We start from the raw sequence: 288,358 nt of genomic DNA on the forward strand, positions 1-288,358 counted from the left end.
TCAACAGACTGCTGCTCTGTCCTTGCTTTTGAGATAAGGGTAGAGGAGTAGCAGCTGCTTCTAAGATAGTCTCTGTGAGTTTTAGAGCATTTAAAGCTGTATGCACTGATTTCCAAGTAATTATTTTCTCAGGGATTTTAAACTGCAAGACTTTGTTCTTTCAAACTTCACTGTAAAAAATTTTTTTGGTGGAGCTTTCGCTCCTTTTCTCAGTGACTGTCCCATCCTCCAGCGAGCTGGGGGGTGGGGAACAGACCCGATTCCTGCTCAGGGTCTGTTGGACCCAGCCCCTGCTCACAGCTTTCTTCAGGTGGTACGTTTGCAACAAAAGGACTTTTCTGAATGACACTGGCCACCTTTTCCTCTGCTGTTATTCCATAATAAGGGTCCAGCTGGTCCAGATGTCGCATCGCCTTATCTACCGCCCATTGTATCCACGCTGATCCCCACAACAAGAACTGAGTAGGAGTTAGCAACAATCGCATTAAACTCCAACAGTCATACGGGCACATCAAGTCAGCAGAATAAATCCAGGTAAGAATTTGTCGAGTGGCCTCAGCTTTCACCCCATATTGAGATATGGTATTACGGGCCCATTGTAAAATCTTCCAGTCATGTGGTTCCCATTTGCCATGACCATTAACCTGTGCCCCAGGACAGGCTAACGCCTGAGTACTTCTTTTGTCGGCAGCAGCACCCCACTGTCGGTCCAGGATAGCGTCCCTTATGATATCGCTCCAGCGGCCAGGTCTGACCGAAGCCGGAGACCCGATTAAACATTTTTGAAAGGGAGCCTCATCTGCTTGCTGTGGGGAGCTGGCAGTGGCTTTTAAAGTCTCTAATACCATTCGCCAAAGCTCCCGGACAGCTTTTATCTCCTTTTCTTCCTTTTCCTTTCCCATTATTGTCTTTTCCCACATTGTCTCTCCTAACTCTCGCCATTCCGAGACAGAAAACAGCTGGGTATCCACAAAGTGACCCCATCGCTGCCCTAACTTAATCAACTTAATGAGTTGCTTTGCTGTTGCGTCTATTCCTCTCTTAGAGAGCATACCGACGAGCAACGTTGCCGCAGCATCCACCCCCATGCCTGCGGCTCCGGCCTCCACCTTAAATTGTGCCTGCGCCAGGCAGCACCAGCGGGCCCCTTTTCTCTGGGAGGCGGCCGTACGTTACTGCCTGCTTAGGCAGCCCCCACTCCCAGCCGACGTATCCCACTCCCTCCTTTCACTGCTTACCACAGTCTTGGAGACCCTGCAGGGAAATCGCCCATCCTCTGCCGCAGAGAGGTTAATCCATAAATCATCTAACCATCCTCTGCTACCATTTGTCGGAGTGGGAACTCGGAAACAGTAGAAACGATACAATCCCAATGTGAGTAAGATCGTTCTCCTTTATTAGTCATCAAAACAGGGTTTATATAGCGAAGCAATAACAGCATCTGATTGGTTAGATACCCTTAACCATATATAGTCAAAATAGCTACAACTTGCTGTGATTGGTGCAGAGCTGCATCTTGATGCGGAAGCGACGATAAGGCAGGAAGCAGCGACGTGGCCGGAATTGGCTAAGGCAGGAAGCAACAATGTGGTAGTCCCCCTGCTCCAGCGTTCCGTGTTCGCCACTCTCAAGGTCTATCTCCGTTACCAAGCCTGGGTTGCTCAACAGCACCAAACTATGTCCCCTCTCGTCCAGCCAGGACTCCACAGCAGACTTCTTCCTAATATTTTACTAGTTTGTCAGGATTCTGCACTTGTTCAGGGGTGAGGTTCAAAAACACCGGAGGTGCCTTGATTCGAAGATCCAGTAATAACCTAACAGTACAGTGTGTACTGTTAAGCAGGTATCCTTTATTACAGCGCCGGGCACACGGGGGATCTCTCCTCCAAATGTGCGTGTGAAACACCCTTTTCATTCCAGGTTGAATACAATCACAGAATCACAGAATCACAGAATGGTAGGGGTTGGAAGGGACCTCTGTGGGTCATCTAGTCCAACCCTCCTGCCGAAGCAGGGTCACCTACAGCAGGCTGCACAGGACCTTGTCCAGGCGGGTCTTGAATATCTCCAGAGAAGGAGACTCCACACCCTCCCTGGGCAGCCTGTTCCAGTGCTCTGGAATATGCAATATACATATTCATTATATTTCTGAGAAATGCTTAGCATATTCATGGTTTTTCCAAGAACAGATTAGCATATGTTAATGTCTTTCATGCATGTCTGTTGGCCTCTTCGGGAGGTCGTTGGGGGTCTCCAGATGAAGGCTCGTACTCTTCATCATGGGCTCTGCTGGCTGACCTTTGTTTTTTTGCTGATAACTGTGAATGTAACAAATGTAACATGTAGGGGATGTTATCACTTTAGGTGGTCAGAATCATTGCACAACCAAAACAAGTCTTGGTTCTTTGTGAATAATTGGGATGGTTGTAAGATAAGAGACTCCTGAATAATCCCTTTAGGCAGCTGGGCCTTGGGAGAACAGGTATACAAACTACAGAGATAATGAGGCTGCAGGATAATCTGAAGACCCTGCTGATCACCGAGAGACGCCAAACAAACATATGCGAAGGACATTACCATACACTAATGAGTTTTCGGTAAAACTATGATAAGCATTTCTTGGAAATGTAATGAATGTGTACATTAACATAGCATAAATACCTAGTAAGTGTGTCCTTTCGGTGCACACGTTTGGAGGAGAGATCCCCTGTGTGCCTGGCGCCGTAATAAAGAGTACCAGTTTAATAGCCTTCCGACTATTGAGTCTTCAATTCCAGCTTTTCATGGCACCAGTGCAAACTCAGTTCTAAGATCACATGTACTGTGTCCTTCCAGGTTGTTTTGCTCTGGTCTTGTTGCCCTCTTGGTGCCTCTTTATCTCTGTAGTTTAGTGCATCTGCTCTCCCAAGGCCAAGCTGTCTAGAGTAGGATTATTTAGGAGTCTCTTATCCTACAGCTATCCCAGTTATCCACTGAGGACCAAGACTTGCTTTTGTTTTAATTATTTTGTCTAATGACTTAAAGTGATAACTTATATCTACATACATCCACTACATTCATAGGTAGAAACAGAGGTTGGTACAATGGTTACAGTGTTAGATCACTATGTATGCAAGACTATAAAATGCAATAATAAAAACGACTAACAGCTAGAAAATATTATTAAAGCTACTTTGTTAAAGTTTCATGTTTCTTGTTATCCCTTCTATCAGCCCACTGGCCTAGATACTTCCCCATACTATCCCACACAGCCCACCACTCATAACTATCCAGACTTGGGGCAGATCTCTGGGTGATATTTTTGAATAGTTCTTTAACCCTAAACAAGACCTGAAACACATTCAGGATACATAGCAACAGGATCATGATGGCTTGAACATCCCCAAAAATTCTCAAAAGCTGTTGTATCTAGCCTGAAGGAGAAAGGGGGGGTGAAAGTACAAAGAGGATGACTTTCCCTTGGTCGAGGAGGACTGTGTGAGGGATCGCTTAAGTGATCTGGATGTCCACAAATCCATGAGCCCCGATGGAATGCACCCACGAGTGCTGAGGGAGCTGGCGGATGTCATTGCTGAGCCACTCTCCATCATCTTTGAGAGGTCCTGGAGGACAGGAGAGGTGCCCGAGGACTGGAGAAAGGCCAATGTCACTCCAATCTTCAAAAAGGGCAAGAAGGAGGACCCAGGGAACTACAGGCCGGTCAGCCTCACCTCCATCCCGGGAAAGGTGATGGAGCAGCTTATCCTGGAGGCCATCATCAAGCAAGTGGAGGAAAAGAAGGTTATCAGGAGTAGTCAGCATGGATTCACCAAGGGGAAATCATGCCTGACCAATCTGATAGCTTTCTACGATGACATGACTGGCTGGGTAGACGAAGGGAGAGCCGTGGATGTTGTCTACCTCGACTTCAGCAAGGCTTTCGACACAGTCTCCCATGATATCCTCCTAGGGAAGCTGAGGAAGTGTGGGCTGGATGAGTGGTCGGTGAAGTGGATAGAGAACTGGCTGAATGGCAGAACTCAGAGGGTTGTCATCAGCGGCGCTGAGTCTAGTTGGAGGCTGGTGACAAGTGGTGTCCCCCAGGGGTCAGTACTGGGCCCAGTCTTGTTTAACTTCTTCATCAACGACCTGGATGAAGAGTTAGAATGTACCCTCAGCAAGTTTGCTGATGACACCAAACTGGGAGGTGTGGTAGATACACCAGAAGGCTGTGCTGCCATTCAGCGTGACCTGGATAGGCTGGAAAGCTGGGCAGAGAGGAACCTGATGAGGTTCAACAAGGGCAAGTGCAGGGTCCTGTACCTGGGGAGGAACAACCTCATGCACCAGTACAGGCTTGGGGTGGACCTGCTGGAGAGCAGCTGTGCGGAGAGGGACCTGGGTGTCCTGGTGGACGACAGGTTAACCATGAGCCAGCAGTGTGCCCTGGCTGCCAAGAAAGCCAATGGGATCCTGGGGTGCATCAAGAAGAGTGTGGCCAGCAGGACGAGGGAGGTTCTCCTTCCCCTCTACACTGCCCTGGTGAGGCCTCATCTGGAGTACTGTGTCCAGTTCTGGGCTCCCCAGTTCAAGAAAGACGAGGAACTACTGGAGACAGTCCAGAGGAGGGCTACAAGGATGGTGAGGGGACTGGAGCATCTCCCCTACGAGGAGAGGTTGAGGGAACTGGGCTTGTTCAGCCTGAAGAAGAGAAGGCTGCGAGGGGACCTTATAAATGCCTACAAATATCTGAAGGGTGGGTGTCAGGAGGATGGGGCCAAGCTCTTTTCAGTGGTGCCCAGTGACAGGACAAGGGGCAATGGGCACAAACTGAGGCACAGGAAGTTCCGTCTGAACATGAGGAAGAACTTCTTCCCTCTGAGGGTGACGGAGCACTGGAACAGGCTGCCCAGGGAGGTTGTGGAGTCTCCTTCTCTGGAGATATTCAAGACCCGCCTGGACGCAGTCCTGTGCAGCCTGCTGTAGGTGACCCTGCTTCGGCAGGAGGGTTGGACTAGATGACCCACAGAGGTCCCTTCCAACCCCTACTATTCTGTGATTCTGTGATTCTGTGATTCTGTGATTCTGTGAAAGTGCAGGGGAAAGTAGCCTCCCCTCGTCTTCCCCATAGATTGGGTGCGATTATTAATAAATTCTGAGAGATGGCACCTGAGGTATGGGCATGACAGCAATGCTTCATAGAGATACCAGCTTAACTTTATGGCCAGTGATGCTATCGTACCATAAGTTGATATTACACAGTACAGAAAAATGATAATCCTTATCCTTTTCCCAGAGGTGATAAACATCACCATACGGACTACATACAGCAAGTAAGGATTTACATAACACAACCATGTGACCACACAGAACAACATTGTGACCAGCGGCTATTTAACTAATACAACAGATGCGTATAACAAATTACAACATAGTTGTTTTAACACACTCTGATCAGATCTGCTGTTATCCCAACCCTTCGTGCCCCATGTTGGACGCCAAAAAGGACTGTTACGGTTTAGCCCCAGCCAGCAACAAAGAACCACACAGTCACTCTCTCACCCCTCCCCCCCAGTGGGATGGGGAGGAGAAATGGAAGAAAAAGGCAAAACTTGTGGTTTGGGATAAAGACAGTTTAACAGAAGAGCAAAGGAAGAAGAAAACACTTAATCCTCCCACCCCCCCTCAAATTCTCCTCAATGGGCATACCAAACACAAACCAGGAGGAGGTGCAAGCATCCTAAATCTCACATATCTTTTCTAAGCGAGTCGCTTTTTGATGATGCCAACTCAGCTGCTGTCCAAAATAACCGGCATGCTGCCTTACTGGCCATAGTTTCTACTTGGGCGCATGAGTACTAGGTGAGGAAACTTGTGTCTTTTGCTCCTTTTCTAGGCCTCACAGAGGACTAAGCCCCTGCTCTCTTCTATTAACCTGTCCTTGCTGTGCTATTAACTGACAGCATTGCTAGCTTTGGTAACAGGTATGTCCTGCAGCAGAAAGCCTGGCTCCGTTGTGTTGTGTTGTGATGTGAGGAGAGGAACTGTCCGGAACATAAATAGAGGCCAGCTGGGGCTTGTGAGCAAGAAGGCAGTGCTTGTTGTCGTTTCTGTTGTTGCTGTCGTGCACTCGAGCCCTGCAGCCTGACTCGCCTTCCTTTTCTCGGGAGATGCCTGTTCCGAGGTGGGTGATTGAAGGAGGCTTCCGTGGGGTGAGGAATCAGCAAGGGCAGTGGCCGCATCATGGAGAAGGGGTGACACACACAAGCAGGGGCATTTTCTGGATGGCAGGAAGCAACTGGCAGGGTCCTCTTGCCTGCTGCAGGGAGAAGCCAGAGGAGCTGGACTGAACGCCAGCCAGTGCTTTCTTCGTCCCTCTCCTGAGAAGGGGGGGGTGAGGGGGGGGGGGAGTGTGATGACGCTTGAATGCCCTGTGAAGAGGGCGGTACCTGAGGACAAGGGACAGGGAGCTACTTCCGGAGTAGGCACAGCAGAAGCAGTAGCCTTCACTTAGTGCCAATGGGAGGAGGAGCTGTGTGCAGGTTCAGTCGAGCCCATTTTACGTGGCTGACTTGGACGGGGACAGACCCCAGTGAGGAAGCTTGCCCTAGCGCTGAGGAGGGACGGGTCACTCAAGTAGCCATGGCTGCCTATTTTCCTGTTGCTTCAGAGAAGTTAATGTTCGTCTTCCCACTTTAGGGTAGTGGTGAGGATGTCAGAAGAAGCGTGCTGAGAGACTGACTTGTGTACATAGGTGAACTCGATCTCGGTTCCCCGGCTTGGTGAGTGGGGGAGTACAGCGGTCTTTAGCCGATGCTGAAGAGCTTAATTCCTGGGCTGAGTGCCCCCTTCAGGAGCGGTACAGTATGTGTGCATGCGTACCCGGGGTGAGAGAAATGGATCTGGCATAGCCCATGGGGGCTGTGGGGAAGCTGCTGCCAGTTGCTCCAGACAGAAAGGTTTCAAAGGATCCAGCCCTAGCCAGCGGCCCTCCAGAGAGGGAGGAGGATCATCAGCAGGATGAGGATAATGATGATGATGTGGGAGGCAAGGACAGCAGCTGTCCCTGGGAACAGAATATAAGTCCAGAGTTGCAGCAGGGGTACCGCATACTGTGCGAGTTTCTTCTGGAGAAGCATCGTCCACTGACAGCACCTTTCCTGAAGCCGCTCGCAGGTCAGGAATCCATCAGGGATGAAGGAGGAGGTGCATCCCAGTCAGGTTATGGCAGCAGTCGCTCCTTTCAGCAGTCATCAGCTGGAATGTGGCTACTGAAGATGGAAGAGAAATTTTCCAGTGGGCAGTATACAAGGATAACAGATTTTGTGGCTGACTTCCGGCTGATGCTGGAGATGTGTTACCGGCTTCATGGTGTGGATCACTGGCTATCTAAGCAGGCCCAGAAGCTAGAGGTGATGCTGGAACAGAAGCTGGCACTGTTGTCCCGGTAGGTGTAACAAAGGATTGTGTTCAGAGGCTCTGGCAGGTGCTATTTATGTAAACCAGAGTTAGGAGCGTGTATTTGACCTGACTACTAAATACCAACATGAAAATAGGCTTATCAGTTCCTGGCTAGAGATTTTGCTTCTGGTAGAGACCTCCCATGACATATAGGAGTGCTTGTTTGGATGTAATGATAAATTTAACTGTTTCCCTTATTTTTTTGCTGGTGTAAGTCAATAAATCTGCCCAACTTCTGTAGAATGTCTCTTTTAAATTGACAACCTTGTCTGTTAAAAGTAAATGATATCTCATATGATTTCTACAGAGTTATGTTACAGTGATATCCATTTTATCTGTAATTTAAATGAAATATGGAGCCCAAACTGCCTTGTTTGATACTACTATTAAATGCCAGCATAGTACTTGATGACGATATAAAAAGGAAAGATGGCCCTCGGCCCATGCTCCTTATAATCTCAAAAGGCAAAATGAAAGCTATGGTATGGATAAATACAAGTCCCCAGTAGCAATTTATTCTTTGGCCAAGACAACTGGAGAATGGAAAACTTTCAAATATAATGTGAAAGGCTCAACTTGAGTCACAACTCAGATATTAATTTTCTTATTAGAAAATTATGAGGTGCTTCTTACCCTGAAAGTTCTGTCAGCCTTCTGCGGAAGGAGCTTGGTATCTTGTATATCAAAGCTGCAAGTTGTATGGGGGAAGGGGGGGTAGGTGTTAATAAATACATGAAGTTAAATATATCCACTGTTCTCAAGCTTGTTAGTGACACAGAGCAGTGCTCCTTGTTGATGAGATGGACCTTGCTCGTGTAGTGGGAATGCTTAAGAAGTAAGGTGTGGAACCCAGTTGAATAAGCTGCGGTAGATGCATTCTGGCTTGGTGCATCAACACTACACCTTTTGAAACTGTTTTTTGCATAGCAACAGGTTTGGGGTAGAGGGGAAAGAGCTGAACCCCATGGGGTATGAACATTGCTAGTGTTCTCAAGTGAAGTTTGGTTTAAAAAAAGATTGGGAATTACTGACTTAAAGGAGTAATTGCTGAGATAAATAGCTAACCAAGTTAGATCTGACTCAGGTGTGGATTTATAAGGTAAATTTACAAGACATGGATTTACAAGGTAAATTTACTGCAGCTTATTCAACTGGGTTCCTGTTGTGTTTTAACCCCAGCTGGCAACTAAACAGACAGCCGCTTGCTTACTCAGGCAGGTGGTGGGGTTTTTTATTTGTTTGCTTTTTAATTCTTTTGGTATTTGTATATGGCATTTAAAAAAACGGTAGTTTCTTATCTCAGGTCTGGTGAAATGACACTCTCCAAATGTTTACAGATAGTTTTTTCTAAATTATTCTCCAAATAATATTCAGTTACTTCTTTGAGCTAAATATTCACCATTTTTAATAGTTCATGTCTCAAGTTGTCAGTTGATTGCTTCCAAATTTAAACTTTTGTAAGGGAACCAATATTTTAGAGCTGAAAAAATTGGCAATTCTTATAATGGCACTTCTGCTCAGAAAAAAGCAGTTATTGTTAATGTGATTATTCTGTGTTTGGAAGCATAGGTGTCAAACTGCTGCTCATCAGGAATGCTGTAACTGTGAATTGACTTGCTTTTTCCTTCTAGGCATCTGAGAGCAAAAACAACAATAGCTGTAACATCAAGAGGGTGCTATGGGCTGGAAGATGAGATGGGAAGAGCATGCATTTCAACAAGATGTAGTTCCACACCTCGTACTTTAGTAGGCTTGACAACAGGTGTCTTTGAGTCCATAATGGTTCAGGTTCTGAGACAGGAAGAACAGCTGAGAGCAAAGGAGGAAAAGAGGTGATGTGGGGAACTGAAAATTAGTTCGATTTTGCTATAGCTTTAGTTTAATTTTGTTATATAATTTTGCATCTATGTTAAAGTAAGAGTTAAACACTGTTATTCAGTTTAGTTCTGTTCTTTGTAATCTTGCTAACAAGGACTGTTGTGGCTCAAATGTAGCTAACAAGGACTGCTTGCGAGACAGACAAAGAGAAACAAGGACTGATAACCAGAACTTTGTTGTCTGTAAGAAGCAACTCTCTAGCTGAAACTGTTTCTGTGGTTTGGGACTCAGCCAACACAGACAACTCGGGAATTTTTGAGCCAAAGGTGAAAGCACACAGCGAGGAAGACTACGAGCCTTCCTCCAGAAGACCCCCACAGACGACCACCAGACGACACTGCGCGAGTGCTAAAGGGGGGTGGAGTATGATAAAGAATTCCTAAAAATAATTACAATAGTCCAGCCTACTTAGATAAGCTTTGTAATAAATAGGTGCATGCTTCGTGACTCGGTGTGCAAGTTAGGAGGAGCGATCCCCCTTGCACCCGGCGCTGCAATAAACATACCTGCTTTATAACTCTCTGAGTTGTGAAGTTTGATTCCGCACGTCAATTTGGCACCCCAGATGGGACCCTCTCCATCCGGCTGTGGGATCTGCTGAGGACGGGACTCCTCTGGGTGCCCCCGAGATTTCTCGGGAGGACTCCCCTACTCACCCAGGTCACCGCGGGGACAGACAAGGACCATCACCAGCGGACCAGGTATGTTTATACTGTAAGGGGATACCTGTAAGTCATGAGGAGACATCCCATGCGAGGTAAAGAGCATTGGTGCTCACCCCTGGGTTGGGGGTTTGAGGTCCCCATAATTTGGTGGTGGGTGTTTGAGGTCCCCGTAAGGTGGTGGGGTAAGACTTGTAAGTCTTGTACCCCGACTAATGGTAACTTGGGTTCTCCTGACTGCGGTAGCAGGAGTTATATTTGGTATTGCCATGGTTATTGTTATATGCTGTAAAAATTCTGTACAGTGTGTTGTGTGAAGGATCGTACCATCTAACACCTAACAATAAGGCCTTGATGTTTGTATGAAGTGCTGGGCTAGCCCCAGAATGTACGTGTATTGTTGTGCTGTTATTGTGTGTTAAAAGTGCTGGATGAGTGATTAGGCGAGTGAGATGCAGCCTGGCTGCAAAGTGAGTGCAGAGTTCTGATCCGCAGTTTCGTGTTCTCTGCAAGTAGAGCAAGCCGGAGACTAAGGAAGCGTGTGGCAGACTGTGAAACAGTGTTACTTGAATTAAGTATTAACCCTTAGTGTTCTGTACATGGGGATTTTTCATGTAACCCAGTTTTTAAGTGTTTTCTTTGTGAGAAAAACATTTGGGTATGATTTAGAGATGATTGTCAGTGTACGTAATGTGGAAATTGGTCTGACTGGGATAGGATTGATCGCTCAGGCAGACTTAAGCAAGCGATTTGAGGAAATTTAGGAAATATTAAAAATCGGTGAAATTCGGGCAATAAAAGTACAGCTACAGAATTCTTGTTATTACATGGGAAGGGACATAGGACAGAGTAGCACTGTGGTCCCTCAATGTGGAGCTCGTACTTGCTCCTGTCCACTTTGTCACTGCTGTTGCCTATTTGTTCACACTCAGTGTTCAAAGTGTTAGAAGTACATTATTTTGTCAAACGGAAGACAGGAGTTTTATGTTAATAATTGTCTCGAATTTAGGTGTATTTGCTGTGGGGTGAGTACACCTCTGCACCTTCTGCCTTGGATAAGGTATTAGTGCTGTCGGTTTAATCAGACTGCATTCCTTAACTAGCAAGGGAGGAAGACAGGGAAAGTTCCTGCAGGATACTCTAGGAGAGCAAAACATTAAATGAATAATGAGAGGTAAACAAAGCGGAGAGACAGTGAAAAAGAGCCTTTTAGGCTGTATTTTGGCTCACTGGAAAGATATAGGAGGACCACCAGGCAGGAGTGTGAACGAAGGGACCTTAATAAAGTATTGTAATCAGTGATGGCTTTGGTATAAATTAGATGATGAGGAAAATAGCCCTCTAATGGAACCCTGAATTGTAATACTTTGTTGCAATTGATGTTATTTTTGAGAAGAAAAAAGAAGTGGGATAAGGTTTCGTATGCAGCCGGTAACTATTGCTCAGTGCTTAAAGTATAGAAGTTTGGTTAAGAGTTGGAGCTGTTGGTGTTAAAAGGATTTGTTTAAGTGCAAAGTTGGTTTGTTGTACATTGATTAAGGGACAGAGAGGTGGATGTGGTAAATAATGGGGATTTCACAGAGCAGAGAGATACGGAAGAAAAGCCCTTTGGGCTGTATTTTGTATAAAATAAGAAAGAAGAACAAGGAAGTTGAAAGGATGTTGCTCAGCGTGTAGTATAGGGCAGAGATGTACTAAGTTGGATAAAATGAAAGATCCTGGAGGGATCATTTATCTGACCTGCCAGAACATTATTCATTGGGCAGTCAGCAAGTGATGCAGAAACTGAGAGCGGCAGACAGCAGGAATTTGGAAAATTTACTAGATGAGGCATGGAGAGTGTTTAGTAACAGGGAGGAGGATCAAAAGAAAGATAAGCAGATGTTGTTAGCAGCATTACAAGAAAGTAAAAGAAGCGGATGTTAGTAGCGGTGTTACAAGACAGTGAAAGATTCAGAAGTGAAGGACCTGAGAGGCCCTTGGAAAGAAACCAGTGTGCGTGTTGTAAGCAGAGGGGACATTAGAAAAACGAGTGTCCAGAAAGGCAGAGCAGGAGGAAAAGAATACAGGCCCACGTCAAGGAGGATTGACGGGGACCTGGGGAATCTACCCTAGCAGATCCACTGATTGTATTAAAGCTAAGGAAACGGCAACAGAGCGTGGAATTTTTAGTTGATGCTGGAGCAACATTGTCAGTTTTAAATCAGGCTTTGACACCTGTAGATGATGACTTTGTAACGGTAAGGGGAGCTACTGGCCAAAGTGAAAAGGCGTACTTTCTAAGACCTCTTGAATTCAAATTAGGGAAACATTTGGGGGTACACAAATTTTTATATATGCCTATTTTGCCAAGACCTCTATTAGGATGAGATTTATTGGAACAATTAAAGGCAGAAATAAGATTTGACAAAAGGAAAGCAGAGCTCTGGGTGGGAAGTGACTAAATAATTGAAATTTTGAGTTTGGCCCTCATAAATACCCCTCCTGGCTCAGAAGTACCTGAGGAAGTCCAGAACTAGGTATACCCAGTAGTATGGGCCACAGAGACACCAGGAAAAGAGAAAAATGCCTCTCCAACAATAGTCAAACTTAAGCAAGGAGCGCGGCCTGTAAGTATTAGACAATATCCTCTTAGAATGAAAGACAGGGAAGGAAACTGACCAGTGATCAACCGATTCATCAAATATGTGTTATTAATAGAGTGTGAATCAGAATATAACTCTCCCATTTTACCTATTAGAAAACCAGATGGTAGTTATCCAATAGTACAGGATCTCAGGGCTATCAACAGAATTGTTGAGGACCTGCACCCTGTCGTGGCAAACCCATACACTTTATTAACTAAATTGATACTTGAATTGGCCTGGTTTACCGTCCTGGATTTGAAAGACACCTTCTTTTGCATCCCATTAAGTCTAGAAAGCCAGTTGTTGTTTGCATTTGAATGGGAAAACCCAGGCTCCGGAAGGAAGACACAGCTGACATGGACTGTGTTACCCAGGGGTTTAAAAACAGCCCCACTCTTTTTGGAAATCAATTAGCTAAAGACTTGGAACAATGGGAGTGACCCCATGGAGCAGGAACAATATTACAATATGTACATGATCTATTAATAGCCACTGAAATGAAAGAACTTTGTATAATATGGACAATCAGTCTGCTAAATTTCCTTGGACTTAATGGCTATCGAGTTTCTCCACAGAAAGCCTAAATAGCTCGACAGCAAGTAACTTACCTCGAGTATGAGATAGCTGCAGGCCAATGAACACTGGGGACAACGAGGAAGGAGGCCATCTGCCAGACGCCTCGACCACAGACACCTAAAGAGCTCTGCACGTTCCTGAGAATGACAGGATGGTGTCGCCTATGGATATATAATTACGGACTCTTGGTAAAACCGCTCTATGAACTATTAAAATCTGATAAAAAACTCCTCATCTGGAATGAGGAAGCAAAAAGAGCATTCCAACAGCTAAAGAAAAAGCTGATGGACGCCCCTGCTTTGGGATTACCAGACACTATTAAGCCCTTCTGGCTGTTCTCTCATGAAAAGCAGGGAATAGCCCTAGGAATCCTAACCCAAAATCTGGGACCATATCGGAGGGCAGTGGCATACTTCTCTAAACAACTTGATGAAGTAAGGAAGGGTTGGCCTAGCTGCCTGAGGGCAGTAGCAGCAGTAGTGCTGAACATTCAAGAAGCACGTAAATTTACACTAGGCCAAAAGATTACAGTACCGGTATCTCATACTGTATCAGCAGTATTACAGGTAAAGAAAAGACACCATCTCTCACCACAAAAGTTTCTTAAATATCAAGCTATCCTGGTAGAGCAGGATGGTGTGGAAATAGTGGTTACTAACATTGTCAATCCAGCATCTTTACTCAGCAGGACCACAAGGAAACCAGTATCGCATGACTGCTTGGAAATGATTGAAGCAGTCTATTCCAGCCAACCTGACCTAAAAGAGGAGCCACTGGAGGACACTGAAGATTGCTGGTACACTGACGGAAGCAGCTTCATTCGACAAGGAGTCCGCAAGACAGGATACGCGGTAACCACTACAGATCAGGTAATCGAGTCCAAAGCCCTTGCCCCAAACGCCTCAGCTCAAAAGGCAGAAATAATAGCCTTAACTCAAGCATTAGAACTAGCTAAAGGCAAGAAAATTAATATCTGGATGGACTCTACATACACCTTTGGGGTAGTCCATGCTCATGGAGCTGTGTGAAAAGAAAGAAGACTCCTATCTACCCAAGGAAAACATAAAACATGCCGAAGAAATTCTTAAGCTCCTGGAAGCAGTGCAGCTACCCGAGAAAGTGGCTATTATGCATTGTAAAGTTCATCAGAAAGGAGACACCGCTCAAGAACTGGGCAATGCCATGGCGAACTGCGAGGCTAAAAGAGTAGCTGAGAAGGGTGAACTGGGGGTGCAGTCTTTAGTCCCAGACGGTAAAGTACAAACTGATTGTGAACCCAAGTATTCTAAAGAAGATCAAAAATTAATTGAAGACCTAGGGGGAAAAATAGAGAAAGGTAGGTGGGCAAAGACTCCACAAGGTAAAATAATAATACCATTTGCATTGTTATGGGCCGTAGTTATGCCAGAACATGGAAAATCTCATTAGGGAACAGAGGCCCTGTATAAATATTTGAACCGGCTGATAGTCGCCCGAAATCTATACACTACAATCAAGCAGGTAACACAACAATGTGTGGTTTGTTTACAGAGTAACCCTAAGACAAGACCTAAAGCCCAACTAGGACAAATTGGGAAAAGTAATTACCCAGGACAGCAGTGGCAAATTGATTTCTCAGAAGTGCCAAGAAAAGGGGGGTTTCGATACCTGCTAGTCTTGACAGATACCTTTTCAGGATGGCCAGAAGTATTCCCTTGTTGAACTAATAAAGCTAGGGAAGTAACCAAGGTACTATTGCAAGAAATAATACCGAGATTTGGGGTTCCTGCGGTAATCTCATCAGACAGAGGTTGACATTTTATTGCCAAGATCATTCAACAAGTTAGTAAACTTTTGGGAATAGATTGGCAATTACATACCCCATATAATCCAAAATCAAGCGGTCAAGTGGAAAAGATGAACCACCTAATTAAAATGCAAATTGTAAAATTGGGTCAGGAGGCTAACCTGTCTTAGCCCAAATCATTGCCATTAGCACTCCTAAAAATTAGAACCAAACCCAGAACCAAAGAAAGGACTAAGTGCTTTCGAAATAATATACGGGAGGCCCTACATTGTACAAGCAGGAACATCAACTCAAGTTGGGGATGAGGTATTAACTGGCTACATAATAAGCTTGCAGAAGCAGCTTCGAAAAGTAGAGGAACTGGTCTTAGAAACTAGAGCCCGAGGTCTTAATGGGCCTGTACATAATATTGAACCTGGTGACTATGTATATATTAGATCTCTTTTAGATTCTCCACTAGAACCGAAATGGGAAGGACCGTTCCAAGTGCTGCTGACATCCCACACAGCAGTCAAGATTAAGGAGCAGACATCCTGGATCCATCATACAAGAGTGAAGAAAGCTCCTCAGCAGCAATGGAAAATAACGTCCACTGGACCCCTGAAGCTCCGCATCCAAAGACGCTAACATGGACTAACCAAGCTAAGCTAAGAACCTTTGCAATAATGTGGGTGGTAACTGTGCTGAAACCCATGAGAGTTGATACCTGGGAATGGCCTTGGTCAAAGGCCTATTTTGGATATACAGGAATTATGGGAAAAGGCTTAGCGGGAATGAATCTAGCAACTGTCATCATATATGACAACAGGGAATTGCAATTACATGGATCAGAATGGAAGCATTCGGTGCATAGACGGAAGGTCGATAAAGGGAAAACAATCCATGTAGGTTGCAGAATCTTTAGTACTAGCAGTAGAAAAATTTCCCTCCTTTAACCCAAGTTACTATGAGAAGATTTTCTGAACAAAGAACAGAACCCACAATAGGTGGGGAACATTGTGCATCTGATGTTTGTTGGTTCAATTTTACTATAATTCAGTCAGTATCTGTTGTCTGTTTAAAGAGCACTGGCAGAGGAGACAGAGCATTATCATTTAAATTTGGGTTAGACATATCACAGGAAAACATTTCGACTACGGCTATACCTATGCCCATCACGGTGTCAACTTCTACACCCCAGAAAATGACAGCACCTTATGAATATAAAGTGAGCCCCTATATAGTTAAGCGTATGGGCAAATGGAAAATGATAGTTCATTAAAGAAAGTGGAGCTAATAATGATTCTCACATCTCAAAGGAGAAAAAGGGATACAACAGGCTTTGTGGGAACGGGTTTAGGAATTTTGAACAGTATAGATTCCGAGGTGCTGGCAAATAAGTTGTCCACCATTATGCAAGATTTAAGTAGAATACAACACCCGTTACGATCGTCACTCTTAGCTGTAGGTAATAACCAATATCTAGTGTCAGATGTACTACCCCAATGGGAAGGGCTAGATGAGAAAAGCCTGAAATCCATAGTTGAAGCTGTAGAAGCCACACAGAATAGTACCACCTTGGCCTTTAACTGTGTTCAAGCTCAGTTATAAATACAACCTATGACAGCAGCTATTGTCAGGGAGGGAGAACAAGGCATATTACCTCTGGAAATTCGAAAGGTAATTTGGGAAAATGCAACAGAATTCGAGAAGAACTCTCAGTCTTGGTGGAAATTACTTAATTTTACATATAATCCCTTTAACAACATAGCCATAGCATTTGTGTTAACAATATCCGAGGCCACCGTACATGACATTTATCCTATTGTTACATTAAAGATATTCCTTAATGGGACTTTGGTTCACCCTTTGGAACATGAAAAATGGGCGAGACAAAGTAGGAATAGATAGCTAACAGTTAATGTAGAAACATGCATTACGAGACAACACCAAGGCTACATTTGTGAATGAAATTCATTACAGGCCCAAGATATCTGACAGTGACAGTGCCAAATATTTTGCCAAAACCCTTGAGGAGGGTAACTTTATAGCAAAAGAATTTGCGAAAGAAGAAAGAAAAGGGGGGACTTGATGTGGGGAACTGAAAATTAGTTCGATTTTGCTATAGCTTTAGTTTAATTTTGTTATATAATTTTGCATCTATGTTAAAGTAAGAGTTAAACACTGTTATTCAGTTTAGTTCTGTTCTTTGTAATCTTGCTAACAAGGACTGTTGTGGCTCAAATGTAGCTAACAAGGACTGCTTGCGAGACAGACAAAGAGAAACAAGGACTGATAACCAGAACTTTGTTGTCTGTAAGAAGCAACTCTCTAGCTGAAACTGTTTCTGTGGTTTGGGACTCAGCCAACACAGACAACTCGGGAATTTTTGAGCCAAAGGTGAAAGCACACAGCGAGGAAGACTACGAGCCTTCCTCCAGAAGACCCCCACAGACGACCACCAGACGACACTGCGCGAGTGCTAAAGGGGGGTGGAGTATGATAAAGAATTCCTAAAAATAATTACAATAGTCCAGCCTACTTAGATAAGCTTTGTAATAAATAGGTGCATGCTTCGTGACTCGGTGTGCAAGTTAGGAGGAGCGATCCCCCTTGCACCCGGCGCTGCAATAAATATACCTGCTTTATAACTCTCTGAATTGTGAAGTTTGATCCCGCACGTCAGAGGTAATAGGAAAAAACTGGGGATGGGAGGCATTGTTTTTAATAATCTTGTCTTCATGTTTCTCTAACGCACCTTCTTTAGGAGAATAAAAATTATAACAGAATCATTCAAGTTGAAAGGGACTTCAGGCGGTCTCTAGTCCAACCTCCTGCTCAAAGCAGGATATGCTATGAGGTCATACCAAGTTATTCAGCAGGGCTTTATTCAGTCTCATCTTGAAAATCTCCAAGGATGGACACTGCACAACCTCTCTTGGCAACCTGTTCCAATGCTTGACTGTTCTCATGGTAAAAAAGTTTCTCCGTATATCTGGTCTGAATTTCACTTGTTCCAACTTATGCCTGTTGTCTCTTGTCCTGCTGCTGTGCATCACTCTGAAGAGCCTAGCTCTGTTGTCTTGATGGCCTCATCATACATATTGAAAGGCTGCTGTTAGGTCCCCCTAAAGCCTACTCTTTTCTAGGCCTCTCCTCACAGGGCATGTGCTCCAGCCCCTTGACCATCTGGGTGCCTTTCCACTGGACTTGCTCAAGTTTATCAATATCTTTCTTGTCCAGTTTGGGCCCCTCAGTTCACAGTGTTGTTCCTGGTCCTGAGTTTACTTATGAACCTAGGACTTCAATACAGTGCATCCACAAATTAAGTAATTAGTTTTTGATTTATCTTTTTCTTGGGAAAAAAATGAAGCACTATTGTATTGTGTGTATGTGGCAAGGTTTTGGTAGCAGAGGGGCTACAGATGTGGCCTCTGCAAGAAAAGGTAAGGAGCTGCCCTGTGCCAAACACAGCCGGTTCCAGCCAGCTTAGCAACAGACCCATTGCAGGCCAAAGCTGCGCCAATCAGAGGAGTTGGTGGTGCATCTGTGAAAACATATTTAAGAAAGGGGAGAAAACACCAGTCAGGCAGAGGAAGAGGGAACAGATAAAGTGAGAAACAGCAGAGGGAATACTAAAGTCGTAGGAGGAGGAGGTGCTCCATGGCAGAGCAGATGTTCCCTATATACACTGGAGCAGATGGATATTCCCAAAGGAATTACAGCCCATGGAGAACCCATGCTGGAGCAGAGGGAAAGAGTGAGAAGAAAGGCGCAGCAGAGAGAAACCTCTGTCCTGACCGCAGCCCTTCCCCAATGCCCTGTACCACTTGTTGCCTCACTGAAGGGACTGAGTGTAACCTGCGGGTATAACAAGGGGGGGAGGAGGTGTGCTTGGGGTGAAGTTGAGCCTGAAAGGGAAGTTGAACTTGGGAAAGGGGGAGGAAAGGTGTTTTCCCTAAGTGTGTAAATGTTTGTTTCCTTTTTCTATTGTGTTTGTGGGTTTTTTCCCAATATCTGAATTAGTACTTGAATCAATTAAGTTAATTTTCCCCAAGTTGAGTCTATTTTGCCTGTGACAGTAATTGGTAAGTAATCTTCCTGTCTTTATCTTGACCCATGAGTCTTGCTCTTCTGTTCTTCCTATCTTCTTCTATCCTGCTGAGGAGGGTGAGGACTGAGCAAGAGGCCAGATGGGAGTTTCACTGCTAGCCAGGGCCAATCCACCACAACTGTGGTGAAGAGGAATAATTTGGGCATAGCAGTTTGAAAATAAGGTCATGTAAATTCCAGTACTAGGCCACATCTGTGATCTGTATATCCCATATCTTTTTCTCCAACAATGGTCATTACTAGAAGCTCCAAAGGGAAAAAATAATTAAAAAGAAAAAAACCTGGAAAAATCTTCCTGTAGAGACTATTTTATTCTAATTCTATCTTTTAAAGTCTGCTTTGTGCCCTGAGATGAAAATGTTTGTACGTCATCCAAACATAAAATAAAAACCTTCTCTTAACAATGTAACACTAGATATTCTTATTATTCATACACACATTTTATTTTTATTATTTATGCAAAAATCCAATTATTCACTTTGAAACTTACCTAACATATCTTGTGTGCTAATAAATTTGCTAGTAACTAAGCTAAAGGTGATTATGTAAATTTTTTTTTCCTCCCAAATTTCACTGTACTATGAAAAAAGTAAGTAGAAGTGCCCTGTCTATCTTTTAATGTTTTGCATACTTCTGTCATGTTTCCTCTTATTATTACTTTGTCTGAAGTCCCAGATTTCTCAGCCTCTTTGTGGAGGGTTTTTACAGGATTCTTGACATATCTCTGAATACCCGCTACTTTTGCTCCATTATTTTTTTTTTTTTAGATGGGGGACCAGAACTGAATACAGTGTACCAGGTGAGGGCATACCATTTATTAATGTAATGACACTTTATTTTGAGTCTTATTTCTTTAGACTGGACATTACAAAGCATTTCTTTAACAAGAGAGTGGTCAAACACTGGAACAGGCTTCCCAGAGAGGTGGTCGATGCCCCAAGCCTGTCAGTGTTTAAGAGGCATTTGGACAATCCCCTTAACAACATGCTTTAACTTGGTCAGCCCTGAATTGGTCAGGCAGTTGGACTAGATGATCATTGTAGGTCCCTTCCAACTGAACTATTCTATTTTTTCCATCACATTCTTCATGCATCTTAATATTTGCTTCCTTTTTGACCATCACTACACATTGATTACTAACATGTCTGTGGGGAAAAGGTGGTACTTATGTATATGTGAGATGTTTATATTTAGGCATGTGTATTCATGTACCAAAGTAGGAAGTTTGGTGTCACAAGCCATAGTACAATCATTTGAAAGTAAGACTTTGCTAGGTATTTGTTTTAAGAAGTTTTATTTGGGTAATTGATGATCAAGTACATAGTCTGCTGATACAGGACAGTAGAAATATTGAAAGTGCCAAAAAAGAGAGAGGGGAAATGTATTCCCCTCCTCCCAAAAAGAACACCCAAACTTGCTATTTGCTAAGTTTTTCTTCTGTTTTAGAACTAGTGGTGATGAGAAATAAGGAACTATAACTTCTCATTTTGTAGTAGTGATTTTAGACCCACTCTATAATCCAAAATAAAGACAAATTATATAATAATTTATGTGCTGTTTTGTTACTTTGAAATATGTATGTTTGCCATACCAAAGTTTTAATTTCCCTTTGCTATTTCTTTTAGCGTATCTGAATTTTCAAACTTTTTTCATTTCAATAGGCTGAGAGAGCAAGAAAGAAAAGAAGCAGAAGCAGCTAGTCAGAAAGAAATAAAATAATGGGAAAAGTCACTTTTAGCTCAAGCAGCACCTACAAGAATGGAGACAATGTGGGAAATTCCAGCTATTGGTCATTTCCTCTGTTTAGCTCAACAGATTTTAAACTTACCTGAAATAGTCTTCTATGAATTGGAGCATTGTCTTCTGATGCCTCAGTGTAATACTTTTTTATCTAAAATAATGACTTCTTTGTTAAGTCCTCCTCATCGCAGATCTACCTTGCATCGAAAATCAATCCTTCCTTATGGGACTTGGGAAGCAGTACTTAGACAGAAAGTACAGCAGTGGTATACTGTTGTAGGGCAAACTGACAACCCCAATGGCTGTGCTGAAAAACTTGGGCTATGTCCCCAGTTTTTTGAAGTCCTTGGAGAAGTTAATCCTTTGGAAAAAAACCATTTCATGAGCTTCCATTCTACCAAAAAGTGCGGCTGCTAAAAGGTCTCTGTGACTTTGTTTATGAAACACAAAAAGATGTCCAGGATGCTGTGCTAGGTCAGCCCATCCATGAATGCAGAGAAGTAACCCTTGGTTATGACTACTTGGTGAATGCTTATGTTCATTTTCCACAGTTCTGTGGTGCAGATGTTCGGATTTACAGGCAAAAACCTCTTTAGGCCCCAGAATTTCCAACTCCTGCCATCAAAGTAAAAAAAGTACCACAGATGAAATTGGAGAAAGTACAATGTGACCCTGTAAACAAAAGCAATGAGGAAGTTGCATGTGATGGCAGAGAAGAGCTGCTACCTTGTGCCAACACAGAACCAGGAAAAAATGTTAATTACAGTGTTTGCTGTCCAGGGAAAAAAAAAAACACTTTAGTGACACCTCAGAAAAAATAAAACTTAACTATGAAATAAAATCTCAAAGATTCTATGACATCAAAAAACCTGATTGTTATAAAGAGAACTTGGTGAAAACAATTAGTTCAGGAGAGATTGTTGGCTTTGGAGAACTACTTAGCACAGGGGAAATTAGGGTTATAGAAAATGGGGAGAACTGTGATGAAATTTGCATAGTAAAAACTGAGCCCAGCCTGTCAAAAGAGAATACCCTGAAAACCTGCCAAATGCATGTCAATGACAGTCTTAATGACAATGCAGACATGACTTGTCACAAAATTGCTAAAGAAACAGTGTTGGAGAACTCATTGCAAAACAATAAGAAACCAAAACTTACTAAAATGCTGGCAAAAAAGAAGAAAAAGAAAAAGAAGAAATTGAGAGATGCTTTAAATGAAAATCTAAAAATAAAACTTGATGACTTGCAAAAAAAGCATGAGATTCATCCTCATCAATTCAAATCTTATAAACCTGAGAAGCAGAACAAGTTGTTTATAATCAAAAAGACAGTGAAACACATGCACAAATCTGGTAAGCTGATTTTTTGTTTACTACACTAAAAATAAGGGAAATGTTGGGATTTTGTTTTGGGGTTTTTTTAGTGTGTTAGAAGTTCTTCTTGGCTGAAGAGGTCACATTTTACTTTGAACTGGGACAGCATTATTGTATTACGTGTTTCTGATGTCAATTTTAGTGTATGTTTCTCATTCCATAATACAAGCATATAAAACAGGTTCATCAGTTCACTGAACCATGATTCATGTGCAGACTTTACCCAGAGAGAACATAATTAACTGAGAGAGATTTAATTACAAAAAGTATCTATGACAATGAATCTGTTTCAGAGAGCATAGTTTAACTTGTAGCAACTGTAGAAATATTTGTCCCTTTTCTGACAGTATTGCCTCATGCTAGTTGCAGAGAGATGTAGAGTAAATCATGTGAGGTCATGATTTTACTAATAGAACTGTGTAATCTTAATTGCCTAGCAGTACAGATTTGACCACAGGCCCACGATCACATTTCTTCTAAATTAGCCAGGCCACTTAATACAGGCTTTCTGTGAGTGATATTTTTTTAATTACAGATACGGCTCAACTAGATATTGTTATAACTTAAGAGTGGTACAGATGAGTTATAACTGATATGACAAGTTTTCCAGGATAAAATTATCTTAAAAAAAATTTTTTTTATAATTTTGAAATTAGTAAAGTTAAAAATCTAAATAACTAATCTGAATAGCTCTTGGTCCTCCAGAATACTATTTTCAGTGTTGTAGCTACTGCTGGGTAGGTAAGATCCTTGTAGTACATGAAGGAGGTGGGTATAACAGCCACAGCTGTTACATAGCTGTAGCTATTTAAGAAAGTGGCCTTAAATATTTCAGGCTCATGGCTTTTTGGATATTTTTTTTAGTCTGAGGAGGATTTTTTTATCATTAACTTACCACATTACTGTGGAGAGAGAGACCTCCTGAGGCTCCTTCCAACCTGAAATATCCTAAGTGTATTCGAATATTTTTGTGTTAAAGATTATTTGCTTGCTCAGTTTGGAAAATGGGCATAGGTGCACTGTTCCCAAGAGCTGCAATGCATCAAAGCATTGATTCGAAGATCCGGTAGGAAAAACCTAACAGTACAATGTATACTGTTAAGCAGGTATTCTTTATTGCGGCGCCGGGCACACGGGGGATTTCTCCTCCAAACGTGCACACCAAACACCCTGTTGCTTCAGGTTAAATACAATCACACAGATAATTATTCATTATATTTCTAGGAACTAATTAGCATATGTAAATATCTTTCACGCATGTCTGTTAGCATCTTTGGGTGGACTTCGGGGGTCCCAAGATGAAGGCCCATCCTCTTCATCACGCTGTTCACTGATTGACATTTGTTTCTGCGCAAACTCAGTTCCAGGATCACGTAGATCATGTCCTTCAGGTTGTTTTGCTCTGGTCTTGTTGCTCTCTTGGTGCCTCCTTATCTCTGTAGCTTAGCGCATTTGCCCTCCCAAGGCCGAGCTGTCTGGAGTAGAATTATTTAGGAGTCTCTTTTATCCCACAATTATCCCAATTATTTGCTGAGAACCAAGACCACTTTTGTTTCACTTAATTATTTTGTCTAACGACTAAGTGATAGCTTGTGCCCATGTCCTTCCACTACATTCCTTAATGAGAAAACAGGGATTAGTGTAACAGTTACATCGTTAGATCACTATGCATGCAGAAATACAAGTTACAGTACTAAAGACTACTAAAAACTAAAAAATATTAAGGCTTTTTGTTATAGTTTCACATTTCTTACAATCCCCTCTATCAGCATGTCTTTGAGGAATTTTCCTGAAAAGCTGTCAAAGAAAAAATACCTTTAAAACCTGGAGAATATAAACAGTATTATTTTTTAATTAGTTAGTAAGAGGCTAACTTTTTTTTTTAAATAGTGAGATTAGCAATTCTATTGCTATAGAATCATAGAATAGTTTGGGTTGGAAGGGACCTTTAGAGGTCATCTAGTCTAACCCCTCCTGCAATGAGCAGTGAATTTTCCTTGATCTCTCTTCTCTCCAGGACCGTGGCTAATGGATTTCTTCCAAGCAGCTCTGTAAACAGGTCAAATTCTTCTTTCCTGAAATCCCCTGTTGTTCCTAGCTGTATGACATAGCTGCTTTGACAAGTTATATGTGATTTATTAACCCTGATATTTTGTGAAGTAGACCAATTACCTTAGGTTCAAGGAGTATGGTGGGGTTTTTTGTTTAAACATCTATATTATTACATATTTTAGTTGGGTGGGAATTGTTTTATGGGAAGGCATTTGCTTTATTCAGAAATGTTTGATTTTTGCCACAGCTGAAACCAGACTGCTATAAAAGATGAAACTGTAATCTGCTTTCACACATTAATTTTAGTGTATTCGTGTGGGAATTTCTGCAAACTGCTTCTGCTTTGAGAATATATTTTAATATAATCTACAGAGGTTCCAGAGCCTAGTGTGTAGATTACTTTGCAGAAGTATTAGGGAACAAATTTTCCAGGTAAGTTATATTATTTCTGAAATTTGTGGAGAAAGTTCCGGAGTTTGCTCCTCTCAGAACAGTATCATGAATGATTTTTTTTTCTACAAATTTACATAATGTTGCAATAATTGTATTAATTTTGGGGGGTTGTAGTGGGGTTGTAGAGGAAGGGGAGGCTGCTATTTGCAGATGCTTATAGTTTACTGTTTGATTTGGTTAAGTCTGTTTCTGATTTGTCATACTTATGTGACTTGTTATCAGCCATCTATTAATTATATTGTAACTTTCAAGGCTGTATGTAATTGTTTTATTAATGAAGGGCAAGAAACAGCATTATAAAGCTTTTCTCTTTTAATCTTGCAAGGAAAAAAAATCCATATCTAAAAAAGCAATCACGAAGAAGACGGAAGCTGTTACAAAGTCGATTGCACCAGAATTTCAGGTAAATTAGTTTAGTTTTTAAGTACTTGAAATCAATGTTTTAAAGTAATTCCCTCAGTGGTTGACTGAGACCACAGAAATTGTAGTCAAAGGTGTATCTCATTTTTCCCATTGCAGCTAAGCAGATTGAAAATTTTGATCTAATAACACTTTCAAATGTGAATTTTACTTTTTGTTGATAGAAAATGTTTTAGCATTTCTATTATGTGCAGCTTATCTTAACTAGTTTTGTGCAACACTATATAACACATCAGTTAAAGCACAGAGCTTGAGAAACTGAGATGTTTGTAATTAATACTGTAGATACTACCAAATATATAGTTTTCATGAATAAAATTACTTGGGTTTTACATGAGTGTGACATTGATATTTGAATTGATGAGATATAGCTTGATCAGGTAAAGGACTTGGAGGGAAAAATTTTAGACTTGCGGACTCCTCTTGTGTTTACCTATTACTACTTAGCTGTGTGCGAACTTTAGACTAGAGAGCACCAAGAAAGTGCTAATTATAATGTGGTTTTTATGATACTATAGCAGAAGTATTTTAGTTAGTACTTCACCTATAAGTCACAATTCATCCATACATATTTGCTTGAGTTGGAGCTCTCCTATGGTTATAAGTATATCTTTTCATATTCCTTATGTTAAGAAAACAACCCGTGCTATTGTGAGCAGTAAGGCCTCACTAAATTGCAGTTATCCTGCAAAACCCTCAAATTGAATCAGTTTTGTCCATGATGATGTAGTGTTTCAGGTGGGGCTAGTAGAACTTCTAGAGATTAAAATCCCTTAGTAGTGGTTGATGCTAAATAAGGGCCCACATCCTAATGAGCATTGACTTTTGTCAATTCTAATGTTAGGGGCTAAAATTGCTCTTGGCAAGTGCAGAAAGTATGCAAAATGTTAAAAATGTGTAATTTTTTTTGGCGCATTCCCTGCATGCATGTTCACTACTAAATAATTATAAACCCTGTTCTGCATTGTTAATGTGTTGCTTTTTAAAAAAAAAACTATCCTACAAGGTATACTCTGTCTAAAATAGTTTTGAAAGTTTAGCCCAACTTTTTTTTTTTTAACCTGTGTAAACTGTATGATAACTAAAATGTATAACAATAATCTGGGCACTGATCAGGCTAAGATCTGTCAATACCAGTAGTGCAGCTTTACTAGGGGATGACTTAACTATTGATTTCAGTAGGACAGGCAGGATAGAAGATTAGGACTATTTTTCAAGCATTTGTGAATACTAAATTGAGTGGGAAGACTACTGAAACATTAAGATACTTGTAACCGGTTCGCGGGATTCCTATGCACAAATTCACCCAACACACGATATTTAAAAGCACAACAGTATTTATTGCTCTATTATAGCCTTGCATAAGCAGTTACCAGCATATTGTTCCCCTTTTATGAGAGTCTTACCAACCCGACTACATCTGAGACACCACTGAGCAGGAGGATGACCATTAGCAGGGTCATCGCGGAGAAGGGAGGTAGGCACAGCACCTTCAGGGCATTCCCTGTGGTTCGTAAAGTGTGCTCTGTGTCCTCTCTCCCTCTCTGCTTTGAGCCGCCCCTTTTTATCCCCTCAGCCGATTCAATGGAAAAGTACTGACTAGATGTTGCTGCACGCATGGCCAGCACGTGCAGCAAGGTCTGCCAAGTATGTGTTCTGTTGGCTAACAGCGGTTTTCGGATTGCAACAACATATTGCTCAATAACAATCCTCCCAGTTCCCTTCTTCAAGGTTGTGTTATCACAGCTGTGTTCAGCTTGTAATTTTCCATAGTGGCCCAACACGGACCATCATCTAAAATCCCTCACACAATACTGCAGTGTAGTATCCTTTCTTGATGCTCTCTAATTCACATACATGATGGCTGAACTTAATAAAATTATGTAAACGTTTATGTTAGAATTTTTTTTTAAACATTTGGTGAGGCACCTCAAGTCTATGCTTGATGTCCGATATGCAAAGGGAAGTGTTTTTAGTAACCATAAGATTATTACTATTAATACATGGACATCAGTTGTTTAAATAAAAAAACACACACATACCCAGCTTTTTGAAGAATGTAAATTTCTTTATGTACATGCAGTATACTAACATCCTCACACTGTATAGATCCTTAATGCACATACGCCACTGCATTATTCATTATTATTATTTACCTGCTTTGGCAGAGGGGTTGCACTAGATGATCCCCAGCGTTCCCTTCCAACGCCTACCATTCTGTGATTCTGTGATATAAGAATAGATCCTAGTACTTCAAATCAAAACAACTGAACTTTAAAGCTAAATAAATTAGTACTAACTTTTAAAATACTTTCAATATAATCACAGAATCACAGAATGGCAGGGTTTGGAAGGGACCTCTGTGGGTCATCTAGTCACAGAATATTACAGAATGTTAGGGGTTGGAAGGGACCTCTGTGGGTCATCTAGTCCAACCCCCCTGCCGAAGCAGGGTCACCTACAGCAGGCTGCACAGGACCTTGTCCAGGCGGGTCTTGAATATCTCCAGAGAAGGAGACTCCACAACCTCCCTGGGCAGCCTGTTCCAGTGCTCCGTCACCCTCAAAGTGAAGAAGTTCTTCCTCATGTTCAGACGGAACTTCCTGTGCCTCGGTTTGTGCCCATTGCCCCTTGTCCTGTCACTGGGCACCACTGAAAAGAGCTTGGCCCCATCCTCCTGACACCCACCCTTCAGATATTTGTAGGCATTTATAAGGTCCCCTCGCAGCCTTCTCTTCTTCAGGCTGAACAAGCCCAGTTCCCTCAACCTCTCCTCGTAGGGGAGATGCTCCAGTCCCCTCACCATCCTTGTAGCCCTCCGCTGGACTCTCTCCAGTAGTCCAACCCTCCTGCCGAAGCAGGGTCACATACAGTAGGCTGCACAGGACCTTGTCCAGGCGGGTCTTGAATATCTCCAGAGAAGGAGACTCCACAACCTCCCTGGGCAGCCTGTTCCAGTGCTCCGTCATCCTCAGAGGGAAGAAGTTCTTCCTCATGTTCAGACGGAACTTCCTGTGCCTCAGTTTGTGCCCATTGCCCCTTGTCCTGTCGCTGGGCATTACTGAAAGGAGTCTGGCCCCCTCTTCCTGACACCCACCCTTCAGATATTTGTAAGCATATATTAGGTCCCCTCGCAGCCTTCTCTTCTTCAGGCTGAACAAGCCCAGCTCCCTCAGCCTCTCCTTGTAGGGGAGATGTTCCAGTCCCCTCATCATCCTTGTAGCCCTCCGCTGGACTCTCTCCAGTAGCTCTTCATCTTTCTTGAACTGGGGAGCCCAGAACTGGATGCAGTACTCCAGATGGGGCCTCACTAGGGCAGTGTAGAGGGGAAGGAGAACCTCCCTCGACCTACTGGCCACACTCCTCTTAATGCACCCCAGAATGCCATTGTCTTTCTTGGCACCCAGGGCACACTGCTGGCTCATGGTCCACTTGTCATCCACCAGGACACCCAGGTCTCTCTCCACAGAGCTGCTCTCCAGGAGGTCCACCCCAAGCCTGTACTGGTGCATGGGGTTGTTCCTCCCCAGGTGCAGGACCCTGCACTTGCCCTTGTTGAACCTCATCAGGTTCCTCTCTGTCCAACTTTCCAGCCTGTCCAGGTCACGCTGAATGGCAGCACAGCCTGCTGGTGTATCCACCACTCCTCCCAGTTTTGTGTCATCAGCAAACTTGCTGAGGGTACATTCTAACTCTTCATCCAGGTCGTTGATGAAGAAGTTGAACAAGACTGGTCCCAGTACTGACCCCTGGGGAACACCGCTAGTTACAGGCCTCCAACTAGACTCTGTGCCACTGGTGACAACCCTCTGATTTCCGCCATTCAGCCAGTTCTCAGTCCACCTCAGAATGCAGAGAAGGCAGAGTTACTGAATGCCTTCTTTGCTTCAGTCTTTAGCGCTAAGGCTAGCCTCTCAGGAATTCCAGTCCCTGCAGGTGAGATTGGAAGTCTGCAGAAAGGACGACCTTCCCTTCGTTGAGGAGGATCAGGTGAGAGATCATTTAAGCTAACTGCACACCCACAAATCCATAGGCCCCGATGGAATGCACCCACGAGTGCTGAGGGAGCTGGCGGATGTCATTGCTGAGCCACTCTCCATCATCTTTGAGAGGTCCTGGAGGACAGGAGAGGTGCCTGAGGACTGGAGAAAAGCCAGTGTCACTCCAGCCTTCAAAAAGGGCAAGAAGGGGGACCCAGGGAACTACAGGCCGGTCAGCCTCACCTCCATCCCTGGAAAGGTGATGGAGCAGCTTATCCTGGAGGTCATCTCTAAGAAAGTGGAGGAAAAGAAGGTTATCAGGAGTAGTCAACATGGATTCACCAAGGGGAATCATGCTTGACCAATGTGATAGCCTTCTATGATGGCATGACTGGCTGGGTAGATGAGGGGAGAGCAGTGGATATTGTCTACCTCGACTTCAGCAAGGCTTTCGACACAGTCTCCCATAACATTCTCCTAGGCAAGCTCAGGAAGTGTGGGCTGGATGAGTGGTCGGTGAAGTGGATAGAGAACTGTCTGAATGACAGAACTCAGAGGGTTGTCGTCAGCGGCGCTGAGTCTAGTTGGAGGCCTGTAACTAGTGGTGTCCCCCAGGGGTCAGTACTGGGCCCAGTCTTGTTCAACTTCTTCATCAATGATCTGGATGAAGAGTTAGAGTGTACCCTCAGCAAGTTTGCAGATGACACAAAACTGGGAGGAGTGGTGGATACACCGGCAGGCTGTGCTGCCATTCAGCGAGACCTGGACTCGCTAGAGAATTGGGTCAGTAGTTCCCAGGGTCCTCCTTCCTACCCTTTTTATAAAGGGGCACAAAGTTTCCCTTTTTCCAGTCACTCGGGACTTTGCCTGACTGCCATGACCTTTCAAATATTGTGGAGTGGCTTGGCAACTACATCAGCCAATTCCCTCAGGACTCTGGGATGCATCTCGTCAGGTCCCATAGACTTATGTATGTTCAGGTTCCTCAGGTGGTCATGCACCTGGTCTTCCCTTACAGTGGGAGGGACTTTCTGCCCCAGTCTCCATCTTGTGGTCCATCCACTCAAGAGGTGTGGGAAGAGAGGTTGCCAGTGAAGACTGAGGCAAAAAAGTTGTGGAGTACCTCAGCCTTCTCCTGGTCCATTGTTACCAGTTTGCCAGTCTTGCTAATCATGGGGATTGCGCTTTCTTTGACCTTCCTTTTCTGGCTGACATACCTGTAGAAGCCCTTCTTGTTATTCATTGCTTCATTTGCCAAGTTCAGCTCCATCTGCACCTTGGCCCTCCTGACCCCGTCCCTACACAACCGGGCAGCATCCCTATACTCTTCCCAAGATACCTGTCCCTGCTTCCACTGCCTGTGCATTTCCTTCTTGCCCTGTGGTTTGACCAGCAGGTCTTGACTCAGCCATGCTGGTCTCTTCCCTTCCTTGCCTGATTTCTTACACCTGGGGACTGAGAGCTCTTGCACTCTCTGGAAAGCATCCTTAAAAATCTGCCAGCTCTGTTCTGCTGCCCTGTCCCTGAGGGTGCTTTCCCAGGGGGTCCTATTGACTGACTCCTCCAACAGCTGGAAGTTGGCCTTCCTGAAATTCAGGGTCCTGACTTTACTCTTCGTCTGACCCTTATCCCTCAGGAGTGTGAACTCCACCAGTGCATGATCACTGTAGGCCAGACTGCCTTCGGTCTTGACATCACCAATTAACTCACCTGCATTGGTGACCAACAGGTCCAGTATTGCCTCCCCTTGGGTAGGGCTGTCTGTTACCTGGCTTAAGAAGTTATCTTCAGTGCACTCCAGGGGTCTCCTGGATTGCCTACAGCTTGCCGTGCTACTTTTCCAGCAGATGTCGGGGTGGTTGAAGTCCCCCAGCAGGATGAGAGACTGCGAGCACGAAGCCTCCTGCAGCTGGAGGAAGAAGGCTTCATCAGTAGGCTCCCCTTGATTGGACGGCCTGTAGTAGACCCCAGCCACAAGGTTCCCATTGTTGCCTCTGTCTCTGTTTCTTACCCATAGGCTTTTGACCCGTTCATGACTATTCTTCAGGGACAGCTCTTCACACTGTATCCATTTCTTGATGTAGAGGGCGGCACCTCTACCCCTCCTTCCTCGCCTGTCCCTTCTGAACAGCCTGTAGCCATAGACAGCCATACTCCAGTTATGGGATTCCTCCCACCAAGTTTCAGTAATAGTACCTAGGTCATACTTTTCTAGCAGCACGGTGGCTTCCAGCTCTTCCTGTTTGTTGCCCATGCTGCGTGTGTTCATGTAGAGACACTTCATCTGGGCTGTCAGCCGTGTCGCCTTCTTAGAGGAACATCCCTTAACTCCTTTGAGGTATTTCACGGGTGTTTCCCTGCTGGCTCCTACTACCTCAGGAGCCCCTGGCTCATCTTCGTAAGACTTCAAGTGTGCTGCAGTGTAGCCAGCACGTCTCAGAGCAACAGGCTGAGGGCCCTCGCTAGCACCCCGTCCCTCTGGCCTTGGTGTGTCATCCCACAGCTTGTCACGGGCAAGTCTGATATTATCCCTCTCCCCCTTCAAGCCTAGTTTAAAACCCTGTCAATGAGCCCCGCTAGCTTGTGAGCAAAGACCCTTTGAGAAAGGTGAATCTCATCTGACACCAGCAGTCCTGGTGCCATGTAGGCCATCTCATTATCGAAAAACCCAGAATTGTGGTGGTGACACCAGCCATGGAGCCACATATTAATAGGCTGGGACTGTCTGTTTCTTCCAGTGTCGCTGCCTGCAACTGGAAGAATAGAGGAAAAAAAATAACCTGTGCTCCAGATTTCCTTACCAACCATCTCAAGGCCCTGAAGTCTCTTTTGATCGCCTTTGGTCTACGTGTTGCGGCTTCATCGCCACTCACATGGAAACGCAGTAATGGGTAATAGTCCGAGGGCTGTACCAAGCTAGGAAGTTTCCTAGCGATGTCCTTAACCCAGGCCCCAGGGAGGCAGCAGACTTACCTAAGAGGAGGGTCTGTCTGGCATTTTGGACCCTCGTTCCCCTCAGAAGGGAGTCACCTGCAGCTACAACCTGTCTTTTCTTTCTCATGGAGGTGGTTGTGATATAGGGGGTTAGGCCTTTCTGACCTTGCTAACACCTCAGGTGTAGATGGACTTTCATCCACATCTTCCATTGACTGGCCTTCCACATCCAGAGCCTCATACCTGTCGTACAGAGGCACATGGGAAGGTGAGGTGGGCAAGGAGGGGGTTCGCCTGCTGCCCCGAGCGTGGACTTGCCTCCATTCACTTCTTTCCTTTAAGCTACTGCCTTCAGCCTGGTGGGAGGAGGATACAGGATCCCCTTGACCTTGTTTTTTTCTGGTGGCTGTTCCAGTTTCTGTCTCAAGGAGGGCAGAGAAGTCTCCTTTGATTGCCTTTGGTCTATGCGTTGCAGCTTCATTGCCACCCACATGGAAGCACAGTAATGGGTAATAGTCCAAGGGCTGTACCAAGCTAGGAAGTTTCCTAGTGATGTCCTTAACCCAGGCCCCAGGGAGGCAGCAGACTTCCTGTCCTGGGTTTGGCCAGGACAGGGTTAATTTTCACTGGAATCCAGGAAGGGGCACCTGGCCAAACAGAACAGGGTATTCCATACCATGTGCCGTCATGTTGGGTTCCGGTGGGGGGGAGCGGTGCGGCGGGAACTCACTCGCAGCTCGGGAGCATGCGGCGGCGGTCCAGTCCGGGAGAGCGGCTCTGTGGGTTGTGCGGTTTGTTTTGTGTTTTCTCCTTATCTGTATCGTTGTTGTTACTGTTCCCTTTGTTTGCTGTTCTGTTAAACTGCCCTTATCCCAACCCACCAGTTTCTGCCTGTTTCTTTCCATTCTCCTCCGCACCCCAGCGGGGGGAGGGGCGGCCGCGTGGCGCTTTTGTTGCCGGCCGCAGCCAAACCATAACACTTCCCTATGAGGAGAAACCAAAGTCTTCACAGATTGTTGGATTATCACATAGGAGCTCTGTCACAGAGCTAAAGGTAGAGCCAGTATTTCAGTTAACTCAGGCATGAGATCATCGTTCCCCTCCTAGCTATCTCTTTCCTTACTCAGTTCACTCTGTTTCTAACTCTGCAGCAACTGATGCATGAATTCCATGGACAGTATCCTTTTTTGCTTTATACTTCTGATTCATCCTCAGTCCATGGTACATTGAATTAATCTGGGGTTATGTAGGAAGAGGAAAAGAAAAAGCCAGGTTTAAGATTGGCTATACTCATTGACTATAACTCATTTAGCTGTATACCTTATGATTCAGTTATAATTATATCATTGCTTCTTTTTTTCAAAGTGCTTGACTTTCTAAACTTGTCCACTTATGTAAAATAACAATAGTATAGTATCACAGTTTGTGGGCTTTCTTTTTTCCTAAAGGAGTGTGAACCATTGAGGGTAATCCAGTTAGCATTTTTATGGTTCATTAATAATTTTTGGTGTTTTATTATTAGAGGTATGTCCTGTGTATATAGAATCTAATAGTTACTCATAGTGATAGCATAATTATTTAAAACTTTACTTGATAAATGTAGACACTTTGTTTGAGTTGCTATATTTTCCTAACCCTCTGAAATGTACACAAACTTTGGAAAATTGTAACTGCATTTTTGCAGTTTCTCAAATTTTGATATCTTACTAAAAGTATCTGTCCTATATTTTAATGTTGAAACATAACAGTTACTCCTTGGTTTATTTGTTTGAATTTGTCCAAACTTAAAACTCAGTGTGTTATTTAAGTCAAAATACATTGTGGTGAATTAATGAGTTTTTGATAAAACCAAAAAGTAGCAAATATATGTTAATGACGTTTTTGGTTTTGTGTTCTGTTTGTGTTTGACTTTACTAAAAGATTCCAACGTTTTCAGTATTAATGAAAATCCTGAAGATGGTTTTTTCCTAGCTTGTAGTATTCACTGCATTATTTTCTTTAAGAAAATGCTTATGTTTTGAAATGGAAACTATCAGGCAGATATGTGTGTTATATCTAAAGACTGAATTATCTTCTAACGAATTTGCTTTCAAGAAGTCCTGGATATTTTTATGCATTTATGTATAAATTGCTTTAAGAATATAAAAAAAAGGTGGCCTAGAATAACATGTAGTTTACAGATTATTTTTTTAAAAGTAATTGGGAAGGGTCTCCAAATGTCACATTATCAAGTGTTTGAAGTGTTTATGTGGGTTTTTTTGTGGTTTTTATTGTTGTTGTTTTTTTGTTTGGTTTTTTTCTTTTTTTTTAGCTTATTTGCACTAATCTTGATGACCTCAGGGAATTAATCACAAAGACTGAGAATGAACTTGCACATCTGGAGGACATGAAAAAGAAATCGGTATGTGACAAAAAAGAAAACTGTTGTATGGATATAAATCTATTCCAGTTATTTGCTGAGGCTTGTCAACAGAAGACTTTGTCTCATCAGTAATTGCATGGAGCCCCATAAGGTTAATGTCTGGAAAAGTTATATTTATTTTCATCATATCTTTATATGTAGTGCTCAATTCACAATGTTGCCATAAGTAAAATTGATAACTACATATCAGTGTTTTTGCGTTGCCCAAATAGAATGTGGGTAGCGGCAGTATCTTAGAGTTAATTCATTCCTATAAATCATGTGGATATTCTTTCTCAAAGCCAGATTCTGTTTAACCAAGCAGTGATGGGGTAGAGTTCTCACGTTTGCTTATGCAGTGCTGAACAAATGTTCTCATGCATTGACACTCTCGTGTCATTTAACATGATTCCTGACACATCCTCTTTTGCAAGCAATTACATTTGGCTTTTTCCTATTCAATTAGATGGTCCAAGAAAGATGTCCTTTCTGGTTCTAGATTAAAGATGGAAAATATTTTCATAACATATATTGGATCACCTCGTAGTTGTTTTATGACAATTGGTATCCAAGATAGGAAGTGGTAGGTGCCATGCCCTCAACTTCCAGCAGAAGCCATCCCTACCTTCTGGTCACATAGTCTGTTTACCTCCTTTTGCTCCTGAGCGGCTGCCATTTTATAAAATGACAGACATCATGTATTTTCACACTGCCCTGGCAGTTTTCAAACCAGCAGGACCAGCCACCCCTTCCAGTTTACTTGTGTATTGGCAAGGTTTTGGGGGGGATAGGGTGTGTGGCAGCGACATACCCATGTATTCCTTCCTAGAGACTGGAGATGCCCAGCATCATGATGGTGAGAATACAGAGACTGATAATGGGAATTATATTTGTATTGTGATCCAACTGCATGTTGCAATTGCTATATTGTGTTTGTGTTGTGATTTCAGTATATTTCTATATTACTCAGCTAAATCAAAGTCCCATGCAATGTCAAATACCTCCAAATAAGTAAATTTTATATCAAACATTAAACCCTCATCATGTGGAATATCTAGAAGAACCTGGTCAGAGTGTATTGGACTCTTTAAAGGAGGATAAATGTGACCTGTGATCATTTTGTTCTTCCCTGAAGTGATAATGAATATAATGAAGTCTTGAAGTCTGTTCTTGACTAAAGCTTCTACTTGTGTCTATTCAGCCCATGAAACAATTGTTTCTTCATAGTTTGTTCAGTGGCCATATCTAGTTCACATTCGATTTTTCCCTATATAAATCAAGAATGCCTTATTTACAGGCAAGTAAGTCTCCTCAGCTTTATCAGCTTCTCCTTTTTACTCTCTAGTTAATTTTCATGAGTTTTTTTATTCTGTCTTGTTTTCATTCATCCTATTCTTTGCTAAACATAAGATTCCAATCTGACCAGGTAATCTGTGGCCAGGTTCTTTTAGATATTCCTCATGTGTAGAATTTAATTTTTAATACCAAATGTACTTATTTGAAGTTATTTGATGTTACATGGGATTTTGATTTAGCAGAGTACTGAAAGCACAGCAATGTACTGAAATCACAAGTACAAATTACACTTAGAAGAGTATACCAATCATAGCATACAGCTGAATCACAAATATGATTCTCATCACCAGTCTCTGTATTATGCTCACCTTCATGATGCTGGGTGTTCCCAGTCGCCAGGAAGCAATATGTAGATTGAAACCGGCTCAAGCCTGTTGCTCCCTTCAAAGTTATTTTTGTTCATTGTTTTGTTTTATACACTATTTTGAGCTGAGCCATGTATATACCCCCCCATGCTGGTCTGGCTAAGGAGGACATATATTTACATTCTTTATATTAACTCAAGGATGAACAGTTACACAGCCATTTATTTCATTTAACTGATATAACCAATTGATTTGCTCAACTGGTTGACCTAGTTTACCCCGGTTGAACCACCCAACTGATGTAGTGTTTAACTAGAACAAAGGCCATCCTCTGGTCCCCTTTGTATTGAGATAAGTTCATCTTGCTTTGCTCTCTACCTTCTTCCCTAACCTTCATGAGTTATGACATAGCCCTTGCCTAGCTCCTCACAGTCTTTTTCCACTGTAGGGATTCACTGATTGGTCATATAATCACATTGTTTATTTTGGCTAATTTGTTTTTTGATATGATACATTCCACTAATATTATGCAGTATATCAACTCATTCTACAACTCTCTATGAAATGTTATACGTGGTCTTTAAGAGTAAAATAAATCTGCATCATCAATATTGGTTTACACACTCACAGCTAATTCTGTCGACTGTTGACACTAACAAGCAATATCAAATGCCTAATTAGGCTACAATATACAGGCAGGCTATTTTCTAAAACAGTATTTGATGGAAGCTTATCTTCAGTATGTTACACATGCACTATGACCAGGCCACAAATGGGGGGATATTAGAAGACAATTTCCTGACTTCTGTTTTCAACATCAAACATTGTATGGTAACATGGTACCATTTTCCATATAAAAAAATCTGGGGTTTGTAACTTTAATTAAAGAATGAATGAATAGCCATTAATTCTGTTCTGTAACATCTAAATGATTATTCATAAAAATAAGCAGTGGCTCAAATCTTCAAATAAGCATGCAGCTTGATATTGTACAGTACACAGTGGGCAGACATGCTAGGAACAGGTAGAAAGGAATTTGTTTCACTAATCACAGAGAGCACTGTTGCAGACTGCTGAAAGAATGCCATATCAGGCCTGGATCAGTATTTCCTGCCCTAAATTTCTGTGCATGCTGAAATACAGATAGCTATTAAAGAACAGAGCTCTACCAAAAGCTAAAGATGTATATAAAAAAGGTTCCTAAGTCTTGCTTCTTTTTCTGCTGCAGAACCATACTGTCTCCTGTCTTGTCAGAGAGGTTGTTAAAACAAAATCATCAGTGAAGTAAAAATGCACTGAATTGGTATAATGACAAAATCATTATAACCTACATTATCTGGTTGGGTAGCTGCCCATATATATGTGTTCTCTCATTTTTGTGAGTGACTTGATAATAAAGTTTTTAGAACAAATATTTATAAGGCATACATGTATAAGAATGTAAAACGATGTGCTTCACAGCATTATATTCACTGTGTTGTTTTTTTTTTAACATCTCATATTGCCTGTCAGGAAGAAGCAAGTGTAGCTGCTCTGCAAATTTAGGTGAGCTGGGAGCTGAGGGTGACAGTAAGGCAGGGGCAGTGCCCTCACCAATAGGGTACACTTCCACTGCACCAGAGGAAGAAGAGCAGAGAAGGTCCAGTAATGGTAATCTGGGTCAATCACGGTCCAGTTATGGCCAGGCAAGTTCAGAGTGATGAGACAGGGCCAAGGTCAATCCAGGTTGGGGTCAGTAAGGTATGCTGCTGGGCACAGCGTACCTACAGCATAGCTCAGGCAAGACCCAAGAGTGAGACCCTGAGCTTAAACGCAGCCCCGAGCAAAAGGGGGAGGTCTCTGCCAAGGCATCTCCCAGCACTTTCTCACACATTAGTGATTTTCCCAGCAGTCTGATCCCAAGATACATGGTTGCACCATATCAGAGCTGCCCTTGAACACACGCATCCAAACCCCAAGGAGCAGGGGCAGGGGGAGGGTGCAGAGCCCATTGGTTCTCTCAGGGCCCCGACAGCAACTATTTAAATGAATAGTGTGGAAAACTGTATGCTGTGCATGCACAGTACTCATTTTTTTCACAATGTTTTTTATCCTCAGTCAGTCTTTCCAGTTTTAACAAAGCAAGAATTCTTTACGGATGATTATACATGCTAAATTTTAGTTTGGAAAAGAAAACAGTTTTTAATTGCAAGACTGAGTTAAAAAACTAAAGGTTTTTACAGCTGCAATGTATTCCTTACTCCATAGTCTGTTACTTTATAAATGGCCTATTTACAGATCTTTCCTTTTAAGAACTTTTTCTAGAATTTTGGATGAGCAAAGTGTAATGCAAATTGTGTGTGTGTGAATCCTGAAAATGATACCAACCTTTGTTTTTCTAAGGGTCTATATGAATTATGTCACTTGTACATTAAATGAAATAGTTATACAGGGTTTTTTAGAAATATCTTTTTAATATTAACTTTTGAAGCTTTGCATATTTGATTGTCTTCCTTGATCTGAAATGTCTACAACATATATTAAAGTGACTCATATAAGCAATTTTAAACATGTGGTATAATTGTTATCAGGGTTCTATTCATTTCTAATTTTGAGCAATCTGAAAAAGTAAACATCTCTGCACTGTTGCTTTTATAAATTAGTAAATTATCTCTTTGCACTACACAAACTGTAGAGTATTAGGTTTGCTTTATGAAGGTTGATAATAGACATTGTGAGACTTAATATTGTTCTAGTCATTACTTTTCTACGTTGTAAGTATACCAAGATTGTTGTAGGACTACTATAGTGTGGAGTCCTGGCTGGACGAGAGGGGACATAGTTTGGTGCGTTGAGCAACCCAGGTTCCGATCCGGAAGTGAGCCTTGGGAGCGGCTGATACGGAACCCTGCTGGGAAGGCAGAGCGACGAGCTCGGGACACTGGAGCAGGGGGAACGTCACCGTTTCCTGCCACACTGTCACTTCCTTCCTGCCACGCTGTTGTTTCCTGCCACAGCACTGTTTTCACATCGAGATGCAGCTCTGCACCAATCACAACGAGTTGCAGTAGTTTTGCCTATATATGGGTTGGGGTTTTAACCATTCAGATGCTGTAATAGTTTTGCTATATAAACCTTGTTTTGCTGACTAATAAAGGTTGAACAATCATACTCACATTGGGGTCACATCGTTACAACGGATCCGTAACCCACGCCAACACTATGGTATAACAAGCTTCAGATATAATGCAATGCTAAATGTTATTTATGTTTGCAGGGAAGATGGTACCATCGAAAACAAGCTGTAAAGGAATTATATAGTACATTGATATGACTACTTAATGAACTGTTACCATAGGAACTAAAACTAATGAAAGCATTTCAAAGAAACAGGTAAATAGCTGCTCTTTTTAACAATAATACAAGAAATTTGAAACAAAACCCAACTCCTTAGTTTTAAAAAACGGTCAGTCTTAGCTGGCTTCTAAAATAATGGTAATGAAGATATTTTGCAAAGAGAAATGATATCTAAGTAGCATTTTAGTCTGAAGAGGTAAATGTCATTTTCTAGAACAGATTTACTGATTACAAATAAATTTGAGATTTAACTCCTGGGGTTTTTTTTCCCCATGATGCTCTAGAATCCCTAAGCATGCTTGTCTCAAGTTATGCCATATCATAATCTAACTGTGGTTAATATTGCTTTGTTTGATGAGAAATTCCTGAAAAACAGTATTAAAAAACCTGGACCAAGTCTTCTTACAACTTTTTAAGTCAGTCTGTGGTATTAAGTACTATCTAAAATTACCTGAACTGGTCATTAACAACCTCATAAGAGAACTAGTTCTTAAATTGCTATTTTGAGAGTCTTTCTAGTTTTGTAAATTAGAGTATATCTGGGATCATGTGCATCAGACAAACATCAGTGTAGCAGTGATAGGATTAAAGCTAGTTAAGATGGGTAATATCAGCAATGAAGATGAGGTGAGGACTAGAACCCAGATTCAAAGCCCTTTAAAAAGTACATATGTTGCCACTGCATCTTGAAGCTTGTGCTACTGTTGTCTGTTAGCTAATGTCACACTCATCTTCGAAGGAGGATCCAGGGAACTACAGGCCAGACAGATTAATAACTGTTGGGAAGGCTATGGAGTAAATCCTCCTGGAAGCCACTTCTAGGCACAATAAGGACAAGAATGTGACTAGGAACAGCCATAGTGGATTTACCAAGGGCAAATCACGCCTGACCAACTTCATTGCTTGCTACGATGAGATGACTGGCTCTGTAGACATAGGAAGAGCAGTGAATGTTGCATACCTTTGGCCTTCGACACAGTCTCCTATAGTATCCTTAGAGCCAAATTGGTGAGGCATGGACTGGATAAGTGGACGATAATGTGTGTAGAAAATTGACAGGACTGCTGAGCTCTAAGTGTCATGATCAGCAGTGCAAAGTCCAACTGGTGACTGGTTACTACTGGTGTCCCTCAGGGATCAATACTGGAGCCAACACTATTGCTTGTCTTTATTAATGACCTGTATAATGACTCAGAGAGCATTCTCAGCAAGTTTGTGAATGACACCAAATTGGGAGGGGGTGGTCAATGTGCTGAAGGGCAGAGCTGTTATTCAGAGGGATCTGGATAGGCTGAAGAAATGGTCTGACAGGAACCTCAAGAAGTTCAGCAAGAGGAAGTACTAAGTCCTGCACCTTGGTTGGAATATCCCTATGTACTAGTACAGGCTGCGGGCCCACTGGATAAAAAGCAGCTTTCCAGAAAATGACCTGAGGGTCCTGGTGGGCAACAAGTTGAACGAGAACCAGCAGTGTGACCTTGCAGCAAAGGAGGCCAACAGCATCCTGGGCTGTACTAGTAACAGAGTAGCTAGCAGGTCCAGGGAAGTGGGCCCCGATGGGATGCACCCCCAAGTGCTGAGGGAGCTGGCAGATGTCATTGCTGAGCCACTCTCTATCATCTTTGAAAGGTCCTGAGGACTGGAGGAAAGCCAATTAGACTTAGCAGGGAGTTGGTCTAGCGACCTCCAGAGGTCCCTTCTACCCTAAATATTTCTGAGATTTAAGGATGTACCAAACCTCATTTTTACTGTCATAGTGGTTGAGTTCAGGTCCAGGCTAGAATCTATATTCTGTCCTAGACGGTTTTCTAATTGCTAGCATCTCTTCACCGTTTTCTTAATGAACCTCTCTGATGACATGTTTGCCACTGTGTGAGCTCTGTAGTTCACTGTATTTGTATGCTAAAATACCACTAGATCTCATCTGAGCATTGATATAGAAGAAAGAATAAGGGAGAAAGTAGCATTGTGTGACTATAAAGGTAAATATCGTGTCATGGTGGATATTATTTCTCAAGAGTGTTCAAATGGAGTGAAGTGCCTACGTGCTTCTATCTTCTGCACATTCCTAATGGATTATGAGCTTCTGGAAGTGAGTGGCAGCTATTTTAGTGGCTGAAAAATGAGGAAGATTTTTACCAAAAAAAGAAACATTACGGTCATCTAACTGGACCAAAGACACAATGCATTCCTGAAAGCAAGAATTGCTTATTTTTCTAGATGAAGCTGTCTTCAGAGAAAAGAACGGATTTGTAGATTTCTTACATATGTAACTGTATTGATTAGGGTATTAGTTATCATAGTGTAAGATTAAAAGCAGGAAATGGAGACAGGAAAGTAGTGATGGGTCAAATTTTACTCAGTCTTGTTGCTTATTGTTAAAGGACTTAAGAGGGTAGAATTTCATTTCAGTGAGGGAAGACTTTTAGACACTTGAATATAGCTACCCTGCCCATTTTTAAAGGGCATAGGTTATTGTAGGCTGTCTTTTCTGTTTGAAGTTTTTGTGGAGAGAAACTTACAAATAAAAGAATGAAAAAATTGAGTATTGTTCCTCAGTAAAGTTAGTTGTTGTGTGTCATCATTTTCAAGGTCTCGATTAAAGAAAGACTATGATAACTTTCAAAGACAGCCAGACCATGATAAATTTACCAGACAATTGTGGAGTAATGACAAAAGTGAGGGTGATGCTGGCAAGGAGTCTTCTGAAGTAGTAACCAGTAAATCTTCAGAGTGTGTAGAACATAAGGATGTTTCCAAAAAAGATCACCTAGACTTTGGTAAGTACTTACTGAATTTTAATAGCCTGGACTTGATTCAAGGGCCTATCAGTTTTTTCATGCATGTTTCCATCATATATTTTACGTTAATTATAGTGTAAGCATGGTGGGTTTTGTGATGCACTTCGGATAGATGGTAGACCAAGAGAAAGGGGCAGAGATGACCTAGATGATTGATTTGCTTAATTATTTATGTAGTAAAGTAGTAGGCCTGCTCAGAAGAATTTACATTAAATCAGCTGTAGCTTAATTTGTCAAAAAAAGTAAGATACATTACAGATGATTAATGCTGTCATCACCTCAGAAACTGTTCTTGATAGCCGTCCTGACAAATGTTTATGAACTAGCACTTTGCCTTTATCTGAACATTGTCAAACTGTCATATAGGTGTGTCAACTGTAAACTTGTAAAACACTTAAAATTTTTATTATTTTTGCAGATGAAATGGAACTGTTAGAGATGGTTTTACCTACAGGAAAAAACAGACTTCTAAAAGGAGACTTGACTTCTAAAGAAATATATAAGATGCTGCCCAAATCTGTTAAATGACAGTCCAAGCAGAACAGTTATCTGGATGATAGCACAAATGAGCTTTCACCAAGAAAGCAAGCTAAGTTGAGCGCTACTGAGGCTATAGTCCAGAGTTCAGAAAGTGGCATGCAGACAGACAGTTGTTTGACTGAGCTAAAACAATTTGAACAACCAACTCCAGAATCATTTTTCCTGTCAGATCCTGCAACATCAATATCAAACTTTCTGAAAGGGACCAAACCCATCCAGGCCTTGCTTGCCAAGAGTATTGGAAACAAAGTGACATTAACAAATCAACTGCCACCTCCCCCAGGCATAAATGTATCTACTTCTGAAAAAACAGTTATATCACCTATGGAATCATTGCCAATAAAACCAGCACTGCCTTGCTAGACCAGTCCAAAAAGTCCTTTCCAAACAGCATACAAAATGCCAGGTAGCCATTATGTATCAAGAGACCTTCACAACAGCTCAATGAAAATTCAAATGCAAGCTGTGATTGACCCTAAAACTGAAGAAAAAGTCATGCAATAAGTCATGCAACCTAAGAATTTTCTTATTCAGCAGAATGAAGGAAAAACTATATCAGAGAATGCCGAGTTTCAGCATCCGTGCAAGGACAGGAATGACTCTCACACACATTGATACGATGCACAGTCGGATTCCTTTATTATTCCGCTTGTGCGGTTATATACATTTTCCATATCTGTACACGCGATTACGCTTATTCGGATAGGCTACAGACATAAATCACACGCTGTTCACACGCCCCACATTCCCTTATGATTGGTAACTATGCACTAACTCCAATAGCAACAGACTGCCTCCACGTCCTTGAACACATCTTGTTTTTGCTAACCCACATCATGTGCACTGTCAGAACTTTCTCAATGGCTATTCTTAGCTGTCTTTTCCAGCGGCCTGTTCAGTCATGCTGTTTTGCTTAAGCGGCCTAGTCGTGCTAACTCTCAAGCTACATCGACCCCAACAGGAGAACATTCAGTCATGGCAACAAAAGTCTCCTGAACTGCACTGTACAACCTTCTCACAAGCAGCAATCGTCAGTGTTTCTTTAACACCTATCCTGGTAACACCAACTGCACATGCTACCAATACACTGCCTAGTACAATTTTTAACAAGCATATTATGCATGTGTCACAGATAACTAGTCCTGTGAACAGACTGCAATCATTGCCTTCTATAAACTCAACAAGTAACTTATTATCATCAACAATTACAATGAACCACAGTGAAAATGACAAAGCCAAGCCTACAGTTTCAGCTGCCCCATTCCCTGTATCTTTGGCTTTACCCACTGTTTCTACAGGTAGTCAGCCTTTTACATCACCAACAACATTAAGCGGATCTACAAATACTACTTCTTCCTTTCATAGTCTCATATCACAGAAGACCAGTGACTCCTTTGAAGCTAAGCAAGAACTAAAAACAGTGTATGTAAGAGAATCACAGGCTATTATGGTCACAACATGAGGTGGGAACACAGGAATTGTTAAAGTACAGACAAATTCAGACCAGACTGCAGCTAATAGTTTATCTCCTAATTCAGCTTTTACTTATGCACCTCAACTTAAGGCATTTTTGGTGCCCAAATCCACAAAATTATCAACCTCTACTCTTTCATCTGTAACAACAGCCATGTCTGATTTTCCAGTTTTCGGACAAGCATCTGTTTCTGTGTTTGCCACCTCAGCAGCTACTTCTTTCAACATTCCATCTTTTCCTGCTGGCTTGAATCAGATAATGGGGAAAAATTTCAAATGTATGTTAGGGCAGCTTCCTCATGGGGGCATTTTGAATCAAACAGAGAAAACCTGTCATGTATCCTCTCCTACTTTCTCAGCCCCTCTTTCCTTGACTAGCACTTTGATGTCAGCAATTCCAAGCAATTCTGTTAATGCAATTAGTGTTGGACAGGATAAGACTGGCATTACCCTAAATTCTTCAATGCAGCAACAAGGTGATACTAAAGCTAAAAAACATCCCCTTATACAGTCTGAGATTAGTACAGCAACAAATGGTGATGTAATCAGTGGTACTCCAAAAAGTTATGTTAGTAAAAAATCCACCTATTTTGTCTCCATATTGACTACAGGAGTCAATATTATACCTTCTCTATCTTCCACTGATGTAAGTGCTCAGAAATTAGTTTTTCTTAATGCTCCACTTCCTAGTGGTGCATCAAACACTAATCTAGTTGTGGAGTCATCAAAACAGAACCTCCCTTCTTCCCTAAACAAAACATTTGTTAGTGCCACAGAACAGCCACAGTTGGTTTTGATCCCATCTACAGTAGAAGTACCAATAAAAAAAAAATCATCATCTAATGTGGCTCAAGTAAAAGATGTGAAAATTGGACTAAACATAGGGCACGCCTTTGTAAATACCAAAGGCAATGAACAACAAACTCCACCAACTAATATATTGCAGTCTGTCAATTCTAAGGGAGAAGACAAAAAGAGTATGGGTCTTAGTTTCTGTTTGTCAAGCAGTGGTAGCTTGGTTCCAGTACATTCAGGGTCTTCAGGTCAAAATGTTACATCACTGAATAAATCCATAGGTGTTGTAATGAAAGCTGCAACTGCCTTTACAGTAACAGCAGCAAATGTGTGTTTGGAATCTGTTTCAGTAACACCAAGTGAGACTTCTGTTGGGACACAACCTACTGTCTTGACTGATGGAAACAACACTTCAAAAATGAGGCTGGGTTTAGCTAAGCAACTGTGTACATTGAATATCAGAAATACTGTGGGTATATCAACTGTGGAAACAAGACATCTTTCTTCACCTGTGCTAATTTCAACTACACGACCAACAGTATCTCCTCAGAACTTATCATCTACTTTACAGTTTCCAGCTGTTAGCCTGCCTGGATCTGTAGCCATCTCCCCCAAAGTGATACATACAGTTCCTCACTTGATAGCAGTTTCAAATCTCCCCTCACTTCCAAAAGGCCAGCCACCCGCATTGCTTCAGTTTCAGTTGCCATGTATTTCAGCTGCTTTGCCATCTAATGCAGATGTTCACAAGCCTCAAACTATATCATCCTCTGCTTCACGAAATACAGGTAAAGTCATTAATTTTCCCAGATTTTCTTCTCTGCAATGCCAGCATATGTCTCCCAATATAGTGAAAGAAAGTCATACTTACACATGTGCTTCTGCTATTCAGATGTCTACAACTTCATCCTCTGTAACAAGCCAGGCAGGAGATCAATTGGATGAACCTTGCATTCAACAGAAAATAATTATTAACACCAGTATGCCTTTGTCACCTGGAACTGAGATAATGATTAATGGTACTCATTTTATTGTTCCATCACAAGGCCTTGGACCTGGCAGTCACGTTCTTCTCCTCTCTTCTAATACAAAGCAGACTCCTCTTCTTTTAGCTATTAACCATGGTCAAGGGGCTCAAGGTGTACCAATTGTTAATCCTGTACCCCTAAAGATGTTCAGCATGGCTTCACCAAGGGCAAGTCCTGCCTGACCAACCTAGTGGCTTTCTGGTACCTGGAGTACTGCGTCCAGCTCTGGAGCCCTCGGCACAAGAAGGACATGGAACTGTTGGAGTGGGTCCAAAGGAGGGCTACAAAAAATATCCGAGGGCTGGAGCACCTCTCCTATGAGGACAGGCTGAGAGAGTTGGGCTTGTTCAGCCTGGAGAAGAGAAGGCTGCAGGGAGACCTGATTGCAGTATTTCAGTACTTAAAGGGAGCCTATAGGAAAGATGGGGACAATCTTTTTAGTAGAGACAGCAGTGACAGGACGAGGGGTAATGGTTTTAAACTAAAACAGGGTAGGTTTAGGCTGGATATAAGGAAGAAATTCTTTACAATGAGGGTGGTAAAACACTGGAACGGGTTGCCCAGAGAGGTAGTGGAGGCCCCATCCCTGGAAACATTCAAGGCCAGGTTGGACAGGGCTCTGAGCAACCTGATCTAGTTAGTGGTGTCCCTGCTCGCTGCGGGGGGGTTGGACTAGATGGCCTCTAGGGGTCCCTTCCGACCCAAAACTTTCTATGATTCTATGATTCTATGAAAGATCACACTAGCACCCACTAATTCATTAAATTGGCAAACATCAAAACATCCTTTGAAGAGCTCTACAAAAATTGTGAACTCTTCTGAGTCTGCAAATGCTTTACCCATTGTACACACAGTGCCCCAAATATTGAATACTCCTTCTAGCTCATGTGCTTCACTATCAACAACAACACTGTCTATGTCTTCAGTAATAAAACCTCCAGCTAATATTTTAGTTGCAACTTCTTTGATTTCTGCCATGCACCCTGGGAACTCTCAGTTATCAAGTAACACAGTGTTTGCCTTAGATACATCTACCCCAAAACTGTTGGTAAGTCCGGAGGGAGCCATTCTGAATGCTATCAATACTTCAGCATCAAAAGCTTCATCACTGCCTTCTGTTGTAATGTCCACAAGCAGAAATCCTATCACTGCCTTTCCTCCTTTTCAGTCGTCTTGCCTAGATAAACCTGAAAAAGCTGCATACTGAACTTAGAGCAAATGAGCCACTTTGAAATGTTGAGGCATTCTTTTTCTCTGGAAGTGGTTGTTATAATTTAAACCATTTCTTATTTTGTTTAAAACATAGTGGATTTCTTTAAAAAATTGTTAGATTATGGATCTTTCCATTTACCTGTGGGGCTTGAGAGGAGGAATAATATATTCAGATTCAGTCAGAGTTATGCTTTCAGAGGGTTAAAATAGTCATGACATGAATTTGTATGTATTCCTGAATTCTTAACAATCTGTACTAAACTATATGTACAAAGAACTATGCTGTTTTATTCGTGTTTTGTTGACCCAATGTATAGGAGTTTTAAATTTTTTTTTTAGTGATTTTGGACCAGTGTACTGTTTGTCAACAATGCAGAAGAATCTGCATGTAATAAATCAAGGTGCTATACTGCTTTGTGTTGGTAATAGTTTGAAAGCGTGTATATCTGTTGCATTGTGGCAGAAAATACATATATATGCACATCTTTTCATTTAATGCAGAAGCATCTCACCATAGCTGGGTGCCTCTCTGAAGTGCCTGAAGTGCCTCTGCATGCGATAGGGAGCAAACAGAAGGAATTAGACATCTGTGTGCAGCTGCAGGGCTGTGATCTCATCAGGATCACAGAGACATGGTGCGATAGCTCAGACAGCTGGGGTGCTGCCATGTGTGGATACAGGCTCTTTAGGAAGGACAGGTTGGGAAGGCAAAGAGGGGGAGTTGCCCTTTATGTGACAAAGCAGCTGGAATGCATGGAGCTTTGTCTAGGGATGAACTATGAGCCAGTTGAGAGTTTATAGGGGTTAGGATTAGAGGGCAGACCGACATGGATGACACTGTGAACTGCCTGATCAGGAAAAAGTAGATGATGCCTTCTTCAGACAACTGAAAGAAGTCTCACATTCACAGGTACTAGTTCTCATGGGGGACTTGAACCTCCCTGACATGTGTTGGAAGGACAACACAGCAGGACACAAGCAAACCAGGAGGTTTCAAGAGTGCATTGATGACAACTTCCTAACACAGTTGATTGAGGAGCAAAGAGAGGCGCTCTTCTGGACCTCATACTTACAAACAAGGAAGAAATGGTTGGGGGTGTGAACGTTAGGGGTACCCTTGACTATGGTGATCATGAGATGGTGGAGTTAAGGATCCTGAGAGGAAGGAAAAAGGCAAATAGCAGGCTCACAACCCTGGACTTCAGGAGAGCAGACTTTAGCCTGTTCAGGGAGTTGCTTGGAAGAATTCCATGGAAGACAGTCATGGAGAGAAGAGGGATCCAGGACAGCTGGCTGATTTTCAAAGATCACCTCCTCCAGCTTCTGACCAGTCCATTCTGAAGAGCAGAAAAATCAAGGAAAGGCAGCAGGAAGCCTGCATAGATGCACAAAGAGCTCCTGCCTGAAGTCAAATATAAAAAGGAAGCCTACAAGAGGTGGAAGCAAGGTCAGGTGACCCAGGAGGAATATGAAGACACTGTCCGATCATGCAGGGCTCGGGTTAGGAAAGTCAAAGCCCACCTGGAGTTGAATCTGGTGAGGGACGTGAAGGGCAACAAGAAAGAATTGTACAAGTATACAATCAGCAAAAGGAAGGCTAGGGAAAATGCGGACCTGCTGCTGAATGGGGCAGAGACCCAGGTGGGAAAGGACATGGAAAAATGCCAAGGTACTCAAGGTCTTCTTTGCCTCAGTGTTTACAGGTAAGACTGGCCTTCAGGAATCCCAGGCCTCTGAGACCGGGGGAAAGTCTGGAGCAAGGAAACCCTTGGTGGAGGAGGATCTGGTTATGGAACATTTAAACATTCCAGACATACAAACGGTCATGGGCCCTTACAGGATGCACACAAGTGCTGAAGAAGCTGGACAATGTCCTTGTGAGGCCACTCTTGATTACCTTTGAAAGGTCATGGCTATCTGGGGAGGTTCCTGAGGATTTAAGAAGACAAAGCCAGATTCTTCTGAGTGGTGCCCAGTGACAGGAGAAAAAGCGACGGGCACAAATTGAAACACATGAAATTCCTTCTGAACATAAGGAAAAACTTTTTTACTATGAGGGTAGTTAAACACTGGAACAGGGTGCCCAGAGAGGTTGTGGTGTCTCCATACTTGGAGATATTCAAAATCTGACTGGACAAGGCTTCAAGCAACCTGCTGACCCTGATTGAGCAGGGGGATTGGACCAGATGATCTCCAGAGGTATCTTCCAACCTCAACTATTCTGTGATTCGGTATGATTCTGTGTAGGCGTGGGTTACGGACCCGTTGTAACGATGTGACCCCAATGTGAGTATGATCGTTCAACCTTTATTAGTCAGCAAAACAAGGTTTATATAGCAAAACTGTTACAGCATCTGAATGGTTAAAACCCCAACCCATATATAGGCAAAACTACTGCAACTCGTTGTGATTGGTGCAGAGCTGCATCTCGAAGTGAAAACAGTGCTGTGGCAGGAAACAACAGCGTGGCAGGAAGGAAGTGACAGTGTGGCAGGAAACGGTGACGTTCCCCCTGCTCCAGTGTCCCGAGCTCGTCGCTCTGCCTTCCCAGCAGGGTTCCATGTCAGCCGCTCCCAAGGCTTACTTCCGGATCGGAACCTGGGTTGCTCAACGCACCAAGCTATGTCCCCTCTCGTCCAGCCAGGACTCCACAATTCCCCCTTCTTGTTTTTGAGCAAGCCAGGTATGCTTCGTCATCTTGGAGAGAGCCCTTTTTAAGACAGCTAAAGCAAATACATATTATAATTCCAACAGCAAGTAACACGATACATATGCGCAAAATTTCTATAATTAAACCATTAAGACAAGTGGGCAGATTACCAAAGAGCAAGGTGAGCAATCCATCAAAAAATCCCTGGTTTTGTTGTATTTGATTGGCGTGCTGTTCGAGCCATTGTAATTGCTTGTGGATGGACTTACTATGATCGGACAAGTTCATACAGCACATGCCTTCAAAATCCTCACAACCATGTCCCTGGGCCAGCAGTAAAAAATCAGTTGCGGCTCTATTCTGCAATACTGCATGTCGTAGACTACTCTGATCTTCTAGCAGGGATTGCAAGACTTTTGTGGTAACACTGGCTTGCTTCTCTGCCCAGCATTCCGTGTTCACCACTCTACTTCTGTAGCAGTGTTCCGTGTTCGCTACTTTCAAGGTCTATCTCCGTTACCAAGCCTGGGTTGCTCAACAGCACCAAACTATGTCCCCTCTCGTCCAGCCAGGACTCCACAATTCCCCCTTTTTGTTTTTTGAGCAAGCCAGGTATAGTTGATGAGGTTGTTGATGATGATGAGAGCTGACATAATTTTGGTCTTCAGCTTGCTTGCTACCACTCTTTCAGAGGCCCACACAAACTACAGTACTAACAGTATAAGAACACAAAGGCTAATTGAAGACATAGAGATGTGAAGTGCATACCATAACCTGCTGGATATAAAGAAAGATTAAATTAACTTGAGAATTATACATACTGATGGTAAATCTGTTACCTAGCATATGGGTGTAGATTGATTTACTTGTATTCAATTTTCTTGCTGGATTTACTTGTATCCAATTTTCTTCCTGTGTGGATGGTGGGACTAAAGTACCGCTTGACCACAACATATCATTATTGTCAATGGGAGGGGATGCATCTCACCGCGTTAGGCGTCGAAATAGCAGTGTATCAATAATATGAGCTCAGTAAATTTGCACTTGGGTTATAGGTATACTTATCACATATACAAACATCCATAACATTTAGTATTGGCTATCCATATTAATCACCTAGGTTAAGATCAATGTATCTAGAACTATGACTCATTAACTATATAGGCTAAAATTAATGTACATAAAAGCATAAAGCTGCAAACATCACCACATCTGTTCCCTGCTGCATCAAATGCTTCCAAAGTTTTGATAAATCAGAGTCCAAATACAGCAATCTAAAGTCAAAAACCAGAAATAGTCAATACCTGCAGAACTTACCAAACCAAAAGACACAAAACAGTTACTTAGTCCAGACAAATCCGTTAGATCCCAGAAACCAAATAAATCCATCAGATCACAGAAATACAAACACTGTAACATAAAACCACACGTTCATGGTCACGACCACACACACACACACACAGGCACACCAAGTTTTTAGCGTAAATCCAAATATTGCAAAGACAGGACTTACAATAATATTCAACATTTAACAGACAAATTCCCAAGCTTCAGTTTCAGGAAGAGTACTCTCTTTTCAATTCAGGATTAGAAAGGACGCTTTCCCTTCTCGTCAGGGATATAGCTCAATGCTGTGAAGCTTTTACTATGACTAACAAATAGGCAACAGAAACAATACTGGAAGAATGCCTTTGCCTTATTAATGGTTCACGCTCAGAACTTTTTGGTCCAGTGATCAGAGGTTCTCCCCGAGAATCCCTCGGTGCCGGCTGGAGGTCCTGCAATCCCTCGGACCATTGAAGTTCAAGAGCAGCGTCCCACCTGGGTACCCAAAATCTATTACTAGAAAGCAGCAAAATAATTAACTTCCTAAAACTTAATGTTGGAGTTCTAGAAAGCAGGCATTCTTTACTGCAGTACTGAACACACAGGGAATAGTTTTACCCAAATGTGTGTACCGAAAAGACACTCTTACTAGATATTTATGCCATGTTAACATACATAATCATTACATTTCTGCAAAGTACTTCTCATTCTCCATTTCTCCCCCCCCCTTTTTTTTTTTATATATATATATATATTAATGTCTTTTGTACATGCATATTGGCACCTCTGAGCAGTTGTCGGGAGCCCTCAGGTGAAGGTTCATACTTTTCCTCACGGTGTCTGCTAGTTGACCTTTGCTCTTGTGCAGACGCAGTTCTAAAATCACGTATACCGTGTCCTCCAAGATTGCTTCGTTATACAAAAGCTGTTGTGGGAGATAATTGCCAAATATGCAAGGAATGTATTAATTGGTGTGGGTGGTGCACCCACTGCAGCCATCAGAGTACTTGCGTTTGCTGCAGTTTTTTCAGTGTTCCCTGTGTAACAGGATCATCCAGAGCGGATCTCTTCTGCTTCCACGTCAGAGGTTGCTCCCTGAGAGTGAGCGTGGTCACCTCTGGCATCGGATTCTGCGTTACTTTCTTTCAACTCATGATATAGCTTCACACATTTTACCGGTAACCATCGAGGGCCTGTTGAAAGAAGAACACACGCATACCCTCTTCCCCACGTTATTAGTTCTACAGGACTTGTCCATTGTGATTCCCCAAATTCTTTATACCATACTTTTGGTCGAACCACAAATGGAGGGACCATCCCGAATTGATGGTCAGCTGCTGTTGTAAATAATTGATCATCAGAACGATTTTAAAAATTAAGTACGTTAACTGTTCCTGTGGGGTAACACTGCCCATAGGATTCCCCCTTTTTTGTTTATTTAGCATAGCTTTGAGGGTCCCGTGGACACTTTCGACAATGGCTTGTTCAGTAGGAGAATGTTGTATACCTGTAACATGTTGTATACTCCAGTCCTGTAGGAAAACAGAAATTGTCCGTGAAACGTTCCTTTTCTCCCGTATGTGCCGTGGCTACCAGAAATCCTGAGAAAGTATCCACATTAACATGTACACAACGCAGTCGACCAAATGTTGATATATGTGTAACATCACTTTGCCACAACTCATCAGCTCGTAAACCACGAGGGTTCCCTCCTGCACACGATGGTACGGGTGTAATACATTGACAGTCAGGGCATGCATGAACATCTTTTGTGGCTTGCCCCTGGGACAAAGCAAATTGTTTATGCAAGGAAGAGGCATTTTGATGAAAGAAGTCATGAGATAATCGGGCTTGCTTGAAACTGTGTGGCAGTACTGCTGCCATTGTCAATTGATCCGCTACAACTTTTTCTTCAGTTATTGGTTTTAGTAGAGTAGTATGTAACTATATATGCATTATAAAATATACACATACACGATTTTCTAATTTCAATAGCAATTGCATCTGCAATGCGTTGAACAATATTCACAACATGCAGAATCTGTGACAACATTGAGGGGTTCAGTCGAAAACAATTCAAAGACGTGCAAGGCCGCTGATAGCTTAAAAATTTGTGTGGATCCTTCAACGACTAAAATAGATGATTGCTAATCTGATGAATTTGTTTGTTTCCGAAACACTGTTCATGCTCCTTTAATAGGAACAGAAACACGTCGGTTTTTTGGCTGCAATGAAATTTGAGAGAGGGAATGTAACAGCTTATGTTGTGGAAGGGTATAACGTATGTTATTTAAATAATCAGCTAGAGCGGCTTGCAGTGATAAGGATTCACTGTTTAATGCCACAAAGTCATCTTTAGCCAGCAGCAGGCAAATAGTATCAACTTGCTGACAGTGATTCCAACCTTGTGGTATTAAGGACACTATGATGTGTACCTTTGAAGTCAATGTTTTCATGGGCGTATGAGACAAAAAGATCCATTCCAGAGTCTTCAACTTCTGCGTGTTAACACACCACTGATCGAAAAGAGGGTAAGGCTGTAAAACAAAGCCTTCATAAATGATATACAAATTTGTTGGCAATTTGACATTAATTCTGAAGGTAAAGGCAATTGCAATTCTATCTGAAATCTTTTGTAAAACAGTTTTTGCTTTTGGCATTGATCTTCAGGAAAATAATAAATCTGAGTCCTTTTTGACAAAGTAAATAGAGGGGACAAATCTTCAGCTGTAAAGTCAATATTTTCACCTTTCAGCAGAGTGAATAACATCATCTAGGTAGACCATCTGAACCCTGGAAAGATAATAAAGTCCAGCTGTTTGTTCACAAGGAATTCTACTGCAGTAATTGAATTGTATACATTTTTTTGTAACCAAGTCCTTGAATGTCAGAAAGATGGTTCTCACCGCGCCGCTTCTGGGCTGGCCGGGACGGGCCGGCGCGCTGGGATCGAGGGAAGGGGGGGGGGGGGGGAAAGGGCGGGGGGGGGGAAACCGTGCTGCCAGTTGCCCGGGGGGAGCCATGTGCCCCACCAGGTGTAAGGTTAGCTGACCCGTTCGATGCGGTGACTGCTGGCGCGGCAGCTGTACAGCGTCTGAGGGACTGTGCAGTTTTATGTTGGAATTCACCTCGTTTTGATCTCAGGTCGGGTACGCCAATTGCTGTCGAGAGACCCTGTTGTGCACTTTCGGGATGCCGGACTTTTACACCCCACTTCCCATTTCTCTGGAATCAAAGGATCGTCATGTTTTGGCAGATTTACTTCCCGCACTTCTCATGTTCGGTAGGAATTTCGTCGTATGTAGGGTTAAATTTCAACAGACTGCTGCTCTGTCCTTGCTTTTGAGATAAGGACAGAGGTATAGCAGCTGCTTCTAAGATAGTCTCTGTAAGTTTTAGAGCATTTAAAGCTGTATACACTGATTTCCAAGTAATGATTTCCTCAGGGATTTTAAACTGCAAGACTTTGTTCTTTCAAACTTCACTGTAAAAAATTCTTTAATGGAGCCTTCGCTCCTTTTCTCAGTGACTGTCCCATTCTCCAGCGAGCCGGGGGGGGCGGGGAAAACAGACCTGATTTTTGCTCAGGGTCTGTTAGACCCAGCCCCTGCTCACAGCTTTCTTCAGGTGGTAACTTAGTGGCCACTCCTCCGGCCAAACACCTGTACTTACGATTGTCATCCATTAACCTGTTCCACAGGACAGGCTAAGGCTTGTGTACCTCTGATAATGGTGGCAACGTTCCACTGTCCATCTAGGATGGCATCTCTTGTAACACCGCTCCAGCGGGTAGGTGTGATCCGTGCCAGAGGCCCAGCTAAACATCTCGGAGAGGAAGCCTCATTTTCCCGGTGGGGGGGGTTGGTAACGATTGACATATGCTGGAACTGCGAGCTCTTGTCTTGAAGATGCTGCAAAACTGACTGCAACAAATTGCACGGTTTTTGGGTGGTTTTTTTTGTTTGTTTTTTTGTTTTTTGTTTTTTTTTTTTTTTGCAATTCGTTCTGGCCGGCATCAGAGGGCGTCGGGAGTGGAGACGCCTCGCTGGAATGTGGCAGGGGTGAATAGAGAGGAGGGGCCGATGTTGCAGGCCGCGCCCCAGGAGGGGCCGATGTCGTAAGCCGCACCCCTTCTCCCTCCCCCTCTGGGGGTGGTACTAGCCGCTCCTCCCCTCTTCCGAAAGACAGTCGCAGTTCCGCGCCCGACTCCTCCCCGCTCCCTGGGGGCGGTCGTACTACCGCGTCCGGCTCGCATTTCGAGTTGATGTCTCTGGCAGCAACTTCCGGTGGGCCACCCCCCTCTGTGCCGAGACTGGAACCGCACGCTGCACTCGCTCGAATCTCGGCAATTGTGTTACAAGTGATCCCAGTCATCCCTCTAACGGCAGGTAGCCCGAAAACCCGTGCTAATGTCCCAGGCTTAGGCGCGTGATCTTTCCCGGGCTCTGGAGCTAGCATCTGAGCTGCAGCACACGCCACCTCTCGTTCAGCTTTCATGGCTTTTAAGGTGTGTAATACTGTTCGCCAGAGCTCGCGGACGGCTTTTATCTCCTTTTCCTCCTTGTCCTCCCCCGTTATTGTCCTTTCCCACATCGTCTCTCCTAACTCTTGCCATTCCGAGACGGAAAACAGTAGCGGGGTATCCACAAAGTGACCCCATCGTTGCCCCAGTTTAATCAACTTCATGAGTTGCTTTGCCGTTGCGTCTATTCCTCTCTTAGAGAGAATACCGACTAGCAACGTTGCCGCGGCATCCACCTCCATGCCTGCGACCACAGCCTCCACGTTAAAATTTAGCTGCGCCAGGCAGCCCCAGTGTGGCTCGAAAATCCCTGGGAGTCGGCCGTCTGTACCTGCCCTGCGCATCCGCACCCAGGCAGGACCCTCCCAGCCGTTACTCCCACGCCCCCTCTCTAGCTGCTCACCGCAGACCGAGGCACTCCTGCAGGGAAACCGTCCATCCGCTGCTACCAAATGTAGGCGTGGGTTACGAATCCGTTGTAACGATGTGACCCCAATATGAGTATGATCGTACGCCTTTATTAGTCAGCAAAACAAGGTTTATATAGCAAAACTATTACAGCATCTGAATGGTTAAAACCCCAACCCATATATAGGCAAAACTACTGCAACTCGTTGTGATTGGTGCAGAGCTGCATCTCGATGTGAAAACAGTACTGTGGCGGGAAACAACAACGTGGCAGGAAGGAAGTGACAGTGTGGCAGGAAACGGTGACGTTCCCCCTGCTCCAGTGTCCCGAGCTCGTCGCTCTGCCTTCCCAGCAGGGTTCCGTGTCAGCCGCTCCCAAGGCTCACTTCCGGATCGGAACCTGGGTTGCTCAACGCACCAAACTATGCCCCCTCTCGTCCAGCCAGGACTTCACAATTCTGTGAAAATGTCTTTCAGTATTATATAACAATACAACAATAATGTAACAATATTATAACTATATATCACAGAATCACAGAATCACAGAATAGTAGGGGTTGGAAGGGACCTCTGTGGGTCATTCTAGTCCAACCCCCCTGCCGAAGCAGGGTCACCTACAGCAGGCTGCACAGGACCTTGTCCAGGCGGGTCTTGAATATCTCCAGAGAAGGAGACTCCACAACCTCCCTGGGCAGCCTGTCCCAGTGCTCCGTCACCCTCAGAGGGAAGAAGTTCTTCCTCATGTTCAGACGGAACTTCCTGTGCCTCAGTTTGTGCCCATTGCCCCTTGTCCTGTCACTGGGCACTACTGAAAAGAGCTTGGCCCCATCCTCCTGACACCCACCCTTCAGATATTTGTAGGCATTTATAAGGTCCCCTCGCAGCCTTCTCTTCTTCAGGCTGAACAAGCCCAGTTCCTTCAACCTCTCCTCGTAGGGGAGATGTTCCAGTCCCCTCATCATCCTCGTAGCCCTCCGCTGGACTCTCTCCAGTAGCTCTTCATCTTTCTTGAACTGGGGAGCCCAGAACTGGACACAGTCCTCTAGATGAGGCCTCACCAGGGCACGGTAGAGGGGAAGGAGAACCTCCCTCGTCCTGCTGGCCACACTCTTCTTGATGCACCCCAGGATCCCATTGGCTTTCTTGGCAGCCAGGGCACACTGCTGGCTCATGGTTAACCTGTTGTCCACCAGGACACCCAGGTCCCTCTCCGCAGAGTTGCTCTCTAGCAGGTCCGCCCCAAGCCTGTACTGGTGCATGGGGTTGTTCCTCCCCAGGTGCAGGACCCTGCATTTGCCTTTGTTGAACCTCATCAGGTTCCTCTCCGCCCAACCCTCCAGCCTCTCCAGGACTCGCTGAATGGCAGCACAGCCTTCTGGTGTATCTACCACACCTCCCAGTTTGGTGTCATCAGCAAACTTGCTGAGGGTACATTCAAACTCTTCATCCAGGTCGTTGATGAAGAAGTTAAACAAGGCTGGGCCAAGTACTGACCCCTGGGGGACACCACTTGTCACCAGCCTCCAACTAGACTCAGCGCCGCTGATGACAACCCTCTGAGTTCTGCCATTCAGCCAGTTCTCTATCCACTTCACCGACCACTCATCCAGCCCACACTTCCTCAGCTTCCCTAGGAGGATATCATGGGAGACTGTGTCGAAAGCCTTGCTGAAGTCCAGGTAGACAACATCCACGGCTCTCCCTTCGTCTACCCAGCCAGTCATGTCATTGTAGAAAGCTATCAGATTGGTCAGGCATGATTTCCCCTTGGTGAATCCATGCTGACTACTCCTGATCACCTTCTTTTCTTCCACTTGCTTCATGATGGCCTCCAGGATAAGCTGCTCCATCACCTTTCCCGGGATGGAGGTGAGGCTGACCGGCCTGTAGTTCCCTGGGTCCTCCTTCTTGCCCTTTTTGAAGATTGGAGTGACACTGGCCTTTCTCCAGTCCTCAGGCACCTCTCCTGTCCTCCAGGACCTCTCAAGGATGATGGAGAGTGGCTCAGCAATGATATCTGCCAGCTCCCTCAGCACTCGTGGGTGCATTCCATCGGGGCCCATGGATTTGTGGGCATCCGGATTGCTTAAGCGATCCCTCACACAGTCCTCCTCGACCAAGGGGAAGTCATCCTCTTTGTAGGCTTCTTCTCTTACCTCCGGGGCCTGGGATTCCTGAGGGCCAGTCTTAGCACTGAAGACTGAAGCAAAGAAGGCATTCAGTAGCTCTGCCTTCTCCGCATCCTCCGTCACCAGGACACCCGCCTCATTCACCAGCGGCCCCACATTGTCCCTAGCCTTCCTTTTGCTGCTGATGTAGTTGAAGAAGCCCTTCTTGTTGTTTTTGACATCCCTTGCCAGCTTCAATTCCAGGTGAGCCTTGGCCTTCCTCGTCGCATCCCTGCATGCTCTCACCACGTTTCTGTACTCTTCCCAAGTGGCCTGTCCCTCTTTCCACATTCCATGTACCTTTCTCTTCTGCCTGATCTCCGCTAGAAGCTCCTTGTTTAACCATGCAGGTCTCCTGCCTCCTTTGCTAGATTTCTTTCTCAGGGGGATGCATTGCTCCTGTGCATGGAAGAAGTGTTGTTTAAAGAGGGACCAGTTATATAATATAAAATACACATAAAACAATATGTGTGGCAGCACGCCACAATAAGCTACGGCAGTCACAAAGCAAGCAAAAGCAAGCAGAAGCAGCAGCAGAAGCAGTTTAATGGTTAATCATAATATTTTTATATCCCCTTGTCCCTCACCCCCAGAGTCTCATTGATGAGGGTCTTTTGGCATGTAGCTCCTTTGTTCTTCTGATTGGTCATCATGTGTCCGTTCACAGGACGTTCACGCTTATCAAAGAGTTGGATTTTCCCATCCTGTTTCTTCATTCCTTTCCTCCTGTTTTTCAACCACAGGTGCACAAAATAATTAGCTCATAGATATGGCTCTATTCCATCAAGACCATCAAGGCCACCCGCGGTCCAGCTGATTCCCACATATATGTGTAACAATAGCAAATAAAATTACACTGTAGTGTATTACAACTAATGTATTACATTATATTGGAATGCAATATTTTACAATGACAAGATCTATTTTTAAAAATATAAAATTTATTGTTATTTTTAATTTTGGTCCATATGTGATTAGAAAAAAGAAAACCACTTGTGACTTTTTAGTGTGACTGATGTTTCTGTTATATTAGAAAATTTGAGTTACAGCCATTGTTAACTAATGACTGCCATTTGATTTCTCCTAATGTTTTAGTCCTTCCTCCATTTTTTTTCTTAAAAATTCAGCAGATGATAATGTGGACTAACAGCAGATGATCGGTTGGAGTAATTATGATTGTGACTGCTCTCTTTAGATCAGTGCTTCTTTTTATGCTCTGCATTAAAACAGTATTCAAGTGATTTATTTTAGCATATCTCAGTTCTCATCATTCTTTTATGTTAATTCATTGTCACAAGGGTAGAATCAGATTATAAAAATTTACTTCAGATCCTTCATTGTTGTTCTGGTTTTGGCTGCAGCTGGCAACAAAAGCGCCATGCGGCTGCCCCTCCCCCCGCCAGGGTGCAGAGCAGAATGGAAAGAAACAGGCAGAAACTGGTGGGTCGGGATAAGGGCAGTTCAACAGAACAGCAAACAAAAGGGAACAGGAACAACAACGATACAGAAAAAGGGATTACACAGAAGAAACCTGCAGAACAGAGCCCGCAGAACAGACCCGCTCTCTCGGACCGAACCGCCGCTCTGCCCTCCCGGGCCACAAGAGCGTTCCCGCTGCGCCGCCCCCCCCCACCAGAACCCAGCATGACGGCACATGGTATGGAATACCCGGCTCTGTTTGGCCAGGTTGGGGTTGGGTCAGCCCACCCGGCTGTGCCCCTACCTGGAGGACAATTGTGAAACCACCAATCTCTACAACATCCTTTCTTTTTTCTTTTTCTGACTTTATCACATATGCTAGCTAAATTAGCACAGTGAAATAGGTTGTCGGCCTCTTACAGGCCGCTTGTCAGAGTATCTCCATTGAGCTGTTTAAAGGTGATGATACAAAGTAGTAGGACTAGTCCTTTTTCCATATAAAGGCCAAAGCACACCTTATTCACCCAACACATATGCAGCCTTCCAGTTCCTAGTCTTCACTTGTGATTTGGAACCTGAATGCCATTAGCAGAAATGGTATTTAGGGGGTTTTGCCACAGTCTCTGACAGATTTCACTGAACTGTGAGCCAATGTTTTTTAACTAGGTCATTTCATTTCCTTGAGTTCTTCAGTTTGCTTGACTGGACTATGTTAAAGAGCTAAAGCCTTGGAACAATATTTTTTTTGACAAATTGACCAAAAAATAACTGGGAGAGAACAATTGTTTTGGGTGTCCTAGCATCAAACAATATGCTTGTTTTCCTAAAATTTAAAAAATGTTTTAAATGTGTTATTCAACTGGAAGTGAAATGTTGTGTCATATTCTGGTTTTTTGGGGGCGGGGGGTTGAGGGGAAAGGTGGGGTTGTTTGGTTTCATTTATTATTTATTTTCAGGGAAGTTTTTTACTCTTCAACTTAAGAAATACAATAAGGTTAAGCAAATTAGGACTCAAAACATTCATTCTAAAAAAAAAGAGTATTTTTACTGAACATTCTTTTTTTTGTTCAAAACTCTTCCTCCAGTTTGAAACACATTTCTGAATGTTTTCAGACAATCCAGAGCCACATTTTACCCCTCAATTTTTTTCTGATTTTTTTGCTAAGCTGTATGCAGAGGACCTACCTGAAAAGTACAAGAGGCCTCAAGGCTGACGATATACTTTCGGCATTACAACATGATAAACTCACGCTACTCTCTGAAATATTACCAGAAATACCTAACAAAACTGAACAAGGTACTGAACTAAAGGCTCATCAGGAAATTCTCACCTTTTGCAGCAGATGTAAATATGTAGCTGTCATGAACTTCAAATGGAAATAATTTAAGACCTATGTTGTAAGATCTTTCCAAGTGGCATCTCACAGGTCTATAAGCAAGAGAGGTGTACTATTTCAGTTCCCCCCTGATAAAAAAGGTTTCATCAGCAAAGTCTGTATAAAAATTACATGTTTTTGTTCCATGAGATTCAAGGTAGAACTACACAGAGATTCTCAGTCTATTTGTTCACGATTTACTTTTTTGCATACATGCTATGGAGACAGACCCTAGGAGAAGTGTTTGTAATCTTCTTAGCAGGCTTCAGAGGCACTGCATCTAACTGTACTTGATTAATAGTATACTTGTAATAAGACTGTGGTAGGAACAGGAGCAGACTATGAAAGTGGAAGGAAGGACAGGAGAAGTCCTTCTCAATAGATTCCCTTCTAGATATTTTAGAGGAAGGCCAAAACTTTTCTAGATTATTTGAGTTATATTTAGTTATGTAAGTACCCCATTGGAGAGACATTCACCAATGGCAATAATTTAGGGGCAATGGGCACAAAGTGAAGCACAGGAAGTTCCGTCTGAACATGAGGAAGAACTTCTTCCCTCTGAGGGTGACGGAGCACTGGAACAGGCTGCCCAGGGAGGTTGTGGAGTCTCCTTCTCTGGAGATATTCAAGACCCGCCTGGACGAGGTCCTGTGCAGCCTGCTGTAGGTGACCCTGCTTCGGCAGGAGGGTTGGACTAGATGACCCACAGAGGTCCCTTCCAACCCCTAACATTCTGTGCTTCTGTGATTCTGTGATTCTGTGATTCTGTAAACAGATATTTCGTAGTATATACAAGTTAATTCAAAGGTTAAACTTGAAGTGACAGTGTGTTTCATAGCAAACATGACAGGATTTAAAGCTTATCTTTCTCCTATTATATAGTGTAACTAATTTAACTAAATTAACTAAAAGGGGGTAGATTTAGACTAGATACAGGGAAGACATTTTTTACAAGAAGGCTGGTGAAACACTGGAACAGGTTGCCCAGTGTGGGAAACCGTATAACTTGAGACAGAACAGCATTGTCTCATGACCCTGAATGATCAGCGTATCCTGTGCCTCCCTTCTCTGTTCTCAGGAGACAAGCTGTTTTCACATATCCAGCTGCAAAAGATCCTGGAAAACAGCAACTGTGAACTGGCATTCGCAAAGCCACGAATCCAAAGCTGATTGGCTCTAGTAACTATTGTATTAGTATATAAGGTATTCACTTGAGCAATAAAATGATTCTGATTGAGCACAAGATCGGGGTCTGTGAAGTCATTCACCACAGCCCAGAGAGGTGGTAGATGCCCCATCCCTGGAAACATTCAAGGTCAGGTTGGACAGGGCTCTGAGCAACCTGGTCTAGTTGAAGATGTCCCTGCTCATTGCAGGGGGGGTGGACTAGATGACCTTTAAAAGTACGTTCCAACCCAAACAATTCTATGATTCTATAAGACTGGAATGGAATATCCGGTTTTCTGTGTTACTTATTGAAGATAAAATTAAGAATAGATTAATATTATAGTTGTCTTCATTCCTGAAGCTGGAATATTTCCATTCATAGGAGCTTCTGATATTCTCAGTCACATTTTTTTTTCATTCCTCCTGTTATAGAAAAAATTAGTCAAAATGTAAGAAGAGTCACTGGTTTGGTCTCTGGTATATTACTCATATATGTATATATTTGCATAACTAGTTTGCTTAGCATTATTGGCTAACTTCACTGAAGCCTTAAGCCGCACACTGTGAGTTTGTCACCTGGATACAGTGAACTTTTGTTGAACCCCTGCCAAATTGGATGAGGGAGGGCCCCAGGGATCCAGTTGCAGCTAGAAGATGGGGAAGTTGTAAATCGTAGGTGGACAGCAGCAGGGCCCCTTTGAAGAAAAGAGAAGAATCTTCAGCCTGCCCAGGGACAATGAAAGGGCCCAATGAGGAACAAAAAGACCCCAGACCCAAATAACACCACTGGATCAGCGGTCGCGTGGACACCACGGGGAGAGCATTTGTGGGGTGGAACGTAGCTTGTAAGGGTATAATTGCCCAGGGATTTCTTTGTTCAGAGTCCCTCTCCAGAGGCACCCAGCTTGAGCTGTTTTATACCGCTGTACCACTCAGTAAATTCATCTGGCGCACATCATGTTGGAGACTCTGCTTCAGGAAACCTAGGGTCGAGCTTGAGGGAAGAGGAGGCACCTGAGACAGAGTGCATGTGTGAGGAGACGAAATGGTGCACCTGTCAGCTCACTGGAGTCCCTCACTACGAGGGACTCCGGTCCTAGCAGTAAAAGTCTCGGATGCTGTGTGTGCGACTCCTTGAATGCTGTATGAATGCTCGGGCAGCGGCTTCTCCGTTAACACTCAATTTCACAGAATCACAGAATCACAGAATCACAGAATAGCAGGGGTTGGAAGGGACCTCTGTGGGTCATCTAGTCCAACCCCCCTGCCAAAGCAGGGTCACCTACAGCAGGCTGCACAGGACCTCGTCCAGGCGGGTCTTGAACATCTCCAGAGAAGGAGACTCCACAACCTCTCTGGACAATCTGTTACAGGGCTCTGTCACCCTCAGAGGGAAGAAGTTCTTCCTCATGTTCAGACGGAAATTCCTAACTTCCTATGCTTCACTTTGTGCCCATTGCCCCTTATCCTGTCGCTGGGCACCACTGAAAAGAGTTTGGCCCCATCCTCCTGACACCCACCCTTAAGATATTTATGAGCATTTATAAGATCCCCTCTCAGCCTTCTCCAGGCTAAACAAGAACAGCTCCCTCAGCCTTTCCTCATAGGACAGATGCTCCAGTCCCCTCATCATCCTCGTAGCCCTCCGCTGGACTCTCTCCAGTAGTTCCTCATCTTTCTTGAACTGGGGAGCCCAGAACTGGACGCAGTACTCCAGATGGGGCCTCACTAGGGCAGAGTAGAGGGGAAGGAGAACCTCCCTTGACCTGCTGGCCACACTCTTCTTAATGCATCCCAGGATCCCATTGGCCTTCTTGGCAACAAGGGCACACTGCTGGCTCATGGTTAACCTGTTGTCCACCAGGACACCCAGGTCCCTCTCCGCACAGCTGCTCTCCAGCAAGTCCGCCCCTAGCCTCTACTGATGCATGGGGTTGTTCCTCCCCAGGTGCAGGACCCTGCACTTGCCCTTGTTGAACCTCATCAGGTTCCTCTCCGCCCAACCCTCCAGCCTCTCCAGGACTCGCTGAATGGCAGCACAGCCTTCTGGTGTATCAGCCACTCCTCCCAGTTTTGTGTCGTCAGCAAACTTGCTGAGGGTACACTCTAACTCTTCATCCAGGTCGCTGATGAAGAAGTTAAACAAGACTGGGCCCAGTACTGACCCATGAGGGACACCACTAGCTACAGGCCTCCAACTAGACTCAGCGCCACTGATGACAACCCTCTGAGTTCTGCCATTCAGCCAGTTCTCAATCCACCTCACTGTCCACTCATCTAGTCCACACTTCCTGAGCTTGCCTATGAGGATGTTATGGGACACAGTGTCATTTCCCCATATTCTCTATAATAAACAGACAAACTTTACACTTTAGCATAAATAAGCATTTGTTATATTTATGCATAGAGTTTACTGTCTTCTGTAACTTACTTCTGTAACGCTCATCTACAAGAAGGGCCGGAAACAGGATCCAGGGAACAACAGGCCTGTCAGCCTGACCTCAGTGCCAGGGAAGATTATGGAGCGATTCATCCTGAGTGTGCTCACCGGGCAGGTGCAGAACAATCAGGGGATCAGGCCCAGCCAGCATGGGTTCATGAAAGGCAGGTCCTGCTTGACCAACCTGATATCCTTCTATGACCAGATGACCCGCCTAGTGGATGAAGGAAAGGCTGTGGATGTTGTCTACCCGGGCTTTAGTAAGGCCTTTGACACTGTTCCCCATAGCATCCTCCTGGAGAAACTAGCTGCCCATGGTTTGGATGGGTGTACTCTTCGCTGGATAAAAAACTAGCTAAATGGCCAAGCCCAGAGAGTGGTGGTGAATGGAGTTAAATCCAGTTGGGGGCCGGTCATGAGTGGTGTCCCCCAGGGGTCAGTTTTGGGGCCAGTCTTGTTTAATATCTTTATCGGTGATCTGGATGAGGGGATTGAGTGCTCCCTCAGTAAGTCTGCAGATGACACCTAGCTGAGTGGGAGTGTCGATCTACTTGAGGGTAGGAAGGCTCTGCAGAGGGATCTGGACAGGCTGGATTGATGGGCCTAAGGCAACTGTATGAGATTCAACAAGACCCCAGACGGAGGCTCCACACAAGGACACAGGTGTCCAGGTCTCTGGCTGCAGGGAGTGCCTGAGCCTGGCACTCGTACCAGAGGACAGCAGAGACAACTGCTGTGTTCGGTGCGACCATGTAAATGATCTGCTCAGCCTGGTGGCAGAGCTGAAAGAGGAAGTGGAGAGGTTAAAGAGCATCCAGGAGCATGAGAGGGAGATAGACAGGTTGAGTCGCACCCTGACATCCCTGAGGCCAAGGCAGCAGGAGACAGCTCCATGAGAAGCAGAGAAACCCCTACTCTCTTCCCACCGAGCAGAAAGAGGGGACCTAAGAGATGGGAGTCTCCCCTGGTGCCTTCTGCCAGAGACTCCAGGTTGGGCCATTCTCCCCGGCTGCAGTGTAGAGCACGTTTTTAACATCTTGCCCTGACCGGACTGGACCAAGGGCTACGGCATGAACTATCTCCCATTTAATTTGTTCAAATGCCTGTCGTTGCTCAGGGCCCCATTCAAAATCATTCTTCTTCCGGGTCACGTGGTACAGAGGACTCACAATCTGTCTGTAATTTGGGATGTGCATCCTCCAAAAACCCACAACACCCAGGAAGGCCTGTGCTTCCTTTTTGCTGGTTGGTGGAGACATAGCTGCTATTTTGTTGATGACATCCATTGAGATTTGACGGCGCCCATCCTGCCATTTTATTCCTAAAAACTGGATCTCTTGTGCAGGTCCCTTGACTTTACTTCGCTTAATGGTGAAACCGGCTTTCAGAAGGATCTGAACTATTTTCTCCCCTTTCTCAAAAACTTCCTCCGCTGTGTCACCTCATACAATGATGTCATCGATGAACTGCAGATGTTCTGGAGCTTCACCCTTTTCCAGTGCAGTCTGGATCAGTCCATGGCAAATGGTGGGACTGTGTTTCCACCCCTGGGGCAGTTGATTCCAGGTGTACTGGATGCCCCTCCAGGTGAAAGCAAACTGTGGCCTGCACTCTGCTGCCAAAGGGATGGAGAAGAATGCATTAGCGATGTCAATTGTAGCATACCACTTGGCTGCCTTTGACTCCAGCTGATATTGAAGTTCTAGCATGTCTGGCACGGCAGCACTCAGTGGTGGTGTGACTTCATTCAGGCCACGGTAGTCTATTGTCAGTCTCCACTCTCCAGTAGATTTTCTCACTGGCCATATGGGACTATTAAAGGGTGAGCGAGTTTTGCTGATCACTCCTTGACTCTCCAGCTGGCGGATCAGCTGATGAATGGGGATAAGGGAGTCTCGGTTGGTATGATACTGTTGCCGGTGCACCGTTGTGGTTGCGATTTGCACCTGTTGTTCTTCAACCCTCAGCAACCCCACAACGGAAGGATCCTCCGAGAGACCAGGCAAAATGGACAGCTGTTTAATTTCTTCCGTCTCCACAGCAGCTATGCCAAAAGCCCACTGATACCCCCTTGGGTCCTTGAAATACATTCTCCTAAGATAGTCTATCCCAAGGATGCATGGAGCCTCGGGGCCAGTTACAATGGGGTGCTTCTGCCACTCCTGCCCAGTGAGGCTCACTTCAGCCTCCAATACATTCAGCTCTTGGGACCCCCCTGTCACTCCCGAAATGCAAATGGACTCTGACCCTTTGAACTCTGATGGCATTAAAGTACACTGTGCACCAGGGTCCACTAGAGCTTTATACTCTTGTGGATCTGACATGCCAGGCCACCGAATCCACACCGTCCAATAAACGCGGTTGTCCCTTTCCTCCACCTGGCTGGAGGCAGGGCCCCTCTAATCCTGGTCAGAGAAGTTGCTGCTCACTTGCTGTAAGAATGACTTGGAGGTCCCCTCCAGAGGATCGGAATCAAGATCAAACTGTCTACCTGGTCTGGAGAGCTGGCTGCTGGAAACTGGAGCGGCATTTTTCCTAACAGAATCCCCTTTGGTCATTGTTTTACCTCGCAACTCACGCACTCGTGCCTCTAGACTTGAGGTGGGTTTTCCATCCCACTTCCTCATGTCCTCTCTGTGGTCACGCAGGTAAAACCACAGGGTGCCCCGGGGTGTGTAGCCTCTATATTCTCTCTCCTGAGCAGAGGAACGCTTGCCCCTAATAGCTGGGACACTGGCCCGTACAGGTGTGGAGTAGGACACATCCTTTTTGAATTGCTGGAACTCCCGGGACGATTTATTCACAGCAGAGACGACGGAGGAAGTGAGACTTTCCTCATATTGCCGGAGTCGGACAGCCACCTCATCCACTGTTGGTGCCTCCTTACCTTTCCAGTTTACAATTGCCAGTGAGTTGGCATATGAGGATTCTGCGCTCCGGACAAACTTCCTCCACATAGATGCTGTGCACTGGACTTCATATGGGTCTGTGGGGAACTTCTCATTGTCTGTGTCATAGTAAAGCAGCTCCCGCACAGCTAATTCCCTCAAGTACTGAATACCCCTTTCCATATTAGTCCACTTGCCAGGACAGCATGCAAAATCCTCACTGAAGGGGTACCTCTCCCTCACGCCTGAGAGAAGTCTCCTCCAGAGGCTGAGGACTTGTTGCTTCTTCCCAATGGCCTTGTCAATGCCCCCTTCCCTGGCCAGGGATCCCAGCTGCTTGGCTTCCTTGCCCTCTAATTCCAAGCTGCTGGCCCCGTTATCCCAGCACCACAGCAGCCAGGTGACAATGTGCTCGCCTGGGTGGCGGCTGAAATCTTTCCGCATGTCTCGCAACTCACTCAGGGACAGGGACGGGGTGATAATCTCTGTCTCTATCTCCCACGATGACCCTGGCTCATTGTCATCCCTCCCGGAGCTATCTGCTCTCTTTGCGCCTTTCTTTAATTTTACGGGGGCGACTGCTACCTGCACAGGTTGGTCATTGGGCTCAGCTGCGATGCCTGCTGCTGGAGCTGGGGCTGGGGCTGCAGAAACTGCCGTGCCCGCCGGGGAAGCCGGGACAACGCCAGTGGCAGCAGCAGCGGTGGTGCTGGTCGGGGGGGCTGTGACTGCCTGCTGGGCTGGAGCACCAGCAGGGTCAGCTGGGGGGGCAGCGCCAGTCGCTGTGCCTGCCGGTTCGTTTCCCTCCCTTTCCCCTTTAGAGCACTGAATCAGGTTGAACATGGCTTGGTAGGCGTGGGCCAGACCCCAGCAGGTGGCGGTGATTTATGTCTCTCTGGAGTTCCCAGGGTGGCAGCACACTTTTTGCAGATATTTTACCAGATTGTCCGGATTCTGTATTTGTTCAGGGGTGAGTTTAAAAAACACCGGGGATGTCCACTGCCCTAGGTACTTGCCCATGCCATCCCACACACTCAGCCACTCAGAGCTATCCATCCCCGGGGCAGGTCTCTACATGATGTTGTTAACTACTTGTTTAACCCTAAATAAAACCTGCAACCCATTCAGGAGGCAGAACAAAAGGAGAGTGCTGGCCTGAGCATCCCACAGGTACTTGAAATTCTCAAAAGCCTTTAGGACCAGCCTGAAGGAGAGATGGGGGGTGAAAGAGTAGGGGAAGGCATCCCCTCCAGTTTTCCCCACAGAGTGGGTACAATTATTAACAAATTCTAAGAAATAGGATCCGAGGTATGGAAATGACCACAGTGCCGCATGCAAATACAAGCCTAATTTCATGCACAGTGATGTTATCATGTTATAAGTTGATATCATACAGTACAGCAGAATCATCATCCTGATCCTTTTCCCCGAGTTAATGAACATCACCACAGGGAACACGTACAGCAAGTAAGGGTTCAAATACCACAGCCATCTGATCAAAGACAGAAACATTTTTGCCGGCGACTATCTAAGTAGCAAAATAAATGCGTATAACACAATTTAACAAAATCTATGAAAATTGTTTTAACACCTGCTGCTCAGCCCTGCCGTTATCCCTGCCCCACGTTGGGCGCCCAATGTAAATGTTCTGGTTTGGCTGCAGCCGGCAAAAAAAGCACCTCTCCCCGCCGGGGTGCGAAGGAGAATGGAAAGAAACAGGCAGAAACTGGTGGGTCGGGATAAGGGCAGTTTAACAGAACAGCAAACAAAGGGAACAGTAACAACAACGATACAGATGAGGAGAAAAGCACAACACAAACCGCACGACCCACAGAGCCGTTCTCCCGGACCGGACCGGCGTCTGCGCTCCCGAGCCGTGAGTGAGTTCCCGCCCCCAGCTCCCCCCCACCAGAACCCAGCATGACGGCACATGGTGTGGAATACCCTGCTCTGTTTGGCCAGGTGGGGTCAGCCCGCCTGGCTGTGCCCCTTCCTGGATTGCAGTGAAAATTAACCCTGTCCTGGCCGAAACCAGGACACACCTCCATCCCGGGAAAGATGATGGAGCATCTCATTTTAGAGGTCATAATTAAGCAAGTGGAGGAAAAGAAGGTGATCAGGAGTAGTCAACATGGATTCACCAAGGGGAAATCATGCTTGACCAACCTGATACCTTTCTACGACAGCATGACTGGCTGGGTACATGAGGGGAGAGCAGTGGATGTTATCTACCTCGACTTCAGCAAGGCTTTGGACACTCTCTCCCATAATATCCTCCTAGGGAAGCTCAGGAAGTGTGGGCTGGTTGAGTGGTCGGTGAGGTGGCTTGAGAACTGGCTGAATGGCAGAACTCAGAGGGTTGTCATCAGCGGTGCAGAGTCTAGTTGGAGGCTGGTAACTAGTGGTGTCCCCCAGGGGTCAGTACTGGGACCAGTCTTGTTTAACTTCTTCATCAACGACCTGGATGAAGAGTTAGAGTGTACCCTCAGCAAGTTTGCTGATGACACAAAACTGGGACGAGTGGTGGATACACCGGAAGGCTGTGCTGCCATTCAGCGAGATGTGGACAGGCTGGAGAGTTGGGCAGATAGGAACCTGATGCAGTTCAACAAGGGCAAATGCAGGGTCCTGCACCTGGGGAGGAACAACCCCATGCACCAGTACAGGCTTGGGGCGGACCTGCTGGAGAGGAGCTCTGTGGAGAGGGACCTGGGTGTCCTGGTGGATGACAGGTTGACCGTGAGCCAGCAGTGTGCCCTGGTTGCCAAGAAGGCCAATGGGATCCTGGGATGCATTAGGAGGAGTGTGGCCAGGAGGTCGAGGGAGGTTCTTCTCCCCCTCTGCTCTGCCCTAGTGAGGATCCATCTGGAGTACTGTGTCCAGTTCTGAGCTCCCCAGTTGAAGAAAGATGAGGAACTACTGGAGAGAGTCCATATGAGGACTATGAGGATGGTGAGAGGACTGGAGCATCTGTCCTATGAGGAAAGGCTGAGGGAGCTGGGATTGTTTAGCCTGGAGAAGAGAAGGCTGAGAGGTTGGAGAGGTGGGCCTGTGTGAACCCCATGAGGTTCAACAAGGCCAAGTGCAAGGTCCTACACCTGGATCGGGGTAATCCCCGGTATCAATACAGGCTGGGGGATGAAAGGATCGAGAGCAGCCCTGCCGAGAGGGACTTGGGGGTACTGATAGATGAAAGGCTGGACATGAGCCGGCAATGTGCACTGGCAGCCCAGAGGGCCAACTGTGTCCTGGGCTGCATCAAGAGAAGCGTGGCCAGCAGGTCGAGGGAGGTGATTCTGCCCCTCTACTCTGCTCTGGTGAGACCTCACCTGGAGTACTGCGTCCAGCTCTGGAGCCCTCGGCACAAGAAGGACATGGAACTGTTGGAGCGGGTCCAAAGGAGGGCTACAAAAAAGATCCGAGGGCTGGAGCACCTCTCCTATGAGGACAGGCTGAGAGAGTTGGGCTTGTTCAGCCTGGAAAAGAGAAGGCTGCAGGGAGACCTGACTGCAGCCTTTCAGTACTTAAAGGGAGGCTATAGGAAAGATGGGGACACTCTTTTTAGTAGAGACAGCAGTGACAGGACGAGGGGTAATGGTTTTAAACTAAAACAGGGTAGGTTTAGGCTGGATATAAGGAAGAAATTCTTTACAATGAGGGTGGTGAAACACTGGAACGAGTTGCCCAGAGAGGTAGTGGAGGCCCCATCCCTGGAAACATTCAAGACCAGGTTGGACAGGGCTCTGAGCAACCTGATCTAGTTAGTGGTGTCCCTGCTTGCTGCAGGGGTCTTGACTAGATGACCTCTAGGGGTCCCTTCCGACCCAAAACTTTCTATGATTCTATGATTCTAGGGGATCTTATAAATGCCTATAAACATCTCAAGGGTGGGTGTCAGGAGGATGAGGCCAGACTCTTTTCAGTGGTGCCCAGCGACAGGACAAGGGGCAATGGGCACAAAGTGAAACATAGGAAGTTCCTGCTGATCATGAGGAAGAACTTCTTGCCTCTGAGGGTGACAGAGCCCTGGAACAGGTTGCCCAAGGAGGTTGTGGAGCCTCCCTCTCTGGAGATACTCAAGACCCATCTGGACGAGGTCCTGTGCAGCCTGCTGTAGGAGACCCTGCTTTGGCGGGGGGAGGTTGGACTAGATGACCCACAGAGGTCCCTTCCAACCCCTAACATTCTGTGATTCTGTGAAGGCCAAATCCCGGGTCCTGCACTTGGGTCACAACAACCCCATGCAATGCTACAGGCTTGGGGAGGAGTGGCTGGAAAGCTGCCCGGCGGAAAAGGATCTTGGAGTGCTGGTTTACAGCTGGCTGAACATGAGCCAGCAGTGAGCCCAGGTGGCCAAGAAGACCAACGGCGTCCTGACTTGTATCAGGAATAGTATGGCCAGCAGGAGTAGGGAGGTGATCGTGCCCCTGTACTTGGCCCTGGTGAGGCCATACCTTGAGTACTGTGTTCAGTTTTGGGCCCCTCACTACAAGAAGGACATTGAGTTGCTGGAGCATGTCCATAGAAGGGCAACGAGGCTGGTGAGGGGTCTAGAGAAGAAGTCTTATGAGGACCGGCTGTGGGAGCTGGGGCTGTTTAGTCTGGAGAAGAGGAGGCTGAGGGGGGACCTTATGGCTCTCTGCAACTACCTGAAAGGAGGTTGTGGTGAGGCAGGTGTTGGTCTCTTCTCTCAAGTAATTAGCGATAGGATGAGAGGAAATTGCCTCACGTTGCATCAGGGGAGGTTTAGATTGGATATTAGGAAAAATTTCATTATTGAAAGAGTGGTCAGACATTGGAATATGCTGCCCAAGGAGGTGGTTGAGGCCCCATCCCTGGAGGTGTTCAAAAAACGTGTAGATGTGGCACTTCGGGATATGGTTTAGTAGGCATGGTGCTGTTGGGTGGATGGTCTTAGATGATCTTAGAGGTCTTTTCCATCCTTAATGATTCTATGATTCTATGATTCTATGGTTCTTTCCTTTCCTTTAAAGGGAAGGTTTTATATACCTTACTTAAGAACAGGCAATATATAGGGTTAACTTTCAGAAACACTAGAACAGAACTGTTCAGCTTCGTCATCCGAAAGGTATGAGTATCCTCTAATACTTAGCTATGCTGTCTTTCTTCAGTGTTGCTTCTGTTCTAGTTACTAGATTAATTCTGCTAGTTATACACTTGTTTAAAAATACCCAAACTTTACTGAAGCTGACATTTAAATCTTCCATCTTTGTTCACCATTCCTGTAAGCAACTCTTTATCACTTCGTTTTCTTTCTGCATTCACCTCCTGAGTGAGGCATTGTACTTTGTTTTGTTTGGGATAGAGTTATTTTTTTTCATGCTAGCTTGTATGGTGCTGGCTTGGATTTGTGATGAAAATAGTGTTGATAACACACCAATGCTTTAGTTATTGCTGAGCAGTGCTTACACAGCATCAAAGTCTTTTCTACTTCTCACGCTGCCCCACCAGCGAGTAGGCTATGGGTGCACAAGAAGTTGGGAGGGGACACAGCTGGGACAGCTTACCCCAACAGACCAAAGGAATATTCCATACCATATGACATCGTGCTCAGCAATAAAAGCTAGGGGCAGAAGGAGGAAGGGGGGACATTCAGAGTTATGGCGTTTGTCTTCCCAAGTAACCGTTATGTATGATGGAGCCCTGTGTTCCTGGAGATGGCTAAACATCTGCCTGACGATGGGAAGTAGTGAATGAATTATTTATTTTGCTTTGCACAGAGTAATAGAGTGTCGCAAATGAGTGATTATGTCCCTTAAATGATCACTCAAAGATTTTGCAACAAAAGTTTTACTGAAAATATAGAAAATGTGATTTTACAGAGTTCGTTGGTAAGGTTCACTCTATTACTTATCAAATGAATGGAATACAAAATTGAAAGAGGTTTTGAGTGAAAGATGATTTATAAAGAGATACAAGAAAAGTGTAAGGGGTAAGGGAAACCTTCCCATTGAGTCACAAGGTTTGGAATGGACCCCCTTGCTTTCTAATCTCCTTCTCAGAGAGGAGCCTAGGTGCGGCTGGATCCAGAACCGGCCTTAGACCACAACGGCTTATGTCTAAGGGATATGTTTAGCAGCAATTCATGGTGTGTTCATGTTTTAGAGAGAGAGGGAGAATCACAGGAATACACATATACAATCATAAAAATTCCCCTCAAGTTCAGTGAAATACTCACTTTAAATCAAATGATTTCTCAGTGGGCGAAGGTTGAGTCTCAAGGAGATCAGCCCAGGTAGTTTGCAAAGTACTCTGAGAAGCGTCCCACTCAGAGGGAGTTACTGGGCGCAGCCCGCTGAGGACCAGAAGAGCTCAAAAGGCCTTCCTTGGTACCGCTGCTATAGGGTCTCACGATGATTGACTTTAGGCATCAGTAATTTTCCACCCTGGTCACAATCCTCATGATGCAATCCTGATATTTAGACAGCAACTATACAATTCTAGTAGTACCCAGAATGTACAGTTCTGACATTTACCAGGCAGGTGCGACACCAGGCATCAGGAGTTTCAGGTGCGGTCAGGGAGCGCCTGATCAGCCCAACTCACTGCTCTTGTACAAAGACAAGGAAAGTGCCAAGTCATCCTGATTCACTGCTCTTATTCAAAGGCAAGCACACCAGCTAACTATTCTTGCAGTGCAAGCAAGAATACAATGTTGGCTGGTTCTGGGATTGCCGGGGGGGGGGGGGGGGGGGGGGTGCGCACCACCATACAGAGCTAGATTTGGTACTTTTTTCCTCCCTCAGGTCTGGTTTTCAGTAGAACTGGGAGTTTTGATGTCTTGCCCCCATATAGGTTGACTTTTCTTTTTAAGTGAGGAAATACTTTTGCAATTGTTTACCTGAAAAAGACCAAACTCCCAGAAAAGTTTGAACTCCCAGACCAGAGAGGATTCAAAATCATGGAAAAGAGAGGAGAGATTCCTGCCCCCCCAGCCAACCCCCATTTATAAACTGAGCATGACGCCTGTGGTATGGAATATTTCCATTGGCCAGCCTGGTTAGCTGTCTGGCTGTGCTCCCTCCCAACTCCTGCACATCTGGTCACTAGCTAAATATGAGAAACTGGAAAAAGTCCTTGATTTATAGCAACAACTAAAAACACCAGTGTTATCAACATTCTTCTGGTACCAAATCCAAAACACAGCAGCTACTGGGAGGAAAATTAACTCTGTCCCAGCCTATACCAGGACACATGTAACTATTTTTCCAACTTCTAAGGAGCATAGAGGTTTAGCCTGTTTTCATGGTCCTTTGTCTGCTCTATGACCAATACCATTTTCTGGTTCAATAGTTGGGGTGTTCCTGGATATTGTCCTTCAGAGTTATATACATTGATCATCGACTGTAACACTTTGGGTGCATTTGAAAAAGGATCCTCAAACAGGGTCTCTGTTCCCAAAGATTCATGAATACTCACTGCTGAACTGTTACAGAGCAATTGGGTGGGGAGGACTGCAGAACCCAGGGGAACACCCCCTCTACCCCACTCTCGCAAACCACTGAAGTCTTTTCATTTAAACACCTTGGTCAGGTTCAACTGGGTTTGTAAGTTGGCCAAGGGTCGAACCCCAGCCATGGTGTGAGGTTTTTAAGTGTAATGTTTATATTTACATGCACGCTAAAGCCCCAGTGAATCCTCACTAGCACAACAGACCCCAAACACCAGGTAGAGCTACATGCTTGCTGTCTGAAGAGTCACAGGTGCTCTGGATCTCCAGTGAGGTCCCCACCATCATGGGAGACCCCAACCATTCAGATGATCAGCTGATCCATGCATCTTCTGCCCTGAAGTGTAATGGTCATCAGCTTTATAATGCAGCACACTGACACACACATGTACTCTCCTCCTGGAGCCCACCCTCCACGCCCTCGATCCTTAATAGCATTAGAGCTTTTACCCTGCTTGATTATCTTACACACTCACATTAGCCACTGCCCTAGTCTCTCCCCTGTTTTTTTGCCAATAAGTTTTAGCAACGGTCTACAATTGTCCCTGGGTATAAACTTGCATTGAGGCTGCCCAGGGGGCCCTTTGCTTTGTTCATAATCAATGATTCCACGTGCCAAGATCCCAACCTTTCCTTGTACCTGATGCTTACAAACCACACACTGCCCATCCTGCCCCCAAATAGCATGACAAGCAGCATGCTCCTTCAAGGCTGGTGTTTCTTTTTGCTGGAATATCCGAACTAGTTCTTACCATATCTTATTAGTCTTTTGTAACTCTTCTATATCTGGTCACAACTTTCCCACATTCATTTCAAGCATGTTAGTAACAACCTAATAAGATGCAAATCCTGATGGCTTTTTCCTTTTCCCACCCACTGCTTTTGGAGACAAATTAATATTTCAACTGAGGTGGGACATCCTAATAACTCTTCCTCTGATTTCAAGGATGTTCACATGAGAACATACTGCTTCATTTCAAGATAAAGACAAAGACATACCACTGGTGTAATCACCAGGTACCAAGTGGGAGCCACCTACAGACTTCTCTATTACAATTAGTCAGCTAAATTTATCCTGTAGCCAAGGAACACATGCAGCACAGCACAGCCCTGTGTCTACTCAGGTCAACTGTTATGTGGATCACTAACTCCCCAGTGTACAATAATCTTCCAGTTAGAATTACTACCAGGCAGTCCTGCAGAAATATCTTCAAGTTGGAGAATTAGGGCTTGAGGATATACTATGAAGAAAACCGACAGACCAGGCACTAAAGAATGGACTGGATTTTAAAAGAATGGAGGACTCCGATTGCAATAATTGCACTGTTTGTTAGGAGACCCCTTGTAACCAATGTGCTTGAGGCATCACTTTCTTTCCTTCCATGATTGCCTTCTGTCTATGAAAACATTACAAAGACATTGATACATTCCTACATGCACATCTTTCAGTCTTACCACGTGTTACTCTGTATTGACAGTCTCTCCTCCCCTCCCTTCCCATCTTCTGGTCATATGCAAGTCCCTCAGCCTTTACCAGGCTTCCTAGTCAATGATGAAAGAAGCAACAAGGAAGCTAGTGAAATAATGCACACTTATTGCAAACTGACGTGCTTCTGAGCAATTTTAGTGCTATTTCTGTACTCTGTCTTACATACTGTATCTCTGATACCTCAGCACCAGGAGGTGCTGGTCTGTTATGATCCCAGTAAGAAAGGCACTCAGACTCTGTAAAATATAATTTAAAATGCTATTTATTAGAGCTAACACTATAAGGAGAGAACAGCACAGACACTCTTATGTTCCTTTAGATGCTGGGAACCCCAAGCAGTGTAGCATTGAAGGGGCCTCCAACCCACACGCAGCATGCTAGACAGACCCCATCCATAGAAGAGATTCTCCCCTTTACGTCACTCAAGCTATTACAGGATTTTCTTTCAAGAAAACAACTCTGTTTATCGTTTCTACTGTCAAACAAAAAGACGTTTTCATGAGAACTTCTTGCTGCGCTGTTCGATAAAGGCAAGGGCACGTGGGTGGCATAATCTCCAGTACCAAGTGGGAGCTGTCTGCAGGTTCCTCTGTTCCAATGAGCTGGCTGAGTTTATCCTGCGGCCAAGGGATTTGTGCAACCCAACACAGGCCTGAAGGCCATGCTGTATGTGTAGCACAGCACAGCACAGGCCTGGGCCTACTCGGGTTAACTGTACTGTGGATCACTAACTCCTCAATGTACAATGGTCTTCTGGTCAGGATCACTAAATTTCACCCCATTCCACATTGAATCAAATTCACATACAGTTTACCTTTCCCAAAGATATTATAAGTTACAGATTATATTAGTAAACTGTTCAGCTAAGAAAGTTTTGGGTTGGTTTGGTTTTAATGTACTGTAACCGCTTTTGGTAAGAGCCCAATGTAATCTATTTGCCAGGTATGGCCAGGAACAGGGCCTCGGTGAATTTGCCCATAAAGCTGCTAAATCATCTTTTAAGCTTACAGACTGCACATCGCTGTACTAGTTCCCAAATGGCTTCTCAGGTACATGGGATTCCCTGGCTTCAAGTCCATCTATGTATGCCATCAACACCCAGGTGCCCAGATTTTTCGTGGGCCCATTTAGCAAGGGCTTCCTCAGCAGGAGATAGAGCATCAAGAGACAGGAGATCAGGAAATAAAGCAGTGCTACTAATTTGAGCCAAGGGATCAACTGTGGCATTGTGCTCCCTCTCTTCCCCAACACTCCAGGTGACACAAATATCAACATGTCGAACCCATAGGTGCACACATCTCATTGTCCAGTTGTCTGTTTGCCACTTAATAACCCATGCAGTTAATCCCTTGTATGCTGCCCAAGAGTCAGTATATATGTATAGCTCAGGAGCTGGGGTTTCTCCTAATGTTTCTTATAGTTCAAATTCTTTTTCTGACAGCATTTACTCAAGAAGATTTTTTTTCTCTGTGACAGATGACTGGTGTCCAAAATAAATGCTGGTATTGTAGGTAGCCATATGCACCCTAAAATCCTTTCATATAGACAGATATAAAAGTGCAAAATTGGGAAATATGCAAGTAGTTAGTTGTGAAATAGAGGAATCTAGTCTGGAAACAGTAAGACACTTTTTTTTTCCTATTTCACCTCTTCCCCCTTCCCCCTAGAATGAAAAAAATTGAACTTTTCTTTCAAGCTCTTTTGCTCCTCTCTCCAAGTACAAGTTTCTCTGTGCAATCCATCTCTTATTCTGTCTCCATACAATGGTGTCTCCCGCACTGTATGTGCTTCCTCTGTCTCACCATTCACCAACTAACTGCTAATTCAGGCCCACTCTGCGGCTCAGTTCCCCAGGCCCATCAGTCTCTTCCAACACAGCCATCTATAAGCTTGAGTCCCCCTTCATACACTTTTCCCTCACACTTAACCCCCTTCTTCTTGAGTTGGAAGCCACTTTCTCAAGCTGTGAGCTTTAACATACCTTAACTCTCCAAGGCTCAGCACACATTTGTTCTCTTCATTGACATAAACATTCAAGCACAGAATTCTTTTCTGACACCACCACCACCGAATCCAAAAACACACCTGTCTATGTCCACTGTATGTTTTTCATTGCAATATTGCCTGTACTGTTCTAAGGCACATTTAGTTTTGGTGAAGTACATAGAGATTATCAGGCAAAGGTTGCTGTAAGAATACACTTGATTTATTAGTAGGGAATTTTATATTTTTTACTACTATTAGTGAAACTAACTAAAATTCATTTACAATTAACTTTTCTTCTGTGAGTAACAATGAAATTTTGTATACTGACAGAAGACTCAAAACGAGTTCTTTTGACTTGGATGAAGATGGCCATCATGAAATATCAACCAAGGATTCACAGTCCCATGAAGGTATGGTTTACTTTTTATATCAAAACCTCATCTACATCTACATAAGTAATATTACAGAACACTTGTTGAATGTACTCCTATGCTTTCTGTTTATCAGTCACTAGAGATAACATTTTATTGCACCTTTATGAAATGTTGATAGTGATATAATAAAAAATATTTTCAGCTTACAGGAGGTGTGTTACATACTTGAAAAGAATCATAGAATCGTAGAATGCTTTGGGTTGGAAGGGACCTTTAGAGGTCGTCTAGCCCAACCCCCCCCTGCAGTGAGCAGGGACATCTTCAACTAGACCAGGTTGCTCAGAGCTCCATCCAACCTCACCTTGAATGTTTCCAGGGATGGGGCCTCCACTGCCTCTCTGGGCAACCCGTTCCAGTGTTTCACCATTCTCATGGTAAAAAATGTCTTCCTTATATCTAGTCTAAATCTACCCTCCTTCAGTTTAAGACCATTACTTCTTGTCCTGTCACAACAGGCCTTGCAAAAAAGTTTTTCCCCATCTTTCCTATAGGCCCCCTTTAAGTACTGAAAGGCTGCTATAAGGTCTTCCCGCAGCCTTGTCTTCTCCAGGCTGAACAGCCCCAACTCTCTCAGCCTGTCCTCATAGGAGAGGTGCTCCAGCCCTATGATCATCTTTGTGGCCCTCCTCTGGACCCGCTCCAACAGGTCCATGTCTTTCCTGTGCTGAGGGCTCCAGAGCTGGACACAGTAGTCCAGGTGGGGTCTCACCAGAGCAGAGTAGAGGGGCAGAATCACCTCCCCTGACCTGCTGGCCATGCTTCTCTTGATGCAGCCCAGGATGTGATTGGCCTTATGGGCTGCGAGCCCACATTGTTGGCTCATGTCCAGTTTTTCATCCCCCAACACCACCAAGTCCTTCTCAGCAGGGCTGCTCTCAATCAAAAGGAGATAATCTTGTTCATTTCCATTTGAGTTAATGAGATGTCTACATTCTTTGCCTATAAAAAGAGGGAAAACAAAGTTAAGAAGTAAGAAGAAGTAAACAAAAACAGAGGGAATTACAGTTTTCTGGGGAGTATTTTATTTATTACGGAGTTCTTTGCCTACCTCAGATGGGCTACTCTGCTCTCTACCAAAAAAACTATACCACAACTAGCATCCCTGAAACAGTTGTCAGCAGATATATGTTAGACAGAGAAAATGCAAATGATGACTGAACTTAGTCTAGATATACCTTTTCCAGAAATATGGAAGTAGGGAGAAAAACAAAACAAATATTTTTTCTTTAAAACTGAAATGTGGGGAAAAGTTGAAAACTATGATTGTTACTTGCTTATCAAAACTTTATTTTCTTATAGAAACTGAACTTTTTTAAGGAATAAAAATGCATATATCCTTTAGCTAATACATTAAAGGGTTTTTCTATATTTATGAACTGAATTAATATTATTCAAAATTTAATAGAATAAAAATTATGACAAGTGTACTGGAAACTAAGGTATTGAAGTGTGAGGCTTTTTTCTTTTGAAGTATTTCTAACATGGGAAGAAATAAAATGCTGAAAACAGAAAGCATCAGTATTGCTAATTTATAAACAGAAATGAAAGTTGTCTATATAAAATGAGCAGTTTGTGAACAGAAATCTAGTGTTATGATACAGACACAGAAGATACTGATGCTTCTAAAGATTGAAAATTATATGGTATATGCAAATGTGCAGCCATACATATGTATATTCATTATAATATAGTTAAGGCAATATCATATTAGGAACTAATGGTAAAACTGGACAGCGCCTAAGAAGGAAATGTAAGCTGAAGTGGGTAAATAACTGCTCACCTGCTAAATAACTACCTCACTTTTCCTCTATCCTCCCCAGTAACCTCCCCTTTTCACATCCTCTCACAGACTACCAGTCAAATACTTTTTTACATTCTTTCTTTCCCTTTGTATTCTAGTCTCTAATTCCACTTTGCATGTTGCAAAACATGCCACCTACAGTCAATCCATAACAATGTGATCTTTCTAATCAGTAACGCCTGTGCCAGCAACTTGATCTCTGTTTCTTTACAACCCCAACCAGATAATGGATTTCCAGATGTAGTTTTGTAGCAGGTTGATCCTCTTTCAGTCTGTCTCTCTAGCAAAAGGTGTTTCCTGTTCCAGAAAGCAGATTCTGTGCTTTCTACATAAGCTCCCACAAAATATTGATTCTATTTCCTCTAACCCATTAAAACTGACCCCATTTCAGAGTCCCTCCAGAACTTTTTTCTCCTCACTCTGGAAAAGACACATTCTGTTGTTGGCAGTAGCTTCAAGAGAAAGACTGTGATCTGCAAAACAGAAGACACTGCAAAGGGATTATATTGGGACTCTGTTCCCTTTACTGTGGTGGTAGAGTGGAACTAGGGCAAAGCTGAAGACAGCTTGATTTATCTCTTTTTAGTTATGACTATTAACCCACATTCCTACTGTATTCCTCTGCATTAATTACCTTTGAATATTTCAGGGAAGCCAAGAAGCCTGGCACACAAAGATTTGACTAGATCATGTGCACTACATGAATTGGAGCTTGTAACACCACCACCAAGCTATAAAACAAACTCTGAACTTGTGTCATTTTGACACTCTAGTGTCGTGCTGTAGTAGGTATAGTTACAGGAAGGTGTGTGTTATCTCAACAACAGAGATGGAACGATGAAGATAAAAAGGCAAGGAACAGATTTCCAAGGAGGATTAAGCAACTCTCATTTATTTCAGCTACCTTTGCAAATGCTTAATACTCATAAATCAGGCCTTAAAAGTAACTCAACCAAGGCCACAATGGGAATTTTGGCAGACCTGAAATTAATATACAGGGATCTTTGATATCATCCTGATACAAAAAAAAGTCACAAAAACATATCTCTATCATCTGGAACCTGTCAGTTTGTTATCTCAGTCTCTAAAGTTTTACTACTCAGATGACAAAGCTGCTGCAAACTCTGCCCAAAAATGTAAGCTGAATCTCACTGGGTACTGCATCAGATATGTTTTTACAGTACCATTTTACCAGTATACATGAAAAGTCCAGAGTTTTTCAGTGTTACTTGGAGACTTGAGCAAAAATGTAGCAAATAAAACCCACACATCTGATCTGTGTTAAAAAAGGAGGCTTGATGTTTTTGTCCTGGACCACATCTGCACTTTTCTAATACAATAGGAGCAGACAGATCTATTCTGGTTTTATTAGGCAGAGCTAAATCTGGCTGAATTTAGGTTTTGATGGTACTTTTCTACTGGGAGACATTGGGGCCTAGATTTCATCAGTGGATGCAAAGTAGTTTTACTTACTTTTTATTTATGCCTTGTCAGGTCCATGCTTTTGTGTCACTGTGACACCTGACATGCTGGGTCCTGACTCTGTGCGTGTCTGAAAGGGAAAGGTGGAAACACAGAATCACTTCCCATGTCACTGGTATAATTTTCAGGCCTGAGACTAGAGACGCTTTGCCCTGTGAGGGAATGAGAAGACAATGCCTCTTAGCTCCCACAGGAACGATAATGGCCACTTCTCTAGGCGTGCACTAAACTACATCTCCCCACCCCCCTACCCCCAGGTCCTTGATAGAATTACCGAGCAGGAGGAAAAAAGATGCCAGCCAGAGAATGCTCAAAGGGCGGGGCGGGGCTGGCCTGGGCGTGACTTTGTGGAAAGCCGAATGCGGAAGGAGAGGTGATGATGCTATCTATCCTCCCCCCACTTCCCAGTGTTGTCTCTTTACGGCTGAGGTCTCTCGCGAGATCACTGTTGGCGCCGTGACCTCTGTACGAGAGCGGTAGCGGCTAGTAAACACTCTCTGAAGGTTGGTGATGGCTCCTGGTGGTGTTCGTTAGACCTGTCTGTGGCGATTCCCGACAGACTTTGCCTCGTGTTGTGCTGGCTTGGAGAGCTTACGCTTTTGTTTGTGTGATTACGGGGTATACTTGGGGAGTAGATGAGAGTTGGATCAGGTCTCCTTTACCTCTCCGCGCCCTTCTGAGCGAGGCCTGCGGGCGGGGAGGCTCGTGCCTGTTCGGCAGGATTCAAAAAACCTGCTTCCATTGAGCTGAACAAAGAAGTGAGGGAAACGGCTGTTCTGTCTTCTGTTATCACGCACTTGGAGAACAAGACCTCCCCTTCACTGCAGGTGGCTGAGCTAGCGGAAGGTGCACACCATGTGGATCCAAGTTCGTACCATAGACGGCACTGAGACCCATACTATTGATGATCTGAGCCGTCTCACCAAGATTGAATGCTTACGGGAGAAGATCCAGAAGACCTTCTGTGTGAGCCCCAACCGCCAGCGCCTCTTCTACCGGGGCAAGCAGGTGAGGTGTGGAGACCTGGTGGGTAGGGGTGGAGGGGAGCTTCTCTTTTATATCATCTTCCCCTTCTTATGTTCTGCTCTCTTTGACTGGATGCAAAGCTCCTTGTCCCCTCCCATACTGGGATCTCTGGCTTTTGTTTTCTCTCACTGAGCCTAGGAGGTGGTGAGGGGCAAGGAGGGAAGACAAGCTGTCCTGCGTGACAAAAGGCTCTGGGTCCAACCCTGGTTTCTTTCTATATTTTTCCTACCCCCACCCCCTGCAGTAGTGAGCGGGTTCTAATGAGGTCCCTTTGTGTTTTTCTTTTTTTTTCCACCCAAACCGAGGGAGACTCCTTCAGCTTATTGTACCTAAGTGACAGAGCAGACAGTGGGGGGGTGTGAAGGGGAGGAAATCCCCTGCTTTACTTTTTCGACCAGGCAAGAGAACGTGGGTGTTTTCCCTGGGTTTCTGTCCTCTTGGTGCCCCATCTGGGTATAAGGAAAACATTTCCTGTGCGTGCACTGCAAGTGGTTTCCAAGGCCTAGGTGCCACATCACAGATTAAGGGTTTTCAGGGACTGTGGACTCTGAACTCCTTCCATTCACCAGAAGAGGGGAGACAGAGGACTCGTTGGAATCCTTCCTGGAGGCGGGTATGCAACTATGCCCGGGGGGGGGGGGGGGGGGAGAGTAGGGCACAGTGGCAGCCTGCATCTCCTTGCACTTCCTGGCTCCCTTGTATTAAAGGTGCGCGTGAGTTAGTGTTGTAGTCTTTTTAGGTGCTGCAAACAGCTTTTAACAGAGAAGGATGTCAGTTGTAGCTGATGTATCAAGAAGTGCTTAATCTACACCTGGTTCCAATGGTATTGGGGACCACTGGTTAAAAGTTTCCCTTGAGTTGATACTTTCTCCTCTCATCAGTGTGGGGCACATCTTTATCCAAAGAGATTGTCTTGGGCTGTATTTTTGCTGATGAAATGTGTAACTTCTTTTCAGCTGCTTTACATAAATGAGGTATGTACAGTCCTTGAGTATTAGAGTGAGCGATAAATGTTACATGAGGGGACAAAAAGGAGTATCAGATGTGTTGTGTTTTTAGGGACTTTTACTATTAAGATGGGACTTGTTACTACAAATGAGCATGGCAATGCTAGCTTAAGCTGAGCAATGTAAGATGGGGCAAGACTTCTGTCCTATAACAGATGAAGCATATACCTGTATGAACAGGAAGAACTATGAGAAATAACACTTTACTATCACCAAGAGTTGATAATTCATGACTAGAGTGTGAACTTGCAATCTGAAATGTACTTAAAACCAAAAGGAAACAAATAGGTTTTGTGTCATGCTGGCTGTGTTTTGAGTAATCTTGTTACTGCTCCACAAGACAGATGGGAGCCAGGTTTTGTGAGGGCACGTCGAAGCAGATGGCTGCAGACAAACCCATGCTGCTCTGATGAAGCTGGATGCAAACAGCATTGGTCTTGAAGTTGAATAACTTGTTTACTTTTGCATTATGTCTGAATCAGCATATGTATGTGTTTATGTGTATTGTTAAGGATCTCATCACAGATCACTAATGGGAGTGTTTAGAAGACTGATAAGTCAGTTTTAAAACAAAATCTGACTAGGATGACATATATTAACAGCACATTTTTGTGGTAATGTCTAACTTTTTGCTTATTATTACATACTCAAAGCAGGCAGTTCTTAACAATCATATCATACATTTAAGTCAGTTGTGAGTATGCAGTACCATGAAGCATGAAGTTGACAGCATGTAGTTAATCCTCAGTGGTCTTAGTCATGAGGTGATTGGGCTCCAGAGCTCTGATAAGGGAAGCTGGAACATAAGTAGGTGATTTGTCTCTTCTCTCTTCCCCCCCCCCCCCCCCCCCCCACACGAATTTCAGATCATGTACTTCTGTGGGATGTTTGAGTTTCTAGACAGACAGTTCTTAGCCTTTGGCCTCTGTCCCTGGGCTATATACTGCACAGTGCTGGTAGGGGGCAGCAAGGGCAGGGATTACTTTCCCAGTAGTAGACACCTAATGCCAAGCTCTGGTTCACACAAGCCTAACTGTGTGATCTTGCACAGTTAACAAGGCGTGTGGTCTGTTACTACCAATGCAATAGTGTTTTTCCTGGGCACAATAATGCTTATGTGTTTACCAGTTATGCTATATCACTGTGCTTATGTTTGAGTTTAAAACAAGCTGATACTAATTAAATCCTGCTTAGAGTGCTTCTACTTCTGTGAGTACACCAGGTCTCTGCTCTGGCTATTTGTGGAAAACCGTTTACCTGAGAAGCAGAGAAAATGAGCCTGTAGTGAGTTGTGATTCTCAAAGTAGTCTGTCAGAGGTCAAACTAATTAGAGTATCTGTATTTCAGCCATTATATTAGTATGGCATGTCTTAATTTAAAAAGTGGAATAACAAGATCTTATAGCTGAACTTGTCCACATGGATGGGTGATAGTTTAGGGCATAGTTGGAATCATCAGTGAAGCTAGAGTTGTAGAGTCTTCATCTTCATTAAGTTTTACTCATTATATAACTCCTGAACTTTTTTTTTTTTTGTAACCTTCATAATGAGTTCTGAAGCTTCCTTGATGATTGGGTTTAGTTGATCCAGCAGCTGATCTCATGCTACTAGTAACTAGAAGGGGGAAACTGAGAAGGATTGCTCCCATACAATTAAAACTGGATGTAGAGGAAATATTAGCAGAGCAATATGTAAACTACTGCTGTAAGAGTCTCAGCGATGTGACAGAGATGCATAGGTGTTGAATTAAATGGGAGGTGAACAGAAACCAATATATTGTACTAAAGGTATAAACTGTGAGGAGTTAGTCCTGAGATGGAATTAACCCCCTGTACATGGTCTGGCTGGGATGGATTGCTTATGCCCTGCTGTGTTGCCCCACCAACAGATATCGGGGTGGTTGAAGTCCCCCATGAGGACCAGGGCTTGTGAACGTGGGGCTGCTCCTATCTGGCTACAGAGGGCCTCATGCGCTCGGTCTTCCTGATCGGGTGGCCTGTGGCAGACCCCCACTATAACGTCACCAGTCCCTGCCCTGTGTTTAATCCTGACCTATAAGTTCTTGCTCGGCTCCTCATCCATACCCAGGCGGAGCTCCATGCACTCCAGTTCTCTTCACCAGCTTGGCAAGCCTCTGACCGAACATGCTCTTCCCTTTCTCTGTCAGATGGGCCCCATCAGCCCCCAGTAGACCAGGTTTCTCAAAGGTATTCCCATGGTCTAAGTAACCAAACCTCCACCTGAGCACACCTTTTGCAGGCAGGTCTGCTGCCTGTCCCTGGCCCAGGAGAAAGGTCTAGGCTCTGCCTGCAGTCTGAGATCTGCACTGCAGCCTCTCCCTTCAGCAGCTCTGTCCGGGTGGAGGCATCGGCCACCGCTGGGATAGGTGGTGCAGACCCCCCAGCCAGAGCTGCAGCCTTTGCTCTCAGGCGAGTGCCCAATATTCTGCCTTGAGGGTCAGGTAGGATGAGTGCCCTTGACCTGTGCAGATGGTCACAGAATGGTGCCCGGTTGCTGGGTTATGCATACTGCAAGTCTCCCACTTGGCCAGTGGAATGCTGCTCCTTCAAAGAGGTGCCCTCCCTGCGTGCCCTTCCTCGTGAACTGCCGCGCAAACTGCCATGCCACGCCCTGTTTGCCCGCTCTGTTTGCAGCGCTCCCTAGGCTGCTTTCTGTAGACGTGGGGGTGGTCGCCGTTGCTCTGGCAATGCCCAGGCCTCGTCAGCGTCTCTCTGAGAGCTGCCGGCTCCTGGCGGGTGTCTCCGCCGCACTGGCGTTTGCCTGCCTCAGGAAAACCCCCTGTGCACCAAGGTCTGCCGCTCCACTGTGGATCAGAACGGCTCCAGAGCAACTCCCCTAGGCGACTCAGTCTATGACTTATGACAGTAGAGGGCTTCATGTTGAGATCAAGGGTGAATGGCTTTCCAGTATCTCCTGAATAAACATCACTGAGTAGTCAGTTCCAGACATAAACAGAAAGAAAATAAATGCTTGATTCCCCCCCCCCCCCCCCCTTTTGTGTATATGCGTTGTCAGACTGGACCTGCCACAACAGCTGGGTATCAAACAATCTTTGCCGTAACACAAAGTCTCAGAAACAAAGCATAGGTCTATTCCACGTTCCCAACCCCATCTCAAAACATTACAACAGACTTGTCCTTCAGCTGTAGCCGCCTTGGTGGACAGTTTTTCTAGACTAGATAATAAAACAAGCAGTGAAGGAGAACCAGTCTAGATACTGAGATGATCTCAGTGAGGATCTAAGCAGCTGTCAATCTGTGTCAGAGGCAAACCCCACAGTCTTCTCCATAATGTAAGAAAGACATTTTGATGGCTTTATGGGCACCGGGCTTATGGTCTCCATCTGCAGGTTGCTTGTCAGAGACATGCAGTTTCCCAAAGCAGAAAAAGCAGCTGCTTCCATCTCTGGCAGGAATGCTCCTGTTGTGGGCAAGGAGCTTAAAGCCCTTCAGCCAGGGTGAAATCATCTGCTGTAGGAGATGGAAGGAAGGAGAAATGAGCTACTTCATTGAAGAATGCAGTAAGAAAAGAAAAGGCTTGGTAAGAAAAGGCTGTCAAGGTGGATTGGTGTTACACAGCGTAGCCCAAACCTAAGCATCCAGGAACAGCAGCCATGCACAGAAGAAACAGGAACTAATAGTAGAATATGAATCTCAAAGAACAAGCACAAAGAGATGGCAAATAGGGTAAGAACATCTGGAGCTGAGAACTGAAGGATGCACAGTACACACTACCCTATTTATCCATGTATTCTTCGTCCCTTGTGTTTGATACGTGTGCTCTACAGATACTAAAAAACCAAAAAGACTAGTGTCTGAAGCCAGTGTTATGAGTGCATGCACAACCACCCACCATGTGAATGTGCACGTTAACTACCACTCAAAGAACAAAGAAGTGGGATGTTGAAAGGTAAATGCAAAGTGTCACAAATGATGCCTTGTGTTTTGTCATATGTAAGCCGTTAACTTTTACCAAAGTCTCTATTAGCTGATAAATGCATAGATCTTGCTTGCTGGAAAGTTATTTTAAAACTTTTCTCCCCGTAAGCTCAAACTTTTAGTGTTTCAGACCAATCAAGTAAATGACCATGACGTAAGCAAAATTAGATAAGACATAACGTTTTCAGACGGTCGCTGGCTAAGAACACAAACCTGTGACAGATTGTGTTATAGGAAGACTAAGATGATTGCGTCTACTGGAAATGCTAGATCTTAAGGTACACATGAAGTAAAAGCGACGTTTTGTAAGCATAGGTACACCTTGACTATACTTGACTATACCATAGGTACAGCTTGACTATACTTTTTGCTTCACAGGTGGCTTCTCCCTCGAATCTCTAACTCACATAAAATGACACTATCTACAAAAGAGGAAGATAATTTAACTCCAATAATTACAAACACACACAAATTTTTGCCCTTTGCTCAATGTCCTGGTTTCAGCTGGGATAGAGTTAGTTTTCCTCTCAGTAGGTGCTGTGTTTTGGATTTAGTACGAGAAGAATGTTGATTGATGTTTTCAGTTGTTGCTATGAAATCAAGGACTTTTTCCAGTTTCTTGTATTCAGCTAATGAGCAGGTGTGCAGGAGCTGGGAGGGAGCATAGCCAGACAGCTAGCCCAAGCTAGCCAATGGGAATATTCCAGGCCATAGACATCATGCTCAGTTTACGAATGGGGGTTGGCCGAGAGCAGGAAGCTATCTGCTCTTCTCATTTCCATGAGTTTGGATCGTCTGCTGCTGTCTGGGAGTTTGAACTTTTTTTTTGGGGGGGGGGGGGGGGGGGGGAATTTCGTGAAATTCACGATTTCCAGGGTTCCATGATCACTGTTTGGGGACTGGCTGTGAATCAGTCGTCGAGCTGTGAGAAAAATTGTATTGTATATAGTTTGTTTTGGATATTCATTATTAGTAGTAGCATTATTAGTAGTATTTCCTTTGTTGTCTTATTAAAGTGTCTTTATCTTAACCCACGAGTTTCCCCTTTTGTCCATTTCTCCTCCCCATCCTGCTGGGGGGGAAGGGGAGGGGTGAGCGAGCGGCTGTCTAGTGCTTAGTTGCCGTCTGCTGGGTTAAACTACGACACTCAATTAAGTACTTCTGTGATGTTACACGATTAACCTGTCTTAGAACCAGGTCTTTGAAAGCATACCATGATGCATATCTATCATTTTATAGACAATTTTTATTTTTCTTTTTTAGAATAGTTCAGTTGAAAGGGACCTGCAACGATCATCTAGTCCAACTGTAATGATACTGGGTGACTAAAGTTGTGAGAAAGTTCTGAATTTAAGCATTTCAGTAATTTTTTGCTTTCAACACTGTAGCTATCATTTTTTTGTGTGTGTGGACAAACATATCTGCAGATAAAAAAATTGATGGTTGCAGATATAAAACTGCATTCAAACTCCATGTTGAGACAAAAGCTATATTATCCTCCAAGGTAAGTATATAAGGAAAAGTTGTATCTAGTATTGTCAAGAGCAGCTAAAAGATGTTCAGCTTAAGCCTTCTACATTCTTGGTTTTTCCCTAGCAAAACAGGTTTAAATTATAATTATTAAAAACAACAAAACTTGAAATTGATACTTAAAAAAATATTTTGAAAACTTGAATTGAATTTATCCTCAAGAAGACTTATACTGAATATGCTTCTGTGTAAAGTAAACGTATGTTCCTTTACCTTTAATCTCACATGCCAAAGTGCGATATTTTTGTTGTTCTCTGTGATAAAACATTCTCATTGGTGCCATTGGTTTAGAAGCTTAGGTAGCTGCTTCAGCAAATTAAGGCATCATTAAAAAGCTGGGATCCAATTTATGTGAATGCATCAGTGCAAAAGCTGGTGATGAGAAATCCCTGCAAATCCCACTGAGTTTACAGCACAAAGCCTCTACTCTAGCACATCTGTTGTAGGTTCTGAAATTTGCTTGTACCACAGATTTTAAAAAATAAAAATAAAAAATCCCTTTGTACCCTCACTCCAGCTCAGAACTGATTTTATGTTCCCAGTCACTAGATTCTCTACAAGAAACCTCTGCATCAAATGCAGACCTGTCATCTCATGCATAAATATAAATTTTGTTTTAAGAGTAAAACAATTCAAGCACCAGAATTTGCTCCCATGAAACAATTGTTTAGACTTCAGTGGAAGGAACTGAACATGAGCAGAGTAGTTTTTAAAGAAAATATTAACTTATATTTTACACAGAAAAACAAGTACAGAAAAATCCAATGCATAGTTTCTTTCCTTAGAGATAGGGATTCCAAGTTTCATAAAGTCAAGATAAAGTTAATACTTCACAGGAATTTGTGAATAAAAGAAAAAAGGAGAAAAACCCTCATTACTCTCAGAATATTCATTATATCTGACTGAAAGACATTATGGCTTTTTAGTATTTCTTTCCTTGGTTGCAATATTGAACTTGCTCTCTTTGATTCTAAGTTTCTTCAACAAAATTCTTTGCTTTATACACACCAAATCATAACATATGATGTCCTCAAAATAATATCAGAAACACTTACTCATCATACTTGATATGATAAATAGCTTCTTCATCAGTGTCCGTGCAGTCTGAGTAAGATGTGGATGGTGTACTGTCCAAATCATTTGCACTCTCTCTAGAATGATCTTGACTTAAGTTTCCATTAGTCCTTTTGTAAGAATTGCCACTCTTTACTTGAGCTTTACCATTCTTATGTCTTTTTGTTGCTCGAGTAACATTTTCTACATGAGCTTCAAACCAGGCTCCAATGCTGACATCACGGGCATCCACCAATTCGTTTATCTAAAAGGAAAATTTGATAATTAATATTTATTTTCTATAATCCTGGTTAAGAACAGAAAGGAAAACTGACTAAACAACTGTCAGCGAAAAAAATTCTACACTGCTGATTGCAACTGGTTTGGGCTTGGGTAAGTTAGAGCAATGTTCAGTCATTCAAGTGTTGCGCTTTAAGTATTTTATTCCTCTACTCATTTTAATAAGATCTGTTATGAACACAATTTATAAGAAATATGTTTTTTAAAGTTGAGGCTGATTTTTTTTTTTTTTAACCTCTTTCCACTGAACTTTTTCTTGCTTCATGGAATCGTTCCTTATGACTAAAATAAGCACGTATACTTAAAATATTAGCCCACAACCAGATTTTAAGATTTCCCTGGACTTCCAAATTGGAATTATTACTTAACCCTGATTCTTTTTTGACTTGCACTACTGCTGAATCCTTCAATGTCTGAGGAAGGAGGGGGGAGGGAGATGGGCTCTCCAAGTCTAACAAGGCTGCTATCATAACCAGTTGAGACTGGTACTTCCATAAGTCTTTCAACTGTAAGAAACAGAAGTCTCTCATGACTCTGTTCCTTTCTGTGCTCACAATAGTGCTGGTAGTAAGTTATGAAACTACTCTGTTGTAGAGCATGTTTCATTCATTCATTCTCCTAACGCATTTTCTCAAGCCTTCAACTAATTAAATACATATTACTACAACAACAGAAGGTTTTTCCTGTGATTCGAGTTAAACCACTGAGGTATCACAGGATCACAGAATGTTAGGGGTTGGAAGGGACCTCTGTGGGTCATCTAGTCCAACCCCCCCGCCGAAGCAGGGTCACCTACAGCAGGCTGCACAGGACCTTGTCCAGGCGGGTCTTGAATATCTCCAGAGAAGGAGACTCCACAACCTCCCTGGGCAGCCTGTTCCAGTGCTCCGTCACCCTCAGAGGGAAGAAGTTCTTCCTCATGTTCAGACGGAACTTCCTGTGCTTCACTTTGTGCCCGTTGCCCCTTGTCCTGTCGCTGGGCACCACTGAAAAGAGTCTGGCCCCATCCTCCTGACACCCACCCTTCAGATATCTGTAAGCATTTATAAGGTCCCCTCTCAGCCTTCTCTTCTCCAGGCTAAACAAGCCCAACTCCCTCAGCCTTTCCTCGTAGGAGAGGTCCCCTAATCATCTTTGTAGCCCTCCGCTGGACTCTCTCCAGTAGCTCCTGCTTCAGTTACACAGGCATTCTTTTAAAAACTGTAGTGTATAACCAGCTATTTTCTTTGAAATATTAGCTGGATTAAAATAGTACGAACCCCCCCACTTAAGGAACACCTTCATACACTGCACACCAAGTATAAGATAACATTATTGCAATAGAACTCCTATGGAGCCATACCAAGTGAAGAAGATAAGGCACACGGAAAAGGACTTTAAGATGAAAAATTTAAAGTAAATTCTAAAAATGCTCAGAATAGGTTCAATTACTGTAAAATCAAATTGGGGGAACTACTTTTCATGCTCATTTTGGAAATAATATTTTAACAGGAATGTTTCACAGATGTATTTTTAGTTTTACTTTATTGGCAAAACACCCTTTTCTTCTATATTTTTGTACATAAAGAAGGAAATTTACCTTCTAAAGACCATCTAAATGTCCCTTTAAAAAACCCCAAACCAACCAAACAACAAACAAATGAAAAAAAAAAAACCCAACAGAAAAAATTGAGCCCAAAAGATAAAACATTAACATAGCAGCCAACCTCAGGGCATGAACAAACTTGTTTTACGACACTATGGTGCACACAAGAGAACTGTGCATTTCCAAAATGTTTAATAAGCAGTCTCTGTACTGATACATAGACAGAACAGTTACAAAACTCATTTTTCTGGGATAAATTTATAAGGCTGAATTGCTTCAGGGGCTGTATTATGTGTTTGCAATTTTTTAAAATGAGGGCAGTTTAATTTGCTACAGATGCATATGGTTTAATTTATAGCCTTAATCAAGCAGCAAGACAGCGACAGAGATGGATATTTATTCTTACTACACCCAAAGACAAGCATCTATAAACAAAATGACATGAATGATATTATCAGTATTTAAACTGAAGCAATCATTAGGTAATTTGAAGCACAAATGAAGGCAGTTCCTAAACTAACAAATTTACCAAGCGATAGAGGGTGAAAGGTAAGAATATAATGCATAAAGTATATCTCATATTGAGCCTCTTTCTTCTTACTTTTCGCACGCTTCCTTGGAAAAAAACATTGAAAAAATCAACCCTTTCCTTTTTTCCCCCCCCGTGTAAAATCCCGGCATCCAATTTAAATATTTATTCTCAACTCCCACGATATTAAAGGTATACCTTTTTAAAAGATAAACATATAATAAACAAATGAAAGCTCCACCTTGTTTTAAGTCAGTCTGTTGACCTATTTTAAACATAAGGAGTGGGTATTTCTGTAAGGAAACCTCAGGAAAACATCCCGATGTAACCTTAGGCGTTTCAATTAGTTCTAGCTTAAAGTGATTTGCAACTTCCTCCTCCTGAAAATTCATTTCAGACACAGATATTATTGAGGTTTCCCCATCTGCAGCTACTTCTTGAGACTAGCTACAAAGATGACAAAGCAGCCATGTTATTAAAGCCAAAAACCATTAGAGCCAGAAAGAAGTAAGTCTCCTGCGATTGTTCCTCCCAAATGCATCTTTCTATACTGTGATGCTCACACTTGGACAACAGACTTCCCAGCCTTGTAGAGAATAAAGGCAAATAATTAAAAGTATAAACCCTTGAGGACCATATCACAGTTCATTTTATATACCATCCTATTTATACCTGATGTACTAAAGATGTAGACAATAGCAGAGGGGTTCAAAGAAAAACCAAGGCATTCAGAAGAGGAATGTTAGTCAGTGGTATAACAACAAAGCCTTTTTAATCAGTAACTCTGTTATGAATACCATTTGAATTGGTAAATCAACATGGACACTTTAAGCTTAAAGGCAGCCACTGATACGGAGAGCTTTAAACTAGACTTAGCAGGGGAAGGGGATGCGGTTTTGAGCAACAGAGAAGATCCAGGGGCTGCTGGTGTATTAGGAACCAAGAGGGAAACACCTGTGAAATACCACAAAGGAATTGGGGCTTGTCCCTCTATAAAGGTGAGAAAGTAGGTGGCCCAGCTGAAGTGCCTCTATACCAATGCATGCAGCACGGGTAACAAGCAGGAGGAGCTGGAAGCCACTGTGCAGCTAGAAAGCTACGATCTGATTGTTGCCACTGAAACATGGTGGGACGAATCGCGTGACTGGAGTGCTGCAATCGATGGCTATAAACTGTTCAGAAGGGACAGGCAAGGAAGGAGGGGCAGGCGGGTTGCCCTCTATGTAAAAGAATGGATTGACTGCACAGAGGTGTCTTTGAAAAACAGCGATGGACAGGTTGAGAGCTTATGGGCAAAAATTAGGGGCCAAGCCAACAAAGGAAACCTTGTGGCTGGCGTTTACTACAGGCCGCCCGATCAAGGGGAGCCTGTTGGTGAAGCGTTCTTACTTCAACTATGGGAAGCATCGTGCTTGTGGGCTCTGATCCTGCTGGGGGACTTCAATCACCCTGACATCTGCTGGAAGAGCAGCACAGAAAGCTGTAGAGCGGTCCAGGAGACTCTTGGAGTGCATCGAGGACAATTTCTTAATCAAGGTCTATCCAAGGGATGTGAAGAATCACAAGAAGGGCTTCTACAGGTACGTTGGCCAGAAAAGGAAGACAAAAGAAATTGTACCCCACTGATAAATAGGACAGGGGATCTGGTGACAACTGATGTGGGAGAAGGCAGAGATACTCAACAGTTTTTTTGCCTCAGCTTTCCCTGGCTCTTCCTACATCTCTCAAGTCCCTGAATCTCAAGGCAGGCACTGGGGGAATGAAGTCCTTTCATACCCATCGTAGGACAAGATCAGGTTCGAGACCACCTGAGGAACCTCAATGTACATAAGTCCACGAGACGCGACGAGATGCATCCCAGGGTCCTGATGGAATTGGCTGATGTAGTTGCCAAGCCACTCCCCATCATATTTGAAAAGTTGTGGCAGTCAGGCGAAGTCCCGAGTGACTGGAGAAAAGGGAAACAGAATCACAGAATCACAGAATCACAGAATAGTAGGGGTTGGAAGGGACCTCTGTGGGTCATCTAGTCCAACCCCCCCGCCGAAGCAGGGTCACCTACAGTAGGCTGCACAGGACCTTGTCCAGGCGGGTCTTGAATATCTCCAGAGAAGGAGACTCCACAACCTCCCTGGGCAGCCTGTTCCAGTGCTCCGTCACCCTCAGAGAGAAGAAGTTCCTCCTCATGTTCAGACGGAACTTCCTGTGCCTCAGTTTGTGCCCATTGCCCCTTGTCCTGTCACTGGGCACCACTGAAAAGAGCTTGGCCCCATCCTCCTGACACCCACCCTTCAGATATTTGTAGGCATTTATAAGGTCCCCTCGCAGCCTTCTCTTCTTCAGGCTGAACAAACCCAGTTCCCTCAACCTCTCCTCGTAGTGGAAATGCTCCAGTCCCCTCACCATCCTTGTAGCCCTCCGCTGGACTCTCTCCAGTAGCTCTTCATCCTTCTTGAACTGGGGAGCCCAGAACTGGACAGAGTACTCCAGATGAGGCCTCACCAGGGCAGTGTAGAGGGGAAGGAGAACCTCCCTTGTCCTGCTGGCCACACTCTTCTTGATGCACCCCAGGATCCCATTGGCTTTCTTGGCAGCCAGGGCACACTGCTGGCTCATAGTTAATCTGTCGTCCACCAGGACACCCAGGTCCCTCTCCGCAGAGCTGCTCTCCAGCAGGTCCACCCCAAGCCTGTACTGGTGCATGAGGTTGTTCCTCCCCAGGTGCAGGACCCTGCACTTGCCCTTGTTGAACCTCATCAGGTTCCTCTCTGCCCAGCTCTCCAGCCTATCCAGGTCACGCTGAATGGCAGCACAGCCTTCCGGTGTATCTACCACACCTCCCAGTTTGGTGTCATCATCAAACTTGCTGAGGGTACATTCTAACTCTTCATCCAGGTCGTTGATGAAGAAGTTAAACAAGACTGGGCCCAGTACTGACCCCTGAGGGACACCACTTGTCACCAGCCTCCAACTAGACTCAGCGCCGCTGATGACAACCCTCTGAGTTCTGCCATTCAGCCAGTTCTCTGTCCACTTCACCGACCACTCATCCAGCTCACACTTCCTCAGCTTCCCCAGGAGGATATCATGGGAGACTGTGTCGAAACATCGCACCCATTTTTAAAAGGGGTAAAAAGGAGGGCCCTGGGAACTACCGACCACCTCAGTGCCCGGTAAAAATGATGGAACAGATCCTCCTGGAAGTTATGATGAAGCATATGGAACACAGGGAGGTGATTAGGGACAGCCGACATGGCTTCACCAAGGACAAATCGTGTCAGACTAATCTGGTGGCCTTCTACGATGGAGTGACTGCTTTGGTGGACAAGGGAAGAGCTACGGATGTCATCTACCTGGACTTCTGTAAGGCCTTTGACATGGGCCCCCCACAATATTCTTGTTGCTAAATTGGAGAGATGGGTTTGATGGATGGACTCTTAGATGGATAAGGAACTGGCTGGATGGCCACATCCAAAGAGTTATAGTCAACGGCTCAGTGTCCAAGTGGAAACCAATAATGAGTGGTGTCCCTCAAGGGTCCATACTTTTATGGTCGCTTCTCCATTTTGTTCTAATGGACAACACAGCAAGTTTGCAAAGAAATAAATAGGGTTAAACTAGAAAATCTCCCTGTGGTTTCAAATTTCTAATTGGCTTTATCTTTCTTCAGGAAGCCATTTCTGATTCAGGGGTAAACATATTTGAGAATACACAAAATGTTGCTAGCATTGTGTCTGAGTATATGAACCCTCCTGAAATCTGCAACACTGGATATCCCAGTGCAGAGACACTTCAGTGATTCTATAGGAGTCAACTTGGACACAGCCCAGTTAAGAAGTTCTGCTTTGACACTGCCCCCAAGGTACGCCTACAAAATCAGATTATCCAATATGGGTAATTTCTCAAGCCTGTCAAGGTCCCTCTGGATAGCATCCCTTCCCTCTAGCGAATCAACTGCATCACTCAGCTTGGTGTCATCCGCAGACTTGCTGAGGGTGCACTCAATCCCACTATCTATGTCATGGATGAAGATATTAAATAGTATTGGTCCCAGTACAGACCCTTGAGGAACATCACTCGTTACTGTTTTCCTTTTGGACATTGAGGCGTTGACTGTAACTCTTTGGATGCGGCCATCCAGCCAGTTCCTTATCCGTCTAAGCCAAGATCTGGAAGTAATGAGCAAGAGAGATTACATTTGGTGGTGGGTTCACCTTGGCTGGCTGCCAGACTCTCTCACTCCCCCTCCTCAACAGGATGGGGGGAGAAAATAAGACAGGAAAGCTCATGGGTCGAGATAAGGACAGGGAGATCACTTACCAATTACCGTCACGGCCAAAACAGACTCGACTTGGGGAAAATTAATTTATTTTATTGCCAATTAAAATAGAGTAGGATGGTGAGAAACAAAGACTGAAACTAAAACATCTTCCCCCTACTCCCCCTTCTTCCCAGGCTCAACATCACTCTTTTCATTCCCGACTAGTCTACCTCCTCCCACCCCGAGCAGCACAGGGGAGAATGGGGAATATAGGGTTGTGGTCAGTTCTTTGTCTCTGCCACTCCTTCCTCCTCACACTTTTCCCCTGCTCCAGCATGGGTCCTCCACGGGCCACAATTCCTGGCAGGAAAACCTGCTTCTGCATGGGCTCTCCACAGGTTTGTGGCTATGGCATTTTTCTTCCCAAGCAACCGTTACGCATGCTGAGACCCTGTTTTCCAGGAAGTGGCAGGACATCTGCCCGCCAATGGGAAGTAGTGAATAAATTCCTCTTTTTTGCTTTGCTTGTGCATGTGGCTTTTGCTTTCTCTATTTAACTGTCATTGTCTCGATCTAGAAATCTTCTCACCTTCCTTCTATTTGTCTCCCCATCCCACCAGAGAGGGGAGTGAGCAAGAGGCTGGGTGGGTGTTTGGCTGCTGGCCGGGATCAACCCATGGCAGCCCTTTTTGGCACCCAACATGGGGCACGAGATAACGACAGTTTTGATCTGAGCGTGCTATAGCTGTTGTAGTTGTTAATTGGCAGGCTCCTGTGCTGGTCACAGAGCTTGCTCGTTTTACTGTATAATAGAGTTTAGGGCTTGTTAGTGGCTGCTTTCAACTCGCTGTTTGCTGTGCTGCTTATTTCTCTATTTCACTGTGCCCGGGAACATTTTGATAAAAGCAATGGCCATGTACTTGGGCTGGCGTATGGCTCTGGTAATTGATGTCATTCCTGTGCTGGGTGGGCTACCTTGTGGGGAGAATGAGGGATTACATCTCCCTCTTCTCCTCTGGGATTCATGCAGCTGGCTCTGTTGCATGGGCTCCCGAGGTTCTTGTACATCCTTATGTAAGCTGTTTGATTCTGTTATCTAACAAACATCGTTGACTTTTTGTTGAGTATGTGGAACCTGGTTTCATCCTGGCATAAGAGGAAACAACTTGTTGGTGAGGCCACAGAGAAACATAGACTCATAGAATAGTTTGGATTGGACAGGACCTTTAAAGGTCATCTACTCCAACCCCTCCCTGCAATGGCGGTTGACATGCCCTGGCGGTCAACATGTCCTGAGGCGGTGGATCCCTGAGTGGCAGGGTGTGTGGGAGGATTTGGGCAGATGCCTAAGGTGGTTATCACCTCTGATAGCCTGGGATTTTACGCCTGGACAGGCATGTAATTGGTGCACCACTTGACAGAAGGGTGCCTCGCACCCAGCAGCTCCTAGCACTGTATTGGGGCATGGCCTGTGCCTATTGAGCCTGTGTTCAGCACCATCAGAAGAGCACGGGAAGGAGGGCCTCTACATCTGAGGACACAGTGGTTGAGAGAGGGACCCAAACCCCAACTACAGTAATTGCCCCAGTAGTCGAAAAGAAACACTGGATGTGGAGGTTGACAGATCCATACCATTGATTAGTAAGGGAGGAGGAGAAGGAGGAGGAGGAAGGGTCTGATCAGGAAGCTGGTTCTTCGACAAAGAAACAGGAGGAGGAAGTGACAGACTTCACCCAAGAGGCAGAAACCACATGGTCCCTAACCCTGAGTGAACTTCGAGATCTGCAGAAAGATTACGGCCTTCAGCCAGGTGAACGGATTGCTCTGATACAGGGATACTGGGGCCAACAGTCAGGAATTAGAGGGTGAGGAAGCCCAGCAGCTGGTATCCCTAGCTAGGGACTGGCAAGTTGACAAAGAAATTGGAAGAGAGGTGACAATTCTCAGCCTCCAGAGGTGGCTCCTGTCGAGCGTGAGGGTGAGGTATCCCCTCAAGGATGATCTTGTAAATTACCGAGGGAAGTGGACCATTACTGAGAAAGGCATCCAGTATCTGAGAGAATTAACGGTGGTGGAAGTCGTCTACAGTGACCTGGACAGCAACCAGGTCTCCAAAGATCTGGATGACATCCAGTGTACACAGGCCATGTGGAGAAGGTTTGCCCGTAATGCACCGGTGTTGTACTCCAACACCCTGGCAATGATGGACTGGCCAGACTTCAGTATACCAACTGTCGAGAGACTGTCCCACCAGCTCCAGCATTTTGAAGAGAATCTCTCATCCCCCTCATCCCCGCGGGCCAGCGTCTCGGCTGTCAGGGGCGCCCCACGGAGCCAGCCTCTCCTGGCCAGAGGGAAAGGGAGCCCCAAGCGCATGCTGCGTGGCACCCTCTGGAATATCCTGTGTGACCAGGGGGAGGACATGAGGAAGTGGGATGGTGAGCCCACCTCAAAGCTAGAAGCCCACGTACGTGACTTGCGGGGGAAGACAGCTGCTAAGAAGAGGCCATCCAAGAAGGCTTTTGTTCCAGGTGCTGTTGAGATGGTAGAAGGCAACTGGCAACCAGCAATCCCCCAGATGCAGAAGAAGGACTGAGAATGCCTCTCCTCTTGATTTTGGTGAAAGGACTTCTGGTCTGACACCACAGGAGTCAGATAGTGAATACTCCAACGAGGAATAGAGGGTCCCTGCCTTCAGCCAGACAGAGGAAAAGGATGACTGAGCGTACTGGACTGTATGGATTCGATGGCCTGGCACATCAGACCCACAGGAGTATAAGGCTCTGGGTGGACACTAGTGCACAGCGTACCCTAATGCCATTGGGGTACAAGGGGGCAGAACACATCTGGATTTCTGGGCTGACAGGGGGATCCCAATTGTTGTCTGTGTTGGAGGCTGAGGTGAGCCTAACAGGGAACAAGTGGCAAAAGTACCCCATTGTTATCAGCCTGGAGGCTCCGTGCATCCTTGGCATACACTACCTCAGGAGAGGGTACTTCAAGGACACAAAAGGGTACCAGTGGGCCTTTCATGTAGATACCATGGGTACAGAGAAGACTAAACATCTGTCTACCTTGCCCAGCTGTTCAGAGGATCCCTCTGCTGTGGGGTTGCTGTGCGTCAAAGAACAGCAGATGCCGATTGCTACCATGACGGTGCACCGGCAGCAATATCACATCATCCAAGACTCCCTGGTTCCCATCCATGAGTTGATTTGTCGACTGGAGAGCAAAGGGGTGATCAGAAAGACTCGCTCACCCTTTAGTAGTCCCATACGGCCAGTGCAAAAGTCTGACAGAGGGTGGAGGTTACCAGTGGACTATCGTGGCCTGAACAAAGTCACACTGCCATTGAGTGATGCTGTACGGGACATGCTAGAACTCTTATATGAACTGGAGTTGAAGGCAGCCAAGTGGTATGCCACAACTGATATTGTCAATGCATTTTTCTCGATCCCTTTGACAGCAGAATGCAGGCCACGGTTTGCTTTCACATGGAGGGGTGTCCAGTACACCTGGAATCGACTGCCCCAGGGGTGGAAGCACAGCCCTACCATTCCTCACGAACTGATCCAGACTACACTGGAACAGGGTGAAGCCCCTGAGCACCTGCAATACATTGACGACATCATCGTGTGGGGCAACACAGCGACGGAAGCGTTTGAGAAAGGGAAAAGAACAAGACCATTGAGGCCATCACACAGGTCACCTATGAATGCAAAACATGCACCGCAATGAAGCGAGCCACACGAGTAAAGTGTCCCTGGCTGGGATATCGATATGGCGAGGCCTGGTAGATTGACTGTACTGCCACAAACTTGCCAAGGCAAGCACTGTGTGGACAAAACTACTAGGTGGCTAGAAACATACCCTGTAAACCATGCCACTGCTCAAAACACCATCCTGGGCCTTGAAAGGCCAGTTCTGTGGCAACAGGACACCCCAGAAAGAATTGAGTCAGACAATGGAACTCATTTCCGAAGCAACCTCATAGACTCCCGGACCAAGAAACATGACATTGATTGAGTGTATCACATCCCCTATCACCCACAAACCTCTGGAAAGATCGAACGATATGACGGACTGTTAAAGACTATGCTGAGAGCATTAGGTGCTGGGGAATAGAAGCACTGGGATGTAAAATTAGCAGAAGCCCCTTGGCTGATTAACACCAGAGGATCTGAGTACTGACCTGGTCCTGCCCGAACACAGCCCCTACATATTGTGGGAGGAGATAAGGTCCCCATAGTGCACACAGGGAAGTGGCTGGGAAAGGCAGCGTGGGTTGCTCCTCCCTTGGGAAAAGGAAAACCCATTTGCAGGATTGTCTTTGCTCAAGGACCCAGGTGTACTTGGTGGGTAATGCAGAAGGATGGGGAAACCCATGCACCCACCACCATACACAAAATCCTCCATTCCTTCACGTGGCACATCTACCTTTAAATAAAAGTAACTCAATGATTAGCAGATTCTTAAGCCAATTGTCACAGAGTTATTTTACAATGAATTTGTGTTCTATTCTCTATTTTTTTTTAAATCAGTCTTCTTTACAGGAGTATTCTATGGCTATAGACTCTTCTATGGCTAGTAATGCCACCTTTAAATCTGCAACTAGAACACCACAGAATCACAGAATCACAGAATGGTAGGGATTGGAAGGGACCTCTGTGGGTCATCTAGTCCAACCCTCCTGCCGAAGCAGGGTCACCTACAGCAGGCTGCACAGGACCTTGTCCAGGCGAGTCTTGAATATCTCCAGAGAAGGAGACTCCACAACCTCCCTGGGCAGCCTGTTCCAGTGCTCCGTCACCCTCAGAGGGAAGAAGTTCTTCCTCATGTTCAGACGGAACTTCCTGTGCTTCACTTTGTGCCCATTGCCCCTTGTCCTGTCACTGGGCACCACTGAAAAGAGCTCGGCCCCATCCTCCTGACACCCACCCTTCAGATATTTATAAGCATTTATTAGGTCCCCTCGCAGCCTTCTCTTCTTCAGGCTGAACAAGCCCAGCTCCCTCAGCCTCTCCTCGTAGGGGAGATGTTCCAGTCCCCTCATCATCCTCGTAGCCCTCCGCTGGACTCTCTCCAGTAGCTCTTCATCTTTTTTGAAATGGGGAGCCCAGAACTGGACAGAGTACTCCAGATGAGGCCTCACTAGGGCAGTGTAGAGGGGAAGGAGAACCTCCCTCGTCCTGCTGGCCACACTCTTCTTGATGCACCCCAGGATCCCATTGGCCTTCTTGGCAGCCAGGGCACACTGCTGGCTCATGGTCAACTTGTCGTCCACCAGGACACCCAGGTCCCTCTCCACAGAGCTGCTCCACAGAGAGGAGACGGCTGCAAGCATGCTTCTCTAGTGATTTAAAAGGTATAAAGCACCGTGCGGTATTCAGCAGTAATGATATTTGGGGCAAAAATATCTGCATCTGGTATGAGCAAAAAACCAAGTTCCTAGAATATCAGCAAATGTGCAAACTTAGAGCAAGTCAACTAATCTGCAACAGTGCCCATCTTTGGGGACAAAAAAGATGAGAATTAGCAAAAAATAGCTGACACGCTCAAGTTCTTACACTACCTGACTTAACAGTAACTTATTCGTATATCCCTACCCAGCATTATTGCTTCACTAAGATTTAAAAGCATAACATAAGTTGGAAGACAATTAGTACTTGAGATGCTCTACTTTGTTATAGAAGGAGAGAAAAGCTACAAGAAGGTGTGGTTTCTTTAAGTACACACACTATACTAAAGTTAACGTTACAAGGCGCTCATAGCCTGTAAGGCTACATTCTTATAGCCAGCTACTGCAAGGAAGCAGCTATACCCACAACGTAGTACCACTTTCTCCAGCATACCCTTCCCTCAGCAATTAAGATAACACCGTCTGGTCTGTTCCAACTTTCCAAGTTGTGCTAAAGGAATGTCACACATAGAAAATTGAGGATATAGCCAGCCCCAGGTCTATATATGAACAAACAAGGACAATCTGTGCACATTCAAAGGAAATTAATACAATAGACACTTTAAATCCTTACTGAACGCAGTATTACTTATCAAAAAGTTCTTCTTCCCAGTAGTCAGCGCCTACATCACCAGAAATCATGAAAGCATTACTGAAATGAGTCACAAATAATCCCTAAGAATAATTAAGTGTTCAACCTAAAAAACTGGCAATGTTCATGAAAATAAGTACTGCAATTTGTCTCTGAAACAAAGTTTTGGGGAATGGGTGAACAGCAAGTCCCCCAATCAGCTTGACAGGACATTCGATCCAACAACAGTTTACGTAGCAGATTGAGAAAAACTTTTCTCAAAGACGACTCCCCCAAAATGAGGGTGCCTAGGCAATGTATTAAACTAAAAGATATACATTTGGTAAATAATCTGAAATAATATTTTTAAGAACATTTGTCGTCAGTTCATAATTTACATTTGTGAAGTCGACAGGCAAATAATTAGTCAAGCTGTATTTCATATAAGTCAATAATGACTTTCTAAAGGGATATTAGAATACGTACTAAAGCAAGAGTAACTTGCTTTTGAGCAAGAATAACAGATTTTTTCATTTCCCTAGCTCTTCTAACCCCAGTAGTTTAGAAAACAGTCAAGTTACCTTAGTAATTTCACTTCCATTTTTTCTTCCGGTTTAGCATGCTTCTAAAACTTAGGGCCTCATTAACGTCTTTTGATTGATGCACCACCAATAAACAGCTACACCTGGTGCATCTGCCATCACTCTTTCAGTATACTGAGCATCTACAAGGAAAAGATGACATCTTCCAAACACATGGAAATTCCTAGCCTGTACAAATCATGCAATGATTTTGTTATTTAGTTGCTCCTTAGGGACTGCAGCAGCCCAGAGTGCTGCAAACAGAGCTGTGGCCACTAGCAGGGGCAGTTTGTGCGGTGCAGGGCACCCAGGACGCTGCAGGGGCTGCTCTCAGTTTGCACACAGGAAGGCTGACTCCTGATTAGGGAGGATCCGGCTCACAGAGAGCAGCAGATAGTGACATGGTAGTTGTCACAGCAGTTATTAACATGACTGTGGTAAGATCTGCCCTCAGGCCTCCCAGGTCCCTGAGCATCCTAGCAGAGTCTGGGGGAGTGAAGCAGTAACCACGGTAGAGGAAGAAAGAGTTAGGAATCACTCAGCCCACTTGGACATACACAAGCCCATGGGATCAGATGACATGCATCTGAGGGTGCTGAACGAGCTGGCCAATGTCACTGTGAGGCTGTTCTCTATCATCTTTGAAAGGTCATGGCAATTGAAGGAGGTTCCTCATGACTGGAAAAAGGCAGACGTTACACCCATCTTCAAGAAGGGCGGGAAGGAGGATCCAAGGAACTACAGGCCAGCCAGCCTCACCTCAGTCACTGGAAAGATTATGGAGCAAATCCTCTTAGAAGCCACTTATAAACACATGAAAGACAAGGTGATTTGGAGCAGCCGAAATGGCTTTACCGAGGGAAAACCATGCCTTACCAAGCTCATTGCTTTCTATGATGTGGTGACTGGTTCTGTTGACAAAAGGAGGGGAGTGGATGTTGTATACCTTGACTGAAGAAAGGCTTTTGACACACTCTCTCACGGTCTCCTTATCACCAAATTGATATGATATGGGCTGGATAAGTGGGCAATAAGGCGGGTGGAAAATTGGCAGGACCGCTGGGCTTAAAGATCAGTGGTATGAAGTCCGTCTGGGGCCCAGTAACTAGTGGGGTCTCTCAGGGATCACTACTGAAACCAATACTGTTTAATGTCTTCATTAACAACCTGGATGATGGGACAAAGTACACTCTTGGCAAGTTTGCAGATGACACCAAATTGGAAGGAGCAGTCAATGTGCTGGAGGGAAGGGCTGACTTTCAGAGGGACCTTGTTTTGGTTTCGGCTGCCGCCGGCAACAGAAGCGGCACGTGGCCGTCCCTAACCCCCGCCGCGGTGCGGAGGAGAATGGAAAGAAAGAGGCAGAAAACTGGTGGGTCGGGATAAGGGCAGTTTAACAGAACAGCAAACAAAGGGAAACAGCAACAACAACGATACAGATAAGGGGAATACACAGAACAAACCGCACGACCCCACAGAGGCGTTCTCCCGGACCAGACTGGCACCGCCCGCTCCCGAGCCGTGAGTGAGTTCCCGCCACGCCGCCTCCCCCCACCGGAACCCAGCATGACGGCACATGGTATGGAATACCCGGCTCTGTTTGGCCAGGTTGGGGTTGGGTCAGCCCACCCGGCTGTGCCCCTTCCTGGATTCTAGTGAAAATTAACCCTGTCCTGGCCAAACCCAGGACATTATCCACCCCTTATTCCATACCATCTACGTCATGCCCAGGTCCCCCATTGTCCAGTTGATCACCACCACTTCTCCTGTCTCCAGATATCATTCCCTTAGTCTATGGATCATCACTCTAAAGTGTCCGTTGAGTTCATTTAATCCATGACTTCGGGCTCCATCTGTCGTAATGGTCTTCCGTGGCAGTAAAGGTGACATGTGGTGATTGGCGGTCACTTGCTGCATCTGGAGCTCACGGCTGATGTATCTGGTGCGGCCCGTGCCCACAGTCTGCAGGTTGGAGACGTCGATCTTGATGAAGTTGCTGGGTGCCAGTTGTTGAAAACCAGGTCCAGTTCCATCATCGCTGTGCTCTACTAGGATTCATCAAAAAAAGTCCATCCTTCTTTAATCTGGATGATCCTTACTATGCTACTACTGGTATAACATACAACAATTATAACAGTGATAACAGACAGTGACAGGGTTATTTAACAATTAACACAATTTATTTATTTATGGACTGTTCTCACCCAAAATCCAATCCCCGTGAGGTACACATCGGACTTCCCCATCCTTCCGCATTACCCACCAGGTACACCCAGGTCCTTGAGCAAAAGCAATCCCGCGGACGGGCTTGCCTTTGCCCAAGGCAGGACTAACACAAACCGTCTTCCCTAACATGTTCCACATGTGCACTACGGGGACTTTATCTCCTTCTACGGGACGCTGAGGTTTTGACTGGGCAGGACCAGCCCGGTTGGTGGACCCTCTGGTGTTAACCAACCAGGTGGCCTTTGCTAAATGAGTATCCCAGTTTCTGGAAGTCCCAAACCCCCATTGCTTTCAAAGTCGTTTTTAGCAGCCCATTGTACTGCTCGATCTTTCCAGAGGCTGGTGCATGGTAGGGGATGTGATACACCCACTCAATACCATGTTCTTTGGCCCAGGTGTCTATGAGGCTGTTGCGAAAGTGAGTCCCGTTGTCCGACTCAGTTCTTTCGGGGGTGCCGTGTTGCCACAGGACTTGTTTTTCCAGGCCCAGGATGGTATTCCGGGCGGTGGCATGGGGCACAGGGTAGGTTTCCAGACATCCGGTGGTGGCCTCCACCATTGTGAGCACATAGCGCTTGCCTTGGCGGGTTTGTGGCAGTGTGATGTAGTCAATCTGCCAAGCCTCCCCATATTTATATTTTAGCCATCCTCCTCCATGCCACTGAGGCTTTACCCGCTTGGCTTGCTTGATTGCAGCGCATGTTTCACATTCATGGATAACCTGTGCGATGGTGTCCATGGTCAAGTCCACCCCTCGGTCACGAGCCCATCTGTATGTCGCGTCTCTTCCTTGGTGGCCCGAGGTATCATGGGCCCAACGAGCTATAAAGAGTTGACTCTTATGTTGCCAGTCCAGATCCACCTGAGCCACTTCACTCTTGGCAGCCTGATCCACCTGGTGGTTGTTTTGATGTTCTTCAGTGGCCCGACTCTTAGGGACGTGGGCGTCCACGTGACGGACTTTTACAACCAACTGCTCCAGCCGGGCAGCAATATCTTGCCACAATGGGGCAGCCCAGATAGGTTTGCCTCTGCGCTGCCAGTTGTTCTTCTTCCATTGCTGCAGCCACCCCCACAAGGCATTGGCCACCATCCAGGAGTCGGTGTCAAGACAGAGCACTGGCCACTTCTCTCGACTGGCAATGTCTAAAGCCAGCTGGATGGCTTTCACCTCTGCAAACTGGCTCGACTCACCTTCTCCCTCAGCAGTTTCCGCGACTTGTCATGTAGGGCTCCATACAGCAGCCTTCCACCTCCGCTGCTTCCCCACAATGCGACAGGACCCATCCGTGAACAGGGCATACTGTTTCTTATCTTCTGGCAGCTGGTTATACAGTGGGGCCTCTTCAGCACGTGTCACCTCCTCCTCTGGCGATGCTCCAAAATCTTTGCCTTCTGGCCAGTCCATGATTACCTCCAAAATTCCTGGGCGACTGGGGTTTCCCATTTGGGCGCGCTGTGTGATCAGTGCGACCCACTTACTCCACGTAGCATCGGTGGCATGATGCGTAGAGGGGACCCTCTCATTGAACATCCAGCCCAGGACTGGCAATCGTGGTGCTAGGAGGAGCTGTGCTTCAGTGCCGACCACTTCTGAAGCAGCTCAAACGCCTTCATATGCTGCCAGAATCTCCTTTTCAGTGGGAGTATAGCGGGCCTCGGATCCTTTGTATCCCCGGCTCCAGAACCCCAGGGGTCGACCTGGAGTCTCCCCTGGTGCTTTCTGCCAGAGACTCCAGGTTGGGCCATTCTCCCCGGCTGCGGTGTAGAGCACGTTTTTAACATCTTGCCCTGACCGGACTGGACCAAGGGCTACGGCATGAACTATCTCCCGTTTAATCTGTTCAAATGCCTGTCGTTGCTCAGGGCCCCATTCAAAATCATTCTTCTTCCGGGTCACGTGGTACAGAGGACTTACAATCTGGCTGTAATTTGGGATGTGCATCCTCCAAAAACCCACAACACCCAGGAAGGCCTGTGCTTCCTTTTTGCTGGTTGGTGGAGACATAGCTGCTATTTTGTTGATGACATCCATTGGGATTTGACGGTGCCCATCCTGCCATTTTATCCCCAAAAACTGGATCTCTTGCACAGGTCCCTTGACTTTACTTCGCTTAATGGCGAAACCGGCTTTCAGAAGGGTCTGAACTATTTTCTCCCCTTTCTCAAAAACTTCCTCCGCGGTGTCACCCCATACAATGATGTCTTTAATGTACTGCAGATGTTCTGGGGCTTCACCCTTTTCCAGTGCAGTCTGCATTAGTCCATGGCAAATGGTGGGACTGTGTTTCCACCCCTGGGGCAATCGATTCCAGGTGTACTGGACGCCCCTCCTGGTGAAAGCAAATGTGGCCTGCACTCTGCTGCCAAAGGGATGGAGAAGAATGCATTAGCGATGTCAATTGTAGCATACCACTTGGCTGCCTTTGACTCCAGCTGATACTGAAGTTCTAACATGTCTGGCACGGCAGCACTCAGCGGTGGTGTGACTGCATTCAGGCCACGGTAGTCTATTGTCTGTCTCCACTCTCCAGTAGATTTTCTCACTGGCCATATGGGACTATTAAAGGGTGAGCGAGTTTTGCTGATCACTCCTTGACTCTCCAGCTGGCGGATCAGCTGATGAATGGGGATAAGGGTGTCTTGGTTGGTAGGATACTGTTGCCGGTGCACCGTTGTGGTTGCGATTTGCACCTGTTGTTCTTCAACCCTCAGCAACCCCACAACGGAAGGATCCTCTGAGAGACCAGGCAAAATGGACAGCTGTTTAATTTCCTCCATCTCCAAAGCAGCTATGCCAAAAGCCCACCGACACCCCTTTGGGTCCTTGAAATACCCTCTCCTAAGACAGTCTATGCCAAGGATGCACGGAGCCTCGGGGCCAGTTACAATGGGGTGCTTCTGCCACTCCTGCCCAGTGAGGCTCACTTCAGCCTCCAATACACTCAGCTCTTGGGACCCCCCTGTCACTCCCGAAATGCAAATGACTCTGACCCTTTGAACTCTGATGGCATTAAAGTACACTGTGCACCAGGGTCCACTAGAGCTTTATACTCTTGTGGATCTGACGTGCCAGGCCACCGAATCCACACCGTCCAATAAACGCGGTTGTCCCTTTCCTCCACCTGGCTGGAGGCAGGGCCCCTCTAATCCTGGTCAGAGAATTTGCTGCTCACCTGCTGTAAGAATGACTTGGAGGTCCCTTCCAGAGGATCGGAATCAAGATCAAACTGCCTACCTGGTCTGGAGAGGTGGCTGCTGGAAACTGGACTGGCTTTTTTCCGAACAGAATCCCTTTTCATAATTGTTTTACCTCACAACTCATGCACTCGTGCCTCTAGACTTGAGGTGGGTTTTCCATCCCATTTCCTCATGTCCTCTCCGTGGTCGCGCAGTTAGAACCACAGGGTGCCCTGTGGTGTGTAGCCTCTGTATTCCCTCTCCTGAGCAGAGAAACGCTTGCCCCTAATAGCTGAGACACTGGCCCGTACAGGTGGGGAGTAGGACATACTCTGTTCGAGTCGCTGGACCTTCTCGGACAATTTATTCGCAGCTGAAAAAAGGGAGGAAGAGAGACTTTCCTCATATTGCCGGAGTCGTACAGCCACCTCATCCACTTTTGGTGCCTCTTTACCTTTCAGTTTACAACTGCCAGTGAGTTGGCATATGAGGAGGGTGCGCTCCGGACAGACTTCCTCCACGTAGATGCTGTGCACTGGACTTCATCTGGGTCTGTGGGTAACTGGTCATCGTCTGGTTCATTATAAACCAGCTCCCACACAGCTAATTCCCTCAAGTACTGAATACCCCTTTCCATATTAGTCCACTTGCCAGGATAACACACAAAATCCTCACTGAAGGGGTACCTCTCCCTCACGCCTGAGAGAAGTCTCCTCCAGAGGCTGAGGACTTGTTCCTTTTTCCCAATGGCCTTGTCAATGCCCCCTTCCCTGGCCAGGGATCCCAGCTGCTTGGCTTCCTTGCCCTCTAATTCCAAGCTGCTGGCCCCGTTATCCCAGCACCGCAGCAGCCAGGTGACAATGCGTTCTCCTGGGTGGCGGCTGAAATCTTTCCGCATGTCTCGCAACTCGCCCAGGGACAGGGACCGGGTGATGATCTCTGTCTCTATCTCCCGTGATGACCCTGGCTCATTGTCATCCCTCCCAGAGCGATCTGCTCTCTTTGCGTCTTTCTTTAGTTTTACAGGGGCGACTGCTACCAGCACAGGTTGGTCACTGGGCTCAGCTGAGATGCCTGCTGCTGGAGCTGGGGCTGGACCAGCTGCTGTGCCTGCCAGGGAAACTGAGGCAGACCCTGCAGCTGTGGCAGCGGTGGTGCTGGTCGGGGGGGGGGCTGTGACTGCCTGCTGGGCTGGAGGGGCTGCAGTGCCGGCTGGGGGCGCAGCGCCAGCCGCATGCCTGCTGCTTCTTTTCCCTCCCTTTCCCCTTCAGGGCACTGAACAGTGTTGAACAGGGCTCGGTAGGCGTGGGCCAGACCCCAGCACATTGTGGTGATTTGTGTCTCTCTGGAGTTCCCAGGGTGGCAGCACACTTTTTGCAGATATTTTACTAGTTTGTCTGGATCCTGCACTTGCTCAGGGGTGAGTTTAAAAAACACCCCTGGTGCCCACTGCCCTAGGTACTTTCCCATGCTGTCCCACACACCCAGCCACTCACAGCTATCCGGCCCCGGTGTAGGTCTCTGCACGATGTTCTTAATGACTTGTTTAACCCTGAACAAAACCTGCAACCCATTCAGGAGACATAACAAAAGGAGAGTGCTGGCCTGAGCATCCCACGGGTACTCGAAATTCTCAAAAGCCTTTAGGACCAGCCTGAGGGAGAGAGGGGGGGTGACAGAGTGGGGGAAGGTATCCCCTCCGGTATTCCCCACAGATTGGGTTTGATTATTAACAAATTCTAATACATAGGATCCGAGGTACGGAAATGACCGCAGTGCCGCATGCAAATACAAGCCTAATTTCATGCACAGTGATGCTATCATGTCATAAGTCAATATCGTACAGTACAGTAAAATCATAATCCTGATCCTTTTCCCCGTGATGATGAACAGCACCACAGGGAACAAGTATAGCAAGTATGGATTCAAAAACCACAACCATCTGATCAAAGACAGAAACATTTTTACCGGCAACTGTTTAACTAACACAGTAAATACGTACAACAAATTATAACAAAATCTAAGAAAGCTGTTTTAACACCCACTGCTCAGCCCTGCCGTTATCACCGCCCCACGCTTGGGCGCGAATTAAATGTTTTGGTTTCGGCTGTCATCGGCAACAAAAGCGCCACGCGGCCGCCCCTCCCCCCCGCCGCGGTGTGGAGGAGAATGGAAAGAAACAGGCAGAAAACTGGTGGGTCGGGATAAGGGCAGTTTAACAGAACAGCAAACAAAGGGAACAGTAACAACAACAATACAGATAAGGAGAAAACACAACAACGAACTGCACGACCCCACAGAGGCGTTCTCCCGGATTGGACCGGCACCACACGCTCCCGAGCCGTGAGTGAGTTCCCGCCACGCCGCCCCCCCCCCCCCCCACCGGAACCCAGCATGACGGCACATGGTATGGAATACCCGGCTCTGTTTGACGAGGTTGGGGTTGGGTCATCCCACCCGGCTGTGCGCCTTCCTGGATTCTGGTGAAAATTAACCCTGTCCTGGCCAAACCCAGGACAGACCTGGAGAGGCTGGAGAAACGGGTTGACAGGAACCTCATGAAGTTCAACAAAAACAAATGCCATGTCCTGCACCTAGGCTGGAATAACCCCGTGCAACAATACAGGCTGGAGGCTGACTGCCTAGGAAGCAGCTCTGCAGAAAAGGACCTGGGGGTCCTGGTGGACAACAAGTTGAACATGAGCTAACAGTGTGCCCTTGCAGCAAAGGAGGCCAACAGCATCCTGAGCTGTATTAGTAACAGTGCAGTCAGCAGTTCCAGGGAAGTGATCCTTTCCCTCTCTTGTCTTGGCACTCGTGAGACCTTATCTGGAGTGGTGTCCACTTTTAGTCTCCCCAGTACAAGAAAGACACGGGCATACTGGAGCAAGCTCAGTTCCTTTTTGGTGCCTGGACATGGCTTCCAGGAGGATTTGCTCTCCAACCTTCCGAGATTCTGAGGTGAGTTTGACCAGTCTTTGTCTCCTTGGATTCTCCTTCTTGAAGATGGGTGTGATGTTTGCGTTTTTCCAGTCATCAGGAACCCTCAGGGTCATCTCATGTGGTTCCATGGACTTGTGTATGTCCAGTTGGCTGAAGTGCTCCCTAACTCAGTCTTCCTCTACTGTGAGTAATACTTCCCTGCCCCAGAGTCTGCCACCAGGCTCAGGGATCTGGGAGACTTGAGGGCCAACCTTACCTGTAAAATACTGAGGCAAGGAAGGCACTGAGTTCCTTAGTCTTTTTGATGTCCTTAGCTATTAGATTCCGTGCTGCAGTGAGCAGTGGGCACGTATTTTCCTTAGCCTTTCTTTTGCTGATGCTGTACTTACAGAAGCCCTTCTTGTTGCCCTTCACATTTCTTGCTAGTTCCAACTCCAGCCAAGCTTTGGCTTTCCTAACTAAAACCTTGCATGTGTCTCCATATTCCTCCTGGGTAGCCATTCCCTGCTCCCACCTTCTGTGTACTTCCTTTTTGTCTTTGAGCTCAGTCAGGAATCCCCTGTTCATCTATGCTGGCCTTCTGCCATGCTTGCTCAACTTCCTGCATGTCTGAGTGGATTATTCTTGTGCTTTGAGGAGGTTGTGTTTTTGAGGGTCAACCAGCCCTCCTGAGCCCTTTGCCCTTTAGGACAGTCTCTCATAATATCCTGCCAAGCAGGCCCTTTAACAAACCAAAATCTGCTCTCCTGAAGTCCAGGGTTGTAATTTTGTTATGTGTCTTGCTCACTTCTTTCAGGATCTTCATCGTGGCTGCTGCCAAGGGTGCCATTGACCTTTACGTCCCCAACCTGTTCTTTGTTTGTAGGTGATAGGTCCATCATCTGCGTAGACTGAGTGTCTAAGCCCAGCTACTGGAGGGATCCACATGGCATATATGTATATATTTCCTGGTAACAGACCTTCATCCTGATCAGTCAGAGAGGGGAACGGGATGAGGTCATTGGTGTTGTTTGGGTTTGTGTGAATGCTGAGTGCTTTTGCCTGTGTTGATCTGTGCGACCAGCCTGGTGTGCATGTATGCATGCTGTGTATGTGTGAGGCCTACTGGGAATACAGGCTTAGTCTCGCTACTGGTTGGACCTGGGGGTATGGAGCTGTGGCAGCCTCACCTCCATTGGACTACCAGATTCAGCAACCCCTAACACACACAGGTTTAGGAAATGCCAAAAGCCTTTAGGCAGGCTATATTGGCCCATGACAAGTGTCCACAAGCTAAATAGTTTTTGCTTATGCTTTCAACACTGAAGGGCGCCTGACCTCGGTGCTGGGGAAGGTTATGGAGCAGCTCATCTTGAGTGCCATCATGCAGCACGTACAGGACAACCAGGTGATGTGAGGCCCAGTCAGCATGGGTTTATGAAAGGCAGGTCCTGCTTGACTAACCCGATCTCCTTCTATGACAAGGTGACACGCTTAGTGGATGAGGGAAAGGCTGTGGATGTGGTTTACCTGGACTTTAGTAAAGCCTTTGACACCGTTTCCCACAGCATTCTCCTGGAGAAACTGGCTGCTCCTGGCTTGGATGGGCATACTCTTTGTTGGGTAAAAAACTGGCTGGATGCCCAGGCCCAAAGAGTCATGGTGAATGGAGTTAAATCCAGCTGGCGGCCAGTCACAAGCGGTGTTCCCCAGGGCTCAGTACTGGGGCCAGTTCTGTTTAATATCTTTATCAATGATCTGGATGAGGGGATCAGGTGCTCCCTCAGTAAGTCTGCAGAGGGCAGCAAGTTGGGCGGGAGTGTTGATCTACTTGAGAGTAGAAAGGGTCTACAGAGGGATCTGGACAGGCTGCATCAATGGGCCGAGGCCAATTGCGAGTCCTGCACTTGGGTCATAACAACCCCATGCAATGTGATAGGCTTGGGGAAGAGTGGCTGGAAAGCTGCCCGGCGGAAAAGGACCTGGGCCTGGGGGTGTTGGTTGACAGCCATCTGAACATGAGCTGGCAGTGTGCCCAGGTGGCCAAGAAGGCCAACAGCATCCTGGCTTGTATCAGGAATAGTGTGGCCAGCAGGAGTAGGGAAGTGATCTTCCCCCTGTACTCGGCACTGGTGAGACCACACCTCAAATACTGCGTTCGGTTTTGGGCCCCTCACTACAAGAAAGACATTGAGGGGCTGGAGTGCGTCCAACGAAGAGCAACAAAGCTGGTGAAGGGTCTAGAGCACAAGTCTTATGAGGAGCGGTTGAGGGAACTGGGGTTGTTTAGTCTGGAGAAAAGGAGGCTGAGGGGGGACCTTAACACCCTCTACAACTACCTGAAAGGAGGTTGTAACGAGGCAGGTGTCAGTCTCCAAGTCATCCCAAGTAATGAGAGGAAATGGCCTCACGTTGCGCCAGGGGAGGTTTAGATTGGATATTAGGAAAAATGTCTTCACCAAAAGGGTTGTCAAGCATTGGAACAGGCTGCCCAGGGAAGTAGTTGAGTCACCATCCCTGGAGGTATTTAAAAGACATGTAGACGTGGCTCTTAGAGACACGGTTTAGTGGTGGGCTTGTCAGTATTAGGTTTACGGTTGGACTCAATGATCTTAAGGGTCCTTTCCAACCTAAATGATTCTATGATCCTGAGGCAAAACTGGATGAATCAAGGCTTGGGATACAGTAGCTGAGGGGAACATTTTAGGATTCTAGGAGCTTTAAACATTAATATGAACCATACCTGGAGCACTATATGCAATGTTAAGCTTTAAAACACATTTGTACCAGATCCATTTCCTGAAGTACGGTTATCTCAACTCTCAACAAATTGAAAATTAAATAAAAGGGAATTCAGGGGTTGACTACATGAGGGAAATTATCATCTCTTCATGAACTGTAGTGGTTAAGACTGTGCTCTCTTGATGTGTTCACAGTTCCAGGAGACCCACTATATCCTCAAGCAACGCTACTTGTGACAGATGTTCCAACTCCCATATAGACTGCTCTATCAAAAAGCATTTATCTCTAGATCCATTGTGCAGTCAAAAATAGATTCTTGTCCTATTGTTTTCTATTTGGCATTCATGACTGATTCCCCCTAGTTCTCCCATTCTGCTTGCTGCTGGAATTTCTTGCAAAAAACAGATTCTAACAATAACAGAGAATCATAAAATGGTTTTGGTTGGAAGGGACCGTTAAAGATCATCTAGTCCAAACCCCCCCCCCCCCACCGTGGGCAGGGACATCTTTCACTAGATCAGGTTGCTCAAATCCCCGTCCAACCTGACCTTGAACACTTCCAATGATGGGACGTCCACAACTTCTCTGGGCAACCTGTTCCAGTGTCTCACCACCCTCATCATAAAGCATTTCTTCCTTATGTCCAATCCAAATCCACCCTCCTTCAGTTTAAACCCGCTGCCTCTTGTCCTGTCACTACAGGCCCTGGTAAAAAGTGTTTCTTCATCTTTCTTAGAAGCCACCTTTAGGTATTGAAAGGCCGCAATAAGGTCTCCCCAGAGCCTTCTCTTCTCCAGGCTGAACAACCCCAAAACTCTCAATCTTTCCTCATAGGAGAGGTGTTCCAGCCCTCTGATCATTTTTGTCACCCTCCTCTGGACCCGCATTAACAGGTCCATAGTCTTTCTTGTTCTGGATGCAGTTTCCCCAGAGCTGGCTGCAGTACTCCAGGTGGGGTCTCACGAGAGCGGAATAGAGGGGGAGAAACACTCCCGTTGACCTGCTGGCTACTCTTGATGCAGCCCAGGATACAATTGGCCTTCTGGGCTGCAAGCGCGCATCGCCGGCTCATGTCCACCAGTATCCCCAAGTCCTTCTCAGCAGGGCTGCTCTCAATCCATTCGTCCCCCAGTCTGTGTTGATGCTGGAGATTGTCCCGACCCAGGTGCAGGACCCTGCACTTGGCCTTGTTGGACTTCATGAGGTTTGCACGGGCCCACTCCTCAAGCCTGTCCAGGTCCCTCTGGATAGCATCCCTTCCCTCAAGCACCACTCAGCTTGGTGTCATCTTCAGACTTGCTGAGGGTGCACTCAGTCCCACTGTCTGTGTCATTGATGACGATATTCAACAGTATTGGTCCTAATATGGACCCCTGAGGAACACCACTTGTTGCTGGTTTCCATTTGGACATTGAGCCGTTGACTATAACTCTCTGGATGCGACCGTCCAGACAGTTCCTTATCCATCTAACAGTCCATCCATCAAACCCATATCTCTCCAATTTAGCGACAAGGATATTGTGTGGGACTGTGTCAAAGGCCTTACAGAAGTCCAGGTAGATGACATCTGTAGCTCTTCCCTTGTCCACCGATGCAGTCACTCCATCGTAGAAGGCCCCCAGAGTAGAATGATTTGCCCTTGGTGAAGCCACTCAACCTGTGTACTGCTGTTTTTCAGAGACAGCTCTGTGCAATCAATCCATTGTTTCACGTAGAGGGCAACCCCCTCCTACCTTTCCTTCTTTGCCGGTCCCTCCTCAACAGTTTATGGCCATCGATTGCAGTGCTCCAGTCGTGTGATTCATCCCAACAAGTTTCAGTGATAGTGACAAGATCATAGGTTTCCAGTTGCACGGTGGCTTCCAGCTCCTCCTGTTTGTTACCCATGCTGCGTGCATTGGTATAACAACACTTCAGTTGGACTGTCGACTGTCTCACCCTTTTGGCGGAACCTTCTTTTGAGGATTGGGGGGCATTCCTCACTACTCCGATAGGTGCGCTCATCCACCCTGTTGCTTGTGAGTACACAAGTGTCACGGCTTTGAATCCCCCCCCTCCCAAGTTCATTGATTTAAAGCGTGATTCATTAAGTCAGCCAATCTGCCAGCGAAAATTCTCCTTCTTCCTTCAAGTCCTGCTTGATTTTGCCCAGGCTGTGCTTTACTGTGTCATTGGTGCTCACATGGAAAAGAAGTAGGGGATAGTAGTCTGCGCTTTTAACCAGTTGTGGCAGTCTCTCTGTGACATCCAAGATCTTGGCTCCTGGCAAGCAGCAAACTTCCCTTGACTGTATATCAGGCCGACAGATGGGTGCCTCGGTGCCTCTCAGCAGAGAATCGCCCACTACTAGCACTCGCCGCTTCCTTTTGTGGCTTTTAGTGTGTGCAACTGGTGCGGTTTCTGCCTGTGAGTCTTGCTCATTGGCTTCATCCACTGCCAAGACTTCATATCTGTTGCTGGTTGGTACATATGAAGAAATGGGGGTGGGGGGAGTGATATCCTGCTGCTATGAGTTACGAGAGACCATTGGTGAAACACCGGAACAGGTTGCCCAGAGAGGTGGTAGATGCCCCACCCCTGGAAACATTCAAGGTCAGGTTGGACGGGGCTTTGAGCGACCTGATCTAGTTGAAGATGTCCCTGCTCATTGCGGGGGGGGGGTGGGGGGTGGACTAGATGACCTTTAAAGGTCCCTTCCAACCCAAACCATTCTATGATTCTATGGTGCCTCCTTCTCCAAGGTGCTGTCTGTTTGCTCTTAACGCTCTTTGCCTGGTAGTCCTTGGCGGTCAGTGCCAGAGTCCTAATATTTCTTCTTGCAACGCCTCAAATAGTACTCTATTTCTTGTTCCCCCTCCCTAATACAGCGTAACCTGATGACTTCCTCCTGCTGGGTGACCTCCACCCACTGCCTGAGTGACTCCACCAGAGCACGCCTTGCACAGGTGGAGCTTGCACCCTCCTCCACCCAGGAGCGTGGGGTACAGACTTTACAGCCCTCCACCTGGACAGCAGCTTCCCTGATAGGAAGCTCTGCCTGGGTGGCTGCCCCCACTCGTCCCAGGCTAGCCTGGCTAGGTAGATGGGCTCCCAGCTGCTGCAGAGCACAGCCCTCACCTAGTCTCTGCCACCATGCTTCTGACGATCTCAAAGTACTGCCTAATAAGCCCTTCAAATTCCCTGGAGACCTCAAGCTGCTGGGTAGGTTTGCACAGCCAACACCTAGCTGGGGTGACCATCGGGGCTGCAGCCTAAGCCTGCGGGTGAGCAGAGCAGGCAGCAGCCCAACAACTGGTAGAGTGCGGGGACCGCCGGCACCGCCCAACTCTTGCCCGCCCCTATCGTGAGACCTGTCGCCTGCTGGCTGGTCCCTCCACACACACAACCCAAGGGTGCCGGGGGCCCAGAAACCCCCTCAAACACCCCCCCGGGGACCTCACAAGCCTCGCACTCTTCTCAGCAAGTGGCAACAACTGCTGCTGCCACTGCTAGTGTCGGCTTCCCATGTTTTGAGCTGGCCACGGGAACCACTGGCATCCACATCTTTAACATCCATCGGTCTCTTACAAATATTAATTACTGCAAGGGTTTAGCTTTCTGAAGTGAAACAAACTTGATCTTGCTGGATGAGAAATACTTCAGGTTGCTTGTCATCAGTGTTTTTCACCATTTACATACAAAGTCCTCAATGAAAGCAGAGCCCAAATAGAAAGGGACTGACATTTTAAAACCATGCTTTTGCACTGTTTGCCACTAGAAACACTTCTAACAAAACGGTGCAAATTGGTCATCAATTACATGTTCTCAAAAATTCGGGGTTAACTTTTTGTTTCTTAAAAGCTTAGACTTCTTGGGTTGATGTTGAGACAACCGGATAGATCAGAATGACAGGTTGTCCTGGTTTAGCCCCAGCCGGCAACAAAGAACCACACGGTCACTCGCTTCAAATATGTGGGGGGGTGGCTTGGCAACTACATCAGCCAATTCAGTCAGGACCCTGGGATGCATCTCGTCACATCCCCGAATCATAGAATGCTTTGGGTTGGAAGGGACCCTTAGAGGTCTTCTAGCCCAACCCCCCTGCAGTGAGCAGGGTTATGTTCAACTCGACCAGGTTGCTCAGAAACGAGTAGAAAATGCCTGTTGTACTTTAAATTCCAGTCTCGTGATTAAAACATCTTGAGTGTGTAAAGATGCTTGTATTTAAGATATGTCATTGGGCAGAAATCACAAGTCCACTGTGCTTCATGAGCTGCTGTTGAGTTAACTCAAGATACATGATTTCACAGATTTTCCCAAAATACACGTCGTGTCTGTTCAACTTTGAAGCAAATGTCTGTTTTTTTTTAAATTATCCCAAGAGGAGGGCTACATACTAATATCAAGTTGAAACTTTACCAATATACTGTTTTTTTCTTGACAGCTGGAAGATGGGCACACTTTATTTGACTACGATGTTGGACTAAATGACATAGTTCAGCTTTTGATACGCTCTGAATCTGAAGCTCCTACCACTTCTGTGACAAATCAGGGTGGAGAGGTCAATCTCTGTGCTGTTTCCAACTGTAAAATCAAGGTCAAAAGAGCAGCAAGTAGCAGATCACCAAATCAGCCATCTACATCAGCTCACTTGTTTCTTATTGATCCTGGCATTGGATTGTACAAGGTACGTGCAAGTTTTGAAAGTAGGGGCCTTATCTTGCATCTATCACTTTAATTTTATTGCTTATACAGTCCTGTATCTTCAAACAGTTTTCTTTCATGACCAGCTTTATGTCAGCGGGACTGAGAGAGTGGAGATTAGTTTGCACTGTGCAAATTAAAATAAATCTTAAACTGAGTTCACAAATCGTTTAGTTAGAAGCTAAAACTGGTTGAACACTGGAAAAGGTTTCCCAGAGAGGTGGTGGAGTCTCCATCCTTGGAGATATTCAAAACGTGACTGGACATGGTCCTGGGCAACCCATTATAGCTGACCCTGCTTGGGCAGAGAGGTTGGACTAGGTGATCTCAAGAAGTCCCTTCCAAGCTAAATGATTTTGTGATTCTGTGAACAGATGCAACTGGAATATATTATTAGCTAAGGCATTCTGCTTTCCCAACCTAACGTACGGGTGTGTAACATATTCAGAGACCCTAAGGAGGTAATTTGTTTAAAATTATTGCAAGATAACTTAAACAGTGATTACTTCATCACTGATCTATAATTTTCAACATCATCTCTACCACTTCTTTATAATAGATTCAAAATTGGCTACCCTTTTATAGACAGCTTGCTTTAAGGAGAGGAACATTACCATCAGCAAGTCGACATATATGTGTGCCTATGTGTGTACATAATTATTTATGTAGTTGAAGCTCGAGAACAAAGTAGCAAGTATTGGGGACCCTGGTGGAATTCACGGTCTGGAGGGATATGGGACAGGCGACGAGTGAAGTCAAGATGCTAAATTTTAGGAGAGCAAACTTTCAGTTGTTTAAGGAATTAGTGGATGGGACCCCTTGGGGAAGCTGCCCTCGTGGACAAAGGAGCTGAACAGAGCTGGCAGCTATTAAAGGACATTTTTCTCTGAGCACAAGAACTGTCGATTCCCATGTGCAAGAAATCGAGCAAGGAAGGCGCAGGAGACCAGCATGGATGAGTGAAGGACCTCTTGGTCAAACTGAAACACAAGAGGGAAATGCATAGGCAGCGGAAGCACGGGTACGCACCCTGGGAAGAATATAGAGACGCTGCCCGGATGTGTAGGGATAGGTTCAGGAAAGCTATGGCACAGCTGGAGCTGAATTTGGCAAAGGATGTGAAGAATCACAAGAAGGGCTTCTACAGGTACATTGGCCAGAAAAGGAAGACAAAAGAAATTGTACCCCACTGATAAATAGGACAGGGGATCTGGTGACAACTGATGTGGGAGAAGGCAGAGATACTCAACAGTTTTTTTGCCTCAGCTTTCCCTGGCTCTTCCTACATCTCTCAAGTCCCTGAATCTCAAGGCAGGCACTGGGGGAATGAAGTCCTTTCATACCCATCGTAGGACAAGATCAGGTTCGAGACCACCTGAGGAACCTCAATGTACATAAGTCCACGAGACGCGACGAGATGCATCCCAGGGTCCTGATGGAATTGGCTGATATAGTTGCCAAGCCACTCCCTATCATATTTGAAAAGTTGTGGCAGTCAGGTGAAGTCCCGAGTGACTGGAGAAAAGGGAAACATCGCACTCATTTTTAAAAGGGGTAAAAAGGAGGGCCCTGGGAACTACTGACCAGTCAGACGCAAGTCCGTGCCTGGCAACCAAGGACAAATCGTGTCAGACTAATCTGGTGGCCTTCTACGATGGAGTGACTGCTTTGGTGGACAAGGGAAGAGTTACGGATGTCATCTACCTGGACTTCTGTAAGGCCTTTGATACGGTCCCCGACAACATTCTAATAAAATACCTTAAGCAATACTGTCCTGATTTAACCCGGGCTGGCACTAAGCACCACACAGCCACTCGCACATTCCCCCCCCTGGTGGGATGGGGGAGGGAATTGGAAGGGTAAAACCAACAAAACTCGTGGGTTGAGATAAAGACAATTTAAAAGGTAAAGCAAAAGCTGCACATGTAAGCAAAGTAAAATAAGGAACTCATTCACTATTTCCCATCGTTAGGCAGGTGTTCAGCCATCTCCAGGAAAGCAGGGCTCCATCATGCGTAACAGTTACTTGGGCAGATATACCCCATAACTCCAAATGCCCCCCCCCCTCCTTCTTCCCCTTGCTTTTATTGCTGAGTATAACGTCATATGGTATGGAATATCCCTTTGGTCTGTTGGGGTCAGCTATTTTCTACTCAGATCGCAGGTACTGTACAGTACAGCCTACTCGCTGGCAGGGCGGTGTGAGAAGCAGAAACGGCCTTGACGCTGTGTAAATACTGGTCAGCAATAACTAAAACATCCCTGTGTTATCAGCATTGTTTTCACCACAAATCCAAAACATAGCCCCATACGGACTACTATGAAGAAATTTAACTCTATCCCAGACAAAACCAGTACAATTACAAATATAAGAAGATGTTATTATGAATTTAGTCCACTAAAAGGAGAAACCATTACCTACTAATATGATTTATTTACCCCAAATGTTAAAACTACAGATAATTAAGAAAAAGGGTAAGAGTAACGGCAAGAGTTGGAATGATACAAGCCAGATCCTGCTCTCTGTGAGAATTATATCAACTGGAGTGTAAAAAGACACACAGGCCCTCTGACCCTTGTTCCTCACTCCTGTTGCACTCAGACCCCCACTTCACAGAATCACAGAATCACAGAATGGTAGGGGTTGGAAGGGACCTCTGTGGGTCATTCTAGTCCAACCCTCCTGCCGAAGCAGGGTCACCTACAGCAGGCTGCACAGGACCTTGTCCAGGCGGGTCTTGAATATCTCTAGAGAAGGAGACTCCACAACCTCCCTGGGCAGCCTGTTCCAGTGCTCCGTCACCCTCAGAGGGAAGAAGTTCTTCCTCATGTTCAGACGGAACTTCCTGTGCCTCAGTTTGTGCCCATTGCCCCTTGTCCTGTCACTGGGCACTACTGAAAAGAGCTTGGCCCCATCCTCCTGACACCCACCCTTCAGATATTTGTAAGCATTTATAAGGTCCCCTCGCAGCCTTCTCTTCTTCAGGCTGAACAAGCCCAGCTCCCTCAGCCTCTCCTCGTAGGGGAGATGTTCCAGTCCCCTCATCATCCTCGTAGCCCTCCGCTGGACTCTCTCCAGTAGCTCTTCATCTTTCTTGAACTGGGGAGCCCAGAACTGGACAGAGTACTCCAGATGAGGCCTCACCAGGGCAGTGTAGAGGGGAAGGAGAACCTCCCTCGTCCTGCTGGCCACACTCTTCTTGATGCACCCCAAGATCCCATTGGCTTTCTCGGCAGCCAGGGCACACTGCTGGCTCATGGTCAACTTGTCGTCCACCAGGACACCCAGGTCCCTCTCCGCAGAGCTGCTCTCCAGCAGGTCCACCCCAAGCCTGTACTGATGCATGGGGTTGTTCCTCCCCAAGTGCAGGACCCTGCATTTGGCTTTGTTGAACCTCATCAGGTTCCTCTCTGCCCAGCTTTCCAGCCTATCCAGGTCACGCTGAATGGCAGCACAGCCTTCCGGTGTGTCTACCACACCTCCCAGTTTGGTGTCATCAGCAAACTTGCTTGGTCCAGTTTCTGGCAGAACAGAAAGAAAATTATCCCCCTTAAAATAAGGGAATGACCTGTGTCCTGGTTTTGGCTAGGATAGAGTTAATTTTCACAGGAAGCTGGGAGGGGACACAGCTGGGACAGCTGACCCAAACTAGCCAAAGGGACTATTCAATACCACGTGACTGTTATGCTCACTATATAGCTGGGGGAGATGGCTGGGGAGAGGTAGCTTCAAAGTTGAACAGACACGACGTGTATTTTGGGAAAATCTGTGAAATCATGTATCTTGAGTTAACTCAACAGCAGCTCATGAAGCACAGTGGACTTGTGATTTCTGCCCAATGACATATCTTAAATACAAGCATCTTTACACACTCAAGATGTTTTAATCACGAGACTGGAATTTAAAGTACAACAGGCATTTTCTACTCGTTTCTGAGCAACCTGGTCGAGTTGAACATAACCCTGCTCACTGCAGGGGGGTTGGGCTAGAAGACCTCTAAGGGTCCCTTCCAACCCAAAGCATTCTATGATTCGGGGATGTGACGAGATGCATCCCAGGGTCCTGACTGAATTGGCTGATGTAGTTGCCAAGCCACCCCCCCACATATTTGAAGCGAGTGACCGTGTGGTTCTTTGTTGCCGGCTGGGGCTAAACCAGGACAACCTGTCATTCTGATCTATCCGGTTGTCTCAACATCAACCCAAGAAGTCTAAGCTTTTAAGAAACAAAAAGTTAACCCCGAATTTTTGAGAACATGTAATTGATGACCAATTTGCACCGTTTTGTTAGAAGTGTTTCTAGTGGCAAACAGTGCAAAAGCATGGTTTTAAAATGTCAGTCCCTTTCTATTTGGGCTCTGCTTTCATTGAGGACTTTGTATGTAAATGGTGAAAAACACTGATGACAAGCAACCTGAAGTATTTCTCATCCAGCAAGATCAAGTTTGTTTCACTTCAGAAAGCTAAACCCTTGCAGTAATTAATATTTGTAAGAGACCGATGGATGTTAAAGATGTGGATGCCAGTGGTTCCCGTGGCCAGCTCAAAACATGGGAAGCCGACACTAGCAGTGGCAGCAGCAGTTGTTGCCACTTGCTGAGAAGAGTGCGAGGCTTGTGAGGTCCCCGGGGGGGTGTTTGAGGGGGTTTCTGGGCCCCCGGCACCCTTGGGTTGTGTGTGTGGAGGGACCAGCCAGCAGGCGACAGGTCTCACGATAGGGGCGGGCAAGAGTTGGGCGGTGCCGGCGGTCCCCGCACTCTACCAGTTGTTGGGCTGCTGCCTGCTCTGCTCACCCGCAGGCTTAGGCTGCAGCCCCGATGGTCACCCCAGCTAGGTGTTGGCTGTGCAAACCTACCCAGCAGCTTGAGGTCTCCAGGGAATTTGAAGGGCTTATTAGGCAGTACTTTGAGATCGTCAGAAGCATGGTGGCAGAGACTAGGTGAGGGCTGTGCTCTGCAGCAGCTGGGAGCCCATCTACCTAGCCAGGCTAGCCTGGGACGAGTGGGGGCAGCCACCCAGGCAGAGCTTCCTATCAGGGAAGCTGCTGTCCAGGTGGAGGGCTGTAAAGTCTGTACCCCACGCTCCTGGGTGGAGGAGGGTGCAAGCTCCACCTGTGCAAGGCGTGCTCTGGTGGAGTCACTCAGGCAGTGGGTGGAGGTCACCCAGCAGGAGGAAGTCATCAGGTTACGCTGTATTAGGGAGGGGGAACAAGAAATAGAGTACTATTTGAGGCGTTGCAAGAAGAAATATTAGGACTCTGGCACTGACCGCCAAGGACTACCAGGCAAAGAGCGTTAAGAGCAAACAGACAGCACCTTGGAGAAGGAGGCACCATAGAATCATAGAATGGTTTGGGTTGGAAGGGACCTTTAAAGGTCATCTAGTCCACCCCCCACCCCCCCCCCCGCAATGAGCAGGGACATCTTCAACTAGATCAGGTCGCTCAAAGCCCCGTCCAACCTGACCTTGAATGTTTCCAGGGGTGGGGCATCTACCACCTCTCTGGGCAACCTGTTCCGGTGTTTCACCAATGGTCTCTCGTAACTCATAGCAGCAGGATATCACTCCCCCCACCCCCATTTCTTCATATGTACCAACCAGCAACAGATATGAAGTCTTGGCAGTGGATGAAGCCAATGAGCAAGACTCACAGGCAGAAACCGCACCAGTTGCACACACTAAAAGCCACAAAAGGAAGCGGCGAGTGCTAGTAGTGGGCGATTCTCTGCTGAGAGGCACCGAGGCACCCATCTGTCGGCCTGATATACAGTCAAGGGAAGTTTGCTGCTTGCCAGGAGCCAAGATCTTGGATGTCACAGAGAGACTGCCACAACTGGTTAAAAGCGCAGACTACTATCCCCTACTTCTTTTCCATGTGAGCACCAATGACACAGTAAAGCACAGCCTGGGCAAAATCAAGCAGGACTTGAAGGAAGAAGGAGAATTTTCGCTGGCAGATTGGCTGACTTAATGAATCACGCTTTAAATCAATGAACTTGGGAGGGGGGGGATTCAAAGCCGTGACACTTGTGTACTCACAAGCAACAGGGTGGATGAGCGCACCTATCGGAGTAGTGAGGAATGCCCCCCAATCCTCAAAAGAAGGTTCCGCCAAAAGGGTGAGACAGTCGACAGTCCAACTGAAGTGTTGCTATACCAATGCACGCAGCATGGGTAACAAACAGGAGGAGCTGGAAGCCACCGTGCAACTGGAAACCTATGATCTTGTCACTATCACTGAAACTTGTTGGGATGAATCACACGACTGGAGCACTGCAATCGATGGCCATAAACTGTTGAGGAGGGACCGGCAAAGAAGGAAAGGTAGGAGGGGGTTGCCCTCTACGTGAAACAATGGATTGATTGCACAGAGCTGTCTCTGAAAAACAGCAGTACACAGGTTGAGTGGCTTCACCAAGGGCAAATCATTCTACTCTGGGGGCCTTCTACGATGGAGTGACTGCATCGGTGGACAAGGGAAGAGCTACAGATGTCATCTACCTGGACTTCTGTAAGGCCTTTGACACAGTCCCACACAATATCCTTGTCGCTAAATTGGAGAGATATGGGTTTGATGGATGGACTGTTAGATGGATAAGGAACTGTCTGGACGGTCGCATCCAGAGAGTTATAGTCAACGGCTCAATGTCCAAATGGAAACCAGCAACAAGTGGTGTTCCTCAGGGGTCCATATTAGGACCAATACTGTTGAATATCGTCATCAATGACACAGACAGTGGGACTGAGTGCACCCTCAGCAAGTCTGAAGATGACACCAAGCTGAGTGGTGCTTGAGGGAAGGGATGCTATCCAGAGGGACCTGGACAGGCTTGAGGAGTGGGCCCGTGCAAACCTCATGAAGTCCAACAAGGCCAAGTGCAGGGTCCTGCACCTGGGTCGGGACAATCTCCAGCATCAACACAGACTGGGGGACGAATGGATTGAGAGCAGCCCTGCTGAGAAGGACTTGGGGATACTGGTGGACATGAGCCGGCGATGCGCGCTTGCAGCCCAGAAGGCCAATTGTATCCTGGGCTGCATCAAGAGTAGCCAGCAGGTCAACGGGAGTGTTTCTCCCCCTCTATTCCGCTCTCGTGAGACCCCACCTGGAGTACTGCAGCCAGCTCTGGGGAAACTGCATCCAGAACAAGAAAGACTATGGACCTGTTAATGCGGGTCCAGAGGAGGGTGACAAAAATGATCAGAGGGCTGGAACACCTCTCCTATGAGGAAAGATTGAGAGTTTTGGGGTTGTTCAGCCTGGAGAAGAGAAGGCTCTGGGGAGACCTTATTGCGGCCTTTCAATACCTAAAGGTGGCTTCTAAGAAAGATGAAGAAACACTTTTTACCAGGGCCTGTAGTGACAGGACAAGAGGCAGCGGGTTTAAACTGAAGGAGGGTGGATTTGGATTGGACATAAGGAAGAAATGCTTTATGATGAGGGTGGTGAGACACTGGAACAGGTTGCCCAGAGAAGTTGTGGACGTCCCATCATTGGAAGTGTTCAAGGTCAGGTTGGACGGGGATTTGAGCAACCTGATCTAGTGAAAGATGTCCCTGCCCACGGTGGGGGGGGGGGGGGGTTTGGACTAGATGATCTTTAACGGTCCCTTCCAACCAAAACCATTTTATGATTCTCTGTTATTGTTAGAATCTGTTTTTTGCAAGAAATTCCAGCAGCAAGCAGAATGGGAGAACTAGGGGGAATCAGTCATGAATGCCAAATAGAAAACAATAGGACAAGAATCTATTTTTGACTGCACAATGGATCTAGAGATAAATGCTTTTTGATAGAGCAGTCTATATGGGAGTTGGAACATCTGTCACAAGTAGCGTTGCTTGAGGATATAGTGGGTCTCCTGGAACTGTGAACACATCAAGAGAGCACAGTCTTAACCACTACAGTTCATGAAGAGATGATAATTTCCCTCATATAGTCAACCCCTGAATTCCCTTTTATTTAATTTTCAATTTGTTGAGAGTTGAGATAACCGTACTTCAGGAAATGGATCTGGTACAAATGTGTTTTAAAGCTTAACATTGCATATAGTGCTCCAGGTATGGTTCATATTAATGTTTAAAGCTCCTAGAATCCTAAAATGTTCCCCTCAGCTACTGTATCCCAAGCCTTGATTCATCCAGTTTTGCCTCAGGATCATAGAATCATTTAGGTTGGAAAGGACCCTTAAGATCATTGAGTCCAACCGTAAACCTAATACTGACAAGCCCACCACTAAACCGTGTCTCTAAGAGCCACGTCTACATGTCTTTTAAATACCTCCAGGGATGGTGACTCAACTACTTCCCTGGGCAGCCTGTTCCAATGCTTGACAACCCTTTTGGTGAAGACATTTTTCCTAATATCCAATCTAAACCTCCCCTGGCGCAACGTGAGGCCATTTCCTCTCATTACTTGGGATGACTTGGAGACTGACACCTGCCTCGTTACAACCTCCTTTCAGGTAGTTGTAGAGGGTGTTAAGGTCCCCCCTCAGCCTCCTTTTCTCCAGACTAAACAACCCCAGTTCCCTCAACCGCTCCTCATAAGACTTGTGCTCTAGACCCTTCACCAGCTTTGTTGCTCTTCGTTGGACGCACTCCAGCCCCTCAATGTCTTTCTTGTAGTGAGGGGCCCAAAACCGAACGCAGTATTTGAGGTGCGGTCTCACCAGTGCCGAGTACAGGGGGAAGATCACTTCCCTACTCCTGCTGGCCACACTATTCCTGATACAAGCCAGGATGCTGTTGGCCTTCTTGGCCACCTGGGCACACTGCCAGCTCATGTTCAGATGGCTGTCAACCAACACCCCCAGGCCCAGGTCCTTTTCCGCCGGGCAGCTTTCCAGCCACTCTTCCCCAAGCCTATCACATTGCATGGGGTTGTTATGACCCAAGTGCAGGACCCGCAATTGGCCTCGGCCCATTGATGCAGCCTGTCCAGATCCCTCTGTAGACCCTTTCTACTCTCAAGTAGATCAACACTCCCGCCCAACTTGCTGCCCTCTGCAGACTTACTGAGGGAGCACCTGATCCCCTCATCCAGATCATTGATAAAGATATTAAACAGAACTGGCCCCAGTACTGAGCCCTGGGGAACACCGCTTGTGACTGGCCGCCAGCTGGATTTAACTCCATTCACCATGACTCTTTGGGCCTGGGCATCCAGCCAGTTTTTTACCCAACAAAGAGTATGCCCATCCAAGCCAGGAGCAGCCAGTTTCTCCAGGAGAATGCTGTGGGAAACGGTGTCAAAGGCTTTACTAAAGTCCAGGTAAACCACATCCACAGCCTTTCCCTCATCCACTAAGCGTGTCACCTTGTCATAGAAGGAGATCGGGTTAGTCAAGCAGGACCTGCCTTTCATAAACCCATGCTGACTGGGCCTCACATCACCTGGTTGTCCTGTACGTGCTGCATGATGGCACTCAAGATGAGCTGCTCCATAACCTTCCCCAGCACCGAGATCAGGCGCCCTTCAGTGTTGAAAGCATAAGCAAAAACTATTTAGCTTGTGGACACTTGTCATGGGCCAATATAGCCTGCCTAAAGGCTTTTGGCATTTCCTAAACCTGTGTGTGTTAGGGGTTGCTGAATCTGGTAGTCCAATGGAGGTGAGGCTGCCACAGCTCCATACCCCCAGGTCCAACCAGTAGCGAGACTGAGCCTGTATTCCCAGTAGGCCTCACACATACACAGCATGCATACATGCACACCAGGCTGGTCGCACAGATCAACACAGGCAAAAGCACTCAGCATTCACACAAACCCAAACAACACCAATGACCTCATCCCGTTCCCCTCTCTGACTGATCAGGATGAAGGTCTGTTACCAGGAAATATATACATATATGCCATGTGGATCCCTCCAGTAGCTGGGCTTAGACAGTCTACGCAGTAGCTGGCCCCTGGATCCCTGCTCTCCCCAGTTGCTGGTACCCGGACATATGAGCCCCCGAGGCCCATAACCCTAACTAGACCTGGGGTGTTCAAACTGATGTTGGGATCATGCTCTGCTTATATACTGTAGGTGGATACTGGCAACTTTTTGATTTGGTTTTCTGGTGATATTCTTTATTGCAGCTCTGTTACTCTAGGACTCCTCTGAAGCACCCTTGAAAGGAACAGAAATATAGCTCTTGGCCAGGTAAATGCATTGGCCAAGTGGTATACTTCTGTACAAGATGATTACTCGACACAACTTTTGACTGGAGGAAAGCCTTCATTGAGCATGTTCAACAGGGAACTCTCCTGCTGTGTGCTCAAGGAATCAAAAATCCTAACTCCTTAACTTCTGGAAAAGGTTAGATGGAAGTGACAATCCCAACAACCTTCCTGCATGGCAGGAAGAGACTGAGTATAGTAGAAATTCTAAAAGCTCCACTGAACTTCACTTATGTGGGCACCCAATGGGGAGCTCTAGGTTCCTTTAATTTATTGAAGATAACGTTCTTTACGATGGGTTTAGTGTGGATAACTTCTATAAGGGACCCTTAACCAAAGTTTTCTTATTCAACTTGAAGCTATCTATCCTTATGTCTTCCAGTATTTGAAAACTCTCATGGTTAAAAAACAAGCAAACAAGCAAGCAAGCAAGCAAGCAAGCAAACAAACTCCTAATATCTAATCAGAATTTCCCGTGTTCCAACATGTGTCCGTTGCCTCCCGTCCTATCACTGTGCACCTCCAAGAAGAGTCTGGCTCCATTTTCTCTGTATCCTCTGGTCAGGTAGTTGCAGATAGAAATAACGTCTCCTGGCACCTTCTCTTCTGAAGGCTGAACAAACACGTCTCAGCCTCTCATTGAGAGGAGCAGAGCACAGCGAAGAGACTTGGCAGCTGGCACAGCAGGGGGCACAAAGGAGGCCCAGAAACTGCTCTAGAGAGAGTATAGGGACTGCTTAAAGCTGTGTGACAATGGCAGTGACATGCCACAGGGCTTGGTCCCCAGCACTGGGTGGAGCAGGCTGTGTAGCATCGAGGAGGATGAGCAGAAGATAGACAGGGTCTTCACAGAGACTCTAAAGAGGCGAGAGCCTGAGCCACATGAGGCAAGGAAGGAGGGATGGCTAGCGGTTATGCCTGAACGAGAGCGGGATGGCCACACCCAAATGGGGGGGGGGGGAAGCTTGTGACTTCTGGCAGCAGGAGAAAGGCTCCTTCTCTACCTGCAGATCTGAATTTACAGAACCGGTAGAGTACCTTAGTAGCCAAAGAGGAGAAATCAGCTCTGAGGGAGGCTTCAGAGCCAGCTGGGCCCAAACTGTTGTGGTAGGTTGACCTTGGCTGGCTGCCAGATGCCCACCCAGCCGCTCTCTCACACCCCCTCCTCAACAGGACAGGGGGAGAAAATAAGATGAAAAAGCTCGTGGGTTGAGGTAAAGACAGGGAAATCGCTTACCAATTACTGTCACGGGCAAAACAGACTCGACTTGGGGAAAAATTAAATTTAATTTTCTTGCCAATCAAAATAGAGTTGGATGGTGAGGAACAAAGACAAAAATTAAAACAGCATGTTTCCCCCACCCCACCCAGGCTCAGCTTCACTCCTTCATTCCTGACTCCTCTACACCCACCTCCCCACCCCCCTGAGCAGTGCACGGATATGGGGATTTGGGGGTTGCGGTCACTTAATAACACCTTGTCTCTGCCACTCCTTCCTCCTCACACATTTGCCCTGCTCCAGCGTGGCTCCTCTGCATGGGCTGCAGGGAAATACCTGCTCCGCTGTGGTCTCTTCCATGGGCTGCAGTGGAATATCTGTTCCGGCACCTGGAGCACCTCCTCCCACTCCTTCTCTGCCCTTGGTGTTCACAGCGATGTTTCTCACAGTTTTTCCTCACTCCTCTCTCTGCCATGCGGCATTTTTCCCTTTCTTAAATATGCTTTCATAGAGGCGCCACCAGCTTCGCTGACTGACTCAGCTTTGGCCTGTGGTGGGTACGTTGTGGAGCCGGCTGAAACCGTCTATGTCTGGCATAGGGCAGCCCCTGGTATCTTCTCACAGAAGCCACCCCTGCAGTCTCACCCCTGGCTACCAAAACCTTGCCACGGTACATCCAATAGTGCTGTGCATTAGCACCAAGAGGGAACATTGGGTGACTGCAGTTGGAGTCTCCCTTCTGCAGGGGACCCATCTGCTGACCAGACATAGGATCATAGAATAATTCAGGTTGGAAGGGACCTCAGAAGGGCCCTAGTCCAACATCCCGCTCAAAGCAGGGTCAGTGCTGAATTCAGACCAGGTTGCTCGGGGCTTTATCCAGTCAGGTCTTGAAAACATCCAAAGACAGAGATTGCACAACCCCTCTGGGCAACCTGCTCTACTGCTTGATTGACTTCATTGTGAAAAAGTTTTCTCCCTATATTCAGTCAGAGCCTCTCTTGTTTCAGCTTATGCCCATTGCCTCTCATCCTCCCATCCCTCACCACTGTGAAGAGCCTGGTTCTGTCTTCTTGTAGGAAAGGATCTGTCACAGGAAGTTTGTTGCTTGCTGGAGGCCCAGATACAGGATACTACAGAGAGGCTGCCAAGGCTCGTCCAGTCCTTTGACCTATTACCCCTTACTGCTCATTTGTGTGGATGCTGGTAACACTGCAAAAAAAGAGACCTAGACCAAACCACAAGTGACAACAGAGGTCTGGGAACAAGGGTGCCCAGGTGTTATTCTCAGTACTGCAGGTGAAGGGAAAGGGCTCCGGTAGGAGCAGATGCATCCTATAGGTTAACACCTGGCTGCACAGCTAGTGTCCATGGGATCCTAATTGATTGATGAGGACTGCTGAGAAGGAACAAGAACCACCTGACAAAGTGGGACATCTTTGCCAACTTGGGGAGGAGGACTTTAAACTAGGTCTGACAGGTCATGATGACCAAAGCCTGAAGAGAAATAAAGGAACAGGGGCATGGAGAAAGTACACAGGGGACAGGTAGGCCCTCACTTTCCCTGCGAAAGCAGCACAAAAGTCGGAGCCCATCTCAAGTGCCTACATATAAATGCATGCAGCATGGAGGGGGGGGGACACATGACAAAACCAAGAGAAATAAATATTCTGGGCATGGTTGCAGGGCTCTGTTCTCATTGGGATTACAGAGATGTGGGGGATAGGTCACATAAATGAAGTGCAGCCATGGATGGATGAAGCTCTTCAGAAAGGACAGGCTGGACAAGAGGCGGGGAGGGGTTGTGCTCTGTGCAAAGGAGTAGCTCAAACACACACAGCTTTGCCCTGGAGTGGAGGAGGAGCCAGTCAAGAGAATGTGAGTACACATCAGAGAACAGACCAACACAGGTGATGCCTGAGTGTACTGGTTTTGGCTGGGATAGAGTTAAATTTCTTCATAGTAGCCTGTATGGGGCTATGTTTTGGATTTGTGGTGAAAACAATGTTGATAACACAGGGATGTTTTAGTCACTGCTGAGCAGTGCTTACACAGCATCAAGGCCTTTTCTGCTTCTCACACCACCCTGCCAACGAGTAGGCTGGGGGTGCACATGAAGTTGGGAGGGGACACAGCTGGGACAGCTGACCCAACAGACCAAAGGGATATTCCATACCATATGACGTCACGCTCAGCACTAAAAGCTGGGGGAAGAAGGAGGGGGGGGGATTTGGAGTTATGGAGTATATCTTCCCAAGTAACTGTTATGTGTGATGTAGCCCTGCTTTCCCTGGAGATGGCTAAACACCTGCCTAACGATGGGAAGTAGTGAGTGAATTCCTTATTTTGCTTTTTGCTTGCATGTGCAGTTTTTGCTTTACCTATTAAACTGTCTTTATCCCAACCCACAAGTTTTCTCACTTTTACACTTCCAATTCTCCCCCCATCCCACTGGGTGGGGAGTGAGAAAGCAGCTGTGTGGTGCTTAGTTGCCAGCTGGGATTAAATGACAACACTGGGGAGATGTCTGCTACAGACCACCTGATCAAGAGGAAGTAGAGGAAGCCTTCTTTACGCAACTGGAAAAAGCCCACACGATCACAGGCCCTGCTATTCATGAGGGACTTCAACCACACCAATATCTGATGGAAAGGCAACATGAACGGACAAAAAACGATCCAGGAATTTTTTGGTGTGTGTTGAATACAAGCTCTTGATGGAGATAGCAAGCCAATTAGGGGAAGATGATGGACCTGTCACCCACAAACAAAGAACAGGTTGGGGACGTAAAGGTCAATGGCACCCTTGGCAGCAGCCACGATGAAGATCCTGAAAGAAGTGAGCAAGACACATAACAAAATTACAACCCTGGACTTCAGGAGAGCAGATTTTGGTTTGTTAAAGGACCTGCTTGGCAGGATATTATGAGAGACTGTCCTAAAGGGCAAAGGGCTCAGGAGGGCTGGTTGACCCTCAAAAACACAACCTCCTCAAAGCACAAGAATAATCCACTCAGACATGCAGGAAGTTGAGCAAGCATGGCAGAAGGCCAGCATAGATGAACAGGGGATTCCTGACTGAGCTCAAAGACAAAAAGGAAGTACACAGAAGGTGGGAGCAGGGAATGGCTACCCAGGAGGAATATGGAGACACATGCAAGGTTTTAGTTAGGAAAGCCAAAGCTTGGCTGGAGTTGGAACTAGCAAGAAATGTGAAGGGCAACAAGAAGGGCTTCTGTAAGTACAGCATCAGCAAAAGAAAGGCTAAGGAAAATACGTGCCCACTGCTCACTGCAGCACGGAATCTAATAGCTAAGGACATCAAAAAGACTAAGGAACTCAGTGCCTTCCTTGCCTCAGTATTTTACAGGTAAGGTTGGCCCTCAAGTCTCCCAGATCCCTGAGCCTGGTGGCAGACTCTGGGGCAGGGAAGTATTACTCACAGTAGAGGAAGACTGAGTTAGGGAGCACTTCAGCCAACTGGACATACACAAGTCCATGGAACCACATGAGATGACCCTGAGGGTTCCTGATGACTGGAAAAACGCAAACATCACACCCATCTTCAAGAAGGAGAATCCAAGGAGACAAAGACTGGTCAAACTCACCTCAGAATCTCGGAAGGTTGGAGAGCAAATCCTCCTGGAAGCCATGTCCAGGCACCAAAAAGGAACTGAGCTTGCTCCAGTATGCCCGTGTCTTTCTTGTACTGGGGAGACTAAAAGTGGACACCACTCCAGATAAGGTCTCACGAGTGCCAAGACAAGAGAGGGAAAGGATCACTTCCCTGGAACTGCTGACTGCACTGTTACTAATACAGCTCAGGATGCTGTTGGCCTCCTTTGCTGCAAGGGCACACTGTTAGCTCATGTTCAACTTGTTGTCCACCAGGACCCCCAGGTCCTTTTCTGCAGAGCTGCTTCCTAGGCAGTCAGCCTCCAGCCTGTATTGTTGCACGGGGTTATTCCAGCCTAGGTGCAGGACTTGGCATTTGTTTTTGTTGAACTTCATGAAGTTCCTGTCAACCCGTTTCTCCAAAACCAAAACAAGGTCCCTCTGAAAGTCAGCCCTTCCCTCCAGCACATTGACTGCTCCTTCCAATTTGGTGTCATCTGCAAACTTGCCAAGAGTGTACTTTGTCCCATCATCCAGGTTGTTAATGAAGACATTAAACAGTATTGGTTTCAGTAGTGATCCCTGAGAGACCCCACTAGTTACTGGGCCCCAGACGGACTTCATACCACTGATCTTTAAGCCCAGTGGTCCTGCCAATTTTCCACCCGCCTTATTGCCCACTTATCCAGCCCATATCATATCAATTTGGTGATAAGGAGACCGTGAGAGAGTGTGTCAAAAGCCTTTCTTCAGTCAAGGTATACAACATCCACTCCCCTCCTTTTGTCAACAGAACCAGTCACCACATCATAGAAAGCAATGAGCTTGGTAAGGCATGGTTTTCCCTCGGTAAAGCCATTTCGGCTGCTCCAAATCACCTTGTCTTTCATGTGTTTATAAGTGGCTTCTAAGAGGATTTGCTCCATAATCTTTCCAGTGACTGAGGTGAGGCTGGCTGGCCTGTAGTTCCTTGGATCCTCCTTCCCGCCCTTCTTGAAGATGGGTGTAACGTCTGCCTTTTTCCAGTCATGAGGAACCTCCTTCAATTGCCATGACCTTTCAAAGATGATAGAGAACAGCCTCACAGTGACATTGGCCAGCTCGTTCAGCACCCTCAGATGCATGTCATCTGATCCCATGGGCTTGTGTATGTCCAAGTGGGCTGAGTGATTCCTAACTCTTTCTTCCTCTACCGTGGTTACTGCTTCACTCCCCCAGACTCTGCTAGGATGCTCAGGGACCTGGGAGGCCTGAGGGCAGATCTTACCACAGTCATGTTAATAACTGCTGTGACAACTACCATGTCACTATCTGCTGCTCTCTGTGAGCCGGATCCTCCCTAATCAGGAGTCAGCCTTCCTGTGTGCAAACTGAGAGCAGCCCCTGCAGCGTCCTGGGTGCCCTGCACCGCACAAACTGCCCCTGCTAGTGGCCACAGCTCTGTTTGCAGCACTCTGGGCTGCTGCAGTCCCTAAGGAGCAACTAAATAACAAAATCATTGCATGATTTGTACAGGCTAGGAATTTCCATGTGTTTGGAAGATGTCATCTTTTCCTTGTAGATGCTCAGTATACTGAAAGAGTGATGGCAGATGCACCAGGTGTAGCTGTTTATTGGTGGTGCATCAATCAAAAGACGTTAATGAGGCCCTAAGTTTTAGAAGCATGCTAAACCGGAAGAAAAAATGGAAGTGAAATTACTAAGGTAACTTGACTGTTTTCTAAACTACTGGGGTTAGAAGAGCTAGGGAAATGAAAAAATCTGTTATTCTTGCTTTAGTACGTATTCTAATATCCCTTTAGAAAGTCATTATTGACTTATATGAAATACAGCTTGACTAATTATTTGCCTGTCGACTTCACAAATGTAAATTATGAACTGACGACAAATGTTCTTAAAAATATTATTTCAGATTATTTACCAAATGTATATCTTTTAGTTTAATACATTGCCTAGGCACCCTCATTTTGGGGGAGTCGTCTTTGAGAAAAGTTTTTCTCAATCTGCTACGTAAACTGTTGTTGGATCGAATGTCCTGTCAAGCTGATTGGGGGACTTGCTGTTCACCCATTCCCCAAAACTTTGTTTCAGAGACAAATTGCAGTACTTATTTTCATGAACATTGCCAGTTTTTTAGGTTGAACACTTAATTATTCTTAGGGATTATTTGTGACTCATTTCAGTAATGCTTTCATGATTTCTGGTGATGTAGGCGCTGACTACTGGGAAGAAGAACTTTTTGATAAGTAATACTGCGTTCAGTAAGGATTTAAAGTGTCTATTGTATTAATTTCCTTTGAATGTGCACAGATTGTCCTTGTTTGTTCATATATAGACCTGGGGCTGGCTATATCCTCAATTTTCTATGTGTGACATTCCTTTAGCACAACTTGGAAAGTTGGAACAGACCAGACGGTGTTATCTTAATTGCTGAGGGAAGGGTATGCTGGAGAAAGTGGTACTACGTTGTGGGTATAGCTGCTTCCTTGCAGTAGCTGGCTATAAGAATGTAGCCTTACAGGTTATGAGCGCCTTGTAACGTTAACTTTAGTATAGTGTGTGTACTTAAAGAAACCACACCTTCTTGTAGCTTTTCTCTCCTTCTATAACAAAGTAGAGCATCTCAAGTACTAATTGTCTTCCAACTTATGTTATGCTTTTAAATCTTAGTGAAGCAATAATGCTGGGTAGGGATATACGAATAAGTTACTGTTAAGTCAGGTAGTGTAAGAACTTGAGCGTGTCAGCTATTTTTTGCTAATTCTCATCTTTTTTGTCCCCAAAGATGGGCACTGTTGCAGATTAGTTGACTTGCTCTAAGTTTGCACATTTGCTGATATTCTAGGAACTTGGTTTTTTGCTCATACCAGATGCAGATATTTTTGCCCCAAATATCATTACTGCTGAATACCGCACGGTGCTTTATACCTTTTAAATCACTAGAGAAGCATGCTTGCAGCCGTCTCCTCTCTGTGGAGCAGCTCTGTGGAGAGGGACCTGGGTGTCCTGGTGGACGACAAGTTGACCATGAGCCAGCAGTGTGCCCTGGCTGCCAAGAAGGCCAATGGGATCCTGGGGTGCATCAAGAAGAGTGTGGCCAGCAGGACGAGGGAGGTTCTCCTTCCCCTCTACACTGCCCTAGTGAGGCCTCATCTGGAGTACTCTGTCCAGTTCTGGGCTCCCCATTTCAAAAAAGATGAAGAGCTACTGGAGAGAGTCCAGCGGAGGGCTACGAGGATGATGAGGGGACTGGAACATCTCCCCTACGAGGAGAGGCTGAGGGAGCTGGGCTTGTTCAGCCTGAAGAAGAGAAGGCTGCGAGGGGACCTAATAAATGCTTATAAATATCTGAAGGGTGGGTGTCAGGAGGATGGGGCCAAGCTCTTTTCAGTGGTGCCCAGTGACAGGACAAGGGGCAATGGGCACAAAGTGAAGCACAGGAAGTTCCGTCTGAACATGAGGAAGAACTTCTTCCCTCTGAGGGTGACGGAGCACTGGGACAGGCTGCCCAGGGAGGTTGTGGAGTCTCCTTCTCTGGAGATATTCAAGACTCGCCTGGACAAGGTCCTGTGCAGCCTGCTGTAGGTGACCCTGCTTCGGCAGGAGGGTTGGACTAGATGACCCACAGAGGTCCCTTCCAATCCCTACCATTCTGTGATTCTGTGATTCTGTGGTGTTCTAGTTGCAGATTTAAAGGTGGCATTACTAGCCATAGAAGAGTCTATAGCCATAGAATACTCCTGTAAAGAAGACTGATTTAAAAAAAAATAGAGAATAGAACACAAATTCATTGTAAAATAACTCTGTGACAATTGGCTTAAGAATCTGCTAATCATTGAGTTACTTTTATTTAAAGGTAGATGTGCCACGTGAAGGAATGGAGGATTTTGTGTATGGTGGTGGGTGCATGGGTTTCCCCATCCTTCTGCATTACCCACCAAGTACACCTGGGTCCTTGAGCAAAGACAATCCTGCAAATGGGTTTTCCTTTTCCCAAGGGAGGAGCAACCCACGCTGCCTTTCCCAGCCACTTCCCTGTGTGCACTATGGGGACCTTATCTCCTCCCACAATATGTAGGGGCTGTGTTCGGGCAGGACCAGGTCAGTACTCAGATCCTCTGGTGTTAATCAGCCAAGGGGCTTCTGCTAATTTTACATCCCAGTGCTTCTATTCCCCAGCACCTAATGCTCTCAGCATAGTCTTTAACAGTCCGTCATATCGTTCGATCTTTCCAGAGGTTTGTGGGTGATAGGGGATGTGATACACTCAATCAATGTCATGTTTCTTGGTCCGGGAGTCTATGAGGTTGTTTCGGAAATGAGTTCCATTGTCTGACTCAATTCTTTCTGGGGTGTCCTGTTGCCACAGAACTGGCCTTTCAAGGCCCAGGATGGTGTTTTGAGCAGTGGCATGGTTTACAGGGTATGTTTCTAGCCACCTAGTAGTTTCGTCCACACAGTGCTTGCCTTGGCAAGTTTGTGGCAGTACAGTCAATCTACCAGGCCTCGCCATATCGATATCCCAGCCAGGGACACTTTACTCGTGTGGCTCGCTTCATTGCGGTGCATGTTTTGCATTCATAGGTGACCTGTGTGATGGCCTCAATGGTCTTGTTCTTTTCCCTTTCTCAAACGCTTCCGTCGCTGTGTTGCCCCACACGATGATGTCGTCAATGTATTGCAGGTGCTCAGGGGCTTCACCCTGTTCCAGTGTAGTCTGGATCAGTTCGTGAGGAATGGTAGGGCTGTGCTTCCACCCCTGGGGCAGTCGATTCCAGGTGTACTGGACACCCCTCCATGTGAAAGCAAACCGTGGCCTGCATTCTGCTGTCAAAGGGATCGAGAAAAATGCATTGACAATATCAGTTGTGGCATACCACTTGGCTGCCTTCAACTCCAGTTCATATAAGAGTTCTAGCATGTCCCGTACAGCATCACTCAATGGCAGTGTGACTTTGTTCAGGCCACGATAGTCCACTGGTAACCTCCACCCTCTGTCAGACTTTTGCACTGGCCGTATGGGACTACTAAAGGGTGAGCGAGTCTTTCTGATCACCCCTTTGCTCTCCAGTCGACAAATCAACTCATGGATGGGAACCAGGGAGTCTTGGATGATGTGATATTGCTGCCGGTGCACCGTCATGGTAGCAATCGGCATCTGCTGTTCTTTGACGCACAGCAACCCCACAGCAGAGGGATCCTCTGAACAGCTGGGCAAGGTAGACAGATGTTTAGTCTTCTCTGTACCCATGGTATCTACATGAAAGGCCCACTGGTACCCTTTTGTGTCCTTGAAGTACCCTCTCCTGAGGTAGTGTATGCCAAGGATGCACGGAGCCTCCAGGCTGATAACAATGGGGTACTTTTGCCACTTGTTCCCTGTTAGGCTCACCTCAGCCTCCAACACAGACAACAATTGGGATCCCCCTGTCAGCCCAGAAATCCAGATGTGTTCTGCCCCCTTGTACCCCAATGGCATTAGGGTACGCTGTGCACTAGTGTCCACCCAGAGCCTTATACTCCTGTGGGTCTGATGTGCCAGGCCATCGAATCCATACAGTCCAGTACGCTCAGTCATCCTTTTCCTCTGTCTGGCTGAAGGCAGGGACCCTCTATTCCTCGTTGGAGTATTCACTATCTGACTCCTGTGGTGTCAGACCAGAAGTCCTTTCACCAAAATCAAGAGGAGAGGCATTCTCAGTCCTTCTTCTGCATCTGGGGGATTGCTGGTTGCCAGTTGCCTTCTACCATCTCAACAGCACCTGGAACAAAAGCCTTCTTGGATGGCCTCTTCTTAGCAGCTGTCTTCCCCCGCAAGTCACGTACGTGGGCTTCTAGCTTTGAGGTGGGCTCACCATCCCACTTCCTCATGTCCTCCCCCTGGTCACACAGGATATTCCAGAGGGTGCCACGCAGCATGCGCTTGGGGCTCCCTTTCCCTCTGGCCAGGAGAGGCTGGCTCCGTGGGGCGCCCCTGACAGCCGAGACGCTGGCCCGCGGGGATGAGGGGGATGAGAGATTCTCTTCAAAATGCTGGAGCTGGTGGGACAGTCTCTCGACAGTTGGTATACTGAAGTCTGGCCAGTCCATCATTGCCAGGGTGTTGGAGTACAACACCGGTGCATTACGGGCAAACCTTCTCCACATGGCCTGTGTACACTGGATGTCATCCAGATCTTTGGAGACCTGGTTGCTGTCCAGGTCACTGTAGACGACTTCCACCACCGTTAATTCTCTCAGATACTGGATGCCTTTCTCAGTAATGGTCCACTTCCCTCGGTAATTTACAAGATCATCCTTGAGGGGATACCTCACCCTCACGCTCGACAGGAGCCACCTCTGGAGGCTGAGAATTGTCACCTCTCTTCCAATTTCTTTGTCAACTTGCCAGTCCCTAGCTAGGGATACCAGCTGCTGGGCTTCCTCACCCTCTAATTCCTGACTGTTGGCCCCAGTATCCCTGTATCAGAGCAATCCGTTCACCTGGCTGAAGGCCGTAATCTTTCTGCAGATCTCGAAGTTCACTCAGGGTTAGGGACCATGTGGTTTCTGCCTCTTGGGTGAAGTCTGTCACTTCCTCCTCCTGTTTCTTTGTCGAAGAACCAGCTTCCTGATCAGACCCTTCCTCCTCCTCCTTCTCCTCCTCCCTTACTAATCAATGGTATGGATCTGTCAACCTCCACATCCAGTGTTTCTTTTCGACTACTGGGGCAATTACTGTAGTTGGGGTTTGGGTCCCTCTCTCAACCACTGTGTCCTCAGATGTAGAGGCCCTCCTTCCCGTGCTCTTCTGATGGTGCTGAACACAGGCTCAATAGGCACAGGCCATGCCCCAATACAGTGCTAGGAGCTGCTGGGTGCGAGGCACCCTTCTGTCAAGTGGTGCACCAATTACATGCCTGTCCAGGCGTAAAATCCCAGGCTATCAGAGGTGATAACCACCTTAGGCATCTGCCCAAATCCTCCCACACACCCTGCCACTCAGGGATCCACCGCCTCAGGACATGTTGACCGCCAGGGCATGTCAACCGCCATTGCAGGGAGGGGTTGGAGTAGATGACCTTTAAAGGTCCTGTCCAATCCAAACTATTCTATGAGTCTATGTTTCTCTGTGGCCTCACCAACAAGTTGTTTCCTCTTATGCCAGGATGAAACCAGGTTCCACATACTCAACAAAAAGTCAACGATGTTTGTTAGATAACAGAATCAAACAGCTTACATAAGGATGTACAAGAACCTCGGGAGCCCATGCAACAGAGCCAGCTGCATGAATCCCAGAGGAGAAGAGGGAGATGTAATCCCTCATTCTCCCCACAAGGTAGCCCACCCAGCACAGGAATGACATCAATTACCAGAGCCATACGCCAGCCCAAGTACATGGCCATTGCTTTTATCAAAATGTTCCCGGGCACAGTGAAATAGAGAAATAAGCAGCACAGCAAACAGCGAGTTGAAAGCAGCCACTAACAAGCCCTAAACTCTATTATACAGTAAAACGAGCAAGCTCTGTGACCAGCACAGGAGCCTGCCAATTAACAACTACAACAGCTATAGCACGCTCAGATCAAAACTGTCGTTATCTCGTGCCCCATGTTGGGTGCCAAAAAGGGCTGCCATGGGTTGATCCCGGCCAGCAGCCAAACACCCACCCAGCCTCTTGCTCACTCCCCTCTCTGGTGGGATGGGGAGACAAATAGAAGGAAGGTGAGAAGATTTCTAGATCGAGACAATGACAGTTAAATAGAGAAAGCAAAAGCCACATGCACAAGCAAAGCAAAAAAGAGGAATTTATTCACTACTTCCCATTGGCGGGCAGATGTCCTGCCACTTCCTGGAAAACAGGGTCTCAGCATGCGTAACGGTTGCTTGGGAAGAAAAATGCCATAGCCACAAACCTGTGGAGAGCCCATGCAGAAGCAGGTTTTCCTGCCAGGAATTGTGGCCCGTGGAGGACCCGTGCTGGAGCAGGGGAAAAGTGTGAGGAGGAAGGAGTGGCAGAGACAAAGAACTGACCACAACCCTATATTCCCCATTCTCCCCTGTGCTGCTCGGGGTGGGAGGAGGTAGACTAGTCGGGAATGAAAAGAGTGATGTTGAGCCTGGGAAGAAGGGGGAGTAGGGGGAAGATGTTTTAGTTTCAGTCTTTGTTTCTCACCATCCTACTCTATTTTAATTGGCAATAAAATAAATTAATTTTCCCCAAGTCGAGTCTGTTTTGGCCGTGACGGTAATTGGTAAGTGATCTCCCTGTCCTTATCTCGACCCATGAGCTTTCCTGTCTTATTTTCTCCCCCCATCCTGTTGAGGAGGGGGAGTGAGAGAGTCTGGCAGCCAGCCAAGGTGAACCCACCACCAAATGTAATCTCTCTTGCTCATTACTTCCAGATCTTGGCTTAGACGGATAAGGAACTGGCTGGATGGCCGCATCCAAAGAGTTACAGTCAACGCCTCAATGTCCAAAAGGAAAACAGTAACGAGTGATGTTCCTCAAGGGTCTGTACTGGGACCAATACTATTTAATATCTTCATCCATGACATAGATAGTGGGATTGAGTGCACCCTCAGCAAGTCTGCGGATGACACCAAGCTGAGTGATGCAGTTGATTCGCTAGAGGGAAGGGATGCTATCCAGAGGGACCTTGACAGGCTTGAGAAATTACCCATATTGGATAATCTGATTTTGTAGGCGTACCTTGGGGGCAGTGTCAAAGCAGAACTTCTTAACTGGGCTGTGTCCAAGTTGACTCCTATAGAATCACTGAAGTGTCTCTGCACTGGGATATCCAGTGTTGCAGATTTCAGGAGGGTTCATATACTCAGACACAATGCTAGCAACATTTTGTGTATTCTCAAATATGTTTACCCCTGAATCAGAAATGGCTTCCTGAAGAAAGATAAAGCCAATTAGAAATTTGAAACCACAGGGAGATTTTCTAGTTTAACCCTATTTATTTCTTTGCAAACTTGCTGTGTTGTCCATTAGAACAAAATGGAGAAGCGACCATAAAAGTATGGACCCTTGAGGGACACCACTCATTATTGGTTTCCACTTGGACACTGAGCCGTTGACTATAACTCTTTGGATGTGGCCATCCAGCCAGTTCCTTATCCATCTAAGAGTCCATCCATCAAACCCATCTCTCCAATTTAGCAACAAGAATATTGTGGGGGGCCCATGTCAAAGGCCTTACAGAAGTCCAGGTAGATGACATCCGTAGCTCTTCCCTTGTCCACCAAAGCAGTCACTCCATCGTAGAAGGCCACCAGATTAGTCTGACACGATTTGTCCTTGGTGAAGCCATGTCGGCTGTCCCTAATCACCTCCCTGTGTTCCATATGCTTCATCATAACTTCCAGGAGGATCTGTTCCATCATTTTTACCGGGCACTGAGGTGGTCGGTAGTTCCCAGGGCCCTCCTTTTTACCCCTTTTAAAAATGGGTGCGATGTTTCGACACAGTCTCCCATGATATCCTCCTGGGGAAGCTGAGGAAGTGTGAGCTGGATGAGTGGTCGGTGAAGTGGACAGAGAACTGGCTGAATGGCAGAACTCAGAGGGTTGTCATCAGCGGCGCTGAGTCTAGTTGGAGGCTGGTGACAAGTGGTGTCCCTCAGGGGTCAGTACTGGGCCCAGTCTTGTTTAACTTCTTCATCAACGACCTGGATGAAGAGTTAGAATGTACCCTCAGCAAGTTTGATGATGACACCAAACTGGGAGGTGTGGTAGATACACCGGAAGGCTGTGCTGCCATTCAGCGTGACCTGGATAGGCTGGAGAGCTGGGCAGAGAGGAACCTGATGAGGTTCAACAAGGGCAAGTGCAGGGTCCTGCACCTGGGGAGGAACAACCTCATGCACCAGTACAGGCTTGGGGTGGACCTGCTGGAGAGCAGCTCTGCGGAGAGGGACCTGGGTGTCCTGGTGGACGACAGATTAACTATGAGCCAGCAGTGTGCCCTGGCTGCCAAGAAAGCCAATGGGATCCTGGGGTGCATCAAGAAGAGTGTGGCCAGCAGGACAAGGGAGGTTCTCCTTCCCCTCTACACTGCCCTGGTGAGGCCTCATCTGGAGTACTCTGTCCAGTTCTGGGCTCCCCAGTTCAAGAAGGATGAAGAGCTACTGGAGAGAGTCCAGCGGAGGGCTACAAGGATGGTGAGGGGACTGGAGCATTTCCACTACGAGGAGAGGTTGAGGGAACTGGGTTTGTTCAGCCTGAAGAAGAGAAGGCTGCGAGGGGACCTTATAAATGCCTACAAATATCTGAAGGGTGGGTGTCAGGAGGATGGGGCCAAGCTCTTTTCAGTGGTGCCCAGTGACAGGACAAGGGGCAATGGGCACAAACTGAGGCACAGGAAGTTCCGTCTGAACATGAGGAGGAACTTCTTCTCTCTGAGGGTGACGGAGCACTGGAACAGGCTGCCCAGGGAGGTTGTGGAGTCTCCTTCTCTGGAGATATTCAAGACCCGCCTGGACAAGGTCCTGTGCAGCCTACTGTAGGTGACCCTGCTTCGGCGGGGGGGTTGGACTAGATGACCCACAGAGGTCCCTTCCAACCCCTACTATTCTGTGATTCTGTGATTCTGTGATTCTGTTTCCCTTTTCTCCAGTCACTCGGGACTTCGCCTGACTGCCACAACTTTTCAAATATGATGGGGAGTGGCTTGGCAACTACATCAGCCAATTCCATCAGGACCCTGGGATGCATCTCGTCGCGTCTCGTGGACTTATGTACATTGAGGTTCCTCAGGTGGTCTCGAACCTGATCTTGTCCTACGATGGGTATGAAAGGACTTCATTCCCCCAGTGCCTGCCTTGAGATTCAGGGACTTGAGAGATGTAGGAAGAGCCAGGGAAAGCTGAGGCAAAAAAACTGTTGAGTATCTCTGCCTTCTCCCACATCAGTTGTCACCAGATCCCCTGTCCTATTTATCAGTGGGGTACAATTTCTTTTGTCTTCCTTTTCTGGCCAACGTACCTGTAGAAGCCCTTCTTGTGATTCTTCACATCCCTTGGATAGACCTTGATTAAGAAATTGTCCTCGATGCACTCCAAGAGTCTCCTGGACCGCTCTACAGCTTTCTGTGCTGCTCTTCCAGCAGATGTCAGGGTGATTGAAGTCCCCCAGCAGGATCAGAGCCCACAAGCACGATGCTTCCCATAGTTGAAGTAAGAACGCTTCACCAACAGGCTCCCCTTGATCGGGCGGCCTGTAGTAAACGCCAGCCACAAGGTTTCCTTTGTTGGCTTGGCCCCTAATTTTTGCCCATAAGCTCTCAACCTGTCCATCGCTGTTTTTCAAAGACACCTCTGTGCAGTCAATCCATTCTTTTACATAGAGGGCAACCCGCCTGCCCCTCCTTCCTTGCCTGTCCCTTCTGAACAGTTTATAGCCATCGATTGCAGCACTCCAGTCACGCGATTCGTCCCACCATGTTTCAGTGGCAACAATCAGATCGTAGCTTTCTAGCTGCACAGTGGCTTCCAGCTCCTCCTGCTTGTTACCCGTGCTGCATGCATTGGTATAGAGGCACTTCAGCTGGGCCACCTACTTTCTCACCTTTATAGAGGGACAAGCCCCAATTCCTTTGTGGTATTTCACAGGTGTTTCCCTCTTGGTTCCTAATACACCAGCAGCCCCTGGATCTTCTCTGTTGCTCAAAACCGCATCCCCTTCCCCTGCTAAGTCTAGTTTAAAGCTCTCCGTATCAGTGGCTGCCTTTAAGCTTAAAGTGTCCATGTTGATTTACCAATTCAAATGGTATTCATAACAGAGTTACTGATTAAAAAGGCTTTGTTGTTATACCACTGACTAACATTCCTCTTCTGAATGCCTTGGTTTTTCTTTGAACCCCTCTGCTATTGTCTACATCTTTAGTACATCAGGTATAAATAGGATGGTATATAAAATGAACTGTGATATGGTCCTCAAGGGTTTATACTTTTAATTATTTGCCTTTATTCTCTACAAGGCTGGGAAGTCTGTTGTCCAAGTGTGAGCATCACAGTATAGAAAGATGCATTTGGGAGGAACAATCGCAGGAGACTTACTTCTTTCTGGCTCTAATGGTTTTTGGCTTTAATAACATGGCTGCTTTGTCATCTTTGTAGCTAGTCTCAAGAAGTAGCTGCAGATGGGGAAACCTCAATAATATCTGTGTCTGAAATGAATTTTCAGGAGGAGGAAGTTGCAAATCACTTTAAGCTAGAACTAATTGAAACGCCTAAGGTTACATCGGGATGTTTTCCTGAGGTTTCCTTACAGAAATACCCACTCCTTATGTTTAAAATAGGTCAACAGACTGACTTAAAACAAGGTGGAGCTTTCATTTGTTTATTATATGTTTATCTTTTAAAAAGGTATACCTTTAATATCGTGGGAGTTGAGAATAAATATTTAAATTGGATGCCGGGATTTTACACGGGGGGGAAAAAAGGAAAGGGTTGATTTTTTCAATGTTTTTTTCCAAGGAAGCGTGCGAAAAGTAAGAAGAAAGAGGCTCAATATGAGATATACTTTATGCATTATATTCTTACCTTTCACCCTCTATCGCTTGGTAAATTTGTTAGTTTAGGAACTGCCTTCATTTGTGCTTCAAATTACCTAATGATTGCTTCAGTTTAAATACTGATAATATCATTCATGTCATTTTGTTTATAGATGCTTGTCTTTGGGTGTAGTAAGAATAAATATCCATCTCTGTCGCTGTCTTGCTGCTTGATTAAGGCTATAAATTAAACCATATGCATCTGTAGCAAATTAAACTGCCCTCATTTTAAAAAATTGCAAACACATAATACAGCCCCTGAAGCAATTCAGCCTTATAAATTTATCCCAGAAAAATGAGTTTTGTAACTGTTCTGTCTATGTATCAGTACAGAGACTGCTTATTAAACATTTTGGAAATGCACAGTTCTCTTGTGTGCACCATAGTGTCGTAAAACAAGTTTGTTCATGCCCTGAGGTTGGCTGCTATGTTAATGTTTTATCTTTTGGGCTCAATTTTTTCTGTTGGGTTTTTTTTTTTTCATTTGTTTGTTGTTTGGTTGGTTTGGGGTTTTTTAAAGGGACATTTAGATGGTCTTTAGAAGGTAAATTTCCTTCTTTATGTACAAAAATATAGAAGAAAAGGGTGTTTTGCCAATAAAGTAAAACTAAAAATACATCTGTGAAACATTCCTGTTAAAATATTATTTCCAAAATGAGCATGAAAAGTAGTTCCCCCAATTTGATTTTACAGTAATTGAACCTATTCTGAGCATTTTTAGAATTTACTTTAAATTTTTCATCTTAAAGTCCTTTTCCGTGTGCCTTATCTTCTTCACTTGGTATGGCTCCATAGGAGTTCTATTGCAATAATGTTATCTTATACTTGGTGTGCAGTGTATGAAGGTGTTCCTTAAGTGGGGGGGTTCGTACTATTTTAATCCAGCTAATATTTCAAAGAAAATAGCTGGTTATACACTACAGTTTTTAAAAGAATGCCTGTGTAACTGAAGCAGGAGCTACTGGAGAGAGTCCAGCGGAGGGCTACAAAGATGATTAGGGGACCTCTCCTACGAGGAAAGGCTGAGGGAGTTGGGCTTGTTTAGCCTGGAGAAGAGAAGGCTGAGAGGGGACCTTATAAATGCTTACAGATATCTGAAGGGTGGGTGTCAGGAGGATGGGGCCAGACTCTTTTCAGTGGTGCCCAGCGACAGGACAAGGGGCAACGGGCACAAAGTGAAGCACAGGAAGTTCCGTCTGAACATGAGGAAGAACTTCTTCCCTCTGAGGGTGACGGAGCACTGGAACAGGCTGCCCAGGGAGGTTGTGGAGTCTCCTTCTCTGGAGATATTCAAGACCCGCCTGGACAAGGTCCTGTGCAGCCTGCTGTAGGTGACCCTGCTTCGGCGGGGGGGTTGGACTAGATGACCCACAGAGGTCCCTTCCAACCCCTAACATTCTGTGATCCTGTGATACCTCAGTGGTTTAACTCGAATCACAGGAAAAACCTTCTGTTGTTGTAGTAATATGTATTTAATTAGTTGAAGGCTTGAGAAAATGCGTTAGGAGAATGAATGAATGAAACATGCTCTACAACAGAGTAGTTTCATAACTTACTACCAGCACTATTGTGAGCACAGAAAGGAACAGAGTCATGAGAGACTTCTGTTTCTTACAGTTGAAAGACTTATGGAAGTACCAGTCTCAACTGGTTATGATAGCAGCCTTGTTAGACTTGGAGAGCCCATCTCCCTCCCCCCTCCTTCCTCAGACATTGAAGGATTCAGCAGTAGTGCAAGTCAAAAAAGAATCAGGGTTAAGTAATAATTCCAATTTGGAAGTCCAGGGAAATCTTAAAATCTGGTTGTGGGCTAATATTTTAAGTATACGTGCTTATTTTAGTCATAAGGAACGATTCCATGAAGCAAGAAAAAGTTCAGTGGAAAGAGGTTAAAAAAAAAAAAAATCAGCCTCAACTTTAAAAAACATATTTCTTATAAATTGTGTTCATAACAGATCTTATTAAAATGAGTAGAGGAATAAAATACTTAAAGCGCAACACTTGAATGACTGAACATTGCTCTAACTTACCCAAGCCCAAACCAGTTGCAATCAGCAGTGTAGAATTTTTTTCGCTGACAGTTGTTTAGTCAGTTTTCCTTTCTGTTCTTAACCAGGATTATAGAAAATAAATATTAATTATCAAATTTTCCTTTTAGATAAACGAATTGGTGGATGCCCGTGATGTCAGCATTGGAGCCTGGTTTGAAGCTCATGTAGAAAATGTTACTCGAGCAACAAAAAGACATAAGAATGGTAAAGCTCAAGTAAAGAGTGGCAATTCTTACAAAAGGACTAATGGAAACTTAAGTCAAGATCATTCTAGAGAGAGTGCAAATGATTTGGACAGTACACCATCCACATCTTACTCAGACTGCACGGACACTGATGAAGAAGCTATTTATCATATCAAGTATGATGAGTAAGTGTTTCTGATATTATTTTGAGGACATCATATGTTATGATTTGGTGTGTATAAAGCAAAGAATTTTGTTGAAGAAACTTAGAATCAAAGAGAGCAAGTTCAATATTGCAACCAAGGAAAGAAATACTAAAAAGCCATAATGTCTTTCAGTCAGATATAATGAATATTCTGAGAGTAATGAGGGTTTTTCTCCTTTTTTCTTTTATTCACAAATTCCTGTGAAGTATTAACTTTATCTTGACTTTATGAAACTTGGAATCCCTATCTCTAAGGAAAGAAACTATGCATTGGATTTTTCTGTACTTGTTTTTCTGTGTAAAATATAAGTTAATATTTTCTTTAAAAACTACTCTGCTCATGTTCAGTTCCTTCCACTGAAGTCTAAACAATTGTTTCATGGGAGCAAATTCTGGTGCTTGAATTGTTTTACTCTTAAAACAAAATTTATATTTATGCATGAGATGACAGGTCTGCATTTGATGCAGAGGTTTCTTGTAGAGAATCTAGTGACTGGGAACATAAAATCAGTTCTGAGCTGGAGTGAGGGTACAAAGGGATTTTTTATTTTTATTTTTTAAAATCTGTGGTACAAGCAAATTTCAGAACCTACAACAGATGTGCTAGAGTAGAGGCTTTGTGCTGTAAACTCAGTGGGATTTGCAGGGATTTCTCATCACCAGCTTTTGCACTGATGCATTCACATAAATTGGATCCCAGCTTTTTAATGATGCCTTAATTTGCTGAAGCAGCTACCTAAGCTTCTAAACCAATGGCACCAATGAGAATGTTTTATCACAGAGAACAACAAAAATATCGCACTTTGGCATGTGAGATTAAAGGTAAAGGAACATACGTTTACTTTACACAGAAGCATATTCAGTATAAGTCTTCTTGAGGATAAATTCAATTCAAGTTTTCAAAATATTTTTTTAAGTATCAATTTCAAGTTTTGTTGTTTTTAATAATTATAATTTAAACCTGTTTTGCTAGGGAAAAACCAAGAATGTAGAAGGCTTAAGCTGAACATCTTTTAGCTGCTCTTGACAATACTAGATACAACTTTTCCTTATATACTTACCTTGGAGGATAATATAGCTTTTGTCTCAACATGGAGTTTGAATGCAGTTTTATATCTGCAACCATCAATTTTTTTATCTGCAGATATGTTTGTCCACACACACAAAAAAATGATAGCTACAGTGTTGAAAGCAAAAAATTACTGAAATGCTTAAATTCAGAACTTTCTCACAACTTTAGTCACCCAGTATCATTACAGTTGGACTAGATGATCGTTGCAGGTCCCTTTCAACTGAACTATTCTAAAAAAGAAAAATAAAAATTGTCTATAAAATGATAGATATGCATCATGGTATGCTTTCAAAGACCTGGTTCTAAGACAGGTTAATCGTGTAACATCACAGAAGTACTTAATTGAGTGTCGTAGTTTAACCCAGCAGACGGCAACTAAGCACTAGACAGCCGCTCGCTCACCCCTCCCCTTCCCCCCCAGCAGGATGGGGAGGAGAAATGGACAAAAGGGGAAACTCGTGGGTTAAGATAAAGACACTTTAATAAGACAACAAAGGAAATACTACTAATAATGCTACTACTAATAATGAATATCCAAAACAAACTATATACAATACAATTTTTCTCACAGCTCGATGACTGATTCACAGCCAGTCCCCAAACAGTGATCATGGAACCCTGGAAATCGTGAATTTCACGAAATTCCCCCCCCCCCCCCCCCCCCCTAAAAAAAAAGTTCAAACTCCCAGACAGCAGCAGACGATCCAAACTCATGGAAATGAGAAGAGCAGATAGCTTCCTGCTCTCGGCCAACCCCCATTCGTAAACTGAGCATGATGTCTATGGCCTGGAATATTCCCATTGGCTAGCTTGGGCTAGCTGTCTGGCTATGCTCCCTCCCAGCTCCTGCACACCTGCTCATTAGCTGAATACAAGAAACTGGAAAAAGTCCTTGATTTCATAGCAACAACTGAAAACATCAATCAACATTCTTCTCGTACTAAATCCAAAACACAGCACCTACTGAGAGGAAAACTAACTCTATCCCAGCTGAAACCAGGACATTGAGCAAAGGGCAAAAATTTGTGTGTGTTTGTAATTATTGGAGTTAAATTATCTTCCTCTTTTGTAGATAGTGTCATTTTATGTGAGTTAGAGATTCGAGGGAGAAGCCACCTGTGAAGCAAAAAGTATAGTCAAGCTGTACCTATGGTATAGTCAAGTATAGTCAAGGTGTACCTATGCTTACAAAACGTCGCTTTTACTTCATGTGTACCTTAAGATCTAGCATTTCCAGTAGACGCAATCATCTTAGTCTTCCTATAACACAATCTGTCACAGGTTTGTGTTCTTAGCCAGCGACCGTCTGAAAACGTTATGTCTTATCTAATTTTGCTTACGTCATGGTCATTTACTTGATTGGTCTGAAACACTAAAAGTTTGAGCTTACGGGGAGAAAAGTTTTAAAATAACTTTCCAGCAAGCAAGATCTATGCATTTATCAGCTAATAGAGACTTTGGTAAAAGTTAACGGCTTACATATGACAAAACACAAGGCATCATTTGTGACACTTTGCATTTACCTTTCAACATCCCACTTCTTTGTTCTTTGAGTGGTAGTTAACGTGCACATTCACATGGTGGGTGGTTGTGCATGCACTCATAACACTGGCTTCAGACACTAGTCTTTTTGTTTTTTTAATATCTGTAGAGCACACGTATCAAACACAAGGGACGAAGAATACATGGATAAATAGGGTAGTGTGTACTGTGCATCCTTCAGTTCTCAGCTCCAGATGTTCTTACCCTATTTGCCATCTCTTTGTGCTTGTTCTTTGAGATTCATATTCTACTATTAGTTCCTGTTTCTTCTGTGCATGGCTGCTGTTCCTGGATGCTTAGGTTTGGGCTACGCTGTGTAACACCAATCCACCTTGACAGCCTTTTCTTACCAAGCCTTTTCTTTTCTTACTGCATTCTTCAATGAAGTAGCTCATTTCTCCTTCCTTCCATCTCCTACAGCAGATGATTTCACCCTGGCTGAAGGGCTTTAAGCTCCTTGCCCACAACAGGAGCATTCCTGCCAGAGATGGAAGCAGCTGCTTTTTCTGCTTTGGGAAACTGCATGTCTCTGACAAGCAACCTGCAGATGGAGACCATAAGCCCGGTGCCCATAAAGCCATCAAAATGTCTTTCTTACATTATGGAGAAGACTGTGGGGTTTGCCTCTGACACAGATTGACAGCTGCTTAGATCCTCACTGAGATCATCTCAGTATCTAGACTGGTTCTCCTTCACTGCTTGTTTTATTATCTAGTCTAGAAAAACTGTCCACCAAGGCGGCTACAGCTGAAGGACAAGTCTGTTGTAATGTTTTGAGATGGGGTTGGGAACGTGGAGTAGACCTATGCTTTGTTTCTGAGACTTTGTGTTACGGCAAAGATTGTTTGATACCCAGCTGTTGTGGCAGGTCCAGTCTGACAACGCATATACACAAAAGGGGGGGGGGGGGGGGGAATCAAGCATTTATTTTCTTTCTGTTTATGTCTGGAACTGACTACTCAGTGATGTTTATTCAGGAGATACTGGAAAGCCATTCACCCTTGATCTCAACATGAAGCCCTCTACTGTCATAAGTCATAGACTGAGTCGCCTAGGGGAGTTGCTCTGGAGCCGTTCTGATCCACAGTGGAGCGGCAGACCTTGGTGCACAGGGGGTTTTCCTGAGGCAGGCAAACGCCAGTGCGGCGGAGACACCCGCCAGGAGCCGGCAGCTCTCAGAGAGACGCTGACGAGGCCTGGGCATTGCCAGAGCAACGGCGACCACCCCCACGTCTACAGAAAGCAGCCTAGGGAGCGCTGCAAACAGAGCGGGCAAACAGGGCGTGGCATGGCAGTTTGCGCGGCAGTTCACGAGGAAGGGCACGCAGGGAGGGCACCTCTTTGAAGGAGCAGCATTCCACTGGCCAAGTGGGAGACTTGCAGTATGCATAACCCAGCAACCAGGCACCATTCTGTGACCATCTGCACAGGTCAAGGGCACTCATCCTACCTGACCCTCAAGGCAGAATATTGGGCACTCGCCTGAGAGCAAAGGCTGCAGCTCTGGCTGGGGGGTCTGCACCACCTATCCCAGCGGTGGCCGATGCCTCCACCCGGACAGAGCTGCTGAAGGGAGAGGCTGCAGTGCAGATCTCAGACTGCAGGCAGAGCCTAGACCTTTCTCCTGGGCCAGGGACAGGCAGCAGACCTGCCTGCAAAAGGTGTGCTCAGGTGGAGGTTTGGTTACTTAGACCATGGGAATACCTTTGAGAAACCTGGTCTACTGGGGGCTGATGGGGCCCATCTGACAGAGAAAGGGAAGAGCATGTTCGGTCAGAGGCTTGCCAAGCTGGTGAAGAGAACTGGAGTGCATGGAGCTCCGCCTGGGTATGGATGAGGAGCCGAGCAAGAACTTATAGGTCAGGATTAAACACAGGGCAGGGACTGGTGACATTATAGTGGGGGTCTGCCACAGGCCACCTGATCAGGAAGACCGAGCGCATGAGGCCCTCTGTAGGCAGATAGGAGCAGCCCCACGTTCACAAGCCCTGGTCCTCATGGGGGACTTCAACCACCCCGATATCTGTTGGTGGGGCAACACAGCAGGGCATAAGCAATCCAGGATGTTCCTGGAATGCATTGATGATAACTTCCTTCTCCAAGGGATAGAGGAGCCAATGAGGAGAGGTGCAATGCTGGACCTTGTTCTCACCAACAAGGAGGGGCTGGTGGGGAATGCGAAGCTGGAGGGCAGCCTTGGCTGCAGTGACCATGAAATGGTGGAGTTTAAGATCCCTAGGGCAGCGAGGAGGGCGCACAGCAAGCTCACTGCCCTGGACTTCAGGAGAGCAGACTTTGGCCTCTTCCAGGACCCTCTTGGTAGAGTACCATGGGACAAAGCCCTGGAGGGAAGAGGGGCCCAAGAAAGCTGGTTAATATTCAAGGATCACCTCCTCCAAGCTCAGGAGCCATCCTGACCAAGAGGAAGTCAGGCAAAAATGCCAGGTGGCCTGCATGGATGAACAAGGAGCTCCTGGACAAACTCAAGCACAAAAAGGAAGCCTGCAGAGGGTGGAAGCAAGGACAGGTAGCCTGGGAGGAACAGAGAGAAATTGTCCGAGCAAACAGGGATCAGGGAGAAGATCACGCTAAGACATCCTACCAACTTCCTTGCAGGTACTGAAAGGCTGCTATTAGCTGCCACCATCACCATCCCCCCACCAAGCTTTTCCTTCACCTGACTGAACAAGCCCAGTCCCCCAGCCTCTCCTCACAGAGCACATCTTGACGGCCATCTTGGCAGCTCTCAACTGGGCTAATGCCATGTTTTGGTTTCGGCTGCCGCCGGCAACAAAAGCGCCACGCGGCCGCCCCTCCCCCCGCCGGCGTGCGGAGGAGAATGGAAAGAAAGAGGCAGAAACTGGTGGGTCGGGATAAGGGCAGTTTAACAGAACAGCAAACAGAGGGAAAACAGGAACAACAACGATACAAATAAGGAGAAAACACAACCACGAACCGTACCACGAACAGCCGCTCTCCCGAAACCGGACCGGCGCTGCGCCCGCCCAAGCCGCGAGTGCCTTCCCGCCGCGCCGCCCCCCCCCACCGGAACCCAGCGTGACGTCACATGGTATGGAATACCGGGCTCTGTTTGGCCAGGTGGGGTCAGCCCCCACCCCCCGGCTGTGCCCCTTCCTGGAGTCCGGTGAAAATTAACCCTGTTCTGGCCAAACCCAGGACATTATCCACCCCTTATTCCATACCATCTACGTCATGCCCAGGTCCCCCATTGTCCAGCTGATCACCACCACTTCTCCTGTTTAATTTGTTCAAATGCCTGTCGTTGCTCAGGGCCCCATTCAAAATCATTCTTCTTCCGGGTCACGTGGTACAGAGGACTCACAATTTGGCTGTAATTTGGGATGTGCATCCTCCAAAAACCCACAACACCCAGGAAGGCCTGTGCTTCCTTTTTGCTGGTTGGTGGAGACATAGCTGCTATTTTGTTGATGACATCCATTGGGATTTGACGGCGCCCATCCTGCCATTTTATTCCCAAAAACTGGATCTCTTGCGCAGGTCCCTTTACTTTACTTCGCTTAATGGCGAAACCGGCTTTCAGAAGGATCTGAACTATTTTCTCCCCTTTCTCGAAAACTTCCTCCGCTGTGTCGCCCCATATAATGATGTCGTCGATGTACTGCAGATGTTCTGGGGCTTCACCCTTTTCCAGTGAAGTCTGGATTAGTCCATGGCAAATGGTGGGACTGTGTTTCCACCCCTGGGGCAGTCGATTCCAGGTGTACTGGATGCCCCTCCAGGTGAAAGCAAACTGTGGCCTGCACTCTGCTGCCAAAGGGATGGAGAAGAATGCATTAGCGATGTCAATTGTAGCGTACCACTTGGCTGCCTTTGACTCCAGCTGATATTGAAGTTCTAGCATGTCTGGCACAGCAGCACTCAGCGGTGGTGTGACTTCATTCAGGCCACGGTAGTCTATTGTCAGTCTCCACTCTCCAGTAGATTTTCTTACTGGCCATATGGGACTATTAAAGGGTGAGCGAGTTTTGGTGATCACTCCTTGACTCTCCAGCTGGCGGATCAGCTGATGAATGGGGAGAAGGGAGTCTCGGTTGGTACGATACTGTCGCCGGTGCACCGTTGTGGTCGCGATTGGCACCTGTTGTTCTTCAACCCTCAGCAACCCCACAACGGAAGGATCCTCCGAGAGACCAGGCAAGATGGACAGCTGTTTAATTTCTTCCGTCTCCACAGCAGCTATGCCAAAAGCCCACCGATACCCCTTTGGGTCCTTGAAATAGCCTCTCCTAAGATAGTCTATCCCAAGGATGCACGGAGCCTCGGGGCCAGTTACAATGGGGTGCTTCTGCCAGTCCTGCCCAGTGAGGCTCACTTCAGCCTCCAGTAGACTCAGCTCTTGGGACCCCCCTGTCACTCCCGAAATGCAAATGGGCTCTGACCCTTTGAACTCTGATGGCATTAAAGTACACTGTGCACCAGTGTCCACTAGAGCTTTATACTCTTGTGGATCTGACGTGCCAGGCCACCGAATCCACACCGTCCAATAGACACGGTTGTCCCTTTCCTCCACCTGGCTGGAGGCAGGGCCCCTCTAATCCTCGTCAGAGAAATTGCTGCTCACCTGCTGTAAAAATGACTTGGAGGTCCCCTCCAGAGGATCGGAATCAAGGTCAAACTGTCTACCTGGTCTGGAGAGCTGGCTTTTGGAAACTGGAGCGGCATTTTTCCTAACAGAGTCCCCTTTTGTGATTTTTTTACCTTGCAACTCACGTACTCGTGCCTCTAGACTTGAGGTGGGTTTTCCATCCCACTTCCTCATGTCCTCTCCGTGGTCACGCAGGTAAAACCACAGGGTGCCCCGTGGTGTGTAGCCTCTGTATTCCCTCTCCTGAGCAGGGAAACGCTTGCCCCTAATAGCTGAGACACTGGCCCGTACAGGTGGGGAGTAGGACATGTTCTCTTTGATTTGCCGCAGCTCCCGGGCCAGTTTCTCCACAGCTGAGACAAGGGAGGAAGAGAGACTTTCCTCATATTGCCGGAGTCTGACAGCCACCTCGTCCACTGTTGGTACGTCTTTACCTTTCCAGTTTACAACTGCCAGTGAGTTGGCATATGAGGAGGGTGCGCTCCGCACAAACTTCCTCCACATGGATTGTGAGCACTGGAGTTCATCTGGGTCTGTGGGTACCTGCTCATCGTCTGTGTCACAGTAAACCAGCTCCCGCACAGCTAATTCCCTCAAGTACTGAATACCCCTTTCCATATTGGTCCACTTGCCAGGATAGCATAGAAAATCCTCACTGAAGGGGTACCTCTCCCTCACGCCTGACAGAAGTCTCCTCCAGAGGCTGAGGATTTGTTCCTTCTTCCCAATGGCCTTGTCAATGCCCCCATCCCTGGCCAGGGATCCCAGCTGCTTGGCTTCCTTGCCCTCTAATTCCAAGCTGCTGGCCCCGTTATCCCAGCACCGCAGCAGCCAGGTGGCAATGTGCTCGCCTGGGTGGCGGCTGAAGTCTTTCCGCATGTCTCGCAGCTCGCCCAGGGACAGGGACCGGGTGATGATCTCTGTCTCTATCTCCCGTGATGACCCTGGCTCATCGTCATCCCTCCCGGAGCGATCTGCTCTCTTTGCGTCTTTCTTTAATTTTACGGGGGCGACTGCAACCGGCACAGGTTGGTCATTGGGCTCAGCCGCGCTGCCTGCAGCTGGAGCTGGGGCTGGAGCAGCTGCTGTGCCTGCCAGGGAAACCGAGGCAGACCCTGCAGCTGTGGCAGCGGCAGTGCCAGTCTGGGGGGCTGTGACTGCCTGCTGGGCTGGAGGGGCTGCAGGGCCGGCTGGGGGGGCAGCGCCAGTTGCAGCGCCTGCCGCTTCGCTTCCCCCCCTTTCCCCTTTAAGGCACTGAACAGTGTTGAACATGGCTCGGTAGGCATGGGCCAGACCCCAGCACATTGTGGTGATCTGTGTCTCTCTGGAGTTCCCAGGGTGGCAGCACACTTTTTTCAGATATTTTACCAGATTATCCGGATTCTGTATTTGTTCAGGGGTGAGTTTAAAACACACCGGTGGTGCCCACTGCTCTAGACATCTGCCCATGCTGTCCCACACACCCAGCCACTCACAGCTATCCAGCCCCGGGGCAGGTCTCTGCAGGATGTTCTTAACGACTTGCTTAACCCTAAACAAAACCTGCAACCCATTCAGGAGGCATAACAAAAGGAGAGTGCTGCCCTGAGCATCCCAGGGGTACTCGAAATTCTCAAAAGCAGTCAGGACCAGCCTGAGGGAGAGGGGGGGGGCGAAAGAGTGGGGGAAGGTATCCCCTTCGGCTTTCCCCACAGACTGCGTTTGATTATTAACAAAATCTAAGACATAGGATCCGAGGTACGGAAATGACCGCAGTGCCGCATGCAAATACAAGACTAATTTCATGCACAGTGATGTTATCATATCATAAGTCGATATCGTACAGTACAGCAAAATCATCATCTTAATCCTTTTTCCAGTGATGATGAACAGCATGGCAATGAACACATAGTGCAAGTACGGATTTACATAGCAGAGCCACTTGATCAAAGTCAGAAACATTTTTTTTTTTCCTTTTTTACCGGCGACTACTTAACACAGAAAAATGCGTATAACAAAATTTAAGCAAATCTAAGAAAACAGTTTTAACAGCCGCTGCTCAGCCCTGCCGTTATCCCTGCTCCACGTCTGGGCGCCAATTAAATGTTTTGGTTTCGGCTGCCGCCGGCAACAAAAGCGCCACGCGGCCGCCCCTCCCCCCGCCGGCGTGCGGAGGAGAATGGAAAGAAAGAGGCAGAAACTGGTGGGTCGGGATAAGGGCAGTTTAACAGAACAGCAAACAGAGGGAAAACAGGAACAACAACGATACAAATAAGGAGAAAACACAACCACGAACCGTACCACGAACAGCCGCTCTCCCGAAACCGGACCGGCGCTGCGCCCGCCCAAGCCGCGAGTGCCTTCCCGCCGCGCCGCCCCCCCCCACCGGAACCCAGCGTGACGTCACATGGTATGGAATACCGGGCTCTGTTTGGCCAGGTGGGGTCAGCCCCCACCCCCCGGCTGTGCCCCTTCCTGGAGTCCGGTGAAAATTAACCCTGTTCTGGCCAAACCCAGGACATGCCAGCTTGTCATCATCTTCCTTTCATTGAGGGACCTAAACCAGACATAATATTCTAGATATGATCTAACAAGCGCTGAGTAAAGAGAAATAGTCAGCTTCCTCAATCTATTGCCTATGCTCCCATTGACACAGCCCAGAATGCTGTTGGCCTTCTTTGCTGCCAGGGTACACTGCTGGCTCGTGTTCAGCTTGCTGTCTACCAGGACCCCCAGGTCCTTTCCTGCAGAGCTGCTACCCAACCAGTCACTCTGCAGCCTGCATTGTCACAGGGGGTATAGTGGGTTGACCCTGGCCAGCAGCCAAGTACCCACACAGCCGCTCACTTGCTGACTCCCCTCTCCCGCAGGACGGGGAGAAAGTAGGAGGAAGATGAGAAAACTTGTGCATCGTGATACAGTTTAAAAGGTGAAGCAAAAGCTGCGCACGCAAGCCAAGCAAAAAGAGTTCCCATCAGCAGGCAGATATACATCCACTTCTTGGAAAGCAGGGCCTCAGCACACATAACGGTTGCTTGGAAGACAAACGTTGTAACCACAACTGTTACCCCCCTTCCTCCTCTTTCCCTGAGCTTTTATTGCTGAGTACGATGTCACATGGCATGGAATATCCCTTTGGCCAGTTCGGGTCAGTTGTCCCAGCAGTATCTCCTCCCAACTGCTTGCACACACCCAGCCTACTTGCTGCAGGGGCAGAGTGAGAAACCAAAGGCCTTGATGCTGCACAATTACTGCATGTAACTTCTGTTGTCTCTTGAGGATCACCACAGGATTTTAAAAGAAAGTCAATAAATAAGAAAACACCTGTAATAACAACAGCAGTATTTAGTAATATTTATTTATTCAGGTTTTACTGACATGGATTCTTTAGTGAAAGTGGGAAAACTGAAAATTTTACAGTATTTTCTTAGTTCTTGAGCCTTTTTAAGAGTATTGGCTTTTTCTCTTTTATTAGCTTGATTTACATGGCCCTATATATTCCCATTTTCTGCTACCTTACTTACATACTCATATTGTATATTTGAAAGTGTAGGTTGTAATTTAACATTGTGGTCATTCATATAAATAAGATCTTTAAATATAGGATGAAATTTGACATGGAGTAAGTGGCACTGCCTAAACTGAATCTATTTTCTCTATGATTATTTTGGTTTGTTATATAGGCCAAGTGAAAGGGAAGGAGACAAATTGTCTAGATGGTGGAGGTCATAAAATGGAAAATAAACTATTTTTTTGTGGAATTACAGTATTAAATATATCTGAGGTCAGAAGTTTACTATAAAAGTACAATTTATTCCTTACATGATGTAATGAGGAACAGCAATATGTACTTAGACATGATTCCAAAAGTGTGGGTTAGGCTCAATCTCAAATGCTTGTGACAAGTTGTGTTCCAGTTATAAAAAAGTATCTGGATGTTCAATCTGTGATGTTGGGTGTGGACAAATATGAATGCTAGCTGCTTCTCTCCTGTATCCCATTGAATATAAATATTGCTGTGCTTTAGCCTATTGAAAGGATTCCTTAGACCAGGCTTAAGGCGAGTGGTAACAACTAAAAGCCTCTGCACCTGGCAGTCTTTTAATAATGAGACTTCTTGCATGTCGGGCAGAAATTGTGAGACCTAGAGGGGGAAGATATATTCAGTTTTTGCCCTCATATCTACAAAGTTAGAGCACCCCATTACTAAAAGTTGTGCAATAAATAGAGAGATGGAGAAGTCATGTAAACAGTGTGTTTTTTTCAGTACATAGGAACATTCTTGGGTTTTATCCTTGATCCAACTTCTAGATAACAGAGATATTGATTTAGACTAAAACCAGATGAATGTCTTGATTATTCAAGTAGACTGGCTTTTAAATTTCATTAGGTGAATGGTTAAAAGGTTACATGTGGCTTTTTTTCTAAAGAAAATATTGCAATTATACTTTCCTCAAAGCATGTCACTGAATTTTTCCTTTTTTGTAAATCAGGAACTTTTTTCTTAAATTGATAATACTGTCTGAGATCAGATGCATGTCTGTGTTGGAAGAGAGGAAGGTGAAAAATGACTGTAACTTCTCTTACAATAACTTCAGGACTAACTTTGCATCCAGAGAAAAGCATGGAGTAATAAGGATGAATATTGTTCCTTTACAGTTCTCCTGTGGTCTGGAAGTTCAGAAGTCAAGCACAAATGAGTGAAGAGAAGGGCTTCCAAGTGTGCTTTGTTTTTTGTTAAGTTTCTTAATAAACTCCTGGAAGACATGTAGTTCAGAGCTGATGGAAGAGATGTGAAAAAAAAAAAAAAATCACTTTCAAAATCCTGATTGTTTGGCAGTTGGATGTTCCATTCTAGAATTTACATGATTTCTAGGATTTTTTTTTTCTGTGGCCATCTGAAAAATAATTCATTTCGGAAGAAATTCTGTCCTCACAATAGACCTTCAGATATGCACTTGGAAGCACCATCCATTAGAGAGGTATGTAAAAGGCCTCTTGAAGCATCAAGCATCTTGTGAAAACATGAAGTCAAATCTTTACAACATTCCACACATGGAACTGGAAAACTGGATTCTGAGAGGGAAAGTTTCACCCATTTTTAAGCTATCTGTTCCTCCAAAGGAACGTTTCTCAACTTAAGTCTCTGAGTAGGCAGTAACAAGAAACTCAGTGACAACTACCTTCTTTTTTCTTTTCTGGAGAGTAGCTATTTTCTCTTCTGTCTATAAAATGGGATATTTTGAGTGTCTGGTTTTGATATATGATCTTATTCTATTCGTACTGCCCAACAATCTTCTTTCTTTAGATTCTTTTCATCAGATGCATCTCAGAACAGAGATGGAATAGCTATTAAGGATAAAAATGCTAGAAGTGCATCAGTAATACTTCGTGAAAGATTCTTTTCAGAGTTCTTATTGGGATAAGAAAGACGGCACAGAACTGAATCTGGGACAACACAACTCTTAGTGTTGAGTAACTCTTATGCACCAGAAATGCTATAAATCACACTTGTTTAAATAAGATAATGACATCAGAATCTTCTCAATGTATATTGGTTATCTTTCTAGCCACACTTATATATACTGTTTACAGTTAGTTTTCAGTAATTTTTCTACTGTGTGCATAAACTATATTTCTACTTTGTTTTTATCTATCATCTTCTTTAGTATTCTTAAGTTTAAGTCCCGTTTCAATTTTGGAGTTAAACTGGTTCCCCCTCCACTATATGCTACTTTCTCTTTTTCCATGACTCTTTAAATAATTCTGCAAATAGTTTTATTGCAAGATAGGGGCTAAGTCCAATCAGTATATTGAACTCATCTGTTTTAGTTTTTGGAAGTCTGTTGGACTATAATGTGATGTCATTATCCAGGCTCTGCAATAAAAAATAAATTATCTTACAGTTGCTTTATGCATCATTTTTGTTACCTGTAGATGAATCTGTTTTATTGCTTCTGTGCATGTTTTAATTCACAGTAATTATTTTGATTGTCACACAGCTGCAGAATAGTTGTTTTTTTGAAGGAAAACTGCAAGACAAAAGATAAACACAAAAAAACAAGTAAAAAAAAAGTTTTACAAACCATAGAGAGTTATGTCCCACGAGACTGTGATTGGAATAGCACCTCTATCACAAGCACCTCTCTTATGATGTTATTATTCATATCCTACGTTTTGATAAATTAGAAAGGAAAATAGTGGGGAAAACTGCTTTTTTGCTTTAGCTTTGTTATTAAGGATAGATGTGTTTATTATTGGACCAGTGATTTATATAAAGATACAGCCACGTTTAAACTATTGTGGTTCCTGGTGTGGTGTAGTGGGGTTCCCACACCCCCAAATAAACTTGAACAATGTTTCAACAAATTCAAGCCAAATTCTGTGTAGCTGTCCAGTAGAAAACAAACAGTACTAGAGACAGAGTATTAGTTCTCAGTCTTTTCCCTAACTGATCTATGCAGTAACAAACCAGGGTGTGACATTTAACAGAAGATATCTAAATCTAAACCCCATTTAGTTAAAAGAGAATGTTTCAATTCATGTCAGTGGACTTTGAATCAACTATTGAAGAGCAGACATATGACTTTGTCAGAGCCCTCACATTTAAGCTGCTGTCAGCAGCAGAAATTTCTTTATGCAACAATGAAGTAAGCTACAATGTATACTTTTTCAAAGACCTTTGAATTATCTTGTTCACTACAGACAGGCGTGTTGGAAAGTGACCGAGTCATACTTTCCTTAATAAGATTAGAGTTTTGCCATTAAGGTCTAACAAACTATGCTATTTGCTATAGGACTTTAATACTATAAAGCACATGTGTGCTTGTTAAAATTCCCAGAAATAAATAAATGATGGCAAATTAATTTAATATTTATAATTTATATTAATATTTCTTAAAAAGAAACAGTGTTTTTATTAGCAGCTGTCTCCAGGTAGTAGGCGCTTTCTTTTCATCTTTCAAACCTGTGCTGTGACCAGATTAAAACATCTAGTTTTAAAAGCTAGTACTATTTTCATGGTGGAAGCCTCCTTTACTGTGCAGCATCAGAAATGAACTTAACTAGAATCAATGGGGGAAAGGGATACCAACAGGAGAGCTGAAGGTAAGCCAAGGGTTGGCATGGCATTGCCTGAGGGTGGCAATGCTAGTGGGAACATTTATGCTTCTCCTGGGAGCATGGAGGGCTCAGGAGCATATCTGAAATGCTCGTACACCAACGCACACAGTATGAGAAATAGACAGGATGAACTGGAAGCATTGGTCCGTTCACAGAACTATGATATCATTGGTATTAGTGAGACTTGGTGGAATGAGTCCCACGTTTGGAGTGCTGGGATGGAGGGCTACAGGCTGTTCAGGAAGGATAGGCAGGGCAGGCGAGGTGGTGGTATGGCACTGTACATGAGAGATTTGATTGCACAGCCCTCACAGTTAATGGTGATGTGGTGGAGAGCCTCTCGGTGAGGATTAGGGGGATGGAAAACAAAGGAGATATTGTAGTGGGTATATACTACCGATCGCCCAGCCAGGGTGTAAGTACTGATGAGTTATTCTATTCTATAGGCGATCAGAAGAAATCTCTGGATCAGTAGCCCTTGTCCTTATCGGACATTTCAACTTCTCAGGCATCAACTGGGAATATCATACAGCTGTGACAAGCAAGACTGGGAAATTCTTGAAGTTTGTAGGAGATAATGTCTTGTCACAAGTACTCAGGGAAGCAACTAGGAAAGATGCCCTCCTAGACTTGCTGTTTGTGAATAGAGAAGGACTCATGGGGGATGTGATGGTAGGTGGCTGTCTTGGCCACAGTGATCACAAAACAGTTGAGTTTAAAATTTTCAGTGTAATGAGAAAAAAGGACAGCAGCGTTGCTACCTTGGATTTCAAGAGAGCAAACTTTAAGCTCTTCAGGGAGCTATTTAGCAGTGTCCCCTGGGAATCTGCTTTTGAGGGCTTAGGAGTCCACGAGTGCTGGTCAGTCTTTAAGAACCACCTTCTAGAAGCACAGGAGCAAGCAATCCCATTGTGTCAATGTATTGGGTTTGCGTAGCAAGGGTTTGATAGCGGGGGGGGGTGGGGGGTGTACAGGGGTGGCTTCTGTGAGAAACTGCTAGAAGCTTCCCCCACGTCTGGCAGAGACAAGTCGGACACGCCGCTGGCCAAAGCTGAGCCAATCAGTGACAGTGGTAGTGCCTCTGTGATAACATATTTAAGAAGGGGAAAAAGTTGCTGTGCAACAGCAACTGCAACTGGAGACAGGAGTGAGAATATGTGAGAGAAACAACTCTGCAGATATCAAGGTCAGTGAAGAAGGAGGGGGAGGAGGTGCTCCAGGTGCTGGAGCAGATTTCCCTGCAGCCTGTGGTGAAGACTATGGTGACACAGGCTGTCCCCCTGCAGCCCATGGAGGTCCACAGTGGAGCAGATATCCACCTGCAGCCCGTGGAGGACCCCACGCCAGAGCAGGTGAATGCAGCCAAAGGAGGCTGGGACCTTGTGGGAAGCCTGTGCTGGAGCAGGCTCCTGGCAGGACCTGTGGAGTTATGGAGATAGGAACCCTCACCAGAGCAGGTTTTCTGGCAGGGCTTGTGACCCCGTGGGGGATCCATGCTGGAGCAGCCTGTTCCTGAAGGACTGCACCCCGTGGGAAGGATCTATGCTGGGGCAGTTTGTGAAGAGCTGCACCCTGTGAGAAGGACTCATGTTGGAGAAGTTTGTGGAGAACTGTCTCCCGTGAGAGGGACCTCACGCTGGAGCAGGGGAAGAGTATGAGGAGACCCCCATTCCCCGTCCCTCTTTGCCTCTCGCGGGGGGGGAGGGAGGAGGTGGAGAAATGGGAGTGAAGTTGAGCCCAAGAAGAAGGGAGGGGTGGGGGGAAGGTGTTTTAAGGTTTAGTTTTTATTTTCTAATTATTCTACTCTGATTTGATTGGTAATAAATTAATTTTCCACAAGTCCAGTCTGTTTTGCCCATGATGATAATTGGTGAGTGATCTCTCCCTGTCCTGGAGGAGATCCAGCCAGCCAGTGTCAACGCACCACAGTCAAAAGTCAAGCAAGAGGAGCAGAAGACCAGCTTGGCAGAACAGAATACTCCTCATGGAACTCTAGAGGAAAAAAAAAATATACAGTGTCTGGAAGCAAGGTCAGGCTTTGCAGGAAGATTACAGAGTTGTGGTTCATTTATGCAGGGAGAAGGCACAAAAGGCCGAAGCTCAACTAGAGCTGAAACTGGCCAGTGTTTTTTCAGATAACAAGAAGGGTTTTTTAAAGAACGTTAATAGCAAGAGAAGGTCTAAAGAAAAAGTGGAGCCATTCAATGCTTTTTTTTGCCTCAGTCTTTAATAATAATGATAGACCTTGGGCTTCCCAGTCCCCTGACTCGGAGGACCACGCGTGTGGGAACAGTGACTTTCCACTTGTGGACTGCTGGTAAGGGACCAGCTGTATCAGCTAAATGTTCACAAGTCTACGGGGCCTGATGGGATTCATCCCAGAGTTCTGAAGGAGCTAGCGGATGTTATGGCAGGACCCCTCTCGATCATCTACCAAAGGTCTTGGGAGTCTGGGAAGGTCACTGCTGACTGGCAGCTAGCCAGTGTAATTCCAATCTACAAGAAGGGCATGAGGAGAGACCCAGGAAACTACAGACCTGTTAGTCTAACCTCAGTTCCCGGAAAAATTATGGAGATCATACTGGGTTCTATAGAAAGTCATTTAAGGAACAGCGCAATCATCAGTTGCAGTCAACATGGGTTCACAAAGGGAAGGGTCTGTCTAACTAATTTGATATCCTTCCATGATAAGGTCACCCGCCTAGTGGATGAATGGAAGGCAGTGGATGTAGTTTTTCTGGATTTTAGTAAGCCTTTTGATGCTTTCCCTCACAGCATCCTTCTGGAGAAGTTGTCCAACTGCAAGTTGTGCAGGTTCACAGTGCACTGGGTGGAGAACTGGCTGAAGGTCAGAACTCAAAGGGTTGTAGTGAATGGGGCTCCATCTGGCTGGTAACCGATCACCAGTGGTGTTCCTCGGGGTTCAATTCTAGGGCCAGTTCTGTTCAATATATTTATCAATGATCTGGATGCAGGAGTTGGATGCACCATTAGCAAGTTTTCTGATGATACCAAACTGGGAGGTGCTGTTGACTCTCTTGAGGCGCAGGAGGCCTTGCAGAGGGATCTAGATAGACTGGAGCATTGGGCAATGATTAATGGCATGAAATTTGACAGGAACAAATGTCAGATTCTGCACCTGGGACAGAGTAAAGCTGGGTACAAGTATAGACTGGGAGAGATGTGGCTGGAGAGCAGCCCTGCAGAAAGGGATCTGGGAGTGCTGGTCGACAGCAGGCTCAATATGAGTCAGCAGTGTGCCCTGGCAGCCAAGAGGGCAAACCGCATCCTGGGGTGCATTAAGCACAGCATAGCCAGTCAGTCAAAAGGGGTGATTATCCCGCTGTATTTAGGATTGGTACGGCCTCACCTTGAGTACTGTGCACAGTTCTGGGCCCCAGAATTTAAGAAGGATGTTAAGGTCCTTGAATGTGTCCAGAGGAGGGCAACAAAGCTGGTGAAAAGGCTGGAAGGCATGTCCTATGAGGAGCAGCTAAGGAGTTTGGGCTTGTCTAGTTTGGAGAAAAGAAGACTGAGGGGTGACCTTATTGCTCTCTCCAGCTTCCTGAGGAGGGGAAGCAGAGAGGGAGGTGCTGATCTCTTCTCCCTGGTATCCAGTGATAGGATGCATGGGAATGGTTCAAAGCTGCATCAGGGGAGGTTTAGACTGGACATTAGGAAGCATTTCTTTACCAAGAGGGTGGTCAAACACTGGAATAGGCTTCCTAGAGAGGTGGTCGATGCCCCAAGCCTGTCAGTGTTTAAGAGGCATTTGGACAATGCCCTTTAGTAATATGCTTTAACTTTTGTTCAGCCCTGAATTGGTCAGGCAGTTGGACTAGCTGATCATTGTAGGTCCCTTCCAACTGAAATATTCTATTCTATTCTATTCTATTCTATTCTATTCTATTCTATTCTATTCTATTCTATTCTAATTCTGATTGACCTGTTTTAGTTTAAGAGATTATATTTCTATCTTTTTATAACAGTCCAACTTTCTTTTCCTGTGGTTGTTTTCAGTGTCCACATGGCACAGTTTTTCCAGCATATAGGGAGGCTATGCAACTTCTACAGTCATTGCAAAATGGCTTTACACAGAGAATTTAAGACTATGTTGTTAAACAGATTGGCACTCCCAAAACCTTAAGCACCTCTTTTTATTTGTTTTGTGCTCCTTAACTGCAGTACAATCCCATTCCAATAGACATGCTTTAATTGTTCTATGTGAATGTCTCTCAACTTGAAAAGGGAATAGAGCTCTATAGAAACTATTCGTAATATAACTGGGATGGGGACACAGGGGGATAATCAGGTTTCTAGTTAAAAAAAACCCACAAACTGCCAAAGAACCCAAAATCCCATAAATGTCTTTTAGTGAACTGTCTTTTTTCTTTCTGCCTATTCTTTATTTCTTATAATTTTGCAACCCTTACTGTGTCTCATTAAGAGAAATCCTGAAGTAGTGCTTCTCTGATTTAATACAATAAACAGGAAGAGGTGGAAGCCATTATACAGCAGGACGGCTACGACTTGGTCGCCATCACAGAAACGTGGTGGGACAACTCGCATGACTGGCATGCTGTCATAGATGGCTACAGACTCTTTAGGAAAGACAGGTCAACAAGGAGAGGTGGGGGAGTTGCTCTATATGTGAGGGAGCAACTGGAATGCATTGAGCTTGGCCTGGGGGCAAGTGAAGAAGGAGTTGAAAGCTTGTGGGTTAGAATTAAGGGACAGGCTCACACGGGTGACATTACGGTGGGTGTATACTACAGGCCACCTGACCAGGAGGAGGAGGTTGATGAAGCCTTCTACAGGCAGCTGCAAGCAGCCTCACAGTCACAGGCCCTGGTTCTCATGGGGGACTTCAACCACCCTGACATCAGCTGGGAAGACCATACAGCTAGGCAGGCGCAATCCAGGAGGTTCCTACAGAGCATCGATGATAACTTTCTGATGCAAGTGGTGGAGGAACCAACAAGGAAAGGCGCTCTGCTGGACCTTGTGTTAACAAACAAGGAGGGACTGGTTGAGGATGTGAAGGTCGGAGGTAGACTCGGCTGCAGTGACCATGAAATGGTCGAGTTCAGGATCCTGCGTGGAGGAAGCAGGGCGATAAGCAGGATCAAAACCCTGGACCTCAGGAGGGCTGACTTTGCCCTCTTCAAGGAGCTACTGGGAGGAATCCCGTGGGCCAGGGCTCTCGAAGGCAGGGGGGTCCATGAGTGCTGGTCGCTTTTTAAACAACACTTCCTCCATGCACAGGAGCAATGCATCCCCCTGAGAAAGAAATCTAGCAAAGGAGGCAGGAGACCTGCATGGTTAAACAAGGAGCTTCTAGCGGAGATCAGGCAGAAGAGAAAGGTGCATGGCATGTGGAAAGAGGGACAGGCCACTTGGGAAGAGTACAGAAACGTAGTGAGAGCATGCAGGGATGCGACGAGGAAGGCCAAGGCTCACCTGGAATTGAAGCTGGCAAGGGATGTCAAAAACAACAAGAAGGGCTTCTTCAACTACATCAGCAGCAAAAGGAAGGCTAGGGACAATGTGGGGCCGCTGCTGAATGAGGCGGGTGTCCTGGTGACGGAGGATGCGGAGAAGGCAGAGCTACTGAATGCCTTCTTTGCTTCAGTCTTCAGTGCTAAGACTGGCCCTCAGGAATCCCAGGCCCCGGAGGTAAGAGAAGAAGCCTACAGAGAGAACGACTTTCCCTTGGTCGAGGAGGACTGTGTGAGGGATCGCTTAAGCGATCTGGATGTCCACAAATCCATGGGCCCCGATGGAATGCACCCACGAGTGCTGAGGGAGCTGGCGGATGTCATTGCTGAGCCACTCTCCATCATCTTTGAGAGGTCCTGAAGGACAGGAGAGGTGCCTGAGGACTGGAGAAAGGCCAATGTCACTCCAATCTTCAAAAAGGGCAAGAAGGAGGACCCAGGGAACTACAGGCCGGTCAGCCTCACCTCCATCCCGGGAAAGGTGATGGAGCAGCTTATCCTGGAGGCCATCATCAAGCAAGTGGAAGAAAAGAAGGTTATCAGGAGTAGTCAGCATGGATTCACCAAGGGGAAATCATGCCTGACCAATCTGATAGCTTTCTACGATGACATGACTGGCTGGGTAGACGAAGGGAGAGCTGTGGATGTTATCTACCTTGACTTCAGCAAGGCTTTCGACACAGTCTCCCATGATATCCTCCTGGGGAATCTGAGGAAGTGTGGGCTGGATGAGTGGTCGGTGAAGTGGATAGAGAACTGGCTGAATGGCAGAACTCAGAGGGTTGTCATCAGCGGCGCTGAGTCTAGTTGGAGGCTGGTGACAAGTGGTGTCCCCCAGGGGGTCAGTACTGGGCCCAGTCTTGTTTAACTTCTTCATCAACGACCTGGATGAAGAGTTAGAATGTACCCTCAGCAAGTTTGCTGACGACACCAAACTGGGAGGTGTGGTAGATACACCAGAAGGCTGTGCTGCCATTCAGCGTGACCTGGATAGGCTGGAAAACTGGGCAGAGAGGAACCTGATGAGGTTCAACAAGGGCAAGTGCAGGGTCCTGCACCTGGGGAGGAACAAGTACAGGCTTGGGGTGGACCTGCTGGAGAGCAGCTCTGCGGAGAGGGACCTGGGTGTCCTGGTGGACGACAGGTTAACTATGAGCCAGCAGTGTGCCCTGGCTGCCAAGAAGGCCAATGGGATCCTGGGGTGCATCAAGAAGAGTGTGGCCAGCAGGACAAGGGAGGTTCTCCTTCCCCTCTACACTACCCTGGTGAGGCCTCATCTGGAGTACTGTGTCCAGTTCTGGGCTCCCCAGTTCAAGAAGGATGAAGAGCTACTGGAGAGAGTCCTGCGGAGGGCTACAAGGATGGTGAGGGGACTGGAGCATCTCCCCTACGAGGAGAGGTTGAGGGAACTGGGATTGTTCAGCCTGAAGAAGAGAAGGCTGCGAGGGGACCTTATAAATGCCTACAAATATCTGAAGGGTGGGTGTCAGGAGGATGGGGCCAAGTTCTTTTCAGTGGTGCCCAGTGACAGGACAAGGGGTAATGGGCACAAACTGAGGCACAGGAAGTTCCGTCTGAACATGAGGAGGAACTTCTTCTCTCTGAGGGTGACGGAGCACTGGAACAGGCTGCCCAGGGAGGTTGTGGAGTCTCCTTCTCTGGAGATATTCAAGACCCGCCTGGACAAGGTCCTGTGCAGCCTGCTGTAGGTGACCCTGCTTCGGCGGGGGGGTTGGACTAGATGACCCACAGAGGTCCCTTCCAACCCCTACTATTCTGTGATTCTGTGATTCTGTAATAGGGTTTTAATTTTATAACTGAAGAAAGAAAACACTTTAAAACTATTAGCTGCCATGTCTATTAGAAAAAATCTTAGAAATAGTCCTGATTTTGGTTATTGGTTTCTGCAGTTAGCCATTTTTTTAAACATTGTTTGGTAAATTGAGTGTGGACTCACGCAATCTTCATCACGAGAATTTTTTTATACATGCTGTGTTTGTAAGGTTGATTTTTTCTTTTTAAAAGAGCTAACATTGTCTTAGCTATGTTATTATTGAAACTGGTGGAAATGTAACAAGTGTATGAAAGCCAAGTTAAACTAGAATTTAGCACTTTTGAAGATTCAAGTTTTAATCTTTGTTGCTTTTTCACTGTTGGCTTAATTGGGTCCTTTGACTTTAATGAGAACAAATTTGATCTGTGCCTGTGTGGAAACTTGAACTTCTAAAAAAAAAAAAATCATTAAATGCTCATGAATTTTTCCTTTGGATTGCTGGATGCTTTTTCCACTACAAGATTAGTCAAGCCACTAGTCTGCATTTAGACTAATATAAAATTTAAAAAAAACATGCTAGATCAAATTTTTTAAATAGTTATTTTTAAAACTGTGCTTCTGTAAAACGTTGTCTTTAACTTAATTCTTACTACTTTTGGTAGTACTAATTGTCACTTCTGTTTGGCTTTGCCTTTCAAGGTATCCAGAGAATGGCGTAGTAGAAATGGACACCAAAAATCTTCGACCACGAGCAAGAACCATTCTGAAGTGGAGTGAACTAAACGTGGGTGATGTGGTGATGGTTAACTACAATGTTGAGGCTCCAGAAGAAAGAGGATTCTGGTTTGATGCAGAAATTACCTCTCTCAGAGAAATTTCAAGGACTAACAAAGAGGTTCATGCTAAAATTCTTCTGGGGTAAGATTTCTTTGGCTAATATGGAAAGTCTATTTACATTCTTAAACAAGCAAACAAAACTAGCTGCCCATAGTTTGGATGGGTGTACTCTTCGCTGGATAAAGAACTGGCTGGATGGCTGAGCGCAGAGAATGGTAGCGAATGGAGTTAAATCCAGTTGGCGGCCGGTCACAAGCGGTGTTCCCCAGGGCTCAGTTTTGAGTTCAGTCTCATTTAACATCTTTATCAATGATCTGGATGAGAGGACTGAGTGCTCCCTCAGTAAGTTTGCAGATGACACCAAGTTGGGTGGGAGTGTTGATCTGCTTGAAGGTAGGAAGGCTCTGCAGAGGGATCTGAACAGGCTGGATCGATGGGCCTAGGCCAACTGTATGAGGTTCAACAAGGCCAAGTGCTGGGTCCTGCACTTGGGTCACAACAACCCCATGCAACGCTACAGGCTTGGGGAGGAGTGGCTGGAAAGCTGCCCGGCGGAGAAGGACCTGGGGATGTTGGTCGACAGCTGCCTGAACATGAGCCAGCAGTGTGCCCAGGTGGCCAAGAAGGCCAATGGCATCCTGGCTTGTATCAGGAATAGTGTGGCCAGCAGGAGTAGGGAGGTGATCGTGCCCCTGTACTCAGCCCTGGTGAGGCCGCACCTCGAGTACTGTGTTCAGTTTTGGGCCCCTCACTACAAGAAAGCCATTGAGTTGCTGGAGTGTGTCCAGAGAAGGGCAATGAGGCTGGTGAAGGGTCTAGAGAACAAGTCTTATGAGGAGCGGCTGAAGGAACTGGGGCTGTTTAGTCTGGAGAAGAGGAGGCTGAGGGGGGGACCTTATCGCTCTCTGCAACTACCTGAAAGGAGGTTGTAGTGAGGCAGGTGTTGGTCCCTTCTCCCGAGTAACTAGCGACAGGACGAGAGGCAATGGCCTCACGTTGCATCAGGGGAAGTTTAGATTGGATATTAGGAAAAAATTCTTTACTGAAAGAGTGGTCAGGCATTGGAACAGGCTGCCCAGGGAAGTGGTTGAGTCCCCATCCCTGGAGGTGTTTAAAAAAAATGTGTGGATGTGGCACTTAAGGATATGGTTTAGTAGGCATGGTGGTGTTGGACTTGATGATCTTAGAGGTGTTTTCCAACCTATGATTCTATGATTCTGTGATAAAACCTGAAGCTTTTAGGTTTTGTTTGCTACTCATCATTAGATTAATATTAACATACTATATTTCCACAACTGAGGCAGGTGTGGGGTTCGTGTGTGAAGGAAATTCCTTTAGAACCTTTGATATGTGCCTTAATTCCCCTAGCGGAGTCTGTGATTTCTCAATAGACCATGATGAACATGCTGAGATGATACTCGCCTGATTGGACTGTCCTTTTTTATTGCTGAGTCATGGAAGCACTATTTGGATTTGTTAACCAATCATCACATCCCACGTCTTCTTCTCTCTCTATTCTGATTCCATCCTTGGCATGCTTGAGACCCAGAAATACCGTATAAGGCAATACTAGCTCCCCCATTTCCACCCTTGCTTACACAACTCAGTGGGGGAAAGGGTGGTCATCTTGTCATGGCAGCATAAGGCCAAGACCGATGTCAATGCCTCCCACCTTCCCAAGGGTGTCAAGTGCGGAGGGGAGTTTGGTCATGGAGTGAAGGGTTAAATTGAGTTAAGGCAGTCAATGAGGTGGTGTGTTGAGAAACCATCAGAATAATGTGAGGCAGAAGCCAAACATGAATATATAATATGATTACTAGAATAAATAAAAAATCGCTCAAAATAAGTATAAAAAATACCGGAGTAAAGTGGGACATCCCCATAGCTGTGGCAGACCATCCTAGAAGGGATTCCCACCAACTATATTTGACTGTTTTTTGAACACATTCCAGGATTTATCTAATCTCTTTGGTATCATGGTGGACAGTTATTAAAGTTTGTTGTGTCTGCTCCTTTGCATGTTTCCATAGTTGATGTAAGTCTTCATGTGGCAAAACTTGTTCAATCATAGATAAATTCATACCAATAGGGGTAGGAGTGATGTGGTGGTATAGTTAGTTGACAGTACTTGATAAATGATAACTGGGGCAGTGTAGTTAAAATCACATCCAGATAGGATTATAAAATAACAGGTACATAGATTAACTAACAAAGTATGGCTATATGTAGAGTCAATATATACAGAAGGACATGACGATCATAAAGATACACAGCTGTTCTAGGCATAGAAGAGTATTGTCTCAGTTCAGTGGGATCTATTGAGCAATGACAGACTCTGCTAGGGGAATTAAGGCACATATCAAAGGTTCTAAAGGAATTGCCTTCACACAGGAGCTCCAGACCTGGATCAGGGATGCAAGATTCAATGTCTACCAATTACCATCCTTTTGTTCCTTGCCAGGCCCATTGTTGATGATCCACGGGACAGATTATGTATCTGGCAATACTAAAATAGTGGATTCCATGAGCCAGATTTCCCTATTTGTCCTGAAAATTTAGTGAACCAAGAGTCATGGGGAATTAGGGTTTCTTCTTCAGAGTAGCAGGATGTCAAAGGAGGAAATCTACAAGAAAAGAACAAAATGCATCTTCTGTAGGCTACAAGCAAAGCAGCAGGTCATTATTTGAGTTCCTCCTTTCAAAATTCGTTCATACAAAACTCGTCCTAGTACTCCTGTAATTAGAACTGTGGTGATTGGTGGCGTTGGTAGGGAAAATACATGCTCACACTGTAGTCCCTACGAGAGCTTGTGAAGGTGACGAAAGGAGAGGTTTCTATAACAGGTGAGTCTTAGGGTTCATCAGTAGCCACAGAATAGGGAATGGAGAGATGAGTGAGAACAAAACAGTTGCGACCTCAAGGTCAAACTCTGACAATGATAGCAGAGATACCAAAAAAACAGTGCTGAACGGTAATGGATTGCAGACGTCATTCAGGAAAGGAACATTGCAAAGGACATCATGAAGAATGAGATGTAAAACCTTAAGTGTAAGGGGGAAATACCCAAGAAGTTAATAAATATCAATGTTATGGGTTTGCGTGGCAAGGTTTGGGGGGGGGGGGTGGCTTCTATGAGAAGCTGCGACACGCTTCCCCAATGTCTGATAAAGCCAGTGCTAGCTGGCTCTAAGACAGACCCACCACTGCCCAAGGCCAAGCCAATCAGCAATGGTGGTAGCACCTCTGTGATAACATATTTAAAAAAGGGAAGAAAAAAACTCCGGAGAAACGGCAGTGAAGAGAGAGGAGTGAGGCTATGTGAGAGAAACAACTCTGCAGACACCAAGGTCAGTGAAGAAGGAGGGGGGAGGAGGTGCTTGAGGTGCCAGAGCAGAGAATCTTGCCTTGCAGCTCGTGATGAAGACCATGGTGAGGCAGAGTGTCCCCCTGCAGTCCATGGAGACCCATGCTGGAGCAGCCTGTTCCTGAAGGACTGCACCCCGTGGGAAGGACCCATGCTGAGCAGTTTGTGAAGAGCTGCACCCTGTGAGAAGGACTCATGTTGGAGAAGTTTGTGGAGAACTGTCTCCCGTGAGAGGGACCTCATGAAGAGTGTGAGGAGTCCTCCCCCTGAGGAGGAAGGAGCGGCAGAGACAACATGTGATGAACTGACCATAACCCCCATTCCCCGTCCCCCTTTGCCTCTCGGGGGGGGGGGGGGGGGGGGGGGAGGGAGGAGGTAGAGAAATGGAAGTGAAGTTGAGCCCAGGAAGAAGGGAGGGGTGGTGGGAAGGTGTTTATAAGATCTTTGTTTTTTTAAAAGAATAAAGCAATCCAGAAATCTCAAGATCATAGGATAATTCAGGTTGGAAGGAGCCTCGAGAGGTCTCTAGTCAAAGTCCCTTCTCAAAGCAGGGTCAGCTATGATGTCAGACCAGTTTGCTCAGGGCTTTATTCAGTCTGGTCTTGAAAACTTCCAAGAATTGAGACTGCACAACCTCTCTGGATGCCTGCTCCACTGCTTGACTTTCCTTATGTTTTTTTCCATATTTATTGTAATGCATTTAATATGAGTATGACATCTGGTGATCTGCAGAAATGGACTTCACGACCTTTTGCAAAACAAAACTGTCCAGAGGTTAATTTATATGAATCTCTGGTTACTGATAATGTTTTTAAAACTGTTCTTTGGAGTGGTTTTTTTGTGGCAAAGGTTCTTTTGTTCCCCCTCCCATTAAAATGGGTGAAACAAAATATGCCTTATATTGGCAAAAACAGATATTTTAGGTGGTGTCTACATTATTTAATATGAACTCTCTTATTTCAGTTAGAAATTTTAGGGGTCATTGTTTTTTTTAAATTATTATCAAAGAGAAGAGAAAAATTGAACAAAGACCCCCAAAAAAATCATTGCTACAGCAGATCTAACCATATAGTAATAATTCTCATTTGTTCTGTATATCCACTGCAATTAAAGGTTGTCATTTTAGTGTTTCTAAAGCCTGTCCAAACCAGACTTAATGCACTTTAAATACAAATATTAGCAAATCTGTGACGCTATAAGCACAGATCAAGTCTGCCCAAGACTCTAGGACTCTTATGACTCTTATCATACTTCATTATTTTCAGTTCAGAGCAGTCATTCCCATTTCTCTGATACCCCAGAGAACTTGCCAACTCAGTTTACAGTATTTCTGAAATTCATCTATTCTTCCTTTCTTTGGGAAGTATTTCTTTCACGGTGAAAGCATTTATTACTAATTAGGGTATTATTATTTTTCTCTCTGAACTTTCAAGGAAGCATATATGTGCCTGTTGGTGGAGGGTCACTGGGAGACAAACCTCTCATATTTTATGCACACTTCGGTAGCTGGCTGACAATGAGAGTCACAATACCAAAAAAGTACAAACGCTGCTTCGTCTTTTTTGTTTGCTAGACTTCAAGGTTAATGAACTCTCACTTCTTCTTCACTCAGTTAATATATTAAGGCGTTTGAAGGTTTGAATTTAGCAAGGGCCTCTCTCAGTACCATGAGTTGTTTTATTTAAATATTTGGACTAATTCAAGGCTAATAGTAAAATTAATTCACTACAGATTCATTATAATCTTTCAAGCAAATATATTATAAAATTGAGAAATTTATTAGAGTAGCAATAATGGAAAGTAGTAGTAAAGATCTCGAAATATATCATAGTTTTATACTTCAATCATCTGTTACTTCTGCAGATTGTGTTGAGCTTTCTGCTCTTAATCAGTGCTTTTCCAAGCATTTTTGCATTTTGTAGATCACTGTCTTGTTGTGTTTTTACATTTAACCTGTCGGATTTTGAGCCTTTCTATCTTCCTCATTTAGACACAACTTTCATAGAATCATAAGTTGGAAAAGACCTCTAAGATCATCGAGTCCAACCATCCACCCAATACCACCATGCCTACTAAACCATATCCCGAAGTGCCACATCTAAACGTTTTTTAAACACCTTCAGGGATGGTGACTCAACCACCTCCCTGGGCAGCCTGTTCCAATGCCTGACCACTCTTTCAGTAAATAAATTTTTCCTTGTATCTAATCTAAACCTCCCCTGAGGTTTAGATTAGATATTTACATATATATATTTATATATATTATTATTATTATATATATTGTTATATTATATATATATAACTTTGTAGGATGCTTTCTTGCTTCTTGTAATTTCCATTTCCCTGCTGTTTAGCCTTTCTTGGATTCCTTTTACTCACTCTTGATATTTTGATAGGTGGTGTACATTTGTTCTCAGTTTTCGAAGTAGTCTTCACATTGCCTGCATAGATTTTACTCTTAATTATTCTTTGAGGAAGCTTTTGTATTTCTATTTAATTTTCCTTTTTGAAATTGAATGTAACTTGGCTTTTCTTGCTCTTGCAAACATACAGAATTTAAGTACACCATTACAGAGCAACAGAATAATGCAATGAACCAGGTCTTGCACAGTGGACCAAGTCACTCAGGACTAAGTCAAGAGTTCTTCAGCTTTTGTGGATTCCTGGATAGCTGGTCCAAGGAACCATCTTTGGCAGTGTCTAAAAATTTAATCTTGACATTGGGTCTAGTACCTGCTTTAGTACCATTATGTTTCCTTTCTTATTATGTCTGCCGACCTTTGACATCTCGTAGCTGCTATTATCATGTTGCTTGGGTGCACAACAATGCAGTCCTAATGCTATAATTTTTTTCTGTTTAGACCTGGAATTTCAGTTTCTATAGATTCTCTTACTGATGTTTTTATATATATTCATGTGGTACAATTCCATATCCAAGATAACATCTTTTTTTTTCATCTAACACCTTTGGTACTTGCAGCTTGAGCTTTGAAGACATGTTTGTATTTTCTCAAAATAGCTCTCATAACATAGTGGCATGTGGTCTAACAATTTGCTGAAATATCTTTGACCAGCTCTATTGAAGTTCACTTGTCAAAAAAACCCTGTCTGTAGACTTCTTGCACACACATGTAGCTTATTTACCTATAGGTAACAGGCTTCTTAAAGGGAATCCTTGATTTATGCGATTTGGAGCCACTCACCATTGTGATTATCCCAAGGTCCTAGTTGAGATACAGTAGCTAAATTCAGCATCTAAGTAATCATAAAGAGCAAGGTTGGAAGGGAGTGAACGAGTTCCTCTTAGACCATTCCTTAAGATAAACTGTACCTATTGTTATTTCTGAAAGGAATTTGTCTAACCTGTTACTAAAGACATCCTTTTCTTGTCCCCTCTTTCTTCTTTCCCTTCACTCCTCCAACCAAAAATTCCATTTTACTAGCTACTAGGAAAAGTCTCATTTGTAGCTGCAATGCCTTATTCATGCTGAAATTGTCAATACATTTTATTTCTCAAAAAAATTTTACATTACTAGTTCAATAAAGTATGCTTCAGAATTTAAATAGATGCTTACTGATATCCAACAATTTATTGAATTTGTGTCTATTTTGAATTTTCCATCTGCCTAAAGTTTAAGATATATTTCTATATTTTGCATTATACACTCACAAACACACATGCATGCACACACACACAAATATGCATGTATACATATATACTTTCAGTTCCATATACTTTCAATTCAAACTTCCCTGTTATTTAGAAGGAAAATGAGGCATAACTGTGTGTTGGTTTAAGATAAAAATTGTTGTTGTGGTGTCTATTATATTAGAAGTATTCTTAGAAGAATCAAGCTGGACAATGAAACATTGTGTTGGGATGTTCTTCATCTGTGCCACTAACTAGACTGTACACCGTGGTTTGATTTTGCTACACGATAGAGCACTACATTGAATTTTGTTTGTGAAGTCTATAAAAACTATTTTATCATTGATAAAACAGATGCCAGTTAACTATATTACTTTGCTTAGGGTTTGCCAATTATGGAGACTAAGACTGAGAAAGAGTTCAATGTACTTTATTATATTTTTATTTTTCAGAGGCCCAGAAGATGCAATAAATGACTGCAGAATCCTTTTTATAGAGGAAATGTACAAGATTGAAAAGCCAGGAGCTTATCCACTGACATTTGGCGATGGAGATTTCAAAAGTATGCTTTTTTAATTGTATGATTAAGACTGTTAGTTAAATATTTGATTAAGACTGTTAGTTAAATATTTGAATGGCATTAAAAAAATTAAGGGATCAGACCACAGAATTAATTTAATTAAGATTTCTTTTGTGTGTAATAAAAGAATTGTTATTACACAGATTTTTGGTTTGAAAAGTTTTTGCTATAATGTAACTTTGTTACATGGCATATTGAGAACAAATTTTGGATGTAATATATCAACACATTAGTGCTATGAATATAATCTCATAAGCAGGTAAAAGGGTGATGTTTTAGATTACCTGTGTAGAGTGAGTTCATAGTCTGAGATAAGTTCCTAGGCAGGTATCCGAATCACAAAACTTGCTGTCATAATTGACATCTCATTTGAGTTCTTAACAGATGCAAAAGACTGAAAGGGTCAATACTGCTATCTTTAACCCTGGCATTATCTAAGAATGAAAAATTTTCAGCTGTGTAGAGCAAGAAAGTGTCAAGCTTGCTAGAACTATGAAAAAACAGATGTATTTGATTTTAGATTATTATTTGACCACTTATGTCCTTCTGAACACTAAATACACCGTCACCTCCCTGCCCCCCCCCCAAAGGGCAGTTCTCTAAAAAGCAGTTTAACATTACATCCTAAGTTTAAAAATATGTGAAAGTTAAAGAACAGGAGTTATAAGACAGTGTTTATAATGGGAACACTGAGAGGTTGATCTGTGGCATCATTGATAGATATTACTGAATTTTAAAAGAAGCAAATTTGTTGCAGTTTAGTTTCGATTTATAATCTAAGGCTAATATTTGTGCTCTAGCTTCCTGCTTCCAACTCAGACTCTCAAACAATCATTCCAGTTCCTCCTTGTCCTCTGATTCAAGGCCCATTTATTCACTGAATTAAGAAAAATGTTACTTCAGTCATCTGGAAGTGCTCTGGTCATCACATTACTTAGTTGTTGTTATTATTATATCCTGTATCACATCATCATAGTTTAGTTTGTCAGATTCACTTCCATAGTCTTTCTTGATGGTTTTCACACAGAAATGCTCACTACAAAATTGTTTGCCTTTAATGCTGTAGTTCTTTGGGCTGTGTTCAAGTGCTCTTAAGTCTTCTTTCTAAACTTATACTTGCTTCAGAAACTTTCTGCAATAGTTAATTATGCTACATGTCTTCAATTTGCCTACTCTCTCCTTTGCATCGAAAATAAGACTATTAAATGTTCTTCTTTTTCTATAAAGGCATTTCTTACCTTAGCCAAGGAACCAGTGCCTATGCTGTTACTATATGAAGGATACGTTGGTCCAAATTCCCAAATGAGCGGAAACAGAAGGATAGCATTAATTCCATTTCTGTAAAAAGAAACTGTGTGAAAACTGGTGATCTGGGATCATCTGTCGTCCTTGATTAATAATTCTTATATCCATACGGATATTAATTTTTTAGATGGATGGAGATTTTCTGAGTTGTAATTTCCTCTTCATAGGTCTTAAGGTATCCATTTAGAATTTATTAATATCTACATTTAAGAAAACTCCTGCTGAAGACTGCACCAAGATCTGATCTGTAGGAAGAGTGTACAGGTGGAGTAGTGGTGGTGAGAAATCAGAGAAGCTGCAGATTAGTCACTTTCATTGTTGCTTGCACACGCAGCAGAAGAAATTCCATTAGTCCAGGGAGTCAAATGGCTCATTATAAAAGCACCGTTTTCAAATAGGGATGGTGCTCATATGTGTAAAGAATTGAGTCCTATTGATGTAGTAATGCATAAAAGCAGTAATCTGGTCATTTTGCACACTACACTAATGTAGGCTGATTCAAGTGCTTAAGTTTCAATAAACCAACATAATTAAGTGCATTCTTTCATTTGGCTGTTTGAATTAAGAGCAAAAAATTATTTATTACTAAGAATAAAGATGAAAGTCATCTATTTTTTAAGATTTAAATTAAAATTTTCTTGAATTGATTAAATTAAAGCTCTATTATTCTTTATTTATCAACCCTGTGCGTTTTTTTTTTAATTGCAACACTATAAAGGACTGTAATTTCACAGTTCTGCTCAAGTCCTTCTACAGACAGTCCTGCCAAGGCAACTTGCAGAACAATATCTTCTTATGACCTAGTTCATCAAAATGAGTCCATTCACATGAATAAGTGCTTAGTCTTCATAAAATTAGTCAGTTATTATAATGGACTCAGTGTAGTCAAGCTGCTGGTGAATTATGTTGCCACTGTTTGAGTGTGTAGAGCTATTTTCTTTCTTTTTTACATCTCCCATGCCCACATCCCCTGATGGCCAGGGTAGCAGACCAACAGGCTAGGTTGCAACCTAACCTGGAAAATGACAATGACCCTTTCATAAATGTTAGGCTGAAGAATGCAAGTTGATATTGACAGCAGCTGCTTAGTCATGTAGTAATACGTAAGTGTTATACAGGTATAAACTGTTCCTGTTGGCTTGATCTTTTTAAACTCAGAATTCATTGTAATAGCAAAGCTACTACATCCATGGCATGTTCATGTGGGCACACACGCACACACATATATAAATATATATTCTTCTGCCATTATGTTGTATTTATAAATCTAAAACCAGTTTTCTAAGACCTGTGGCTTTTTATCTTTTTTGGTAGGAAAGAGTGGCCCTGAATGCAAGCACTGCAGGGCTGACCCAGATAAGGAATGTCGCTTTTGCTCCTGTTACTTGTGTGGTGGAAAACAGGATGCTCACATGCAACTCCTTTGTGATGAATGTAATATGGCTTATCATATATACTGCCTGAACCCTCCTTTAAGCAAGATACCAGAAGATGAGGATTGGTAAATATACAAGGATGATTTACTTATGTATATTCCCATTCTACACAAGGTACCTCTTTGTTATTTGCAACTAGAGGAATTACTGAAGAGCTTTTATATTTCTGGTATGTTTTTCATCCTTGCGCTGTATGTAAACATATTTATATATTATGTTAAGATTCTATTTATAAATATAATTCATAAACTATTGGTATTGAGCATTATTAATCATTGCAGAATTTCAGAAATTAGCTTGTTCAATTTATGATCTCTGTGACATTAACTGATGTTATTAGACTTAATTAGCACCACCTACAGTGGTGCTTCCCCAACCACCTTTTTTTTGTTTTATTCGGGCTTCACTGTCGCTTCTCCTTTAATTCTTTTCTTTCCTCTCAATCTCAGCCCTTGTTGCTGCCTCCTTGCCTCTCCCTTATCCTATAGCTGCCTCATTAATTTTTTCTTCTGTGAGAAAACCTTACTTCTCTGTATTTCCAGTAACTAGCATCACCAGCAAGAAAGCCAAACTAGTAGGCCTTGCTGGACTCAGCTAACTCCATTCTGAGCTGACTCTGCATGGAGCCAGCATCAGCCCATAGAAGCTTATCATCTTGAGCTCCATGCCACATCTCACCTGTATCAGTTATGTGCAACTCATACCATTTGTACTTATAAACTGCTTGAAAATATATTAAATGCTAATCTTTTATAAGTGACTTATAAATAGAACTTTAGAATTAAGTTTTCCATTATGAATACATGAATAGATGTCTACGGACATGTTTTAAAGAAAAACTTTGAACTATATATATAAAATATATATAGTATATATAATCTTTATTTAGCAGTCTTTGTTGGACAGCATGTGAATCCCAGCTATCCCCAGGTTTTCCACTTCTGTGCACTGAAGACTAATCTGCCCCAACACCCATTCACTTCCTACTAATTGCTTACAGAAGTGAGCTGAAGATCTTAGTGCTTCCAAATCATATGTTGGAAAGCATTCTCTGCTGTAGTGCTTCAGAGCTGGTCACAGTCTTTAAACATTGTTCCTTTGTGACTGTGCTTGACTTCTGGGTGTAACAACTGAGAAGTTTTTTTTCACTACAGTCATCCAGAAAATTAAAGGGAATATTATTTAGGAACTGTCCTCTGGCAGTGCATCCATTCTTCTTTGGGTCCCCTTACTCCTAAAAGACTCTATATCAGTACTCCAGCAGCAAAAAGTAATTTTATGTTCCAATATTAATCACAACAAGGTTACAAAAAAGAAAATAGACATGCTCCAAGTTTAATTTTTTGAAAAAGAACAACCCTCAAAATGTGTTTGAATAGGAAAGAACATAGCCAGAATATCAATGTCCAGGTGGAGTTTGCCTAGCAGAAAACTATGGAAAATTTCTTCTTTACCTTTAAATTGAACAGGTATGATTTGGAAATGATTGTTTTAGTCTATATTTTTAAATTTTTAGAAATTTAGAATACTTTTACGTTATTTCTTGGGTTTGGTGTATTAATGTGCTTTAAGAGTACCAAGACCCCAAGTGTTAAACTGAATTGTGAATTGTGACTGTGTTCTGCAATAAGTATCTATATGAATTCTAGGTTGCAAATAAATACATGATTTGTGGTGGCTGGAATGACTCCAAATGCCATATGAGGCAAAGAAATGTATAGAAATGGAGTTTAATACTCTTCCCTTTTGTTGAGTACTGAGTCATGTTCCTGATGCCTTAGGCATGGTGGAGTGGGGTAAGGATATATGTGTACATGCATGCATGTTTTGTGGTACTCTAGGGCTGTTCCATATTCAGCTGTCTGAAGTGAGATTTGGTGCAGTAAAAGCAGATGATGAGTGATCAGGATGTGGAAATTAACCATGAGCATTAGTCAGCAGTAGACTCTAACCTCGTTTCTCCTCTCCCCTATGTGATCTGAACAAGCAAGGAAAGGAAGAGAAAATGAGGAGGGAATACAGGAAACATGGGGACCTCTCGTACATCGCATGAGAAAAGAAGAGTGAAATGTTTCGCCTCTACCACCTTACTTTTTTAAAAAAGTCTTGTTTTAGAAGTGGACAGTATTTGTTCTTGTTGAGTTTATTTTTTCAACCTGAGTCCTCAGCTTTTAAAAACTGTCAAATATTTGCTAGCTTCAAAATATTTAGTCAGGATGAACAAATTTGACACTATTTTGCTTAGAAGAAATGTATTGCCATTATCACTAAGCAATAAAGAATTTATTGAAACTTTTATTGTAGGTATTGTCCTTCATGCAAAAATGATTCTAATGAAGTTGTAAAGGCTGGAGAAAAACTCAAACAGAGCAAAAAGAAAGCAAAGATGCCATCTGCCAGTACTGAAAGCCAGAGAGACTGGGGCAAGGTAGAGTGTATTTTAATTTTAAAATAGCTCACCATTCATGTATGTGTTACATCTTTAACTATGTTTATGTATGCATTACACAAAATTCAGTACAGGATTGTAAAGCAATGCTGAATCTCGTACACTGTCTACTGAAACTTAAAACATCTGAAGAATTATTAAGATGACTAGAGGTAAACAAAGAAATTAAAATTAATTAAACTGCTGGTGACAATTTTTATATTAATATATTTTGAAGTGTTTACTATAATGGTTGGATGTCTTGGTATAGCACCATCTTTTATAAATTATTTTAAATATGATAAAATTCATTCTCTCTGGTGTGTTTTCTAGGGCATGGCTTGTGTTGGTCGCACTAAGGAATGCACTATTGTCCCTTCTAATCACTATGGCCCTATACCTGGTGTCCCTGTTGGGACAACCTGGAAATTCAGAGTTCAGGTATGTTTTTATATTTGTAATTGAAATAAATCTGAATAACAGGTACAGTTTAGGCACAAAAATTATTTTGGGACTGGTAATTGTCACGTTCGCTAAGAATAGAGAGTGTATTTAAATTCTAATATTCAAAATAGTGCCAACTATAGTGGAATTTGAAGTATATTGATTTGAAAATACAACTTAATTGCAATTGTAAAAATAGTAGTTACTAATTTTAAAGGTGAACCTGCTATAATTAGGATGGACTTATATCTCGTGTGTTAAACTCTCAACTGAAATAATTAGAGGAAGTTGAATATTTTCTGAAGTCTACTGCTATGGAACATGAATCAATCCATCTCACTTATGGATATAGGTTATAGAATTCAGAAAATATTTGACTGTATCCAGTGGTGTCTCTAACGCTTATTAGCTGGTCGGGATCCCCACTGAGGGCTACTGTGCAGGTGCAATATAGTTCCTGTTTCAGGGCATACTTCTCTTCCAATGTGTTGTGGTGGCAGGCTTGGTTGCTAGTATGTATGCTATCCATACTTAGTACAGGAAAGAAATAAGATTTTACTGAGGGTTCTAAAGTTCTGGTGGGGGTGGAACCCACTGTACCCAAGGTAAGAGCCACCTCTGGTTGTATCACTATAAATTGATTACCTGTTCCTTTTGGGTCATAGACAACTGGCATCAGCACCTTCCTTTAGGCTGATGAATGTTTTAAACTAAAACAAGCCAGTATTGACTACTGAAAGAAGTAGTCCACACAGCTGTGTCCACTTCTTGCATTGTCCCTTTTGTTTTCTGTCACAAGTGTTTCTCAGGCCATATGATAAACTGTATTGGAAAGTAGTCTGGCAGAAGAACAATCTTTTGTGAGGGAGGGTAATTTTCCCAATCCATTTTTGGATAACCACTTTGTGGTTATACAAATACTGTGTCAACACAAAGGGGGCAGGAATGAGCAGTGTGGAGAGAAAGAACATATTTCAGGAGTATTCCCACCATAGCCAGAGGAATAGCCAGAGACTTTTTCTTCCCCTTGAGGAAGAGGGACATGGCAAGAACCAAATGACTCTTCTAATGTGTTTTCTGAAGTCTTCATCCCACCCATTGCCTCCAGAGAGAGTGTTTATAAAAACCCCTGGTTTTCTTACGGAAAATGGGTGTCAGTAATTTTGAGTTTGGTATGACATGCAAGTCTTCAGGCTAAAACGGTCAACAGCAGAGGTTTTACCCCTTAGCAACAGTTTTAAGTTTCTCCCCTTAATAGAATTCACAGTGAAACAGCTGAATTCTAAACAAGTTCCTTGAATCTTGTCTGACTTTGGTGCTAATGTGAGCACTACCATCAATACAGATATTGGTGAATAGCAAAGCAAATTAATTTTCTAATGTAAAATTGCAGTTAGTGTCAATTATTCATTGATTTTACACACAACTACTTGTTTGAGAAAATTAATGTCTGTTCTTATTTTTTTGTGATATTTTGATTTATCCCTACCATATTTGAAGAACTTTTCTGTGAAGCAAACTAAAACTTATTTGTATTCTGAAAAAGTACTTCTGTAATCATTAATCTTTAAATTAGTTTCCAGGTAAATGATATTCTCTTAGATAGTGGAAGTTTTAAAAATCAGTTCTGCAAACTCAAGATCACCCACTATCAACAGAAATAAAAGTTAGCGTTTCGTCTTTTTAAGGACTCCATTGGTGGAAAAGATCAAATAGATCCCAGAACTTTCAAGTGCTGATTGCGGACAGGAATATAAGTAAAGGGGTTTGCTTTTCTCAGAAAATTAAGCAGATAAGACTTATAATGTAGGGTGCAGATATTAGAAGAAGAGTTATCTTTTGTGCATAATTATTTAATAATGGCTATGTATTAACTGCATACTTTTAAAAAAGATCAACATTTTTCCATGTAAAAAGTTACACTTTTATTTCTGATTCGACTGTTCTTTTATATGAAAATGGATTCTTAGCAGATTTATGAGAATTTAGAAGGAAAATGCTGTAAATGATATCTCATGGTTTTCTTCCTTTTTTCATGCAACAAGGATTAAGAATATTTAAATGTGATGTATACGTTATGTGTGGTCATGTAGTTTGAAGGCTTACAACTTTCTTTTTCCTAGATGGAAATTGACTTAGAACTGTTTCTGGATACAGTATCCAAAGGACAGAAATCTAAACTTTAAGTCAAATTCTGGATACCTCATGAAAATGAAAGAAGGGAGAGAGGAATGAATGAAATTACATTTAATGGAATGGGAGAGAACAGAGTGGTAGTGAGGCCCGTGCTGTTCAGCATGTTCATAAAAGGTCTGGAAAAGTTGACAAATAACTGACAGTTAAGTGACAATGTTAAGTTGTCATGGATAGTAAAGATAAGGGGGAAAAAATCATAACTTTTCATAGTTGATAAAGGGGTTTCAGCTAATTATTACCATTTAAGAAAGAGAACTTGTAATACATAATTTTTTTAATAGGTCGTCTTTGTGCTCATTAGTGGTCAGAAACATAAATGAAGTGTTAGGAATTATTAAGAAAGGTAGAAAAAAACAATATAGTTATGAAGAACAAGGATGGTTAAAGATATGGAATGGCTTTCGTACAATAATTGTATGAAAGATGGTATGCTACAGAGGTCTATTAAAATTGAAGAAGGTAAATAGGGAACAACTGTATATTCTTTTTTGATGCAAAAGGAGGGAGCAACAAATGAAATGATCAGGTGCTAGATTAAGAATGAATGGAAGCAGTACTAATTCAAGCGATATGCAGCAATACTGTGAACTCTTTCCTGTAGGATATTGTGAAAGCTAAGAGTGTGCAAGAGTTAAGAAGTCAAGTAGATAAATTAATAACCATTGATTGACATTTCTTCCATGAAATGCAAAGATTATGCCTTTGGCTCAGGAAATCTAAACCACACATAGCTTGAAACTGAGAAAATTTACACATAAATATCATTGTGCACTTGCATAGTCAGTTTTCACACTGACCAGCTATCTGTTATTATTTGTTGACAGAGACAGGATATTTAGCTAGCTGGAATGCTGGTTTGATGCAGTTTGGTGACTGTTATATTCTTATGATAATAGCAAAGCAATGCAAAATCTTATAAAATTGCATAAAGGGGAGGGGCGAAGTACAGGAGTTGGGCAGAACTGGAAAAGGAGAAAATGTTCAGAGATGAAGGAAGGCTGTAAATGTGATTGCATGTTTCTGAGCTCGTTAACTTTTAACAATACCTGACATAATTTTTACAAAAAAATTTTGACTCACTATGATCTTTCTTGCAGAATTATTTACACAAATTTAAAATACTACTGAATTAGAAAGGTAATCTGTATCTTCTTTGAATTGGTCTAAGCAACCATGAATCTGGTCTTAAATGTTGCTTATGGCAAGAATCGTGAAGATTTTTCCTAAGGGGCAAAGTGTACCTATTAATCTTTGTGTCAGCACTGTTCTATATGGTCCTTTCTTTTCATTGGATGTCCTTTCTTTTGTGGTTTTTCTTCCTTAAAAAAAAACCCCTAAAAATTTCACAAAATTATTTCCTTTAATGGCAATCCTGTTACAAAACATACTCATGGAAATAAATAGTTTTTAAGCAGAAAAAATATTACAGAAGGCCAGTTGTTTCAAAAAGTTATTTTTAAATTTGTTCTTTTTAATACTCAAGGTGAGTGAAGCAGGTGTTCACAGACCCCATGTTGGTGGAATTCATGGACGCAGTAACGATGGAGCTTATTCACTTGTACTAGCTGGAGGATTTGAAGATGAAGTGGTATGTCATGTAGTCAAATCACTAATATGTTATTTTAAAGTTTATAAAGACGAAAAGTGGTGTCTGTTGCTGATCCTGAAATTAGTACTTATGAAAATATGAGCATGCAAAAATTACTAGTACCCGTTATTTAATTTGTAATGTGCTACTATTTTTAGAATAAATTTTAAAATAAATTTTTCTTAAACAATATTCTTAGTCTGATATTAATTACATCTGAATTTTAGAATGTTTATGGAAGTCAAGTTTCAATGTGCTAATATAGTCTGAATTTAATATAACTTAAAATCTTATATTTTACAAGTCACAGAATAACAGAAACATTGAGATTGGAAAGGACCTTTTGAGAGGGTCTAGTTGAACATCCCTGCTCAAGCAGAGTCACCTAGAATAGAATCATAGAATCATGGAATCATTAAGGTTGGAGAAGACCTCTAAGATCTAAAAAACCACAGATCCTTAATACTGCATTCTGCCAGTATTTTGCTTTGTGTAGGACCTACTGCTACTGCGGCAGCTTTGACAAATCAGAACTGAAGTAACAAACAAAACAGGCATCAAGATTTTATAATTCTGTTAGCTAAAGTTTAAAAGTTAGAGTTCAAACTGATGCCGTGAAAAGCCGGAATTGAAGACTCAGTAGTCGGCAGACTATTAAGCAGGTATTCTTTATTACGGCGCCGGGCACACGGAGGATCTCTCCTCCAAACGTGTGCACCGAAGAGAAACAGTTACTAGGTATTTATGCTATGTTAACATACATATTAATTACATTTCCAAGAAATGCTTATCATAGTAATGGTTTTTCCGAGAACTCATTAATATATGGTAATGTCCGTCGCGCATGTTTGTTTAGCATCTCTCGGCGGGGTCTTCATATTATCCTGCAGCCGCCTTATCTCTGTAGTTTGCATACCTGTTCTCCCAAGGCCCAGGAGCCTAAAGGGATTATTCAGGAGTCCCTTATCTTGCAACTGTCCCATCCCAATTATTCACAAAGAACCAAGACTTGTTTTGGTTGTGCAATGATTCTGACCACCTGAAGTGATAACATCCCCTACATGATACATTTGTTACATTCACAGTTATCAATCCCTCCTTTTCTTTTGAGGATTTGTAGCTAGAAAGCTATGAATCCTCACTATTGTATTTTGTAGGTATTATTTTCAAATTCCTTTAGTCTTTCACGCCAAGGCTCCGGGAAAAGTATTTTCCGGTTTCTATTTGGTGCCTAATCTTGTTCCTTCTCCAGTCAATGTATGTCTCAACTGAGCCCTGACAACACCAAAGGAAACATTTGAGAGACATGCAAACAAGTATTCCCAAAACCACCAGTGTGATCATTCCCATGAATAATTGTTTCAACCATTCTAAATTGGGGAGCCAAGAGGTTAATTTATCCCATAAATCTCGAAATCCCAAGGAAGTATCATCCAAAGATACTTACTTCATGGAATACTCGTGTTTTCCCCCAGAGCGTATTCAAATTTGCTTCTACCTGTCTGTCTTTATTGATATATGCACAGCAACTGGTATTGATGATCATACACACTCCCCCTTCTTTGGCAGTCAATAAATCTAATGCCATTCGGTTCTGTAGCACAACTTTACTAAGGGATGATATTTCTGTCTGTAAATTTTCCATAGTATTTATTGTTAGATTTTCCATCTTTTCTAAAACCGTGGAAATGTTTATTATGGCTTTTTCCAGTTCGCTTACTCCTAGCCATGGTAAGAACCATCTGACAAAGCTATGAAACTTTGTTCCCCTACTTACAAGTGGGTTGTCTTCCCGTTTGGCTTGTCTCCATGATGTTCTTAATATGCCTCTAGGTATTTGGGACTGGTTATATATTCGGTCCTGGCTGACTAGATGACCTATGGTACACATTCCCTTCCAACCCGCAGGGAGCTGCTTTCTGCTAATGCCATCGCCACATAGCCACCAATACCCATCGGGTAATTTACAGGGCCCGTCAGTGGCTGTGAGATTAGCTCCATAAAATGTTCCGCGGTTTACCCAGCCAATTGATACATTCCTAAAATAATCCCAGTTCAAGGGGCTATAGGTTTCTAATTGGGTTCTGTTACAAAAATCTATATAGATCGCGCCTGTCCCTTTCAAATCCCAAGTTCCTACTTCTACTGTAGTTTTGTTGATCCAATAATCATTCCACCCATCCCTGCAAGTACAATTTTTGTGTGTATGGAAGGGGGGTCAGCACGAACAAGTGTTGGATCTTGCTTTCCATAGGCAGCTATTATTGCTGACCAATATCTGGGTGTTGTTATCTAATATCTGCAGGTCAAATCTTGGTCCAGTCATGTAGTTCGAGTTGTCGTGATCGCAGTATCCTCCATCGTGTCTTCTCCAAAACTCGGGCCAAGTATTATTATCACAATTCCAATGAGTGGATCCTACCCCGTATAAAGGGAGTCTCATGTCACCTTTTGGTAAGGCAGTAGAAATCCAACAATCCTTAGCTCCCATGGCATTTGCTATCATCTGAATAGCATTGTAATATAAGTTCTCACTCCAAGTGTTCACTAATAAGCCTAGGTTTAACAAAGTTACCGCCGTAATCGTAGTTTCAAACCACCAGCCTTTTCGATGGTCCATCTTGGTTCAGGAGCCTTCTTCACTCGAGATTAATGGATCCAGGCCAGTTGTTCCTGAATCTTGATTGCAGTGAAAGTGGTCAGCAATACCTGGTAAGGTCCATTCCACTTCTCTCTCAGGGGGTCACCTGAAAAATTCTTAACATAAACCCAATCTCCAGGGCTAAATGGATGGATCGAGTGATCTAACCCTTTAGCCCTGGTACCCAAAACATTTTTACTGATCTTTTCTAATTGTTTTCCCAAGGATATAACATAATTCTGTAGATACTGATTTCCCAACTGGTTCAAATCTTCCCCTTGATAATTAGCCTGATATGGTCTCCCATATAGTATCTCAAAAGGGCTCAAATTTTCTTTGGCCCTAGGCTTTACACCTATCCGAAGTAGTGCAATAGGCAATGCTTGGTACTAATATAGATTTGCTTCTTGGCATATTTTTGCTATCTGTTGTTTTATCATGTGGTTCATCTTTTCTACTTGCCTACTGGCTTGTGGTCTGTAGGGCGTATGTAACTGCCAAACGATTCCTAATAGTTTGCTGACCTGTTGCACTACTTCTGCACAAAAATGCGTCCCCCTATCTGAGGAGATAATTGTCAATACCCCAAACCGAGGTATTATTTCATTTAACAATACCTTAGTTACTTCCCTTGCTTTATTTGTTCTACAAGGGAATGCTTCTGGCCAACCTGAAAAGGTATCTGTAAGTAATAATAAGTACCTGTGCCCTCCTTTTCTTGGAAGTTCGGAGAAATCAATTTGCCAATGTTCTCCCAGTATACTTCCCTTCCCAATACTTCCTAATTGTACCTGGTTACCTGTATTTGGGTTATTTTTAAACATGTTTCACATTGTTGGGTTACTTGTCAGACTGTAGTATACAAATTTTTCCCTATTAATTTCTGATTTAAAAATTTATACAGGGAGTCCGCTCCCCAATGTGTCCTATTGTGTTCTTCTTTAACCACCCCCCATATCTGTTTAGCAGGGATTATAATTCTGCCATCACTTCAATAGTTCCATCCCTGGGATGGAACCCGTCCTCCTAATCCCTCTATTAATTCTTCATCAACTTTAGAATACTTAACATTTTCTTGGTCACTCAGGTTTCTATTTCTGTTATCTGGAATTAAGGCTAAAATCTCTTGCATTCTCTCTGCTGCCTGTTTAGCTTCATAGTCAGCCAACCTGTTACCTCTTTCCTGGTCAGTGTTGCCCTTCAGGTGTCCTCGGCAGTGCATGATGGCAACTCTTGTTGGTAGTTGAATGGCTTCTAATAGTCGAAGGATTTCCTCAGCATATTTAATCTGCTTCCCTTGTGCAGTTAGTAGTCCTCGCTCCTTCCAAATTGTCCCATGAGCGTGGAGAACTCCAAAGGCATATTTGGAATCTGTCCATATTTTTATCTTTTTTTCCTTTTGTTAACTCCAAAGCCCTAGTTAGGGCAATAGTTTCAGCCTTTTGAGCTGATGTTCCAGCAGGTAGCGATTGAGACTCAACTACTTCATCTGCTGTTGTCACCGCATACCTGGCCTTTCGAATACCTTGTCCGACAACGCTGCTTCCATCCGTGAACCAGGAGTCCTGTGCATCTTCCAGGGGTTCCTCTTTCAAATCTGGTCTGCTGGAGTACACAGTCTCTATGGTTTCTAAGCAATCATGTACCACTGGTTCAGAGACTGACCCGCTGAGAAAAGAAGCTGGGTTCGTAATATTAGTTACTACAATATTAATATACTCTGATTCAATTAGAGTGGCCTGTTATCGTGGAAATTGGGATGGGGAAAGCCAGTAGTTCCCTTTTTGTTGCAGTACAGCTGATACTGTGTGTGAGACCAGTACTAGGATCTTTTGGCCCAAGGTAAATTTTCGGGCTTCCTGAATAGTCAAGACCACCGCCGCCACAGCTCGCAGACATCCTGGCCATCCTTTGCTTACTCTATCCAGCTGTTTAGCAAAATCGGCCACAGCTCTTTTGTAGGGTCCCAGCTGTTGAGCTAGGATCCCCAGAGCTATGCCTTGTCTCTCATCAGAAAACAGCCAGAAGGGTTTAGTAATATCAGGCAGGCCCAGAGCCGGGGCCTTCATTAGTTTTTCCTTAAGTGTCTGAAATGCGTTTTGAGCTTCTTTGGGCCAGATCAATCGGGTGGGGTTGTTTTTCAAAAGTTCACATAAGGGTCTCACTATTATTCCATAATTATAAATCCATAACCGGCACCAACCTGTCATTCCCAGAAAGGTCCTGAGCTCTTTTACCATCTGAGGGAGGGGAGTCCTGCAGATTGCTTCTTTCCATTCTGTTCCTAGTTCTCTCTGTCCTCCAGACAGCTCATGTCCAAGGTAGGTTACCCGTTGCTGCACCATCTGAGCTTTCTGTTGAGAGACTCGATACCTATTTAGTCCCAAAAAGTTTAACAAACTGATAGTCACAGAATCACAGAATCACAGAATAGTAGGGGTTGGAAGGGACCTCTGTGGGTCATCTAGTCCAACCCCCCCGCCGAAGCAGGGTCACCTACAGCAGGCTGCACAGGACCTTGTCCAGGCGGGTCTTGAATATCTCCAGAGAAGGAGACTCCACAACCTCCCTGGGCAGCCTGTTCCAGTGCTCCGTCACCCTCAGAGAGAAGAAGTTCCTCCTCATGTTCAGACGGAACTTCCTGTGCCTCAGTATACAGTCAGGTTTTGTTTCAGTTGCTATTAATAAATCATCTACATACTGTAAAAGGGTTCCATCTCTGGAGGGAGGGTTCCATGCTTCAAGTTCTCATGCTAGGTAATTTCCAAAGATCGTTGGGCTATGCTTAAAACCTTGGGGTAACACTGTCCAGGCAAGCTGGGTTTTTCTACCTGTGGTAGGATTTTCCCACTCAAATGCAAATAAATTCAGACTTTCTTTGGCTAAAGGCAGACAGGAGAATGCATCATTTAAATCCAATACCGTAAACCATACTTGCTGCTACAGGGTGTATGTCCCTAACAATACTATTCACTTCTCTTAAATCCTGTACTATCCGATAAGTTCCATCTGTTTTTTGCTTTTTTTTTTTTGTTTTTACTGGTAACACAGGAGTATTGTATTCTGATTCACACTCCACTAGTAGTAGTCCATACTGTAAAAAGTTACCTTGTTTCCCCTCTTTTTCATTTCGTTTTTCTGTTGCTTAACTTCTAAGAACTTTGCTTTTTTTTTCTTTCTTCATTTAGAGCAGCAGCTAGCAAAGCAGCTTGTAACTTGATACCTTTCTGTTCTAATCACTTTACACACCCTTCGGAAAATCCAGAGGGGTTTTCCTTTTGGGTTTTTTTTGTGTTTTTTTTTTTTTCAATACCGCGTTAAACTTTTCATCTCCTATACTTTTTAATTGTCCACAAAACTGCATCAATTCTAACAACATATCATAATTCAATTAACTGTTTCCTTGTGAGGGGATCATCTCCCTCCGAAGCTCATGTTACAATAAAATAACTTCTCAACTTCTCCACCAATCGGTTAACACAAAACACACACACAGAACCTAGAAGAGGTCTTTTAAAATCCTTCTGTTTACAAACTGTATCACCTAAGTACAACAATATATACAGGCAAACCACTTCAGTTAACATGTTTATATACATATATACATAGAGCTCTCTCAAAACAATATATACAGTCTATTTAATACATACCCCAAAACCAGAGTCCCTAAATGATCGATCAGTGCCAAATAACTAGAGAACTTGTAACCCCACAATATATACCAAATTGTAAGTATTTTAAAACCAGTTCCCAAGTTCTCAATTCAATTCCTAAATCATGCCGATTTTCTTTAAGCAAACCAAACCCCATACATTATTAATATGTTGTTGAGTGAGCGGTCTCCCCCTTCTTTTCCCAATGTTGCCATGTAGATCCTGGGAGAGACTCTCAAAATCCCCCCCCCCTCGCGGGAAGACCCTGCACTGATACTTAAGAAATCATAAACCACAGCCCTGATGAATCAGAGTTCAAATACAACAGTCCCAAGTCAAAAACCAGAAATCAGCAGAACGTACCAAACGTACGTGGTGGGGTTTTTTTATTTTTTTTTCCTTCATTTTTTTTTTCTTTTTTTTTTTTTTGACTTATTTGTCTTTCACACAGAGGCTTCATACACAGTCACACAAGCTTTCCAATGTGCTAGAATACATCCTAAGGGGCTTTTCATTAAAATACCACTGCTTTGCTGTCCCCCATTTTACTTTGTTGATTCTGTACTTCTGTTAGTCTTTATCTTAACAATTTTAACCTGTCGTCCCCTTCTGTCCCACTCTGACCACGTTCCAAAAATGTCACAATTAATATCCTGGTCAGGAGAAAAGAGGTTCACCATGCAAGGTCTTTGGGTTTTTTTTCTTTTTTTTTTTTTTTCGGTTTTACGATGCCTGATGGGTATGTTAACAAGCCAGTATCCGAGATATCCGATATCCAAGTTCAATACCAACAAATCCGTATCACCAGAAGTACAACTTAAGCGGGTTTCCTAAGCGTACCAATACCGAATGTACGTTATTACAGAAGTGCAAAGCTTAACCCATGCTTGTACCAATGCACAACTACCAAAAGCACGTTATTACAAAAGTGCAAAGCACAACCCGTGCCTGCACCAACGCACCAAGGCGTACACCCTCAGGCACTAGCAGCCTGGTATACAGCGCTCAGCATAGGACGTCTCCTACGACTTACGAGAACTCTCCAAATGACCGGTCTCACATACCAAAACAGAGAAAGAAAGGAAAAAAAAAGAATACCTTTACTCGTTTAGATGGTCCTTGTCTGCTCCCGCAGTGATCCGAGTGAGGCGAGGAGTCCCCCCGGGAAATCCCGGGGGTACCCTAGGGAGTCCTGTTACAGAATCACAGAATCACAGAATAGTAGGGGTTGGAAGGGACCTCTGTGGGTCATCTAGTCCAACCCTCCTGCCGAAGCAGGGTCACCTACAGCAAGCTGCACAGGACCTTGTCCAGGCGGGTCTTGAATATCTCCAGAGAAGGAGACTCCACAACCTCCCTGGGCAGCCTGTTCCAGTGCTCCGTCACCCTCAGAGGGAAGAAGTTCTTCCTCATGTTCAGACGGAACTTCCTGTGCCTCAGTTTGTGCCCATTGCCCCTTGTCCTGTCACTGGGCACTACTGAAAAGAGCTTGGCCCCATCCTCCTGACACCCACCCTTCAGATATTTGTAAGCATTTATAAGGTCCCCTCGCAGCCTTCTCTTCTTCAGGCTGAACAAGCCCAGTTCTCTCAACCTCCCCTCATAGGGGAGATGTTCCAGTCCCCTCATCATCCTTGTAGCCCTCCACTGGACTCTCTCCAGTAGCTCTTCATCTTTCTTGAACTGGGGAGCCCAGAACTGGACACAGTACTCCAGATGAGGCCTCACTAGGGCAGTGTAGAGGGGAGGAGAACCTCCCTCGTCCTGCTGGCCACACTCTTCTTGATGCACCCCAGGATCCCATTGGCTTTCTTGGCAGCCAGGGCACACTGCTGGCTCATGGTTAACCTGTCGTCCACCAGGACACCCAGGTCCCTCTCCGCAGAGCTGCTCTCCAGCAGGTCCACCCCAAGCCTGTACTGATGCATGGGGTTGTTCCTCCCCAGGTGCAGGACCCTGCACTTGCCCTTGTTGAACCTCATCAGGTTCCTCTCTGCCCAGCTTTCCAGCCTATCCAGGTCACGCTGAATGGCAGCACAGCCTTCTGGTGTATCTACCACACCTCCCAGTTTGGTGTCATCATCAAACTTGCTGAGGGTACATTCTAACTCTTCATCCAGGTCGTTGATGAAGAAGTTAAACAAGACTGGGCCCAGTACTGACCCCTGGGGGACACCACTGGTTACCAGCCTCCAACTAGACTCAGCGTCGCTGATGACAACCCTCTGAGTTCTGCCATTCAGCCAGTTCTCTATCCACTTCACCGACCACTCATCCAGCCCACACTTCCTCAGCTTCCCTAGGAGGATATCATGGGAGACTGTGTCGAAAGCCTTGCTGAAGTCCAGGTAGACAACATCCACGGCTCTCCCTTCGTCTACCCAGCCAGTCATGCCATCGTAGAAAGCTATTAGATTGGTCAGGCATGATTTCCCCTTGGTGAATCCATGCTGACTACTCCTGATAACCTTCTTTTCTTCCACTTGCTTGATGATGGCCTCCAGGATAAGCTGCTCCATCACCTTTCCCGGGATGGAGGTGAGGCTGACCGGCCTGTAGTTCCCTGGGTCCTCCTTCTTGCCCTTTTTGAAGATTGGAGTGACATTGGCCTTTCTCCAGTCCTCGGGCACCTCTCCTGTCCTCCAGGACCTCTCAAAGATGATGGAGAGTGGCTCAGCAATGACATCCGCCAGCTCTCTCAGCACTCGTGGGTGCATTCCATCAGGGCCCATGGATTTGTGGACATCCAGATCACTTAAGCGAGTCCTGCAGCCGAGTTCTCAGCGGGTCCTGCAGCCGAGCAGAGTGGGTCCCATCTGGGGTGCCAGAAATGATACCGTGAAAAGCTGGAATTGAAGACTCAGTAGTCGGCAGACTATTAAGCAGGTATTCTTTATTACGGCGCCGGGCACACGGAGGATCTCTCCTCCAAACGTGTGCACCGAAGAGAAACAGTTACTAGGTATTTATGCTATGTTAACATACATATTAATTACATTTCCAAGAAATGCTTATCATAGTAATGGTTTTTCCGAGAACTCATTAATATATGGTAATGTCCGTCGCGCATGTTTGTTTAGCGTCTTTCGGCAGGGTCTTCATATTATCCTGCAGCCGCCTTATCTCTGTAGTTTGCATACCTGTTCTCCCAAGGCCCAGGAGCCTAAAGGGATTATTCAGGAGTCCCTTATCTTGCAACTGTCCCATCCCAATTATTCACAAAGAACCAAGACTTGTTTTGGTTGTGCAATGATTCTGACCACCTGAAGTGATAACATCCCCTACATGATACATTTGTTACATTCACAGTTATCAAAACGATGATGTGCTTAATTCTGACTGACTATCGGAATACTAAGATTGGCAGGTAAAGCAGGTAACAAATATTACCACTAGCAATGCTAGTGGTAATATGTGTATTAAATAATCCATCTGTCTTTAGAAAATAATCAATTACTGCTGTGGCTGATATTCGTTACTATTGCCTTATGGTTGCATCTTGAATAAAAAGGTTTGCATCCTGTTCTGTGCCGGGTATGGGGGGGGGGGGCAGGGAGAGAGGGTGCAGGGTTCACCTAGATCTCAATAAAATAGCTGTTTTAATAAGGTAGAATAAAAAGAGGAATATAGATAGTGAGTAAATCTTAAATGCCTTCAGACGCTGGGAACCGCAGTTCATGCAGCATCAGCTCAACCCTGCCTTTCCCACAGCACGCTGGGCAGATCCCATCCATGGAGGGGTTCCTCCTTTTTGGTCTTTCAAGCTATTATAGGCTTTTCTTACAAGAAAACAACTCTATTCATCATTTCTACTGTCAGACAGGAAGGGTGTTCGCCTAAGAGCTTCTTGCTGCACTGTTAGATGAAGGCAAGGCCATGCAGGTGGCTTAATCAGCGGTACCAAGTGGGAGCTGCATGCAGACTTGCGGACTCCTCTGTTACAGTGAGCTGACTGAGTTTATCTTGCGGCCAAGTGATTTGTGCTCACACATGCCTGAAGGCCATGCTGTGCTGTGCAGCTCAGCACAGCACAGGCCTGGGCCTACTCAAGTTAACTGTTATGTGGATCGCTAACTCTTTGATGTACAGCAGTGTCCTGGTCAGGATCACTACATTCCAACCCTTGAGCCACATACAGCTTACCTTTCACAAAAAAGTTGCAGATTATATTAGTAACATACAGGCTTCTCAGGCCCTAAGTACAAGGCCTGATAGAGAATCACAGAATCACAGAATGGTAGGGGTTGGAAGGGACCTCTGGAGATCATCTAGTCCCGCCCCCCCCCCAACTAAAGCAGCTTCTCCTAGAGCAAGTTGCAGGTTACTAGGTTTACTTAATCATCTTAGTGGCCCTTCGTTGGACTCCCTCCAGTACGTCCATGTCCCTGTTGTACTGGGGAGCCCAGAACTGGACACAGGGCTCCAGGTGTGGCCTCACCAATGCTGAGTAGAGGGGAAGGATCACCTCCCTCCATCTGCTAGCAGCACTATGCAGCCCAGAATATCATTAGTTTTTCTTGCCACAAGGGCACATTGCCGGCTCATGTTCAACTTGTCCACCAGGACTCCAAGGGCCTTTCCTGCCAAGCTGCTTTCCAGCAGTGTACTGGTGCCTGGGGCTATTTTGCTCCAGGTGCAAGACTTGACATTTCCTTTTGTTGAACTGGGTGAAGTTTCTCTCAGCCCATTTCTCAAGTCTGTTGAGATCCCTCTGAATGGCAGCACAACCCTCTGATATATCAAGTGATGTACAAGTGATATACTTCAAGTTCTGTCCTGGTCATTGCTTTTACTGTTGTCAAGTTAAACAGGTTGATGCCTCCTCTTTTGGAGTCACTATACCTCTAAAGTTAAATACATCACATTTTAATTTTAGTGAGGTCAGGACAAACAAATGCCTGTGACTTGGACATACAAGACAGACTTAATGGAACAAGTCCAGTGGAGGGTCACCAAGCTGATCAGGGGGTTGGAACACATGACATACATAGAGAGAACTGGGTTTGTTCAGCTGTAAGAAGAGAAGGCTTGGGAAGATCTTACTGCTGTCTTCAGCTACATAATGGAAGCATGTAGAGAAAACAGAGCCAGACTCTTAGAGGTGCACAGTGGAAGGATGAGAGGCAACAGAGACAAGTTGGAACATGGGATATTCCAGTTAGGTATAAGAAAAAAAAATCCTCATACAGGTAATTAAACACTGGAACAGGGGCCCAAAGAAGTTATGGGATCTCCATCCCTGGAGATATCCAAACCTTGACTGGACAAAGACCTGAGCAACCTGCTCTGACCGGATCTGTTTTGACTGAGGATTGGACTTAGAGACCTTGAGAGGTCCCTTCCAACCTAAATTGTTTGATAACTCTATGAAATAAATACATTTCGGAGAACATTTTACTGTATATTTATAATCTCTTTCAAACTTTTTATACTCACTGCCAACACGCTACCTCTGTAATGTCCTCTTTTTGGCTCTGAATGAACAGTTTACCATTGGGGTAAGAGTAGTTTCAAAAATATACTGCAGGAAATAGAATTCACTGTTTGACTTTCAGGTCTTGGGTTTTTTATGATTCGCATTTGGAAGCTTGTGATCCTGCAAACATAGACTTGCAAGGGACTTTGCTCACCTGAGGGTTTGGAATGCTTGGTAATAACAAGTTGCCTCAGTACAGGATTTGACCTCAAAATTGAAAAGGAATAAGGCTGTACTTTGCAAAATGAACATTAGGCCAAATAAAATTTAGCTTCATATGTAAAATACTCTTACATGCATAATTTTTTTTTACATTTTAATATCTCTGTTGTGAATGTTTAACCTAGGATTTTAGTGACAAGGACTTGAATTGCTTCCATTACCTGATTTAAAACGCATTAGCTATAGTGCATAGATTTAGTGTCGGTTTTGCTAAAACTGCAAATCTTCTGGTGGTCCTGTTGTTGATACTTAATAACTGCAATGGGCATACTAGCTGAGAAATAGCAATAATTATTTTTTTAATTTGAAAGTAAGAACTTTTTTCAGAATGGATTAACATTTGTAACCCAGATAGTTACTTTGAGCTACTGTGAAAGATATGATCACAAACTGCATGGTTAAATGATTTTGAAGTACTTATTCATCAAATGAAGTGGCTGAAGATATTTTACTTTTTCTTCAAGTTGCAAAATTGATATCCTAGTTGTCGTCACTGGTTTTGAGTTGGGGTCAAAAACTACGTTTACTTTCTTTGTGTATAAATTTTGAGATCCATACTTCTGCTGGATTGAGGTAGTGTCATTAAGATGTTAATTTTTGTTCAGCATTGTTCGGATTAATGAAGTTTGTTTCTTCACTAAGTGGCTTTTGCATATAGAATAACATGGTGCCTCAACATTGAGGTTTAGAATGTCTTGGAGAATAGTATCTGCCGTGATCACTCACATACTCTTGCAGAAGATTCTGAGGGTATATAAATACACTTTTTTTTTTTTATAGGGGACTTCTAGTGACTCAAATGTGACTCCAAGATAATATACTTCTCGCTTAGATTCTTTGTTTAATCTAGGTTAATCAAATCTAGTGCCCAGAATGTGGCATTAATAAACTGCTTTATGAAACAGTCCACTGTCCATTTTGGATAGTCTGTGTATCCACATCAATCTTGTGTTTGGGTAATCAGTTCCAAGGTGTCAGTATGCTTGTGTTCTACTTCCTTGAAATTGTACAGTTGCAGCATTATTAATATGTAGATCTCTAGATTTGCCTGGAGCTTATGATGAAGATCCAGAACCTCTGAACCATTGCTTAATGTTTATTCCTTAATGAAAATGCTAGATCAGTTCTACCAGTGCCAAAGATGCATTGCCAACATTGATTAATTGCTCATTGAAATGATTTTAGATACAAATGAAGTGGCAATAGGAGCTTCAGATTTGAATCAACACTTGTTATATCCAAAGGTCAGGGTAAACTTCTAGTCAAAATGGTATGTATGATCTATATCTATGCTAGCTAGATACCTGCATCATCTGAATCCAGTGTGAGAACTGTTACTGGTGCGCTAGGTACAAAGGAAATGCTGTATCACATATAAATGTCCTGAAATATGCCCCGCTGACTCTGTTGCTAAGGGCGCAGATCCTTTGAGATGTTCTGATTTCTGTTTATACTTCTGAGGATCCCATATCAGAAACTCACTGCAGTCATTCCACTGAGAATATGTCTAGTGTGAGTCATCTCAACTGATTATGGAGGTGAAAACCTGACACTTGCTATCCATTTTTATAGATGCTGTCATGGTTCCAACATCTCTCAATTGCCATGCTGAATTGGCACCTATTAATTTGGAACTAGTGTTCCAATGTGAGACATTTTGAGTGCTCTCTCTAATATGGGAATGACTAGCAAGCATGTACATGCAGCATAGCACAGCACAGCACAGGCCTAGGCCTACTCAGGTTAACTGTTATGTGGATCACTGACTCCTAGGTGTACAGTGGTCTTCCAGTCAGGTTCACTACACCTTCTTTGCCCCAAGGGCACATTTCCGGCTCATGTTCAACTTGGTGTCCACCAGGACCCTCAGGTCCTTTTCTGCAAAGCTGCTTTCCAGCTGAGCGGCCCCCAGCATATAATGGTGCATGGGGTTGTTCCTCCCCAGGTGCAAGACTTTGCACTTCCCTTTGTTGTCCTCTCAGCCCATTTCTCCAGTCTTCAAGGTCCATCTGGAAGGCAGCACAACCCTCTGGAGTATCAACCACTCCTCCCAGTTCATTATCCAGGTCATTAATGAAGATGTTAAAGATGTTGAAACCTGAGCATACTACAGAAGATAAATATTAAATGGAAACAAATAGATTTGGCGCCATCTTCAGATAGTCTAAATTCACATGAGTTGTAGCAGCTAATATCCTTGTGAACTGTTGCATGACTTCAGAGTTGAGCCTAGCCAATAGGAATACTGTGCTCAAGGGCACTGGTGGAATTTAAAGTCATCACAGAATCACAGAATGGTAGGGGTTGGAAGGGACATCTGTGGGTCATCTAGTCCAACCCCTCTGCCAAAGCAGGGTCACCTACAGCAGGCTGCACAGGACCGCATCCAGGAGGGTTTTGAATATCTCCAGAGGAGAATCCACAACCTCTCTGGGCAACCTGTTCCACGGCTCTGTCAACCTCAGAGGGAAGAAGTTCTTCCTCCTGTTCAGATGGAACTTCCTATGCTGCAGTTTGTGCCCATTGCCCCTTGTCCTGTCACTGGGCACCACTGAAAAGAGCTTGGACCCATCCTCCTGACACCCACCCTTCAGATATTGATAAGATTCCCTCTCAGCCTTCTCTTCTCCAGGCTGAACAAGTCCACCTCCCTCAGCCTCTCCTCGTAGGAGGGATGCTCCAGTCCCCTCATCATCTTTGTAGCCCTCCGCTGGACTCTCTCCAGTAGTTCCTCATCTTTCTTGAACTGGGGAGCCCAGAACTGGACACAGTACTCCAGATGAGGCCTCACCAGAGCAGTGTAGAGGGGCAGGAGAACGTCCCTCAACCTGCTGGCCCGATTCCTCTTGATGCGTCCCAGGATACCATTGGCCTTCTTGGCAGCCAGAGCACACTGCTGGCTCATGGTCCACTTGTCGTCCACCAGGACACCCAGGTCCCTCTCCGCACAGCTGCTCTCCAGCAGGTCCGCCCCAAGCCTGTAATGGTGCATGGGGTTGTTCCTCCCCAGGTACAGGACCCTACACTTGCCCACCCTTGTTGAACTTCATCAGGTTCCTCTCCGCCCAACCCTCCAGCCTGTCCAGGTCTCACTGGATGACAGCACAGCCTTCTGGTGTATCAGCCACTCCTCCCAGTTTGGTGTCATCAGCAAACTTCCTGAGGGTACTCTCTGTCCCTTCATCCAGGTCATTGATGAAGAAGTTAAACAAGACTGGGCCCAGTACTGACCCCTGGGGATCACCACTAGCTACAGGCCTCCAACTAGACTCTGCGCAGTTGGTGACAACCCTCTGAGTTCTGCCATTCAGCCAGTTCTCAATCCACCTCACTGTCCACTCATCCAGCCCACACTTCCTGAGCTTCCCTATGAGGATGTTATGGGAGACAGTGTCAAAAGCCTTGCTGAAGTTGAGGTAGACAACATCCACTGCTCTCCCCTAATAATAATAGTGGTTTCACTTAAGGGCTATGTATGATTTCATTATTTTTAAAGTTTGTTTCAAAGGAATGTTTAATCAACCTTCCTTCAATTTCACATAATTTATTATTAGTAAATATAAACTACTAAAGAATTATGTCAGTTCATAAAATTTGCATCTGAATGAGCCTTCTAAGCAGTTCAGAACAACTGAAATCGAGATGGGGGTGACCTCTGCAAATGCGAAAAAAACCCACCCCAAAATCTTTGACACCTCCTTTTACTTCGGATTTTTTTTTCCCCTGATTTTTTTTACTTGATAGCAAATGAGTATACTGTTATTGAAGTAAAGTACTTGTCTTTTACTTAAGTACAAAGTGTTTTGATGTGTTGGTGCTCAGTCCCATGAAGAAGCAGAAGTGTGGCCTCTGAATAATGTATTACATATTTTCCAAATGGGGTTTTCTTGTAAGCTGTGAAGTTAGAGAATGGGTAAACACTAGCTGGAATGCATTGTCTCTATCAGAAGTATTTGTGTGACTAAAAGTAATGCTTGAGGAGTTCAAAGAATTTTTTGAGACAAGTGTATTTTTTTTATAATCACTTTCTTATTAATATATTTCATCTGAACTGGTAGCTTTTTGATGTTGTGGTTACTCTGAAAGGAGAATGGTGTTAAAACTGAGCACGTTTTTCTTTGCGTCAGGCACTTGTTCTTGTTTGAGTAAATAGAACCAGTGAAGGAATAGGTTTTGAGTTCAGATGCTTTAATACGGAGTGCTAAAATGGAGGATAATGTTCTTACACAGGACCGAGGAGATGAATTCACTTATACTGGGAGTGGAGGTAGAGATCTTTCTGGAAATAAAAGAATTGGAGAACATTCATTTGATCAAACACTAACACACATGAACAGGTAAGTTTTTAGGACTAAATTTAAAAAATTTTCCAGACCAAAGAATTGAGCTTTATTCCTTTAATTTAAAAATTATATTTTGCAAAATTTGTAATTTGTTCCCTCCTTCTGCTACTGTAAACAGTGTTGTCTCCTGCTGTTTAGAGGCACTTTGTCAAACATGGTGTTATGTTGATTTAAAGAATTATTTGTAACTGATGAAAATATATTGCTGTATTACAGGTTCAGCTGGCAGCTATGTATATAGTTGAAATTGTCCAACACTTCTTATGAGAAGACTTGGTTTTCAGTTGATTAGAAGTTTGCCAAACTTAAACCTCTTAAGCTGAAATTTTCTGTGCTGAGTGTTTGCCTCAGATTGTTCTTATAAAGTTTCCTCTTAAATGGTTTAACAATTTACGAAAGTTAGGTATGAAGAAAGTATGTTAATTTTCCCATACTAAAAGAAATCTTACATATTTCTGATAGCCTTTAGTGCCTTCATACTTTGTATGAAGAACAAGGAATTAGTATTGCTTTGCTAAATTTGTTTTGCACAAATTTGTTTGTGTGTTTTGATGCCCCTGACAAAAGTTGGCCTATTCTTTTTGCCAAATTGTAGGCAGAAACAACGGAATGAAGAAAAAAAAGGTCTGAAAAAATAAATTAGATGTTTGCTTAAAGTATATTTATGTTCTGTAAATAGCCTGCCTAAACTCTAGGAATTATCAATACCTTTACATTTCTGAATGTATACCATCTGCATGAAGCAACTAACTACGCAGTGGCTATGGGGTGCTAAGGTTGACTGGGACTTTCTCTACCAGATCTGACACTGGATGTGCTGTAATTCTGTCAAGCACCAAAACTGAGTGGGGAGGCATTCTTTCAGGCTCTGTGCTGGTACTCAGAGGAGAAAGAAAAGCCTGACTGGGATACTGACAGAGGAGAATCATATGGAATCGTAGGTTGGAAAAGACCTCTAAAATCATCAAGTCCAACCGTCACCCCAACAGCACCATGCCTACTAAACCATATCCCAAAGTGCCACATCCACACATTTTTTTTTAAACACCTCCAGGGATGGGGACTCAACCACCTTCCTGGGCAGCCTGTTCCATTGCCTGACCACTCTTTCAGTAAAGAATTTTTTCCTAATATCTAATCTAAACTTTCCCTGACGCAACTTGAGGCCATTGCCTCTCATCCTATCGCTAGTTACTCGGGAGAAGGGACCAACACCTGCCTCACTACAACCTCCTTTCAGGTAGTTGTAGAGAGCCATAAGGTCCCCCCCTCAGCCTCCTCTTCTCCAGACTAAACAGCCCCAGCTCCCGCAGCCATTCCTCATAAGACTTGTTCTCTAGACCCTTCACCAGCCTCGTTGCCCTTCTCTGGACATGCTCCAGCAACTCAAGGTCCTTTTTGTAGTGAGTGGCCCAAAACTGAACACAGTACTTGAGGTGCGGCCTCACCAGGGCTGAGTACAGGGGCACGATCACCTCCCTACTCCTGCTGGCCACATTATTCCTGATACAAGCCAGGATGCCATTCGTCTTCTTGGCCACCTGGGCTCACTGCTGGCTCATGTTCAGGCAGCTGTCAACCAACATCCCCAGGTCCTTTTCCGCCGGGCAGCTTTCCAGCCACTCTTCCCCAAGGAGGAGGAGATAGACGTAACAGAGACAAGAGCGTGGAAAGAAGAGAGACAAAAATAGATTTGGGAAACAGGTTTATAATGGCTTTTAATCATTAAAACAAACTTTTTATTGGAACCTGGAATAAAACCTAGGCTCCTTAATCTTGCCGTTCCTCTGCTCTCAGCAAATAGTTGTGAAAGCCGCTGGCAAAGTTTGTGTCTGGTTGCTTTGTAGTAGTTGAGGTGCATGGAGTATAACGTGCTGCTACCAGTTATCCATTTTGACTGGCTGGTGGTAGTCTTTGCTTTGGGTCTAATGTTCTTAACCCTTGTGATGATTGAAGGAGGACAGTAGGGTTGCATGTAATAGAATCAGAATTGTTCCTTTGTTTGTCCAGAATGTTTTCTTATTTTGCCTGTACAAAAGAAATAGTTTTAAAACCTGCATTACTTCACCTTTCCTTACTTTTCTGTATATTGCAGGATGTAGATTTTGCCATATTTTTCTGAGTGCCATTGTTTCTTTTGTGGTCCATGGTTGGGTTTGAACCTGATTCTGGAGACTTTTGTTCATCCACACTCAAATCAATGTATGGCTATAAAAATATTTTATGTTGAAACTATTTAGTCAGGGAGGTATTCATACTATCTTACTCCAACTGTCTAGAATAGGACACCTATATAAATAGTGGATAAAAGTGAGTGCTTCAGGAGAGTCTCAGAGCAAGCTGGAGCCTACTTCTGCTCATCAGTTGTATGGAGATCCAAATAGCTAAATTTAGACAATATAAATACTGTTGCTTAATGTTCCTCTACATTATTATAATGTTCCTCTTAGAAATTCCAGCTCTTTCTATGAGATTTATTCCCCTGTGTTCCTTTTGGAAGGATAAAGGATTATCCATAAAAATTTTCACTTCCTGCCAAAACCAATACTTTTTCCTTCTCATGCATATAAATTCTTATTCTCATCCATTCTTAAAGCTAACGTGATGTGGGAGATGCTGCAACTAAACAAGGAATAACATTTTTGTGGTCTTTACTGATATTTATTCTTTTCTGAATATTTGATGATCCATCTATACTCTTCTAGATCAAAATATATAGAAAGGAACAACATTATGGTTTGCTTGTTTCTGAATTAGTTCATGGCATTTACCTCCTAAACTTAGGTAGTTAATGGACTAAAAAGAGTAATATTTGTTACAGATAAATTTTTGGATAGTCACTATGTACTTTTTTCCATGTTACTTTTTTGTAATGTTCATCAATTCATGCACACTTTAAAAGCCTAAAAATATGCAGCAATGTGGAATAGTCAGAGAGATAATTTGCCATTGTTACAACTTTTTTAAATCCTTCCATGTTACTTGAGAAATAATTATTTCTAAAAATGAAAAAATGTTAAACCTGAAGGGATTGGTTTCTTTTATGTAACTATATTAGCTGAGTTTTCATCATGAACATTTTGAACTAAATATATTGTATTACCATTCCTATTCCCACACATGGTAGAATTGATCTCAGTGCTTCCATCAGTATTGCAGTCTACTGAAGAATTCACTGCAAATTCTTCTTCTGCTTAGTAGACATAATTGGATAAGGCAAACAAATTTGATCTTGTCACACTGATTCTCAATAGTATGTTGTATAAAGCAATCTATTTTACGAAGATATTTAATGTGATTTTCAGGGCATTGGCCCTTAACTGTGATGCCCCATTGGATGATAAAAATGGAGCAGAGTCTAAGAACTGGAGAGCTGGTAAGCCAGTCCGAGTAGTGCGCAGTTCAAAAGGACGACGGATCAGCAAATATGCCCCAGAGGAAGGCAACAGATATGATGGAATTTACAAGGTATTATGATTTTTACTGTATATATAGCAGTACATTTTTCTTAAGACATGTTTTTTAAGAGTCCTTTGTGTTAGATAGCAAGCTCTTCGTTATTGCTTTTGAAGGAATAATTCTTTTGTTACCATGAGGACAGTTTAGCCTACCTCATCCTGTAGTGAAATAAAATGGAAGTATTCCATTCCATTCCAACTGTGGCATTGACAGATTGCACGGCAGTTCACACGGATGTACGTGCAGGAAGGACTGTGCACTCTGCTGGTTATCAGGCTGCTTCCTGCTCTGCTCACCCACAGGCTTAGGCTGCAGCCGAGATGGTAACCCCAGCTAGCTGGTGGCTGTGCAAGCCTACCCAGCAGCTTGAGGTCTCTAGGGAATTAGGAGGGCTTATTAGGAAGTGCTTTTAGGCTGTCAGAAGCATAGTGGTAGACAACAGGCAAGGGCTGCACTCTGCAGCAGACAGGAATTGGCTACCTAGCCAGGCTAGCCTGGGACCAATGGAGGAAGCTGCTGTCCAGGTGGAGAGTTGCAAAGATTGCACCCTTGCCTCCTGGGTGGAGGAGGGTAGAAGCTCCACCTGTGCAAGATGTGCTCTGGTGGAGTCACTCAGGCAGCAGGTGGAGGAGCTGCAGGAGGAAATCAGCAGGCTATGCTGTATTAGGGAGGGGGGAACAAGAAATAGAGTATATTTGAGACTTTGCAAGAAGAAATGCTAGGGCTCCATGGCACTGACCTCCAAGGACTACCAGACAAAGAGTTTCAACAACAAAAAAACAGCACCTTGGAGAAGGAGGTGTCATGGTCTCTGGTGACTCATGGCAACAGGATATCACTTCGCTCCCCTTCCTCATACGTACCAACCAGCAATAGATACAAACTCTTGGCAGCAGACAAAACCAATGAGCAAGATTCACAGAGACAAACCGCACCAGCAGCACATACTAAAAGCTGCAAAAGGAAGCGGCGAGTGCTAGTAGTGGGTGACTCTGCTGAGAGGCATGGAGGCATACCCATCAGCCAGCTTGATATACAGTCATGGGAAGTTTGCTGCTTGCCTGGAGCCGAGATCCGGGATGTGAGGAATGCTCTCCAACGCTCTCCAAAGGCAAGAACCCTAAGTCCAGCCACCTCAAGTGCTCACCAATGCAAGTACCAATGCAAGTCCAGCCACTTCAAGTGCATGTATACCAATGCAAGTAGTCTGGGCAACAAACAGGAGGAACTGGAGCTCCCTGCCCAGTCTGAGAGTTATGATGTCATAGGAATCAAAGAAACTTGGTGGGAAAACTCACACGACTGGAAGACCACAATGGATGGCTACAAGCTCTTTTGGAAAGATAGCAATGGAAGAAGAGGAGCTGGTGTTGCATTTTACGTAAAAGACAAATTTGAATGTATGGAGGTGAGCTACGGAGACCACAAAAGTTCTGTCAAATGCCTATCTTGATTCTATCAAATCAAGATTGGAGAGATCATCACCAAGGGGGATCTTATGGTAGGCATCTGTTATCAATCTACTAGTCAGGATGACGAGGCTGATGAAACCTTATTTTGGCTGCTGTTACGGTTTGGCTGCGGCCGGCAACAAAAGCGCCACGCGGCCACCCCTCCCCTCAACAGGGTGCGGAGGAGAATGGAAAGAAAACAGGCAGAAACTGGTGGGTCGGGATAAGGGCAGTTTAACAGAACAGCAAACAAAGGGAACAGGAACAACAACGATACAGATAAGGGGAAAACACAACACAAACCGCACAACCCAGAGAGCCGCTCTCCCGAACCGCCGCCGCTGCGCGCTCCCGAGCTGCAAGAGAGTTCCCCCCGCCCCGCTCCCCCCTCACCGGAACCCAGCATGATGGCACATGGTATGGAATACCCTGCTCTGTTTGGCCAGGTGGGGTCAGCCCGCCCTGTGCCCCTTCCTGGATTCCAGTGAAAATTAACCCTGTCCTGGCCAAACCCAGGACACTGCTCAAGGAAGTGTCAGGCCAACAGAAACTGGTCCTCATGGGTGACTTCAGTTACCCGGAAATTTGTTGGGAAAACAATACGACAGGGCACAATTTGTCCATCAGGTTCCTGGAATGCATTGAGGACTGCTTCCTGCTGCAGATGCTGGACATGCTGACTAGGAACAGTGCATTGCTATATTCACTGCTCACAAACCAAGACTTACTTGACAATTGAACTACCAATGGTAGCTTCGAATACAGCAGTCACAACATTGTGGGAACTTGTGAGGAAGCATAAGAACAGTCCATCCCCTACAAAGGGAAAGGAAGAAGGCAGAACAAGAGATCACCCTGGCTTAATGAAGAGCTTTTGGCTGTGCTTAAAGGCAAAAAAAGCACCATACCTGCTATGGAAAGGTGGCCAAATAGCCATCAAGGACTACAAGAACCTTGCTAGGGAATGCAGAGATGCAGTCAGGAAGGCTAAGGCTCAGCTAGAACTGAAATTGGCCAGAGATGTCAAGAACAACAAGAAAGGGTTCTTCAGGTATGTGAGCAGAAGCACAGGGAAGACATAGGCCCATTACTAAACAGGGCAGGGAAACTAGTTACTAATAATGCTGACAAGGCAGAGGTTCTCAATACCTTCTTTGCCTCTGTCTTTACTGGTGTAGCTGGACCCCAGATCACAGGATCAAGTAGCTATGACAACGCATGTATCGCCCTACCAGTAGTGGAGGAAGGGCTGGTCTGTGGCATCTTGCAAGGGCTCAATCCACATAAATCTATTGACCTGGACAGAATCCACCCCAGGGCGTTAGGCAAAGTGTCTTGACATTGTTGCAAGGCCACTGTCTACAATATTTGAAAAGTCATGGAGATCACGGGATGTGCCTGATGACTGGAAGAAGGCAAATGTCATATCCATCTACAAGAAGGGCCCAAAAGAGGACCCAGGAAACTACAGGCCCATTAGTCTTGCTTCAGTCCCTGGGAAAGTAATGGAACGAGTCCTCCTAGAAACTATCACAAACCTAATGAAGCAGGTGACTGGGAAAAGCCAGCATGGATTTACCAATGGCAAATCTTGCCAGACTAACCTGATCACCTTCTACAACAAAATAACATCTTCTGTTGACATGAGGAGAGCAGTGGATATTATTTACCTGGACTTCAGCAAAGCATTCGACACTGTTTCCCACAGCCTTCTCCTGGACAAACTGGCAAGATACAGATTGGGTGGGTGGTCTGCAAGGTAGGTAGGAAATCGGCTAACAGGTCACACTCAGAGGATGGTGTTCAATGTTTTTTACTCAGGCTGGCAACCTGCCACAAGTGGGGTCCCCCAGGGATTGATACTGGGCCCCACGCTGTTCAGCATTGTGGTGGGTTGACCTTAGCTGGCCACCAGGTGCCCACCAAGCAAGAAGAACCAGAGTGTGCCATGTGTCATGCACCTGGGACTCCCTTTCCCTCTGACCAGGGCAGGAGGGGACTGACTCTGTGGGGTGCCCCTGACAGACAAGGCACTGGCCTGCAGGGATGAGGAGGGGCAGTGATTTTCTTCAAAATTTTGGAGCCAGGAAGATGCTCTCTCCGCAGTTGGTGTATCCATATCTGGGTAATACATTGTTGCCAAGCTGTTAGAATGTGATGCTGGGGCATTTTGGACCACCTTACTCCACATAGCCTGTATGCATAGGACCTCCTCTGGATCTTTGGAGACCTTGTCATTGTCTAGGTCACCACAGATGACTTCCAGCACCACTAATTCTCTCAGGTACTGAATGCCTTCATCATCAGTAGTCCCCATTCCTTGGTTATTTGCAAGATCATAGAATCATAGAATGGTAAGGGTTGGAAGGAACCTTAAAGATCATCTGGTTCCAACCCCCCTGCCATGAACAGGGACACCTTCCACTAGACCAGGTTGCACAGAGCTCCATCCAACCTGGCCTTGAACACTTCCAGGGAGGGGGCAGCCATAGCTTCTCTGGGCAACCTGTTCCAGTGTTTCATCACCCTCGTGGTGAAGAACTTCTTCCTAATATCTAATCTAAATCTGCCATTACAGCCATTCCCCCTTGTCCTATGACTACACACCCTTGTGAAAAGTCCCTCTCCATCCTTCCTGTAGGCCCCCTTCAGGTACTGGAAGGCTGCTATAAGGTCACCTCAGAGCCGTCTCTTCTCCAGGCTGAACAGCCCCAACTCTCTTAGCCTTTCCTCATAGGAGAGGTGTTCCAGCCCTCAGATCATCTTCGTGGCCCTCCTCTGGACCCGCTCCAACACATCCATGTCCTTCTTGTGCTGGGGGCTCCAGAGCTGGATGCAGTACTCCAGGTGGGGTCTCACGAGAGCAGAGTAGAGGGGCAGAATCACCTCCCTCGACCTGCTGGCCACGCTTCTCTTGATGCAGCCCAGGATACGGTTGGCTTTCTGGGCTGCAAGCGCACATTGCCGGCTCATGTTGAGCTTCTCATCCACCAGTACCCCCAAGTCCTTCTCCTCAGGGCTGCTCTTGAGCCACTCTCCGCCCAGCCTGTATTTGTGCTTGGGATTGTTCTGAATCACGTGCAGGACCCTGCACTTGGCCTTGTTGAACTTCATGCGGTTCACGCAGGCCCACCTCTCCAGCCTGTCAAGGTCCCTCTGGATGGCATCCCTTCCTTCCAGTGTGGCAACCACACCACACGGCTTGGTGTTATCAGCAAACTTGCTGAGGGTGCACTCAGTCCCACTGTCCATGTCACCGACAAAGATATTGAACAGCACCGGCCCCAGTACCGACCCCTGAGGCACACCCCTCGTCACTGGTCTCCACCTGGACATTGAGCCATTGACTACAACTCTTTGAGTGCGTCCATCGAGCCAGCTCCTTATCCAACGAGTGGTCCATCTGTCAAATCCATGTCCTTCCAATTTAGAGACAAGGACATCATGTGGGACAGTGTCGAATGCCTTGCACAAGTCCAGGTAGGCGATGTCAGTTGGCCACCCTTTGTCCACCAATGCTGTAACCCCATCATAGAAGGCTACCAAGTTGGTCAGGCACGATTTGCCCTTGGTGAAGCCATGTTGGCTGTCCCCAGTCACCTCCTTGTTATCCACGTGCCTTAGAATGGTTTCGAGGAGGATCTGCTCCATTGTTTTGCTAGGCACAGAGGCGAGGCTGACTGGCTTATAGTTCCCCAGGTCTTCCTTTTTTCCCTTTTTAAAAATGGGGGTGATGTTGCCCCTTCTGCAGTCGGTGGGGACCTCCCCAGACTGCCACGACCTCTCAAATACGATGAAGAGTGGTTTGGCAACTTCGTCCGCCAGTTCCCTCAGGACCTGCGGGTGCATCTCATCAGGCCCCATGGTCTTGTGCACCTTCAGGTTCCTTAGGCGGTCTCAAACCTGGTCTTCTCCTACAGTGGGTGGTTCTTCATTCTCCCAGTCCCCGCCTTTGCCTTCTGCAACTTGGGCGGTGTGGCTAGAGCACTTGCTGTTGAAGACTGAGGCAAAAAAGTTGTTAAGCACCTCAGCTTTCTCCACATCCCGGGTAGCCAGGCCTCCAGCTTCCTTCTGGAGAGGGCCCACATTTTCCCTAGTCTGCCTTCTATCACTGACATACCCATAGAAGGCTTTCTTGTTCCCTTTGACATCCCTGGCCAGATTTAATTCTGTCAGGGCTTTAGCTTTCCTAACTTGCTCCCTGGCTACTCGGATAATTTCTCTGTATTCCTCCCAAGCTACCTGTCCTTGTTTCCATCCTCTGTAGGCCTCCTTTTTCTGCTTGAGTTTGGCCAGGAGCTCCTTGTTCATCCATGTAGGCCTCCTGGCGTTTCTGCCTGACTTCCTCTTGGTCGGGATGCGTCGCTCCTGAGCTCGGAGGAGGTGATCCTTGAATACTGACCAGCTTTCCTGGGCCCCTCTTCCTTCTAGGGCTTTATCCCATGGTATTCTACCAAGCAGATCCCTGAGGAGGCCAAAGTGTGCTCTCCTGAAGTCCAGGGTTGCGAGCTTGCTGCGCACCCTCCTCGCTGCCCTAAGGATCTTAAACTCCACCATTTCGTGGTCACTGCAGCCAAGGCTGCCCTCGAGCTTCGCATTCCCCACCAATCCCTCCTTGTTGGTGAGAACAAGGTCCAGCATCGCACCTCTCCTCGTGGGCTCCTCTATCCCTTGGAGGAGGAAGTTGTCCTCAACGCATTTCAGAAACCTCCTGGATTACCTGTGCCCTTCTGTGTTGTCCTGCCAACAGCTGTCAGGGTGGTTGAAGTCCCCCATGAGGACCAGGGCTTTTGAACGTGAGGCTTCTCCTGTCTGCCTATAGAGGGCCTCATCCGCTCACTCGTCCTGGTCAGGTGGCCTGTAGCAGACTCCCACTGTAATGTTGCCAGTCCCTGCCCTGCCTTTAATCTTGACCCATAAGCTCTCTGTGGGCTCCTCATCCAATCCCAGGCGGAGCTCCATGCACTCCAGATGCTCTTTGACATAGAGGGCGACACCTCCTCCTCATCTCCCCTGCCTGTCTTTCCTAAAGAGCCTGTATCCTCCCATCCCAGTACTCCAGTCATAGGAGCCATCCCACCATGTCTCCATGATGCCGATGATATCATAGTCCCACAGATGTGTGCACATCTCTAGCTCCTCTTGTTTATTCCCCATGCTATGTGCATTTACATAAAGGCATTTGAGCTGAGCCCCCAATGAAGCTGCTCCATTGCTGCTGCACAGCTCCCTGTTCTGTACCCTCACTGACTCAGCAGACTGAAGGTCCTTGCTAGCGCACTGTCCACTAGCAGCTGAGTTGCCACCCCCAGGCTTCTCACTAGCTAGCCTGGTTTTATCCCCTTCCCCCTTCCAATCCAGTTTAAAGCTCTATCAATGAGCCCTGCTAGCTCCTGAGCTAGGATCCTCTTCCCCTTTTGCGACAGGTGTACCCCATCTGTTGCCAGCAGGCCTGGTGCCATGTAAACTGACCCATGATCAAAGAACCCCAAATTTTGCCTATGACACCAGGCTTGGAGCCAGGTATTGATCTGTTGACTCCTCCTGTTTCTTCCCGCATCTTCCCCTGCCACTGGAGGGATAGAGGAGAACACTACTTGTGTTCCTGATCCCTTAACCTGTTGCCCCAGAGCCCTGAAGTCCCTTTTGATTGCCCGTGCGCTTTTGTCCCTAACCTCATCACTGCCAACCTGAACAACTAAGAGTGGGCAATAGTCAGAGGGCTTACCAGACCAGGGAGTTTCCTAGTGATATCTCTCACCTGAGCCCCAGGGAGGCAGCAGACTTCCTTGTGGGATGGGTCCGGTCAGCATATCGGGCCCTCTGTTCCCTTCAGAAGGGAGTCGCCTATGACAATTACCCTTCTTTTTGTCTTTGTGGAGGCAGTCGTGATGCATGGGGCTGACTGCCTAGCTCTGGGCAACCCCGTGCATGGGCCTTCGTCTGCCTTGTCATTTGCCTGGCCCTCTGGTTCCATAGCCTCATACCATTGCGTAAGGGCACCTGGGGTGGAGAGGGAGGCCAGGAGGGGGTTCGCCCGCCACTCCGAGCAGGGGCCCATTTCCATTCCCCCCTGTCTCTCAGGTCCTCTCCTTCTGCCTGGTGGTGAGAGGGCAGGGGATCTTCTGCTTCTCGATCTTCCTTGAATGGGTATCTTGCCCTAACACTTGAGAGGAGCCATCTCCAGAGACTGCAAATTTCTGACTCTTTTCCAAGTCCTCTGCTAATTCCCCAGTTTCTAGCAAGGGATCCCAGCTGTTGGGCTTCCTTACCTTCCAATTGCTGACTGTAGGCCCCGTTATCCCAGCATCGGAGCAGCCAGGCAGCAATCCGCTCACCTGGCTGGCAGCTGTAATCTTTCTGCATGTCTCGAAGTTCATTCAAATCAGAGATTGGGTAGTTTACACCTCTTGTCTGATTTCTCTCACTTCCTCCTCCCGTTTCTTTGCTGAAGGACCGGCTTCCTGATCAGCCCCTTCCTCCTCCTCCCTTACTAATTGATGATATGGACCCGTTGTTCTCCTTGTCCACTGTTTCTTTTTCATTACTGGGGCAATTACTGTAGTTGGCATTTGGGTTCCTTGTCTCAACTATCATGTTCTTAGATGTAGTTTGTATCCCAGTCTCAATCATGACATTCTCAGAGGTGATTTGGGTCCCTGCCTCAGCCACAGTCCTCTGATAGTGCTGAAAGGTGGCTTGATAGGCACAGGCCAAGCCCCAGTACAGTGCTAGAAGCTGCTGATTTTCATTGGGGTAGGCAAGGCACCCTTCTGTCAGGTGGCATGTCAATTCAACATGGTTACTTGCCTGTTCAGGTGTAAAGTCCTGGGCTATGGGAGGTGATAACTGCCCTAGGCACCTGCCCAAATCCTTCCACATACATTGCCACCCAGGGACCAGCTGCTTCAGGGCACATTTCAGTATCAACTCATCCAAAAGTTGTCTTCTCTTACACCAGGACGAGACCAGATTCCACAAACCCAAGAATAATCCAACCATGTTAATTAGTAGTATTAAGCAGCTCACGTAAGGGTGAACAAGGACCTCGGGAGCCTGCATAATAAAACCACCCACATCAATCCTGGGTAGGGAGAGGGAGATGTATTCCCTCATCCTCTCCACAAGACAGTTCCCCCAGCACAATAAAGGCATCAATGCCAGGGCAAAGCACATGGCCACTGCTTGTATTACCATGTTCCTAAGCTCAGCAATACAAAGAGATAAGAACTGCAGCCAGCAAACTCCATGACCTGCATAGAAGCTTGCCACTTAATAACTACTATAGCTATAGCATGCTCAATTGAAAACAGCTGTTGTCTTGTGCCCCACAGTGGGTGCCACAAAGGACTGTGGTGGGTTGAACTTGGCTGGCCACCAGGTGCCCACCAAGCTGCTCTCTCACTTCCCTCCTCAGCGGGACAGGGGGAGAAAATAAGATTAAAAACTCATGGATCAAGATAAAGGCAGTTCAATAAAGAAAAGAAAAGGCCATGCATGGAAGCAAAGGAAAAAAAAATTATTCTCTACTTCCCATCAGCAGGCAGTGTCCAGCCACTTACTGGGAAGTAGGGCCTCAGTACGTGTAGCGGATACTTAGGAAGAGAAACGCCTTAGTAACAAAAGCCCCCTGTTCATCCTCCTTTCTCTTAGCTTTTATTGCTGAGCACAATGTCATATGGTATGGAATATCCCTTTGGTCTGTTTGGGTCAGCTGTCCTGGCTATGTCCCCTCCCAACCTCTTTGCCCTCTTGCCCAGCCTACTGGCCTTTGGGGTCAGGGTGTGGGGAGATGTTGGAGAGACAGTCTTGATGCTGTGGGGAGCACTGTTCAGCAGTAGCCAAAACATTGGTTTATTATTAAGACCCTTCTAGCTACAAATACAAAGCACAGCAATATGAGGGCTGCTATGGGTAAAGTTAACTCCATCCCATCCAGACCCGATACAAACATCTTCATAAATGATCTAGTTGATGGGATTGAAAGTACCCTTGCCAAGTTTGCTGATGACAGTAAACTGGGTGGTGAGGTGAACACATCAGAAGGGAGAGCCATCTTACAGAGAGACCGACCTGGACAGGCTGAAAGACTGGGCTAGCAAGAACAGTATGAAGTTTAACAAAGACATGCAAAATCCTGCACCAGAGTCAGAATAACAAAAGACAGGACAGGCTAGGATCTGTGTGGCCAGGGAGCAGCCATGCTGAAAGGGACCTGGGGTCCTGGTGGACAACAAGCTGAACATGAGTCAGCAGTGCACCACTGGAGCAACAAAGGCAAATTGGATCCTGGGTTGAATCCACAGGGACGTTACTAGCAGAGATAGATACAGACTTGATCATACCACTCAGTGCTTGTCAGGCCGTACACTCTTCACAAGGATCCACATGGAAAAGACAAGGTGCAACAGGTACAAGTTGCACCAGGACAGGTTTCATCTTAGAATCATAGAATCATAGAATAGTTTGGGTTGGAAGGGACCTTTAAAGGTCATCTACCCCAACCCCCCATGAAATTAGCAAAGACATCTTCAACTAGACCAGGTTGCTCAGAGCCCTATCCAACTGGACCTTGAATGTTTCCAGGGATGGGGCCTCTACCACCTCTCTGGGCAACCTGTTCCAGTGTTTCATCACTCTCAGAGTAAAAAATTTCTTCCTTATATCCAGTCTAAATCTACCCTCTTTTAGTTTAAGACCACTACCCCTTGTTCTATCACAACAGGCCCTGCTAAAAAGTTTGTCCCCATATTTCTTATAAGCCCCCTTTAAGTATTGAAAGGCTGCAATAAGGTCTTCCCGCAGCCTTCTCTTCTCCAGGCTGAACAATCCAAACTCTTGCAGCCTTTCCTCATAGGAGAGGTGTTCCAGCCCTCAGATCATTTTTTTGGCCCTCCTCTGGACCCGCTCCAACAGCTCCATGTCTTTCCTGTGCTGAGGGCTCCAGAGCTGGACACAGGACTCCAGGTGGGGTCTCACCAGAGTGGAATAGAGGGGCAGAATCACCTCCCTCGACCTGCTGGCCACCCTTCTTTTGATGCAGCCCAGGATACAGTTGACTTTCTGGGCTGCGAGAGCACATTCTCGGTTCATGTTCAGTTTTTCATCCCCCAACACCACCAAGTCCTTCTCGGCCGGGCTGCTCTCAATCCATTCTCTGCCCAGCCTGTATTGATACTGAGGGTTGCCCCGACCCATGTGCAGGACCCTGCATTTGGCCTTGTTGAACCTCACAAGGTTCACACGGGCCCACTTCTCAAGCTTGTCCAGGTCCCTCTGGATGGCATCCCATCCCTCAGTATAAGGAATATAAGACACATTTCTCATACCTTGTATAACTTATATCCCTCTTGATATAGGAAAGAAATTTTTTACAGTGAGAACAACCATTCACTGGAACAGCCTCCCCAGGGATGTGGCAGAGTCCCCATCGCTGGAGGTTTTCAAGATGTAATTGGACAGGGTGCTAGATAATCTCATCTAGTCTCCCTTTCTCATGAAAGTTTGGACCAGATGATCTTTCAAGGTCCCTTTCAACCTGAGTTGTTCTATGATTCTATTATTCTGTTCAGAGCAGTGATAGAACACAATGTATATAATAGGATATTTTAAGTTGAGTATGTAAGCTGTTTTTGTGTGTCCTCACTGAGTCACATTCATCCCTGGAAATAAATTGTTTTCTTCACTCCTTCCAGCTCCCTTTCTGGCTTTTCATACACTTAATGTCTTCTCAGTAGCTGGAATAAAGATGTGCATTTTCTAAAACAGCATTGTATTTATCAAAAATGCAAACATTTCCCAGCTGAAAGAAGAGATACTTCAAAATAGTAACATATCATTCAAATTTCCTCTCTTTGCCTTGAGCCAATAGAATATGACTACCTGCGTGTGTTTGACTTGTGGTAAAATAATGACTACTTAGCAGAATATCTGTTGAACTTTTGGGTAGAATTTCTTAAATTAGATTTGAGGACCTACTGTGATAGCAACAACATAAACCTGTTGTTATTTATCCTTAGGTGGTAAAATATTGGCCAGAAATTGGAAAATGTGGGTTCTTAGTTTGGCGCTATCTTCTGAGGAGAGATGATATTGAACCCGCACCTTGGACTTCAGAAGGGATGGAACGGTCAAAGAAACTGGGTCTGCGTGTACAGGTCACAAAGTTGCTCTGATATTTTGTTCAAGTAAATTGAGTCTTATATTTTAAAACTAGGATTGTGAATTAAATTTAAGCCCCATTTTTCATATACTGCAATGAGGCAGGGTCTAGTATAAAAAAAATTTTGGATCATCTGTAATTTGAAAAACTATGATATCATCAAAGCAGAAAGAATTGTGGATGAAGCTTTCTGCCTTAACAGGAAATTACTCTTTATATATGGATTAGAAAATAATGACTTTGAAAACAGTTTTGTGATCCTTATTTCTTCTGGATAAGATTTATGAAAGCAATTCTTGTAATAGTTGAGTCTCTTAGAATTTAAAAAGTATATATGTTTTTATGTATTTTTCTCTAATTGTAACCTATGATTGAGGAACTATTATAGACAATATTTCAGACAGGGACTTCGCACTGTGAAATTTGTGCCAGATAGGAAGAATCAAACTAGCATTTTTTTTCCCTCAGCAAACCAATCATTTCCTTTGGATGGGTTGTTTTGCTACATGACATCATCTTCAACTTTAGCTTTCTGATTTGTGTAGTTGGAGTTGTAGATATGGATATAAGAAGCCTTTTAATAAAATCTATTCTAGATCAGATCCTTTGACTTAACTACAGTTTTCTAAAAATATATTAATTTAAAAGCTTTCCTGTTTAGATAGGGTTTTAAAAATATTTTAATATTATTTCAATATATAGTCATAGGAACTTACATTCTTTTAGAAAATAGACTTGTCAGTATTTGGGAATTCCCAGATGTCAGTGGATTTTGTTTTAAATCTTTTTTTGGGGTTTTTTTAGTATCCAGAAGGTTATTTGGAAGCCATGGCTAGTAAAGAGAAAAAGGATAAGGTTAAGAAGCAAACTGCGAAACAGGAGCCAACCAACCAGAGCAACGGAAACCAGAAAAGGACAATTGATGATGGTACTTCTTTTTATTTTTAGTGTTAGAACTCTGTCAAGTTATATACAAGCCAATAGTATGAAAACTACAAGGAAGTTGAAAGTCATTTGTAATCCAAATGTGAAGTGAGAAGTGCTCAGTAATAAAATGGGAAGCTGGGGATCTTATAGTGCTGTTCCATACTTGTAAGGTTTCTTTTTCTTAAACTTCACAGAAAAATGAACAATCTTCTATATAGTTATGATCTATAGTTCAAAATAAAGCTGGACAATTTGAATTGGAGCATTATAGCATCATTACATAGATTTGATTCATGTTTTAGCTTTCTAGGTATAATTTTGTCTTCCCTTTTTAATAGTTCAGACTACCGCTGTTACTGTATCTTGTCATAATTTTAAACAGGTACAGAGGAGACTAAAAATACATCCAAAGCCATGAGAATGGGAGATGGAGGGAAAGGAGAGGCTTTCCAACTGACCCAGCAACAGCAGTGGCTGATTAAAGAAGACTGTATGAACCAGAAATTGTGGGATGAAGTACTTGCTTCTCTTAAGGAAGGACCAGTATGCTTGCAGCTTGCTTAAATTACTAATTTTTAACCTTTATTTATATATAGTTAGGAGAAATGAGGCTTTGTTAAAACCTAATTCACTTGCTTAAAATTGCTGAATGCATACTATCTGTTTAGAAACAGTTGATGGGGCATGTAATTTCATTCACTTAAGGAGATAGAAGAAATACCGTCATATAGAGACTTAGATACCAAATGAAAATATTTTGATTCAAGTTTAGCAGATTATTCCACTCACTATAGAGAGAATCTTAAATAAAAAAGAGGAAATACTTCCCTCCCCCAGCTGTCAAGAAAATAGCAAGGATAGTTCAAGTTTGAAGACACCTGTGAATTTTTTTTTATTAGTCTCTGATGGAATATCCTCCAAAATATTATGTCCTTGAACAATAATTAGCTTTATTGATGTTCCAATTCATAGTTATTCTAGCTGTTTTGCAGAAGAAAAAGAAATCAAGATATCAGAATGGTAAAGGTCACTATAAAGTCAGTGAAAGAACAAAATATTAGATGGAGAAGGGATGCCTTAAAAATGAATGTACAAAATCACTTTATTTGGGAATTGCCAGGGGCTATTTACTTTGCTTCTTACAGAAAAAGCATCCAGAAACTCCTTGTTCTTCCACTTACAGTATTACTATCGCTATAATGGTACTGCACTTCTATAGGAGCTGATACCGTAAAGTTATAAGTTTTTTATCTATGGGTTGTCCAATGTTTGTAATTAGACTTTCAACTGTTATGTGACAAAATACAGTAGATATGTGTTTCTAAAGCAACAGAAAACAGTATCTTAAGAGAAATCCAGTTACTAGAAAGTTATTTTCCTATAGATTCCTGCCCATAATTTTGATTGCCCTTGGTGATAGCCATATAGAAATTTTAATGGGAATCACGCAACTACCATTAGATAGTTGCAATGAAAATGTAAATCTTAATCCCTGAAACAACCTTTCCACTTCAATTATAAGTTTTGGGTTGAGATGAATCTGATATTTTCATAGAATCATTAAGGTTGGAAAAGACCTCTAAGATCATCAAGTCCAACCATCCACCCAACAACACCATGCCTACTAAACCATGTCCTGAAGTGCCATATGTACATGGATTTTGAACACCTCCAGGGATGGTGACAACCACCTCCTTGGGCAGCCTATTCCAATGCCTGATCACTCTTTCAGTAAAGAAATTTTTCCTAATATCCAATCTAAACCTCCCCTGATGCAACTTGAGGCCATTAAAATTATTGAAAAGAACTGTATTTTGAGTAACTTTAGATCTGGTTTTCGCACTTCTATACTTGAGGGAGTATGCTTGAGACTACTGAAATACCAGAGAATAAGGTCTCTGCAAACATGCTTGCATGTGTAAAATCTATGGCACAAAATTTATCTCACATTCTTCAGAATTGCTCTGAAAAGACTGAAAAACAGGAAGGTCCTTTTACCGATTGCAGTGTATTTCAGAGTGAGGACTCAAGAAACCAGTTAAACACCTCCAGCATGTGCAGAGGTGAATTTCTTAGTGAAAGAGGTATACAGTACTTTGCTTTCCCTTTGCAGAGCAACAGCAATCACTTACCCATCACGGATGTGCAAAATTCTAGTGATGATCAATAAATACAGATATTAGTTTCCAAATTCTCTGACTTGTGCTAAGAATCAGGCCTGATGGGCCCTCAGTTTTGTTTTTAATGATAATAACATACAATCAAATAACCTTCAAAACCTTAGTTCTCCGACTTCTGGAAAAGCAGGGAAATTAATTGTTCATGGACTTGCTTTCTAAATATTTTGTTAGCCACACTACTTCTCATGGATGTGAAGATATAAGATGATACTTCCAAAAATTTTTAATGCAATAAAAATAATTTATTAAATGTATACTTTGCACTGAACACAATAGAGATTCACTTCTGAGGAAATAAGAATGAACAAGAAGCTGTGAACAATAATAATATAGCAGAAGATAGGTAGAGGTAATAGCAAAGGGTGTGGGAATGTCTTTATGTAAATGTCCATGAATATAGGAGTAATGGTGGTAGGCTTTGGAAGGAAATCTGTAACTTGGACTGAGACCTGAAGATCGCACTAGAAAAGTTTCAGTGTAAGCAATCTTTGCAATGTCAAGCTGGCCTATCACACTGAATATTGGATTTAACAACCCCTAGCAGCTGTGTAACATTATTAGACCATGCTAACTGCGAGTTTGGGAAGAGTAACAAGGATGTCTAACAAGTATCTCGTGAATCTATCTCTGCATTTACCAAATGCTATGAAGACCAAATTTTTTACTCAATTTAGGTCTGTGAATTTATAATTTAAATATAGCTAATAATTACAGTAGTTAGACAAATTAGTTTTAAGAAAATTTTAATAATTTTAAATAAAAATGCCCTTTTTTTTGCATATTTGTGAATGTGTCTCTAATAGTTCTGCTTTGCTCTTATTTTGCCCTATACTAGAATTTCCTGAAGAAACTGGAACAATCTTTTATGTGTGTCTGCTGTCAGGAGCTAGTTTACCAGCCAGTGACAACAGAGTGTCTCCACAATGTCTGTAAAGTAAGAATAATCCCTGTATTGCTCTGGGCTGTGTTCTTGACCCTGAGACACCAATCACCAAAACCAACATATATTTTAGGAAGACAATAATTATTGCCTAGCAGTCTGAGCAAGAAATGTAACGTGCTTGCTTCCAGTTGTGTGGCTGCCATATAACGAATCTTAATTTTATGTAAAAATTGGTGGAAATGTATTTAGTATAATTTCTTACAGACGTGATGTATCAAGTTTATCATTCCATTGTAATTAGTGGAGCTATGATAGAGATTGGTTTGTTTCAGGAGCTAGATGTTGGTAGAATAAGATTAAGTTAATTTTATGTAGTTAAGAAATGAGAACAGAGCAAGACTGCTCCTTCAAAGAGCTGCTTGTTACATAGAGGTAAAGTATTATGAGGGGGTTAATATATAGAGTGGTGAAAAAATATGGAGACTGATTAATGGCAACAACTTCAAAGCATAGAATCTAAAGCAATCAATGACTAAAGTAACATCCAATTACTGTTTTAAGGTATAGACTGACAGACAGTGTTGTTGTTTGGGCAAAGATTGGCCCTCATAAAATTTTCATATTTAACTTATATGCTTGGACTGTCTGAAGTCTGGGAAAACAAACAAGCAAACAAAAAGGCAACATTAATAATCATCTTTTAGATACCGTAGTCTGAAACCTATTTTATTCTACTCATGCCTTTGAGGCTTAAACACTAAGTCTTGTCATAAAGATGAAGTAGCTATGGATTGTTAGATAAAATGCTATACACCTGTATGTTCAGCTACACCTTGAAATGAAACTCTGGAATACTTACAGCACTAACAGAAATGCTAGAAAGAAACTGTGGACTGATCCACAGGAATGCATTAGGGAAAATGAAGTATCTCAGTAGTAACACTTTTAATTCCTGACAAACTCAATGCTTTGCCTCCTAATCTAAAGAAGATTTTTTGGTTAAGTCCTTTGTGATGGGTTGACCCCAGCCAGCAAATAAGCACCTACCAGCCACTCGCTCAATCCTCCCCACAGTGAGAAAAACTTGTAGGTCGAGATAAAGACAGTTTAATAAGTGAAGAGAAAAAAAAGAAAAGAAAAAAAAGTGATGCAAAGGCATTCACTCGCCACCTCCCACAAGTAAACCAATGCTCAGCCAGTCTCCGAACAATGGCTACTTTGGAAAGACCATCCCTCCAGTTTTTATTCCTGAGCATGACATTATATGGCATGGAGTATCACTTTGGTCAGTTTGGGTCAGCTGTCCCAACTGTGTCCCCTCCCAACGTCTTGCCCATCCCCAGCCTACTTGCTGGGGAGACAGAATGAGAAACAGAGAAAGCCTTGACACTGTGCAAGCATTGTTCAGCAATAGCTAAAACATTGGTGCATGATCAACACTGGTTTAGTCACAGATCTAAAACAGCACCATACAGGCTGCTATGAAGAAAATTAACTCCATCCCAACCAGACCCAGTACATCATTTCAGTTGTTAAAGCAGAAATATGGCAAGAAAACTCAGTAAGAACTTGCTGTTTCTGGAAATGTGGGAAACTGCATTTTTGGTTTCTAGTAATTGCAAAACTTTTGCTAGCTAAATTTTCAATGTAAAGTAAAAGCTGTAACACTTTTACTTCTTTGTCTTTGTATGCCCTAGAGCTGTTTACAGCGCTCTTTCCGAGCTGAAGTCTTTACCTGTCCTGCCTGCCGCTATGACCTTGGAAAGAGCTACACCATGGTTCCTAACAAGATACTGCAGACACTACTTGATCAGTTCTTCCCTGGTTACAGTAAAGGACGATGATGTGTTCAAATCCTTTTATACTTCTCCCGTTGACTTTATAGACAGTAAAGGAGAATAAACATCTAAAAGTCAACAGTGAACCAGCCAGCTTGATGGAAGCGAATCTATTGTCACGTTTTGAAACAGCTAATCCTCTTCCTCCCCATCATCATCTTTTTTTCATGTAGTGAGAACTCTAAATCTCTGCTGTCTTCAACATAAAAGGTAGTTTTAGTGAGCTGACAAATAATTTTTAAAGGGAGGGAAAAAAACCCAAACCAGAAGCTTTAGGGCTAAGTGGCGAGTTCTAGCTGGTGCTTAAGTTATGATTTGGTTTTTGTAACTACCTCAGGTAGAAGAAAAAAAATTGTGGGGAGGAAAAATAGTTCATAAAATTTTAGCTACCCACTGCTTTCTTAACTTTACTTGTGTCTAGTCTATGTGGTTTGATTCAACAAAAAAAGCCAAAAAACCCAAACATCCAAAATAAAACAACAAAAAACAAACAGCACTTAAGTCAGCTGGATTAAAAAACAGCAAAATTTGTGGTGTGCATAGTCCTTTTTTTGCCTTTCTTCCATTATAGTGTATTTTTTTGCAAGAACAGGCTGACTTTTAGCCTATTTTTGTGAGCTTCACCGCTTTTTCTTATATCTTATGCAAGCTGACTACTAAGGACTAATGAACAATATGAATGCATTGTTGCTACAGTAGTGTAAAGTGATCTGTGGTTTTTTGCACTTAGTGGATATTCAAGACAGTAGTTGTGTACAAAAAAATCATATGAAAAAGCCACCTTTGTATTAGTTTAAAATGTATGCTTTTAGTAGGTCTTGTATCAGTGGCAATAAATCTATACAGCATTGAAGACAGTGCTAGCTTGAAAAGGGTTTAAATTGCTTCATACGGTGACCTGAAATTTTATATACAATATATTCCCCCAAAATATACATTATTAAATATTTTATGATTCAGAAATGTTGCTAATTTTGTGGGTTTTGTATTATCCAAACTTGTCAAATTCTGACATTTAAAATTAAGATACTTTTTTTCAGACTACAGAATATTTTCTGTAGGCAGGGTTCTTATTCTTCAAACTTGAGTCTTCATATACCTTAATTCATTCATCAAGAAAACAGAAGAATGTTTGCTCAAATGAATTTCTAAGCCACTATGCCACCCCCCTTCCCAACCATGCCTTAAGAAAAAAATCTGACCTGATTCAGGGTCTTAAATATCAGATATATATTTCTCCTATAGCAGTGCTTGTGCTACAGGTGCAGCTATTCACACCTGTGCTTGAGACAAGCCCTATCTCTACATAACAGAGCAGGAGTCCTGGGACCTGCTGCAGGAGAGAGCCCTTCCTTCCTGTTAGCATTGTATGTTGTGGGATCTCAGCACAGTGAACAGTAAAATGGCTGTCTAAGTAGTCATGGGGTGGTACCAACAGTGTATAGTCTACAAAGGAGATATGCCATGATGTTGGACGAAAATAACAACTAGATATTATTTTTTGTGTCAATTCTCATTTCATAGAATCATAGAATGGTTTGGGTTGGAAGGGACCTTATAGGTGATCTAGATCCACCCCCCCCGCCATGGGCAGGGACAACTTCCACTAGACCAGGTTGCTCAAAGACCCCATCCAACCTGGCCTTGAACACTTACAGGGACCCCTCCAGAGGGGGCATCTACCACCCCTCTGGGCAACCCGTTCCAGGGCCTCACCACCATCACAATAAATAATTTCTTCCTTATATCTAATCTAAATCTACCCTCTTTCAGCTTGAAGCCATTACCCCTTGTCTTATCACTGCATGCCCTTGTAAAAAGACCCTCTCCAGCTTTCCTGTAGGCCCCCTTCAGGTACTGGAAGGCTGCTATAAGGTCTCCCCACAGCCTTCTCTTCTCCAGGCTGAACAGCCCCAACTCTCTTAGCCTTTCCTCATAGGAGAGGTGTTCCAGCCTTCAGATCATTTTTTGGCCCTCCTCTGGACCTGCTCCAACAGGTCCATGTCTTTCCTGTGCTGAGGGCTCCAGAGCTGGATGCAGTACTCCAGGTGGGATCTCATCAGAGCAGAGTAGAGGGGCAAAGTCACCTCCCTCGACCTGCTGGCCACGCTTCTCTTGATGCAGCCCAGGATACGGTTGGCTTTCTGGGCTGCAAGCGCACATTGCCGGCTCATGTTGAGCTTCTCATCCACCAGCATCCCCAAATTATTCTCCTCAGGGCTGCTCTCAATCCATTTTCCGCCTGTATTTATGCTTGGGATTGCCCCGACCTACGTGCAGGACCTTGCATTTTGGCCCTGTTGAACTTCATGAGGTTTGCACAGGCCCACCTCTCCAGCCTGTCAAGGTCCCTCTGGATGGCATCCCTTCCCTCCAGAGTGTTGACCACACCACACAGCTTGGTGTTATCAGCAAACTTGCTGAGGGTGCACTCAGTCCCACTGTCCATGTCACTGACAAAGATGTTAAACAGCACCGGCCCCAGTACCGACCCCTGAGGAACGCCACTCGTCACTGGTCTCCACCTAGACATCGAGCCATTGACTGCAACTCTTTTGAGTATGACCATCCAGCCAATTCCTTATCCAACGAGTGGTCCATCTGTCAAATCCATGTCCCTCCAATTTAGAGACAAGGACATCATGTGGGACAGTGTTGAATGCCTTGCACAAGTCCAGGTAGGCGATGTCAGTTGGCCACCCTTTGTCCACCAATGCTGTAACCCCGTTGTAGAAGGCCACCAAATTTGTCAGGCACGATTTGCCCTTAGTGAAGCCATGTTGGCTGTCCCCAATCACCTCCTTATCCTCCATGTGCCTTATCACAGTTTCCAGAAGGATCTGCTCCAAGATCTTGCTGAGCACACAGGTGAGGCTGACTGGCCTGTAGTTCCCCAGGTCTTCCTTTTTTCCCTTTTTAAAAATGGGGGTGATGTTGCCCCTTCTCCAGTCGGTGGGAACTTCACCGGACTGCCACGACTTCTCAAATATGATGGAGAGTGGCTTAGCAACTTCATCCGCCAGTTCCCTCAGGACCCGCGGATGCACCTCATCAGGCCCCATGGTCTTGTGCACCTTCAGGTTCCTTAGGCGGTCTCAAATCTGGTCTTCTCCTACAGTGGGTGGTTCTTCATTCTCCCAGTCCCCGCCATTGCCTTCTGCAACTTGGGCGGTGTGGCTGGAGCACTTGCCAGTGAAGACTGAGGCAGAAATTTGTCGAGTACCTCAGCCTTCTCCATGTCCCAGGTAACCAGGTCTCCAGTTTCCTTCCAGAGAGGAGCCACATTTTCCCTGGTCTTCCTTTTATCACTGGTGTACCTGTAGAAGCTTTTCTTGTTGTCCTTGATGTCCCTGGCCAGATTTAATTCTATCAGGGCTTTAGCTTTCCTAACCTGATGCCTGGCTACTCAGACAATTTCTCTGTATTCCTCCCAGGCTAGAAGGAAGAGAAGGAAGTAATCATCAATGCATTCCAGGAACCTCCTGGATTGCTTATGCCCTGCTGTGTTGCCCCACAAACAGATATTGGGGTGGTTGAAGTCCCCCATGAGGACCAGGGCTTGTGAACATGAGGCTGCTCCTATCTGCCTACAGAGGGCCTCATGCGCTTGGTCTTCCTGGTCAGCTGGCCTGTGGCAGACCCCCACTATAACGTCACCAGTCCCTGCCCTGTGTTTAATCCTGACCCATAAGTTCTTGCTCGGCTCCTCATCCATACCCAGGCGGAGCTCCATGCACTCCAGTTCTCTTCACCAGCTTGGCAAGCCTCTGACCGAACATGCTCTTCCCTTTCTCTGTCAGATGGGCCCCATCAGCCCCCAGTAGACCAGGTTTCTCAAAGGTATTCCCATGGTCTAAGTAACCAAACCTCCACCTGAGCACACCTTTTGCAGGCAGGTCTGCTGCCTGTCCCTGGCCCAGGAGAAAGGTCTAGGCTCTGCCTGCAGTCTGAGATCTGCACTGCAGCCTCTCCCTTCAGCAGCTCTGTCCGGGTGGAGGCATCGGCCACCGCTGGGATAGGTGGTGCAGACCCCCCAGCCAGAGCTGCAGCCTTTGCTCTCAGGCGAGTGCCCAATATTCTGCCTTGAGGGTCAGGTAGGATGAGTGCCCTTGACCTGTGCAGATGGTCACAGAATGGTGCCCGGTTGCTGGGTTATGCATACTGCAAGTCTCCCACTTGGCCAGTGGAATGCTGCTCCTTCAAAGAGGTGCCCTCCCTGCGTGCCCTTCCTCGTGAACTGCCGCGCAAACTGCCATGCCACGCCCTGTTTGCCCGCTCTGTTTGCAGCGCTCCCTAGGCTGCTTTCTGTAGACGTGGGGGTGGTCGCCGTTGCTCTGGCAATGCCCAGGCCTCGTCAGCATCTCTCTGAGAGCTGCCGGCTCCTGGCGGGTGTCTCCGCTGCACTGGTGTTTGCAGCGTGAGGCTGCTCCTATCTGCCTACAGAGGGCCTCATGCGCTCGGTCTTCCTGGTTAGGTGGCCTGTAGTGGACTCCCACTATAATGTCACCAGTCCCTTTAATACTGACCCATAAGCTCTTCGTGGGCTCCTCATCCATCCCCAGGTGGAGCTCCATGAACTCCAGCTGGTCATTGACACAGAGGGCAACACCCCTTCCTCGTGTCCCCTACCTGTCCTTCCTAAAGAGCCTGTATCCTTCCATTCCAGCACTCCAGTCATAGGAGCCATCCCACCATGTCTCCGTGATGCCAATAAGATCACAGCCCTGCAGGCGTGTGCAAGTGTCTAACTCCTCTTGTTTGTTCCCCATGCTGCATGAGTTTGCATAGAGGCATTTAAGTTTAAGACTCAAGTCTGTAAATAATGCTTTAAATTCACATTTAAAAGTTCTTAGCATAATCAAGTTTTTTCTCCTGTCAATCCTTAACTGCAAAATCTACTTAAAGGTTGCTACCTAAATCACACATTTTACCAAGCATATTGACTTAAAAGCAAGAAAATAATGACATAACTCATTTTAAACTGTTTACAAGCATATTTCATGTGATATAACTATGTTAAAAAAAAGTCACTCACCCAAAAAAAAATCTAAACAGCTATAAACTGCAAGTAAACACAAACCCATTTTGAACAAATACAATTGCTGTATGATATTGACCAGAATCAAATGCAAGCTCACACAAATGCATAATTAACAGCATTAAATATTTTATTTCATTAAAACCTCCATTGAATATACTAGTCAATTAATAAAATTTCTAACAAAATTCCTTACAAGAAAAGGCTAAATACTGCAAAATAAAAATAGAAATATATTAGAATAAAAACCTTCCTGTATAAATTTGTAGCATAGTAAAAAATGTAAAAATGGCCCTTTATTAGCAGAAACACATTTGTAAGAGGATAAAAGTGGCAGAGAGGAAACAACTGCCTGTTTCTTTGTTCCATCATAAGCAAAAGGAAGAAACCTACAATTACTTTTCAAACAGTAGAGTGGAGGCATAAAAAAAAACATTAGCTGAGAACGCACTGGGCTGGGCACATCGGGAGCACTTCACAACCACTAGGGAAGGAAGCTAGTACTATGACGAGGCACCTTTCTTTAACTACAGAGACCAGCAGTGTGGTAAGAATGTGGCAAGAGAGAACCTGGTAGAAACAGCAAGAAAAATTGCCATCATGAAGGCTAGTCATGATTTCCAAAACACAGTTCAGAGGAGGTAGCTCTTTTAGAGGAGGTGGATAAAGAGAAGGACAAAAGACTTCAGGCAACTTTTACTTAAATGAAAGTCCAATACTTCTTTCTCCATCTCTTCTCTGCCACTCACTTTTCAAGCATAAACATCCTTCGTTAAAATGTAGCTGAGGGTAAATACAGCTTACCCACTTCTAATTTGAGTGCTGTAGCTTTTACCCACTGTATTGGCAAGGTTTTGGTAGTGGGGGGGGGGCTGCAGGGGTAGCCTCCATGGGAAGAGACTAGGGGCTGTCCCCATGCCAGACAGAAAGTTCCAGACAGCTCCAAGACAGACCCGCCGCTGGCCAAAGCTGAGCCAATAGGCGATGCTGGTAGTGCCTCTGTGAAAATATATTTAAGAAAGGATAAAATGCTGGGCAGCAGTTGGGAGAGAGAGCGAGGAAAAAAAAAAAGCGTGAGAAACAATCCTGCGGACACCAAAGTCACAAGAATAGGGAAGGGGAGTAGGTGCTCCAGGTGCTGCAGCAGAGATTCCCCTGCAGCCCGGGGAGAGGACCACACCAGAACAGACAGCCACCTTGCAGCCCATGGAGGACCCCACATCACAGCAGGTGAATATACCCTGAAGGAAGCTGCAGCCCATGGAGAACCCAGGCAGTAGCAGGCTCCTGGCAGGAACTGTGGCCCATAGGGCACCCACGCTGGAACAGTCTTTTGCTGAAGGACTGTAGCCCATGTAGAGGACCCATGCTGGAGCAGTTCTTGAAGGATTGCAGCCTGTGGAAAGGACCCACACTGGAGCAGGTGAGGAGCAAAGAGCAGCAGAGAGGAACTGTTATGAACTGACCACAACCACCCCATTCTCCCCTGTGCTGTTTGGGGGTGGGGAGGAGGTAGAAGAGTCAGGAATGAAGGAGTAAAGTTGAGCCTGGGAAGAAGGTGTTTTAGTTTTTGTCTTTGTTTCTCACCATCCCACTCTACTTTTAATAGGCAATAAATTAAATCAATTTTCCCCAAGTTGAGTCTGTTTTACTTGTGATGGTAATTGCTGAGTGATCTCCCTGTCCTTGCCTCACAAGCTTTTTCATCTTATTTTCTCCTCCTGTCCTGTTGAGGAGGGGGAGTGAGAGAGTGGCTGAGTGGGTGTCTAACAGCTAGCCAAAGTTAACCCACCACACCCACTTAGTGCTAACTCAGCTTGGACCACTAAACAGGTGAGTTTACCTACTTTCCCACTGCTTAGCCAAAGATAATTCTGCAAATGTCACTATAATAACAGAGCAGTTCAACATTACACAGATCAGTGCTAATTGCTTCTACAACTTCCACCCAACATCAGGCCACAACTAGGAAGGACACTAACAACTTGAAAAGGCAAAACCAGTACTATGGATCAGAACAGATGAAGGAAACGCTGCTTACCCTGAAGAAAGAAGGTGAGAAAATAGACAAAGTACAGAGATGAGTCATGAAGAACCGACCTGAATTACAACAGTTCATGGGGTGGTACCCACTGAGGGTTGCCTACATAATTAGTGCCAAGCCTGAGAAAAGAAACACTGTTACTAAGTTAATGCAGTGAGAGGGAAAATAAGAACTTGGGAATTGGGTGGGCAGGGCACAGAAGATATGTTTTCTTTCTTAATATGTAAGGAACAATGATGGGAGAAGCAGACTTTCCTCACCCACAGCCAAGTGCTGGCGAAAATCAAGAGAAGCCACAATAGAGATCAACTCAGAAGATTGCTGCTGCATTGGCAGAGTTAGCAAGGCCTTAACAGATAACTCCCAAAGTATGTTATCTTTAAATGGTGAAGAACAAAGTAATTGCCCCTGCCCCCTTCTTCCTGCCCCAAATGAAGTGTAAACATTCAACCCCAACACACTGAAATCTAGCTGACCTTTGTGTGTTTAAATATGCCAAATTTATCCTAATCAACACAGAAGAATATTATTCCCATTATGCATTATCTGTAAAAAATGAACAAATAAATAAAATACAGTATTGCAACGGAACAATAAAGGGGTTAAGATCTAAACTGTTAAGATTTACTCTAAAAAATCATATTGTACTATAAAACTACATATACAAAAATGTATTTCAAACTTTATTCTTCATCTTTAAGGCCATGTTCTTTTGAAGAGCCCTGTAGCTTGACTTAAGCTGTGCTGACACATCAAAATACACCTGGAAGGAAGCAGCAGATGCAGGAGGGGGAAGAAAGGAGTGTGTAGCCTGGATGGCCCCTTCAGAAACTACCTCCAGTAAAGAGGAAAGACAAGTTAGATGAAGGGGGAGGGGGGGGGGGGGGGGGGGGGGGAGCGGCAGGGGAAGATCATTAAAACACGCCAACTGTGAATAAAAAGACTGGGAAGAGACTTTGCTTGTAAACCGGAACACTAACAGCTGCCCTTATACTTTCCCACTACTAATGAAGACTTTCATAATAGCTTTAGTCATCAGAATGAGGCATATCCCCACTTTTTTAATGTATATATACACATACACACTTAAACAAAAAAGGTCAAATGATAAATACTGCCAATACATCCCAATTTCTTTAAGCAGAAGTTATATAACATTCTATTTAAGACTGCATGAAATACAACTTTAAGATCAAACAGCCTTTAAAATTACAAACTTGAAAGTTGCTAGCATAAAAAATATTGAATGCTTACTCTTAGACCCAGAGGAGAAATAGTTATATATGCTTCATTACAGATTAACAGTTACATGCTAAAGTGTGATTGCATTAAAAAAAATAAAATAAAAGAGAGAGAGAGAACAAAACAACAAACAAAACAGACACTGTCACAAAAATTTCACAACTGGTCTGTGCTAACCAAAGAGAGAGTCTAGGATGGAAAGTATAGAATTACAAGAGTAATTCTTTTATTTATGCGCATGAGGTGTCCCATTCAAATTGGGGCACCCGAACGTGTTTTTACACATGGTTCTTATATCTTTCAAGTGTTCAGATACAACATGATTTGACCAATCACCACTTAACACACAAAAACACTACTGTTTTGCAAAGCAACTATAATTCTATGGCATCATCATCCATCTGCTTCTTTCTTGATCTAGACGACCCTGGAATCAGTCTTGTTAGTTACCTATCTATGATGCCAGATAATGGGAGAGTTTCACAGAGGTGTTAGAGGCGCTAGAATGCTGGCATTATCTCGATAGTCCAAGGGTATCCTTTATTCTTCAGGGTGGGGGCTGTCCTCCTTGCAATGAGCTGGAGTCCTTTAGTCATGCTTACTTAACCATGACTATACAGTATACAATGTAAACTATGTATATGTGTATCTTAAGAAAGTTCATACAATTTCATACTATAAAGACTAGTTGGTACAATAGTTAGGGAATGAGATTTTCCTAACAACACACACTCACTCTGTGCTATTCCTGTAAGATGGCAGTCAGTCATTCTAAAAAGTATCTTAAAAAATCTGGAGTGACAGATCATCTTTCATCCAAAAATATGCTTAAGTCATTGAAAGTCTTACAACACACACATACAAGCACTATTTCATGGATAACTGTGGAGGCTACCTCCCCTTTCTAGTTTCTTGATCTTCCCAGCTGAACTCCTCCAGTCTGACACACTGCCCTACATTTCCTCAGCCTAAGGTAAAGTTTAAGGAGGAACCCACCACGACGCTAAAAAAAAAAAAGAAAACAAAAACCATTCAACTCACAGAAGACAAAATATAGTGACAACCTACCACTTGCACAGCAAGGCATCAAAAATTAAATTACGATCTTCAGTTCAAACAGTGCATTATGGCAGTTTAAAAGCCGGTGTGCCCGCCATTTCGGCGAAGCCACTGAAGATGAAGGGCTCTAGAGCGGAGGCTCGCGCCGAGGGACCCTTTCTGAACTGGCAAAATCGTAACGGCAAGGCGGCAAAAGCGCCGGAACAGAGAGAAGACCCTAGCCCTCCGCGCCCCGGGGCGGGAAAGAGGGAGTTGCTAACAAGTGGCAGCTCTGACTCAGCGTGGGCGGGGTCGAGTGTGACAGCAGCCAAACCCCCTCACGTACAAGAGCAGCCCCTAGGGAGCGCGAACGACCAGGAGCATAGGCAAGCAGGGCCGACAAATAGAGCGTAGTACATCAGTGAAGGTGCGATGCGGCAGTTTGCGCAGGCAGGGCGTGTGAGGAAGGCGTGCGGGTAGGGCGCAGTCCCCCTCCTGGAAACTCAACTAGTGGGCATCGCCCTCCCAGGAGACCTTCTAGCTATGGTTTCCACCCGCGGGAAGGCCGTTGCTAGAAGGAGTGTGGGGACCCAGACGGAGGCCCCATGCAAGGACACAGCTGTCCAGGTCTCCGGCTGCAGGGAGTGCCTGAGCCTGGCGCTTGTACAGGAGGATAGCAGAGACAGCGGCTGTGTTAGGTGCGACCAGGTAAATGATCTGCTCAGCCTGGTGGCAGGGCTGAAAGAGGAAGTGGAGAAGTTAATGAGCATCAGGGAGTTCGAGAGGGAGATTGACTGCTGGAGCCGCACCCTGCCATCCCTGAGGCAGAGGCAGCAGGAGGCAGCTCCACAAGAAACAGAGGACCCCCTACAGTCTTTCCACCTAGCAGAAAGAGGGGACCTAAGAGATGGGGGGGAATGGAAACGGGTCCCTGCTTGGGGTGGCAAGCGAATCCCCTCCTGGCCTCCCTCACCTGCCCAGTTGCCCTTAAGCAACAGATATGGGGCTCTGGAATGTGAGGGCCAGGCAAATGAGGATGTGGATGAAGGTCCATCCAGGGGGTTGCCTAGGGCAAGTCAGTCAATCCCACGAATTATGACTGCCCCTGTTAAGAAAAAAAGGAGAGTAATTGTCACAGGCGAATCCCTTCTGAGGGGAACAGAAGGCCTGATACGCCAACCGGACCCATCCCACAGGGAAGTCTGCTGCCTCCCTGGGGCCCGGGTTAGGGATGTTGCTAGGAAGCTCCCTGGTCTGGTGCGGCCCTCTGATTGTTACCCGCTGTTGGTAATGCAGGTTGGCGGTGATGAGATCGCGGAGAGAAGTCCCAAAGCCATCAAAAGGGACTTCAGAGCACTGAGGGCGACTGGCTGAAGGATCAGGGGCATAGGTGGTGTTTTCTTCAATCCCCTCAGTGTCAGGGAAGTGTGGCAGCATGCCACAATAAGTTACAGCAGTCACAAAGCAAGCAAAAGCAAGCAGAAGCACTTTATTGGTTAATCATAACATTTTTATATCCCTTTGTCCCCCACTCCCAGAGTCTCATTGGTGAGGGTCTTTTGGCATGTAGCTACGTTGTTCTTCTGATTGGTCTTCATGTGTCCGTTCACTCGACCTTCACGCTTATCAAAGAGTTGGATTTTCCCATCCTGTTTCTTTGTTCCTTTCCTCCTGTTTTTCAACCACAGGTGCACAAAATAATTAGCTCATAGATATGGCTCTATTCCATCAAGATCGTCAAGGCTGTCTGCGGCCTAGCCGATTCCCACATCTGCCCCTTTTTGTTTTTCTACTAAAAATGCAGTGTTTACCATCCTCTGCAGGGCCCTTTGCAGACAGGATAGCAAACACGGAATGATGAGAAGGAGGCCACAGATAACACACATAGAATTAACCCAATCTTCATCAAACTTTTAAGCCAACCACTACTTCCCCAATCACTACAAAGACTTTCTATCCAACCCCATCCATCATCAATCTGCAGCGTTTTAACTTCCTCTTTCAGTCGCTGAAGGCTTCGATGAATAGATTCTGAGTGATCGGAGAGATTCATACAACACATATCGTCAAATTCTTCACCTCCATGCCCTTGTGCTAAAAGTAAAAAATCAATTGCTGTGCAATTTTGCAAAGTTGTGTGTCTAATTGAGTCAACATCTAAAAGCAAACTACTTAAGGCCTGAGAAGTAGCATTAGTCTGCTTGGCTAGCCAACATCCCAATTTCTTCAGGGTAGCTAGAGCCTGGGAGGCTGCAATCCCGGAAGCTAAAAACGATGCAGCGATTATTTCGCCACTATTCCAAAATTTGATATTGTCTTTGCAATCTGAGGTAAAAGCATGAATTGCTCTTTTCCCTCAGTATAGTGTATTTCAGTGGCCAATTATCATGATCTGATTTGGTGTCAAAAGCGTTAATCTCCCTAGACTACAGGGACCTCCCTTTATATGGGATGGGATGGGATGGCCGGCCAAGCACGATCCCCACAAATGAGAAATACTCCATGGGGTAAAGCAAGTGGTTGATTAGTCGATTTAGATATGTTGCTTGTGGCATAGTTGCACCAAGCGCTTGCATTGCAATATATAATGTCTCCATGCATGTGTTTGATTTCTCCCTGTATAGTTAAAAAACAAACAAAAGTCCATTCGCATGGAGTCAAGTAACTATATCTCCTGAGACTCTAACTGCGCCAACGGCAGTTGAACAGTCCATAGGTCCCACATATCAGTGACTGTGCCGTTGTTCAGGGGGACCACACTGGTCAGTGCCAGTGTCACCGAAAATCCGGGAATAAAACCTCGTAACACCAATGTAGTGTTAAAAGGCAGGCATTCTTTATTGCAGTGCTGGATGCACGGGGGATAATTCCACCGAACGTGCATACCTCATACCTTTTCCATGCAGTTTATATAGATCAAAAATATACATTCTTATTTTATTCATGCATATTCAATATTATTCTCTTTGGCGATTGGTGTAAACTTTTCTCGCTTCCTAAGTAAATGGTTGCGCAGACTCAGTCACCCTCTCCTATTGTTTCTTTTTGAGTAGGTGGTATTCCTTGAGTAGGGGGTTAGTGAGTCGGTGGTCGTGATCTCCCCCTGCCGGAATTACCTTTTGCATATTAGGCTCGCAATCTTGGCAATCCTGGTCAGTTTCTTCAGTCCGCTTCACACAACCACACTCCATCATTTCTCTTGACAACAACACAATTACCTACTATTGTTAGCATTAATGGTTACCTAGAGACTAGACCCTCTGTTCCCAGACCTAATGTCCAGGTGGGTAGGGCTGTACCAGGAACATAGCAGCATTGTTCATGATTATAGTCAACTGATTCTATCACCCTGGTTACACCGGTAGTATGGGCCATGCATCCAAAAGGACACCAACAAGGCATGTTGAAAATGGGTTCCCTGGAGATGCTATGGACACACAAATCGAATCTTGTCCTGTTAGATTTGCTAGCGTGACCCACACATTCGTTTTTGATTGTGGTGCCACCCATATTGCTTGTATACACCCAATCAAGCCTAAGACGGTCATTATCATTTCCATCTTATATACTGGTCTGTGTTACAGCAAAAATAGCGGATTGAATAGATCTCACTTATGGTATTGATTCTTTTACAGTGAATGCACAATGGTGTTAAGGTACGATTCAGATAAAAGTGTTGATTACCATTAAAATAAATCAAATACCTTTTATAAAATATACAATGTGCAAGAACATATCCACAACAGCGCTTACAGACTAAACATATAGACACCTGCAGCCTAGTGTGGCCTGATACACAACTCCTTACAGTCCCAAACAAATCACTTCCCATCAAACAGTGTGTTATTACTCAAAATGTCTTCCGATACTTCAGCAGGCGCTTCAGGATCTTTTGTGGTTGCCTGTTGCTTGTCTAGTGCCGGCTTAATGCACTTTCCTGGGAACCATTTAAGTCCTACATCTGTGGAAACACAAGCATACCCGTGCCCCCACATTAATAGTTCCCATGGCCCTGTCCAAGCTCCTGATTGGAAATCCCATGCCAACACCTTTGCCTTAGGCCGTATATGAGCACTCTGTAAAAACAGAAAATGAGTTAGGATAGGAGGCGATTCTCAAGACGCCGGAAGCTTTAGGTGGTTCCAGCTGAACACGGCTTTGTGCAAACAGTCATGTACCTGGACATTAGTTCCTGGGAACTTTCCATCCCAATCAGGCAGCTATTGGCACGAGGTTCTCTGTTCTACTTCTTTCCAATCTGTAGTCATATCATGTGTCAGGTCAGTCAATAAGGTTGCTGATCGCGCGCTGTCCATGCGCTGGCTGACAGTACACAACCGCTGTTTTTTAACTCCTTATCATGTACTCGGCTCCTTCAGCACATCCACAAGTCCTCTTTACTTCAGCATTTTTCTCTTCTGTTTATTACAGCAATCTGCTTTTGTCCCATTCCTCTACATCTCCCCAATTTTTATTTAATTAATTTAAAGCAAGCGCTACATTAACATGTGTAAGCATCACTATTGGCATTATGGTCAAGTAACAGTCCCGCTACAGTGCAACACTAAAAACAAACAGAAGAACACAAATGCTAATAAAAAGACATAGAGATGTGAAGTGCATACCATAACCTGCCGGGTGTAAAGAAGGGTCAAATTAGCCCGAGAATGGTACATATGGATAGCAAATCTGTTATCTAACACATGGACATAGATTGATTTACTTGCATCCACAGAATAACAGAATGGTAGGGGTTGGAAGGGACCTCTGTGGGTCATCTAGTCCAACCCTCCTGCCGAAGCAGGGACACCTACAGCAGGCTGCACAGGACCTTGTCCAGGCAGGTTTTGAATATCTCCAGAGAAGGAGACTCCACAACCTCCCTGGGCAGCCTGTTCCAGTGCTCCGTCACCCTCAGAGGGAAGAAATTCTTCCTCATGTTCAGACGGAACTTCCTGTGCTTCAGTTTGTGCCCATTGCCCCTTGTCCTGTCATTGGGCACTACTGAAAAGAGCTTGGCCCCATCCTCCTGACACCCACCCTTCAGATATTGATAAGCATTTATTAGGTCCCCTTGCAGCCTTCTCTTCTTCAGGCTGAACAAGGCCAGCTCCCTCAACCTCCCCTCATAGGAGAGATGTTCCAGTCCCCTCACCATCCTCGTAGCCCTCCGCTGGACTCTCTCCAGTAGTTCCTCATCTTTCTTGAACTGGGGAGCCCAGAACTGGACACAGTACTCCAGATGAGGCAGTGTAGAGGGGAAGAATCTCCCTCGTCCTGCTGGCCACACTCTTCTTAATGCACCCCAGGATGCCATTGGCTTTCTTGGCAACAAGGGCACACTGCTGGCTCATGGTTAACCTGTCGTCCACCAGGACACCCAGGTCCCTCTCCGCAAAGCTGCTCCCCAGCAGGTCCACCCCAAGCCTGTACTGATGCATGGGGTTGTTCCTCCCCAGGTGCAGGACCCTGCATTTGCCTTTGTTGAACCTCATCAGGTTCCTCTCTGCCCAACTCTCCAGCCTGTCCAGTACTGACCCCTGAGGGACACCACTGGTTACCAGCCTCCAACTAGACTCAGAGCCGCTGATGACAACACTCTGAGCTCTGCCATTCAGCCAGTTCTCAATCCACCTCACCGACCACTCATCCAGCCCACGCTTCCTGAGCTTCCCTAGGAGGATATCATGGGAGACTGTGTCGAAAGCCTTCCTGAAGTCAAGGTAGACAACATCCACGGCTCTCCCTTTATCTACCCAGCCAGTCACGCCATTGTAGAAAGCTATTAGATTGGTCAGGCTTGATTTCCCCTTGGTGAATCCATGCTGACTACTCCTGATAACCTTCTTTTCCTCCACTTGCTTGTTGATGACCTCCAGGATAAGCTGCTCCATCACCTTTCCCGGGATGGAGGTGAGGCTGACCGGCCTGTAGTTCCCTGGGTCCTCCTTCTTGCCCTTTTTGAAGATTGGAGTGACATTGGCCTTTCTCCAGTCCTCGGGCACCTCTCCTGTCCTCCAGGACCTCTCAAAGATGATGGAGAGTGGCTCAGCAATGACATCCGCCAGCTCCCTCAGCACTCGTGGGTGCATTCCATCGGGGCCCATGGATTTGTGGGCATCCAGATCGCTTAAGCGATCCCTCACACAGTCCTCCTTGACCAAGGGAAAGTCATCCTCTCTGTAGGCTTCTTCTCTTACCTCCGGGGCCTGGGATTCCTGAGGGCCAGTCTTAGCACTGAAGACTGAAGCAAAGAAGGCATTCAGTAGCTCTGCCTTCTCCGCATCCTCCGTCACCAGGACACCCGCCTCATTCAGCAGCGGCCCCACATTGTCCCTAGCCTTCCTTTTGCTGCTGATGTAGCTGAAGAAGCCCTTCTTGTTGTTTTTGATATCCCTTGCCAGCTTCAATTCCAGGTGGGCCTTGGCCTTCGTCGTCGCATCCCTGCACGCTCTGACCACATTCCTGTACTCTTCCCAAGTGGCCTGCCCCTCTTTCCACATTCCATGGACCTTTCTCTTCTGCCTGATCTCTGCTAGAAGCAACTTGTTCAACCATGCAGGTCTCCTGCCTCCTTTGCTAGATTTCTTTCTCAGGGGGATGCACCGCTCCTGTGCATGGAGGAAGTGATGTTTAAAGAGCGACCAGCACTCTTGGACCCCCCTGCCTTCGAGAGCCCTGGCCCACGGGATTCCTCCCAGTAGCTCCTTGAAGAGGGCAAAGCCAGCCCTCCTGAGGTCCAAGGTTTTGATCCTGCTTATCGCCCTGCTTCCTCCACGCAGGATCCTGAACTCGACCATTTCATGGTCACTGCAGCCGAGTCTACCTCCGACCTTCACATCCTCAACCAGTCCCTCCTTGTTTATTAATACAAGGTCCAGCAGCGCGACTTTCCTTGTTGGTTCCTCCATCACTTGCATCAGAAAGTTATCATCGATGCTCTGTAGGAACCTCCTGGATTGCGCCTGCCTAGCTGTATGGTCTTCCCAGCTGATGTCAGGGTGGGTGAAGTCCCCCATGAGAACCAGGGCCTGTGACTGTGAGGCTGCTTGCAGCTGCCTGTAGGAGGCCTCATCAACCTCCTCCTCCTGGTCAGGTGGCCTGTAGTATACACCCATAATAACGTCACCCGTATGAGGCTGTCCCTTAATTCTAACCCATAAGTTATCAACTCCTTCTTCATCTGCCCCCAGGCAAAGCTCAATGCATTCCAGTTGCTCCCTCACATACAGAGCAACTCCACCACCTCGCCTTGTTGGCCTGTCTTTCCTAAAGAGTCTGTAGCCATCCATGACAGCATGCCAGTCATGAGAGCTGTCCCACCACGTTTCTGTGATGGCGACCAAGTCGTAGCCGTCCTGCTGTATAATGGCTTCCAGCTCCTCCTGTTTATTGCCCATGCTACGTGCATTGGTGTAGATGCACTTCAGCTGGGCTGTCAATCTCACCCCTGACCCTGGCACACCAAGCCTATGCTCATCCCTAGTGAGCAGGGCGATGTCCCCTTCCCCCTTCGAACCTAGTTTAAAGCTCTCTCAATGAGCCTTGCCAGCTCGTGGCCAAGAATCCTTTTTCCCCTTTGAGATACCTGCGATGCACCTGTCGCCAGCAGGCCCGGTGCTGTGTACACCTCCCCAGGTGTACACATCCAGTTTTCTTTCTGTGTGCATGGTGGGATCCAAGCACTGCCTGACCACAACATATCATTATTGACAATTGGAGGGGATGCATGCCAGGGGTCGAAATAACGGTGTATCAATAATATGAGCTCAGTAAATTTGCACTTGGGTTATAGGTATACTCATCACACATACAAACATCCATAACATTCAGTATTGGGTATCCATATTAATCACCTAGGCTAAGATCAATGTATCTAAAAGCATAACTCATTAATATATATAGGCTAAAATCAATGTACAAAAAAGCATAAATCTGCAAACATCACCACATCTATTCCCCGCTGCATCAAATGCTTCCAAAGTCCTGATAAATCAGAGTCCAAATACAACAGTCAAAAGTCAAAAACCAGAAATAATCAGTACCTGCAGAACTTACCAAACCGCAAGATGCAAAAGCAGTTACTTAGTCCAGACAAATCCGTTAGATCACAGAAACCAAATAAATCCATCAGATCACACAAACACAAACACCATGACAACAAACACGTAAAACCACACAATCATAGTCACGACCGCACACATAGAGGCATACCAAGTTTTCAACATAAATCCAAATATTACAAAGACTTATGAACAGACAAGGACTTACAATAATATTCAACATTTAACAGACAAATTCCCGAGCCTCGGTTTCAGGGAGAGTACTCTCTTTTCAATTCTGTTTTAGGAAGGGTACTTTCCCTTCTCCCCAGGGATGTAGCCCAATGCTGTGAAGCTTTCACTACGACTAACAGGCAGGCAACAAGAAATAATACTGGAAGAATGCCTTTACCTTATTAATGGTCCCTGCTCAGAACTTTTCAGTCCAGGGATCGGAGGTTCTCCCCGAGAATCCCTCGGTGATGGACGTAGGTACTACGATCCCTCGAACCATTGATGTTCAGGAGCAGGGTCCTACCTGGGTACCCAAACTCTATTACCAGAAAGCAGCAAAATAATTTACTCTCCAAAACTTAACCCCGGAGCCCTAGAAAGCAGGCACTCTCGAGAACTCATTAGCATATATTAATGTCATAATCAGCTAGAGCGGTTTGCAGCGATAAGGATTCTCTAGTTAATACTACAAAGTCATCTTTAGCCAGTGGCAGGTAAATAGCATCAGGATCACATCCTGTCAATTGCTGACAATGATTCCGATCTTGTGCTATTAAGGACATGATCATGTCTACCTTTGTGGTTAATGTTTTCATGGGCATATGAGACAAAAAGATCCATTCCAGAGTCTTCAACTCCTGCGCGTTAAACACACCACTGACCTAAAAGAGCATAAGGCTGGAAAAAAACACCATAAATTATATATGAATCTATTGGTATATTAACATTAATTCTGGAGGTAAAGGCAGTTGCAATTTTATCTGAAACTTTCTGCAAGACAGTTTTCACTTCTGGCGTCAATCTCCTGGAAGACAACAAATCTGATTCCCTTTAAACAAGGTAAATAGAGGGGACAACTCTTCAGTCGTAATGCCCAAAAGGGGTCGTACCCAATGAATTGTTCCTAATAATTTTTGTAAATCTTGAAGAGTGGTGACCTGGTCAACAATATGCAATGGTTGTGGGAACACTCGTGAAGTAAAAAGTTTCCATCCTAGATACTTCCAGGGTTGCCCTGTCTGCACCTTTTCAGGGGCTATCTGTAACCCGTAGATCTTTAATGACGATTCTAATTTAGCGAAAGCAGTGAGCAGCACATTTTGTGTTTCAGCAGCAAGGAGGATGTCATCCATATAGTGATATAAGTAGATCTGATTAAAAGATTGCCGTACTTCTTTTAGTGCTGCATCCACGACTACCTGGCAAATCGTGGGGCTATTCATCATGCCTTGTGGCAGAATGACCCAATGGTATCGCTGCATGGGTTTGCTGTTGTTAATTGAAGGCACAGAAAGTGCAAAATGAGCACAATCATCAGGGTGTAAAAAAAATTTTAAAAAAACAGTCCTTTAAATCAATAACAAAAAGAGGCCAATCTTCTGGGATCATAGTTGGGTTAGGGACACCAGGCTGTAGCGGCCCCATTGGGCTCATTACTGCATTTATAGCCTGCAGATCTTGCAATAATCTCCATTTACCAGACTTTTTTGTAATGACGAATCTAGGGGTGTTCCATGGGCCAGCAGACGGTACCAGGTGACCTAATGCCAGCTGCTTGTCTACAAGGAATTCTACTGCAGTAATTGAATTGTACACACTTTTTCCAAGCAAGGACTTGGATGTAAGGAAGACAGTTCTCGCCGCGCCGCTTCCGGGTCGGCCCAGGCCGGGCGGACGCGCCGGGGACGGGGACGGGGGGGCTGGGCCGGGCCGTGCCGCGCCACCGGTTGCCGAGCGAGGGGAGCCCGCCGGCGGGAAGGAGCGGCGCGCGGCAGGCATGTCCCATGGGGGCCACAGGCCCCAGCAGTGTCAGGTTCGCTGACCCGTCCGGTGCGGTGGCTGCTGGCACTGCGGGCTGTGCTGTGTCGGAGGGACTGCATGGCTTTACGCTGGAATCCACCCTGTTTTGATCTCAGGTCGGGTACGCCAATTGCTGTAGAGGGACCCTGTTGTACTTTTTCGGGGTGCCGGGTTTTGCACCCCACTTCTCATTTCTCTGGATTAAAAGGATCGTCAGGTTCTGGCGGATTTACCTCCCGCATTTCTCGTGTTGGGTTAGGAATTTCATCGTATGTAGGGTGAAATATTTCAAAAGACTGCGGCTCTGTCCCTGCTTTTGAGATAACGATGGAGGAGTAGCAGCCACTTGTAAGATAGTTTCTGTGGGTTTTAGAGCATTTATGCACTGTTTTCCAAGTAATAATTTCCTCAAGGATTTTAAGCTGCAAGACTTTGTTCTTTCAAAATCCTCTGTAAAATCTTTTGATGGAGATTTCGTTCCTTTGTAGGTGACTGTCCCATCCTTCAGCGAGCCGGGGGGGAGCAGACCCGATTCCTGCTCAGGGTCTGTTGGACCCAGGCCCTGCTCATGGCTCCGGCCCCTGGTTAAGATGGTTCGTGCGATACCCTTGCAATCATGCGGTGTGAGCTCAGCGGTAAATATTGACTATAATAGTGACTGAGCATATGGGGATCCTAAGCCATGTTGCATGCATGTTGAACGCAATTCCTTGATGACTCCCCACTGAAAAGGTTCCCATTTTGCTGCTGCACCGTCAGCCCGATAAACCGGATAAGCGACTGTTTCCCCCCTCACTGCCTTAGCTGTTTCAACATCACCGTCATCCCTGGCCTGTTGGCATAGGTGTTTCCAGAACTTAGCTGGATCAGGGCCAGCGATAGTTGCATGTGTGGGGGAGACACTAAGCAACTCAGTAACAACAGAAGACCGAGACACCCCGGTGCTATTAACACAATGAGTATGTCCCGTCCCAGTAGCCCCCATATCAGATAAGTCAATCAGCAGAGGCTCGGGTAATAGGGAATGATGAGACTCAGGGAGAGGTATTGACGTAGCATCGACCGATTCTCCCGCAGTCTGTTGAGCCCCTTCAGTAGGGGGGAGTTGTGGTGCCGTGGGCACGGGGAAGATAGAAGGCGACACTGGCTGAGGAAAAGGCTCAGGGTCGGCAGCACTCGCAGCAGCAGCTTTAGCTTTTTTATCCGCCTGCAGCTGAGCTAGTGAGTCTTTAACCAATCGCCACATTGTCAGAGACTGGGTTGCAACCTGATCCCCTTTAGAAGCAGCCTCAAACAGTTTCTTTGTTGCTTCCACCCATGTCTCTATATCAAAGGCAGTTTTAGCAGTAGCTGGCAGCTCATTATGCTTACACCATAGCAAAAGCGTGCGCACAGCTCGTTCTTCATACTTAATGCCGCACTTTTCGAGTATACGCATTAGTATATTCAGGATAGACCTCTCTTCTACAGAAATTTGCGCGCGCACGTTCCCAACGGCTCACCTCTACAGGTGTCGAAATTGCTGGCTGGCTACAGACTCTACTCGTCTGTCCAAAAACTTCGTTGGGCTCTGCCGTCACCGCTCACCATCTGCGGTCAATGCCTCAGCGAGACAGCCTCACACGGGGCACCATTTGTGGCAGCATGCCACAATAAATTACGGCAGTCACAAAGCAAGCAAAAGCAGAAGCACTTTATTGGTTAATCATAACATTTTTATATCCCTTTGTCCCCCACTCCCAGAGCCTCATTGGTGAGGGTCTTTTGGCATGAGGCTCCTTTGTTCTTCTGATTGGTCATCATGCATCTGTTCACACGACCTTCACGCTTATCAGAGTTGGATATTCCCATCCTGTTTCTTTGTTCCTTTCCTCCTGTTTTTTAACCACAGGTGCACAAAATAATTAGCTCAAAGATATGGTTCTAATCCATCAAGACCATCAAGGCAGTCCGCGGTACAGCCGATTCCCACAGGGAAGAGCACTGAAAGGGGCAGGAAAACTCACCTGATTAACAAATGGCTCAGGGACTGGTGCCATCGGTCAAATTTTGGCTTCTTTGATCATGGGGTGGTTTACACAACACCAGGCCTGCTGGCAACAGATGGAGTCTCAAAAGGGGAAAAAGGATTCTTGCCCATGAGCTGGCAAGGCTCATTGAGAGGGCTTTAAACTAGGTTCAAAGGGGGAAGGGGACATCGCCCTGCTCATTAGAGATGTGCCCAGGTGTGGCATGCCAGTGTCAGGGGTGAGATTGACAGCCCAGCTGAAGTGCATCTACACCAATGCACGTAGCATGGGCAATAAACAGGAGGAGCTGGAAGCCATTATACAGCAGGACGGCTACGACTTGGTCGCCATCACAGAAACGTGGTGGGACAGCTCTCATGACTGGCATGCTGTCATGGATGGCTACAGACTCTTTAGGAAAGACAGGCCAACAAGGCGAGGTGGTGGAGTTGCTCTGTATGTGAGGGAGCAACTGGAATGCATTGAGCTTTGCCTGGGGGCAGATGAAGAAGGAGTTGATAACTTATGGGTTAGAATTAAGGGACAGCCTCATACGGGTGACGTTATTATGGGTGTATACTACAGGCCACCTGACCAGGAGGAGGAGGTTGATGAGGCCTTCTACAGGCAGCTGCAAGCAGCCTCACAGTCACAGGCCCTGGTTCTCATGGGGGACTTCACCCACCCTGACATCAGCTGGGAAGACCATACAGCTAGGCAGGCGCAATCCAGGAGGTTCCTGTAGAGTATCGATGATAACTTTCTGAATGCACGTGGTGGAGGAACCAACAAACAGAAGGTGTTTAGCCGCTGTCACACTCGACTCCACCCCCGCTGAGTCAGAGCTGCCGCTCGTTGGCACCTCCCGCTTTCCCGTTCTGGGGGGGGGGGGGGGGGGCTGGGGTCTGCTCTCTCTCTCGGCATTTTTGCCGCCTCGCCGTTGCAGGTTTGCCACTGGAGAAAGGGTCCCTCGGCGTGAGCCTCCGCTCCACAGCCCTTCACCTTCAGTAGCTTCAGCAGCTTCAGTAGTTGGAGGCCTGTAACTAGTGGTGTTCCCCAGGGTTCAGTACTGGGCCCAGTCTTGTTCAACTTCTTCATCAATGACCTGGATGAAGGGACAGAGAGTACCCTCAGGAAGTTTGCTGATGACACCAAACTGGGAGGAGTGGTGGATACACCAGAAGGCTGTGCTGCCATTCAGCGAGACCTGGACAGGCTGGAAAGCTGGGCAGAGAGGAACCTGATGAGGTTCAACAAAGCCAAATGCAGGGTCCTGCACCTGGGGAGGAACAACCCCATGCACCAGTAAAGGCTTGGGGCGGACCTGCTGGAGAGCAGCTCTGTGGAGAGGGACCTGGGTGTCTTGGTGGACGACAAGTGGACCATGAGCCAGCAGTGTGCCCTTGTTGCCAAGAAGGCCAATGGGATCCTGGGGTGCATCAAGAGGAGTGTGGCCAGCAGGTCGAGGGAGGTTCTCCTCCCCCTCTACTCTGCCCTAGTGAGGCCTCATCTGGAGTACTGTGTCCAGTTCTGGGCTCCCCAGTTCAAGAAAGATGAGGAGCTACTGGAGAGAATGCAGCAGAGGGCTACAAATATGATTAGGGGACTGGAGCATCTCTCCTATGAGGAAAGGCTGAGGGAGCTGGGCTTGTTTAGCCTGGAGAAGAGAAGGCTGAGAGGGGACCTTATAAATGCCTATAAATATCTCAAGGGTGGGTGTCAGGAGGATGGGGCCAAGCTCTTTTCAGTGGTGCCCAGCGACAGGACAAGGGGCAATGGGCACAAAGTGAAGCACAGGAAGTTCCATCTGAACAGGAGGAAGAACTTCTTCACTTTGAGGGTGACAGAGCCCTGGAACAGGCTGCCCAGAGAGGTTGTGGAGTCTCCTTCTCTGGAGATATTCAAGAACCACCTTGACGTGGTCCTGTGCAGCCTGCTGTAGGTGACCCTGCTTCAGCAGGGAGGTTGGACTAGATGATCCACAGAGGTCCCTTCCAATCCCTAACATTCTGTGATTCTGTGATTACCAGCAGGACCATGGTCTGTTAAACTAAACTTACAGAAGTTTCTCAAAATGTTGACCAACAGCTGGATAGCTCCTTCTTCAGCAGAAAGCAAAGCTTTTATCATTCTGAAATGAAGTAGTAGGTAGATGCTGAAGCCTATGCATGTTCAAAATACAAAAAAGACTCAATATATTTCCCATAAATCAGGAAATACAATTGTAGGCATACATTTATCATGTATCCTGAACAGATCCGTATGCTGTTCCTCACCACATGAAGAACAATCCAATTCACTCTATAGGAAGTGGAAACATTAGATGCATATGTCTGAATACTTTAGCAATGATTGCTGTAATTAAGCCTGCCTCTTCATGAATGGTCAAGGGGTAAGGGGGAAAAAAATGTAAGCCTTGAGGCACAGTCTTTCTTCGGTAATCTTCCTTCACTGGAATGTCTCCCATATCAATCTGGGAAGAAATTATACTCTATAGAAAAAGCAGTACCGAAGCCAAAGTTTGTTGAACTGGAAAGAAAATTAGGATCTAGCTAGAGCTACCTCATCATCTAGGACTTTCTACTATGCAAGAGAGACCCCTTCCTGTTCAAGGAGGAAACTAATACTTACGTAGTGCTTCACTTTGTCATGGGTTCTTTTAGGGAACTAGAAAAAGATTCAGCCTGTACAATGAAATAACATATGCACAGATCTTTGGACTCATGAGAATTATCTGTGGTTTTGCCTAACCTCTTTCTGCCATGTGCTAACTGGCTGAAACTAGTACTCGTGCATTGGTTAGTCAGACATAACCTCTCTTCACAGTTCAACCACAAGTGTGTTAGCATCCTTTCTGTACTCTGCATCTCCTGTGTCCTTCACTGCAGTTCTCTGAAGCAAAAACTGCTCATTATTCTGTCCAATGGTCTCCATTTTTAATTATTGTGGTTTGTGCCATCATAAACCATACATATTAATCTGAGATTTTATGCAAGTCTATCCAAGCATTCCCGCCAACTGTGTATTGTTATTGCAACATGGCAGGGCTACTGAATGACCACAAGCAAGATTTAAGTCAGGGTTTTTGTTCTTTTTTAAATAGTCAGCCATAGTGTTTTCAAATCAAATTATTTTGCCATTAGTTAATTTTCTGTATCATGGATGCTGCTCAAAAGGCCAGATGCTGTGCTGCACAGTAATACTATACATATTGAGAAAAAACACAAACAACTTCCCTCCAAATAATGGCTAATAACTGAAACCAGTCCACCCTCGCTTTCTGGGCCTATAATATGAACAAGTCACTTTGAAGAATTTCCTGGATTTGGTTAAAACTGAACCGATTCTCTTTTAGTGAATATTCCTTACAGCTATGTTCTAAGTAACTGCATTTTTCTGAAGCTGGCTGCATATTTTACAGACACTGTCCACTCCAAAGCTGATAACACCTAATGTTTATAGTTACACTGAGCTAACAGTAGGAAAGGAATGCAGAAAAAGGCCCAATTTATAATTATTACTGTAGCAGCCAAGGTCACTGATAGACCTCTTAGGTCCCGCAAGTGAGGAGTCGTAAAGGGTCGTACTTGCAGGGAGGGGCGGACAGAACTGGTGACCCGATATTGACCAATGAGGTATTCCACGCCATGCATGTCATACTCAGTTTAAAGCTGGGGGATCACGAGGGTCTCTCTCTCTTTGTCCATAGCTGGCTTCTGAAGAAGACCCTGCTCCTTGTCCTGCCTGTGATCCTGATCCAGATTCCGATCTGTGCATTCCTGAGTCCAGTTCCTCTCTGCTGCTGAGGCCAGTCTGGGACTTCCTGGTGCCTGCCTGGCAGCTCCTGGCGAGTCGCGAATGCCCCCGACTCCCAACTCGGAGAAACTCAGTATTGGTTTTGTATATTTTGCATTATTTCTCTTATTATTAATATTATTAGTATTATTAGTATTATTAGTATTATTAGTATTATTAGTAAAACTTTTTTATATTCAATTTGTAAGTCTGTCTCCCTTTTCCTCCTTTTCCCTTCCTCTGGTGGGAGGATGGGGGTTAATAGAGAGCATCTGTCATTCAGTTTATTGACGCCCTGCTTTAAACTGTGACAAAGAAGTAGAAGTAGTTTTCCTAAAAGCTGCAGCTTTTTTGTTAATATAATGCCTTAACTGAAAACAAGTTAAGCAACCCATGTTACCAGTTTCCATATGATTTAAGAATGCAAGGGTCAACAGTAACTTTCCTAAAGCTTCTCTGTGTTTCAAATACCAAACAAGTGACACATTTTTAAGTCAAATTCTATATTTATAATAAGTACTCTAGGAAATGGACAACAAAAAATCTCTGGGCACCCCCTCCATATTCTAAAGAAACAACAAGGAGATTGCCAGCATCACAGCAAGTACTATATAACCTTGAAGCTAATAAAAAGTAATGACTTAAAGCTACATGAACTCTGACCCCTCAAATCTCCACCATAAAAAAACGTAGGTTCTCAATTAATTTCACCATTTTATTAGTAAGTGAACAAGAGCAAGAGATGGTTACAATCAAGATGCAGTATGAGTCAAAGCACAAAATGAATACAGTACATCAGATCTTTCCTTCTTAAGCATTCAGTATTTTATTCCTTGACTATACTTTTGTGTACCAAACACTGATTCTTTTAGAGTTAGTTGTGATGTAAAGCAAATCATTTTTCCCTCCACGGCCAAGGCCCTGACCCAGCACATATTCAATTAACCTGTATATTCCCAAGCTTTATATTGGCTCTAAGCCTGCCGTGTGATCTCGCTCCTTTTCTTAGGTTAGCTGAAAAGATGACCTTACATTAGAAAAGAAGCAGCTGGAGAAGAAAAGGTATATTTCAAAGTGTATGCAGTGGGAAATGATATCCTCTACTTTGTGCAAGATAACATTTCTCTATTTTAAAAAATCCCCCCAAAAATAAAGGGAGTTGTAGGAAATATCAAGAAGCTGTTATTTTTTTCTGAATGAAGATATGCATAAAGATTGTTTTCTTCCAGAGGTGCTCTTATTTCTTAGGAGCATAGATTACAATGCAGGAAAAAAATCCCAAACGAATCAAACAACCCCCTCCACATACCTGCTAGACTTTTATAACTGTCTTAGAATGTGGCACCTCATTGTAAAATGCATTAGTAGGAAGATTATTCAGGGGGAAAAATTTGTTTCTCTCTTGTTATTTTAAAAATTAAATATAAAAGAATGAACATATTAAGCAAGCTGATGTAATGGTAAAATTTTAAAAATACTGCATAAAAGCCTTTGAGAAATGCGGCATTCATTTGTTTTTTCTGATCAAATCCTGTACAATGAACTCTTTTCTTCCTTAACAATGAAAATGACTGCATTGAGAAATGAACAACAAGATTATAATTTTTTAGTTTGGACTTCTTGTGCTTTCTTTTGTTAAATCAGAGCAATGTAAGGCTCAGTTCACCTACTGCCAGCCACCTGTAGTCAGAGGACCAAATATACTGTAGATTAACCCCTCAATAGCTTCAGAAGTCTATTGCATCCCTAGCTAGATTGTCCCAGTATTTTTCCCAGTATCCAATCTAAATCATATTGGATGCAAATTGCACTAATGTTCTTTTTCTCCTTGTATGTAGTCAATGTTTCTGACGTCTTAGCCCTATGGAAGAGATATGCAATTATACATAATAAATACAAAGTGACATTCTCAAGAACATCAGAGACACGTTAAAGTCTTAACCAGTTTTGAAAATAGAATTTAGACTTTATTATTAAAGAAATCCTGAATCTACATAAATTAGTTTTCTATTAGTTTCTAAAATATGACTGGACCAGAAGCACTGGAAAACATAGGTTTAAATTAAAATATTCTGAAAATATTTCTTAACCTTATCAGAAATAACTTCTTAAAATTTCACCTCGGTGCTTGGAATATACCTTCTCTAATTACCTTAGAAAGGGGGTGGAATGGCACTGCCAATAGAAGGACACTGACATCTGTGGTGGCAGCAAAAACTATCCCTTAATATGCCCTTAAAACAAATTTCAGTGTGCTTGAAAATGTACACTTTGAATGATCAACTGCTAAGCTAACATAAAATGTCACTATTTAAATAGCACTGTTACATGCTTAATTACTATCCAGTGCACTCAAGACAAATAAACCCCAAATCATTAGCAGTAGTAGGTTCTCATCAATCTTAACACACCTCTCTGATATCAAAACCAACATATTCAAAAGGATTATAATATAGACTTGTGTCGCTTCAGAGCATCCTGTAAGCAAAATCAAAGAACCTTGTCTCAGGCAAATCTGTTCATAATGCCACAGGGACAAAGTGAATCAGAATTATGCAAACTAGTACCACTGACAGATATCAAGGAAAGCCCAAAAAAGAAAAAAAAAACAAAACCAAAACAACTCTGTTAAGCTATAATATTCTGCACACTTCCCAGTTGTCACAGTTCAGTGGTGGTTTCAAGATCTAAGCAATTGTAAAGAGGCAAATCGTGATTTGCTTTAATGCTAATAAGCTTTTTTTTTTACCTGCCTAACATGTTTTGTACTTCAACTTCTGTTACAGGTCAGCTAACTTGCAGTCATTCGTTTTAATTAATAAAGGAATTCTCTGTTTTAAAGATGCTACACTCTATCAAGAATCCAATCCTGAAAATTACTGAGTACCCCTCAGAGATGATAACCTGCAATGGGAGGATAACAGTCTGTTTCAGGACCATGCCATAAACGCTGTCATTTGAAGATCAAATGTTCTTCTTACAGAAGTGATATCAGGACCAGAAGAGAAACCCAAGTCAAACACAAGCCATCTCAAATAAATGCATTGCACTGCTTCCTCAAACTCACTCAATATTGGCAGATCACCAAGGAGACTAAATTCCAGAGAAGGGGAGTTTTTCCACACAAAGAAGTCTGTACCCACTTACTAACTGATCTTCTAGGAGTTTAATATTGACCTTTGCTTCTGTGCAAACTCAGTTCTAAGATCACGTATACTGTGTCCTTCAAGGTTGCTTCATTCTGGTCTTATGGTCATCTTGCATCCTCCTTATCTCCATGGTTCTGTGCATCTGCTCTCCCTTTTGCTCTCTCACCGTTTGCCTCTTGGAAGGCTGGCTCGCACAGACAGCTTTATCTTTCCGACTGTTGGAGTGGCCCTATGTACCGTGCACATATGTTGGAGACCTGATTTATAATTAAGAGCAGCTGGCTGTGCTGCTGTCCAAAATAATTTCCCCTAGTGAAGGATCAGCAGAGAAAAATGCAGACAGGTTTTAGCCTTTTGTTGAAAGAAAGAAGAGGAGCTTTCATACTGTGCGTGGCCGGGGGAAGTTTATGGCTTGCCTGAAGAACCAAGAGCTGGGGATCTTCCATTTTATGAGTCCCTCTTGTGCTGTACTTGTGGTGAAAAAAAGAAATTAAAGTTGCCTAAGGGCAGCTTATGGGGATTCCCCATATAACTTATTTAATGTGTGCTGGGGGCTGCTTCTGCCCTGGTAGTCTTCAGAAATGCAAACAGCAGAAAGATGGTAAAGAAACCCAAAACAAAAAAACAAAAGTAAAAGGCTCCCCCCGCTTCCACCTTTACCCCCATTTCCCCGGACGTGCTTGGCACTTCTCTAGTATGTCTAGTAACTTAATAGTGTGAGGGTTATTTTTATAGTGCTCATGGAAAAAGACTTTACACTGAGTCTGATATGGCTAACAGGACTCGAATGGAGTCCATGCATAATGTTGGTTTTTAATAAGTATAAGGGAATTTAATCTCATATTGTGATTTTTTTCCCCTCAAATATGTGTTTTTAGAGTGAGTAAAGCAGATAAAATAGTGAGCTGTCTCGAAACATGTTTGAGTAGTCTACTTGGGACGGCTCCTGCTGCAGTGGTACATCCCTGAGGGGTGGCGGGAGTGCAAAGCCCTACCTTGTCAGTGCTCTGCTCTGGTCGTATTTAGACAAACTTTTCTCTTCTGCCTTGCTGTCTCTGAAGCAGTACAGAAGACAAGGGAAGAGGATGAGGCTGGCAGAGTGCAGCTCTGCCAGAGGAAGAGTCCTTCTCCAGGGTGATTAGAGAAGAAAAGCAGCACTGGTGGCTGTTGAGCTTCTTTGTACTCTTGCTCATGCCTCTGTTGCATGACTGCCATGATCCTGGAGACCACGCTTTTTGGCCTTCTGTTTCTTTTCACAGCTAACACCAAGCCTGTTGTGGGGTGTGCGAGCACGGCAGTGGTGGAGGGGAGCTCCTGCTGCCGCGGGGCTGGTGACCTGGTGGCTTCAGCAGCACGGGGTTGTGGCCTTCAGGGGCTGGGCAAGGATGTGGGGGAACATCATAGGAGGGCAAGTGTTTGATAAGCCTTTGACCTCCTGAAGGAAGATAATGATAAGGTAGATTTTAAGAGAAGCCTCATGGGGAGTAGAAGGCAGCATCTCTCTAATCAGTGATTCTGTGCACCCTGTGTTTCTGGATAAGGAACTGCAGGTTTTTTGAGAAAATGGAGGAGGAATTATCTAGTTGTCACTCTATCACTTGTCTTGGACAGTAGCCTTTCCCCTTCTTTTGAGAGTTTTTACCATGAGTAGGTACTACTGCAGACGAGGTGAGACTTAAACTCAACCAGGCATATCCTGTGCTCTCAAAAACCGTGACACCAGCAGGGGTAGCAGAGTTGACCAGCATCTGCCTTTGTGGCCTGGACTTCTGAACTGGGGAGTGTCACCTGCTCTGTAACTGGGTGCACCTAAGCACACACCGAAGCAAATCAGCTGAACAAGGTCATTATATTTTCATAGCAGCCTCAGTACAACTTTTCACCCAGAGTGAATTGTCTAAGTGAAGGAATTTAACTACTCAACAGGGTTAAACCAGTATATATATATATTTTAATACATTTGTATATATTTGTGACTGCTGTTGTGTGTGCCACTGATGCTATTTATGTGACCTCTGGCAGTCGCCAGAGCATGATGGTCAGTGGCTGTCTCTGGCCTGCTGAATGCCAGGTGGAGGCTGAAAGCTTGGACTGCAGCACGACACAAGTCAAGCAATGAGGTTGTGCATTTACTGCAATATGATTTATGCAGGCCTCCATGGTGGGTATTAAGTTGGCTAAAAACGGATGCTGTCCTTTTTCTGGGCATTCAGCTCTGCCATATAAATATGCTATTCAGGTCTACTAAGTTTTTATAAAATGCTGTTTCTGTCAGAATAGCTAACAGGGCTTATCCAGCAGTGACACTTCAATAGCAAAATGTTTTGTGAATGATTTTTAGCCTATTTGTTTTTCTCTCCTGCTGTGCTCCTAAACATTTTTACAAAACTACGTCTGAGAGATATATTCACTTGGAAGGGCTTAGAAAAGGCAAAATGGGAGGTAAATTTGATATTCACTGACGTAGTCTATTTTCATTAACTTGAAAGTTATGATGCATGTATGAATGTTTATATTGAAAGCGCATGTTCACAAATACTGCTATAAAGCTCAATTCTTCGATCCAGTTAAAAAAAAGGAGTTATTAAAGGTGGCTGACGAGGAGGCAGCAGTTTGTCACCAGTTATATGCTGCTGTACTGTGGAGCTAATAGCATTAATAGAGGGAGCATTTTCAGCTTGCAGATCTGATGTAAAATACTAGATTTGTCAATAATTGAATTCTGAAACAAACAGTCCGGTTACTAAGGCACTGTAGCTTTTGTTCATGTGATGAGTAGACAACAGTTCTTGCTTGTACCTGTCCCTACCAATTATTATTATGCATATTTAAGGTTCCTCTTTATTTTTCCCATTTTCATAGCAACCACATTATGATGTGACGTATCTTTTCCAGATATTTTGCTTGAATAAATAAGTAGGATATTAAATTCAACTAGGGTATTAGATTATAAATTAGTTCTGTAACAGGTGTCATAATGTTATTTAGATTTTCAGTTTACACAGACCTTGTAGCAACTCCCAAGAGCTATGCTACAGAATTAGGGGAAGATGTGAGTTGATGTAAGAAAATTGGTTTTGGTAATATGCTGATGTCAGTAGAGTTTTGCTGTGTGGAAAGATATTTAAATTAATGTTTTAAGTTACTCCATTGCACAAACTAAAGATTAGTAATGATTTTAAATTACTGATGTGTTGGCATTTGGACTATGCAAACATGACCATAAATATCTTTTCCCTAGTAGGGTGATATTTATATCGTGAGTTTGTGTACGGGTTTTATTTTTTAACAAACAGAGTAATGTATTCCAATCTTCCCTGTAACATAAGCATTTCATTTCATGTCAGGAGAATGAAAAAATTTAAGAGCGTTTTTAGATGAAAAAACCCAGGCTGGCTAATGGGTACAGAGCTCTCTGTGTCAAGGAAGAAAGCACAGACTTACAGTGCCAGTCTTGAATAATTGTATCATGATTAGCAAGCACAGTGCCTTGAAACCCCCTCTGCCTGTCACCGAGGTGCTGTTTCAGAGTCTTCCATCAGGGCTGCAGTGAGGCAATTCAGTACCCAGGGCTGAAGGTGGATTTTGTGCCCCTTCTCTTTTGCCTCCTGCCAACTCCTGCTGCAACAGCCCTCAGGGGAAGTCCATGCCAAGTGGGACGTTACTTGGGAAACCTCTCCCCTTCACCTCTTTGAACAGCAGATAATAATAGCCAAGTTTTTGTTGCCTGCAAAATATTGTTGTCTTCCCCAGGAAGAGGAGATGGTAATGGAGCTACACATCTCTTTTTGTCCCCGGCTGTAGTTGTACATATACCTACCATAGCCTTGGGAGCTATCAGTCCCAGCTTACTGCACTCCCAAATGGGCATGTGGTGCCAAAAACCACAACTGGTTAAAATTGGGAGCAATTCTGGTGTGAAAGGACTTTGGGAGTTTTGAAGTAAAAATGAGAGCAGGCTCAGGCTTTCCCCTGTTGTTGGCTGACCACCATGATTTTATAGATGAATGCGAAAGCTTAGCTCCTGCTCACATACGGTACATGTGGTCTTTCTTTGCTTTGGTACTGGCTAAAATTCACTCTATACACATACACAAATAATAAGGTTAATGGGTGCTGTCAGCTACATGACCTTTAATGACTGGGACGCTTATTTAAGTGTCTTAAATCTGAATTTAGGAGCCAAGAATAAGTTTTTGGGTTTTTTTGTTTTTTTAAATGTCAGAGGCATATCCTAATGCTGCACATCAGTTGATAATGCAGGCATGCTCCTGTCTAGTGTTTCTGTGCAAATTTGTGAGTCTGGGCATACTTTTATATGCAAAACATGTCTGGAGCCCATATTCCTTGTTGCATCAATGACATGCGATGTACATCCACTATTTAGAATGTGATTTGTCATCTAAATGTAGCTGGTCCTAGAGTCTGGATGTCTCGTTACTGTGAAACATTTTGCTGCTTTTAAAACAACTTGAACAAAGAGAGCACTTCATACTGCACTTCGATGTGTGTCTTTATTGAAGAAGCTCCTCTCCATTGCCGAGGCACTGAAGCATTTGCATTGTGATACAGGAGATGCCATAGCAATTTCATGAGAATTACCCTTTGCAATGACTGTTAGATTAAACATCTAAGTAAAATCCCTTGAAAGTGGCCAGAAGTTAAATTAGAGCAGAGCTGTACTTAAGTACAATGAAATTATATACCTTGTTTTAAAGATTGTTTTTAATTTATTTGGTGCATAGTCTTTAGTTAGTTAATAACGAGTGTTGTACTTGTGGCTATATGATCACTCATGTGAGTTAGATTTACAGCACTAAGAAACTCTTTTTATCAAAGAAAACAATTTCATAAAGGGGCTGTCCCCCTCTCCCTGCTGTGCTGCTGACAATGTGTCTGGACTGTTTTCTGATTAGTGTTCCAGTCTTATACTAATATTGAAGATGTTCTGTAGCAGTTAAATGGGGGGTTATTACATAATTTTAACAACCTAATTTGTTCCTTGCTTGCACACTACAGCAACTTTCATGTCTCCAACTCCTCCCCTCCATTAGGGCTTCTACAGCACTGCAAAAATGAAGCCGGGAGGGAGATGAGCATTGGAGGAGAAGAGGATGATACCTGTGAATGTAACAAATGTAACATGTAGGGGATGTTATCACTTCAGGTCATCAGAATCATTGCACAACCAAAGCAAGTCTTGGTTCTTTGTGAATAATTGGGAGGGTCCTGAGATAAGAGACTCCTGAATAATCCCTTTAGGCCTTGGGAGAACAGGTATGCAAACTACAGAGATAAGGAGGCTTCAGGATAATCTGAAGACACCACCGATCACCAGAGACGCCAAACAAACATGTGCGAAGGACATTACCATATACTAATGAGTTCTCCGTAAAACTATGGTAAGCATTTCTTGGAAATGTAATGAATGTGTACGTTAACATAGCATAAATACCTAGTAAGTGTGTCCTCTCAGTGCACACATTTGGAGGAGAGATCCCCCATGTGCCCGGCGCCTTAATAAAGAATACCTGCTTAATAGTCTTCCAACTATTGAGTCTTCAATTCCAGCTTTTCACGGCATCAAGGACAAAGATATAGGATACACAAATGTGGAGGAAGGAGTTGCAAGTAGCTGAAAATTTTGCCACAACAGAAGTTCCTCCTATTTTACTTCTGAGGAAGCTTGAATCTAAATGGTCCTTCTGACTCCCAATGTAGCTGACAGGAATGACAAATCTTCAGTACCCATCAGTACTGAGCATTAACGTCATCATTTGAAGGTTATGCTAGGTGATAATTTTTAACTTTGGCCCAACTTCTGTGTGCTCCCTTCTAGTTCTCACTTGTTAATGTTTTACCAGTCTTAGATATAAACTGAAATCTGAGATAAGAATTTTCAAAGTTCTGTACCTGAAGTTAGACACCCGTATTTGGAAATGTTGTGATGATCAACAGAGAGAAAGATGTCTTTCCTTAGCAAGGTGTCACCGAAAATCCGGGAATAAAACCTCGTAACACCAATGTAGTGTTAAAAGGCAGGCATTCTTTATTGCGACGTCGGATGCACGGGGGATAATTCCGCCGAACGTGCATACCCCATACCCTTTCCGTGCAGTTTATATAGATCAAAATATACATATTCATCTGATTACATAAGCCCTTTCTTTCATAGCCAAATTAGTCCATTTTCATACACTCCTCCCACCCGCACTTGCGCAGTGCCTCCTAGTGGTGGTCGTCGGGGGTCCTAAGATGAAGGCTTATCCTCTTCATCACAGTTTCTGCGCAAACTCAGTCCTCTTCTGGCTCTTGTCCCTGCGGCACAGGTCATCTTGACCAGTTCTAGGCACCTGCTGGTTTTAATTAAAACTAACTTCTTTGGGGAGAGATGTATGACTTTTTGCTTCAATTAATTCACACAATAGATAGGTACCACAAATACACCTGCAATCATTTGGTAACGCTATTTCTATTAAAAATCCCCCTTCACCATTATTGTTTAACATTAATGATTACCTAGGGACTAAACCCTCTGTTCCCAGCCCTAATGTCCAGATGGGCAGGGCTGTACAAGGGACATAGCAGCATTGTTCGTGCTTTATGATTAACTAATTCCATCACCGTGGTTACAAAGGGACACGTACCACACATCAAGAGAAAAAGAGGTACGGAACCTGGGAAGAGAGAAGGGGTCCGAGGTGGACACCCGTCATTGCCCACAGAAGTCCTGCCACAAGAAAACGATAAAACAGGCCCACAGGAAGCCAGCTGCAGCCTGAGGCGGACATTGCGGAGCCCCTTCCAAGTAGTTTTCTCCACAAAAGTCCTAAAAGGTCACAGTGGCAAGAAGGTGTGTTTGAGGTTGCTGTGGTTACTAATCGTGATGAGTAATTCTGGTTACAAGCTTCTGAGCTATAAGGGTAATGGCTCATGCTGCAGACTGGGCAAGGAGAGGATTCCCCTTTGTTTGGGGAGATCTGCTTAAAGGTTTTCTCTTCATAGACCTGCTTGGAGAGTTGTGTTAGCTGTGTGAGCATTGCCTCAAATCCCCATTTGGGCTCAGTGATGACACGTTTCTTGTCTTCACTCACTCTTGGATTTGAAAAAAAGCCCTCAAGTTACACATTTAAAAAATTTTCAGATAATGATCTCAGCCTCTAAAAGGAGAATCTAAATAATAAAACCACCTAACAATTAGATAGCTAATGTTTGCATAATTTTAATTATCACACATTGCAATTATTTCTAACTCATTTCAGTATACAAATCACTATTATATATATGGAATGTTGTTAATGTTAACTACTATAGTTACTAATTTGCAAAATAAGGCGGCAATTTTATAGTTATTCAGTTATGTATAATTATTATGTAAAATAGGAGATGGCAATTAACACTGAAATGTATTAAAATGATTGTACTAAAATCAGTCTGAGAATATTTGACACGTGCTTGTCATATAGTGGAAGATGAACTGCATTTTCCTACTCTTTCCCCCCTAAACATGCTTTTAGACAATGTATTGTTATGGTTTGGCTGCAGCCGGAAACAAAAGCACCACGCGGCCACCCCTCCCCACGCCGGGGTGCAGAGGAGAATGGAAAGAAAACAGGCAGAAACGGGTGGGTCGGGATAAGGGCAGTTTAACAGAACAGCAAACCAAGGGAACAACAACGATACAGATAAGGAGAAAACACAACACAAAATGCACAACCCACAGAGTTGCTCTCCCGGATCGGACTGACGCCGCGTGCTCCCGAGCCGCGAGTGAGTTCCCGCCACCCAGCTCACCCCACCGGAACACAGCATTAGGGCACATGGTATGGAATACTCTGCTCTGTTTGGCCAGGTGGGGTCAGCCCACCCGGCTGTGTCCCTTCCTGGAGTCCGGTGAAAATTAACCCTGTCCTGGCCAAACCCAGGACATTATCCACCCCTTATTCCATACCATCTACGTCATGCCCAGGTCCCCCATTGTCCACTTGCTCACCACCACTTCTCCTGTCTCCAGATATCATTCCCTCAGTCTATGGATCATCACTCTAAAGTGTCCGTTGAGTTCATTTAATCCATGACTTCAGGCTCCATCTGTTGTAATGGTCTTCCGTGGCAGGAGAGGTGATGTGTGGTGATGGGCGGTCACTTGCTGCATCCGGAGCTCACGGCTGATGTATCTGGTGCGGCCCATGCCCACAGTCTGCAGGAGATGTTGATCCTGATGAAGTTGCTGGGTGCCAGTTGTTGAAAACCAGGTCCAGTCCCATCATCGCTGTGCTCTGCTAGGTTTTCATCGAGAAAGTCCATCCTTCTTTAATCTGGAGAATTCTTACTATGCTACTACTGGTACAAAAATATAACAATTATAACAGTGATAACAGACAGTGACAGGGTTATTTAACAATTAACTTTATACAATTTATTTATGGACTATTCTCGCCCAAAATTAAATCCCCATGAGGTACACATCGGACTTCCCCATCCTTCCGCATTACCCACCAGGTACACCCAGGTCCTTGAGCAAAGGCAGTCCCGCGGACGGGCTTGCCTTTGCCCGAGGCAGGACTAACCCAAACCGTCTTCCCTAACATGTTCTGCATGTGCACTACAGGGACTTTATCCCCTTCTACTGGGCGCTGAGGTTTTGACTGGGCAGGACCAGCCCGGTTGGTGGATCCTCTGGTGTTAACCAACCAGGTGGCCATTGCTAAATGAGTATCCCAATTTTTGAAAGTCCCACCCCCCATTGCTCTCAAAGTGGTTTTTAGCAGCCCATGTGTTGTTTTTAGCAGCTCGATCTTTCCAGAGGCTGGTGCATGGTAGGGGATGTGATACACCCACTCGATACCATGTTCTTTGGCCCAGGTGTCTATGAGGCTGTTAAGAAAGAGAGTCCCGTTGTCCGACTCAATTCTTTCGGGAGTGCCATGTCGCCACAGGACTTCTTCTTCCAGGCCCAGGATGGTATTCCGGGCAGTGGCATGGGGCACAGGGTAGGTTTCCAGCCATCCGGTGGTGGCCTCCACCACTGTGAGCACATAGCGCTTGCCTTGGTGGGTTTGTGGCAGTGTGATGTAGTCAGTCTGCCAAGCCTCCCCATATTTATATTTTAGCCATCGTCCTCCATACCACTGAGGCTTTACCCGCTTGGCTTGCTTGATTGCAGCGCATGTTTCACATTCATGGATAACCTGTGCGATGGTGTCCATGGTCAAGTCCACCCCTCGGTCACGAGCCCATCTGTATGTCGCGTCTCTTCCTTGGTGGCCCGAGGTGTCATGGGCCAACCGAGCTATAAACAGTTCACCCTTATGTTGCCAGTCCAGATCCACCTGAGCCACTTCAATCTTAGCAGCCTGATCCACCTGGTGGTTGTTTTGATGTTCTTCAGTGGCCCGACTCTTAGGGACGTGGGCGTCCACATGACGCACTTTTACAACCAACTGCTCCAGCCGGGCAGCAATATCTTGCCACAATGGGGCAGCCCAGATAGGTTTGCCTCTGCGCTGCCAGTTGTTCTTCTTCCATTGCTGCAGCCACCCCCACAAGGCATTGGCCACCATCCAGGAGTCGGTGTCAAGACAGAGCACTGGCCACTTCTCTCGACTGGCAATGTCTAAAGCCAGCTGGATGGCTTTCACCTCTGCAAACTGGCTTGACTCACCTTCTCCCTCGGCAGTGTCCACGACTTGTCGTGTAGGGCTCCATACAACAGCCTTCTACCTCCGCTGCTTCCCCACAATGCGACAGGACCCATCCGTGAACAGGGCATACTGTTTCTTCTCTTCTGGCAGCCAGTTATACAGTGGGGCCTCTTCAGCACATGTCACCTCCTCCTCTGGCGATGCTCCAAAATCTTTGCCTTCTGGCCAGTCCATGATTACCTCCAGAATTCCTGGGCGACTGGGGTTTCCCACTTAGTACACGTAGGATCGGTGGCATGATGCGTAGAGGGGACCCTCTCTTTGAACATTCAGCCCAGGACCGGCAATCGTGGTGCTAGGAGGAGCTGTGCTTCAGTGCCGACCACTTCTGAAGCAGCTCGAACGCCTTCATATGCTGCCAGAATCTCTTTTTCAGTGGGAGTATAGCGGGCCTCGGATCCTTTGAATCCCCGGCTCCAGAATGCCAGGGGTCGACCTGGAGTCTCCCCTGGTGCTTTCTGCCAGACTCCAGGTTGGGCCATTCTCCCCGGCTGCGGTGTAGAGCACGTTTTTAACATCTTGGCCTGACCGGACTGGACCAAGGGCTACGGCATGAACTATCTCCCATTTAATTTGTTCAAATGCCTGTCGTTGCTCAGGGCCCCATTCAAAATCATTCTTCTTCCGGGTCACGTGGTACAGAGGACTTACAATCTGGCTGTAATTTGGGATGTGCATCCTACAAAAACCCACAACACCCAGGAAGGCCTGTGCTTCCTTTTTGCTGGTTGGTGGAGACATAGCTGCTGTTTTGTTGATGACATCTGTTTTGGTTTCGGCTGCCGCCGGCAACAAAAGCGCCACGCGGCCGCCCCTCCCCCCGCCGGCGTGCGGAGGAGGATGAAAAGAAAGAGGCAGAAACTGGTGGGTCGGGATAAGGGCAGTTTAACAGAACAGCAAACAGAGGGAAACAGGAACAACAACGATACAAATAAGGAGAAAACACAACAACGAACCGTACAACTCAGACAGCCGCTCTCCCGAAACAGGAACGGCGCTGCGCCCGCCCCAAGCCGCGAGTGCGTTCCCGCCGCGCCGCCCCCCCCCCCCCCCCCCCCCGGAACCCAGCATGACGTCACATGGTATGGAATACCGGGCTCTGTTTGGCCAGGTGGGGTCAGCCCCCACCCCCCGGCTGTGCCCCTTCCTGGATTCCGGTGAAAATTAACCCTGTTCTGGCCAAACCCAGGACATTATCCACCCCTTATTCCATACCATCTACGTCATGCCCAGGTCCCCCATTGTCCAGTTGATCACCACCACTTCTCCTGTCTCCAGATATCATTCCCTTAGTCTATGGATCATCACTCTAAAGTGTCCGTTCAGTTCATTTAATCCATGACTTCAGGCTCCATCTGTTGTTATGGTCTTCCATGGCAGGGGAGGTGATGTGTGGTGATGGGCGGTCACTTGCTGCATCCGGAGCTCACGGCTGATGTATCTGGTGCGGCCCATGCCCACAGTCTGCAGGAGATGTTGATCCTGATGAAGTTGCTGGGTGCCAGTTGTTGAAAACCAGGTCCAGTCCCATCATCGCTGTGCTCTGCTAGGTTTTCATCGAGAAAGTCCATCCTTCTTTAATCTGGAGAATTCTTACTATGCTACTACTGGTACAAAATATAACAATTATAACAGTGATAACAGACAGTGACAGGGTTATTTAACAATTAACTTTATACAATTTATTTATGGACTATTCTCGCCCAAAATTAAATCCCCATGAGGTACACATCGGACTTCCCCATCCTTCCGCATTACCCACCAGGTACACCCAGGTCCTTGAGCAAAGGCAGTCCCGCGGACGGGCTTGCCTTTGCCCGAGGCAGGACTAACCCAAACCGTCTTCCCTAACATGATCCGCATGTGCACTACAGGGACTTTATCCCCTTCTACTGGGCGCTGAGGTTTTGACTGGGCAGGACCAGCCCGGTTGGTGGACCCTCTGGTGTTAACCAACCAGGTGGCCTTTGCTAAATGAGTATCCCAGTTTTTGAAAGTCCCACCCCCCATTGCCCTCAAAGTGGTTTTTAGCAGCCCATTGTAACGTTCAATCTTTCCAGAGGCTGGTGCATGGTAGGGGATGTGATACACGCATTCGATACCGTGTTCTTTGGCCCAGGTGTCTATGAGGCTGTTAAGAAAGAGAGTCCCGTTGTCTGACTCGATTCTTTCGGGAGTGCCATGTCGCCACAGGACTTGTTTTTCCAGGCCCAGGATGGTATTCCGGGCAGTGGCATGGGGCACAGGGTAGGTTTCCAGCCATCCGGTGGTGGCCTCCACCATTGTGAGCACATAGCGCTTGCCTTGGTGGGTTTGTGGCAGTGTGATGTAGTCAATCTGCCAAGCCCCCCCATATTTATATTTTAGCCATCGTCCTCCATACCACTGAGGCTTTACCCGCTTGGCTTGCTTGATTGCAGCGCATGTCTCACATTCATGGATAACCTGTGCGATAGTGTCCATGGTCAAGTCCACCCCTCGGTCACGAGCCCATCTGTATGTCGCGTCTCTTCCTTGGTGGCCCGAGGTGTCATGGGCCCACCAAGCTATAAAGAGTTCACCCTCATGTTGCCAGTCCAGATCCACCTGAGCCACTTCAATCTTAGCAGCCTGATCTACCTGGTGGTTGTTTTGATGTTCTTCAGTGGCCCGACTCTTAGGGACGTGGGCGTCCACGTGACGGACTTTTACAACCAACTGCTCCAGCCGGGCAGCAATATCTTGCCACAATGGGGCAGCCCAGAGAGGTTTGCCTCTGCGCTGCCAGTTGTTCTTCTTCCATTGCTGCAGCCACCCCCACAAGGCATTGGCCACCATCCAGGAGTCGGTGTAAAGATAGAGCACTGGCCACTTCTCTCGACTGGCAATATCTAAAGCCAGCTGGATGGCTTTCACCTCTGCAAACTGGCTGGACTCACCTTCTCCCTCGGCAGTTTCCGCGACTTGTCGTGTAGGGCTCCATACAGCAGCCTTCCACCTCCGCTGCTTCCCCACAATGCGACAGGACCCATCCGTGAACAGGGCACACTGTTTCTTATCTTCTGGCAGCTGGTTATACAGTGGGGCCTCTTCAGCACGTGTCACCTCCTCCTCTGGCGATGCTCCAAAATCTTTGCCTTCTGGCCAGTCCATGATTACCTCCAGAATTCCTGGGCGACTGGGGTTTCCCATTCGGGCGCGATGGGTGATCAGCGCGACCCACTTACTCCACGTAGCATCGGTGGCATGATGTGTAGAGGGGACCCTCTCTTTGAACATCCAGCCCAGGACCGGCAATCGTGGTGCTAGGAGGAGCTGTGCTTCAGTGCCGACCACTTCTGAAGCAGCTCGAACGCCTTCATATGCTGCCAGAATCTCTTTTTCAGTGGGAGTATAGCGGGCCTCGGATCCTTTGTATCCCCGGCTCCAGAACCCCAGGGGTCAACCTCGAGTCTCCCCTGGTGCTTTCTGCCAGAGACTCCAGGTTGGGCCATTCTCCCCGGCTGCGGTGTAGAGCACATTTTTTACATCTTGCCCTGACCGGACTGGACCAAGGGCTACGGCATGAACTATCTCCCGTTTAATCTGTTCAAATGCCTGTCGTTGCTCAGGGCCCCATTCAAAATCATTCTTCTTCCGGGTCACGTGGTACAGAGGACTTACAATCTGGCTGTAATTTGGGATGTGCATCCTCCAAAAACCCACAACACCCAGGAAGGCCTGTGCTTCCTTTTTGCTGGTTGGTGGAGACATAGCTGCTGTTTTGTTGATGACATCCATTGGGATTTGACGGCACCCATCCTGCCATTTTATTCCCAAAAACTGGATCTCTTGTGCAGGTCCCTTGACTTTACTTCGCTTAATGGCGAAACCAGCTTTCAGAAGGATCTGAACTATTTTCTCCCCTTTCTCAAAAACCTCCTCCGCTGTGTCGCCCCATATAATGATGTCGTCGATGTACTGCAGATGTTCTGGAGCTTCACCCTTTTCCAGTGCAGTCTGGATTAGTCCATGGCAAATGGTGGGACTGTGTTTCCACCCCTGGGGCAGTCGATTCCAGGTGTACTGGATGCCCCTCCAGGTGAAAGCAAACTGTGGCCTGCACTCTGCTGCCAAAGGGATGGAGAAGAATGTATTAGCAATGTCAATTGTCGCATACCACTTGGCTGCCTTTGACTCCAGCTGATATTGAAGTTCTAGCATGTCTGGCACGGCAGCACTCAGCGGTGGTGTGACTTCATTCAGGCCACGGTAGTCTATTGTCAGTCTCCACTCTCCAGTAGATTTTCTCACTGGCCATATGGGACTATTAAAGGGTGAGTGAGTTTTGGTGATCACTCCTTGACTCTCCAGTTGACGGATCAGCTGATGAATGGGGATAAGGGAGTCTCGGTTGGTACGATACTGTCGCCGGTGCACCGTTGTGGTTGTGATGGGTACCTGTTGTTCTTCAACCCTCAGCAACCCCACAACTGAAGGATCCTCCGAGAGACCAGGAAAAATGGACAGCTGTTTAATTTCTTCCGTCTCCACAGCAGCTATGCCAAAAGCCCACCGATACCCCTTTGGGTCCTTGAAATAGCCTCTCCTAAGATAGTCTATCCCAAGGATGCACGGAGCCTCGGGACCAGTTACAATGGGGTGCTTCTGCCAGTCCTGCCCAGTGAGGCTCACTTCAGCCTCCAGTACACTCAGCTCTTGGGACACCCCTGTCACTCCCGAAATGCAAATGGACTCTGACCCTTTGAACTCTGATGGCATTAAAGTACACTGTGCACCAGTGTCCACTAGAGCTTTATATTCTTGTGGATCTGACGTGCCAGGACACCGAATCCACACCGTCCAATAGACACGGTTGTCCCTTTCCTCCACCTGGCTGGAGGCAGGGCCCCTCTAATCCTCGTCAGAGAATTTGCTGCTCACCTGCTGTAAAAATGACTTGGAGGTCCCCTCCAGAGGATCGGAATCAAGGTCAAACTGTCTGCCTGGTCTGGAGAGCTGGCTGCTGGAAACTGGAGCAGCATTTTTCCTAACAGAATCCCCTTTGGTGATTGTTTTACCTCGCAACTCACGCACTCGTGCCTCTAGGGTTGAGGTGGGTTTTCCATCCCACTTCCTCATGTCCTCTCCGTGGTCACGCAGGTAGAACCACAGGGTGCCCCGTGGTGTGTAGCCTCTGTATTCCCTCTCCTGAGCAGAGTAACACCTGCCCCTAATAGCTGAGACACTGGCCCGTACAGGTGGGGAGTAGGACATATTCCTGTCTAGTCGCTTGACCAGTTTCTCCACGGCTGAGACAAGGGAGGAAGAGAGACTTTCCTCATATTGGCGGAGTCTGACAGCCACCTCATCCACTGTTGATGCGTCTTTACCTTTCCAGTTTACAACTGCCAGTGAGTTGGCATGCGAGGAGGGTGCGCTCCGCACAAACTTCCTCCACATGGATTCTGAGCACTGGAGTTCATCTGGGTCTGTGGGTACCTGCTTATCGTCTGTGTCACAGTAAACCAGCTCCCGCACAGCTAATTCCCTCAAGTACTGAATGCCCCTTTCCATATTAGTCCACTTGCCAGGATAGCATACAAAATCCTCACTGAAGGGGTACCTCTCCCTCACGCCTGACAGAAGTCTCCTCCAGAGGCTGAGGATTTGTTCCTTTTTCCCAATGGCCTTGTCAATGCCCCCATCCCTGGCCAGGGATCCCAGGTGCTTGGCTTCCTTACCCTCTAATTCCAAGCTGCTGGCCCCGTTATCCCAGCACCGCAGCAGCCAGGTGACAATGTGCTCGCCTGGGTGGTGGCTGAAATCTTTCCGCATGTCTCGCAGCTCGCTCAGGGACAGGGACCGGGTGATGATCTCTGTCTCTATCTCCCGTGATGACCCTGGCTCATCGTCATCCCTCCCAGAGCGATCTGCTCTCTTTGCATCTTTCTTTAGTTTTACAGGGGCGACTGCTACCGGCACAGGTTGGTCATTGGGCTCAGCCACGCTGCCTGCAGCTGGAGCTGGGGCTGGAGCAGCTGCTGTGCCTGCCAGGGAAACCGAGGCAGACCCTGCAGCTGTGGCAGCGGTGGTGCTGGTCGGGGGGGCTGTGACTGACTGCTGGGCTGTAGGGGCTGCAGGGCCGGCTGGGGGGGCAGCGCCAGTTGCAGTGCCTGCCGCTTCGCTTCCCCCCCTTTCCCCTTTAAGGCACTGAACAGTGTTGAACATAGCTCGGTAGGCATGGGCCAGACCCCAGCACATTGTGGTGATCTGTGTCTCTCTGGAGTTCCCAGGGTGGCAGCACACTTTTTTCAGATATTTTACTAGATTGTCCGGATTCTGTATTTGTTCAGGGGTGAGTTTAAAACACACCGGTGGTGCCCACTGCTCTAGACATCTGCCCATGCTGTCCCACACACCCAGCCACTCACAGCTATCCAGCCCCGGGGCAGGTCTCTGCAGGATGTTCTTAACGACTTGCTTAACCCTAAACAAAACCCAGAACCCGTTCAGGAGGCATAACAAAAGGAGAGTGCTGGCCTGAGCATCCCACGGGTACTCGAAATTCTCAAAAGCAGTTAGGACCAGCCTGAGGGAGAGAGGGGGGGCGAAAGAGTGGGGGAAGGTATCCCCTTCGGTTTTCCCCACAGGCTGGGTTTGATTATTAACAAAATCTAAGACATAGGATCCGAGGTACGGAAATGACCGCAGTGCCGCATGCAAGTACAAGACTAATTTCATGCACAGTGATGTTATCATATCATAAGTCGATATCGTACAGTACAGCAAAATCATCATCTTAATCCTTTTTCCAGTAATGATGAACAGCATGGCAGTAAACACATACAGCAAGTAAGGATTTACGTAGCACAGATATTTGATCAAAGTCAGAAACATTTTTACCGGCGACTTTAACTAGCACAGTAAATACGTATAGTAAATTTTAACAAAATCTATGAAAGCAGTTTTAACACCCGCTGCTCAGCCCTGCCGTTATCCCCGCTCCACGTCTGGGCGCCAAATTAATGTTTTGGTTTCGGCTGCCGCCGGCAACAAAAGCGCCACGCGGCCACCCCTCCCCCCGCCGGTGTGCGGAGGAGGATGAAAAGAAAGAGGCAGAAACTGGTGGGTCGGGATAAGGGCAGTTTAACAGAACAGCAAACAGAGGGAAACAGGAACAACAACGATACAAATAAGGAGAAAACACAACAACGAACTGTACAACTCAGACAGCCGCTCTCCCGAAACAGGACCGGCGCTGCGCCCCCCCAAGCCGCGAGTGTGTTCCCACCGCGCCGCCCCCCCCCCCCCCCCCCCGGAACCCAGCATGACGTCACATGGTATGGAATACCGGGCTCTGTTTGGCCAGGTGGGGTCAGCCCCCACCCCCCGGCTGTGCCCCTTCCTGGATTCCGGTGAAAATTAACCCTGTTCTGGCCAAACCCAGGACAGCATCCATTGGGATTTGACGGCGCCCATCCTGCCATTTTATTCCCAAAAACTGGATCTCTTGCACAGGTCCCTTGACTTTACTTCGCTTAATGGCGAAACCAGCTTTCAGAAGGATCTGAACTATTTTCTCCCCTTTCTCAAAAACTTCCTCCGCTGTGTCGCCCCATACAATGATGTCATCGATGTACTGCGGATGTTCTGGAGCTTCACCCTTTTCCAGTGCAGTCCGGATTAGTCCATGGCAAATGGTGGGACTGTGTTTCCACCCCTGGGGCAGTCGATTCCAGGTGTACTGGATGCCCCTCCAGGTGAAAGCAAACTGTGGCCTGCACTCTGCTGCCAAAGGGATGGAGAAGAATGCATTAGCAATGTCAATTGTAGCATACCACTTGGCTGCCTTTGACTCCAGCTGATATTGAAGTTCTAGCATGTCTGGCACGGCAGCACTCAGCGGTGGTGTGACTTCATTCAGGCCACGGTAGTCTATTGTCAGTCTCCACTCTCCAGTAGATTTTCTCACTGGCCATATGGGACTATTAAAGGGTGAGTGAGTTTTGGTGATCACTCCTTGACTCTCCAGCTGGTGGATCAGCTTATGAATGGGGAGAAGGGAGTCTCGGTTAGTACGATACTGTTGCCGGTGCACCGTTGTGGTTGCGATTGGCACCTGTTGTTCTTCAACCCTCAGCAACCCCACAACGGAAGGATCCTCCAAGAGACCAGGCAAAATGGACAGCTGTTTAATTACTTCCATCTCCACAGCAGCTATGCCAAAAGCCCACCAATACCCCTTTGGGTCCTTGAAATACCCTATCCTATTATGTGGGAGATTGACAACACGTGGAGAGTGTTTAGTAACAGGGAGGAGGAGGATCGAAAGAAAGATAAGCAGATGTTGTTAGCAGTGTTACAAGAAAGTAAAAGAAGCGGATGTTAGTAGCAGTGTTACAAAACAGTGAAAGATTCAGAAGTGAAGGACCTGAGATGCCCTTGGAAAGAAACCAGTGTGCGTGTTGTAGGCAGAGGGGACATTAAAAAAATGAGTGTCCAGAAAGGCAGAGCAGGAGGAAAATAATACAGGCCCATGTCAAGGACGATTGACGGGGACCTGGGGAATCTACCCTAGCAGATCCACTGGTTGTATTAAAGCTAAGGAAATGGCAACAGAGCGTGGAATTTTTAGTTGATACTGGAGCAACACTGTCAGTTTTAAATCAGGCTTTGACACCTGTAGATGATGACTTTGTAACGGTAAGGGGAGCTACTGGCCAAAGTGAAAAGGCGTACTTTTTAAAACCTGTTGAATTCAAATTAGGGAAACAGTTGGGGGTACACAAATTTTTATATATGCCTAATTCGCCAAGACCTCTATTAAGACGAGATTTATTGGAACAATTAAAGGCAGAAATAAGATTTGACCAAAGGAAAGTAGAATTCTGGGTGGGAAATGACCAGCTAATTAAAGTTTTGAGTTTGGCCCTCATAAATAACCCTGTTGGCTCAGGAGTATCTGAGGAAGTCCAGAACCAGCTATACCCGGGAGTATGGGCCACAGAGACACCAGGAAAAGCGAAAAATGCCTCTCCAATAATAATCAAACTTAAGCAAGGAACACAGCCTGTAAGGATTACACGATATCCTCTTAGAATGAAAGACAGAGAATGAAATCGACCAGTGATCGACCAGTTCATCAAATATGGGTTATTAATAAAGTGTGAATCAGAATATAACACTTCCATTTTACCTGTTAAAAAGCTGGATGGTATTTATCGAATAATACAGGATCTCAGGGCTATCAATAGAATTATTGAGGATCTGCACCCTGTCGTGGCAAACCCATTCACATTATTAACCAAATTGATACCTGAATTGGCCTGGTTTACTGTCCTGGACTTGAAAGACGCCTTCTTTTGCGTCCCATTAAGTTTAGAAAGCCAGTTGTTGTTTGCATTTGAATGGGAAAACCCAGATTCCGGAAGGAAGACACAACTGACACGGACTGTGTTACTCCAGGGGTTTAAAAATAGCCCCACTCTTTTTGGAAATCAATTAGCTAAAGACTTGGAACAATGGGAGCAACCCCATGGAGCAGGAACAATATTACAATATGTACTTGATCTATTAATAGGCACAGAAACGGAAGAACTTTGTATAATATGGACAATCAGTCTGCTAAATTTCCTTGGACTTAACAGCTATCGAGTTTCTCCACAGAAAGCCTAAAGAGCTCAACAGCAAGTAACCTACCTCGAGTATGAGATAGCTGCAGGCCAACGAACACTGGGGACAACGAGGAAGGAGGCCATCTGTCAGACCCCTCGACCACAGACACCTAAAGAGCTCTGCACGTTCCTGAGAATGACAGGATGGTGTCGCCTATGGATATATAATTACGGACTCTTGGTAAAACTGCTCTATGAACTATTAAAATCTGATAAAAAACTCCTCATCTGGAATGAGGAAGCAAAAAGAGCATTCCAACAGCTAAAGAAAAAGCTGATGGACGCCCCTGCTTTGGGATTACCGGACACTACTAAGCCCTTCTGGCTGTTCTCTCATGAAAAGCGGGGAATAGCCCTAGGAATCCTAACCCAAAATCTGAGACCATATCGGAGGGCGGTGGCATACTTCTCTAAACAACTTGATGAAGTAAGCAAGTGTTAGCCTAGCTGCCTGAGGGTGGTAGCAGCAGTAGTGCTGAACATTCAAGCAGCATGTAAATTTACACTAGGCCAAAAAGATTACAGTACTGTTATCTCATACTGTATCAGCAGTATTAGAGGTGAAGGGAGGACACTATCTCTCACCACAAAAGTTTCTTAAATATCAAGCTATCCTGGTAGAGCAGGATGGTGTGGAAATAGTGGTTACTAACATTGTCAATCCAGCATCTTTCCTCAGCAGGACCACAGGGGAACCAGTATCGCATGACTGCTTGGAAATGATTGAAGCAGTCTATTCCAGCCAACCTGACCTAAAAGAGGAGCCACTGGAGGATGCTGAAGATTCCTGGTACACTGACAGAAGCAGCTTCGTTCGACAAGATGTCCACAAGGCAGGATACGCGGTAACCACTACAGATCAGGTAAACGAGTCCAAAGCCCTTACCCCAAACACCTCAGCTCAAAAGGCAGAAATAATAGCCTTAACTCGAGCATTAGAACTAGCTAAAGGCAAGAAAATTAATATCTGGACGGACTCTAAATACGCCTTTGGGGTAGTCCATGCTCATGGAGCTGTGTGGAAAGAGAGAGGACTCCCATCTACCCAAAGAAAACATATAAAACATGCCGAAGAAATTCTTAAACTCCTGGAAGCAGTGCAGCTACCCGACAAAGTGGCTATTATGCATTGTAAAGTTCATCAGAAAAGAGACACCGCTCAAGAACTGGGCAATGCCATGGCGAACTGCGAGGCTAAAAGAGTAGCTGAGAAGAGTGTATTGGGGGTGCAGTCTTTAGTCCCAGACGGTAAAGTACAAATTGATTGTGAACCCAAGTATTCTAAAGAAGATTAAAAAATTAATTGAAGACCTAGGGGGAAAAATAGAGAAAGGTAGGTGGGCAAAGACTCCACAAGGTAAAATAATAATACCATTTGCATTGTTATGGGCCGTAGTTATGCCAGAACATAAAAAATCTCATTAGGGAACAGAGGCCCTGTATAAATATTTGAACCGGCTGATAGTCGCCCGAAATCTATACACTACTATCAAGCAGGTAACACAACAATGCGAGGTTTGTTTACAGAGTAACCCTAGGACAAGACCTAAAGCCCAACTAGGACAAATTGGGAAAAGTAATTACCCAGGACAGCAGTGGCAAATTGATTTCTCAGAAGTGCCAAGAAAAGGGGGGTTTCGATACCTGCTAGTCTTGACAGATACCTTTTCAGGATGGCCAGAAGCATTCCCTTGTCGAACTAATAAAGCTAGGGAAGTAACCAAGGTACTATTGCAAGAAATAATACCGAGATTTGGGGTTCCTGCGGTAATCTCATCAGACAGAGGTTGACATTTTATTGCCAAGATCATTCAACAAGTTAGTAAACTTTTGGGAATAAATTGGCAATTACATACCCCATATAATCCAAAATCAAGCAGTCAAGTGGAAAAAATGAACCACCTAATTAAAATGCAAATTGAAAAATTCGGTCAGAAGGCTAACCTGTCTTGGCCCCAGTCATTGCCATTAGCACTCCTAAGAATTAGAACCAAACCCAGAACGAAAAAAGGACTAAATGCTTTCGAAATAATATACGGGAGGCCCTACATTGTACAAGCAGGAACATCAACTCAAGTTGGGGATGAGGTATTAACTAGCTATATAATAAGTTTGCAGAAGCAGCTTCGAAAAGTAGAGGAACTGGTCTTAGGAACTAGAGCCCGAGGTCTTAATGGGCCTGTACATAATATTGAACCTGGTGACTATGTATATATTAGATCTCTTTTAGATTCTCCACTAGAACCGAAATGGGAAGGACCGTTCCAAGTGCTGCTGACATCCCACACAGCAGTCAAGATTAAGGAGCAGACATCCTGGATCCATCATACAAGAGTGAAGAAAGCTCCTCAGCAGCAATGGAAAATAACGTCCACTGGACCCCTGAAGCTCCGCATCCAAAGACGCTAACATGGACTAACCAAGCTAAGCTAAGAACCTTTGCAATAATGTGGGTGGTAACTGTGCTGAAACCCATGAGAGTTGATACCTGGGAATGGCCTTGGTCAAAGGCCTATTTTGGATATACAGGAATTATGGGAAAAGGCTTAGCGGGAATGAATCTAGCAACTGTCATCATATATGACAACAGGGAATTGCAATTACATGGATCAGAATGGAAGCATTCGATGCATAGACGGAAGGTTGATAAAGGGAAAACAATCCATGTAGGTTGCAGAATCTTTAGTACTAGCAGTAGAAAAAATTTCCCTCCTTTAACCCAAGTTACTATGAGAAGATTTTCTGAACAAAGAACAGAACCCACAATAGGTGGGGAACATTGTGCATCTGATGTTTGTTGGTTCAATTTTACTATAATTCAGTCAGTATCTGTTGTCTGTTTAAAGAGCACTGGCAGAGGAGACAGAGCATTATCATTTAAATTTGGGTTGGACATATCACAGGAAAACATTTCGACTACGGCTATACCTGTGCCCATCACGGTGTCAACTTCTCCTACACCCCAGAAAATGACAGCACCTTATGTATATAAAGTGAGTCCCTATATAGTTAAGCGTATGGGCAAATGGAAAATGATAGTTCATTAAAGAAAGTGGAGCTAATAATGATTCTCACATCTCAAAGGAGAGAAAAAGGGATACAACAGGCTTTGTGGGAACGGGTTTAGGAATTTTGAACAGTATAGATTCCGAGGTGCTGGCGAATAAGTTGTCCACCATTATGCAAGATTTAAGTAGAATACAACACCCATTACGATCGTCACTCTTAGCCGTAGGTAATAATCAATATCTAATGAGAAAAAGGCTAAATGAGAAAAGCCTGAGATTCATAGTTAAAGCTGTAGAAGCCACTTAGAATAGCACCTCCTTGGCCTTTAGCTGTGTTCACGCTCAGTTATGGATACAATCTATGACAGCAGCTATTGTCAGGGAGGGAGAACAAGGCATATTACATTTGGAAATTCGAAAGGTAATTTGGGAAAATGCAACAGAATTCGAGAAGAACTCTCAGTCTTGGTGGAAATTACTTAATTTTACATATAATCCCTTTAACAACATAGCCACAGCATTTGTGTTAACAATATCCGAGGCCACCGTATATGACATTTATCCTATTGTTACATTAAAGATATTCCTTAATGGGACTTTGGTTCACACTTTGGAACATGAAAAATGGGCAAGACAAAGTAGGAATAGGTGGCTAACAGTTAATGTAGAAACATGCATTATGAGAGAACATCAAGGCTGCATTTGTGAAGGAAATACATTACAGGCCCAAGACATCTGTTTAGATACTGAACAGAATGTATGTCACTTCGAAATTTACCCAAAAGAATTAACAAACACAGTAGTAGTGTATATAAAAAAAAATGTGCATGTTTAAAAACTTCTTGTGACAAAATACAGATAGATGGGTCCATCAAGGCTATGAAGAATCATAGTAATATTCGTGTTTGTAATTTCAAGAAATTAAATGGCTGTGATTTCAGCTATCCACCTCCGATTACGTCCTATCAGTTGATGAAGGCCAATTACACCTTGATACAAAAGTTACAACCTGTCCCCATAGAAATGAGTTTAAATTTAGTAAAGGAACTACTACAACACAAAAATTTGAAACAGTTGTTGAAGTGAATTCGAGAAAGTGGAAGAAAAACTTTAATTACAGTGCAGCATGACATAGAAAGAATATACCAGGTCATTGAGCAAGTAAAAAGGGACAGAAAACGTCACTGGTGAGACATGTTTATATGTAAATCTCCTTCCGCTACTAAGACACTAAACGTGCTTATACGTCCCATAATAGCTTTATTGATAACAGTGGTCCTTCTCACAATAGCTAATCTTGTATTCTGGTGCAAATTAAGGAATACGATGGGAAAGCTTCAAGCCTTATCTGCTATGGAAATCGTCATGAGAAACATAAGTTAAAACAGTGACAGTGTCAAATATTTTGCCAAAACCCTTGAGGAGGGTGACTTTATAGCAAAAGAATTTGCAAAAGAAGAAAGAAAAGGGGGGACTTGATGTGGGAAATTGACAATTAGTTCGATTTTGCTATAGCTTTAGTTTAATTTCGTTATATAACTTTGCATCTATGTTAAGGTAAGAGTTAAACACTGTTAATTAATTTAGTTCTGCTCTTTGTAATCTTGCTAACAAGGACTGTTGTGGCTCAAATGTAGCTAACAAGGACTGCTTGCGAGACAGACGAAGAGAAACAAGGACTGATAACCAGAACTTTGTTGTCTGTAAGAAGCAACTCTCTAGCTGAAACTGGTTCTATGGTTTGGGACTCAGCCAACACAGACAACTCAGGAATTTTTGAGCCAAAGGTGAAAGCACACAGCGAGGAAGACTACGAGCCTTCCTCCAGAAGACCCCCACAGACAACCACCAGAGGACACTGCGCAAGTGCTAAAGGGGGGTGGAGTATGATAATGAATTCCTAGAAATAATTACAGTAGTCCAGCCTACTTAGATAAGCTTTGTAATAAATAGGTGCATGCTTCGTGACTCGGTGTGCAAGTTAGGAGGAGCGATCCCCCTTGCACCCGGCGCCGCAATAAACATACCTGCTTTAAAACTCTGAGTTGTGAAGTTCGATTCTGCACGTCACCTAAGATAGTCCATACCTAGGGTGCACGGAGCCTCGGGGCCAGTTACAATGGGGTGCTTCTGCCACTCCTGCCCAGTGAGGGTCACTTCAGCCTCCAATACACTCAGCTCTTGGGACCCCCCTGTCATACCAGAAATGCAAATGGACTCTGACCCTTTGAACTCTGATGGCATTAAAGTACACTGTGCACCAGTGTCCACTAGAGCTTTATACTCTTGTGGATCTGACGTGCCAGGCCACCGAATCCACACCATCCAATAAACACGGTTGTCCCTTTCCTCCACCTGGCTGGAGGCAGGGCCCCTCTAATCCTCGTCAGAGAATTTGCTGCTCACTTGCTGTAAGAATGACTTGTAGGTCCCTTCCAGAGGATCGGAATCAAGATCAAACTGTCTGCCTGGTCTGGAGAGCTGGCTTCTGGAAACTGGAGCGGCATTTTTCCTAACAGAATCCCCTTTGGTGATTGTTTTACCTCACAACTCACGCACTCGTGCCTCTAGACTTGAGGTAGGTTTTCCATCCCACTTCCTCATGTCCTCTCCATGGTCATGCAGGTAAAACCACAGGGTGCCCCGTGGTGTATAGCCTCTGTATTCTCTCTCCCGAGCAGAGGAACGCTTGCTCCTAACAGCTGAGACACTGGCCCATGCAGGTGGGGAGTAGAAACTATTCTCTTTTATTTGCCGGACCTCCCGGGCCAGTTCCTTCACAGCTGAGACAAGGGAGGAAGAGAGACTTTCCTCATATTGCCGGAGTCGGACAGCCACCTCATCCACTGTTGGTGCCTCCTCACCTTTCCAGTCTACTACTGCCAGTGAGTTGGCATATGAGGCTGGTGTGCTCCGCACAAACTTCCTCCACATACATGCTGTGCACTGGACTTCATATGGGTCTGTGGGGAACTGGTCATCATCTGTGTTATAGTAAAGAAGCTCCTGCACAGCTAATTCCCTCAAGTACTGAATACCCCTTTCCATATTGGTCCACTTGCCAGGATAACATACAAAATCCTCACTGAAGGGGTACCTCTCCCTCATGCCTGACAGAAGCCTCCTCCAGAGGCTGAGGACTTGTTCCTTTTTTCCAATGGCCTTGTCAATCCCCCCTTCCCTGGCCAGGGATCCCAGCTGCTTGGCTTCCTTACCCTCTAATTCCAAGCTGCTGGCCCTGTTATACCAGCACCACAGCAGCCAGGTGACAATGTGTTCGCCTGGGTGGTGGCTGAAATCATTCCACATGTCTTGCAGCTGGCTCAGGGACAGGGACCCGGTGATGATCTCGGTCTCTATCTCCCGCAATGACCCTGGCTCACTGTCATCCCTCCCGGAGCGATCTGCTTTCTTTGCATCTTTCTTTAGTTTTACAGGGGCGACTGCTACTGGGACAGGTTGGTCATTGGGCTCAGCTGAGATGCCTGCTGCTGGAGCTGGAGCTGGAGCTGGAGCTGCAGCTGCAGCAACTGCCGTGCCCACCGGGGAAGCCGGGAGAACGCCAGTGGCTGCAGCAGCCGTGTTACTGGTCGGGGGGGGCTGTGACTGACTGCTGGGGTGGAGGGGCTGCAGGGCCGGCTGGGGGGGCAGGGCCAGCCGCAGTGCAGGTAGGTAGAGGAAAGGGACAACCGTGTTTATACTCTTGTGGATCTGACGTGCCAGGCCACCGAATCCACACCGTCCAATAAAGCTCTAGTGGACACTGGTGCACAGTGTACTTTAATGCCATCAGATTTCAAAGGGTCAGAGTCCATTTGCATTTCGGAAGTGACAGGGGGGTCTCAAGAGCTGAGTGTATTGGAGGCTGAAGTGACCCTCACTGGGCAGGAGTGGCAGAAGCACCCCATTGTAACTGGCCCCGAGGCTCCGTGCATCCTTGGGATAGACTATCTTAGGAGAGAGTATTTCAAGGACCCTAAGGGGTATCGGTGGACTTTTGGCATAGCTGCTGTGGAGATGGAAGAAATTAAAAGCTGTCCATTCTGCCTGGTCTCTCGGAGGATCCTTCCGTTGTGGGGTTGCTGAGGGTTGAAGAACAACAGGTGCTCATCAGCTCATCGGCCAGCTGGAGAGTCAAGGAGTGATCAGCAAAACTCGCTCACCCTTTAACAGTCCCATATGTACAGTGAGAAAATCTACTGGAGAGTGGAGACTGACAATAGACTACCATGGCCTGAATGAAGTCACACCACCCCTGAGTGCTGCTGTGCCAGACATGCTAGAACTTCAGTATCAGCTGGAGTCAAAGGCAGCCAAGTGGTATGCTACAATTGACATCGCTAATGCATTCTTCTCCATCCCTTTGGCAGCAGAGTGCAGGCCACAGTTTGCTTTCACCTGGAGGGGCATCCAGTACACCTGGAATCGATTGCCCCAGGGGTGGAAACACAGTCCCACCATTTGCCATGGACTAATCCGGACTGCACTGGAAAAGGGTGAAGCTCCAGAACATCTGCAGTACATCAATGACATCATTGTATGGGGTGACACCGTGGAGGAAGTTTTTGAGAAAGGGGAGAAAATAGTTCAGAACCTTCTGAAAGCCGGTTTCGCCATTAAGCGAAGTCAAGGGACCTGTGCAAGAGATCCAGTTTTTGGGAATAAAATGGCAGGATGGGTGCCGTCAAATCCCAATGGATGTCATCAACAAAACAGCAGCTATGTCTCCACCAACCAGCAAAAAGGAAGCACAGGCCTTCCTGGGTGTTGTGGGTTTTTGTAGGATGCACATCCCAAATTACAGCCAGATTGTAAGTCCTCTGTACCACGTGACCCGGAAGAAGAATGATTTTGAATGGGGCCCTGAGCAATGACAGGCATTTGAACAAATTAAACGGGAGATAGTTCATGCCGTAGCCCTTGGTCCAGTCCGGTCAGGGCAAGATGTAAAAAATGTGCTCTACACCGCAGCCGGGGAGAATGGCCCAACCTGGAGTCTCTGGCAGAAAGCACCAGGGGAGACTCGAGGTTGACCCCTGGGGTTCTGGAGCCGGGGATACAAAGGATCCGAGGCCCGCTATACTCCCACTGAAAAAGAGATTCTGGCAGCATATGAAGGCGTTCGAGCTGCTTCAGAAGTGGTCGGCACTGAAGCACAGCTCCTCCTAGCACCACGATTGCCGGTCCTGGGCTGGATGTTCAAAGAGAGGGTCCCCTCTACGCATCATGCCACCGATGCTATGTGGAGTAAGTGGGTCGTGCTGATCACCCATCGCGCCCGAATGGGAAACCCCAGTCGCCCAGGAATTCTGGAGGTAATCATGGACTGGCCAGAAGGCAAAGATTTTGGAGCATCGCCAGAGGAGGAGGTGACATGTGCTGAAGAGGCCCCACTGTATAACAAGCTGCCAGAGGATAAGAAGCAGTGTGCCCTGTTCACGGATGGGTCCTGTCGCATTGTGGGGAAGCAGCGGAGGTGGAAGGCTGCTGTATGGAGCACTACACGACAAGTCACAGAAACTGCGGAAGGAGAAGGTGAGTCAAGCCAGTTTGTAGAGGTGAAAGCCATCCAGCTGGCTTTAGACATTGCCAGTCGAGAGAAGTGGCCAGTGCTCTGTCTTGACACCGACTCCTGGATGGTGGCCAATGCCTTGTGGGGGTGGCTGCAGCGATGGAAGAAGAACAACTGGCAGCGCAGAGGCAAACCTATCTGGGCTGCCCCATTGTGGCAAGATATTGCTGCCCGGCTGGAGCAGTTGGTTGTAAAAGTGCATCATGTGGACGCCCACGTCCCTAAGAGTCGGGCCACTGAAGAACATCAAAACAACCACCAGGTGGCTCAGGCTGCCAAGATTGAAGTGGCTCAGGTGGATCTGGACTGGCAACATAAGGGTGAACTGTTTATAGCTCGGTTGGCCCATGAAACCTCGGGCCACCAAGGAAGAGACGCAACATACAGATGGGCTCGTGACCGAGGGGTGGACTTGACCATGGACACCATCGCACAGGTTATCCATGAATGTGAGACATGCGCTGCAATCAAGCAAGGCAAGCGGGTAAAGCCTCAGTGGTCTGGAGGACGATGGCTAAAATATAAATATGGGGAGGCTTGGCAGATTGACTACATCACACTGCCACAAACCCACCAAGGCAAGCGCTATGTGCTCACAATGGTGGAGGCCACCACCGGATGGCTGGAAACCTACCCTGTGCCCCATGCCACTGCCCGGAATACCATCCTGGGCCTGGAAAAACAAGTCCTGTGGCGACATGGCACTCCCAAAAGAATTGAGTCGGACAACGGGACTCACTTTCTTAACAGCCTCATAGACACCTGGGCCAAAGAACACGGTATCGAATGCGTGTATCACATCCCCTACCATGCACCAACCTCTGGAAAGATCGATCAGTACAATGGGCTGCTAAAAACCACTTTGAGAGCAATGGGGGGTGGGACTTTCAAAAACTGGGATACTCATTTAGCAATGGCCACCTGGTTGATTAACACCAGAGGATCCACCAACCGGGCTGGTCCTGCCCAGTCAAAACCTCAGCGCCCAGTAGAAGGGGATAAAGTCCCTGTAGTGCACATGCGGATCATGTTAGGGAAGACGGTTTGGGTTAGTCCTGCCTCAGGCAAAGGCAAGCCCGTCCGCGGGATTGCTTTTGCTCAAGGACCTGGGTGTACCTGGTGGGTAATGCGGAAGGATGGGGAAGTCCGATGTGTACCTCATGGGGATTTGATTTTGGGGGAGAACAGTCCATAAATAAATAAATTGTATAAAGTTAATTGTTAAATAACCCTGTCACTGTCTGTTATCATTGTTATAATTGTTATATGTTATACCAGTAGTAGCATAGTAAGAATCGTCCAGATTAAAGAAGGATGGACTTTTAATGAAACCTAGCAGAGCACAGCGATGATGGAACTGGACCTGGTTTTCAACAACTGGCACCCAGCAGCTTCATCAAGATCAACATCTCCAACCTGCAGACTGTGGGCACGGGCCGCACCAGGTACATCAGCTGTGAGCTCCGGATGCAGCAAGTGACCGCCCATCACCACACATCACCTCTCCTGCCACGGAAGACCATTACAACAGATGGAGCCTGAAGTCATGGATTAAATGAACTCAACGGACACTTTAGAGTGATGATCCATAGACTAAGGGAATGATATCTGGAGACAGGAGAAGTGGTGGTGAGCAAGTGGACAATGGGGGACCTGGGCATGACATAGATGGTATGTAATAAGGGGTGGATAATGTCCTGGGTTTGGCCAGGACAGGGTTAATTTTCACCGGAATCCAAGAAGGGAATGCAGGAAGGGACACAGACGGGTGGGCTGACCCCACCTGGTCAAACAGAGCCGGGTATTCCATACCATGTGACGTCATGCTGGGTTCCGGGGCGGGGGGGGGGGGTTGGTGTGCGGCGCGGGGGGGACTCACTCACGGCTCGGGAGTTCTCAGTGGCGGTGCGGTGTGGGGGAACGGCTCTGTGGGTGTTTGTATTCTCTCTCCTGAGTAGAGGAACACAGGAATTCTGGAGGTAATCATGGACTGGCCAGAGGGCAAAGATTTTGGAGCATCGCCAGAGGAGGCGCAACAAAAACGCCATGCAGCCTCCCCTCCTCCCGCTAGGGTGTGGAGGAGAATGGAAAGAAACAGACAGAAACCAGTGGATCGGGATAAGGGCAGTTTAACAGAACAGCAAACAAAGGGAACAGGAACAACAACGATACAAATAAGGAGAAAACACAACACAAACCGCACAACCCACAGAGCCGGTCTCCGGGACCGGACCGACGTTGCGCGCTCCCGAGCCGCGAGTGAGTTCCCCCCGGGTGCGCCGCACCCCCCCTCACTGGAACCCAACGTGACGTCACATGGTATGGAATACCCTGCTCTGTTTGGCCAGGTGAGGTCAGCCCACCCGGCTGTGCCCTTTGCTGTATTCCAGTGAAAATTAACCCTGTCCTGGCCGAACCCAGGACAGGTTGAAACAATTATTCATGGGAATGATCACACTGATGGCTTCAGGAATACTTGTTTGCATATCTCTCATGTGTTTCCTTTGGTGTTGGGATTCAGTTGAGACAGACAGTGATTGGAAAAGGAACAACATTAGGCACCAAATAGAAACCGGAAGATTCTTTTCCCGGACCCTTGGCATGAAAGACTGAAGAAATTTGAAAATAATACCTACAAAATACAATAGTGAGGATTCATAGCTTTCTAGCTACAAATCCCCAAAAGAAAAGGAAGTATTGATACATGTGAATGCAACAAATGTAGCATGTAGGGGATGTTATCGCTTTAGGTGGTCAGAATTGTTGCACAACCAAAGCAAGTCTTGGTTCTTTGTGAATAATTGGGAGGGTCGTGAGATAAGAGACTCCTGAATAATCCCTTTAGGTGGTTCAGGCTTGGGAGAACAAGTGTGCAAACTACAGAGATAAGGAGGCTGCAAGATGATCTGAAGACCACGAGGGTCACCGAGAGACGCTAAACAAACATGCGCGAAGGACATTACCATATACGAATGAGTTCTCAGAAAAACCATTACTATGTTAAGCATTTCTTGGAAATTTAATGAATATGTATGTTAACATAGCATAAATACCTAGTAACTATTTCTCTTTGGTGCACACCTTTGGAGGAGAGATCCCCCGTGTACCTGGCACTGTAATAAAGAATACCTACTTAATAGCCTTCTGACTATTGAGTCTTCAACTCCGTCTTTTCACGTCATCAACTTGACGATCCTTTTGATCCCGGGGAAACAGGCACCGAAGATAGGCCTGCTTTATACCCACCACTAACTGCCATGAAGGTTGTGACAACTCCGATTATCCCTAGAATAATAAACAGACGCGAAATATTAAACGATCACCTACACAACTGTGTGCAAAAGTGTAGAAGGGGATATCACTTAGCAAACCAATATCACTCAGAATTTAATAAACAAGGAAATCCAATTCAGGAAAATGGAAAGTTGGACACAAAACCCGGCGTACTGAAATTGTACAACAGAGTCCCTCCACAACAGTCGGCGTACCCGACCTGGAATCAAAACATGGTGAATTCCAGCGTAAAACCGTGCAATCCCTCCGACACAGCACAACCCGCAGTGCCGGGCAAGATCTGGCCACAGAGACAGCAGTTACAATATCTGATGGATCAGTAAACCTTACACCTACTGGGTTATATGCCCCCCCTGCTCTGCACCGCCCCTTGCCGCCGGCAGGCTCCCCTCGCTCGGCAATCGGCGGCGTGGCCCATCCCGTCCCCACCCCCGGTGCATCTACCCAGCCCAGCCCGACCCAGAGGCAGTGCAGCGAGAACCATCTTCCTGAAATTCAAGGCCTTGGTTGGAAAAAGTGTATACAAGTCAATTACTGCAGTAGAATTCCTTGTGGACAAGCAGCTGGACTTTATTATCTTTCAAGGGTTCAGATGACCTTTCTAGATGATGTTGTTCACTGTTTGTTGAAAAGTGAAAATATTGGCATCACGACTGAAGAATTGTCCCCTCTATTTACCTTGTTAAAAGGGACTCAGATTTGTTATTTTCCCGAAGATTGACGCCAGAAGTGAAAACTGTCTTGCAGAAAGTTTTGGATAAAATCGCAATAACCTTTGCCTCCAGAAGTTACCAATAGATTTGTATATAATATATAATATAAAAAAAAAAAAGAAAAAAATAAAAGACAAAAGAAAAAAAGGAATGATAAGCATTTCTCGGAAATGTAATGCACCTGTATGTTAACATGGCATAAATATCTAGTAAGAGTGTCTTTTTGGCACGCACATTTGGGTGGAGCTATCCCCTGTGCATCCAGCACTGCAATAAAGAATGCCTGCTTTCTAAAACTCCAAAATTAAGTTTTAGAGAATTAATTATTTTGCCACTTTCCGGTAACAGATTTTGGCACCCCAGATGGGACCCTGCTCTTGGATGTCAGTGGTCCAAGGGATCGCAGGACCTCCAGCCGGCACTGAGGGATTCTCGGGGAGAACCTCTGATCACTGGACCAAAAAGTTCTGAGCAAGGACCATTAATAAGGCAAAGGCATTCTTCCAGTATTATTTCGTGTTGCCTGCCTGTTAGTCGTAGTGAAAACTTCACAGCATTGGGCTATATCCCCGGGGAGAAGGGAAAGTATCCTTCCTAAAACAGAATTGAAAAGAAAGTACTCTTCCTGAAACCGAGGCTCGGGAATTTGTCTGTTAAATGTTGAATATTATTGTAAGTCCTTGTCTGTTCATAAGTCTTCGTAATATTTGGATTTATGTTGAAAACTCGGTGTGCCTGTGTGTGTGCGGTCATGACTATGATTGTGTGGTTTTATGTGTTTGTATTTCTGTGTTCTGATGGATTTATTTGGTTTCTGTGATCTAACGGATTTGTCTGGACTAAGAAACTGCTTTTGCATCTTGTGGTTTGGTAAGTTCTGCAGGTATTGATTATTTCTGGTTTTTGACTTGGGACTGTTGTGTTTGGACTCTGATTTATCAGGACTTCGGAAGCACTTGCTGCAGCAGGGAATAGATGTGGTGATGTTTGCAGATTTATGCTTTTATGTACATTGATTTTAGCCTATATATATTAATGAGTTATACTTTTAGATACATTGATCTTAGCCTAGGTGCTTAATATGGATAGCCAATACTGAATGTTATGGATGTTTGTATGTGTGATGAGTATACCTATAACCCAAGTGCAAATTTACTGAGCTCATATCATTGATCCACCGTTATTTCGACTCCTGACATGGTGGGATGCATCCCCTCTAATTGGCAATAATGATATGTTGTGGTCAGGCAGTGCTTGGATCCCACCATGCACACAGAAAGAAAATTGGATGCAAGTAAATCAATCTATGTCCATATGTTAGGTAACAGATTTGCCATCCATATGTACCATTCTCAGGCTAATTTGACCCTTCTTTATACCTGGCAGGTTATGGTATGCACTTCACATCTATATGTCTTCTATTAGCATTTCTGTTCTTCTGTCTGTTTTTAGCGTTGCACTGTAGCGGGACTGTTACGTGACCATA

The 288,358-nt window shown here is 45.1% G+C and overlaps 1 protein-coding gene and 1 pseudogene across 2 annotated transcripts; both read left to right on the forward strand.

Moving 5' to 3' along the window:
* The first annotated feature begins 6,469 nt into the window (after window positions 1-6,469).
* On the forward strand, window positions 6,470-47,669 carry LOC142365681 (putative bromodomain-containing protein 10; annotated as a pseudogene).
* Window positions 47,670-82,748: 35,079 nt separating this feature from the next.
* On the forward strand, window positions 82,749-227,484 carry LOC142365680 (E3 ubiquitin-protein ligase UHRF2-like). 2 transcript variants are annotated; one of them, XM_075446731.1, is made up of 17 exons: window positions 82,749-82,790; window positions 83,115-83,295; window positions 119,640-119,882; window positions 149,596-149,858; window positions 172,192-172,410; window positions 179,796-179,905; window positions 182,543-182,729; window positions 184,969-185,092; window positions 185,426-185,533; window positions 189,216-189,320; window positions 205,543-205,649; window positions 208,961-209,123; window positions 220,585-220,722; window positions 221,532-221,655; window positions 222,037-222,197; window positions 224,670-224,768; window positions 226,415-227,484. In XM_075446731.1, exons 2-17 carry the CDS (start codon window positions 83,143-83,145, stop codon window positions 226,559-226,561), a joined length of 2,451 nt encoding a protein of 816 aa, XP_075302846.1. In that variant the 5' UTR covers window positions 82,749-82,790; window positions 83,115-83,142; the 3' UTR covers window positions 226,562-227,484. The 2 variants fall into 2 exon arrangements, with proteins under 2 accessions (XP_075302846.1, XP_075302845.1); XM_075446730.1 differs by having other exon boundaries at window positions 82,756-83,295.
* Window positions 227,485-288,358: the final 60,874 nt, after the last annotated feature.

This window comes from Opisthocomus hoazin, chromosome W, assembly GCF_030867145.1.
Source record: "Opisthocomus hoazin isolate bOpiHoa1 chromosome W, bOpiHoa1.hap1, whole genome shotgun sequence".
In the NCBI taxonomy this organism is placed as follows: Eukaryota; Metazoa; Chordata; class Aves; order Opisthocomiformes; family Opisthocomidae; genus Opisthocomus; species Opisthocomus hoazin.

Bases quoted from the DNA above. Each gene is read 5' to 3' on its own strand.
- LOC142365680 (XM_075446731.1), top strand. From the start codon at position 83,143: ATGTGGATCCAAGTTCGTACCATAGACGGCACTGAGACCCATACTATT. The intron at 185,534-189,215 runs GTATGTTTTTAT...TTAATACTCAAG, and splicing joins CCTGGAAATTCAGAGTTCAG to GTGAGTGAAGCAGGTGTTCA. The intron at 222,198-224,669 runs GTATGCTTGCAG...GCCCTATACTAG, and splicing joins CTTCTCTTAAGGAAGGACCA to AATTTCCTGAAGAAACTGGA.